General features: G+C 44.6%; 2 protein-coding genes across 6 annotated transcripts; both read left to right on the forward strand.

Moving 5' to 3' along the window:
• The first annotated feature begins 536 nt into the window (after positions 1-536).
• On the forward strand, positions 537-87,854 carry Pamr1 (peptidase domain containing associated with muscle regeneration 1). 2 transcript variants are annotated; one of them, XM_075961538.1, is made up of 11 exons: positions 537-1,072; positions 29,403-29,579; positions 35,844-35,972; positions 52,516-52,630; positions 54,265-54,482; positions 57,243-57,350; positions 76,928-77,140; positions 78,925-78,991; positions 83,313-83,545; positions 84,796-85,088; positions 86,805-87,854. In XM_075961538.1, exons 1-11 carry the CDS (start codon positions 1,000-1,002, stop codon positions 87,339-87,341), a joined length of 2,163 nt encoding a protein of 720 aa, XP_075817653.1. In that variant the 5' UTR covers positions 537-999; the 3' UTR covers positions 87,342-87,854. The 2 variants fall into 2 exon arrangements, with proteins under 2 accessions (XP_075817653.1, XP_075817654.1); XM_075961539.1 differs by lacking the exon at positions 57,243-57,350 and having other exon boundaries at positions 834-1,072.
• Positions 87,855-106,790: 18,936 nt separating this feature from the next.
• Positions 106,791-240,202, forward strand: Slc1a2 (solute carrier family 1 member 2). 4 transcript variants are annotated; one of them, XM_075961543.1, is made up of 11 exons: positions 106,791-106,906; positions 185,924-186,063; positions 187,615-187,767; positions 189,834-190,084; positions 193,861-194,026; positions 198,160-198,286; positions 204,243-204,476; positions 209,750-209,944; positions 215,577-215,711; positions 227,005-227,236; positions 231,248-240,202. In XM_075961543.1, the coding sequence occupies exons 2-11, from the start codon at positions 185,934-185,936 to the stop codon at positions 231,317-231,319; spliced, it is 1,695 nt and encodes a 564-aa protein (XP_075817658.1). In that variant the 5' UTR covers positions 106,791-106,906; positions 185,924-185,933; the 3' UTR covers positions 231,320-240,202. The 4 variants fall into 4 exon arrangements, with proteins under 4 accessions (XP_075817658.1, XP_075817656.1, XP_075817655.1 ...); XM_075961541.1 differs by lacking the exon at positions 106,791-106,906 and adding an exon at positions 107,182-107,866; XM_075961540.1 differs by lacking the exon at positions 106,791-106,906 and adding an exon at positions 107,887-107,995.
• The last annotated feature ends 23,624 nt before the right edge of the window (positions 240,203-263,826 follow it).

The raw sequence follows: 263,826 nt of genomic DNA on the forward strand, positions 1-263,826 counted from the left end.
ACTGGGAAGTGCTTTGCGTTGGTGAACACACTGTCAGGGGTTTTTGTGGGAAGATACGTATTTCCCCAGTACTCTGCATAATAAGCAAAGGGCCTGGTTTCTAAACTGCAATTACACGGAGCAGAAAAGGGGAAAGAGAGCTTGGAGGTAGAATTGGAGTGTTGAGCGGGGAGTACAGGAGCTTTTCCTACATCTGCCCATCACCTATTGGGGTCGGAAGAGAGGCTCTCCTTCCGCGGCTTGATTAAATTCAGGTCCTAGCACTTGAACAGTAAACAGTTCTTCCATCTCGCTGGCCCCCAGGCTACTCTTCTAATCTGACCTCCTGCCTGACCTATTCAGGGAAAATACAACCAACACCTGTCCCAGCCTCCCATTCCAGCCTTCTGAGCCCTTTTTCTCAGCCTCTTCCATCAGCCTTCCATCTTGTCCTCTCAGCCTCCCATCGCAGCCCCATCCTAGCCTCCTATCACAGCTCCATCCCAGCCTCCGATTCTAGCCTTCAATCTTAGCTTCTCAGTTTAGCTTTCTAGCTCAGGGTCTGCAGTGGTGTGGGATGTTTGAGCGAGCGTCGTTCTAACCTCATAAAACAGAGAGGTCCGGAAACATTCCTAACTTCTGTTTCCAGCCAGGTGCTGCCTACCGCACACCTCTACCCTCATCCTCACCAGAGGTTGACCACGGAAGTCCTGCGGGACCGAGCTGGCTCTGGTGTCCCGGAACTTCCCCGTGGGTCGCAGTGTACCAGCCTCTAGGCGCGGCCACGTTTCCCCGGGCTTGTCAAGGGTTAAGAGGAGAGCTTTGGGCTGACGTCGCTCTGGTTGAAGGTGGTTCCCCTCTCGCGGAGGGTGGGAGAGCCCTGCGGGCTGAAACCCGAGCTCCAGCTCAGCTGGGACTTGGGGAGGTCCCGGCAAGAGCTGAGCCTGCTGCCCTGCTCTCGCCCAAGCGCCCAAGCGTCACTCCAGTTACTCAGGCACCACCGGCGCAGCAGCAGGAGTGATGGAGCTGGACCGCTGGGCGCAGTTGGGGCTCGCTTTCCTGCAGCTCCTTCTCATCTCATCCTTGCCAAGAGGTACTGTTAGTGACCGGGAGCCCTCCTAGGGGCTCATGGGGAGCTGTACCAGGCTGGGTGTTTTTGCAGTGATAATTTGGGGTGTTAGCTGGTGGCTCTGATGCCCTTGCTGTACTCCCTAAGAACTGGCTAATGTTTTATCCCTAATTGAGGAACTGTCCCGAAAGAAGAGAGCTCCTTTGCAATCTATCTGTCTGTCTTTCTGTCTGCCTATTTCCTTAAAGTACCACATTGCCCCAGGAAGTCCATTATTTGTGAGTTTGTAGTTCTGATCTGCAAAATCAGTTTCCTGGGAGAGCAGGGATTGGGTGGGTATATCATTAACGAACCTTGCTTGGTAAAGTCTCAAGGTGGGAACTCTACTTAGCAGATGCTCAGTATAAAAGCTGTGCTCACTCAGAAAACACCCTACATCCTGGGAAGTATGAAGCAGAAGCTTGGAGAAAATGGGCAAGCTGCTTCTTGGGGTGCAGCGCTTGGTTTGAAAGAGTCCTGGTTCCTTTGTTACTCATATGTTTGATTTGTTGCCACGGTTCCCAGGAGATGGATCCTAGGGGCATAAGGGGCTGGGGCACGGCAGGGTTTATGACAGCCCCTTGACAGATCATGGAACAGAAGTCAGAGAATGGCAGGTCTCAGAAGAGGGAAGCAGGGACTCTGTCTGCTTCTGTCTCGGGAGGCTGGAAGGCTGAGGTGTGAGGAGGTGAGGTCAGAGGGGTGAAGGAAGCCTGAAGGCTGAGGTGGGAGGAGAGCTAAGATGCCAGGCAGAAAGGCGGAGGCACAAGGAAGTGAGGCTAAAGGGTTGCTTGGAGGGATGAAGTGTGGAGCTGGAGTAGTGGGGGGTCAGGAGAGACGGTAAGAGCCCACCAGATGAGCAGCACAGCTGGGATTTGTCTAGGAGGGGAAACTTTGCTGGGGGGGGGCACCTGTGAGCCCTTCTGGTAGTCTTTGTGTGTTGGCTGGCTCTACCCTGCGCTCCCCACAAAGGGACAATGCTCTGCTCCAGGAGGTGACCAGCAAGGTCCTGAGAGAGACACAGAAGTGGATGGTGCTGAATGCAGTGGCTTGCTGCAGAGAAAGAGAACACAGCCTTCAGAAGCTTCCCTTAGTGTCAACACAGAGTCCAGAAACACGAGACTTCCCTTGCCATGTTTGGTTAATAACTTCCATGTACAGGAGCCTGCCTGTGTTCAGCCAAATCTTCCTTAATGATTTATTGCCCAAGGGGTGGAAGCTGTTTGGCTGGGTATATATCTCAGCGACATGGAGCTCGCCTGAAGGTAGCTTGCTTGTCTCATCCAGATTTCACCTCACTGACATCTCACGCAGCCGAGATACAGTTCTGTAGGAAGGAAGGAGCCCTGTGAGGAGGGCTCATAAAGCAAATGGCTTGAGGACTCAGAATAAAGACTCATCCCCACTTCATTGCTGCCTTTTGGATACAAATCTCTAGGGTGTGCTGGGTGGCCCAGACTCACTCCAGGGGGTCCTGCTTCCTCTAAGTTCCAGAGCCCAGTGCCCCAGACTCCCAGGGTGCCACCAACATTCCTCTGCTTAGCTTCTGTGCTGTGGCAAGTGAGACAGCACCATTTTTTACAAGTTAGGAAACACAGCTCAACTTGCCCAGGGGCTGCAAAACTCATTTATTGTTGACCTAAGACTCTCTCCTACCTTTTGCTATGGAAAAGTTCCGAGGAGGGTGTGAGGTGCGCTGTTAGCCAAGCCGCTGGCTGAACCAAACAGCGACTTTGTGTGTTTAGCAGGATTACCCGTGATCCGGCTCAAGGCAGAAGGCAGAGAAGGGAAGGAAAGCACTTCTTCCTGCAGGGAAGGAGTCTACTCCCTGGGCCCATCAAGGGAAGCTTGGAAGGACATTTCCTTTAATTGCTTTTCTAAAAAGAGTATCTGGTATGTAAACAACCCGTGGGTTGGTCCGGGAAGTTGTTGTTCACGGACATGTGATTCACGTTGGAGGAGGAGAATCTAAACACGGGGCCAAGTGATAAACCTAATATAAACAGCGTGTGAGGGGAAACCTAACCCCGCTGACTCCACCAGACAGCAGCAGGGGCGCTGCCAGCGGAACTCTGCCTAAGAGGAAAACCTCATTGAAAATATGGGGCTCTCGGGAAATGGAATCTTAATACGGATCACTTCACAACTGTCGCTTCCAACAGACGTTAGCTTGTAGGGAGTGGACACAAATGCAAGTGGGGAAGATAATTGGAAGCACAGATATTCAGTGAGCAGGAGCAGCCAGCTGAGAAACGGAATGTTGAGAGTAAGCAAGGGAGGAGCCGTCAGAAAAAATGGGTTCTTTACAGCGGATACGTTAGCACATTCCAAGGAGAACTATGGAAATCGGCCTCCTTGGCAGGGGTGGAGTTGTGTGGGGGCAGCATGAAGAGGGTGTTCCCCTAACATCTACTCTGAGAATGTCTGGCATCCCAACAGGGCAATAATTTCATGGGGTATGTACTTCCGCCACAGGCCCCTGAGGCCCCTGAGCTGAATCTGACCCGAAAGCTTCCTCCCTAAGGGCTAGCTCTCATGGTACCATAAGGCACCATGCAAGCTTCCAACAGAAGGAAACAACCTGCAGTCCCACCCAGCTGTGATGCCTGTGAGTCACAACAACCAGGGCGGTGCAATAATCCTAAAGGTGCGGTAGTGGCACAGATACCTCGGTGGTAACCAACAGCTCTCTAACTATACTTAAGACCTGTTCAACAAGAGGGAAAACACTGCGTGATTGCATTTGAGTGTCATAGTTACTTTTCTATTGCTGTGATAAAGTCCCATGAGCCAGGCAACTAATAGGAGAAACAGTTTAATTGGACTTACAGTTCCAGAGGGTTAGCGTTCATGATGGCAGAGGAAGAGCATCAAGCAGGTAGCTGGAGCAGCAACTGAGCGCTTGCATCATGGACCACAAGCAGCAGGCAGAGAGGAAAGAATGGAAATGGTGCTAGTCTTTTCTAACCTCACAGCCCTCTCCCAGTGACAAACTTCCTCCAACAATACTTCTACCAACTGGAGACCAAGTATTCCAACGTATGAGCCTCAGGGAGCCATTGTCGTTCAAACCACCACAATGAGGCACAGTGAAAGTCATTAAGATGAAAGTTAAGATGTCAGTTGTCAGGGCCTGCAGGAAGTAATTGGAAGTTAGTGTTTAATGAATACTGAGCTGTGCCTTGATATGATGAAAAGGTTTGGCAATAAATGTTGGTCACTGTATGACATCAACAAAGTGGATATTGATGCCAATGAACTATTGTGTGTGTGTGTGTGTGTGTGTGTAGGTGCAGTTAGCGCATTATAAAGATGTTATATATATTTTTGTACAATAAAAATCACATTCAGGATAAGGCAAATAGTTCATGCCTTTAATCCTAGAACTTGGCAGGAGAACTATAAGTTTGAGGCTAGCCTAGGCTACATCATGAGACTCCCCTTCTCAAAAATAAATAAATAGATAAAAATATCCAAAGACACAAATTAGTGGAGCCTTAGGTAAACTTTGGCCGCATAATTTTCAAAATCACATTACCTTGTAACCTTTTAACTAGCCATCTAATCTTGGTAAAGCTTAAGGCGCACAAGACAGAGGAGGGAGCCCTTGCCATCCTTGTTCACAGGGCACTAGTGCTTGGCCTTGGGTACTGGGTGCTGAGAGAGGCCACAGAGTAAAGGACTGCACACTGGCCACCAAGAGGCCACATGACCTGAACTATCTAGTGGGGCACAAGGGTTAGAAACATTTAAACCTGACTGTGTTGAGGGAAGCTGGCTCCTGTCTGCAGCTGGTACATCCCATCTTCTCATATTTGATACTGGCTACCAGCACTTGAGTTTCTGAGAAAGACGCAGAAGGCTGGACAAGTGTATAAAACTGCTACAGACTGATGATTGGCTAACAGAACTTTTTTTTCTTTTTTTTGAGACAGGGTTTCTCTGTGTATCTGTGACTGTCCTGGAACTCACTTCCAGGCTGGCCTCGAACTCACAGAGATCTTCCTGCCTCAGTCTCCCTGAGTGCTGGGATTAAAGGCGTGCACCAACCACCACCCTGCTGGCTAACAGGACTTTTACAAGTTCTATATCTGTATAACCCTTAGCTATGTTCTAACCCACAAGTCTCATAGGGCCTGGTCTCGCTTCTTTCTGTGAACTTTTTACCCCTTGGCACCGTATTAGCTCCCAGGGATACCCTTAAGTGAGAGCTTTGGGTTGAAACCGAGGATGAGGCTGGGTCTATGCCTGGTCATAAACTGTGGGTGAAATACTTCGGAACTAGAATCTCAGAAGCGGAAGTCACAGAGCACGCAAGGCCCTTGCGAACACTCAGAGCCTTTTAATGTCACTGGCATAGAATGTGAGTTTGATTCAATCTTGCCTACATCTGGGTTACAACGGAGAGACAGGACTGGCAGAGCCATGGTGTCTGAGGGACCTATGACTAGCCTCGAGTCAGAAAATTATTTCCATCTGCCCAGTTAGGGACCAGGAAGTCCTGATGTAAAAGAAAACTTCTCCACTGGCCTCCCTCAAGGTCAGCCCTAGACACTGCAACTGAGGTGAGCTGTGTGCTTGTTGGAGAAGGTGCTCTTTCCGTGATAAATGAGGAAGGGTGTGATCTCGTCCTCGTTGTGGGAAAGGAACTGGCAGCCGCGCTCCATGGCGGTTTTAGAGTTACAAGCTTGGCCTCATCTCCTCTTCTTACCTTTACAATGGAAGTGAAATGCAGTGCTTACATGTGTGTTTCAGTCCCCAAATTCCGGAATAAAGCCCCCAGAGGCCAGCCAGAGCACCCAAAGCTTCTGGATCAGCAGAGGAAGTCCACCAGATTCCAAGCTGATTCCCGCTGAAATTGGTCAGTCATTGTAAGATCCGAACAAAGCTATGGGTTTATAACAGAGAAGAAGTATTGTTTTTTAAGTACGACAAGCTAAGTCTCATTTTGTATAAACAGCAGCCGTCAAGGAAGGTAGAAAATTAAAGCTGGCTGGAAAGTTTCAGGCTCTGAAACCTTTACCATCTCTGTTTACCACACTCCTGTCATTTTTCTGAGTTGCAATGACCTGTGAGTAGACTCAGCTCTTATGGGTTGAGAATTGAGTGAAAAGGGTTCCACATCAAATTCTTTACTGTTGATGAACTATCAAAGGTGAAGGCAACTTTGAAGAGGCTTCTATCATATTATACCTTACCCGAGGGATTTAATTCCAAGTTTGGTTACTTAAACAACTGACTGTTTCTGATGAATATATGGATATATATTTAATCCTTGCAATAAGCATATGGAAAAGCAGATTGTGAGCCTCAGTTCACATGTGGAAGAACTCAGACAACGTTTCCACCAGGGTTGAAGGTTGAGCGCCTGTCCTGAGTGCAGACAGTCTGTCTACATGAAGTAGGGACTGTATCATTGCAAACAGTACTGCAGTGAGCTCTAAGTCCAACAGGACTAAATGTCTGACTATTCTGCGGCTGTTGCAAGTGCTCAGCCTGACCCAAATGAGGGCACGTGCTCACCTCTGTGGAGAACAGCAGAAAAATCAGCTTCAACGGAACCATATGGATTCTGAGAGGAGCCATTCCACAGAGGAAACAGCTGCTAAGCAGACTCAAAACCCAACCAGGTTCAGGGATGGTGTTCACAGTGTTGTGCATCCCACTCTGATTAGACATGGGAAGCAGGCATGGGAATTGTCCCATGGTCAGGTTTTGTAATCTGAATCACGTCTGTGTTTGCAGGATGGGGACCAAACATGAGACAAATTTCAAGTTTGTCCCTGACTCTATGACTTCCTGTTTTCTTATGGATTTGTTCTGTCAGGTTCATCAGTTGAATGCTTGTAAGCCATGGGATAGGGGGAGCTGGCCTGTAAGCTTCTTTTTCTTGCTCTTTTGGCATAACATAGTTGATGGATATTGCAGAAGATGGAGACTTGGTCCTTCACTATAAATAGCAGGATGCCTTTTAACCAAGTCATTTCAGTCTGGAGAATGCAGTGCCTGACAGACACCATCATCCTGGGGTTTGTGCCACAGAGAGCAAAGACCACTATTTCTGTCACTCCGCAGCCTCCACAGTTGGATAAACACTTTCCTCCTTCAGGCTTGGCATCTTCATCGCGGCCCTCACAGAGCCTCTGGCTGTCTCAGAGGGCTGAGTTAGTGGTCTGGCAGCGTGTCTACATAAGTAGATGTCTGGTCAGTTGGTTTTGTGATTGGAAAACCATGGCTACTGTTGTTGCCAAAATGGAGCAAGGAACATATTTAGCCAACTGTAGCTTACAGGGAAATTCAATGATTTTCTTCATACCTTAATTTGTTTGTTTGTTTTTTTTTTTAAAAAAAACAGCCTTTTTAATAAAAAAAAAAAACAAAACCCTTGAGTGGAGGGGAGATCTCAGTCCAATCTATTTCAATTGATTAAATTGTTTGAGACTATGAGGAATAAATACTAGTATTTTTAAAGCCACTTTACCTTCCCATTACTTCAGAAAATTTTACTAAAGACAGCCAGTGAACTCCCTTGATCATATGATCCCTCTTCTAGAGTTACCAATAAAGATGAGAATGTCTTGTGTGTCCTAGGACATGGCACCTGAGCTCGAATTATGGCTGGAAAATCTCTCATATTTCCAACATACCTCTGTCTTGTCTGAATTTAAGCACAAGGAAAGATAGGATTAGGAGCAGAGTATCTTTGTCTGGGATGCTTTGACCTGTCTTTGTGCCTCTATGGGGTGTACTCCTCTCTTCCAAATGGTGCCCAGCATCTCCTCTGGGTAAGCTTGGCTTCCTCGGCTCATGCGTCAACAGAAGACTAAGTGTCTGAAGCCATATAGAGATGTGACACAATCATTAATAGACAGAAATGCCCGGCTCGAGGGATATGATGGATCTCCAGACGCCACAATAAAGATGGAAGTATCGGAGCTGGAGAAGAGTCTAGCATTTGTCTCTGTCACAAATAGCCTTCACTTCAGAGATTACGCCTGCCTCTTTTGTCCAAAGTCATGTATCTATTCAGCAATGTTTAACGAGCACCTATCAGGCACCAAGAATGTTTCTAGGTGCTGGGATATCATGACAAATAAGACAAAGTCCTTTTCTTAACAACATTTGCAGCCTGTTGAGGGAATTTGGCTTCATCCTTGCAAATCCCTCCCAATGTGAATTTCCCAAATTGCAAGTCCAGGTTGATGTTTAATAACAAAAGAGAGGATCCAGGAGGCTATGATAATATAAGCCTGGGGATTGATAATAAACAAAGTCCATTATAGATCTGAAGGGTCCCACAGCAAGGAAAGCCATCACTAGTATATCACAAAGTTGTTTGGCCCTAGAGCCTTTCTTGGCACACATCTTATACTGCTCGGTAGAACTAGTGCCTCATGGGGTACAGTTGTAAAATCTAGTCTCTCACTCACAACAAGTAAATCATTGAAGAATAATTTTACCACTACAGAGGAAAGGGTAAAAAAAATGGGGGGTGGGGGGCTTAAAGTCCAAAATAAGTATGGGCTTCTCTTTTTTTTTTTGAATTGTGAGCAGACTCCAACGTTGTTGCTACTAGTACTTGCCAAGATACTGAAGAGATCCTAGAGAGGGTGATGCATCCACGGTACTGGAAGAAAATTCTGGCTAGCGTTCAGCTGCATGACTCACTGAGAAAATTCATTTCCTGCAGTCAGGTTGCAGTGTGATTGGCTTGGGATCATTGGGCATTCTGGGCTGTGAATCTGATTGATGAGCCACTCACAGTGATGTGATGGTTCTGAGGAGTGAGGGGACTTGTGACTTGACTTCCCGGCTAGATGCATCTCTCCTTCAAGAGCAGCAGGGATGATTGAGCATCCTCTGAATTCTTAGGAGTACTGGCTCCAAGGCCTACACCTACCTCCCCCCCTCCCGACAAGATCCACTCATATCCCCCTGGTTCCCAGTCTAGTCTCGTGTTATTTCCCTGTTATTTCTGGAATAGTTCACACACAATACCGGATTTGTACAGCTCGGAAGTAATGCGGCTGTTTGCAGTTGGGACTTATTCCGTGGAGACAGCACATGCATTTCGGTTGTTCATTGAGCCTTGGTTTGCTATTTCTTTACAAAATATTGTTCTTGTTGTCATGCAACGTGTTTTCTGTGTTGGCCCTCATACTGCCTGCCTCCTCTCTGCCCAAACTTGTTTCAGATGCAATAACAGTGGCCGTGGGTGAGGAACAAAAACAGCTGTTCCTATAAAAGGCATCTTGTCTAAGTGGCCTTGGGAACACAAGATCTCAGAGATTCAGCTCCCACTCACCATGTATATGAGGCTCATCTTTGACGTGAATGTCTTGGCATGAGTATATTCACATTTATTTGTGCATGTACACAGAAGAATAAAAGCCTAGATCTGAATGCTTATATATTCATGTATAGATGTGATATTAATGTATACATGGGATCTAGTGTGTTATGATTTAAAACACAAGCTGGGATCAAATCCCAGATATGTCATTTACCCCTATATTCCTCTTTACATACTTAATCTCTCTTGGGTGATCATATCACCTTCCAATCTATAGACCAAGGATAATGATGGCTACTGTTCAGGTTTATTGAAAGTTTTAAATGGGACAATTTAATGTAGTTAACACATTACCTGGAAGACAGGGAATATTCAGGAGAGTAAAGCCTTCTACCCATTCCTTTCTTTTAGAAACATTCACGTCTGCCAAGCATACTGACCATTCTCACTGCCCTCCTCCCCGACACCTCATCCACCTCCCTACAGATCTTCCCCTCATGCTCATGTCGATTCATTTGTTTTGTGATCCATTAAGGTTAGCCAAAGCCATCTGTGTGACCGCAGGTTTGAACGATCCATCGGAGCCTGCTCGATTCAGCAGAGGGTACACAAAAGACAGTGATTTTCCCTCTCCCGATTCTTCTAACAACCGATAGTCCTGGGAGCCTTCCTCTTCCTTAATAGATTGTTGGCTGGGCTGGTTTCCTGGGGACCCAGTGTCAGCAACCACAGTTGTGTGAGTTAATGACAGCCATGATTGTGCTGAGCCTAGAGAACAGAGTTTCATGGCCCTTCCATCTGTCCAGTCTTGCTTGTCTCAGTGGCAGAAATTTCACAATGGAGAATGGAGAAGCAGCAATAGCCAGCTTCTTCATCTACAGTAGAAAGGGACTTGCAAGGTCTTCTTGAGGCTTGCTTTATCCATGATTAGTTCCATTCTGTTCATCTGTGCTCCTGTCAGAAAAGAAAATCCCCAAACACTCAACATATATTTGTCTTAGGAAACATACTCTCTTCCTTTGCTTTTGCCATCAATGCTCTCTCCAGCCTTAGGGGACATGCTTTCATATTCTGTGCCTTAGAGTCTGTTTATTCGAAAAGGGGCCCACGGCAGGGATTTACAGGGATTTAGGAGACAGTGTTTAATAGAAGCAGTGATTCTGGCGCAGTTATGTTGCAGCACAAACACTGAGGTTCCCTTAATAGTACCAAGATGAGATGTTACCAGTGGCTATCCACTGTGGCCTAGCCAGACATCTCAGTGAGAAGCTCCCTTCATCTTCTTCTAGCTTACAGAGCTGGAGAAGGTTACTCTAGCAAGGGCTAGACTACCCGAGTTGCCATGAACATCAGAGGTCAACCTGATGGGACTCAGCATTACAATTGTAAACTATCTGCACTTAATATCTATTATTAGTCAGCAGTCTTTATAGAAGGAGAAGCTGGCTTGCATTGGCACTGGTGAACATAATTATGAAAACAGCAACACTAACTTTATGAGCGCTTGGCAATGATGCAGTGGGTCTAGGCATGTCCAACCATTTGACATTGAAATACAGAACTCACCTAAGAATGACTCTATTGAGTCACTAAAAAAATAGCCAAACATAATGGTTTAAGTACTCCTGTGGTTTTGTGTTGGATTGCATTCATAGCTATCTCTGTGTAGACAGTGGATTGGACATACCTGATTATAGTCTGTGGAAGACCAAGATACCCATGGTAACCATGCATCCTCATTCAGAGACTTTGAAGTGTATGATTAGGAACAGGGAAGTGGTTTGTAGAATGCCCGGGTCTAGGGAACTGGGTGGACTGATGAGTTTCAAAGACTGAGAGCCAGCCCCAGTGTGTGACAGGATGTAAGCGGGGACTGAGCATCTCCGTGGAGCCACGTGCTAATAAAGTGAAGAGGAAGAGCAAGTGATGACTTTAATTCTTACTCTCCTTCCTTCCCAAACATACAGGAATTCAAATATCAGATTGCTAAAGAATTCATTCAACACCACGACTTGCAAAGTGTGGTAATAAAGAACTTGACTTTGTAGTTTTCATTATCTTACTAACAAAAGGGGGATCCAGAGAAAGGAAGCCTGAATCACTGAATTTGAGAAGCTAGGACCTCTGTTGTAACAAATGATGTGGTTGTTCAATAGTTCAATAGGATATGAAATAGATGGATTCCTGTTTCCGTAGAGAGTCCCCAGTCTTCAGATCGACCCTAGGGGCCATCATACCCACATATATCTTTAATAATGGTGAAAACTTTGCACCTTAAGGTTCCGCTAAGAGAAAGGGATTCCTCCTCCCCCTCTGCCTCCATAAGTGCACATTGCTGAAGGAATTGTTTCTCCAGTTCATCGGCAGTAGAAGGAGACCAGGGCCAGATAACCCTAAAGCAAACTGCCAGCACATTCCCGGACAGTGAAAGTGAGTGCAAAATAATGATGGTGACGATGATGACAGCAGCCAGCTGTCTTTCTTGTCTTATTTGTTTCGCCAAATGCATGGCAGCTGTGCTGACTGAGCAGCCGTGTGTAGATCGCCTTGGTATTCTCTCTGTAAGGCAGAACTAAGACGTTAAGCAACTCCTTGATATTCGCTAACCCTGTTTTTATTTTTTTTAAATAAAGGAGGCATAGAGAAGGTCTTACACACATAGAATAATTAGTTATGCAGCAATTTCAAATAACCATTGAGGTTTCCATGTCAAAAGAAAAAGTTCATGGTAGAAGTAAAAAAAGAAACTCTCCGAATTAAAGTATTTCATCAATTTCGAGAGGTCAGAATACTGTGCTGTTACACCTACATGTGGATATTCATATGTACTAAAAGCATGATGTGAAAGATAGTCACCAAAATGTTGAGTCTATTTCTAAATATTTATTATGTTTTATTGATGATTTTCTTAACTTCTCAAGCTTTCATAAGGAAATCCCCCTCTTTATTTTGTACTGAAACATGTATTATTTTGTGGGTAAATGAGGAAGTGATGTACGTAACAAGAAGTGAACTGGATATTAAAAATGGGCTGGATGATAATTAGTGGATTGTAAAAAATTTTCACTCTGAAGAAGGATGCTGTCAGTGGGAGACACCATGCAGGCATGGATGGCCAATCTTTATAACTACCCCTGAATCTTATTATGAATCTAAAATGGCATCTTAAAAAGGAATTTGGAATGAGAAATTATTCTATCCAAAGAAAAAGCAAGTAATGTACATACAGAAAGCCCAGGAGCTGGGGAGATGATTCACTGCGGAGTACTTGCTTGGCAAGTGTGAGGACCTGAGTTTGAGTCCTCGGCACACATGTGAGAGTCAGGCAAGGCTATGCATGCCTGTAACCCCAACACTGAGGAGGGCAGAGACAAGGGTCCCCTCCAGAGTTTTCTGGCCAGTTAGCCCATAAAAAACACTGAACTTCTGGTTTCCTGGCAGCCCCTTTCTCGAGGCAATACGGTAGTCAGAGATAGATCAAGATACTTATCTTTTTCCTCTGACTTCCCTAGGAGGGGCCATGGATCGTCAGACCCACACACTTATGTGTAGGCACCACACATGCATACCTTCCTCTACATAAATACACCCGAGAAGATTAGTTTTAGTCAGGAAACACAAAGAAAGTAAAGTTGGTCCCACCCTAGGAGTTTATTTCTCCTAAGTAGCAAACTTGTTCATCTTCTTCCAACCATGGAATTTCCTTTCTTTTTAAAATTAATTTCTTAGAAAAGATGCTTGGGTGTGTCTTAGTTAGGGCTTCCATTGCTGTGAAAACACACCATGACCATGGCAATCCTCTCTCTCTCTCTCTCTCTCTCTCTCTCTCTCTCTCTCTCTCTCTCTCTCTCTCTCTCTCTCTCTCCCCAACTCTTATAAATGAAAACATTTAGTTGGGACTGGATTACAATTTCAAAAGTTTAGTCGGTTATCATCATGGCTAGAGTGTGGTGTTTGCAGTCAGACATGGTGCTGGAGAAGGAGCTGAGAGTTCTACATCTTGATCTGCAGACAGCATGAAGAGATAGACAAGCCTAGCTTAAGCTTTTGAGACCTCAAAGCCAGCCCTCTAGTGACAAACTTTCTCCAACAAGGCCACTCCTACTCCAACCATGCCACACCTCCTAATAGTGACACTTTCTATGGGGGCCTTTTCAATTCAAACCATCACATCCTGTTCTCTGGCCCCCGTAGGCTTATAACCACATCAGAATGTAAAATGCATTTGGTTCAATTTCAAAAGTCCCATAGTCTATAACAGTTTCAAACTTATTTAAAAATCCAAAGTCTCTTCTGAGAGTCATGGCCAATCTCTTAACTATAATCCCTGTAAAGTCAAAATGAAAAGCAGATAATACCCTTTCAACATCATGGCGGCACAGGAGATACATTACTGTTCCAAAAGAGAGGCAAGGGAACATAACGAGGAAACACTGGGCCAAAGCAAGACCAAAACTAGCTTGGCAAACTCCAGACCCTGCATCTCCATATCTGGTATCAAAATGCTCATCCCTTCTCCAACTCCTTTCAGTGTTATTTGCCACAGTGCACTTCTTTGTCTTTGTCTGGTTCCATTCCCTATCTGTAGCTTTCCTCGGCAGGTATCCCAAGACTCTGGCATTTCCAGCATCTTGGGGTTTCCAACCCAATCCAGGCTTCACCTTCACAGCTTCACTCAATGGCCCGTATAGGCCTCCATGCAGGGACATCCCTGACATATACCTGGTCTCTGTCACTTCTCTTACCTGCAGAGGGAGGATCCATAACCCCTTTCTTCTGTCCTTGACTCTAAAGGACACGTGGCTGAAGCTGCCAAGTCTGATTCTTCTTGAGAATGGAACATGACCCTCTTGTTCAAATACATTTTCACAAGCTTTCTATTTTTCATGGTTTCCTCCACTGCCTTAAGCTTGACTGTCCTGGAACTTGCTCTGTAGACCAGGCTGGCCTTGAACTCCCAAATCTGCCCACCTCTGCCATATGAGTGCTGGGATTAAAGGCATGCATGTACCACTACACCTGGCCCTAAGCTTTTCTTTAATTTCTTTTTTTAAAAGTTGCAAGTTTAGTTGCATGGGATCTTGCCTTGAAGTCATCAATGCCTTTATTCCATTTAACAGAAAGTTTTTTAAAAATCTGTTTATCTCTTTGAACATAGGACTTAGCTCAGTTCCACTTCCTGGTAGCCCCTGTCTCCTCAAGTTGCATAGTTTTCCTTGTTCAGTTTGCTCCTTTTCATTATATATCTGCATACAAGTGAACAGTAATAACCACATGACAGAGTCATTATTACGTTGTTTTGAGATTTCCTCTGCCAAAGCAATTAATCCCAAATTGTTCAATTTAGCCTCAGACAGACACTTCAGACAAGGGCAAAACCCAGCTACATTCTTTGCCAAAATATCACAAGAATGATCTCTATACCACATATTAATATTCTCCTCTGAAATCACTTGAGCCAGGCTCACATGATTCAAGTCACCCTCAGTACCACTGTCTTCCATGTTCCTACTAGTATGGCTCATTAAACATCACTTAAAGTGTCCAAAAGTCCAGGCAAAGACATGGTCTATTACAATTCCCCACTCCCTGGTACCAATTTCTTCTAGTTAGGGTTTCTATTGCTGCAAAGAAACACCATGACCAAAAAGCAAGTTGGGGAGGAAAAGGTTTATTCAACTTACGCTTCCACATGGCTGTTCATTATCAAAGGAAGTCAAGACAGGACCTCAAGCAGGACAGGAACTTGGAGGCAGGAGCTGATACAGAGGCCATGGAGGGCTGCTGCCTACTTATTCAAACCACAACAAGTTTCTCTGTGCTTCCATTAATAAGGTAACTGAAGTCCCCCCCGCCCATAGCCTTTCCTCCCTGGTAAAATGAAGGCTAGAGCAAATGATTCTGACTTAAGAAAGTACACTATGAACCTCCTTGGCTCACTTTGAATAAGACTACATAAAGAATATAGAATTGCCTTCAAAGCGAGGGAAATGCTAATGTGCCTCAGTGTGGTAGTTTGAATGTAATCTATCCCCATAAGTCCATAGGGAGTGGCACTATTAGGAGGTGTGACCTTGTTGGAGGAAGTATGTCACTGTGGGGGTGGGGTTTGAGGTTTTCTAGGTTTCAGGAAACTGCCCAGTTTCTCAGTTCGACTTCCTGATGCCTGCAAGATGTGGGACTCTCAGCTACTTCTCCAGCACCATGTCTACCTGCACACCACCATGCTTCCTGCCACAATGAAAATAGAGTGAATCTCTGAAACTGTAATCGAGCCATCCCAATTAAATGCTTTATTTATAAGAGTTGCCTTGGTCATAGTGTCTCTTCACAGGAATGGGAACCCTAAGACACTCAGCATACATAGAGAAAACAGACGAAATGTCTACTGCTGCTGTTGTTTCTGTCAGTCTTAGGTCCTGAAACTTGGACCTCAGTTCCATCCTGAAACTCCTTGAATTTGTATAGCTGAAGTCAAGTCCTCAGTGTGCTCTTCCCACAAACGTATTTCCAATAAATGGAGAAGACTTCCAAGGCACTGCTCTTGACTGCTTATTATATACACCTCAAGTCTCCTTAGCAGGTTAGCTCAAGCTATCCTGGGATATTTCAGGTATCTATTTTTAAAATGTATTTTGTTTTCAAGTGTGAGTGTGTGCATCTGCATGGGGACATGTGCACATGTGTAGAACCTGGGAGAAGTATTGCATCTCCTGAAGCTAGAGTTACAGGAAATTGTGAGTCCCTCATTGTTGGTGATGGGAATTTAACTTATGTTCTATGCAAGAGCAGCAGGTGATCTTAACTGATGGATTACATCTCCAGTCTCTATCTGGAGATGACAGATATTGACAATGGTCAATATTCTGCCAATTACGTTTTAAATAAATGCTGATTGGCCAGTAGCCAGGCAGGAAGTATAGGCAAAACAACCAGACAGGAAGGAAGTAGAGGCAGGTCAAGAAGGACAGGAGAATTCTGGGAAGAGGGAAGCTCTCTCTGCAGTCCTGTCCAGATACAGAAGAAGGAAGATGTGACCTGCCCTGCCAAAAATGTACTGAGCCGTGTGGCTTACATATACTAGAATAATGGGCTAATATAAGTTGTAAGAGTTAATAAAAAGCTGAGCTAATGGGCCAATCAGTTTATAACTTATGTAGACCTCTGTGTGATTTTCTTTGGGGCTAAACAGCTGTGGGACCTGGTGGGAGGACAGAAACCAGGCAGGACAGGAAACCCCATCCACACCTATGTGCTTACTTACTACAAGTCCATTTCAGAGGCCACATTGCTGAATCTTTCAAGATGACAGAGTAAGAAGGACCATGGACTTAGACCATGAGAAAAAGAGCTTTGTACGACCCTTTGAAACAATGACCTCTATCTGTCATGTCCTGTCTTCCTGGAAAAGGTCTCATCTTTACAAATAGATCAGTTTCTTTTTATGACTTAATTTAAATGACCCCAGCCCATTTTATTTAAAGATCCTTTCATGGTTACTTACTTTCATAAGTTTATCCTATCTCAGTTTATGATCCCATGGGGTCATCTGACTCTCTATCCCTCTACTAAACTGTGATTTCCTTGAGGTCAGAAATGGTATGTTTGCTCTCTGTTTATTCAGTAGTCAGTCTTCTTCCTAAGACATACCTGATATTTAATAATTTCTTGTGGAATGAGAGAGCTAATTCATCAGTTCACCCATGGTCTTGGTGCTCAGCCTTGTAGGGAAATGAGCCATAGAGTGGCCATGTGACTTGCTGTGGCTTAGCCTGTCTGAGTGGACCCAGTGTGTTAATCCCCTATTGATTTTCCAGTCTATAACTACAGACTTAATGACTTTGAATAGCCCACATTGATCACCTTCTACTTTGGAAGTCAGCTAAATCTGAAATGAATCTTCCAGGCAAAACCGGGCTGTTCAAACCTTTGCTCTCTCCTTTCTTGTTTCCAGAACTCCTTCTTCTCACTTCCCACCTGACCCCCTCCTCTGTTGTCAAAGTCCCTTGCTCTTCCTTACTCTACTGGTATGTGCCTGCCTCCTTTTCTGACTCTCATCCTCCTACTTCCTTCTTATACCTTCCTGTGGTTTCACTGGTCACATCTGGATTATCCTGCACCCTTCTCTCATCCCAGGATACCTTAATAAGTTGCATCTGCCAAATCCTTTCCACCAGGTTCCCCTGAGGTCATTATCTGGGGCTGAAATGGCTCTATTAATAGAATAGGCTAGCAGGAAAGAGCTGGGCTTGCTCACTGAAGTAGAGACATGCTAGTGAAATTACTTCAGGGAATTAATTCTTGGATAAAATGGAGGCGCCCAGGCTGGAACTGAACCAATCTGCTGTGTGGCGAACAGGATGTGGCCAAGTAGAACAAACCTCATTTGGCCTTCCATGTCAGAATATGTGATGTCTTAGAGATAATTCCTAATATTTCCAAAGAGTTTCAACTGTGAGGTGAGCTGCCTCAAGAAGATACCAGGATCTAGGAATTTTAGGGAACCTGGGAGGCGATGATGCTCCAGGGTGGAGGGATGGAGAGGGTTAAGACATAAGCCCACACCTTGCTATTTGCTGTTCAGAAAGGGCAGAAAATATGTGGACAGGGCCTGGATTGGAGAAAGACATAGTGGAGGAAACCTGGGCCATCTGTTCTAGACACTCCCTCCAGGGGAAGAACAAGTCCCAGCTTTGATATCATCCAATGGGCAAAGCTGACTCATGGCTCAGAGGTCCAAGATGGATGCTATGTATTTAACTGGAAAGGGGAAGCTAGCTCTAGAGTTTGATGAGCTCTGATCAATGCTTGCTTTCTCTGCACTTTTTGGCACAGCCTTCCTGGCAGCTGTGACTGAGTTAGTTGCATTTGGGTCATGCCAAAGGGACAGGAGATAAACAAGGACAGTCACCCCACAACGGTATCCAAGGAGGTTGATTCCAGCTCCCCTGTGGTTATGCAAAGTCCATGTATGCTCAAGTATCTCAGGTAAAATCAGTCTTTGTGTAATACCAGGCACATTCTCCTGTATGCTTAGAAGCATTCCTAGCTTATCAGAATTACACAGTGCCATGATAGAAATAGCTGATATATTCTTTAAATAATGATTTTATTCTTTGTATAATATTTTCCCCCTTTGTTTTTAATAGGAAAATCACTTGAAAAGACTAACCCTGCCAGGCAGCCTGTCTGCTGCTGGCTGCATCAAACACTAACATTCCAGATCTGAGTTACGGAGTTCAAGTTCATTTATCAAAAAGAAATTTTAAAAAAGTTAAAATGGCACTGGCAATGGAACACAACAAAACTTGTTTTCAAAAAGTCTCTATACACGTTTAATATAGGGAAATTTGTTCTTACAAAATTTGACTAGAAGCTGTTTGAATCTGGGGATGCCAAGCCCATAGATGAAGAGGGCTGGCTGTGGGGGTGCCATGCCCACAGATGAAGAGGGCTGGCTGTGGGGGTGCCATGCCCATAGGTGAGGAGGGCTGGCTGTGGGGGTGCCATGCCCATAGATGAAGAGGGCTGGCTGTGGGGGTGCCATGCCCATAGATGAAGAGGGCTGGCTGTGGGGGTGCCATGCCCACAGGTGAGGAGGGCTGGCTGTGAGGGTGCCATGCCCATAGGCGAGGAGGGCTGGCTGTGGGGGTGCCATGCCCATAGGTGAGGAGAGCTGGCTGTGGGGGTGCCATGCCCATAGGCGAGGAGGGCTGGCTGTGGGGGTGCCATGCCCATAGGCGAGGAGGGCTGGCTGTGGGGGTGCCATGCCCATAGGTGAGGAGAGCTGGCTGTGGGGGTGCCATGCCCATAGGCGAGGAGGGCTGGCTGTGGGGGTGCCATGCCCATAGGTGAGGAGGGCTGGCTGTGGGGGTGCCATGCCCATAGGCGAGGAGGACTGGCTGTGGGGGTGCCATGCCCATAGGTGAGGAGGGCTGGCTGTGGGGGTGCCACGCCCATAGGTGAGGAGAGCTGGCCATGAGGGTGCCATGCCCATAGGTGAGGAGAGCTGGCTGTGGGGGTGCCACGCCCATAGGTGAGGAGGACTGGCTGTGGGGGTGCCATGCCCATAGGTGAGGAGGGCTGGCTGTGGGGGTGCCACGCCCATAGGTGAGGAGGGCTGGCTGTGGGGGTGCCACGCCCATAGGTGAGGAGGGCTGGCTGTGGGGGTGCCATGCCCATAGGTGAGGAGGGCTGGCTGTGGGGGTGCCATGCCCATAGGTGAGGAGGGCTGGCTGTGGGGGTGCCATGCCCATAGGTGAGGAGAGCTGGCCATGAGGGTGCCATGCCCATAGGTGAGGAGAGCTGGCTGTGGGGGTGCCATGCCCATAGGTGAGGAGAGCTGGCTGTGAGGGTGCCATGCCCATAGGTGAAAAGGGCTGGCTCTGGGGGTGCCATGCCCATAGGCGAGGAGGGCTGGCTGTGGGGGTGCCATGCCCATAGGTGAGGAGGGCTGGCTGTAATAGAAACAGAAAGAATAAAAGCAGCGCTGTGTGCTGCAAGACAAGCAATGGGATGCAGTGTGATGGAGACACCTTCGTGGGATGTACGTGGGATGTGTTTCTGAGGAGAAGGCCGGAGAGGCACTCCCTGACAGGGGTGATGCAGAGCTGGGACAGAGGCCACGGGAAAAGCACAGAGGAAGGTTCTGCGGTGGGCAAGAGCTTGGGGAGGAGCATTCAGAGCAACTGAGAAAAGATGACAACCAGTTGTTGCCGACAGACAGCAGGGTGAGGTGGGGGAGGGGCAAGGAACCGGGCTCTTCCACAGCTCTGTGGGCACAGCAGAGCTTTTTGTGTTGCCTTCTTGACCATTATTTGTGTTTCCTGTTTCTTTTCCTTTCTCTCTCTCTTTTCCTTCCTTCCTTCCTTCCTTCCTTCCTTCCTTCCTTCCTTCCTTCCTTCCTTCCTTCCTTCCTTTTTTCTCTTTTTTTAGCCATACGATTGAAATAGATTCTTTTTTCATACAATATATCCTGACTACAGTTTCCCCTCCCTCTACTCCTTCCAGTTCCTCTCACTTTCCCTCCCGTCTAGTTCCACTCCCTTTCCGTTTCTCATTTAAAAAGAATAGACCCAAGAGATAACCACCAGACAGGATAAAATAAAAGGTAATAAGATAAAACAAAACCATCATATTACAGCTGGAAAAGGAAACCCAACAGGAGGAAAAGAATCCCAAGAGCAGGCGAAAGAGTCAGAGACCCAGTTGTTCTCACACTCAGAAGTCCCATAAAGACACCAAGCTGAGAGCTGCGATATATATGCACAGTTCCTGGTGCAGACCCATGTGAGCGTTGTGCTTGCTGCTTCAGTCTCTGTGAGTTCCTAGGAGCCTCTCATAGTTAATACCGAGGCCTTGTTCTCCTGGCGTCCTCCATCCCCTCTGCTCTTGCACTCTTTCTGCCTCCTTGGGTTCCCTGAGCGCTGAGGAGAGTGATCTGATGGAGATGCCCTATTTAGAGCTGTGTGCCTCAAGGACCCACTCTCTCTGTGTAATACATGGCTGTGGGTCTCTGCATCTGTTCCCATCTGCTGTTGGAGGAAGCCACTCTGAGGATGACTGGATAAGGCTCTGATCTATGAGTACAGCAGACTATCATTAGGAGTCAACTTATTAATTTTTTAAAAAGATTAGTAGTATTTGACTTTACGTTAGATCTCTGGGCTATCTCGTCTTCCATTCTTGATCACCCAAGCAGTGTTAGGTATGGGTTCAATCTTGTGGAGGGGCCTAGAGTCTAATCAGACACTGGTTGGACTACTCCCACAGGTTCTGCCACCATTGTCCTAGCCTATTTTGCTGGCAGAATAGATTGTAGGTCAAAGATTTCGTGGCTGGATCAGTATTTATGTTTCTCTTTTGGGAGCCTGCAGAGCACCTTCCCTCACCAAAGACGTTAGAATGTAGGGATGAAGGCTCCATTTGGGCACCTGTTCTACTTCTCCATGTCCAATGAATTGTGTTTGTCCTCAGCAATGGGGCCCTGCTGTCAGTTTTCAGAAAGCAAACCATTGTTTGAGCAACAGCCTCAATTATTTGGGGATCTCCATAGGATCCCCTTGGCTGACAACTCAACTAACTGTAACCCAGTCATGATACTAGAAGCCTCATTTGGCAATAAGAGACAGCCAGCTGGGACTCCATAGCCCTCATTATTAGGAGACCTCATTAGGATTGCCTTCAGATATATTAGGCAGTTTCCACTGCCCTGGGTTTCTGTATCATCCCTCAAATGGCTCTCCCCGAATTCCTTCCCTCAACCCTAACTCCCCTCCCCATCCTCACCTTATCTTCCTGTTCTCATCCCCACCTTTCCCCACTTTACCCCCAATATCTATTTTATTTCACTCTTCAAAGGAGACCCAAGTGCCCTCTCCCCTGTCCCTTCTTCTGTACCTAATGTCTCTGGGTCTATGGTCTGTGTAGGTTGGCTTTCATTTATTTAATGGTTAGTGTCCACATACAAGTGAATGATATGATATTTCTGGGCCTGGGTTACCTCTCTCAGGATTGTTTTTTTTCCTAGTTCTATCCATTTGCCTGAAAATTTCACGATGTCATTTTCTAAGCATCTGAGTGATACTGCATTGTGTAAATATACATTTCTTCGTCCACTCTTTTGTTGAGAAACATTTAGTTTGTTTCCACTATTGTGAATACAGCAGCAAGGAAGAGCAATGACTGAACAAGTTTCCTGGTGGTAGGATGAAACGTCCTTTGGGTATGTGCCCAAGAGTGGTACAGCTGGGTCTTGGGGTATATCAATTCCCAACTTTCTGAGAAACTGTCATATTGATTTCTATAGTGGTTGTACAAGTTTGCACTCCCACTGGCTATAGATGAGTTATTTATCGTATTCCACATCCTTGCCAGCACGGGCTGTCACTGTGTTACCTAACTTAGCCATTCTAACAGGTGTAAGATAAAACTTCAAAGTAGTTTTAATTTGAATTTCCCCAATGGCTAAGAATGTTGAACATTTCTTTATGTATTTCTCAGATATTTGAGATTCCTCTATTGAAAATTCTCTATTTAGATCTGTATCCCATTTTTAATTGGATTATTTGATTTTTTTAATATCTAGTTTCTTGAGTCCTTATATATTTTGGATTGTAGTCCTCTATTTGATTTGGAGTTGGTAAAAAATCTCTTCCCAGTTTGTGGGCTATTGCTTTGTCTGAATGATGGTGTCCTTTGCTGTACAGAAACTCTTCATTTCATGAGGTCCCATTTATTAGTTGTTGATCTCAGTGCCTGTGCTATCAGCGTTCTGCTCAAGAAGTTGTCTCTTATGCCAGTGAATTTAAGGATATTCCCTACTTTTTCGCTTATTAAACTCGGTGTATCTGGTTTTATTTTGAGGTCTTTGGTCCACTTGGACTTGAGTTTTGAGCAAGGTGATAAATATGGATGGATCTTTTTGCATTCTTTGACATGCAGTTATCCAGTTTGACCAGGACCATTTGTTGAAGATACTGTCTGTTTTTCAGGGTGTATTTCTCACTTCTTTATCAAAAATCATGTGTCCATATGTGTTTGGATTAATGTCTGGGTCTTCAGTTTGATTTCGTTGTTCAATATGTCTGTTTTTATGTTAGCATCATGTGGTTTTTATTATCATAGCTCTACAGTACAACCTGAAATCAGGGATGCTGATGCCTCCAACAGTTCTTCTATTGTTCAGGATTGTTTTAGCTATCCTGGAGTTTTGTTTTTCCATATGAAGTTGAAAATTGTCCTTCTAAGGTTTGTAAAAAACGGTGTTTGAATTTTGGTGGGGATTGCATTGAATCTGTAGATTGCTTTTGGTAGGATGGCCATTTTTTTTTTACTACATTAATCCTACTGATCCATGAACATGGGCAATCTCTCCATCTTCTGGCATCTTCTTCAATTTCTTTCTTCAAAGACTTAAAGTTTTTATCATTCAAATCTTTCACTTGGTTAGAGTTACCCCAAGATATTTTATAGTGTTTGAGGCTAATAAGAAAGATGCTGTTTCCCTGGTTTCTTTCTCAGTCCATTTGTCAGTTGTATTTAGGTTTAAGAAGGCTACTGATTTTTTAAAGTCAATCTTATATCCAGCCACTTTGTTGAAAGAGTTTGTTAGCTGTAGCAGTTTCCTGGTAAAATTTCTAGGTGATTTATGTATACTATCATATGAAAATAAAGATACCTTTACCTCTTCCTTTCCAATTTGTATACACTAGTTCTCCTTCAGTTGACTTGATGCTCTAGCTATAGAGTAGGTATGGAGTGAATGGCCAACTTTGCCTTGTTCCTGATTCTAGTGGAATTGCTTTGAGTTTCTTTCCACTTAATTTGATGTTGGTTATAGGCTTGGTATATGTTTAGGTGTGTCTCTTGTATCCTTAAACTCTCCAGTACTTTTATCATGAAGGGATGTTGAGTTTTGTCAAAGGCCCTTTCTGCATTTAATAAGATGATCATGTGGGTTTTTTCTGTGTGTTGTTTATGTGGTGGGTTACATTAGTTGGTTTTCATATATTGAACCATCCCTGCATCTCTGGGTTGAAGACTACTTGTCATGGTGTTCTAGGATTCAATTTGCAAGTATTTTATGGAGTATTTTTGTATCTATGCTCATAAGGAAAATTGATCTGTAATTCTCCTTTTTTGTTGGGTTTTTATGTGGTTTGGATATCACGGTAACTGTGGCCTCATAAAATGAATTTGACAATATTTTTTCTGTTTCTATTGTATGGAATAATTTGAAGAGTATTGCTGGTAACTCTTCTTTGAAAGTTTGGTATAATTCTATGCTAAAACTGTCTGGCCCTAGTTTTCTTTGTTAGGGCTAGTTTTGAGAGTTGTTTCTCTGTAAAGAAGTTCTGGTTTATCCTGTAACTCATGCTATGGACCAGGCTAACCTTGAACTCACAAAGATCTGCCTGCCTCTGAGTGCTGGGATTATAAGCATACACCACCACTGCCCTCTGGTTGGGAGATTTTTTTATGACTGCTTCTCCTTCACTAGGAGTTATAGGTCTATTTTAAATTGATTACCTGATTTTGATTTAACTTTGGTAAGTGGTAACTATCAAGAAAATTGTCTATCTTTAGATTTTCCAATTTTGTGAAGTACAGGTCTTTTAAAGTACATCTTTATGATTCTCTGGATTTCCTCAGTGCCTGTTGTTATTTTCCCCATTTTATTTCTGATTTTCTTCATGTGAATATTTTCTCTGTGCCTTCCAGTTAGTTTGGATAAGGGTTTGTCTATCTTGTTGGTTTTCTCAAAGAACTAACTCTTTGTTTCACTAGTTCTTTGTATTATTCTCTTTGTTTCTATTTATTGATTTCAGTTACCAGTTTGGTTATTTATTACAGTCTACTCCTCTTGGGTGTGCTTACTTCTTTTTCTTCTAGAGATTTCTTGTGTGCTATTAAGATGCTAGTGAGCCTTGAATGCATTGGCTCAGGAGACCACTTCCTAAATATAACCCCAGTAGCACAGACACTGAGAGAAACTAATAAATGGTTCCTCCTTAAACTGAGAAGCTTCTGTAAAACAAAGGACACGATCAACAAGACAAAATAGCAGCCTACAGAATGGAAAAAGATCTTCACCAACCCCACATTGGACAGAGGTCTGATCTCCAAAATAAACAAAGAACTCAAGAAACTGGTCATCAAAATAACACATAATACATTAAAAAATTGGGTACAGACCTAAACAGAGAACTATCAACACAGGAATCTAAAATGGCTGAAAGATACTTAAGGAAATGTTCAACATCCTTAGTCATCAGAGAAATGCAAAACAAAGCAATTCTGAGATTGCATCTTCCACCTGTAAGAATGACCAAGATCAAAAACACTGATGACAACTTATGCTGGAGAGGCTGTGGGGTAAAGGGAACACTCCTCCATGGCTGATGGGAGTCTAAACTGGTACAACCGCTTTGGATATCAGTGTGGTGATTTCTCAGAAAATTAGGGAACAACGTACTTCAAGACCCAGCAATATTACTTTTGTGTATTTACCCAAAGGATGCTCAATTGTACCACAAAGACATGTGCTCAACTATGTTCATATCAGCATTGTTTGTCATAGTCAGAACCTGGAAACAACCTAAATTCCTCACAACCAAAGAATGCATAAGGAAAATGTGGTACATTTACACAGCAGAAAAATAACAACTTAAAATTTGCAGGCAAATGGATGGATCTAGAAAACATCATATTGAGTGAGGTAACCCAGATCCAGAAAGACAAATATAATATGTGCTCACTCATAAGTGGTTTTTATATATAAAGCAAAGAAAACTAACCTACAATTCACAATCCCAAAGAACCTAGACAACAAAGATGATCCTAAAGAAAATATACATGGATCTAATGTACATGGTAAAGAGAAAAAGGCAAGATCCCCTGAGTATACTTGGAGCATGGGGACCATGGGAGAGGGGAGAAGGAGAGAGAAAGGGAAGGGAGGGGAGTGGAGAAAAATATAGCTCAATAAAAACAATTAAAAATGACAAAAAAAGATGCTAGTGAGCTCTTTCTCTTGAATGTAAGCACTTAGTGCTATGAACTTTTGTCTTAACACCATTTTGAATGTATTTAAGTTGGAAAATATTTTTATATTTAGGTAATTTTTTATCTTTGTACGTTGATAAAATGGTGGCCAGTTTTCATGTTCCTAAGCAAAAGAGGATAGGACTCAGTGAGTCTCAGAGTGATGCTAATTCGCGGAGACTTGCTGTGAGTGCATTCCCCATTCTGTGGCTTAGAGTCAAATTTATGGCTTAAAGTCTTTGTTATGAAAGAAGATCTATAAATTAGGAGAAAATTATCAAAAGTTTGCATCTATTTCATGTGAGTAACGTTGCAAAACCATGGGAGTAATTCATACTGCAATTTCAATGCTATTTTTGTAAATTTAAAAAATTTTATGTTCTGGAAAGACTTTTATTCTTAACGTTACTTGGGTTAGATTACTGTGACTGAGTAAACTATTATTTATCCCTATATAATATTTATGTTTTTAACCCCTGTCTCTTATTATTCTGTAATAAACTAATTTTATGGGAAGATATAATTTATTGTATAAGAATACAGGACATTCATTTTACAGAGAATCAAATTAGTCAACAAATTGTCTTACTATTATAGCTTCAAAACAAATATTGGGATAAAGTAACATAATCAGGGTGTTTAGCTTAGAAGGTGGAAAGATCTATGACATAAATATGTTGTAAGGAATTTGTTTTATAAATCTTCAAGATGTGAGACCCAAAAAGAGGAACATGGGATGTACTCACTCATATTTGGTTTCTAGCCATAAATAAAGGACATTGGGCTTATAATGCATGTTCCTAGAGAAGCTAAGTAAGAAGGTGAACCCAAAGACAAACACATAGGCATCCTCATGAATATTAACCTTCATCAGGCGATGAAAGGAGACAGAGACAGAGGAGCACGGGACAGAAATCTCAAGGTCCAAATTAGGAGCAGAAGGAGACGGAGCACGAGCAAGGAACTCAGGACCGCGAGGGGTGCACCCACACACTGAGACAATGGGGATGTTCTATCGGGAACTCACCAAGGCCAGCTGGCCTGGGTCTGAAAAAGCATGGGATAAATCTGGACTGGCTGAACATACAGGACAATGAGGACTACTGAGAACTCAAGAACAATGGCAATGGGTTTTTGATCCTACTGCACGTACTGGCTTTGGGGGAGCCTAGGCAGTTTGGATGCTCACCTTAGGAGACCTGGATAGAGGTGGGCGGTCCTTGGGCTTCCCACAGGTCAGGGAACCCTGATTGCTCTTTGAGCAGATGAGGGAGGGTGACTTGATCGGGGGAGGGGGAGGGAAATGGGAGGCGGTTGCGGGGAGGAGGCAGAAATCCTTAATAAATAAATAAATTTAAAAAAAATCTTCAAGATGTGATTAAAGGTCTCTTTTTTTCTTGATTTTTTTCCATCCAGATCTTAGCAAGTAGTCCATCATGGTTCAAAAGTCTAATCGCTGATAAACAATGAAGGCACAGATATAAATATTAATATCTCCTGTTTACCACCATACTATTCTAAATGAAAGTGACCAACTTCTTACTTGAAGTTTTTGACAAAAGAATAGCAATATCCTTCATCTGTAAATTTTCTTGTTCTAAAAAAATCAGTTATATTCTGTATATACAAATTATGTAAATAATAATTATTTTACACCAAAAAAACCCCTCCTAATGATGTATTTCTATACACATAGATCAGTACATTCTCCAACCCTCATCAGAGAAGCTTTTTCTTGCAGTAGATGATTAACACGGAGACCCATAACTGGACAAAATGCAGAGAATGGGAGACTTTGGAGTGCTCAGACTTGAATGGGATGTCTTTCTCATGCCCCTTACTCAGTACATAGGGATCCATGTCAGAGGGGTGGGAAAGACTGTAAGAACCAGAGGTAGTGGGTGGTTTTAATAAAATAGCATTTTCCAGACACCACAGAACAAGTGCACACGAGTTTACAGAGACTGTGACATCGTGTTCAAGACCTGCACAAGTTTAAGCCAGACATAACCTGGGGAATTTTCAAATGTGGAGGTAAAGAATAGAGAGCTAAACTCCGAGATTCAAAGGTCTTGAAGCCATGGCGACTGCTAGGCAGAATGCATGCTGGGGAAACCTGCAGACAGCTTCTAGGGAAAGCTCCATGGGACCTTGCCCAGACAGATACACTTTCTTCCTCAAATACCTGACCCACTTCTGCTTTAATCATCTTATGCAACAGTTTTGGAAATGGAAAGTGGGGAAGAAGAAAAATAAGAAGACTAAATACGAGCTAGCAGGTCTGTTTTTTAGCCTGGGTTACTCTGTACAGCTTCCAACCGATCCCTCTTATAGATTTTGCCAGATGGTTTTCTTTTTTACTTAAGATATATATAAAAAGAAATGAAAAAAAATGAAAGGAAAAATATCCCACCCACAAACAAATACTTTTTGTCCGGGGAAAGAATGCTTGGTTGTACTAAGTTGGGCTAAAGAATTCAGCCTTGACATTCTCCCAAACATTCTAATGAAGATACTTGTTGTCTTCTCTGTTGGTTTTATATTTGAAAATATTATGTATATGGTATGCTGCATCACGGAAGAATCAAATTTGGAAGCAATGACATAGTTTCTGCTTGGCCACTAGTCTTGTATTTGAATGGCCCCATCTAGATAGTGGTCTCTGGCCTTTTCTGATGGGTTTTCCATTGCCGAGTTGTCCTATGCAACCGTGCAGTAGAATGGTCTCTCTTGGTGTTGTGCAGTGAGCAACACATGCATCTATAAGCAGTAGCCAGATAAATCTCAAGAAAAATAGAAATGAAGACTCAGGAGGGACCGCAGTTTGGCAATGAGTGCTTTGGTTTCAGTCTTTAACACAGCTAAAACAAATTCAAAACCTAAGGAATCTGTATTGGTGTATTGATTATAAAGACAAGGAATCTGTATTGGTATATTGATTATAAAGACATTTTACTGCTTGTCTACCTGTATTTGCTGAAGCACACTTTTAAATTTTATTTGAGAGAAGTTCTCCTGTAGTTTAAGCTGGCCTAAAACTCACTGTGTAAATCAAAGACGGCCCAAAATTCATAACCCTCCTGCCTCCACATCCCAAACACTGGAGATTACAGATATGAGCCACCACACCCACTTTTGTGGTGCCGGGGATCAAGACCATGGCTTTATGTATACTAGATAGGCAGGTATTCTACTAAGTGGGTTACATCCACAGCCCCTGAAGCTTGATTCTATAAAGATTAAAAATAAGATAAAAAACAGAACCAATGTTTTATGTATATCAAAGAATGACTTTGAATACCCCTAGGGTAGGTCACCTTCCTTTGGACACACTGACCTGGTAAGAGGTTACACCGGTGCCTCTCAGTCAGACAAGATGACACTCTGGTAGGGCATGTTTGCTCCTAATGGTGGAATGTTTGTGAGTCTTCCCATGCCTGCTAGCCCCTAGCCTCACCTGCTTGCTTTCCCTTGCAGAGTACACAGTGATTAACGAAGCCTGCCCTGGAGCTGAGTGGAACATCATGTGTAGGGAGTGTTGTGAATACGACCAGATTGAGTGCGTCTGCCCAGGCAAGAAGGAAGTGGTGGGTTATACCATCCCGTGCTGCAGGAATGAGGACAATGAATGCGACTCCTGCTTGATTCACCCAGGTGAGTGTGCAACAGGACACCACAAGTTATCGTCACGTTATCTGAGGTCATGGACAGGCACAGAGTGGACGTCTGGATTCTGGCAGGCAGCCATCCATCCAGGGCTGTGCTGTAATGGTTAGTAAGAGTGACACAGCTCAGCTAAGTCTGACTGCAGGGAAGAGAATCTATCTATCTGTTTTCTATGTAATTGGTATTCTTTTCCGTGATATAGTTGTACATCTGAGAGTTTGTCCACTCTTCTGTTCACTTAGCAAGCAGACCGAGTAGCTCTTAGGCAGTTATGGAGATGACAATTTGAGTTGATTTTGTTGTTGTTTTGTTTTTTATATTTTAAATTTTTATTTATCTATTTGTGTGTGTGTGTGTGTGTGTGTGTGTGTGTGTGTGTGTATTCCCATAGAGGTCAGAAGATGATGTAATATCCATATCCACTGGAGCCAGAGTTACAGGCAGCGTTGACATGGGTACCAAAACTGAACTCAACCAAAGCAGTATACATTCTTAAACACTAAGCCATCTCTTTAGCCATTTTGTTTAAAGACACATTCCCAACATTGCCAGAGCTTACAGCCTGATAGGGAAGGTGGGGAACAGGGAGCTATGATTGTTGCTATGTAAGGACTGTGGTAGAGATGCACAGGGTACCATGGTAACAGGGATGAGAATGGGATGAGGCAGAGGAAAGATCAATGAAGACTTATTAAGCAAGGTGATGTGATGTGTATATTGAAGATGCAAGCAGCAGTCTCAAGAGGATCTAGGAGACTGGAGGGGTTCAGCTGTTGACAGAATATGCAAGGGACCTGCATCAGGAGGAAACATGAGGTTTTGAGAATTCCAAGGAGCTCACTCTGTCAAGGAAAGCAAGTTTGTACTGGGAGACATGTGGAAAGGGGGACAGGCAAGAAGATATTAAGGGAGAGCAATTTGAAAGGAGGAGCAGGAGCAGAATAAAAAAGAGCCTTTCCAAAGCCCTGCCGTGAGATCCAGGCTGCTGGAGATCTTTTGGCGAAAGGTTAAAAGCAATTTCTCTTTAGCTATAGATGGGGAAAAGATCTGAAGGAGGGCAGAACGAAGGGCAGGAGGGAATTAATGGGCACTGCAATGAAGGTCAGAAGGCTGCCGGACAGAGTTAGGTAAAGGGCTGAGAGTCATCGGGGAGTGGAATTGGGCGGGAAGAGCAGAAAGCAAGGATGATGGAGGCTGAGCCTCTTATTGTATTTCCACTGTGGCTGGCTCTGGGCATTTACCAGCAGGAAAACAAGGGACCATTACTGCCTTACATTCTGACTCCCACTCCGCCCTCCACCCAGGAGGCTTACCTTGAACCTCCAGGACAGGCCATAAGGAAGGGGACACAGAGACTGTCCGGTGATCTTTCTGAAGTTGAAGGAATGAAAGATCAAAACTGTGCTGGTGGAATTTCTTTCATTTTTGTTTCCCCCCTTCTTTTAAAAAGAGAGGGTAGTTTTAAAAACAAAGCAGGACTAGCTTTGGTAGCACTGAACTTTTGATTTCAGAAAAGCAACTTAACCACCCCAACTTCCTGGCTGGCAAGAGGGGTCTGTAGAGAAATGACTGAACGATGCCTCAAGATTCCTCTATTGTGGGACACTAGCCACGGTCTGCCTGATTTTGAGTAGTTTGAGGGAGACCTGTGTTTACTGTGTAACCAAAGGGTAGCCTCAGCTATTATAAGGTGATGTAGGTGTCAGTCAATCAGTCATGTGATAGGCAAGAAAGGTGCAACCTACATGCAAGATCTGCAGTCCCTCCTTCGGAGGTCCTGGGAGTGGCCACTGGCTCTGGAGAGTGGAGGATTGTCCCATAGGAATCACTCTGCTACCCTGAAGGGCAGGCAAGGCAAAGGAAGAAGGCTGCTTTGAAACTCCTTTTCCGAGCCCTGAGAAGCCACCATTGGGGTCCAAGAAGCCTCAGCGTGTGCCATTGGGAACCGCAGTTTGTTTATATCTGTAGTCTATCAGCTTCTGTCATTACCTTCTTTAGCATACATATGACCCTGTTTTTAGGGTACTGAGAGTTCTTTCAGTCTTTACTCCTTGTCTTTCAGACATGGGCCCTGGAGTTAGAAGCTTCTTGGGTTTCTACCATGAACAAGTCTTTCAGATTTTATATATATTCCAGCCCAGATCTGTATTCAGTCATTTCTCCAAGAAACTCTTATCCTAAGAGCACAGTCTTGGTTCTGTGGGTATTTCTGAATTTTGGGTTGTCATTGCTGATAGTTTTAATGTAATTGGGCCCCATAAACTCACAGGGAATGGCACTTCTGGGAGGTGTGACCTTGTTGGAAGAAGTGTGTCACTGAGGAGGCAGGTTTTGAGGTCTTATATATGCTTAAGTCATGACCAGTATTTCAGTTAACTTCCTGTTGGCCTGTGGATCAAGATGTAGCAGGTCCTTCTCCAGTATCCAGTCAATACTCTGCCCACCACAATACTCCCTGCCATGATGATAATGAACTAAACCTTTGAAACTGTAAGCCAGCCCCAATGAAATGTTTTTCTCTATAAGAGTTGATGTGGTAATGGTGTCTCTTCGCAGCAATAGAAACTCTAACTAAGACAATAGGTAATCAGTTTGATGGAGGAAGGTCATTGGTTAATTAATAAAAAAACTGCTTGGCCCTGATAGGTGGGTGGAGTAAACAGAACAGAATGCTGGGAGGAAGAGGAAGTGAGCTAAGATGCCATTTCCTCTTCTTTCTGGAGCAGATGCAATGAAGCTCCGACCCAGGATGGACGTAGGCTAGAATCTTCCCGGTAAGCGCACCTCGGTGCTACACACATTAATAGAAATGGGCCAGTGTTTAAAAGAATACAGTTTGTGTGTTGTTATTTCGGGGTATATGCTAGCCAGGCGGCCAGGAGCCGGGTTGTGGGAAGAGGCCCACAGCTCCCACAACATCATTTTTTAGTTTCTTTCTTTGTGTAATATTTGTTAGAGCACACACACACACACACACACACACACACACACACACACAGACACACACACTTGCAGTGATGGGAATCATGCCCAGAGTGCCTGGCATGTTACCATTGTGTTACATGTCCAGACCCCAATGCTTTAAGAGAGCATCACTTAATGTAGCTCAGGCTCTTAAACAAAATTCAGCTCTTCAGTGCTGAATTTAAAGGTGTGTTCAGTCTGTCTATCTACCATCTATCTATAAATCTATCTATCTGTCTATCTATCTATCTATCTATCTATCTATCTATCTATCTATCTATCTATCTATCATCTTTTGATCTATCTATCCTCTATCTCTAATCCCTCTATTATCTATCCTATACCTATTCTTTTTAAAGAACTAATAGACAGCCTGCAAATGTTCAAGTCCATACATAACCGTACAAGGCTATTTACTTCCTTGATTTTTTTCTCATGATGAAAAGTAATTTCCTATAAATTTTAACGTAATTCCTTATTTGCCTCATCTTATAGCATACTATAAATGTGAAAAATAACAATAGTATTATCTGTACCACCCATAATCGCACTTCATACAGTTATGATTCTTTACGGCCACTCTTGACTGTAGAGTGCACGCCAGTATATGTGTATAATCAAAATACTGTACCGTAAAATCAATAGATGTGGCTTCCTTTTTGGTGTTATGCCACCTATGTGATATCTAGATAGGTTATTTGTTTTATGTATCTGAAAACACAAGGGAATAGGCACATATTTTTATTTCTCTTCCCTGATTCCACAGAAAAGACAACATAGCATAAACATTGCAAACTATCTTGTAGTATTTTATTCATAACAATATGTGCTGGAGATATCTCACATCAGAAAGATCCATCCTGTTCATTTCTTCAGTTGCATATGACTGCACTGTGTGAATTACTATCGCTTGTTGACACTGGGCTGTGCAGCTCTGCAATAGCTCCTTTGTCAGCCCGTGCGCAGCCTAGTGTGTTTCTTGCAGAGCCTGGCTCACCTTCATCTCCAGGCTGGCTTTTGCGGCTGGAACCTAAGGACCTAAGGTGTAACTAAGGGAACAGTGTTAGTGGGGCCGTTGAGTGCAGGTTCTGAGTGCTTTTGCCTCCTCAGTGACATACCAGTGAGCTTGGTCTGTGGAAGGTTAAGGGAGCCTCCTGGATCTCAGTTTTGAGGGAGAGGATGGGTCAACCACATTAATCAGATCAGCAACTTGGCTTCTCTGGTAAAAGAGAAAAAAAAAGCCAGGAGGAAATGGCAAGAGGACTCTGAGTCCCACTGATATAGAGCACCCACCCCACCCACATACACACCCACACACATATATACACACATAAACATACACATACATACACACATACACACACACATGCACACATGCAGGCACACACGCATGCACACGAAGTGAAGAACCATGTTGTCAACCCAAGCCAACTTTGGCTATCTCCAACAGTTCACTAGTCATTCACTCATTAATTCAAACATAATTTTGTTCAGCACTAAAATGGGTTCTGGGAATTTAATGCAGATCAAAATATATCCCTTTGCTTGAGTCTGCAATAGGAGAATAGCAATAAGCAGGTAACATTAGGTATGGAGTGTACAATAATAAGAATAAGTCAGATGAAATTATGGGAAAGCAGAATAATAAGAGTTCACAATCTGAAAGTACTTACTATTATGTGTCAAACACTTTACACAGGCTAATGTATTTTTAAACAATTCTGAGAGGTAGATACCATTTAATCACATTTTGACGGGCGAGGGCATTAAGGCAAGGCTTAGGTCTGTGTTTTGATAAATAGAAGGAATTATTTCTACCTTTTTTCACGCCCCCTCAACCCTTCAAGAGACCTTGCTTTTGAGGCAAACCACATCTGAACAACATTGAGCTCTCTCTAATGTGCTTTGCCTGTTGGGGCTGCCTGCCTGACCTTTCTAGGGCAAGACTGTAGCTAGTTATCGGGACAGATTTCATTCTGTAATTTTGTTATAAAAGTGCATGACATAGATGAATATTTAATAGAAAGGTATTTACTATTTGTAAATAAAAATGAATTATTAAGACAAAAATGGATAATATATAGAAGAAGCCTAATTTTGTGTGTGCATAAGTATTCAGGTATATGTATGCCCATATATACATATACGTTTATGTGTTCAAAGGCCAGAGGACAACACTGGCTGTCATTCCTCAGATATGACCCATCTTGGTTTTTGAGACATTGTCTCTCAGTGGTCTGGAACTTGCCAAATACTGTAGCATGAATTCAAATTGGTCTTAACAGTAAAAACCCAGAGTCAGATAGAGGGGTAAATGCTGAAAGATCAGAGAGACAAAGGAGAAAACCACAGCTGCTTCTTACCTCACCAACTCGTCAACCTGAAAGGGTAGCGAGCTCCTGTCTCCTCCTGCCTTATAGTCCTCTTTCTGCCCAGTTATAGCACTTCCTGTTTCTTCGTCCCTAGTGCTGGGATTATGGGTGTGTTCCACCAATGCCTGGCCTCCGTGGTTAGCTAGTGGCGAGCTCTGATGTCCAGGCAAGCTTTATTTGTTAGAGCACAAACAAAATATCACTACAAAATAGTTTAGGTGCGCTGGCCAATGAGCCCCAGGTATCTGCTTGTCTACGCCTCCACCTCCACGAAACTGGGTTACAACTTCACACCATAATACCCAGATTTTTTGTTTTAACCTGGGTTTTGGGATTGAATTTAGGCCTGGATTATATTCCCAGCCACCAGGTTAAGAGTGTTAACAGAATTTTCCAGATGATACCATTTTGGGTGTTCTTGTTTTCTTTTCTTTAAATAAATTCTTTTGTTCATCTGAATCTTCTATTATATGATAAACATGAAATAAATTTGCAAGAAGCAAAAGTTAGCACCACACTAGCTGATTCCATCCTGCACTACAAGCTGTTTTGTATTTCTTTCTATAAAACAACAACCGCTAATCAGGAAGATGCTCAAATCCCCTTCCTTCCACACTCCTTGCCTGAACCCCAGTAATTCGCCTGTTCCTTGGGAGGAGCAGGTTCACCTAAGATCTTCGGCATCTTTCCAGGTTCAGATGCCCCAGACAGAGATGGAGCTATGGGGATGGGGGAGGGGATATATCTATCTATCTATATAAATAAATATATATATATATATATATATATATATATATATATATATATAGAGAGAGAGAGAGAGAGAGAGAGAGAGAGAGAGAGAGAGTTTGCTTCCCGAGAAGCCTCAGAATCTGCAAATGTGTAGACTATAGACTAATATTATGGGATGTTTCAGGTTGTACCATCTTTGAAAACTGCAAGAGCTGCCGGAATGGCTCATGGGGCGGAACTCTGGACGACTTCTACGTGAAGGGGTTCTACTGTGCGGAGTGCAGAGCAGGCTGGTACGGAGGAGACTGCATGCGTAAGTAGACACCCTGCACACCCTGCACACACTCAGCGACTCCGGCTTTGCCTGATCCATTTTGCAACACAGTCTAAGTTTATCTTGGACTCTGAGTTTGGAAAGCTTGTAGCCAGAGGGCTTTGTAGGTAGGACTGTCAAATCAAAGATGTGTTTTCATCTATGAAGGATTGATAGTGGACGTGCAGTTGGGATTGTTGTTTCCAGAAGCTTCCTTATCTCATCTTCAAGTTCACCTTTTGCTCAAGTGAAGTCAAATTGTTCCATGCACTACACGCCCGGTGTCCATGCCAGGAGAACTGGAGAGGTGGCTCTGGTCAGGAGGCAGCAAAGTAGGCTCCACTTTTGTTGTCTGTAGTGCATTTAAAATTGGGATTTCTTTGATAAATTTCTTAACTCCCGGGTTAAATTCTTGAAACCACAGCAAACTTCCAGCATGCCACTCTATCCAGGAAGGGAATTTCTGGAAAGTACTTGATCTGGGAGGATTAGTCTTTGTAATTCTTCTCTGAGCTTGAAAGATCTTTGGAAGTAGAAGAGAAAGCTAGCACCCCTCTCAGAACAGGAAAGGCCTCCTGGCTGGCCCCAGGACGGCTGGCCTTGAGGTCCTCTGAGAGCCTGCAGGCACAGCAATGCCCATGCTGCGTGATTTCAGCAGCTCGGCTTTGTTTGTTCTTTAGCGGAATCAGAAGCAGTTAGGACGATCAGCTTCAGTTCTATGAACAGCATTTCCAGTTTACAAAGATGTCTTGGAGTGATGTTGACCGGACCATTGGTCCCAATGTGAGGCCAAAGAGTTGTAGTTGGAGACTCCAGCGTAACCAGGGGAGGAGCCGGGTTTGTTTGTAGTCCAGCGTGAATGTAACAGCTCTAGGAGGTGGGTGCATTTTAAGGTGCTGGTGTCTACTGAAGCTTCCATGCCACTTTAATTGGGTACTAGGAAATTGAATTTTGGGACATGTACATTTTTTTTCCAGGTAGGTCAGCTGTAGGATATAGCCCACTCTTCACCTTTGCAGCTGTTCTATGAGACAGTGTGGGAGGACAATGACCAGGATACAAACTCTACAATGACACAGACCTGCTAAAGCAACGACTGCCTGTAACTCCATATGGCTTTGGGCAAGTCATTTAGCCTCAATGACAGTTGCTGTCTTTTCTTTAAAATAGGGAGGAATGCTGCTTACCTTATAGAGCTGATTAATTCAGTGCTTTGCTTAGAGATAGTGAAAGCCCAGTGCCATATACAAATATGATATTCTGAATGTTTTCCATATACCTCTATTTAATAAGATATCGAGAAGTCCTAATACTAACCTACTTTCAGTAACAAATTAGGAAAAATCCTGGAAAGGCAGCTCAGTCAGGAAACTGCTTGTCGTGTAAGCATTAGGACTCGGGTTTGATCTCTAGCACCTGTATAAAAAGCCAGGCATAGTGCTATCTCGCCAAGGATGAGATAGGAATACAATGAGATATGAACTCGGGTTAAACTAAGTCTTCTGAGAACACAGTTAGGTGAACAATTATTACAGATATAAAGAGTCATATAGGAATCTTTTTGAAATTATGATCTAATTATAATATTTCTCTTTTCCCCTTTTTCTCTCCAAACCCTCTCACACACTCCTCCCTGCTCTTCTTCAAATCTGTGGCCTCTTTTTTTTTTAAAAAAAAAACCTAATTATTATTGCATACAGATATGTATCTGTGTCTATATTCTTTCCGTTCAGTCTGCATAATGTTATTGTTTGTATGTTTTCAGGGCTGACCATTTGGCGTTAGACAATCAGTTGGTGTACCCTTCCCCAGGGAACCTGCCTCTCCAGCGCCCAGCTTTCTTCAGTTGTCTGCAGCTCTTTGTGTATGCTTGGGGCTTCGTGGGCTTTTCTCTATCATTTTTTTGTGTTCGTTGGTGTTGTCCTTGTTTAGCTCGGGGTTGAGCAGTCATGTTGGTGAGACTTAGTGGATGTATCATCTTGCATTACTGGGAGACACAGTTTTGGATCAAACTCTTGATCCTTTCTTTGGCTTTTACAATCTTGTGTGTCCCTGCAGAGTGCACTGAGATGCCATTTTCCCCCTCTTCCATAATGTTCCTGAGCTTTAGGAGTAGGAGCACTCTGTAGATTTATCTGTTGGAAGTGAGCCCGACACTTCTGCATTCTGATTGGGTATGTCTCTGTGTAGTGACATCTGTCTGCTGCAAAGGTAGGGAGCTTTTCTGACAGGCGATGGTTGAGTGCTGGCTTTACTCGGGGGCTGCAAAGAACAGAGGGAATGGGAGGGTCGGGGTATAAACTGCAGTGTGTCTTCAGGCAGGGGATGTCAGATGTGGCTGGGTTAGTGTGATGGTCCTGGGGAGCGACTGGAAAGGTAGGTGAGACCAGGCTCTAGAGATCTGTGTGTGCCAGAGCTCAGATTTTGATGGTTTGGAGGAGGATTCTTAGTGTGTATTGATAGTCTGATAGGTATATTAATCTCCTTTCTGTTGCTGTGAAAAACACCATAACCCAAATCTACTTTGTGGAAGTGGGGAAGGGCTTGGACTCATCATGAGGGAAGCCAAGGCAGGAACTAAAGCGGGACCGTGGAAGAATGCCGCTTACTGGCTTGCTGTCCCGGGGTACTCAGCTGCCTTCCTCTACATCCCAGGCTCACCTACCACCCACAATGGCCTGAGCTTTCCCTCATCAGTAAGAAATCAAGAATTTTCCCCACGGATAGGTCCACAGGCCAGTTCCTCAACCGACATTCCCTCTTCCCAAGTGACTTCTGATTGTGTCAAGCTGATTGATATAAACTAACCCACATAGCCAGAAAAGTGACATCTGAGAGGTAATTCCAGCAGCATATCGAGGGCCCATTGGAGCAGAGTTAGCACCGTGGACATCGGTTGTAGTTAGGAATTCTAATTTAGTGACTCTGGTGGGGAGGAAAGAGCAAGTCGTGAGAAGGAAGGGCTTGAATGTGTCACTCACTGGCACATTAGAAGATTGGTGAGGAGCCTCAAGTTTGATCCCCACTCTGAGCAGCTGCAGCAGGGGGTATTGGTGAGCTGGCACTCCGCTTGAGGTCAGTGGAAGCTTGCGCATCAGTAAGAGACTGTACGGGTAATAGTTTTCTGGAACTCAAAGTACTCCAGATGTGTGAGCCATTCCATACAGGTGTTAGCGTTTACCTGCGCTCATGCACTGAGGCACAACTGGTCTCTACCTTTCAATAGGGACCTGCTGTATTATATTGCTCAGGCTGGGCTCTAACAACAGATTCTGTTGCTTCAGCCTCTCTCTCTCTCCCTCCCTCTCTCTCTCTCTCTCTCTCACACACACACACACACACACACACACACACACACACACACACAGAGAGAGAGAGAGAGAGAGAGAGAGAGAGAGAGAGAGAGAGAGAGAGAGAGAGAGAGAGAGACGGAGGGAGGGAGGGAGGGAGGGAGAGAGAGCGCACTGGTCTCCTACCTTCTAGCAGAGAATTCCTGTCTAATAGGTCTGTTGTTTCAGGGCAAGTAGGGAGTGCCCCCTCTGCTGAGAGTAGAGTGGAGTCAGGCTGGGGCTTGAGAGTCTCAAATGTTTAAAACTGCCTGTCAGAAGCAGGAAAGGGACCACGAGTGATGCGGCAAGGCCTGCACAAATATCCTGAGATGCAGCGGCAGATGAAGCTGCTACGAAGGTGACATGGTCAGTTAGGGTGGCTGCGAGATCCCATCCTGCTGCACGGGAGCAGAAATGGCCTCGGATTGGAAATAACATGAAGTAGAAAGAGACCAGTGGAGGCAGAAGGGGGACTGGGGACAGTCACGAGCTACAACAGTGGTTCTCAGCTTTTCTAATGCCATGTCCCTTTGATACAGTTCCTTGTGTTGTGATGACCCCCTTGGTTACTACTTCATAACTGTAATCTTGCTATTATATGAATCATATTGTAAGTATCTGTGTTTTTCGATGGTCTTAGGTACCCCCGTGAAAGAATCATTCGGCCCCCAAAGGGGTCACACCCCACAGGTTGAGAACTGCTGGACTAGAAAATCTGGTCTATTACCAGTAAAGCCGTGGAGTATTATAGACGGCAGAGGTGTCAGGCCGAGAACTGGATTTCTAAGTGAATGTTCTTGAGGTGGTGACAATGAAATCCTCAGTGCGGGCCTGGATAGAGCTCTGGATTGCAGCCTCAAGCAGAAGGCAGAAGTCATTCGGAACTCTGGGCACAGAGAAACACTTAAGGCTTCTGCTCACAGCGATTCACTAACATCCCGCCAGCAAAAAACAAGCCACACAGCTAAGTTACAAATCAGCCAGAAGGCACGTGCTCTTGATACCAAGGGGACATGCATTCCACTTACCCATGTGATTGCTCATGTATGGGGTAGAGCAGAGGGAAAGAATATTTGCATTCAGGAGATCGATAAGGCATAGTTACAGGAGAATGGGTACCCAGAGATAGCTCACACACTGCCTTTCCTAAAGTCTCTGTTAGTTGGGTCTTGGGTTGAGCCTCAGCATGAGTGGTTGGTTGGGTTGCAGATGTGAGAGCTGGCTGCAGAGTCCGATTGGTTAGGTTGCTGATGGTAACTCTCCAGGATCAGGCACTCTGAAGGACAACAGATCTGTCTCAGGGTAGGCAGAGATCTCACTAGGTCAAGTAGGAAGCTTTTGGTGTTATTCGTCAGTTTGCAGATTCATTCAAAAGAATGCACCCCGGCTGCTGGACACAGGACGACAAGCAAACAGATATGATTTCTTCTGTTGTAGAGCTGCAGATCAGCAAAGGGAGGTAAAAACAACAATAAAGAGGGAAAACAAACAAGGAAAACAGTTTATTCTGTGAAGTAAACAAGCAGACGAAGGGCCAGATTCCTCTCTGCATCTGATTCTGTCTTGGACACATGGGACGGCGTGATTGCGTTCTGCCTGTTTTGAAAGCTTCGTTCCACACACAATGTATGTCATCACAGCTGCAAGCACACATGCAGTGTTTATTATAGCCTGGGCTGGCCATCGCAGAATACAGTGAGCCCCTAAGGAGGGTAAATTCCGTCTGTAGGAAAAGGTCAACCCCAAGAAGACACCGCCTTTATGTTAGTAGATTCTTATCACCTACACTACATTCTGTCACTGCATACATTCTAAACAAATCCAAGGGAAGAAGTGATTCCTATGTCTGTCTGCTGAATGCCTGTCTGCAGCTGGGCATTGAGCTGCCATCTGTGATGAGGCGGCGACTGGAGACTTGAGTGGCCCTGTCCTGGCTGAGGCACAGTGCAGGAGCTACAAGACAGTACCTGAATTTTGCCAGTAGATGGCGCCCAAACAATCCTTTTGATCTGTCTTGAAGCCCGGCTTCTTTCCTGCAGGGTACCGTTTGGAGGGCTCCGGCAATTTCTCTGAGTACCATGTACCCCCTTAGCAAGAAAGGGGAAAGGCCAGTCAACACTGAAAGACTCCGGGTTCTATTAAAGCATTAGAGCGTTTGGCATTGGAGAGACGGAATAGTAGCTTAATTTGTTAACAGTCCATATGGATGATAATATTAACCTACCTCCTTGTTAAAACTCGGTCTGTGACTGTTTCATCCATTGCTACAGTCAGATTCTAGCTTCTAGGAGAATGCTTGAGTCCAGGGCCCAGAGAGTTTACTCATTTTCACCTTCCTGCTCAAGAAAGACTGTTTGGTGTTCTCAAACTATCCATGCTAAGAGCCAGGGTGCTGTATTGCTAAAGAAAAGATGTTTCTTTGTTCTTTCTCTCAACTTTTAAATTAGAATAATTTCAAGTCTATAGAGTTGAAAGAACTCTGTGTTTCTATTGTCTGTCTAGACTCAGCTATGATCATTTTTCAGTGTGTGACATGACTTCTCTTTTTCTGTACTATAAACTTGAGCGTTTGTGTCTTATAACACTAGCACAACCTTTCCCTCCTTCACTTTCTTTTTGGACAGGGTCTCAGGATGTAGCTCAGGATGGCCTGGAAGTCTCTGTCTTCCCACATCATCCTTCTGCATGCTGGAGTGACAGCTGTACTTCATGATGCCTAACTAACGTTTCTTTCTGATCCTCAAATCTGGCCGCCCAAGATCCTTTCCGCCATCTCTGCTCACTGGCTTCTGAGCACCCTCCCTCCCCTTTTCAGTCCTCATAAGTATTTCAGTTCTCTTGTACTTCTCTTCCAGGTCCTGAAATGGTCATTTTCCTGTGCCTCTGGGTTCCTGTCAAGGGGAGCTGAACTCAGGGTTGTCACTAAGTGCTGGCTGGTTGAAGTGCTCGTATCTAAAGCTAAGAGGAAGGCTGTCTTCAAAGCTTCTTAGACAGGAAAGTTAGCTTCTTGGGTAGAACCACCTGCTGACCTCCAGGACTGGCTTCTGGGCTGGGATTTTTTATTTATTTGTGTGTGTGTGTGGAGATGGGATGTTTTGTTCTTTCTTTAAATTTTCATTGCATATATTAATTGTACATAGTATTATGTTACCTAAGGACAGTTTCCACAATATGAATTGTACACTGAACATGTTCTCTTCATAGCCCCACCCCCTTTCCTAATCCCTCACCTCCTATTAGTCCCCATTCTCTTCAATTTTCATATCATGTACACATACATGATTTTCATATATTTATATAAAAGTTAGGGACCACATTTTAGACCAGCTCATGATATTTGTCTTTGTAAGACTGGATTCATTTGCTTAATATGATCATCTCCATTTGAATCATTTTTTTTTCAAATGACAACTTTGTTCTTCTCTAAGGCTGAAAATTTCCACATGTATATAGGGCACATTTCTTTATCCTTTGCCACGCTGTTGGATACCTACATTGGTTCCATGTTTTAGACACTGAACAATGCTGCAATAAGTGTCGATGTCCCTGTGTCTCTGTTCCGCTGTGTTGGCTTGGAGCCCTTTGGGTGAATGCCCGGGAGTGATAGCTGCATCATGGGGTTCTAGCTTTAGTCTTTTTGAGAAAACATCATAGTAACAGGACATTTTCCTTCCAGCAGTGCATAAGGCTTCTCTTTTGTCCACGTCATTGCCAGTACTTGTTATTCATTTTCTTAGTGATCTCCATTGTAACTGGGGTGCTATGGAATCCTAATGTAGTTTCAAATTATGTTTCTCTTGTAGTCAATAAACTTGAACATTTTCATATGTTTATTGACTATTTGTGATTATCTTCTGAAAATTGTCTATTTCATTTGTCCACTTATTGATTGGGTTGTTTGATTTCTTATTGTTTAGTTGTTTTAGTTCTTTGTATAGTCTTGATATTAATCCCTTCTTGGACATATAGCTAGTGAAGAATTCCTGCCATTTTTGTAGACTTTTTTCCTAGTTGATTAACAATTTCTTTTTCTGTGCAGGAATGTTTTTAATTTCACAAAGTCCTCTTTGTCAAATGTTGTCATTATTTCCCGAGTGACTTAACTGTTATTCAGGAAGTCTTTGACTGTTCCTTATCTTGAATCATTTCCCTACTTTGCTTAATAGGTTCAGAGTTTCAGGTCTTATATTGAGATCTTAGATCCATTTGGAGTTGACTTTTATACAGGATGAGAGATAGGTATCTAGTTTCATCTTAGAATGGTATTTATTTAACTTGACCCTCAGGCTGCTTCTTGTTCACCCATACATATGGACAGCAAGAGGGCCTGGAACCTCGAGGATGTCACCCTTGAGGCCAATATTACAGTGATCCCAACAATTCAACCTCTGAAGGATATTGGGGATCTAAGAAGGTTAGGAAACCAACCAAGATGAGAGGATTTATGGGGAGAGATTATGGCCCACTAATTCGTTTATCTTCTTATGTTTTGGACAGAGGCAGAGGAGCAGAGGAACTATATGTGAGTCATGCCCCCAAATGTTTGAGGGCTAGGCAATGTAAGATGATTTGTGCAAGGTTATATCCAGAAATGGCTAAGAGAAAATTTGAGAGGAAGATGGAAGGGTGGTGTGGGAACTGGGGACAGAGATGGAAAAATGGAGGTCACTCATTGAAAACAGGATCCTCTTGTCACAGTTTTCTGTGGAAAGTCCTGGCTTCTCTAGGGAAAGAGCAATGAACAACTGGGTGTACTGTGAGCACGGTGCCGTGGTGCCACGTAGTGGTCAGCAGTCAGAACCTGGACGACAAATTCGCTAATCACAGTTTCTTATTCATGAATAGAGACAGCAGTGGTCCTTGGTCTTTAGCAATTGTTTGTATGTATGTATATATGTGTGTATGTATGTATGTGTGCACGTATGTATGTATGTCTGTATTTAGTAATTCTCATGAGAATTAAATCAAGTGCTGCCTATAAGTTTCTTATTCTGAGAAAGAGTAACTACTCAATAAATAATTAATGTGTGTGCTGGTGTGTTTCTACTGTCAACTTCACACAACCTAGAATCACTTAGGGACCAAGTCTTAACAAGAAATTATCTAGACAAGGTTGGCCAAAAGGGAACTGGCAAGTGGTGCAGGAAACCCAGCCCCCTGTGGACGGCACCATCCCCTAGGCAGTGGATCTTGACCAGTATAAGAGAGGAGAGAGCTATGGAGTAAGCAAACATGCATGCAAGCATCCCTTTTCTCTGCTCTTGTCTCTGAAAGCGAATAGCTGCTCCAAATTTCTGCCACTGTGACTTTCCGGATGTGATGGATACAACCTGTTCTCCCGTAAGTTGCTTTTCAACAGGGTAATTTATCATAGTGATAATACCAGAACAATCCTATTCTTATTATTAACCCAAAGCCATGAACTTAGGTTTATTTATTTATTTTTTCTTGTTTGTTTGTGAGCACACACATGTATGCTAGTGTGTATGTATGTGTGTTTGGGCAGAAATGAATATAAAAGAAGTATATTGCAAAAAAATTCTGAGAGAAAAAAAAAAGGAGGATGTAGTCTTGCCAGGGTAAGTGTTCTGTGGTGAATAGCACTTCATGTTTCCTGTCTGAGAAGTTTCTTGACACCAGGTAGTTAATGTTTGGATGGCTGGACGGCTGCAGACAGCTGCCCATGACTGGTTAGGGCACGAAAGACCCCTTCTCCAACAGTAACGAATAACTAGGTTAGGAAGAATGCAATCACAATTTTCTTTAAGACCACTAGATATCTGTGAATATAGAACCTAAAAGACTTCAGTCTCCAGAAGCAGGGCTTCAGTTTCTCTCCCAGATGAACAAGGTTCAAGGATGCTCGGTTCCTGGGGCTGGCTGCTGAAGCAGGTAGAAGTCGGGGTACCCATGAAGACTGTGTGTGTCAGAGGAAAAACAGAAGCGAGGTTTTTGGAGATCCTATGAGCCAGCTTGTTGTGCAGAAACCTAAAGCGAAGACAATCTCCACCTAGTATTTTCTGAAATGGAGTTTTGTTAATTGATCAGGGTAAGGTTTAGACAGCAGATCTCTACAGGGGTATCATTACAGGGGGTGTCATTACAGACTCATAAACCTGTGGTCTCGGGCCTCACAGCCTCAGAAAACTACAGTGTTTTAGTAATTTTTTTACATTTTATTCCCCCCCCCTTTTTTTAAAAAAAGAAAACAAGCTATCTTTTTTTTTATTTTACATACCAATCCTAGTTCCCACTCCCTCCCCTCTTCCCATTCCCTCCACATACCCCACCCCTATCCCCCATCCACTCCTCAAAGAGGATAAGGCACATACATTGCTTTGGGGAAGGTCCAAGGCCCTCCCTACTATATCCAGGCTGAGCAAGGTAATCCATCCAAAGAGAATAGGTTCCCGAAAATCCAGTACATTCAGTAGGGATAAATCCTGCTGCCACTGCCTGTGGCCCCTCAGTCTGCCCCAGCCATACAGCTGTCAACCACATTCAGAGGGACTAGTTTGGACCTATGCTGGTTCCTTCCCTGTCTGGCTGGAGTTGGTGAGCTCCCATTAGCTCAGGTAGACTGTTTCAGTGGGTGTCCCCATCATGGTCTTGACCTCTTTGCTCATATTCACACTCCTCCCACTCTTCGACTGGACTTGGGAGCTCAGCCCAGTGCAGTGTCTTAGTCTTGGAGACTGGAAAGTAGCGGAAGTCAGAAGGAGGAGGACTCAAAAAGTCGAGGAGAGATTGTAGAGGGCTCCTGGTGCTTGGGTTTCAAGTCATTTGTGGTAGGGTTCTAAGAACCTTAGAATGTCCCAGTTCTAGCTAGAATGTGCCAGTTGCTACCCCTGATCTGACTGAACCAAACTGACCAGTTTTTATCTCACTGGCCTAAGAGAGGAGAGTACATTTCTAGTCAGAAGAAGCGATGAGCTGCTTTCTTTTGGCAAGCAAAAAAGAAAGAACTGCAGCAAAGAGAACAATTAGCCCCCCCCCAAAAATAGTTTCTAGATGATCAAATAGTAGAACTTTCAGACCAGAACTTTGAGTAACTTTTAAATAAATTATATTAAATGATCTATAGGAAACTAGGTCTCTTAGGGACTAACATGAGAAATGTCAGGTGAGAGCTAGAAAAATAAAAGAACAAAGTGAACATCCAAGAATTATAAATACATTATTTGAATGAAGAACAACAAAAATATTAGTTGAAGGGAACCAAGGAGGAGGAAGATAGAGAATTAAAGACAGACCAACAAAAGTCAGTCAAACTGATGCCAAGGCAAGACACACAGAGTCCTCAATGTTGTTTTTTATTAGTGTCTATTAGTTGTATAAAACCCTGGACTTCATTGTGATATTTTAACACATGTAAAAAGAAGTGGATTGGGGGAGGAATTGGGTAAGGTGCAGAGGAGAGTGATGGGGGCTGGATCCAATCAGTCCGGTTTCCTTTTCTACCTTCCTCCAGTTCCTATCTCTTTGGTTGGGTTGGAAAGGCAACTTAATGTGAAAGGGTTCAGGCAGCTTGGGGGGGAAATGTCTCCTGCCTCAGAGTGGGACGTATTTTTGATGTTCAACAGTCATTTTAATGGAAGGCATGACACATATGGTCTAGGAAGAAGGGACTCTGAAATGCTTTGATTAGGAAGGGAGCTGTTGAATTATTTGGTATGGTCACCCATTTGATTAACAATTCACTGGGCACCAGCTTGATACTTATAAAGAGGTGAAAACGACATCATCCCTGCTCTCGCCCAATTGTACTATTAAGTACAAAAAATATAATTCAATCGGCAGTCTTTACAAAGGCCAGGCTGAGTGGGGTTTTAGGTCAAATCACAGCTTGGAAATACGCTCAGGGACCCCTAGTGATTCTGATGAAGACAAGAGTCCCCATCACAGCAAAGCCTTTGCCCGGCACTTCCTGTGAACGAGGCTTTGTTCTAGACACCTTCATGCACAGACTCATTTAGCCTTCACTGCAACCCTCATCAGAGCTATTTTATAGATAAAATCGCTAATGCTCCCAAGTCAGGGACGGGATGGAGTAGAGGGGGTGTTATCACATAGCTGTAAATGTCTGGGCCAAGATACGAATTCAGAAACTTGGTACCAAAGCCTGTTCTCCATCTCCTCCCTGAACTTTCCCTGTAGAACAGGGGCAGCAGAAGTCGTGGATCCGAGAGTCTGTCTGAGGACCTAAAAGGTAATGGTAGCAAGCCTGGAGTCACACACAAGGTTCAGGCTTCTTTTCTGACCTGGCCAGTGCACTTGCCATTTACAGAGCAGTTTTAGGAACCAGTTACTGTATTGAAAACCAGGCTGGAGTTGGAGCTCAATTGGTGGAGCACCAGCCCAAGTGGACCTAGGTTTGATCCCAAGCAGCACATAAACTGGGCATTGAGATGTACCTGGAGAACACTCTCCTGTGACAGGTGGAGAGAGAAGAATCAGACGTTCAAGGTCAGCCTCAACCTCAGGTAGCAAATTCACCACCAGCATGGATTACACAAGATCCTATCTCAAAAAAGAAAAAGGAAGGAAGGAAGGAAGGAAGGAAGGAAGGAAGGAAGGAAGGAAGGAGGAAGGAAGGAAGAAGGAAGGAAAGAAGGAAGGATCAGATTTACTCAAACAAGAAAATAAGAAAAACCACGATGATAGGTTTACTATTGTCTTACCTGCAAATGAGACACACTAGCTCAGACAATACTGAACTCGCCTAGGGTTCAAACCCAAGCTGTTTTCATGGACTGAGGCCCACTTCTTGAGTTATCCTTGAAAGAGAAAAGACACACCAGTGTCTCACTGTCTGGGCAGTTTCTCCAAGTCATTCCCCCCCTTAGATGGAAGATTAACTAAAAACAAAATGAAATCACTTCTCAGAGGTGTGCTGTGTCTCTCTTGCCACTCACTGCCCACACCCAGTGCTAGAGATAGTGAGCTTTGGTAAATGCTGGGGTGTGCTATGGGAACCCTTCCAGCTCTCTTACTAGTCTGGAAATTAAGGAAGACTTCTTTTCATTTGTGTGAACTAGAAGCTGGTGTGTCCGCCTATCCCATCCATGTTGAGCTGTAGCAGTGGGCAAGAACAGGGGTGAGTCCAGGGTTTGGAAGTCTTGGAGATGGTCTGGATAGACACACACACACACACACACACACACACACACACACACACACACACGAGCATGCTTGCGCACAGTAAGACATAATTAGGGAACCTGAGCGTGTCTTCTGGGCCCTGAGCCTGCTCTGGTCCTTTACCGCAGGACCACCTGCCTGGTTGGCCGAGGCACTTCCTTGGCAGGGACTCTGGCTATGTTCACTGTTCTGTTCTGGACAGAGAGGTGTATTAGCTTGTCTCTGCACCCAGATCAGCCAATTCCAGAGGAGAGGCAGAAGTGGGAAGGGAGCTGAGGAAGCCCCTAATGCGGGAGGGAGCGGGGTTCCTTCTCTTCCCTTCTGCCCATTGTCCACTCTCCAAGCACACTTCCAGAAAGTAGCCTCTTTGTCTTTGGTTGGCTGGAAGTTGTTCCTCCTCCTGGAGCCAAATATTCCCTCCCCTTCAGAGGGAGAAGGAACAACATGATGAAGGGCCCAGCCTCTACATCTGCTTTGGAAGCCTGACTTCCTCTGGGGACAGTTCTGAGGCAGGAATAAACCATCCAGCCTCCCCTGCATGGGGCTGGGGGCTCTAAGCCCTCCAGAGACTGCACGAAAGCCTGGAGCTGTCCTAGCTTCACCACAGACACAGACTGTCTGATTTCAGTTTCCACAGGGAGAGAAGGGAAGAAACCGGAAGTAGGCTGGCAGCCTTCAAGCTGCTTCTAACTTGGGGCTCCCAGCAGGAGATTTGTAGGGGGTGCGGGGATCTAACACCTTGCAGGCTGGGAAGCTGCCAGGCTCTGGAGGGCTGAGGCTGTGCGGGGAGGCTGCTTTTTCTGTCTCTCACACCCAGTGCAGCACGTAGCACTTCCTTAGGCTTGCGGCAGATGGGCAGATGTGGGCGAGAAGAGTGAGGTGTGCAGGAAGAAAGTATGTGTGCTTCCGGTGGGGGGTGGGGTGCGCTTCGCGGGTAGTGTGCTGAAAGAGGAGAAAAATTCTTGCGGCTTCCTAGTGCACAGTGAGAGGGTTAGATCAGAAAGTCCTTAAGGCAGTACAGTGTATTATCCAAGACCCCACTACCCAAACTAGACACACGCAAATCTCCGCTTGGCCACCCAGTAGCAACAGCTGGTGATCATTGATTTTTGTTACCACTTCCATACCCAATCTGTTTGCAGCATCACAAACCACAATGACCTAGGGGCTGCTTCATTCACGTCTGACGGGGTTGCTTGAGGTTTGAGGTTTAGAGAGGTGAAGTAACTTATCCAAAGTTGTACAGCTACGAGCCTGAAACTGAGCCTCAGAGGACAGACTTTGAAGTCCCTGTCCTAACGTGTTTTTTTTTTTTGTTTGTTTGTTTTTGAGACAGGGTTTCTCTGTGGCTTTGGAGTCTGTCCTGGAACTAGCTCTGTAGACCAGGCTGGCCTCGAACTCACAGAGATCCACGTCTCTGTCCTAACGTAACGAGGCTCAGAGACGGGCAGAGTCTTCTGTTGGCCATCTGAGCTTGGGAGCATCACATTCTTCTTCCCAGTGTTCGGCATCCAGGCAATGGGAAAGTGAACATTATTTCCCCCGGGTTTGTTATGAGAGTTCCATGAAAAAAAAAAAAGCCTGGTACAGCTTCAAGCCTGAGCCTGACTTAGTGCTTTTTTCCTTCCTTCATTTGAGAAACATTCCAGGTACTGTTCTAACTACAAGCTAGCTAAGGTCCAGCTCTATCGAAGTATGGAGGAAGAAAAGTCAAATGATTTGAGTTGTGTGTGTGTGTTATAAAGAACACAAAATAAGATAAAGTTCAACTAGAATGGGGGCAGGCAGTTCCACGGATGCTCGAGGAAGGGTCTTTGAGTAAGGGGCAGCAGAGGTTAGTCACCAGAGGAGGAAAGACCATGAGCTTCCTAGGATGGAGGAGGAGCAAGTTCAAGGCCTGGTGTTATGAAGGCTGGTTTGGTTGCAGCAGAGTGCAGAGGCAGAAGGGGATTGAGAGTCAATGTGACATGGTCTACAAGGCAAGGCTGTGAATGTCACTGTGTTGTGTGGCTTTCTCTGGGGAGAGGTGAAAGAATGATTGTGCCCTCTAGACAGGACACTGACGTCTAGCTTGGTGAATCGCTGAGTTTACCTGGGTTACTCACACGAAGAGTACATGTGCGGAGTTATTTATAGGAACGTGGATGGCTCAAAGACAGTTGCAATCATCAAGCAAACAAATACATTTCCTAGAATAGACAACCACGCACTGCACAAATGACAGGCTGCTTCACCCCCCAGAGAGTCTTCTCTCCCCAGTAATTGTTGCTACTTTCAATGCACTGGGCAGGGTCCTCGTGAGCCCTGTAAGTTTCTGGAGCATCCTCAGCACTGTAGGCTTCATTAACTTCTTGCATTACAAGCTTCCTTTACTTCATTAGTCTTACCAACTTGCTCTTCCTCTGGAAGGAATGTTTCAATACAGAAGAAATAGCTATACAACACATGGGAAGGGGATCACACAGGGGGGTGACTTTTGGTGAACTTAAATCGAGAGTGATATGATCTGATTTATTTATTCATTTAAGATAAATAAGAACAGGTCTGGGATCTGTGTGGAGAATAGAATGCTGAGTGCTAACGATGTATGCAAGACAGTTTGGAGGAGGCTGGGCCGTCAAAGGGGTCCACAGTGGAGGCAGTGAGTGACACTTCTCATGGCAGCAGTCACCCATCTCAGTGAAGAGACAAATTAGGCATCTTAGTCACAAAAGCCTTGGGTCTCACCCTTGTCAAAAATAGGGTTTAGGCTCTTTCCCTAAGAACACATTCACATCTCTACTGTCATATTGCCTTGGGTGAGCACCTACTGATTTTACTATTTTATTTTAGCTTTGGGATTAGCTTTCCAGAGGGCTGGCTCTGGGATGGAACTACCACATCTCTAGAGTTTGTGATATCTTGACTTCCGCATAGAGCCAGAGTAGATCAGTTTCCCCTATGATGCTCTAGATAGTAGATATTTGCATTTGCTGAGACCCGACTGTCTCCGTGACTTCTCAACTCTGCTGCTGCTGTGCTGAAAAGCCAATAGTGTCCTAGAGGGTGGGCACAGTTGTGGGCAAGAAAACTTGGTTGTTGTTGTTGTTTAATGTCTTGTTCTGTAACCTGGGCTATCCTTAAGCTTACAATCCTCCTGCCTCAGCCTTCCTGGGTGTTAGATGCATAACCACACCCAGATCAGTGAAACGTCATTTATAGCAATAGTAACAGGCTTCATTCGGCTCTTTGGGTCATAATTTGCCAAGATCAGGTAAAGAAAACCATTTATTTACATTACTCAAATGAATTGTTTTCCTATAAAATCACCTGAAAATGTTTACCACAAACCCTTTAACAAAAATAGGGTGTACCTTACTGTGAGTAAATGCACAATCTGAAGAACTTCCCTTTAGGGACTTCCAAGTCTTAGGGTTGTCTTTCGAAACAGTTTATGGGATCAGGGAAGCAGGGATTGGAATGCTTCGGGCTCTTGCTTCTGCTTGTCTTTTATCCATAGTTTGCATTTTTGGTTGACAGACCTAATGAGAGCTTGAACAAGAGGACTTGGGGGTAAGATAAAAAGAGAAAACCATTAATCTAGCTCACCCAGGGAAGATCACTCATCTTTTCTAGTTTTGCACATTGAGGAAGCCTTTATTATGTAGTATGTCATGGAACAAATCCCACAACTGGTCACGGAACAGCTTAACACATATATTGTCTAATGGGGTGGGAAGGAGGGAGGAGCGTTGCGGGAGAGTCCAAGCCTTCTGCAGGTAGCAAGAGGATGAATGAAGTCATAGAGAGGCAGATGGTAGGTGTCATGACTTTACATCAGGCACAGCCTTGGTCTCTCAGTGACAGTACAGGAAAACTGGGATGGTACCGCTCTGTCCCACATGACTGAGTGGAATAAAAGAATTAAATTATGCAAATTTCTAAGATTAAGAAATATTAGCATTCTTCTTCCTTTTATGCTCTTATTTTGTTCTTGAGGATGTAACTAAAGCACTAAGTTCCTGTCAGAATTTCTCTCGTATCTCTTCTGTTGACCTCGTTGTCCGTGTCTAGACCTTTTTTTCTCTTTTCAGGATGTGGCCAGGTTCTTCGAGCTTCAAAGGGTCAGATTCTGTTGGAGAGCTACCCCTTAAATGCTCACTGTGAATGGACCATTCATGCCCAACCTGGGTTTATCATCCAGCTGAGGTAAGGTACCGGATCCAGAAACAAGTAAGAGCCTATGAGGAAACTGGGCTGTGATGGAGGGTCCTGTGTCTTGGTGACCAGGGATGAGACATTGGCACCATTCTTCCCCCAGTAGTTTTGCCTCCTGGAAGCACTTCTCCTTCTTCTATCAGGGGATGGAATGATCTCATCACTCATATAATTTCTGGGAATATTGTTCTTCTTTAACTAGTGATGAGGCATGGGTGATTAAAACCCCTGGTTCTCTGAGTTATGAGCCTTCAGTAAGTATTTTCTTAGTGAACCAATTCATGCCAATGCTGCCACATGCTTCTTAAATAACTTTCTGCCCTTTAAAAGGAGCAACATGGCATCAAAACCGACCAGGAGAAGCAATCTAGACCTCTTCCTAAACCCTCCTTAGCGAAAGCGGACTTGATATGTGGTGTTCCCACAATCCGAGAACCCAGACTTGGGAACAAAACTCGATGGTTGCTTTTTCTAGACAAAAGCTGATCTAAGGAGCCAGTGAGGGGCCTTAGTCTCCTGCTTAATGGACTCTGGGCTGGGCCTGTGGTGATGAGAAATCAGGTGTTAAATATAACAAGTTAATATTTTAGTAGTTCAGGCACCAAGACAAATGGTTATTTCAGAACCTCTGAGAGTGTCTCTAGGACTCAGGGCACAAAAATAAACCTCTCTTAAAATAAAATGGAAGAAACATGTCAGCTATTCGAGAGTCCTGGAGAAGCGCAGAAACATGGGATTCATTCTAGTTACTTAACTATGGGCCTCCTGGCCAGGGACAGCTGGAATGGTGGGGACGCTGGGAGGCATATGTAGAATATTTCTCCAAAGCTCAGTGGTCAGTCCCAGTGCTCCATTTACAGCACCTACCACATCCATGCTGCTGTGCAAATCTCTTTCCCTGCCTGGAAAATGACCCCCAAGCCATCCGCATCCCCTTTCACCTACTGTCACAGTTTTGCTGCAGGGGTCACCAATTTCCCCGAGACAGGGCCTGGATCCTGCCTTGTCTCCCTGCTTCCACTGTGAGCAATGCTACCATTTCCTCCTCTCAGAGTGATCCAACCATCACCCCATTGTTGAAACCTGCCACCCGCTGCCTACTGAACATATAATGACATCTGAACCCCTGGGAATGTGGGGTGAAGAAACTCTGGCTCTCCCTCTCGGCCTTAGCTCACAGTTCCTCCTCCACTCACAGCCTTGCTCTGTTCCTCTTCACTCACAGCTTTGGAGCAGCCTTGATTTTCTTTCAGGTCCGCATACATGCCACACTCTTTACGGCTACTAGGGCTTCTGCATTTACAGGTTCTCCTCCCTCGGTCACTCTTACCTAAGACCTTCACAAGCCTGACTCCATTGCATTGCTTAAATCTTGCTTGGATTTAGGCTTTCAGAGAGGTCTTACCTAACAGTAGCCTTTTTTTTTCTGCATCTGAGTTAATTTCTATTCTTATTGATTTATTCTGCACTTGTCCCAGGTCTCATCTTCATTATCTGTTTTCTATATTAGAGTTTGTCTCCATGACGTCATCATCTGACCTTGAGTTCACCCCCCACCCCCCACCCCAGGATCTCAGGACAGACCTGGGCCCACCTGCTCCTTCTGTCACTTTCTCCCCATACAGGTTTGGCATGCTGAGCCTGGAGTTTGACTACATGTGCCAGTATGACTATGTTGAGGTTCGTGATGGCGACAATAGCGACAGCCCCATCATCAAGCGTTTCTGTGGCAATGAGCGGCCAGCTCCCATTAGGAGCACAGGCTCTTCCCTCCACGTCCTTTTCCGCTCCGATGGCTCCAAGAATTTCGATGGATTCCATGCCGTCTTTGAGGAGATCACAGGTAAAAAGCCCAGTGATAACTGTAGTGGGGATGCCTTGCTCCCTAACAGCACCTTTCTAGGTCTCCTTGCTCATCTTTTTCCAAAGTTAGGATGCCCAGCTCTCAGAAGCAGCCCACATAATGAGAAAAAAGAGAAAGGATGAGGGCTTTTTTTTCCCCCTTCAGCAAAGCTCACCCAAAACTGGAAAAGGACTTATGCCTCCTGCATCCAGAGGAGGTGGTTGGAGCCCACAGGGGCTATGTTATGTAGGTATGAGGGTGGAGCCTGGGATTTGTATCAAAGCTTTTGACTCTAGCAACCATGTGAAGAGGCCACTCATGGTGAAGAGTACTGGCTTTGTGACCAAGCTGTGTGACTTTGGAAAATTTCTTCTGCCTTTCTGGGCCTCAGTTTTCTAAGAAATAATAAAAGGAAGAAAAGGTGGGAAGGTCCTTAAAGACACCGTGGAAGAGGAAGCTTGCACAGTCCAAGCACTCAGAACCACCTAAGCCAGGAGCCTGGAAATGAGCATGGCAGGTCTTAGGTGGAGCCCATGCTCCAGGAATAGCTCCCGCATGTGTTCAAACCAGCAACCCCAATTAAACTCGGTGGGTCACAAAAATAAACAAAGCCAAAAAAGATAGGAAAGCAAGAAGGGATTTAGGAGGGGGCAGGAAAGGCTGAGAGGGGTTGGAAAAATTATCAAACTGCACAATATTCATTAAAAAATTAGAATTAAAAATACTTATTTTATGTGTATGGGTGCTTGGTCTGCATGTAAGTCTGTGTATGATGTCTAGGTAGCCAGGGTGACAGCAGTAGCTCGTTATCTCGTGGCCCTGTGAGTGAAGAAGCATCTTCCCCCTCTGAGGAGCACTGGCGGACAGCAGGCAGTACCACCTCTTGTCCCTCAAGCACCCCCAACTGTTGACTTACTCTTGAGTTACTCCCTCTGGCTAAGGTCACCTGTCCCAAACCTGTGTTTTGAAATCTGTCCCGCAGGCCCTGTGCCACATTCCCTCTTCTCTGCTCCCTTTCTCTTTTGCCATTGAACTATGGCTTTGCTCTTTGGTTGGCTACCCTGGAGCACTTCTTTTCTCCACTATAAACCAACTGCATTGTGTTTCAGACTCTAGTCATTGTACCCTCTCCTTCACATGGCCTTGATCTAGTAAACAGGAAGTCCTCTGTGTCTCTGTAGCTCTCCAGGGCCCTTATTACTGTTTCCTTGAACTGAGCCAAGGGATACAGTTCTCCTACATGAGCATACATGAAGATAGAAATGAAGGCTAACACATACATCAATGTTTCCCATTGACCTTTGCAGGAAAAGAAAGTCCCTTAGATGCTCAGTAAGCCACAGGTTCTGAGCTTCGGTAAGATTTGAAAAGACAATATTATATGTATTCTTGAAACTTCACAAGCACATTAGGCCACTGAGCTAAGAAGTTCTGCAGTAAAGAGATCTGATCCCTCACCTTGAGTAACACTTCTGGGGGAGTCTAAAAAAATCCATTCAAGGGCAGGCGGATCTCTGTGAGTTTGAGGTCAGCTTGGTCTACAGAGTGAGTTCCAGGACAGCCAGAGATACACAGAGATTCTGTCTTCGAAAAAAATAACAAAAAATAAAACAAAACAAAAAAAGCTTCCAAAAAACCCCAAGACCACAAAACCATTCAGTTCTGGTTTAGTGAAACAGTGAGCTTTTTAGGGTTTCTTGCAGGAAGATGGCGAGGGGTCCTTACAGGAACTGTGCCACTCAGGAAGCTGCTCACTCAGGAAGCCACTCACTCAGAAAGCATAGCCCAGCTTGGTGATGGCCCCTGAAGGCTGCATCACTGGAGTTGCCTCTGCAGTTGCAGACAGCTACACCAGGGAAGAGTTTCCTTTATCCAGCATTTATTTGTTCTCTGGTTGTAAAACCTGGAGGAGGAAACTGCCCAGTCCCCTGGGAGAGAGAATGCATGCACAGAGCTGTTTCACTGTGTATACTCTGTGGTTTGCGTTCTCTGTATGGGTGGTGTTGGTTGTTTTTACTCTTTGGCTCTTCGGGGGCCACCGCCCAGCTCCCAAATAAATAAATATGAAGACTTATTCTTACTTATGAATGCCCAGCCTTATCTTGGCTTATTTCTAGCCAGTGTTCCTTAACTTAAATTATCCCATCTACCTTTTGCCATTGGTCTTTTCCCCTTTCTTACCTCTGTATTTCTTACTTTCACTATTACTTCATGGCTGGTTGTGTGGCTGGGTGGCTAGACCCCTGCCATCCTCCTCTCCTTGTTCTCTTGCTCCTCAACCTCACTTCTCTCTTTTTCTCCTTTTATTTATTCTATTTGCCTGTCAGCCCTGCCTATCCTTTCTCCTACCTTGCTATTGGCTGTTCAGCTCTTTGTTAGATCAATCAGGTGTTTTAGACAGGCAAAGTAACACAGCTTCACAGAGTTAAACAAATGCAACATGAAAGAATACAACCCATGTCCGCATCATTAAACAAATTTCCACAATATAGACAAATGCAACACACCTTAAAATAATATTAAACAACATGTGATACCTTGGGCACACTTTTAGGTGTTTCATACATGTTAAACAGCATCCACATCATTTGACACTTAATATCTGTGTGTTTTCTGCATTCTAAATCACAACATCATGAATTCAGTAAGATGAACAATAACATTGTAAGAAGTTGGTGAAAACACATTGGTTCAGATTACAGGTTTGGGGAGGTGGACGCACTATCAGAGGTGACACTGGCCGATGCCTTTCTCTTTCAGCCTGTTCCTCGTCCCCTTGTTTCCATGATGGCACGTGCCTCCTTGACTCAACTGGGTCTTACAAGTGTGCCTGCTTGGCTGGCTACACCGGGCAGCGCTGTGAAAACTGTAAGTGTGACTCTGGGTGTTAGTGGGGTATGCAAAGGGATTTGGGGGTTACAGCACTTTGGTTTCTTGTCGTCTCCAGTGGTGTGTCTGAGATGGCACATCCTATGGGCACCGGAGTCATAGTTGTTGACATTGTTGTTGTCATCACGATGTGTGTGTGCCTATGGAGGCCAGAGTTTGATGTTGGGTATTTTCCTTTATTGTTCTCCTCCTTATTTTCCTCCACTGAACTTGGAACTCATTGGTTGGCTAGTCTGTCCAGATAGCAAGGCTGTCTTCCTCTTTGCTTCCCACAGCACTGAGACTGTGGATGTGTCCTGTCATAATGACTTTCAAGGAAATGCATCCTAGGAGTCCAGCCTTAGGCCATCATGCCTTCACAGTGAGCAATTTATGCACTGAGCCATCTCCCCAGTGTCTCTTCCTTCCTTCCTTCCTTCCTTCCTTCCTTCCTTCCTTCCTTCCTTCCTTCCTTCCCTCCTTGCCTCCGTCCCTCCGTCCCTCCGTCCCTCCGTCCCTCCCTCCCTCCCTCCCTCCCTCCTTCCCTCCCTCCCTCTCTCCTTCCCTCTTACTTTCCCTCCCTTCTCTGTCCTTCCCTTTCTCCTTCCCCTTCTTTCTTTCTTTCTTTCTTTCTTTCTTTCTTTCTTTCTTTCTTTCTTTCTTTCTTTCTTTCTTTCTTTCTTTCTTCCTTCCCTCCCTCCCTCCCTCCCTTCCTTCCTTCTTTCTTTCCTATGTCTTTTTCTTGGTTTGTGTGCCAGGGATCAAACCCAGGATTTCATTCATGCTGAGTACACATCTTTCCGCTACACTACAGCTTTATTTCTTGTGTCATGGATTGACTGTCCCAATAGATCTCTAGCTCTTTGGTTCTTATGGACAGTCAAAAGCAGAGTAATAGCAGCCCTCAGTAACCTGGGGCCCTCAAAAAAATAGAATCGACTCAAACAAATGACTCACGCCAAAGCAGCAGGATTTTTTAAATTATGTTCTTGAAAAGGCAGGAGGTGATTCTCTTCTGATACTAGTTTTGAGCTTTTATCGGAGAGAGCAACTCTAACTCATTGGATTTAATTATACATATCACAGGGCATAGCCTTGGCCTTGAGGAGTATGTATACCATAATATCACAACTTCCAACTCTCTATGCGGTACTGAGGATCTTGCTGTTGGCAAAGAGAAACTTCATTATCACGTCCAGAAATCATTTATTATGGTATCTGGTAGCCAAGATCCTATGTATAATGTGTGTCCTCACAGAAATTTGAGACCTAAAATTAGTGCCACTGTCTACAGCTATCACTCTTCAAAGAGATGTGCAGAGCAAGAATGAAGGTTTGAGGACAAGAGAGGAAGATAAAGTCCTGAGCAGCGCTCCTCAAAATAGATCCAGAGGTGGGGTGTGTGCCAGTAAGGCCGGAAGGACAAGCTCCCCAGAGGTGCTTTTACGGCTTGGGAGAAATGATCTGGAAATGAAACAAAGTCAAGCAAAAACAACTTCAAGAAAATCCCCAGGCCCACTGCTTGCTTGGTGGTAGTGAAATATGGAATGCCAGGGAAGTGGAGGCACAGTACTGGGTTCTTCTCTCAGCAGAGCAGTTGGTCACTAGGCAAGACAGTCCTAGGGGAAATGTGGACTCAGGCATGCTGTCTTAGTTAGCTTAAATGTCAACTTGACGCCACCTAGAGTCACCTGAGAAGGGTGTCTCAGCTGAGGGATTGTCCAGATCAGACAGGCACAGGCCTGCCTGTGGGCATTGTCTTCTATGTTAATCAGTCATAGCAGGGCCCGGCCTGGCACCGTTGTCTGGGCTTGTGTTCCTGGGCTCTGGAAGAAACCTTGCTAAGCCTGACCCTACAAATGAGACAGAGAACAGCATTCTTCCCTCATTTCTGTTGCATTTCCTTGGGCAGGAGAAAGTTTCCTGCTTGGAGGTAATGCAAGTGGCCCTGCTTTCAGGCTCCTGACTTGAGGTCTTGTCTTGTCTTTTCTCAATAGTGCACCGTGACCTGGAAGTGTAAAAGCGATAAACCTTTTCCTCCCTAAGTTATTTTGGGTCCGAGTGTTTTATCTTAGCAACAGAAAGGAAACTAGAACATATGTCTGGCTTCCTGAGCAGATGCTCTGTGTGGTTCCAGGAACCCAGAGAGGATCATATAGGCCACATGATTCAGTGGGGGAGCGAAAGGAGAACCCAGGAGCAGGAGAAAGGGCTTCAAGGGCAGAGCACCAGCCATGTCGTCTCCAGTCATTCCTAACCACTGCACACATGTTCTGTGCTCCGCTGCTGTCTGAGAGCCCCCCGGGAAGGTGGTGTGTTTTTCAGGGGAATGTTTACTAGCATTTCTTACAAGCAATGCCATTTCAACCGTGGGTCTCTGAGGACGTCACTGTGTTCTGCTAAAATCTCTGGTTTGGCACAGCTGACCTGAGTGTCACTGTGTAAGAGGCTGAGAAGATGATGCTGAGATTCATGGACACTCCCTTAGTTGAGGCTTCGGTGTAATGTGTAAGGCAGATGAGAGCGGTGTTGTTTCCTTCTTATTTCAAGGATTTGTAAACATGGTCTAGACTCTCAACAGCAGCACACTCTGAGATTCAGAAGGGGAAATGAAGAGAAGGAAGGCTTGATTTCTGAATGACTAGTTACAGTTTTGAGAGACAGAGGTAACACTTGAAAAAAGCCAAGCATGGCCACATAAGCCAGACACATTTAAGAACTGTTTCAAATCAGGAGAGAAAAGCAAATTGTTCCAGATGCTGTGACTAAGCTGTGCAGGAGTGGCTTGGGGGTCAAAATGGATTTTTTCCCCCTGTAAAGTTAGTCTATCAAAAGAAAAACAAGCATCATGAAAAAAGAATGTAGCAGAAGGCATGTGGATTGATTCATAAATGGTCTCAAATTCCTTTAACTACCAGGGAGGTTGGGATGTAGCTTTGTGATGGAGTGCAGGCATAGCACGTGCAAGGCCTGGCCATGGATTTCCAGTGCTCTAAACAACCTAAAGTCACAAACAAATGAAAACTGCAAACAAACAACCACCACAACCCCCTAGGGATATGGTCAAGGGATTTAATTCTCCATTGCCAGTTTTCAAAATGCACTTCAGAAACTGTGATCCCCAGTACTATCATTGCAGCTGGGTGAGAAGTTGAGTGTGGGCATCTCACCTGTCACTTGCTACCAGCCATCTGCGAAATTAAAGTTTTATTATTTTCTGTAAGGTCCAGGTCTGATTTTCCTCATAGGAAGCCCGGGGTGAACTCTAACTCACTCGGTTGGCAAAGCATCCCCAAAATCCAGACAGGCAGTTGACCTTGCTCTTTCAGAATAGATCTTAGCCATTGTTCATGGCAGTCTGTCCATGAGGAGAGTAAAACAGAGCAGTTGTGTGTGTGTGTGTGTGTATGTGTATATGTGTGTGTGGTGTGTGTGTATGTATATGTGTGTGGTGTGTGTATGTTTGTGTGGTGTGTATGTGTGTATGGTGTTTGTGTATGTGTATGTGTGTGGTGTGTATGTGTATATGTGTGTGTGTACGTGTGTGTATATATGTGCATGTGGTGTGTGTATGTGTATATGTGTGTGGTGTGTGTATGTGTTTATGTGTGTATATATGTGTGTGGTGTGTGTGTATGTGTGTGTGGTATATGTATGTGTGTGTATGTGTGTGTGATATATATATGTGTGTGTATATGTGTGTGGTGTGTGTGTATGTGTATGGAGTGTGTATGTGTGTGCTCACGCGCATGCATGTGTGTGTACTCCTGTTTCCCTTCTGAGGATATCAATGGGCTGGAGCAATATTTCCAAAGGGAATTCTTTCAAAATTAGCAAGAGATGCAAGCAAGCATTTGGAGACTCTCCAAACTCCAAAATACCCAAATTGGACCTGGCACTTGCTTTGAAAAGCAGCTTCAAGAATAGCAAAGCCCGCATGGACGAGAGTCCAGCCCTTTATAGATGCGCCTTTAAGCCTGGTCCCCAGCAGACTCAGAGTCGGGAGTCAGAATCACACATTTCTTATACAGCTTGTGATAGCTCAGATGCAGATCCTACCTGGTGTGGTGAGAGTCCAGGTGACTGATGGCCTCTGCTCACCAGAGTCCTTTCCTCCAGGTGAGGTGCATCTGCTCCTCCGTTCCAGACATGGTCCTGACATTAGACACTCTCATTTCTCATGCCTGCGGATGGGAGTAGAATAGGAATAGATTTTTCCACTTCATTCCCGAAAAAGCTTATACTTTAAAAAAAGTCAAATAGGGGTCTGAGAGGTCACTCCATGGGTAAAATGTTGGCTACACAGTGTGAGGACCTGAGGTCAAACCTCCAGGGCTCACATATAGCCAGATTACTGTGCACATCGGCAATCTCTGTGCTCCTAAGAGGCAGAAGAATTCCTAGTGGTGGTCCTAGTGTATGCAGTGTGTGTGGGCAGGGGTGGAGAATCCCTGATTCAAAGGTGGAAGGCAGCAACCAATGCTGGAGGTTGTCCTCTGTTTTCCACATATGTGCTATGACCTGTGCATGCCAACATTCACATTTAAAAATGCATACACACACACACACACACACACACACACACACGCACATCACACACAATTATTTCTAAGAGCTCAGGCAGCATCAGGTATATAAAATAAAAGTGAAGTATTATTTTTCCTGACCCATCTTTGTTCTCAGAGGAACCACTTTGAGGAACACTAGGATTTATGTTTCTCAGGTTTTTTTCTAAGATAGGCAAAGTTAAGTTAGTTATTGAAATCATGTTTTAAACCAGGGATTCTCAACTGGAGTGGCTTTGCCCTCCACCTCCACACACAGATGGCATTTGGCAATATTGGAAGATGATTTGGATGCACATTGGACGCGGATGCATCCTGTGGGCTGAGGGGTGCTGCTGAACGTCCTTCAAGACACAGGACAGGCTCTGGGACTGGAATTCAGCTCCGGGCCAGCAGGAAGAAGCTGGGAGACTCTGTATTAAACAAAAGTAGACGAAAGCACACTTACAAATTTTCAGTGTGTTGTCAATGTCCGTGGCATAGACTTTTTTTCTCAGCAAAATGATTGCTCACTGTTCTATGGTGAATGTGAAAATGTGCACCCGTCTAATCCTTTAATGGACTTGTTACTGTGTGAAATACTGTGTTATTATGAAGAGGGCTCTCTGTCCAGAGGGAATGCATGCTTATGTTTTTGAGAGCCACTGAAGAGGCACTGGAAGATTTGTTTTAAGCAATCTGATACCATCTAGGGTTGCAGAAATGGGTTTGTTTTTTTTTTCTGCTGTTTAAAGGATCAAAAAGGCAGGGAAACCTGGAGAGTCAATGTTTATTCAAAAAGAACAAGTTTATTAGAGTTTAAAAGAAAAAAAAATCCCGGTCAGGGAAGCACTAAATCTCAGCAGCTGTCCGGAGGATAATAATGGAGAAGGGTAGGGGGAGGACATATCATTTGAATTGAGCCAGCACGGAGGGCGGCCATTGGCGGCAGACGGATGGTGGGGGAGTGGGCTTTAGAGGAAGGACGAAGCCCTGAGTGTTGGGGAAACAGAGCTGGGAATGGCATAGAAAAAAAGAAAAGTTAGGCTTTCCTGAGTGACTCAGGAAAGCAGATAGACTTTGCTCTGTAACAGAGTATGCTGGGCAGGAATTCTGGGAAGGGAAGGTATTGACACTCTTTAAAGGGGTCTCTTTAGCATGGTTTAAAGTGAGCCTGCCTCCACAGGGATGGTCCCTCAGCCAGGTGATTGAGCGGCTGTCTGGGCTAATTCCTTTATACTTGGGGTAGCTTGGAATGGGAGGGCCTGATTTTTCTCTTGACCATAAAGGAACCAGTTTTCCCTTAATGGACTTACCACTGTTGTGTCAAATCTACAGGATGCTGCTTAATATAACTGTGGCTCTTCAAAATAAGAACTGGGACCTGTATTTCAGAAACTAGAGACTATTCTCAGCAAACTGGAAGTGGGTTTCTACTCAAAGGAACCCTCAGTCTGAGGAGGAAGCTCCTGGTTTAGATGTATGAGGTTTGACTTCATTCCTGTGGCCAGGAGGATGTCAAAGCCCCTGACAGAACAGCCCATAGACGTTAGCTCTCAGCCTCACCTTCCCTGAGACCCTTCCCAAGGTGGAAACTTTTCCCCTTCTCTTGAGTGACCTCGGAAACCTAACTAAGGGGAATGGCCCCTCCTCAGCCCTCAGACTCAGCTCATCTCCTGCCAACACCCTCAGCGACCTCCAGGATCCCCCGGGCCACCATGTGAGAAAACGGGGCCTTTCTTTCCTCTGAGGGTTCCTGTTTCATTGTGTGGAGCACAAGGAGAAAGCAAGTCTTCTAGTAAATGGTCTGAAGCTTGTTTTGAAAGAGTGGAGAGTGAGAGATTCATCGCCTGCTCCAATTTCCATGTTGCCTTTGTTCCTCTGGCCCAGTTGACAGAGCTGGGCTTTCCCTCTGCATCCTAATGAAGGCCGATGAAATGGGCTAAATCTTCAGTCACAATGTTCACACTGCAGGCTCTGACGCTGCTCGGAACAAAGCAAACCAGTCCTCACCAATTAAAGTAAAACGGTGGATCTAAACTCGCTGGGGCTTTTCGAGTCTCAGGAGGTTTCCCACTGGTCTGTCCCAAGGACCAAGGAGAAAGAGCAGGATAAGAGGCGCACTTTATTCTTGAGCTTCAAAGCAGCAGCCAGAGTTTCTCATCCAAATGAGCCACTGTGAGCTTTGGGAGGGTCCATGGAAAGACCAATGCTGATGGGAAGAGACTGTAGGAGACCCCTAGTGGACAGCAGCCTTGTCTCATCTTAGATGGGTAAACCCAATGGGGTGGGTTGATGTGAACTGTCCTGAGATCTGGCAGGTGAGGCTCTGAAAAAATTGGACTCATCGCCCTTTAAGGCCTCTCACCATGTGCTTGTGGGAAATGGGTACATCTTTGTCTAAAGGGAGGTGGTGCATGCCAGCATGGAGGCCTTGGAATTCAAGGCTAGTTGACTTTGGATTGACTATGAGTTAGCGTTTCCCAGCCAGCCAGCCAGCCTTGAATGAATGGTTTAATGTGTATGAGCCTCCATTTTCTGAGTTAGAAATTTCAGAAAAATAATACCAGGTCATTTCCATGACGTCTCTGTGGATTAAGTTTAGTGATCTATGCAAGGCAGAGTTGAGTATTAGGAGCCATTATTTTAAAATTATTATTATAAATGCCTCTTTTAAATATAATGTCATTTTAAATTTATTGTAAAGTTCCAATGAATAAATCACTAAAATATTCCATGTTGTTTATAATAATGACAAATGACAGTAATGTAAATGACACATTAGGATAGAATCTCATTAAGACACGGTACATGAAAGAAAAAAAGACCATATATTTTACCTTTCTTTTTTAATTTTATAATTGTCTAATTTCATTCATAAACTAATTTTTAAATACATTTCCTTCTTTCCTACATAGCTAAAAAAATTTAAACTTTTATTGAAAATAGATTTTTCTCTCCTATGATACATCCCAACCGCATTTTCTCCTCCCTCCACTCCTTGCTCCTACTGTATAGTTAATGGACTTTTATGTGATATTTCTATCCATACATATAGCATCATTGATCATGGCCATCTGCCCTTCAGCCCTCTTCCTCCTCCCTCTGTCTCTTGTTTCATGTAGGGTGTGTAATGGAGGGGGTGTTTTCCTAGTCAGAGCTCAGCAAACAGTGTTCCCCACAAATAGGAGAAATAGGTAAAGACATAGATATTACTCTCTAGCTGAACTGCTCCCACAACCATGGGATGGAGCCGACCACGTGGTCAGGGCCACCTGCTTTAGGGTTTCTCAGGCTCTGGGTCCATCTGCCTGTTCCTTGTCCCTGTCCTCTTGGCTTTTGTTTTGGCAGATGAAGTCACGGAGGCAGGACTTAATGCAGGAGGCAGATCTTATGTAGGTCCTGGGTTAAGAGATAATTCATTAGAGTTGGGATGGGCTGTGGGCCTACAGAGAGTAGAGAAACCAAAGAATTAACCTGAAATGGGCCAGGTGGGGAGGGTGGTGGTGACGCACAACTTTAATACCAGCACTCTGGAGGCAGAGGCAGGCTCATTTCAGTGAGTTCAAGGCCAGCCTGTTCTACAAAGCAAGTTCCAGTGCAGCCAGGACTGTTATACAGAGAAACCAAATTAAAAAAAATAAATAACTTGAAGTGGAAACAAGCATTCCTGAGGCCCAGCCCCAGAGGAACTCCAGCCCCAAACATAGGCCACAAAACTCCCATCATTTTTAAAGACCTGCCTTGGGGAACAGTCTTCACATGGTTTCTACCAACTTCAAAAGTTGAAAACATCTTCTTTGTAAATTCCAAGGCATTCTTGTTGGCATCCATGTGGTAAAAAAGAAGTTTTTCTTGAGGCAGGGTCTTGCTCCTGTCATCCAGGCTGACCTCAAGTTTGCAGTCCTCCTGCCTTAATCTCTAAGCCCTGAGATTCCAGCGATGACCACTGTGCCCAGCTCCTCTCGTGTGTGTGTGTGTGTGTGTGTGTGTGCATATACACAGATTTCCAGATGTGCATGTAAAAGCCAAAGTCAACTAGGCATTTTTCTCAGAGGCCATCTATCTGGTTATTCAACAGTGTCTCTTCCTGACCTGGAGTTTTCCCATTCAGCTAGCCTGACTGGCTAGAAAGACTCAGGGTTCCTCCTGTTTCTTCTTCTCCAGTGCTGGAATTACAATATCATTCCATATACTTTTTCCATGTGGGTTCTGGGCCTCGAACTCAGGTTCTCATGCCTGTGTGTCAAACATTTTCCTTCCTGAGCTCTTCTGCTGTCTCTCCAATCCTACATCCATCTTGACTATGACTCAAAAAGCTCCTGAAATTTGGGAGAAAATCAAAGAAGACTGTTATATCCAAGCAGATCCAGAAGCAGATCCATCAAGCGCCTCCTATCACAAAAGTGGCCCACTTACTCTATCACAATAATATGCCAGATTGATTTGAACAACAACAAAAAAATTAAACAGCTAAGGCTTTCTGAAAAATTGTCAGTGTTGACCGTCTCTTGGACACGGGCAGTTTTAAATAGGCCATCCAAGCACCGGAAAGTAGAGTTTGAAAGACACAGTGTACCAGAGGCCCAAGACAATACTGATTAAGATCAAATAGCCAATTAAGGCCCAGTCTCCAAATTGCTGCTGGATGAATAAATAGCAGTGTGTGCCATCCAAGCCAGCTTCACATGGTAGCACCTCATTCACACCCACACAAGGCTGGAAAGCATCAAGGAAGCAGAATTCTGCTGGCTGGAAAGGGATAAAAAGAGGTTTTGGTGAAGGTTGTATCATCAACTAGTGTTATTATTTCTGTTCAGTGAGGACCTTCAAGAGAGTAAAACACACTTGTTTCAGTCCAGAAGCACCAAATTCAAGCATGAACACAACAACAAGAAAAGTGTGGAGGAGAAATAGGCCATCGTCTGCTTGTCTCTGAGCACTGGCTTCGTGCTGAGTCAGGTTTTAGAATAACCTTGGTGAGGAGGCTAATGCTTTGTCCAAACAAAGACCGAACTGTTACAGGCTCTTTCCTTAATTTTGGTGAGGTTGGGTGGTTATAAAGAGTATGCTAAGGATTGAAACACCTTCCATCCCAGCTCCTACCACAGCTAGATCATAGGGTGACGACTTGTATTGACTTCAGGCCCGTGTCCTTTGCTATGATGCTCTGAAACTCTCACAGGGAGAGAATACCAACCCCAACTTTTGCTCAGTGATTAACTAGGCCTTCTCAAGTACTTCATGACTAAAATTTGCCAAAAAGCAAATAGACTTCTTCATTCATCATTTTGTGGTTCATTATAGACCATTTGTGAAATCAAGAATGACATAAATAATAACAATTGATTAATTAAAAATAATAAGAAGCAGAATAAAAACAATAAAAATAGAAGAAGGTATTGAGGAGATTAGACAAAGATGACCACAAGTTTATCTAGGGGTGAAAACATTTATTTTATTCTGACCCAGACTCTTTTCTATATCCTGTGTGTGTGTGTGTGTGTAATCCATACATGCATACACCTAGATACACACTGACTATATGACTATGAGACTGAGACACCCCATCATCTGCTGTCTGTAAAGTGGAGACCCAGAAAATCTGGTGGTGATGTTTGAAGGTCAGAGAGCCAATGATGTAGCTGGGTGAACAGAAAGCTAGAGGGCCAGGGCTTCCCAAGCTCCATGAAGAACAGCATTTTTCCCCAGATGCTGGTCAGGAAACTACCATGTTTGATTTTGGCTGTGTTGCATTTTGGGCTTGTTTTGGTCTCATCTCTCTTTTCTATGGGAATGTTTACTCTGTGCCAATATTAGAAGTATGGATTTTTAAAAAAATTTCACAGTGGCTCTTATGTCCCAGAGTTTGTCTTAAGTCTCAAAAAATCCTTTGAGTTTTTGAGCAGAAGTAAGAAAATGAAGATTACTGAGACTTAAGGAATGGGCTGAACTCATTTTGATTTGTGAAATGGATAAGAACCTTGTAGGGGCGGGAGGGCATGCCGTGTTTAAAAGTCATGTGTTTGGGCATCAAGTTGACAAGGGATGGCTTGTGATGGCTAGGCAATTAGATCACCATCTGTTTGCATTTTGTTATTTGAAGGGTACTTGAAATCTGAAACATCTATGTTGTTGATTTGTAAACTGTCAAACTGGAGACTTTATGTTTGGTGTTAGTGCACGTGTGCATATGTGTAAACACAGATAGATGGATGGGTAGAAGGATAGACAGACAGACATGCCTACTCTTATGTTCTTCTTCAGTCCCTGGGTAAGGTCCTGGGAATGAGTAGAGGCCACCGCAATACTTGTGGAAAGAAGCAATGTTGTCTCTGAAGGATTTAGGACCTTCTTAAAGATTTATTCAAACTGCTACCTAGCATTTTTCAGACAGTGTGGCACGCAGCTGCTCCTATCCTGAGGAAGCATTGCTGAGTCTGTTCTCAATGGCTCCTCCTCTATAGCTTGTGGACTCATGCCTGATATACAGGCTGCCCTCCACTTACTACGACATGTGTCCTGGTTAAGTAGCAATCACTGTCTAGTAGCTTAGAGATGGCACAAATGTGATAAAACTGAGAACTCTAACTCCAAGTCCCCAGTAGTTACCCTGGGCAGAACATCTAAATTAGAGTCTGGCTCTATTTCATTTGGCGTCCTACCTGTAAATTAGGAAGCTTTCTTTCAGACCACATGGCTGGCTAAGTGGTATTAGCAGTTCCAGCAGTTTTGCCTCATGGAATCTGTGCTGCCATCCCTACTAGAGTCAACTTCTGTTGTCATCTGGTGTTGGCTGAGGTCCTTCACACCCTGCACAAATCACTCACAGCCTCATGCTACTTCTTCCTTAGCCTGCTACCCTTCAACGTGATCTTAGAACAAAGGCATTAGTCACAGGCAAGCTGATGCTAACAGAAAAGGTGTGTGTATTTATTCCCACACCTTTACTTGTGGTGTCTTCTTTTTCTCTATCAGAAGGAGTTGAGTCAGTCAGCCTAAAGAAACTAAACTGAGTTTTTTATAATGACAACCCTTAAAAATTCAATCAAACTATGAAGATTCTTTTTTCTTTATTTTTGTAGGGCTGGAGGCTGACATGTAGGAGGTGACATTTGCTTGGGAAGTGCCCTGCTATCGGGTCGTATCCTCAGACCTCTTGCTATGTTTTATTTTGAGATGGCCTGGCTGAGTTGGGCTGATACTGAACCCCTGCTGTAGCACAGGCTGGTACTGAACTTGCAGAATTCCCCTTCTCAGTTTCCTGAATCCCTGGGACAGCAGGTCTGTGCCACCACGCCTGGATAAGGGGGTTTCTTCATTGAGAAATATTTTTTGCTTGGTAGAAATCAGACCCAAAGAATAATCAGCTTGATGGGATATCTTGAGTCCTTTTCATATGTAAGTGCCTTCTAGGAGAGGTTAGGCACACACGTTTAGTAGAATAAGCCACAACTAACATCGCTTGTGTTTCTGGTTTGGATTTGAAAGAACCCCTCTGTCTGCATACATGAGCTCACGCAACTGCACGAGACTTGCACAGAATCCAGCCAGCTAGTTCCAGCATGGATGGGGGAAGAGCTCATGAAGTCCCACTCCTAGCTGAGAAACTCCTGCAATTGATGACTGAAAGAGTTTTCCTCAGGGACACAGTCTGTAAAAGTCCCCACGCTCCTGTAGATGGTCTCATATCCATGCACATATAGGCAACACTAACCACGGTTGAGAGAGAGAGAGAGAGAGAGAGAGAGAGAGAGAGAGAGAGAGAGAGAGAGAGAGAGAGAGAGAGAGAATTCAGTTAGGAGGGAAAGGTGGTGGTGGGGTATAGGGACGGAATTGGAGATGACAGAACAGGGAGCAGACTTGGTCAAAGCACATTATATTCATGTATGTATTTCTCAAATGATAAAAATGTTTTAAAAAGATATAGAAAAGCACCTGTCAATGCCTTTTTCTTCTTGGCATGAGTGAGGGTGACTTGCTAAATACATAGTGATTGATCACTATTTCTCCAGTCCTCCAACAAATGACATGATGGGTTTTAGAAAGACAGAGTAAGTTGGTTTTTTGTTCCCAGAAAGCTTTGTAACCACTCTTGTCTACAAATCTGAACTTTGAGTCTGGAGATCTAAGCAAAAGAAAAATGATAAATATTTATAGAAGATTATTGCAGTACATTAAAATTCTAGATTCATTCATAAAATATACTTCTTCTGTGGACAGGAATATTATATGGATAATGAAAGAAGGGAAGAGGGAGCAGGTTGATTTTCCATGACTGGGCTCTGCCCCAGGGCCTGCTGGGTAAATGGGTGAGGGGATGGACGAGGTAGCTCCAGTATGAACTTCCTTCCATCACAGGCAGCATGACTTTATCTGAATGCGGGAAGTGTACCAATGAACCAGTCTTCCTGAAGACAATGTCACAAGGTCCTAGCATTGCCTAATGCTGCCATCTTCGTGTCCACTGCTTTCTGGCCTTGGTCACCTCAGCTGTCAGTAGTGGTTCTTACTGTGCCAATCAGAAGGAAGAAAAGCAATATAACTTTATTTGCTCTAAATCAACTTAAACCTAGCTCAAAGATCTATAATTGGGAATTCAGTATTGGTCATTGCAGGGGTCTTCTTCATGCCACAGGTTGTGTAGAATCATGCTATGTAGACAGCATTAAATCACCTGGGCAAGTAAGGCTTCTTTCTTCATCTTGAGGGATCCCGTTTTCTACACTACCTGAGCAGTTCGGGTACAATAGCTTGGCTGGGGTGAATCTCTGCCTTGGAGCATGAGAGTGCTTATGGAAGCTGTTCACCTTCCTTCAAGAACTCATTACCCAGTCGTGTTCATGGGCTCTGAAACAATTGCCTCGCTAGGTTCCCATCACTGTCTACAGAGTCAAGAAGGGAAGGTGTAAGGATTCTGGTGCCTCTGGTAAGGAACAGCAGAGCTATCTCAGGCTACTTTCTCCTGGATCAAGCATTTAGCACTAGGCTTTTGCTAAAGCAAGTACTCCTAGGATCAGACAGTACAGGAACTGGAGGAGACAAGAAAGGGGAGGAAATCAGTCAAGAGTGTTTTCTACTGAATTCCCAAATGCAGCCTGATTCCATAGGCTTCTTGAAAGTGTGAAGTAAAGCTCACAAAACATGCCCATCCCATTGGTAACTCTTGGTTGGATAAAGGGTGAGACAAAATCATGGCAATTTCCCACTCTCTTAAGTTGGACAAGCTAGTTTCCATACCCAAAGACAGTCCTCTGTAGGATGCAGTTGCCAACTCTCAGCAATGAGACACGGTTTGAAAAGTAGAAGGCAGCTCTTTTGGGTTGGTATAGGGATATCAGGAACCTGGTGGAGGCTCCTGGAGAATCCAAGACAAGAACAGTTTAAAGTTTTTCCATGTGTGTCTGTAAAATGGAGTCATAATGAACTACCTTATGCAGTGCCCTTCAGGGGGGAGGGACTAAAGATATGGATGGCCTTTATCTGTTCATCTGAAGTAATCTTTTACAAAAATGCTCCTCGGGTGACTATTTTGTTCATACACTAGCATATAAGGGCATACTGAATTTGATGTGTTTGTGTACCCAGGCTGAGTATCAAAAGGCAATGTGCTATTTATTATCTATCATGGGATGTTCTACTTAACAAAGTTGGGACTCTAGTTCCTTTAAGCCAGACATAGAGATATTTTAAATTCTCTATTGGCTGTGTCTGAAATATCCTTTCCACTGAGGTGAAATGAGACATAAAGAACTTGAAAAAAAATCAAAGTGAAAAGAATCATGAATCTGTCCAATGTTGAGATACAAAGGTTTCCAAAAAGAGAACACATGGAGGATTGGGGGTTGCTTTGAAGTCTTTGGGAAGGACCTCTGATGAGATGTGGATGGTCTGTATACCCCCAGGGAGCTATCTAACGAGGAGGAACAACGGTGGGTAGACCAAGTTTTAGACTTCCCTTCAAAAGCATGGTAAGTGGGTGTGCAGCTCAGGAAGATCCAGAGAACGCAGAGAAGAGACAGTTCTGTCCAGGGGCTGTTTGCTATAGGAGTAAGGTTTTAGGGATTTAGTATGTGGGATTTAAGATGTGAAAGTAAGACACCGCACTTGGTGCCCAGATGTCTGAGGGGGCAGACTTGAATTTGAATTTGGAAGCTTGTCCCTTGGTAAGCTACTAAAGTTCAGAAAATGGAGAGGAATACTGCATTGTGCTCTAGAGCAGTGGTTCTCAACCTTCTTAATGCTGTGACCCTTTAATGCCGTTCCTCATGTTGGGGTGACTCCCAACCATAAAATTATTTTTCTTCCTATTTAATAACTGTGATTTTGCTACTGTTATTAATAGTAATGCAAATAAGTTTGGAGACTGAGGTTTGCCAAAGCAGTTATGACCTATAGGTTGAGAACCGCTGTTCTAATAGTTCCAATAATGGCCATTCAAGGCTTCTCTTTGGGATGTTTTGTAATATGTTTTCAATTTGAAAAGATGGCTTTTAAAAGTAGTTGACTACTTTGCAAACAATTGCAAATATAGAAAAATAAACTTTTTTATGTTTTCATTCTAAACACACACACGTTATAGACCTGCTTTATGCACAAGAGAAATAACGTTTTGAGACATTAATTCCCAATCATTGTTCATTCAGTATAAGGATGAATGAATCAATTCTACCTCTTTGGTTAATTGTGATTATTTGAACTCCTATGCTAGAAGGCACTGTTTTCTACCAGTGCCTAGTGGCTGAAGAGATTTCAAAGAAAAACTTTGTCAATGACCATGCATAATATTAAGGAGATTTTTCTTGGGATGGAGAGCCTATGGGACATTTGACAAGAGGCACAGGACAGCAAATGTTGACTTTAGATACTTAACAGAGAGGGGCCAGGCTGTCTTGCCTTATCCTTAAGAGTCTAACAATAGAAATAGCATTAACAATAATAAACAAGAAACTTGTCTGCTGATATTTTAGGACTGCAAATTTTGAAAACAAAATATAAAGAAGCAAAAGCTATTCTCAGAGTTATAAGCCATAGATAATGACTAGTTTAAAAATTATTTCCCTCATCCCCCCCCCATTGCTTTGTAAATATATGTCCATTCTATATGTGAGTTTCTTCATGTTTTGGAGGATTTGAGACTATGAATCTGTGGATGTTTTTCAGCTACTCTCTCTTAGCACATTGCTTCTGTTCCTCCCTCGCCTCTCATCCATGAACATCAATTTACATACATATTTATTCATTTTTCTATACATATTTATTTTCCTATACATTTTCACCTCTTGGCCATTTAGGCTGAGTTATGATTCTTTTCTTGAAAGTGTTCTTTCTAATACTCTTCAGCCCCACTAGATTTCCTTTCAAATTATCCACTGAATTTTTTATTTTGTCATTGTACTTTTCTATTTTAGATTTTTCCTGTGGTTGTATTTCAAGGGTTATATTTTCCTGATAAAGCTACCAGTCTTGTCTTTGATTTCCCTGAGCATATTCAGCATAGTTACTTTTTAATGTGCTACCACAAAACTTCATTTTCTGGGTCTTTAATGAAGCTCCTATGGTCTGTTTCTCTTGATACTCAGTAATGTGGTCTTGTCTTCCTTCTTGGTCAGTTCTGGTTACTACAACCAAATGGCACCGATCAAGTGGTTTAACATTTTATTTCTCATAGTTACAGAGGCTAGGAAGTCCAGCATGAAGACACTAGAAGACCTACTTCCTAGTTCATAGGTGTAAGGATGGCAGGAGAGAAAACTGTCTGGATTCCATTTTATAAAGACAATGATACCATTCATGAGGGTGCTATCTTCATGGCTTAATTACCTCCTAAACACTTTCCCTGTGAATGCCACACTATCGGGAGTAGTCAGGATTTCAACACAAGGCTTTTGAGGGAGACACGAGTATTCACTCCACTGAATAGTCCATTGGATCCTCACTTAAAAGTATGCTTGGATCTATCCTGGTGACATTATATATGCAATAACTTAAACCAGTTAGTGTTCTCAGAATTCTCTGTTGATTTAGCTGTGGCTTTTCTTAGCTCAGAAGTAAGATGCACTATATGAAAAGTATACATATGACCTGATTTGACAAACGTCGTGTTGTAAATTGTACACACTGAAGCATTGTGCAGAGTCATATCCTCACAGCTTGGGTAGAGATGGCGATAGATTCCAAATTAGCATCTCTTTCATTTTTATTTTTAAAGCCTTCCCAGTGAAAGAAATGAATGACTTGAAGGTTCAAGAACTCCTCTGTGTTCAAACCCACAGTAAATGTAGCATATGTACGATTCCTGAGGGTCTAGCCCATGCTAAATCATCAAGTCTATCAAATTCTGAAAGTGACACCTTCCAAGGAAAGAGAAAGCCAGCTCTCAGGCTTCCCTGTCCCAAACATCAGCAGAAAGGATTTCTTATGGTCTTCTGAAGCTGCCGTGGCTACCGTTCAGTTCTTCGGTTTTCACTGTTTTAGGACTGGCCTTAGATGCCACCCAGCCTCTCTTGGCCATGAGCTAAGGAAGAACAATGCTTGTATTATACAAACTTCAGCTCTTAGATGGACTAATTTGCCATAGATTTAAGTAAAAGCCCGAGTTAGGCAATCTAGTTGGGGGTCGTGGCCCAAGTGAATAATTCTGCCTCAGCAAAGGGCTGCTTATTGACTCCAAACTTCAGTCGATGGTTACTTTTTTGGGAGCACGGATCCAGGTATTTCAGTCCTGAATCCCGTGAAGGGTCGGCAACTTGACTGAAAGCTTCCCAGTTACTGTGTTATGTAGTTGCACAGTTTTTTTTTTTTTTAAAGTCTCAGTTAGGGTTTCTTTTTTTTTTTAAATTTATTTATTTATTAAAGATTTCTGTCTCTTCCCCGCCACCGCCTCCCATTTCCCTCCCCCTCCCCCAATTAAGTCTCCCCCCCAGCCCGAAAAGCAATCAGGGTTCCCTGTCCTGTGGGAAGTCCAAGGAACCCCCACCTCCATCCAGGTCTAGTAAGTTGAGCATCCAAACTGCCTAGGCTCCCACAAAGCCAGTGCGTGCAGTAGGATCAGAAACCCATTGCCATTGCACAGTTTTTTAACATGCAGGCGGGATACACCGTGGTTCCAGCAGTTGTCCTTTTGCTGTGTGCTCAGAACTGAATGCGTCTGTAATGGGTGAAGGGAACAGCACTGGGCGTTTCCTCTGCCTGTTTCTCCCATATGAGAGGCATTCCTGAAAACGTTAACACTGAGGTTTTCTGAGTCCATCTGAAGTGGTGTGCCTTGCTATGCTATCTCAGTATTTTTGAGCAGCTTGCTCCATGAGGCCCCTTTTCTTACACTTAAAATAGGAGCTTAGGATTCACTCACCAGAGGAGCTGCTTATATTACATAACCGCAAGGCACACAGATTATAATTGATCTATTGCCATATGGCCTCAACAGTCTCCGAGTAGAGACAAGCTACTCATTTGGCTGGTTCTAGCAATTTTCCCAAGTGGTACATAGGAAAGATATTTATTTCTTTTTAAGTTTTGAATATTTTAGAGGTATTATCTGAATGGAAATTCTTTTCTTGCCTGGGGGCAAGTAAATTAATTCCTGGGAAGGTAATTGGGGCAGTGAGTTATAGGGAGAAAGGCCTGCGGAAGGTACAATCGCATTACTTGGGGACTGTTTCAGGGGAATGAGTCTGCGCCTAGGAAAAAAATGACTGAAGAGAAGTCAGAGATAGGCACTGGAGACAGGGCTCACGTGTTGCTCTTGCAGAGAACCCGGGTTACATCCCCAGCACCTACCCGGTGGGTCACAACAGTCAAGGCATAGGATTCCCCTCTTCTGACCTCTGCAGACACCCAGCACAATGTAGCTCACAAATATATGCAAACACTCATACACATAAAATACAATAAATATTGAAAAAAGAAACAAGGGAAGCTGATAAAGCCATTGGTCCCAAATTCAATAGTTACAGGTTGCGTTCTTCAGGAGACTCGCTGCTTTTCCCTAGGCTGGTCATATTCATTACCATCTCCTAGTCTGTTTCCGTCAGTTCTGCTCCGTACCCAATAGAGCATGTCTAGGCTATGGCTGGAAAGGCCCAGAATAGCTGCTGATGTCATTGTGACTTTAAGTTTCTGTCCGACAGGAATGAAAGAAGAGAGATTTCTTCATAATGAATGCTCACTGTGCAGATGGAAAGTTCCATTTGGAGATGAGGGAAGTCTGCTGGATCTGCAATTATATTATATAGCATTATTTGGTGTGTATGGATGTTTTGCCTGCATCTGTGTCAGTGAGCAACTTACACTCCTGATGCCTGAAGGCTAGAAGACAGACCTCCTGGAACTGGGGTTATAGACAGTTGTGAGCTACTCTGTGGATGCTGGGAATCGACCCTGGTCTTTTGGAAGAGCAATTGGTGCTCTCAATTGCTGAGCCATCTTTCCAGCACTCCCCCCAAACCCTGTTTTTTTTTTTTTAAACAAAACAAAACAAAAAGTTTCAGCATACTATTTTCTTCCTGGAGATGAAAACTAAAGCCTACATCCATTTTAGATAAGCACTCTTGTTTCGGGTCAGTTCTACTTTCTGACTACACAGCGTAAGTAGGAAACTGGTGAAGTCTGGTTTAGTTGCCTAGGTGTTAGAAAGTGAAAGATATAAGGCAATTTGTCCAAAAAACAATGACCATGATATATTGATTGAAAAGTCTAGGTGACATATTTACATCGTCCAGGCTTTCCTAGCTTCCACAGCTTGCGAACAAAGGGAACAATTATCATGTAAGGCCAAGATTTAGTGTCTAACTGATTTATATTTAGAACGAGAGATTTCTTGATTCAGGAATAAGCCATAAAGCAAGCCGAAAACATGCTTTCCACATGCTTCCCTAGGCTGAAGTTCCTCTCCGAGCTCCTTCCCAGCAGTGTTGTTAGCAGGCTCTCTGCCGCTGTCTTTTTAATTCAATGAAATGTGAGAGGAGTCTATTCTAAACCTGGATGACTCAGACTTTCAACAGTTCTTTCTTCTTCTTCTTCCACTTCTAGTCCTTGAAGAAAAAAACTGCTCAGACCTCAGAGGCCCAGTCAATGGGTACCAGAAGATCACAGGAGGGCCTGGGCTCCTCGATGCGCACCACGTGAAAATCGGCACGGTCGTGTCATTCTTTTGTAATGGCTCCTATGTTCTCAGTGGCAATGAGAAAAGAACTTGCCAGCAGGATGGAGAGTGGTCGGGGAAGCAGCCCATTTGCATAAAAGGTAACTCAGGGATGTTTCTGGATTCTGCAGATGTGCACAGGGTAGGTGTAATTCTTTGGCAGCTCCTATGCCCGCTTTTAAGTCCCCGAAATAATATCTTCTTGCAGGCTTACCTGCAAATCATTTGCAACTCTCATCTTGGAGAGTATCCTTTCAAATTTTTGCCTCTTTTTTTTTCTGGGACCCAAGAAGACCCTGCTCTCATCTTTTCTAAGATGATGGAGAAGAGTGGGTTGGGAAAGATGGCCAGGCTGAGTTGTAGATACGTAAATCCAAAGATGGAATTTGTAAACCTTTGCCTGGCTGCTTTTGTTGTCTCTAGTAAAAGAGTCAACAAGCACGTGTTGCTGGGGAGGCTGCAGATGTAGATGGCTAAAAACAAAGACAGCAGACCTGGAAACATCTAGTGGGCAATTAGAAGAACAAATGAAGAGGAGAGAGAGAGAGAGAGAGAGAGAGAGAGAGAGAGAGAGAGAGAGAGAGAGAGAGACAGAGAGAGAGACAGAGAGAGAGAGAGAGAGAGAGAGAGAGAGAGAGAGAGAGAGAGAGAGAGACAGAGAGAGAGAGATCAGTCGTCCTGAAATTGAGAGATGGCGAGGTAGGATCCGTAGCAGTCAAGAGGGATTTAAGGACACTAGGAGGAGCTGGGATAGCACTCCGGATGAAAGACGGGAGAAGAAGTGGGCGTAGATGGAAGTGAAAGTGTCTGTCTTATGGCATGCTCAAAGCAAGCCAGTCTAGGAAGTAACATTTAAAATATAGGCTGGGAACAGAAAACCCTGGACCGTTGTGTAGGGATGTCGCCCCCCCCCCCCCCATCACGGTCGAGATGCAGTTTCTCCCCGACTTTACCCATTAGTTGTTCTGGGCTGACGCTGCCTTAACTGAGAAGAAAATTGGGTTCATGTCCTAGATTGTCAAAACCATTGCCCCCCACTCTCCACTCTCTCTGCTGGGTGTTTGTCAACAACCCGGATCATGGGGAAAGGGATGAAAGAGAAGAGGGGATAAATGTGAAAGGGATAAATCACTTTAGACTTTCGCCAGGAGTGACTCTCCCCCGCCCAGCGCAGGGCCTGATGTTTTGTTTCATTAAGTATGGGAACGGTGTTGCATATGTCCTTGGAGGTTTTTGTCAACTTTTCTCTTACAAATTAATACAACCAAAGTACTCTAAGTTGCTAATTAGACAAATGTTGGCTGCTGGATTGGGAAAGTGAGGTGGGAAGGATTCCTTTTTCCCTGGAAGAAAAAAAAAAGAGAAAGATTTCAGTGAATTGAAACTCGGCTCCGAGTTGTCCTCTGGTGACTGCGAGGGACCTTCATTGCGGAGACAGGACAAGGAATGGTTGGTTACTCGGGACGTATTTATAATTGGCCCTGCGGTCTGGTTTTAAACAAGGACTTCTTAATTCCCCCTGTGGGCTGTATTTTGGCACCTTCACTTTGAGTTTGATTCCATTATGATCTAGCTTGCTAACACCATTCCCATGAACAGATGGCCCTAATCTATGAAGTGCCACTGTCCCAAGTCCCCTTGGCAGAACAGTTTTTTTTTTCCAGAGGGGACTCCTGGATTCTCCAGAGGCAGCTGCCACTATTGTGAAAAGCAGCTGAAATCGTGCTAAGTGCACTGTTGACAATTTTCTAATGCATCCAGCCTCTGAGACCGGGGAATGGATGCATGGTGTCTAGAAGGGTGGGAGTCAGGTATTATTCTGGATGCTATGGGGTGAACGGTGAGGATGATACAGGATCACACAGCATAGCTTATCTGTTTCTAGCCTGCCGGGAACCGAAGATCTCAGACCTGGTGAGAAGGAGAGTCCTCCCGATGCAGGTTCAGTCAAGGTGAGACCAAGCCCCCGAACTCCATTTCAGGGCTAATGACTACCTTCCCTTCTCCATTTGTGTTCGGCCAAAGGCAGCCTGGCATTTCTTAGGGACATTTAGTACTAACGGGTCATGAAAGAATGGGGCTTGTTAGATGGAGGCTCGTTAGCCAGCTGCTTTTGGCCAAGAGGTAGCTACTACTGGAAGAGGTACAAGTTTTACTGGATCGTGGGAAAGCAGATGGCTGATGGGAAGCAGCGAGCTTCCCTGATGATCTTGGAGGAGCTGGAGTTTAGTACTTTCGTCTTCCTGAATCCACTGCTTCTTTATTATGGCAGCTTCTAGGAGCTGGCAAATCCTGCTAAATGCTGCAGCCAGCTAGGGGTTAGGGACACAAGCTTGATGGTGACCAACCAGATGAGGCAAATTGGTAGAGCCCAGGAGCTAAAGATAAATGACCAGTCTAAATGAGGGATATGAACTCTTGTGTATACCCGATGCTTCTCTCGAGAAGACAGAGGAGGTGGCTAAAAAGACCATTTCTTGCTTTGTCCTCTTCTTTATTCTCTTTGCTGACGTTGCACAAACATTTTTGGTTTTCTTCTACCAATCTAAGCATAATTCTCCATCAAAAATATTAAACTTGTTGCTTGTTCAGTCTGGAAACTGCTCCTTCTGCGTATATAGAAGCTTAGCACGCCCCCCACCCTATCTTTCAGTTCTCTGCTTGTTTCACCGAGGAGAGAGATCATCTCTAACTGTCCTTTTATGATTATTTTAAAAATATTTTATGGTTTTGAGGAATGCACGCAGAGCTTAAAACATGATAGTTAAATACTTTCCTACCACATCCCTAGCCCCGAGCTGTCGTCTCAGGGAAACTAGCAGCAACACACATACCCTGACGCCACATCAGGCTGCTTCCATTGCCGCCTGTGTTCTCTGTCCTTCACCATGATTCTTATTTCATTTTACAATCCCTGTCTCTTCTCTCGCTCTCTCCTTCCCTCCCTCCCTTCCACCTTCCCTCCTTTCATTTCAAATATACAACTTACAAGTAAAAGAATACTGTTTGCTTCTTTTATGCTGAAGTTTTCTTGTTTGATATCACCTCTGCCACATAGAAGTCATTCAGTTCATAGTTCTTAAATGAATAAATTTGATTGACAGTCACAGGTTCAAAATATGCTTCTGCCTCTCTTTAATCCTAGTCATGTTTAAGCAACTTCCTGAAGTTACGGGGCCTTCTTTTTCTCTTTTTAAAACCAGAGGTAATTAATAATAATCCTGGGGGATTCTTGTAAGGATAAAAACCACAATGGCAAACTGAATTCAAGAGCATATTTTAAAAAATCATCCACCATGATCTCATCCCAGAGATGCGGAGATGATTCAATGTATGGAAATCTGTTAATGTAATCCACCATTTAAACAATCTGAAAGAAAAAAAAAACACATGATCATCTCATTAGATGCTGAAAAAGCCTTTGACAAAATCCAACCCCCATTCACAATAAAAGTGTTGGGGAGATCTGGGATATAAGGAACATACCTAAACACAATAAAGACAATATACAGCAAGCCAACAGTCAACAGCAAATTAAATAGAGAGAAACTCAAAGTGATTCCACTAAAATCAGGAGCAAAACTAGGCTATCCAGTCTCTCCATACCTATTCAATATAGTACTCGATGTTCCAACTAAAGCAATAAGCCAACAAAAGGAGATCAAGGGCATATGAATTGGAAAGAAAGACGTCAAACTTTTGCTATTTGCAAATGATTTGGTAGTATGCATAAGTGACCCTAGAAATTCTACCATGGAACTCCTATAGCTGATAGTCATCTTTAGTAAAATGGTGGGATACAAGATTAACTAAAAGAAAAAAAAATCAGTAGCCCTCCTATATACAAAAAAATAAATGGGCTGAGAAAGAAATCAGAGAAACAACACCCTTTACAATAATATATAAAATGATATACAAATGATATAAAATACTTTGGGGTACTCTAACAAAACAAGTGAAAGACCTATATGACAAGAAATTTAAGTCTTTGAGGAAAGAAATTGAAGAAGATACCAGAAAATTTTGAGATATTTCCCATGCTCTTGGATAAGTACAATTAACATAATAAAAATGGCAGTCTTACCAAAAACAATCTACAGAGTCAATGCAATTCTCATCAAAATCCCAGCAAAATTCTTCACAGATCTTGAAAGAACAATATTCAGCTCCATATGGGAAAACAAAAACAGAAACAAAAAAATTCAGGATAGCTAAAACAGTGCTATACATTAAGGGAACTTGGTTCTGCCTCAACTTGATATGCCAGGCTTTGTTGACTCCCAAGGGAGGCCTTTCCCTTTCTGAGGAGTGGATGGGGAGGGGTTAGAAAAGAGGTGGGGGAGGAAATGGGAGGAGAGGAGGGAGAGGAATTGTGGTTGGGAGCAAGAGAAGTTTAAATCTTTTTCAAAAAGAAAAAAAGAGAACTATGTCACCACCACTTCAACAATAACAACAAAGAGAATTCCAGAAAAACAAACAAACAAAAAAAAACCATACTGACAGATGACATTGACCTCATGCTTGCTGTGTGCCAGCGGTTGCTCCTGTCACTTTACATAGGCTAATTTGTGTAGTTCTCCTGGTAACCTGTGAAGCTGGGCATTTTTTATTATTACTTGCATCTTATCTTACTAACGTTTCCTTGCATGTGTGGAAACTGAGGTTCAGAGATGTTAAGTAACTTCCTCAAAGGCGCGAACAAGATGTCCCTTTAAAACAGAACCACTTGGCGTTTTCCTGGGTAAAGGTCGCCATTCACAGCCTGCCCTGTCAGGCTCTCATCCATGTTTGTCTTTCTCCAAGCAAGGCGTTCCCTTGGGAACAAAGGCTGTAGAATGCAGAAGGCCTCATTTCTGTTCTTTCCCTGGTTCCCTGGGGCGGCACTCTACTGAGTGCAATCCTTGGCTCCCAGGAAGACACCTTGCTTCGGTGATGATGCCTGCATAGGGATCCTGAGCACAACAGACAACAGGGCTTCCTACTGTTACAGCAATTTTAACGGTAGACTGGGGAGAACATGCTAGGCGACTCCTGCAATTGAGAAAGCAAGTGTAACATTTAGTTAAATGTCTCTGGGAGGCGAGCTACTGAAGTAGCGGGTATTCTTACTCTCTGCAGCCTCCTGAAACAAATAGTAGCTTCGGTGACCAAAAGAGAAAGACCGTACATTCAGAAGCTCCCAGACCTGGTTATAAACATAGAACATTATTTGTTGAATGAAGGCAGTGTGGACTGAATGTTTCCTGAGCCCAGCACCATAGAGACACAAGAAATAGATTTCATTTTAAACAATATCAGATTGATATGGTGGAGACTCTAGGGAGGAAATGGTGACTGCTAAATGGTATCTTGGGTGTCATCTACTTTCACTGAGTACCCCACCCCCACAGTAGCTCTGAAGACAGCAGAATGAAGAACACAGAAATGAAGACAACAGTTCCCTTTGCAGGCTGACAGCCATTTTACCCCAATGTAAAGCCATCATAAGCTGCAGGATACGAGCATCTCTCCCCGGAGAGTGTCTCTAGAGGCCTCAACTTCAGGGCTCATTTAATGCCCTTTTTCACATTTACATGCAAGTTTTTTTTATTTCTCCCAAGCAGTGTTGCCTCAGAGAAAGTTCAAGTCTCTGAGGTGAACTAATTACATTTGCTAATTGCCAAATCAAGTTACTGTATCAACACAGTTTAGTTCAAGTCAGTTCCTAATATTGTCCCATTATGATAATGGTTAGAGAAAAAAATGTGCCTGCCTTTCTCTCATTGAAATTAACTCTTTTTCCTATCTAATTTTGCAATTAAATGTGTGTTCTCTCCCTCCTCTCCCTCCCTCCCTTCCTCCCTCCTCTCTTCTCTCTCTCTCTCTGTCTCTCTGTCTCTCTGTCTCTCTCTCTCTCTCTCTCTCTCTCTCTCTCACACACACACACACACACACAGTATACTTTTGGATAGCAATATTACATCAGACTTTATTCTGTGTGATTGAAACCCCAAGTACTTGGAAGAATTCCATGAACAAAGGAATACAATATTGAGTGACAGAAGAGGATGTATTCAGTAGCAAAAGGAGAGAGAGCAAGGAAGGGACCGAAGAAGGGAGAAAAGGAGGGAGGGAGAGAAGCAGGAGGGAAGAGGAAGTGGGTAGACAAAGAAAAGGACAAAGACAGAAAATGGGAAATGGGAGATGTTTTCTTCTGTAACCAATAGCAGCAAGGGTGTTGGATACTAAAGTCTTGCTCTTCTTCTTTCTCTGATCCTGTGTGCCTTGATCCAGGGAGACACCATTACACCAGCTTTATTCCACAACCTTCAGCAAGCAGAAACTGCAGGATGCCTCTACCAAGAAGCCAGTCCTTCCGTTTGGAGAGCTGCCGCCTGGGTATCAGCATCTGCATACCCAGCTCCAGTATGAGTGTATCTCGCCCTTCTACCGCCGCCTGGGAAGCAGCAGGAGGACATGCCTGAGAACTGGCAAGTGGAGTGGGCGTGCCCCATCCTGTATCCCAAGTGAGTCAAGGCTCATCTTTGAGTTTGAGTCATTTGTGAAAAATTCCTGATATTGCTAAAGACTTTTATGGAAAGTTGAACTGAGCAAGGGATGGTCTTGCATTGCTTTCCTAAGTTTGGTGACCTCTGGAATTCCACAAGAAGAGCACCCTCCTTTTGCCTTAAACTACTATTCAGGATAAATTGACACATTGACTCTTAGAGAAATATTTTCTTGTAGAGAAAATATTATCTAGATATTATCATGTCTAGAAAAAGGAAAGAGTCACAATTAAATACCAATGGGGACAGGTATAGCTATGAGTAGACCTCTGCCTTGGTCATCTGGACCACCTAAGACTCCATCTTCATACTCATTATCCAATGATTTTCATTGCATTGCCATTAATGCAATGATGAGGTAATAGTAGATAATGTGAGACAAAATGCAGAAGTTCCAGAGTAGACCTTGCACGTTCTTACCCACCACCGTCATCCTCTTTGTGAAAAGAGTAGCATGGCTGAGTTGGTCGTGGTCACACTTATGGAGACAGTAACATCATCTGTCTGTCATATCATCCCATTTGGTCTTATCAGAGAGCCCCTAAAGTCATAGTTATTTCTCTGTATATTTTCTTTAGGCAAAGAAACCAAGGATCTAACGGTCTAACAATTTGTCCAAAGTCCCATTGTTTCATTGAACCATAAAGTCTCCAGTTTTAACTCTCGCCTTTAAGGCCAACTATATGTCAGACAGTGATTAATACCAAAGGGAAGGGGGCTAGAGCAACAATTTGGCAGGCAAGTAATTGCTGTGTAAGCATTTATGAACATGAGTTTGTCTGGGGACAGTAGCATGCACCTATGATCCCAGTTCTGAGCAGCAGAGACAGAAAGATCCCTGGGGTTTGCTGGCTAGCCAGCTGGGCCAAATTGCTGAGGTCCAGGTTCAGGGAGAGACCCTGTCTCAAAGAATAATGTGGAGAGAAATGAAGGTTTAATACCTGACAGTCACTATTAATCTTCACACATATGTGCACACGTGTGTCTGTGTGCTAACACATGCATATACACACATAAGCACATATGTAAAAGCATATAAGTACATACAAGTAAATGAAAAGGAGAGATAACCAGGTTGGTTCACTCGGTGCTTTCCATCTCCATCACTTCCTCTCTTTCACATTGGAGCTGTCATGGTTGAGTGGCCCATTTGCTGTCAGATGGGAATGGTCTGGATTGATCCGATTAAACTAATGCTTTCCCTACAGTCTGTGGAAAAATCGAGAGTGCTGCTTCTCCAAAGACCGAAGGGAGCCGCTGGCCGTGGCAGGCAGCCATTTACCGGAGGACCAGCGGCGTGCACGACGGTGGGCTGCACAAAGGCGCATGGTTCTTGGTCTGCAGCGGCGCCCTGGTGAATGAGCGCACGGTGGTTGTGGCTGCCCACTGTGTGACTGACCTGGGAAAGGTCACCACCATCAAGACAGCAGACCTCAAGGTTGTCTTGGGAAAATTCTACAGGGACGATGAGCGGGATGAAAAGACCATCCAGAACTTACGGGTGAGAGAGGGCTTTCTGGGAAACTGGAGCTTTGACTTAACCAGCTATGAGCACAGGGGAGCAGGGCCTGTCTCAGCCCCGTCACTTCGGCATGTCAGTATCCGATCCAAAGCCTAGCATGCAGGAGGGGCTCAGAGTTTCAGACTGACAGACTCCGGACAGGAAAGTTAGCAAACCGTGCAGATGTCCTGCATACCTTCGCTTGTTTTGAAAACAAGGGAGAGCCAGGTATCGCCTACTACTGTAGTCCTTGAAGGTCATTCACATTATGGTAGAATATACATAGACTTTATTAGCACATACTGCAAATGATGTTACATTAAACATTGATGAAGCTATTTGTTTCATGGATATCTCTGTTGGAAATGATTTGTTCCGGGGATGGTGTGACTTGTTACTATGCCCTGTCTACCCAGATCAAGGTAAATTCATGGGTGTTTCTTGAATAAAAAAAAAGAGAGAACTCTCTCATACTTGGGTTTGGGAATTATCACAAGCAGGCTTTGAGGACACAGGTTTTATCCAGGATACTCCTAACTGCCATACTTCTCAATTGTCCTGTACCCTCCCTCCTTCCATTCATCCATCTGTCCATCTATCCTAGCCTATACTTTTTTCACCTGTCTATCCCTTCTTCTACCCATGCTTCTGTCTCTGCCTCAGTTCATCCATCTATCTATCTATTACTGAGCCCCTACAACACGTTATCCATGGAAAATATTGAGAGAAGAATAAAATAGCTATTTTCTCTAGTTTGAGGGAAGGGACAGACCAGTATGTCATGAACAGTATTTTGTAAGATAAGCTCCCAAGGAAATAGGATCAAGTAATAGAACTATACATTTAAAAATTGAAAGATTGAATATGGGTTTTTAGAAGCTCCTGCAAAAAGATTGACTAGGAATGCATAAAATATTTAGTAACTATCCTGTGGAAAATCTTATAGTGTATTCTGAGAACATTCTTGTGGAAAAGTCTTAGGGACTGCTGTTAGGAAACATAGCTCTATCTTACTGGCTCGAAGGTACATGAAATGCTAACAGTAGGCTAGAGATTGCAAAGCATTAACATGTAGGCTTACACAAGGATAGTGCTAACATGTAGGGTTTATACATGAATAGTACTAACATGTAGGGTTTATACATGAATAGTGCTAACATATAGATTTATACATAGATAATGCTAACATGTAGGGCTTATACACGGGTAGTGCTAACATGTAGGGTTTATACATGAATGGTGCTAACATGTAGGGCTTATGGAAGGATAGTGCTAACATGTAGGGCTTATACATGGGTAGTTCTAACATATGTTCTCTTAATCAGCTCATTGAACATTAAATGAGTGAGGTGTTTCAAAGAAAGACTTGGAGTCCATTCTCTGGTAAAAATCAGAACGCTTAACACATCTTTGTACAGCAGTGATCACCTGTAACAAAACATCATCTGTCCACGTTAGATGGGCCATGAACACCCACTTCTATGGCCTTACGTGTAGACTCCACTTATTTAATACCACATTCCAGGCTCCAGTAGGCATTTGAGTTGATAATTGTGAAAATACAACAGTTATTTTTTATGATTCATTGAGCAATGTGTCTTCAAATCTTGTAGCTGCCACTCAGACAGTTTCAATAATTTGGCTCCTAACTGGCCCTCTTCTTATCCACACTGGAGCAGGCTGTTTACCCCTGCTCTCTCTTCCTTGTTTTCGTAGATTTCTGCCATCATTCTACATCCCAACTATGACCCTATCCTGCTGGACGCTGACATCGCCATTCTGAAGCTCCTGGATAAGGCCCGCATCAGCACCCGTGTCCAGCCTATCTGCTTGGCTAGCACTCGGGACCTCAGTGCCTCCTTTCAGGAGTCTCACATCACCGTGGCTGGGTGGAACATCCTGGCAGATGTGAGGAGCCCTGGCTTTAAGAATGACACACTGCATTCTGGAGTGGTCAGGGTGGTCGATTCACTGCTCTGTGAAGAGCAACATGAAGAGCATGGTATTCCAGTTAGTGTCACTGACAACATGTTCTGTGCCAGCCAAGACCCCAGCACTCCTTCCAACATCTGCACTGCAGAGACAGGGGGCATCGCTGCTTTGTCCTTCCCAGGCCGAGCATCCCCTGAGCCACGCTGGCATCTGGTGGGGCTGGTCAGCTGGAGCTATGACAAGACATGTAGCAATGGCCTAGCCACAGCCTTCACCAAGGTGCTGCCGTTCAAAGACTGGATTGAGAGGAACATGAAATGAACCAGCTGCAAGGCCACTGAGAAGCTTTTCCTGTATAGATAGTATATGGCTCAGTGAGGACCTGAACTATGATTTTGCCCATGACCTTGGCTTCAGAAAGGTCTCTGATTTCATGGATATACCTCAGTAGAGGGTGAGTAGTATTTTGCTTTCTGGCAGGGAACTGTCTTCCTGACTGCTTGGAAACCATCTAAAAGATGTCCGGGCTTGCAAGAACTGAATTTCATCAAAGAAAACCACGTGAATAGAAAAAAAATCTCCCAGACCTTGTCCACCTCACAGTGATGTGAACAGCATAGTCAGTTCTGGATGAAAGGGTTGACCTGGGGTGGGGTGGGGAGACTCTGGGCTGTACCAGGCTTCAGACAACATTCCAAAGAACAGCCTGCATGACAGCCCTTGGCAAAGGAGTTTGGATGTGACATTTGCTCCTGTGCACATTGTCACAAGATTTTCTGATCCCGTCCCTCCCAGTCTTCTGTACACATTTCAATAAAACGAAGGTTGACTTCATTTTTGAGTTACATGGATTTGGGCCGATAGTTTGGTGAGGGTTCTTTAACATAGAGGCAAGGGATATAATTTCCCAATGTGTCTGTCAGAGGCTAAGCCTGACAAGACAGAGAAGACAGCATGAGTAATGCTGCTGGTTGATCTTGACTGCACGCTCTCTTTCATGGAGGGCTGCCTAGGTTAGTAAAGTATGGCTGGGTGTCGGTGAGGCTGTTTCCAGGGAGGACTAGTCAAGAAGAGATGACTTACCCTGAATGTGGGAAGCTTCCCACATTCCATCCTGTTAGCTGGGGGCTCAGGTGTAACAAAGGGGAAAAGGGAGGAAGCCAGCCAGTGCAGGCATTTTCTCTCTGCTGACTGCCATCATGCAAGTTCCTTTTTTCATACCCTTCCCATTATGAAGAAGTGACCCCTCTGAGACCATGAGCAGAGCAATCTTTTTATTTTCTTCAACTAGTCCTTTCGTGTCACAGCAGCAAGAAAGTTTAATGTAGTGTACTGATTCCAAGTGTCTCCCTGATTTTATGTTTTAGGCTCAGTTATAAAACTGCCATGAGCCCCCACAAATCTTTTTAAAAAATATTACAGTTGTGCATTTAGTGTGTGTGTGTGTGTGTGAGAGAGAGAGAGAGAGAGAGAGAGAGAGAGAGAGAGAGAGAGAGAGAGCGAGCTGAGTGCTTGCCATCATGCAAGTGTGGAGGCCAGAGGACAGATTTTAGGGTTAGTTCTCTCCTGCCACCATATGGGCCCAGGATTCAAACTCGAATCATCAGGCACGGTGGCAAATATGGTTACATGGTGAGCCATGGAACCAGTCTGCTCCTCCACAGGTCTATGTTTCCAAAGCAGTTGAAAAAGAATCACATGTTTGTTTACACCAAATTTGATCTGCCAAGAACCCAAGGCTTGGTGGTTTCTTACAATGTGTGTGAGTGTCCTTGGAAGCCCCTTCTCACTTCCCATTAGAATGGAAGAAAAAGCAAATTCAGTCTGATAAATTCTATGATCTTTCCAGTACCTTCTCTCTTGGGGTTTGACAAACACTTCTAATATCTCCCCTCTTTTCTCATTGCGAGTTTTCCTGCCCACAAGATAGTGCCTTATGAGCACTGAGACAATAGGGGGGAACTCCTGAGTTCATGCTGTTTGTTGGGTGTGTGTGATGGGTCTTTCCAATTCCTTGGTGTTTTCCTAATCTTTAGTGTAACGTCTGTCTGGTTTCCATGTGGCCCTTCCCATTGACCAGGCTTCTCCTCAGCTCTTGTGGGGACTGGCATCTGGTGTTGATTATTATTTGACCCTGGTCTGAATCAGTCAACCCAGTCAGTGTCCACAGCAACAGCTTCTCTAGACTGCCCAGCTACATACCTTCTTCTTACTTTGGAAGCTTGTGGGGACTCCTAAGTCTTTTCTGTCCCTTACAAGAAAGGAGAACCCATGCCTGTTATAGACCATCCTGGAAGACCTTAGCTTCCTATGCATGCAAACAGGAACTTTCTTCTCCTGCTACCTGAGTCAGAGACCTTTAACCTTGGTGACTTTAATCCTGAGACAGGAGGTGAAGGTATGCTTGTAAACCAGCTTGCTTTCTCACCTTCGGTCCTTTACACATTTCTTTGAGTCAGAAGAGAATGGCATCTACTTTCTCTTTTATCAGACATTCCTGGGGCTTTCCGTGAGTCATTTCCTCCTGTCACATAAACTTTCTCCTTGTCCTCATGGCTTAATCAAGGGGCAATGGATTAATTACTGCAGGATACCTAGCATGTGGTGACTTAAAAGCAGACCCATTTATTTTCATGGAGGATTGATTCTTCAGATAGTTATGAGGTGATTCAAAAACTGTGTTTTAAGAAAGCTAGGACCACAAAAGGTTTGGTGTGAGTTTGGTCAGGGAGATCTGGACTCAGGTCTTGTCTTTCCATTTCCTTATTTTTGGTGCCTAGCAAGTCATTTAACTTTTCTATATCAGCTCGACGTGTGTTAAGTGGTCATAAGAAGATCACGCGGTAGCTTTGTGATCTGTGACAACTGCGATGGATAAAGCAACGAATCACACATGGTTATTAAATGTTCTCCCTCTGGCCTAAGTGTTAAACACTTGTTAGCTAGCCTCTGGTGCTAATGGCACATTGTAGAACCATAGCTCAGAATCTAGTACAACTTAGATTATTAGGGGCTTTACCCTGAACGAACTATGTGAACTCTCCCTCTTTCTCTCTCTCTCTCTCTCTGCCTCTTCTCTCTCCAGCTTCTATCATGAGGAGCCACTTTCTCCCCTTGTGTGCTCCTTCCATGATACACTGTACCATTCTAGGCTCCAAGCAACAGGACCAAATGACCATGGATTGAACCCTCTGGCACCATGAGCTAAAATAAGTAATTTCTTTAAGTTGTTCATCTCAGGAATTTTGTCACGGCTCAGGAAAGCTGACTGAAGAGATGCCATATTATTTGGTGCCCGTTATACTGGGCAGTGTTGGAGGAGTTCCTCTGGGCACAGCTTCACAAGGTCTCCACGTCTGCCTCTATGGGCATTCCACACTACCCATTCTAAAATGTCTGTTACCTGTCTGTTTTGATTCCTGACCTGACCCCAACCCCCACCAACCTAGACCAACGTTTTCTGCATGTTCTCTATATCCCCTTTACCCATGGTGTCATTTGCAAGGTTTAGGAGGTAAGTGAAGCTTACAAGGCCCAGAAAGCTCCTGAAATTTACAAGATCTGGAATGCATCCTTCTCTCATGCTACCCCAGGTTAGAAAAACAGCAACAATTGCTGGAAAGGGGACGTTTGTGACCCACGGAGCCTCCTAAAAGTTGTTCTGTGAGTTCCGGAATCACCACCAGTGTTGGGGTGAGCTGTCTGTTCACGTGGCTGCCCACGAGTCACCTATGTTCATGTTAGCAACCCCATACCCGTGCTCCGATAAGTAGCTCAGGAAACTCACTGCCTGACTAGGCTACACTTTGGGGAATAGTTTCTTTTGTTTGCTATCAGTGCCCTTTCTGAGGGGAATGGACACCTGCTCATATCTTCCTGGAAGTCACAAAACTCCACTGAGGTGCTTGATTCCTAGCTTCACGAACACCGGCTTCTCCTGCAGTGCCCACCCACAGACCTCTCTACCTGGCACTGCTCTTGGAGGCTTAAGTCCTCATTCACATTGTAAACTGAAGTTTCCAGAAAGAAAAGGAAAAATATGAATTCAATATTCTACAAGGCCAGATGAGTGAAAAACCCAATCATAGAGTTGAACTATTACAGGCCAAAGCCGATGATCTTGGGCTATTTTTAGTCCCTCCAAAAGCCATTTACTCTCGCCTCTGTGTTTGACCTGACATCCCTGTGACTGGCGTAACCTTTACAATATATTTTTAGCAAACAACTGTGTCCCACCAATTCAAACACTAAGTATGTCATTATGAAACTCATAACAGAGGTTCCCTGCTTTTCTATGACCCACCTCTTGGTGAACCCATCTGCATAGTTGGCAAGTGCCTTATAACTTTCTTGTTCTATAAATAATGAAATATCTCATAATAATTTCCACAAAGGAAGATGTCTTTGGGGGTGACCTTAATCAATGTATGCAGCCATAGTCACTTATATTTGACTTAAGAAGAAACTATCTCCTGTCCTCTTTGAGGTGCCAGCTATGTCTCTTGGGAAGAAGCTGGCAGAATAGAGACATACTGGGTTTTATGGAGACCTAGCCTCTAAGGTAAATGGCCTGCTGGAGATCCAGGTCTTCTCCCATGGTCCAAAAGTCACAGAAGCCAGAAGAAGGTTTACAATAGGTTCCAGAGGACCTGGGCCTGAGTACGTTCCCACAGCTGGCTGCAAGGTGAACTTAAGGAGACAGCGGGTGTGAACTGCCACTGTGGTGTCTCATGGACTGTACCAGCTTTCAGAGTGTGAAGTGAACTTAAGGAGACAACAGGTGTGAACAGCCACTGCGGTGTCTCATGGACCGTATCAGCTTTCAGAGTGTGAAGTTAGCTTTTACTCTCTTCTTTCCAAAGCTCATGTTTTACTTAAGCCCACTCTAACCCAGCCCCATACAAGGCAAGGAGCTCTGCAGAAGAGTTCCACTTTTCTGATGTTGACACAGTGTAAATCCTGAGAAGTCCTCTCAACTGGGGATAGCTTGGGTAGGGGCCAACACGACCTCCATTTATCTACAATAGTTTGGTCCTCATTTCTTTTGCAGTAGTTGCTTCTGTCTTTTAAAACTTGTCTTGTAAAACTTTTATTTTTTTATTATTGGGTGTGTACATGTGTGCACACACGCTGCACATATGCACACATGCCATGACGTGCATGTGAAGGTCAGAGGACAACTTTCAGGAGTCAGTTATCTCCATCATGTGGGTCCAGCACCTGAATTCAGGTTGTCAGGCTTAGCAGCAAGTGCCTTCATGTATTGGTTTTGGTTCTTATATACATTTGTATCTCCTAATATTCAGTATTAATGGAGCTTCTGCTTATAGGGGCTGATTGGGCATTACTGGCAAGGCTGTGGTGTTATCCTTTTAAAGACAAATCATGTTGAAGAATGACATTAATATGACGATCATTCTGTGACTGTGGTGCATCAAGATACAAGCAATAACAGTCTACATCTCATGTAAGAGCAGATGTTGACACTAGGTGTCTTCTATCATGTCAGCTCTTCTTCTTCTTCTTCTTCTTCTTCTTCTTCTTCTTCTTCTTCTTCTTCTTCTTCTTCTTCTTCTTCTTTCTTCTTCCTCCTCCTCCTCCTCCTCTTCCTCTTTTCCCCTCCTTCTCCTTTTTCTTCTTCTCACCTTTCCTCCTTCCTTTCCCCCTTTCTCCTTCTCTTCTTCTTCTTCAACAGATCTGAAACTGAGAAAGTAATTCTCAACTGAGGATATCTTGGGGAGATAGAATAGGTTGCTCTCAAACTCATAGAGATCCACCTACCTCTGTCTCTGGAGTGCTGGGATTAAAGTCATGGGCCACTCTTTCCAGCTTCTCTATCTTGTGTTTTGATGCATACAAGGTTTCTGACTTCATCTGGAGCTCACAGCGAAGAAAGACTGACTGGCCAGTAAGCTCCAGGTATTCTCCTGCCCCCACCTGCTGTTGGGCTTTTGAGGTGGGCTCTGGGATGAAGTGAACTCGGTCACTCTACTTCCAAGGCGGACACTATACTCATTGACCCATCTCCCCCAATAATGTGCTTCATATTCCTAACGTGCAGTCGCTTCCTATTGTCAGGAGAGCAAATGGATAGAGGCAATGCTCTGAAAAGGCGTTAGTAGACGGAGGTTAGAACACCCAGCCAGAGACAGGTGTGCCTCTGTCACTGGCACGATGTGACCTTGAGCATGGTGTAGTAGCTAGCTGGTGCAGTAGGATCTCCCCCGTAAATGCGAGCGACATGGTTTTAAGTCAGAGAGATGATGTGTCTAAAGGCTAAGGATATGAACAGTACCTGGCCTATTGCACTCTGAAAGGATTCTCTGTTATTAGAGCAGTGGCTGTTGGGCTTCTGTTCCCCAGGAGGGAAAGACTAGAGTTCAAGGCACAATTTATGAGAATTGTAGAAGAGTGGCGGGGGCCACAGAGACCAGGAAGTGTTGAATGTGACTGGGGTCTGTGGATGCGGAAGTAAGTGGAGCGGGGTCAACCATGAGAAAGGATGAGTGGGAACCTGTGAGGTCAAGGGTCAAAAGACCCTAGAAGGTAAGAGTCATCTAGACACATTTCTGAGAGAAGGAGCCGGGGCTGGAAGGGACTTTTAAAGTGGGTTTCTCTCTGTGCAGATGTGGGTGGGGAGAGTGGTACACACTGGGCTTACTGAAGGGGACTAGGCACAGCTGCCCAGTCAGAGTTTGCTGTCACCAACCCTCTTCTTTACAGTTCAATACCCACCATCCTCTGCAGAAATAACAATGGGTCTTGAACTGTCAAATCACCTACTAAAAATTCAATGGACTGTCTGCATTTACTGTCTATATCAGGATATTACTCTATAAAATCTCTTCCATCTTGAGTTCCACCAAAGATTATGAGTCAATCTATTTTCTACCTATCTTTCTTTCATTCATTCCTCAACCAAAATTTAATGCATGATTCCTATATGGCCTGGACTAGGGCAACACTGATGATGGAAAAATAGGCCCATCAACTGAGACATACATGTAGAAATAGAAAGCATGGTCAGATATGAACTCACAAAGACTGTGACAATATTCACAAGGCCTACACATGTTCAAGTCAGACAGAAACACCAGCACAGAGAAGGGAAGGTGGCATAAAGTCCAACCCCTAATCAAGAAGCTATTTGTAATTTATGCCTGTTGGGAGAAGGAAAATCAGTTTTTTCCAATGTAGTGACACTGGGTATCTCAACCACACTCCAGGGCAGGCCGAAAGCCTGTATGTTTTTGGTCAGCAGAAAATGGACTCCCTATTTTTCTTTACTTTTTGGTTGTTTCTTTTGATTTGATGGTTTTGTTTATCTTTTTTGTTTGTTTGTTTTGATTTTTTATTTTGAAAGAGAAAAAACATGAAGTCGGTTAGATAGGGAAGTGAGGATGATCTTAGGAGTTGGGAGAGGAGAAAGAACAGGATCCAAACGTATTGGATGAAAAAATTTAAGCCAATAAATGAGAGAGAGACAGAGAGAGAGAGAGAGAGAGAGAGAGAGAGAGAGAGACAGAGAGACAGAGAGAGAGACAGAGAGAGACAGAGACAGACAGAGAGAGACAGACAGAGAGACAGAGAGACAGAGAGAGAGAGACAGAGACAGAGAGAGACAGAGAGAGACAGAGAGAGAGAGAGAGAGAGAGAGAGAGAGAGAGAGAGAGAACTGGGGAGGAAAAGGCAGTATGCTTTAAGGATGTCTAGTTTGGGGTTGGGTCCTTATTTAATCTAGAAGGGCTGGGGAAATGGTTTCACCTTCCAGAAGCTGAGTTGCTGATAAAAGTGCTGGAATGAGGGTGGGAGGCGAGGAAGAACACTCAGGAGGGGAAAACATGTGCAGAGTCTCTAGGTGGGCTCCTGGCATATTTGTAGAACAAAAACCAGCAAGCCTTCAGAAGAAAGAACGGCAAGAAGAATGGTAGGCATAAGGCTGGAAACAAAGTCCCACGACGCAGGGCGGTGCGGGGAGCTCGGAGGATCAGGTCAGAGTGCGCTCCTGGGCCACACTGCACCCACGGTCTCCTATCACATGCTCTAGTTCGTCAAGAGGCCTTAAAGCAGGCATATTCCTTGGATGTGACGTGGGATTTTTTAGTTTTTAAGCCTGGGTGTGAGCGAAAACCTAAGACTAAGCACTGACACGACCCTGCACTGTTCTAACACAGAATTCTTGTACACGAGAGATGATTTCAAGGGGAAAGCCGACAGCCACGACAGGTGGGAGGGCACAGCCGGCCCCATTTCTCCCACCGGATTCACTGTCTTTGGATCCTGAGATAATTCCGACTGAAATGCTTTGGATCCCTTGGACTTGGGGAAATTGATATTTTCTGCACTGTTAAAGAGAGGAGAACATTTGGGAGTGGTTTGGTGGCAAATTGTGGTTTCTCTCTCTGCTTTTCTTGGCAGTGGCCCTAGCTTTCCCTGGCAGGGCTCTGCCCGGATGTGCAGTGGAGGCCCAGCATTTTAAGAAGACAGTCTCAATGGCTGTATTTTTAAGGGCTCACTTCACGTTTGTAACCCAATTCACTCAGTGTTTATCCAGAGGCTTGCTCTAGGCTTGGGAGAGAGACCTTTGTGAACCAAGCAAACAAAACTAGAACATCTAACCGGGAACAATATTCTCAATTGAGGAATAAAATTCCAGATGGCAATCGTTGAGGAAAACAAACACCTGGTTACGTTCTTGTACTTCCGTTTTCTAGAAATGTGATTTAACACGGGAGAGAGAAGAATGCTCCTAATTGGACTCAGGAAGGGGAAATGGTGTCATAACCAAATCAGTCTCCAGGTGGGAACGATGGAATTTTGAAGTGAACTAGGGAGAAGCCCCAGCTCTCTGGAGTGTCGGTCTTTAGCCTTCAGTGGAAAAATATTATCTGTGAATCTAGAGTCATACTGAAGAGCTAGGTCTTTCTTTAATGCAGACCATCTTTTAAGAGAAAATGTTTGAGGGTTTGCTACACAGCCTCTCTTATGATTATTAAGGATTTTACTAAGAAGTAAATAGAGAAAGCAGACTATCTTTGTGATTTTTGGAGGCACCAGAACCAGGCCCAGGTCCTTGGTCCAGTTCTTTTCCTGGTTGACACAGCATTTAACCACAATGAACTGAAGCAAAGAAACCAACCGCATGGAAGATGGAAGACGATGCATTTCTTCTCTTTTCTCTTTGCTGTCTGGGAAGACATCACTATGGATCACTGTCCCAGCAGAAGAAAGAGGCCACTTTTGCCAAGATTGGGGAGAAACTGGGTATAGACATTCCAATATCACCAACCACTCTCAAAGTCTCCTTGCTTTGAGGAATATCAACCTACCAAGAAGGAGACAGTCACTCTGATTCAAAGTACTGTGGTTTTTATGGCACACACAAACGAATCTGAGCTAACCTTGGCACTGAGTCCCAAGAGATCTTGTGCTAGACAGACTGATTTGGGAACGGTAGGCAGAGACCTCGCAATAATTCCTTTTTGCATCATCTTCTCGCTAACCTCATCTATACTAAGCAAGAATGAATTCATTCTTTTTACTAGAATTCATTAGGCAATAAGCGTAGCTGTGCAATGTTTCAACCTTCTGGGTACTTAATGAGAGGGTTTATGCCCATGGAGATTATATTTAGACCAAGCCATCAGTCTGAATTGAAGCTACAATGAAGAAACATCTCTTTTCTCATTAGCTCAGAGAGTGAGACAAAAATAGAAAGTCTTCATTTGTCGTTTGCTGATGCGTGCTCACGAGGAAACGTGAATGAACTCAGATTGTGTCTCGAAGTTCCCCCACATCCACGACAGGATGACTGCCTTTCTTTTCAGTAGCCACAGTGGGAAGACAAGACTGCAGGCTGTCTCGTTGCTAGTGGTGCTGTGTGGCTGAATTCGAAGCTCTGCTACTGATTTTCTGAGTGACAAACTAGTGACAGCCGGGAAGCTGGCATCATAGAGGTGATAATTGTCACTGCCGTGTGCCTGGAGCTGTGCCAAGGGCTTTTGGTGACAGATCCTATTCATTACTACACTCATGGATGGCCAGAGGATTAAGTAAGTGACTTTACAGTCATTCAAAATGGAAAGAGGAGATGATGAAATCAACTCGAATCTCTCAGGGCTCCAAACGTGCTTGGCAAGGATGACTGCTTGAATTCTGAAGATCGTACTACAGCTTCAGTGCCCTCTCTTCTCATGCTCATTCTTGGAGTGAGCAGGTACCACCAGCGGAAACCCTTCCCTTGCCTTTTATCACCTCAGCCTCCCTTTGCTTTCTAAGACCTTTCAGTTTCAGGCATCTCTTGCCTTGAGCGCTCTTGGCTTCTGAGCCAATGCAGAAAAGAGTTTAAACATATTCTTCCACAAAAATAGAAACCCTACACTGATCTTTATACTTCTACTCATTTATGAAAGGAACTTATGCTTTATTAATTTTTAAAAACTTTCAAATATCTAGGCTTACAGCTTTAGTGATGGCTTGGCAGTTTAGTTTTTATTTATTTATTTTTTTTATTGCTTTGAAATGAGGATCTCGCTACATGATTCAGTCTGGCAATCCTCCTGCCTCAGCTTCCTGAGTGTTGAGATTACAGGAATGTTTCACCCTGAGCTTTGAGCACAGTTTTTTTTTTAAACTTTTTATTGATTCATTGTGGCCTTCACATCATTCAATCTGATCTCACCCATCTCCCTGTCCCTTCCTGTCTGCTCTCTGTCCTTGCAACCTCTTCCCCAAAATAAAATAAAATTGAAAAAAAGTCTTGTTGTGGAAGCTGTACTGTGTCACTGTGAGTCACACAGTAAACCCTTTCGTACACACTCTTTCTTACAAATATTCATTGCACTGAGTCCATGGTCTTGTTGAGGCCTCTAGGTTCTGCTACACTATCAATACAGAATCCTCACTGGGACTGCCCCTGGATATCCCGTTGCTGCCCTGTGTCACGGAGATCCTGCACCTCTGGGTTTGCAGGACCAGCCCCTTCACATGCTCCAGCAGTTCATAGTAGGGGTGGGTGTTGGGGTGGGCCAACTCATAGCCCTGGATCTGGACCTAGGTGGTTGCTGAGTTGGTCAGCCTGCCAGCTCTCTGTATCTTCACCACCAGGGTGAGTGGCCCAGCTTTGCCCGTGCTAGCTCACTCAGTGCTACAGGCAGCAAGGGTCAGGACCAGCTCAGCTTTCACACCCTCAGGGCCAGCTTACCTGCACCCACACTGATATAGGAAGGTCATTTGTCTATGTGTTAATTTCATTGGTTAATAAAGAAACTGCCTTGGTCTTTTGATAGGCCAGCCCTTAGGTGGGTGGAGTAGACAAAACAGAATTCTGTGAGGAAGAAGGCGGTGAGGCAGACGCCATAGCTCTCCTCTCCAAGGTGGATGTAGGTTAGAATCTTCCCAGTAAGCCACAACCTCGTGGTGCTACACACATTAATAGAAATGGGTTAATCAAGATGTGAGAGTTAGCGAGTAAGAGGCTAGAGCTAATGGGCCAAGCGGTGTTTAAAAGAATACAATTTGTGTGTTGTTATTTCGGGTGTAAAGCTAACCATGTGGGAGCCGGGCGGGATGAAAAGCAGGCCTGCTTGCCTCATCACTACACCACACCTCCAGGCCAAATCTACTGTGTTGCCCAGGTGAGGTGCAGGGCCCACTCTCCTGAGTGCTGTAGCTGGTGAGGGCAGGACCAGCTTTCCTGCTCCCATGCCCCTGAGGCCAGCCTCCCACCTGCCACACGTGGCAAGAAGTGATGGGGGCATTTCTCCCTCATCCATTCCACTGAACGGAAGATGGCAGATGAGTGACAGGGCCAGTTTTCCCAGTCTCAGGTTCAGCTCACCTGTGCTCCAGCCACCACAGCCAGCTCTGCTGTGGCTGTGGCTGCCCAGGTGAGGTGCAGGGGCCCACTCTCCTGAATGCTGTAGCCAATAAGGGGTGGGACCAACTCCGTGAAGCCCTTGGATATCATTGTGGTCCCAGGTGGCAATCCAGACCAGGGACATCCATATGGCCTTTTCTGGCAACATGGGCTATGAACATTGACACAGACACCTGGCTATGAACCTTGACACAGCCCTCAGTGACAGCATGGGCCAGGACTTCACCATGGCCTCGGGTGGCTTCAAAGGCTACTCACATCAGGCTGTTCCTCTCCACCCTCGTGTCTCCAAATCTGCCTCTCTTCATAGTGTTCAATCTGTTTCACTTCTCTTTCTCTCCCATCTCTCATACATCATAGTGGCGCATGCTGGGGGTGAGTCACACGCTGGGTGGAGCCTCTGGGTGTCTTTACATGTCAGTCCAACTCAAAATTTCCAAAGGCAATAAATCTCCAGCCCGAGTTAGCTGTAGAGCAGTAAAATTACATTTCAACGTCCAGTCGTCCAGTCTCATGGCTGAACTGGTACCACTCCAGCTAGAGAAATCAACGGCTAGTCCAATGCTGAGAAGTAGACACAGCAGGACATGCCCAGTCAGGGTGGATCTCTGTTCTGCAGGTACTGCTCTTCTTCCTGGGCTAAGATGCAGCTCTGGGAGTCGCAGTGACTCATACAGGGGTCAGTTTTCTCAAAGGAAGACGATATAGGTACAGCACCCGTATTTGTTACTGGTTCTATTGATGGGCAGTGTAATTCACCTGCTCCCAAGGAGCAAGAGTAGCAGCCACCTTCACGTCTCCTGTTCCGCCTCATTTCATAGCACACAAACCACTTGTCTTCCATTACCCTGCCGCCTATTTGCTCGATTCTTCTTCTCCCATCCCCCACCATTGATTTACTCACATCATAACTCGCCCTCCCTGCTGGTAGCGCCCCACCCCTTGTCTTCGTCCAGCTGAGGTGGGCCAGGCCTTGCTGTTGTCTTTGCACTTCCTGGCATTTAGCATCTGTTTCTTGATGATCCCAGTTATGATACCTGCTGGGCATGAGCACCACTCTTTTCCCACTTCTCACAGCCTTCTCTCCTCAGCATGGCTCTCCTGATCCCGTCTCACCAGGTGTGAGGAGAGGCATGGAAACACTCTCTCTAGAGACATATCAAGTCCCAGGCAGAGGCTACAGTCACCACAACCCCTGACAAGAGCTTGGAGCATGACCCTTAGGCAGCCAAGGCCACCAGCACCATCTTCTTGGAGCAGAGTTTTAAAGACAACGCTGGCAGATAACTTACAACTTTTGAAGTATATGTTGCTGTCAGAGCACAGACATTTAATGAGTTCATAGTAAATGCCAGATCCTATGATAGCTGTTTTATAGATAAAACTTTGTAAAGCTGTAAGAATTATTTCCATTTTACAAAGGGGGAAGGGGAACTTAGAGTCAGAGAAGCTGAGTGACACATTGGATGTCAAGCTTGGTGTTATCTGTGGAGGTGCTGGGATTCAAACACAAGATGCTTTGTACGCTCAGCACGGTCTTTCTTTCCAATAACACCTGCCCCGACACTGGGAGGGAATCAATCTGACCTCTGGGTAGTTCTGACTTTTTCAAGAACCACAAAAACAGTTGCTTTACTAATGAGCTGGCGGCGGGCAGTTTTCTCACTGCTAAGTTCTGAAGAGCATCGATCAGAAAGAGCAGGGCAGAGGCAGTAGTAACTGCGTTAGACGGAAGAACTGAATGCATGTCTTTGCATGTTTCCTCAGACCTAATAATGACAGTCCCCTTTGGGAGGGTGTATGAGTTAGGTTTCTCCTTGCTGTGGCTCAGTACCTGGCAGAAGCAGGTATTAAGAAAGAAAGGATTTATTTGAAGCACAGTTCAGGGCAGTAGCCCCCTTTTCAAGGTGAATGAAGTGAGAGTTTGGCCAGGGTAGAAGGAGGGTGCTACACCTGTCACAAGGTGGCGCTGTCCAGGACGCAGCGAGGCTAAGCAGGAAGAGCTATAACCCTCAGAGCCCACCCTTGGCGGCCCACTTCCTCTAGCTCTGCCTCTCTTCCTGTGAAGACCCCCAAAGAGCACCAGTGGCCTGAGACCAAGTAAGTGTGCAAACACGCAAGTCTGTGGGGAAACAGTTTATGTTCTTTCTATGATGGGAAGTCTTCGGATCACTGGCTTTTACTTCTCTTCAGGCCATTTTCTTCTGATACACTTTGAAGTTTAAAACATTTCCTCTCTGCTGTTACCGTGATGGAAAATAGTTCTAATTCATCAACTTTTTATGGAAAAGCGCACAAGACTTTATTTTTTTCTTCTTATATTAGGAGGCCCATCTATCTGGTCCCTATGTGGAGATGCAAAAACTAGTCTCAAACACTTAGAAGTAAAACAAGATAGGAATAGAATCTTCCAAAGATACAACGGGGAAAACGAGTCTCTGTTTCTTTGTTGACTCAACTAAGTTACTGTGATCGCTGGAGAGGACCTCAGAGAATTATGGACTTTAGGCCTGAGCCCTCTGGAGCCATTTGGTGACACCTCCCATGACACAAATGTACATTTTTTTCCTGATCTCTAGAAAATGATCTGACCAAGCCAGTTTTTCTGCCAGAAATGTGGAATGTCCTTTCATGTTAGAGGGGCAGCCTGCCCCAGTGTGAACGACTCCGCTGCCACAAAAATATCACATCAGAGAGGGACAAAACAAGGTTCTGCAAGAAGAGAGCTAGCATTCAAACTCCAACATTTTTGTTGCTATGGAGATCTCTCGGCACTGACCTCTTCCTCCCTTGTTTTCCGGGAAGAGGAAATACAAGGATTTGTTACCAGACCTCACCCTGCAGGACTCAGGAGCCCTGTGGGGGCTGAAGGATGGGAAAGAAGGGGTTAGAAATATTCAGCCCTGGGTCTCTTCCACTGAATTGCCACAGCCCCAAGGCCTCTGTCAGGTGACCCTGTCTACATTGGATGCTCTTTGGGGGTCCTAGTAACTGGTAGGTAATTATTGTGGAATATTTGTTTACACTGTAAAGACATGTCTCTGCCTACGGTGCTTTCTGATTGATTGGTTTACTAAAGGAGATAACGGTCAATAGCTAGGCAGGGAAGAATAGGTGGAACTTCCAGGCAGAGAGAGTGCCGAGGAGGAGGAATGTAGGGCCGTGGATTTCACCCGCAGACTTAGAGCAAGTCAGATGTGCTGTGCTAAGAAGAGTCAGCCAAGTCACGGGGCAGAGCATAGATTAAAAATATAAGTTAATCTACATGGGAAGTAGAAAAAGACAAGATCTCGTGAGTAAATTGGGAGCATGGGGACCTCAGGGGAGGGTTAAAGAAAGGGGAGAGGCAGGGAGGGGAGCAGAGAAAAATGTAGAGCTCAATAAAAATCAATAAAATAAAAGAATAAAAAATATGGGTTAATTAAGTTATAAGAGCTAGTTGGGGGGAAAGCCCAAGCTCAGGCCAAGCTTTCATAATTAATAAAAAGTCTCTGGGTCATTATTTGCGGGCTGGCGTTCCAAGAAAATCCAACAAGGAAACTTGCTACAGGTGAGCTTTTCTCAGGCTCTGAATGGATAATGGTGCCATACTGTTAGCAGCACGGATCTGTCTTAGCCTGGAGAGTTCCCCACTAAGCCTGAAGTGCCCTTCAACATGGTCTCTTAACCAAACTCAACCTCATTTATTTGATTTGCATGTGTCATCATTCTCCAGCTAGGATCCAGAGTGAGACAGCCAACAGTTTTGTAACCGCAAACAACCCCCTTGATCTCCTTGGCCTCGAGTTTTTGCTCTGTGAATCGGAGCCGGCTTTAATGTCTTCCATAGAAGGTTATCTCGAGAAGAAAACAAAGCTTTGGATACGGGGCCTTCCCGTGCATTGTAAGCCCTTGGTAAATGTTATGGTAAAGCTACGACTAGCAGGAAAGTGTTCAAACACTACCTTAATGCAACTCTAAGTCACTTCCTTCAACGTGGGTTAGGTTTTAAGTCACAAATCAATAAAACAAGAAGAAAAGAAAAATCCTTTTTCTTAAAAAAAAAAAAAGTCCATCAAGTCACCTATCGGAGAGAGCATAGAGTTGATTTTTTGATTCAGCTCTGAGAATAGTTTCTACATTGATATCGGAGAATACATGAGCTTGACTTAAGAAGACAAATCTATGTGCAAATGACAGAGCATTCTACCATGTCTGCAGTGTGGAATCCCGAGGAGACAGACCAAGGCGACACTAAACAATGTCCCCAATACTTGTCAGGGTGGCCCTGTCCCATTCTCAGAATCAAGGCTCCATCCACCTGCTGCTCCCTGGGGACTTAGGGATGGCCGTGAGGGATAAAAGAGACAACAGGTCATACTTTGGATTCACACGTGAGCTAAAATTAGTAACTGCAGCTCAGTATGTTCACCTGTGTGCGTGTGTCGGGGAGACTTCCTGATGTATGAGGCCAAGCTCATTCTACATCTTATGCTGTCTAATCCTCATGACAACCCGAGATGACCATGGCTGCTGTTGTGCTTTGTATCTAAAATGTTTCTCATGGGCTTATGTTTTTCAATACAAAGTCCCTTGCCTTGGCGACTGGAGCATTCCCATGGTAGAGCCTGGCTGGAAAAGTGGATTACTGAGAAGGTTATACCCATGCTGAGTCAGATATATCTTCTAGATCTGTATACAAAAGCAATCATCCAATAGTTACCTTTCTGGGTCCTGCTTATTTTGCTTTACATGATGATCTCCGGTTATATCATTTCCCTGACATTTTTATTCTTTTTACGGCTGAATAAAATTCTATTTTGAATATATGTGACCCTTTCCTTTATCCATTCCTCTGCTGATTGACATCTGTGCTGGTCCCATAGCTTGGCTATTTTGAATAGTGCACCAATACACATAGATGTGTATTATCTCTATGGTATTTTGGCTTAAAATTTCATTGCATGTGTGCATGCGTGCATGTGTGCATGCGTGCAGTGTGTGTCTGTCCAAGACTGATCCAGTGGAATCCTTTGTTTTTTCTATTTTTACTTATTTCAAGGGACTTCCATACTGATCTCTATAGTGATTACACTGATTGACATTCACTTTAGTTGTGTGTGTTTCTCTCTTCCCACATCTCCAGCAGCATTGATTATCATGTATGTTCTTCATGATAGCCATTCTGACATGAGAATCATACAGACTTTCAATGGAGTTTTGAGTTTTCTTTGATTTTTGAGATAAGGTTTTTCTATAACTTTGGAGCCTCTTGGAACTAGCTCTTGTAGACCAGGCTGGCCTCGAACTCACAGAGATCCTCCTGCCTCTGCCTCCCGAGTGCTGAGATTAAAGGAGTGCGCCACCATTACTGCCCGACTCTTGAGTTTTCTTAATGGGTAATATGTAAAAAATCTTTTCACATATAATTGGCTATCTGTACTTCTTTAGAAAACCATCCAATTCACTTGCCCATTGAATGACTTTTGGTGTTTAATTTTTTTAGTTTTTTATAGATTCTAGATATTCGCCTGCCAGATGTGTTGTTGGCAATCTGTAGGCTTTTCTTCACTTTGTAAAGCTTTTTGATTTCATGCAGTCCTTTGTGCCAGGTTTTGTAACTTCCTGAGATGCTAGGGTTTTTTTTTTTCAGAAGCGCATGCATATGCTGGGATCTGAAGTGTTTTCCTCTGGCAAATTTCACACGTTCAGGTTTTGCACTAAATGTCTCTGGTCCATTTTGAGTGGGTTTGAATGAGGTGAGAAATAGAGATCCCGATTTACTCTTGTATATGTGAATATTCAGTTTTTTACCTGGGGTGAGGGGGGATACCAATCAGTTTTCAATAGACAGTACCAAAATCTCAAGAAAGCAGCCCACATATTACTAGCTCAAACCAAACCAAACCTAATTAAATCTCTACCAGAATATCTTATTTTACACCCAGTGTTCACAAGGTCTTTGGGGGGTGTTGACAGAGAATCAGCTTCTCCTGAGCCCGAATCTTTTGTGGTATAGGCCACATGATTAGTAGACCTAACTCCCTAGTCAGCTGAATGCAAATGTCTCTCTAACGCAGGAAGTGATGTCAGGGCACACAGATATGACCATTTACAGGGAAGGTGGCAAGCCAGAATGACTATACCTATCTAATCCTGTGTGCCTATGACTCCCTCACCCAAATCCTCTAAGGTCCTCACCATAGGATTTTCACTAAGATTATTATTTTTTCAATAAAAACAATTTCATTGCTTTCCTTTCCCCATCTTTTAACTTGTTCTGTGTTTGGGGACATCAGGGGCCTGCTGGGAGCAGAGTTCCAGAGAATGGTGCAGCAGAGGTCTCTGGGGCTATGTGGATACTGAGGGGCGACCATCATACAGAAGGTCATTTAGTCCCTGCCTAAAGGGGAATCTGGCGGTGAAGGAGTGTTTCTGGGGTTCTGAATATCCAGCCAGGGAGGGGTTCTTGTGGCTTTGTTCTTCAGCTGCCACCTCAGCAGACAAGCAAGGAAAATCTCGGGAACCTCAGACTTTACCACGGTCCAGGGCTTCTGAGAAGGCAATGCCAAGAGCACTGCCGAGTTTCGGGATGCCAGTTTTGTACACATGCTTTAATTTTTTTCAGTGAAAGTTAAAAGCCCAAGTATGTAGGGACAATCAAAGAGTTTATTCTTTAAAGAAAGTACAAGTTAAAATAATTCTGATTCATCAAAACATTTTTAATTTTTATGTATTAATGTGTCTTGCACTGAGAGCATGTAGAACCAGTGGAGGCCAGAAGAGGGCGTCAGAGCGGCAGGAGCGGAAGTTTACAGACAGTTATGAGATGTTGCTGGTGCTAGGAATCTAACCTAGGCTCGCTGCAAGAGCTGTCTCTCCAAGCTGGAGTCAGCCCTTAGATCTGGTCAAGGTAATAGGCAGGCAAAAAACAGAAGAAGGGCGCTAACTTCTGTTAGCTCCGCCCCATGTCCTTTTCCTCCTTATTTCTCTCATTTGTCTAGTCGTTTTTGAATCTTTTGCCCAGGAAACAACCTCTAAAGCTCCTTGAAATTAACTGAACCTTTTGCTTTGTTTTGTTTGTTTCGGAGGCAGGGGCTTCCTCTGTAGCTCTCAGATTGGTCTAGAACCTGAGAACTTCCTACCTCAGCCTGAGCGCTAGGATTACAGGCATACATCACCATGCCTGGTTGAGCAGAACATTTTTTTAAAAATGTCTTTCGTTCTATTACTTACCTTTGCAAGGTGCGACTGAAGGTGAAACCACCAGTTTGCCTCTGATAGAAAGAAACAAAGATGGAAGAGAAAGGCTCCCCAGGGCTAGGATCCTGGAGGGGACCGTGAGGAGAAAAGAAATAAGAACACTGGGGTTCTGAGATCTCGCTGGTAAGCCCCAAGTGTTAGGCTCACGTTTTTTGATATCTTTGTTTACACTTTACAAACCTCTCAAAATAGTCTGTGTAATTCTCATCGTGACCCTGACAAAAGAGGTTGTTTTGATTCCCATTGTCCAGCTGAGGAAAGGAGGGCTTTGCCTTCCAGGTAGCCACAGGGTCAGCAGGTGGCGGAGCTGTAGGTGTCTGCTGTGTCCCAGCGGCCAAGAAAATAAAAGCTGCGCGAACAAGTCATTATTATGCAAAGCTGGGCAGGAGGTTTGGACTCTCTCGTGCAGAAGCCCATCTGTCTTTGCTCGCCGCCCCCCTAGACTCAGAGGGCTTCGTGAACTGAGTCGGGAGGGTGGAGATGCGCCCCCAGACCTTAGCCCTGACAATTTCTCTGAGCCTTTCTAGCCCGAGCCCTCCAGGCAGATCTCTTTCGGATTATAAAACAACCCCCCTGAAATTATGGCCTCCGTCACACCCCTCCCGCCTCCGGGGAATCACATTAATATTAATCTAGATAAATAATTGAATGCCCGAGATTTATTCTGGCCTTCACGAAGGAGGACCCGCAGCTGGGTCGCGGTTCCATCCTGCCACCTGAGGGTTACTGCGGCTAGGATTCTGTGGTGATCCCTATCCCAAAAGTGGTATGAGGAGGGTGGGTGTGCCCGCCTGTGGGATGTGAGCCGGAGCAGGTGTCCAACGAGTGATGGGGAGAGCCAAGGCTTCTCCAAGGATTGGGGACGGAGGGGCATCCCGGGTCTCAGCACTTGGCCCAGCAAAGGGTGACCCAGGGCCACTCAGACTCGAGAGGAAACAATAGAGACTCCTTAGATCCTGGGCTCCTGCCACCCACCGGCTGTCCAAAGCGTTCCCAGACTACCGGAGGGCATTTTTTTTTTTTTTTGGCTAATTTATGACTGGAAGCTGATGGGGGAAGGAAGACAGAGGAGGGACAGCGTCTGAAGATGTGGGGCAGGGGCGACGGTTAAAGAAGTCGCCCCAGGCTGCGGCGCGGGTGATGTCAGCTCTGGACAAAAATAGAGAGGGATCGCCTGCAAATCCCCAGCTCCGGCGGGGCTAAACCTTGCAATCCCTCCCGGGCCGGCGCCGAGCCAGGGCGCAGCGGCCTCCACCGCCTCCCCCGGCGCGCACACACCAGCACACGAGCACGCACGCACACACTCCCCCGCACTCCCGGTTCTTCCTGGGTGTCTCTAGGTGCGGGCCACTCGCCGCATCAGTTTGCTCCGCGGTGAAGCACACACAAGTGGCGGCCGGGAGGCAGGGAACACGTTCCTGCAGCTCTGCAGCCGGGGCGCTCCAGCAGGAGCCAGTGTGGGATCCCCGCAGAGCCTCTCGGAGCACTGGCCGCGAGCCGCTCACGGGAACGCGGACCGCGCGTCGTGGATTAGCGCCCGCAGCAGCCTCCCGCGCGCGCCGAGGCGCTAAAGGGCTTACCCAGAAGGGGGGTGCGAGGGCGGGGAGAGGCTGCCCGTTAAATACCGCTCCCCGCCGCACTCCGGGCTCACCCAGCTCGCCGCCACCGTCGCCAGACCGTGCCCGGGAGGAGGGGGCGTTCCCCACGCTATGGCATCAACGGAAGGGTGAGAGGGCTTTTCTGGGTACCTGCCGGGAAGCGGGAGCCGCGCGCGGGGTGATGCTGCCCTATCCCAGATGGGAACAGAGAACTGTGATTCTGGACCTTTGAAACCGCGACAGGACGACAGCTGGAGGTGGTGGGGAAGGGGACTGATTTCTTTGATGGATTAGCTGTCCTTTGAGGATGCGGGAAACAAGAGTCTTGGTTCTAATGTAATGGGCGAAGTACCATGGGATGTGAAAAAGTGTAAAAAGAAATCCTTTGGAGGTCGTTTCAGAGATTTAAAGACAATAAAAGATTGTCCCTGGTGCCAGGAGACACTGTCTGGGCTGCAAGGTGGGGACCGCTAGGAATGAATGAGCCAGGACCTGAGCCCGGGTGGGGCAAGGAGCAGCACGCGGCCTTGAACTCTAGCTTTGGGCTTGGGGGGTGGGGGGTGGCTAACCCCGACCCAAGAGATCTTTGCTCTTGGGCGTCGGAATCTCCCTGGCCAGCAGCAAGAAAGGGTGGAAGAGATTTGGGTGCTTCCCAAAAGAAGGGGAGAAAACCTGTAGCTTGGAGCAGGGCAGGAGTTTCCAGACTCTATTGGGAATATCACTGGCTCCTTTATTTTGCCTGTGGCCTTGGGTTCGCCTCTTGAGGCTGCAGTTGGCATGGTGATCGCTTCTGTGATATAGAAGGACAACTGTATTTAGCAAGGGGGACATGGGGAGTGCAAGGGCAAGAGAGACCCTTGAATACTCACTCCAAGGCAGTCTGGTTCTGTCTCCTACAAAAACTTTTCAGACTTTCTGGAGCCTAGACGGAACCTAAAGAACGATTGGGGACCCCAGCTTTTCGGTTATTTCACAAAATGGCATTAGCTGCTTGCAAGAGATCCCTGGACCCACATGTGGTGTCCAAAGCAAGAATGGGGGCTTCTTGGGACTCTACATTGAGACCTTGGTTCTGGTATTTTCTGGAGCTTTTAAAATAGAAATCGCCAGCTTTCCGTGGTGGGTGGTAGAGCTCTAAGCAGAAGTGGAGAGATGGTGTTCAAAGCCAGACTTCTTGATTCCAAACTCAGACACGGAAAATACTTCTAAACGTGTATGCAAGAGAAAAAAAACCATCTATCTATGTCTCTCTTCCCACGAGCCCTGCCAGAGGTGCCTGGCATCTTGTCCAGCATGAAGTTTCCTCACATTGCCCTATTTACCAGGGTGGACCTTTGAAATGATTACTTATCATTAAAAGATGCTCCAGATTGGTACTTGTATGCAAGGAAGGTGGTCCCTTGTGTTCAAACACATCATCTCTAGAGTTAAATATTAAGACTCCACATCCACATGGCTTAATATCAGCGCTACTCTGTGTTTGATTTAAAAGACTTTCGTCTTAGAACTGGTATAAAGGTATTTCTGGCTACCTATAGGAATCTTCTAGAATTACTTCAGTCCTCAGAGTCCTAGTTGGAAAATCTCTTTGAAAATTATTGTCTTCCAAACATAACATCCAACTTACTCTCTCTTCTGATGGTCAGAGGAGAGACAGTTGAGACAACAAATGTGCTTTTTCCTTCCTCCTAAGTGTGACATTTAAGGTAAAGCAGATGTGATTTTCAAGACTGAAAACCAGCTCTAGCCCAATTAGTGCCATCTTGTGCACTGTGCCAGGTTAAAGAATGATTGCCAAAGAAACTTGCTTTTAAGAGATGAAAATTGAAAAAAATATCTGAAAACTGGGAAACAAATGTAGAAAAATATGTTATTTAAGAGCAGTAATTGGTCAGCAGGAGACATCCTCAAAACCCTTCTTTTCTCCCAGAAGCCTTTGCAGAATCTTTGTTGGGCAGAATGCACCTGCTAGCTCTCTGGTGGAGATAAAGAGACACAGCTCGCCTTGGAGATGACTTTCAGAAGGGTTTCTCAGGGGAGGGCTTTTATTTCCAGATTATTCTCATGCGCTGGTGAGATCCGTTTGCCCCTTCTGATATCTTTGGGTAATGCACCTTGAAAAGGAAATTCAGGAAGAGTCCCCAAGCTAGTCTCTTTGTCAGCCTTTGTCTTCTGACAACATTAAGCTGTTTTTCTGAAATATACGTTGCTTGGAAGGATGCTGAAATAGCACTGTAATTACATGCTTTCAGTTTATACATGTTCAGCTCAACTCTGTTCACGAATGCCGGGGGAGTGGAGTGGTATATTAAACCAATCGATCTGCTGAGTGTTTATTTGGTGATCAAGTCGCCTTCGAGAGCATATGCAAATTGCTACTCATTATAGAATTATTAGAGGCAGCAAATATATTTGTTTAGCGCTTGTTTTAAAGCATATTTATATATCTTTATATTCATTTTTCTTATAGCTCTGCGCAGTAGGCAATACAATGAAAACAGACTTGAAGGTTCAAAAAAAATGCTGTGAAGGCACAACATAATGCCTTCTTTCCAGGAAGATTGCGGGATTTGGCAGAGCTTTGGGGTAGCATCTGGAAATGTCACTTGTCAGTAATGAGCGTGTGAGGCATGGCTTGTGCCTATTGTCAGCGGCTTTCCTTAAAATCATTGTATACGTTTGTGGAAAGTTGCCTTTTAGAATATTTCTATATTTCATGTGCTTGATCCTTGTCCTTTTATAGACCATAACAAACGTTGGTATGAAAATCTGAAGTTTCTGATTATGTTGTACTGGGAATATCAGCATGGCTTTTATAAAATTCAGCAGTAGCTCTTGGAGTTTCCAGGTTCTGATAAGTGTTTTCCTGCAAAAGCAAGGTTCGACTTAACAGTTGCATGTCTTTTGTTGTTGTTGCTGTTGTTGCTGCTGCTGCTGTCGTTCCCTAGTCCTAGGCTGGAATTACTGAGATGGCTTTTAGGTTCCTGACCCAAATTGGAAAGAGATTATAAGTCGCTGGTGACAGGCAGGCTAGTGTCTGTTATTGACTGGGTCAAAGTGGAGTGGCCAGATGCTGAAGAGACAACCATTTTAGAAAGACGTTTCTAAGGCCAGGGCTGGAGTCTGCACATATATCAGAGACTCCTGGCAATCTATCTTCTGATCAGCTCCCAGGAGCCAAGGAGTCAGGGTTGCACCAATCAGGAGGGCTTGGGTTGCAGTCTGTCTGAGAGAGCAAGTGAAACAGAAAACTGCTGACAGCAAAAAAAAAAAAAGCCCTGCCAAGGGGGACCCCTGAATTTATGAGTCCCCACCCACGACGCTAAACATAGCCATTGCCTTACCCGCCTCCCCTCCCCCCACCGCCCGCCTCTGGAAATGAAATGGACTGGAGCAGGAGGATGAGCTCGTAGAGTGGGCTTATTATGGGATGACTGGAGGGCCAAGTCAATGGGGTCCATGAGGGCTTGCGTAAGCTATGTCTCAGGCTGCACTGGAACTCATTTCTCACTTTCAACTAGGTGAAATGGGTATTCGCGGAGCTACGATAAAGCCGTCCCATGCTTACCGAGGCAGTCTCTTGTGAGCAGTTGGAAACTTAATTCTCCAGAAACAATTTCTAAATCCAAATGAGACTTGCAAAGTGTTCGGAATGGCGGCTTATTACAAACCAAACGGCCGGGCTGAGCCTCAGACCCAAGGGTCGCGCGCGCTGTTTCCCCTTTCCGTTGCACAGTGAGGCATCCTCTCCTTTGGCTTCTGCACTTAGGGATGTGTCAGATCTGGCCGAGTCCTTCAAAGACAAGACTCTCGCCACACAAACAAGCAATATTCACACAGCACTCTGGGTCAGCGCGCAGAGGCCCTTCAATTCCAGATAGGCCTGGCAGTCTTCACAATTTGAAGCTCAAACACAGGTTAATTTCTTGACAATTCCCTGTGCGCCTTCCCCTACGACTGCATCGGCTCTATCAGCTGTAATGATGTCTGAATTGCCTCCCTTTAAAGGAGAGCTAAATTGTTTCCTAGAGAGAATTGTTCGCCCCCCTGGATTGCCTTGTCTCTTGGAATGAGCTGAACCTTCATTTCAATTGCCTGCTATCACTATTTTAATCTAATGAAACAGAGATAACTTAAAAATCCTCTCTAGCATTAGTAGGCAGAAGCACAGATCTCAGGATAAAAAGACTTATTTAGGTTTGCATTTCAAGCAGACGTGTCCTCACGGTTTGAACAATATACCTCACAAACGTCAGGCAGTGCCTGCTGGCCCACAGTCGCCCCTCCCCACAGCGTGCTGTGGGGCAGGAGGCATGGATGCTTCGTAGAAAGGGTTTGGAATCCAGATTACAGCAAATCTCTTTATTTGCCAAGGCTGTGGGATTGCTTTCCCCTCCCTCTGTGCGCCCCTCACCCTGCAGCGTCAAGGCCTTAGAATGAATTAATTAGGGGAAGTGTTTAAAAATATCTCATGGCTCCATCTCCACGTGCTCTGTTATTGACTGGAGGCAGATGGGCTGCATGTTTGTTAGCAGAGGAGAAAGGGGCCTCTGCTGTTCACCATCTACCTGTCTGGTTGGCTTCAAGTAGCATCAGAGAAGACCCTGGGCTCCAGCTACACTGACGGCGAGCGAAAGCTGCCTTAACCTTTCAAAGGATATACCTTTATTCATTTATTTATTTTTTTCATAGCTTTGTTGCATTTTCAAGATTGTTTCTCAACGGCACTGCTATTTTCTTTCATTTGTTTACTTACTGTCTCACTTAGACAAGCAGACGTGGTCACTGTCTGCTCGACTGTCAGCTGGAGTTTCTGGTGATGTCGCCAGCTGCCTTGGATTATAGACTCATCGAGCAAGGGCTGGCCTTTGAAAAGACAGTGAAGGGAATGAACTCCACTTGGACAGCTGGACTTGATCTGTGTCAAGCCCAGTCCCCTCTAGGACGGATGATGGCAAAGACCTTGCATGAGGTCCTTGGGGACAAAGGCGTAGATATTGTCTCTGGGCGTCATGTATATTAAAGGAGCCATTTAAATGGCAGGCGGGACTTTGCTTTGTGGCATTGGTCAGGACAACCATCTGTCATTTGCTGTTTCTAATCTGGCAGGGGACTTTGAGTCATATGCCCCCGCGCCTGGTCCCCAGCTTCTGCTCTCTCTCAGAATCGTGGAACTTGAGACAGATTCAGAACCTCTATTTGCCTTGGCTTTGCGTTTTCCACAACTTTGAATGTGAGGGGCTTGACACCACAGACCTCATGTAACCCAGAACCGTGTTCTTGTTTTGGCTCTAAGTGGATTTTGAAAATGTTTGAATTATTTGCCTACTTGAAAAACATTTCCCAATTTTGAATCTTTCTTTTTGCTTTATGTGTTTGGGTTTTTTGCCTGCAGCATGTCTGGTGTTTGTAGAAGCAGGAAGAGTGTGTTACAGGCCCTGGAACTGTAGTTGCAGATGGTTGTGAGTTGCCATGTGGGTGCTTGGAATTGAACCTGAGTCCTCTCTCTCTAGTCCCAAATTCCTGACTCTAGCCTCTTTGGAATATTAGAAACCTGTTGACAGAGAACTCATGTTTCTGTCTTAATACATTTATTGTGTGATTATAAGCCAGTATCTTGTGTGTGTGCATGTGCGCTTGTGTGTCTGTTTGTGTGTATGTATGTTTGTGGGTGTATATGTTTCATTGTTGCATCCATGAGCGTGTGTTTGGCATTAGAGATTGCACCTGATAGTCAAGCACTCTGCCTTTGAGCTATATTCTATTCTCTTTTCACATTTTTTTATTTTTTCCCATTTTGAGATAAATTTTCACTAGGTTGTTCAGGCTAGCCTTGAACTCACTTATAGCCCAGGCAGACATTGAATTTGCTGTCCCTCCTGCCTTAGCTTCTCTAGAAACTGGGACTACAGGCCTGTGCCACAGCTCTGAGAATTTTTAAAGCACTTTGCATCTACACATTTACTTAATTCTTACAATGTATGAGATAGCAAACATTATTATTAGTCTTGTGTTTCCAGAGATAGCAACTGCAGCGGAAAATCATTTAGTAATTTGACCCAAATTTCTTAGACCTCAAATTCAATGATCCTGGGCCATGGAGCCATGCCTTTAACTAGTGGGCCACATTCCTTTCTCTCTGTGGCCGTGGTTAGCTGAAGCTGAGGAGTGACAGAATCCTGAGACAGAGCACATGTCACTCAGGTTAGGCACCATTGTTGGGAGGACATGTCACTCATTTTCTATGCACAATCCATTACCTCTCTGGGCAGCAACCAAGGGTTCAACTTGGAACACACACTATTACCATACACTATTGTCTGTATACATATATATGGTATATATACATACAGCATGCCTAAGTTCTATGGTTTGAGCTTGGAAGAAGTTGTCAAAATGTCATGCAATTCAGGACACTTTAAATGCTTTGTTTGTTCTTATTTTATGTGTATGAATGCCTGCCTGCGTGTGTGTGTGTGTGTGTGTGTGTGTGTGTGAGAGAGAGAGAGAGAGAGAGAGAGAGAGAGAGAGAGAGAGAGAGAGATGGGCGAGTAACCATGTAGGTGCTGGGAGCAGAACTCAGGTTCACTGCAAGAAAAGAAAAGAAACCTCTCCACTCTCTCCTCACCCCCAGCTTCTTTCATTTTAACCCACAACCACTCCTTCCCCTAACCACTTCTTGTCATTTCCTTTAACTTTGCCCCGAGTTGCTCTTAACAGGGTTCTTCCATAATTATTGATCTCTACAAAGCTAATGGCATTGCCTCGTCTCTCCACAGTGCCTGTGTGATCATGTCAGTCAATCGCTAGGCTCGGCTTCTGTGCTTTTTGATGGCAGATGTAGCCGAGCAGTCATCAAAGGGCCATGACTTAACTTACTCAGTTTCTTGATGTTGTTTATTTTGCCTGGTGCAAATAGTGATGACCCCCAGGACACCTCTGAATTGGCAAGAACTCAGAGGCTGTGTCTGTGTGACTTGTTTTCAAGATTTACTTTTATTTATCTGTAAGTTAGTGTGTTTGGATGTCTGCCACATGTGTGTACCCATGCTGGAGAAGGTCAGAAGAGGGCACTGGATTCCTTGGAGATGGAGTGAAGCTGTTGTGAGCTACCCAGCATGGGTGCTGGAATCTGAACTCTGGTCCTCTGGAATAACAGCAAATGCTCTTATCCACTATGCCATCTTTCTAGTTCCTTGCTCCCCAACTCCCCTTTTAAAGAGAACGGAGTTTGTTGATCACCCAACAGGGGTCAGTGAGAGCAGTTAATGTCTGTGGAAATGTGACTCTTTTTGGAAACCCTTCCACCTTCGGAAATCCCAGGTCCTACAGCACAGCACAACACAGCACAGCACAGCACAGCACAGCACAGCACCTCATTCCCTTTTGATCAAATAGTGTTCCTCTACCACACACAGTCTGATAGTAATGAGATAATTGTCATATATTGAAGTGGTGGAAGCTGTCACCCTAGACAGATTTAAGTAGGGACGTTCACTTAGTTTTTATTCCAACTGCATGTGACTGCATGTCTGTGACTTAATTTAATCTTTGAAATAGCTCATAATATTATGCTCTTTTTAGATATAGAGAGACACTGAAACTTAGAGAAGTTCTGGTTGAATGCTGTCATTGGGTTCCTAGTCCCCTCCCCCTTTGTCATGTAATGTAGCATTTTTAACATTTCACAATTACCCCACATTTCCTCCAACTTTGGTAAGCCTTCCTTCTTTTTCTTTTTACTCCATCATTTTGTGTCTCCAGTCATTTTGATAAGAGGAAGCAAGCACCCCCCGAAGAAACAAGATTTTGAGACATGCCGTAGGTTATGCACAAGAAGGAAGAAATTAGCTTATCTCTGGATAAGGATGTTGCGGAGAAAATGGCACTGTAAAGCGACGTAAGAGGAAGTTTAGGTCATGGTGGACAATTGTCGCATTACAGTTTGTAGACATCAAACCAGAGGGATTTCAAACAGGGGCAGCGGTGCTGAGGGGAGATAAGGAAAAATGACACAGGGAGGAAGGAAAGCACCCCTATAAATGCCAGGGGAAGTCAAGCTCCCAAGCCTTAGTGATCCGTTTATTTGCTTGTTTTTATCTCAGTCTTACTTAAATGGCCAGTTGGGATTTGATGGTCAGATTTTATAGGAGAGTGGGGGAAGCCGTTCTGAACGATGTGCTTACTTTGGGCTGAAATGGATGGGTATCAACTGACTGTACATCTCAGATGGTGTTGTCTATATTTATATGCAACATGTGGTCTAGAAAAGAAGTGTCAGGAATAAAAAATTGGACTAACTTCTAAGAATGGATTTGAGAGTAATGGAATTATAGACCGGATCTAATTCCCAGTGTTTTCTGGGAATTCAAAGTCATCCATTAGCCAACATTTTGGAACTACCGTGGAATCATAACATTGAGTTATTGGTTATAAGATCATGACCATAAGCATTTCAGATGAGATCATATAGATTAATTGCCAACATTTCAAATGAAACACTGATTACTGTGGGAGTTTATCCAAGCCAACCCTTTTAGATCTGGACTTCCTCTTTTCCCCATGAGCCTTGACATGTTGGACTCGAAGAACTGGTGCAGGGGGCGGAGGCTGAGCTGGAGGCTGACAGGTGTGCAGTTTATTGGAAGCCTGTGGGGTTGGCTAAAATTCCCTGGGTGGAGTAAAGGAAACAAGGGTGGGCAGATGGAGAGGTGGAAACTCAGCCAAGGCCTCATCCTACCCCTGGGATGATCTGGAGCACTCTGGAGTGCTCCCTGATTGAAGAAAGATACGAGTTTTCTAACCCCAATTAACCAGTCATTCAGCGGAACTGGGATAGGGCAGGAGCATGGCTCTATATGGGTAAAATGTAAGGGTCTGGAAAGAGCCATACCCAAGACCAACCCTCCTAACAGCTAAGCCAGTGAACCCTTTTCTGAAGTCGAAGGCCTGGGGGTCTGGGCAGTGCACTGCGGTAGCCACTTTCCTTCTTGTGTGTTTGGGAAATGACAGCATGCCCACTTCAGATGCCTTCAGTCTGTGCACTGAAGTGGAGAACAGCCTCCCCCTTACCCCCGTGCTATCATCTGTAGCAAGAGAATATGCTACTCCAGTTAATGAATAAAAACTTTCTAAAATTTCAGGTAGATAGGATAAATAAGTTCAAAGAGGTGTGTGTGTGTGTGTGTGTGTGTGTGTGTGTGTGTGTGTCTTTGCACATGTGTTTATGGATGTTTACATGTATGCTGTCCCAAGGTTGATGCTGGGTGTCTTTCTCAATTGCTTTCCACACTATATAGTGAAGCAGGATCTCCCACTTGGATCCAGAACTCATCAGTTGGACTGAATAGCCGGTTTACTTCAAGGACCCCCTGACTAGGTCCACCAAGGGCTGGCATTGCAAGGAGCTGCCACACCTGCTCTGCTCTGCTCTGTATTAGCGTGTGTGCTAGGGGCCCAGACTCATGACCCCATGTGTCTGTGGTAAGCACTTTACATGCTAAGCCATCTCCCTATCCCAAGTTCCCAGATCACAACACAGGGGACCACAGCTAATAACAATGTCCTTTTTATTTAAAAATGGCTAGGACTATGGTCTAAGTCTTGTTACTACTAAAAGATGCAAGGTAATAAGTGTGCTAAGTAACTTGAGTTAGTCATTTAATAATATATACACATATATTAATATATGTATATATTATATTATATATGTTATATACATATATACATAATAAACACATAGAGCTATTTGTTAATTACAGTTAAAAGTAATTCAATCAGTCCATCAAATCATACCTTAAAAGAAGGGTGTTGTATGGGGAAATGGGAGGGGAAGTGAATCCTTGCAGAGGAAATAGAGGATATTAGAAGCTGTCATCCTCCTTAGTTTTAGTAATGACCCACACAGGCATCTGCTCAGGTCAAAGCCTGGTCCAGTGGGAAGATGCTATCTGAAATGTCCTGGAGAGAGACATCAGCTCTGGTTCCATTTGTCTGACTGCCGTCTTGAGCAGTGAGCATAATGGGATGGGCCAGAAGCAACAGTAATCGTAAGGCCAGAGTGTAACTAGCTGCCATGGAAACGCGCAGGGTTGACCACCGCTGCTTGTCTCTTCCTGCCTGTGCCATCCTGGAGTCCTTATCCTGAGGAGAGTGAGCACTAACCTGGGAGCCCCTTCTGGAATATCTGCTCTGCTGTGCTAGGGACCCACGCTGGGTGTTTTCCAGCATCTACAAAGCCACTTGTGCATTGTCACCTCTGTCCCGTTGCTGAATGTTAAGATGTTTCCTGAGCTAGAAGAACACTTTTGTGCACAACCCAAGTCCTGGAGATGATAGGTCTGTGTGTGTCCCTTCATTTCCTCAGGTCCCTCAGCTGTGCTCTGAGTCTGTGACACTGGTGGTCCACATGTTTGTGTTTTCTGTAACACAACTCAGTTCAAGGGGGCACAACTACAGGGCAACAGAAACTAAAGCAAGCTGGCCAGTTTCACTCCAGGTCACTTTCCTTCCCTTTTCACATCTCCGTTAATAAATAATACCCACTATTTGCCATGAAGGTGGATGCGGTGGATATTTCCAGTCTTTCAGTAAAGAGGTCACAGATTAAATTCAATCCACACTTAGTTTATTTTGCATATTGAAATAGCATAGAGGCCTGAAGGACTTGGGAGTCATTGTCAAAATTGTTTTCAACAAAATTTTACCATTCCCTCCATAAGACAAATTATGGGCATTCTTAAAAACAAACATATATTCCTCACATATTATAGGAGGGCATGAAGGCAGAGCATGCCTCCCATTCTGATGCTGTCCCCTTGAAATCTTCATGTTTGCAACAGTTTCTATGCATACATAAATATATTAATCTTAATATGCAAATTGGCACATCCTGTACACACTTTTGTAGCTAGTTGTTTATTCACCCAATACTTTTGGTTGTATGAGTTTGTGATTCATATGGGTGTACTTACGTGCGATACATGCTATATATAAAACAGGCATTTCAATACTTATAATAGACCACAGAATGGGTATATAAAAATCCATTTAACCAGTCTCTTTTAGACATGTGGGCTATTGCTGAGCCTTTCTTATTATAATAATGTTGGTGGCCTGTGAGTGAGTAGATGCGTGAGACATGGTCATTGAGACCAATGAGAAGATAACAGTGATAACTGAGGTGGACAAGTTAAGGAGAGAGTGGAAAGAATCAGGGAGTGGAGTGGATATTCCGGCCCTGTTAGGACTGCTCAGTGACCAAGTGCCTATGGGGGCAAGATGAGCATAAAGCCAGCTCTCAGATTCCTAGTTTAAGCAAACAGGGGATAGGATGAGTTCACAGAAAAAATTCAGGGAAGGAAGGAGTGACACCTTAAAGGAAGAAGAAGATAGGGAATTTATCTCACGTGCTGGGTTAAATTTTTGCATGTGTGTGACACCAGGCAGATTCTCTCACGTGAGAATCTGGGTCTCTACGGAATGCTACTCTAAGGGAAGAGGTAAGCAAACTCACCCCGGCTGATCGTGAAATGAATTAACAATGGGGCTGAGAAAGGATCCTGGTGAGCAGTGATGTCTGTAAAGATTGGAGATGAGTGTAATTAAATCTGTGGCATGCTGAGATGTAAGGAGAGGGATCAGAAGGGACCCGGTGTCTCAGAGTGGCTGACAATGTCGCCTGTCACAGACATGCTTGAAATGCCAAGTTCTGCAAAGCGGACATTAGATGAATCAGTTTCAAGGCCACCTTTGCAAGCCCAGAATCAGCAGTGATGGTTCTGTAGTGCTGGGGTAGGCTGTAAATGGGTAGAGAGAAAATATAAGTTGCTATTTTAAGGTTTGTTTTAATTTTATTTTAGTGTGTGTGTGTGTGTGTGTGCATGCACACACATGCGCTCAAGTTACAGGTGGTTGTGAACTTCCAGATATGGGTGCTGGGAACTGAATATGAATCCTCTGAAAGTCCATCAAATACTCTTACTGCCTGAGACATCCCTCCACCTCGAAGTTATTATTATTATTGTTGTTGTTGTTGTTGTTACTGTAGTTTTGAGTGATAATCAAGAAGAGCTGGTGATTAGGAAATTCGATACGCAGGGCAGTAGAGTGAACCTTGGGTCCTCTGTCTTAGTTTGGGGGGGTGTGAACGCAGCATGTGTGTATTCTGAGGGAAAGCCTGGGTCAGTGAAGACATTCAGACTCATCTTTTTGCAAGACTGTATCTAAGACAAGAATCAGAGCTGGAGTCAGCTTATTGCTTGCTTTGGCCTCCTGCAGGGAGCGCAGGGTGTCTCTGGGATTTCTTGGTCGAGACTTCCTACAGCATGTTTAACCGATCCATGTTTAGCCAATGACACAGTGTCTTAGTTAGGGTTGCTGTTGCTGTGACAAAAATCATGAACAAAAGGCAGTTTGGAGAGAAAGGGGCTTGTTCAGCTTACACTTCCATATCTGTATAGAAGAAAATCAGGACAGGAACTCAAACAGGGCACAAGCCTGAAGGCAGGAGCTCGTGGAGAACCCATGGAAGGGTACTGCCTCCTGACTTGCTTCTCATGGCTTGATCAGTCTGCTTTCTTATAGAACCCAGGACCACCAGCCCAGAGGTGGTATCACTTACAATGGCCTGGGTCCTCCCCTATCAATCACAAATTAAGAAAATGCCTTACAGCTGGATATAACGGATTTCTCAATTGACGTTCCCTCCTTTCAGATAACTCTAGTTTGTGTGAAGTTGACATAGGCTAGCCAGCTCACATAGGGAGGATGACTCACAACAGAGGAAAAGGAAAACACTCCCTGCCCAGATGAGCAAATTCCTATCATCAATCATAATGACCTGAGGATGTGGACAGTCAATTTGTCTTGTCTGTATAGCTCTGTTGTCAGCATCTGGCTAGGATATCAGTGCTGGGCAGTGGGTACCATTTTTTCTCTACCTTGTATAAGCCTTCTTATGTCTCCTTAGCTGGAGCTGTTTTTTTTTTCTCCCCTTAAACCCAGGTCATTATGTAATGTTTGTGTAGACTTTCTTGGCCTCAGTGGTGTGTGTGTGTGTGTGTGTGTGTGTGTGTGATGTAGCACACACGAATGTTTGCATCCCTGTATGTGTGTGTAGAGACCAGAAATTGGCATCAGGCATCTTTCTCTTCCAATCCTCACCTTATTTTGGGGGGCAGAGTCTCTCACTGAACCCAAAGCTCATCAATTTGATAGACCCCTTGTCTAACAAGTCCCAGGATCCTTCTGTCTCTCCCTCCCTGCTCATTTCAGTGCAAGGATTACAGACATGCTGGTACGCTTGACTGTTTATGTGGATGCTGAGCTTCTGCGCTCTGTCCCTCAGGCTTGTGTAGTGAGCAGTTTAACCACCGAGCTATTTCTACACGACCTGGATGCAATATTATTTTAGTCATGTCTGGGCTCTGCATTCTCTTTGGATCCTTCCTGGAACATTTCCATACTACTGTCTTCTTGATACCTTCAGAAGAACAGTACTATTTCAGGTCCTTTCCTACCCCAAGACCTCCAGATCTCATGGCCTGCTTGGTGTCCCCATACACCCATGCAGTTGTGTACCCCAAGACCTCCAGATCTCATGGCCTACTTGGTGTCCCCATACACCCATATGTTGCACAAATGCATGGGTGCACAGGGATGAATGTGGTAGAGTGGAGCTGTTGGTATTTCCTCTGCAGATTCAGGCCTGCTCCCTTCCAAGTCACCCCACCTCAGCCAACCATGCCGCCACACATCTCAGCACTGAAGTCATTAATACCCACATTGTCCTTGTCCTGTTCTCTTCTCTCAGTTCTGCTACACAGGCTTGCTGGTGTCCTTCTCTCCAGAAGGTTTCTTAAGTCTGGCCCTTTCCCTCCATAGCCACAGGTATCACTTTAGACCAGGCAACAGCCAGTGCTTTCTTCGGAGGTGCCAGACCGTCCTTACCTGCACCCATTTTCCTTCCTAGACCACTTCTCTCCACTGTTCTCCCATCATCCCAAGCTGGCTATGTCTTCTTTGGTGATCATCTTCAATGGCATTTCCTAGAAGGGCCTTCTCCCCGCTCCCTACAGCATTAGGAACGATCCTCCCTTTCCTAGGACTATCTCAGGTGTCACAATTTTCCTCCGTCTCTGCAGCAATCATAGCTTTCCGATGCCTTGCTTGTTTGCCCTCCTCTTTGTTTGGCTCTCGTGGGTTGTTAGAATATTGAGGACCAGTGGGCTTTGCATCTTCCTAGATCCTAAGATAGTGAGTGCATGCAGTCAGCAAATAGATGGCCCTCTCAGTCTGGGGGAAATAAGGATAGGGTCTTAAAAGGGGTGACATTTGAGTTGAGCTTCCTCCAGGGAGGCTGACCCGCTCTGTTTTGCTCAGACTTCTCTGGGCACTTCATTAGATCGTTAGATCAGACTGTACCAAGCATTTCCTGCTCTGCCTGTCCTTCAGACCTCTCCAAGGATCGGGACCATCTTAATTTATTTTCACCTCCACTTATTATCTTCATCCCAGTGAATGTTGCTGTAATTGAATTGTCTGCTTTGGGAAAGAGACTCACAAGGGCATATAGAAGAGAGAAGAAATAGGCTTAAGCCAGCAATAGAGCTGGAGTTAGGAAAAGATATCTTTTGGTTCTTTGGGAGGTGGTTATTGGGTATTGGTCAGTGAAATATCCCTGCCCAGCAGTCAATAACCAGCCTTTTGATAGCTAAAAATTAAGGGTTCAAGTAGGTTACAAATGCCATCATTTGGGCAGCAACTCATCTCTTGAAGCCAAAAATTGATTTACCATTTTCCACTGTGTCCCTGCTCTGCTGCCTGGGAAAACTTTAAACGCCCCTCTCTGGACCTCTTTCAGAACACAGTGGGTTCTGGTCAGATAAGCACCTCTGAGGTCTCTGGTTTCCTGAGACCACCTGCCTCCCTTCAGAATCTTGTCTATTCTCTTTCCTTGTTATTTGCAAAGGGAAACAAGTTAGAATGGATTAGACATTCAGATGCAAAGAAGGGGTCGGAGTCAAAGCTGGTATTTAAATCTCGTCAGTGCATAAAACTCGAGACTTGACAGTTTAACTGCTATAAAGCTGATTTAGAAGAATAGTTACCAGAAGCTGCCAGTGATGTGGCTAAATTGTTGCTTTTGATTGCTAAGGAGCATTTCAGAGCATTTAGTCATTCCCAGCGGAGTTCCCTTACTGTGACTTCCCACAGGGAGAGAAATGACATCTGTAGTATGTGCATTTGCTGCTAACCTGAACAAGAATGTTTACACATACATACATGTATACATGCATACATACATATCCCCCAGCACACTCTGTAGTGAACTCCTTTGCTTCAGTTTTCTGGTTCTTCGCTGTGTTTGATGGCATTTGCGTTCTGTTGGACTAAGAGGACAAAAACCTAGAACCTTCGACAGGACAGGAAGCCAGATATAAGTCAGCTCCTTAGCTGCAGACACCCTCTCTTATCGGTGGGGTGAATGCTGCTAGATTCAGATCCAAGGCTGCAGATTTTGATGTGAAAAGACAATCAGACCATACGTTCTGTATTTTCTAGTTTCCTCTGCTATAGAAGTCATTGTGAGAGCTGAGAACCAAGCACTCCCCCATTCACTGTCTTCCTCTGTCAGAAGACTCAACACATTTTGAGTCAGCTCCAGATATCAAAGCCTATCAATGCATGCACCATAGCTCACCAAAGCGGCCCAAGCATTTCCCCCAGCAGGGGGCGCAATGGAGCTGTTCGGACACAGATTGGGCAATGGCCATCTTCCTGCCACTCTGAAGCAAGCCAGAGGGTAAATCGTCCTTTCCCAGGCCAGCACCAGCTGTTGCCTGGATTTTAACGAAAGGAAGCCCCGCTGTTTTGACTTTATACATTCCAAGTCACCCTGAGTTGTCAAGTCATCCAGAGATCCATAGCTCTTTGGGGGCTACACCTAACTGAGAGCCTTGGGGCTGCAAGGAAGCTGTCCGTCTTGGTTTCCGTTGCCTACTCTGGCCCTGGATCCTCTTTATCACCTTGTCCTCAGCCTCCTGGATTCTCCTCAGCAAAGTTCGAGAAAGATCCCTGTTTCTGGATTCAGGTATGTGCAAACTGTTTCTGTCTGGGTTATTGACAGACTTCTTTAAGGTGAAGGGGCAAGTATCGATTAGAACAGGAGTGTGCTCTAAGGCGGAACGGAAAGGTACCTGAGGAAATAAAGAGAGCATTTGAAAGGCTGGAGAAACCCCAGAGTAAACAGTTCAAGAATGGAGTCATGAAAGCAGATATTCTTCTCAAAATGACTGACTAGGCACCACAGAGGACTAGCTTGTGTTTCAAGCCAGTTGGCAACAAAATTAAAGGAGGCGTGCAAACGCTGTTTTAGTTAAAGGATACATTCCCTTAGGAGCCCAAGATTGTTCCCAGGTCCATATGTCCTCTAAAGGCTTTCCCTTTGCCTGTGGCTAAGCTACTGAGGCAAGTCAGAGAGGGGACAACTTGCCCACATTTTCTGAAAGCAAGGAAGTCATTGTTCCACCCAGCTGTGGCTTTAGTGTCTCACGGAGGGCATTTGAAGTGAAGCTTTGGGTTCTTCTGTCATCGGCTCACAAGATGTTTGTTGAATAAATAAATGAGTGAGAGTCTCTGGAGGGAAGCTCGTTGGAGAAGTCTTTATCGTAAGAACTTCTGATTTCGCCGTCGAGAGCATCTCAGATTACTGGGGAGCAAACATAAACAGCAAAGCCGGCCCAGTCAGCTTCACGGGCATGTGGCAGAGTGCTTGGCAGAACTTTTTAGTAATAAGTGACTTCAACTTGTTAGTTTGCACCGTTCCCTGCAAATTATGTGGCCAGTTCTAACAGGGAGTCATGCAGGAAGAAGCTTACACGAAAGGCTCCTTCCAGTGGCAGTGAACAAGGAAAGGGATGAGAGGAGACCTCAAGAACACTTGCTATCTTACTATAAACTAGAGTAGTCGACCATGAAATACTTGGCATGAAATAGCTTCAAGGAGCCAGTGTTGCAGTTATGAAGAAGTTTGAATCCCTCATCAAACCCAAGAAAAACCTCTTTTTTTTTTAAGTAGGGGCAATGCCACTTACTCAACAGGGTTTGGCACACAAGGTATATGTGAAACACTCTGGGCACAGTGCCTAGGATATGGGTGACAGTAATGGTCACTGTCATTGTTCTTGGAATTGTAACTCTGGTTACCTGCAGCCTGCTGTGCTCAGCGTGGGTTTTCATCAGCCTCCTGACTTTACAGACTACTTGGTAACATGTGGTGTGCACCCACAAGTATGTTTGCTAAACCTTTCCCATGAGCCATTGACGATAAGATTAGAAAAGCAGCCCGGGTGTCTTTGATGGTGTGAGTGGCATGTTTGTGCTTGTGGGCTGCTGGAAGATGCCCCCTTCTCTATGTCTTCAGCTTTTTACTTGCTACACACCTTATTCCAAATACACAGTATCTTTCTCAGTACCAAAAGGGAATTCTATGAATAGTTTCATCCTGATCAGAGTTAAGGGTCCACCCCTATCATAGATGCCGTACATCTAGGTGGATCCCAAGGCTCTGCTTTATGGTTCATAGCTAGAACAGGTCAGAGGATGGACAGAATTCAAATTATTGGTTTGTGGTAAAGGATACAACTCTGAACAGCCACACAGGGATGCATAGATCGAGTACAGGAGTAGGATTCAGAGTGTCCACACCTTATTGGGTTCACCAATATAAAACCCCTGACTGAATCATCGATCCTTGTTGACTAACCTCCAATCTCCAATGGGCAATTTGGGGTGGTGCTGAAAGTTCCAATCCTGGATCTTCCTAGTGAACAGCCCTACCCGAAGCTGGCAAGGGGCCCCTCAGCCACCAGATATATCATTAGCATACACAGAAACCTAGCGGATCCAAAGTAGGAACACACTTAGAACTCCAATGGGATTTTAAAGATTTTAGTACTGTGTGCCAGGAACCCGAGACAAAAATCAAGTATTTATTTTTTATTATATACTCTTCCTGTAATATCAGAGTGTCTTCAAGCAAGGAGTTCCCAACTCCACATCCATCCATCCATCCATCCATCCATCCATCCATCCATCCATGAAGGTAACATGTGGTCAGAAGGAACTGTCCTTTCCGAGGTACAGCCACTGTCACGCAACCACACCCATCATGTCTTATGACCTGGCTCTGCCCCTCCACGGACACCCCACTGCCACCTGTGATGGCCATCTAGATTTTGTATGAGAGTCTTTGGTTGTGACATCTACATAAACAAAGTCAGGTGAAGACTTGACAAAAAATCTTCCCAATAAACAGAGGAAAGAGGGCAGTAGTTTGAGTACATCAAAGCAAGGTAATTGGACTGAATAATTCCCTTTAGCTCCCCTTATGACTTAGGAAGTATTTGTAGGAAACCCGAGTCTGTTAAACATCATCTGTTAACTTTCTTAGGGATAAAGGGACACAGAACTGGTCAGATGGCAGGATGAGGGGCAGGAGAAGGAGGAGAGGGAACATAAGGACAAGCTGAAGGCAAATGTGGGTGGCCTGCCCTTTCCACACTGGAGGAACAGATTGCAAGCCAACCATTTATATGTTGGAAGCAACTTCTAGGCTGATGGAAATACATTCGGCTAAACGGCGTGTCTCCTAGAGCAAGGTGGCTCAGGTGCAGGCAGATGCTGCAGGGCTAGGCAGGTGTCCCCCCCACCCAGGATGCTGTTGGGTGATTCTTCTGAAAGGCCTTCTTCTTACACTCATGGGGCTGGGAGTTGACTAAGTGACTTAAACCTGCTGCTGTGGAGGGGGGGGACTTTACTTCACCCCAACACCCCTAAAATGAGGCAGAGCTGGGGAGATTATTCTGTCAGCAAAGTGTCTGCCTTGCACAAGGACCCAGCACCCTAGTCAAAAACTGGGAGTGGTTGTGTATACTTGTAATCCCCTAGTTAAAGAGGCAGAGGCATACAGACAGTCCTGGGGTTTACTGACCTACCAGCTTAGCCTATCTGATGAGCTCCAGGACAGTGAGAGATATCCCATCTTAAATAAGGTGATTGGAATGACACTGATGTTGTCCTCTGGCCACACACACACACACACACACACAATCGTGCACACAGAGGGATTAAGGTAATTTACATCACCTCCCAGATACAGTTAGAGAGTGGGGTTACTCACAGTATAAGTTAAACTTGAGACCCTGACAAGCCTATTGAAGCAGCCTTCAGTTAGCAGAATGAGAAGCTGCTGCCAACTTAACAGTAACCCTTCGGAAGGGGCATGCTTGCTGTGGGTGCCACCCTGAGTTTAGGCTGCGTGTCCTTGGACAGGCGTGCCATCTCGTCTAAGCCTCTGCAAAACAGAGAGTGCTCCGTGCGTGTAAAAGCTGGAAGCAGAGGCCAAACTGACTGACACACTCTTGGAGATAGTACAGTGTTTCTAATAGTGGTCAACATGGACTCAGAATATTCCAGAACATTTGATCTGCCTCTTCATTATCCTGAAGCTTGTGATAAAAGTCAGTGGAAAGGCTAGTGTTTTTATCCTGGCTCTCATTGGCTGCTGGACCAGAAAGAGTTCCAATCTATGTCACAATATACCTTCTGAGCTTTAAAGACTGGACAAAAGAAAACAATGAGGTTCCTTCATGTCTTAATTTATTTTGGTTGCTTTCACAGATTTCCATAAGCCGAGTGGCTCATAAATAATAGAAATTTCTTTTCTGTGCCCCTAGAGGCTGGGAAGTGCAAGTCCAAGATGGAGGCAGGTGTCTGGTGAGGCCTTACCCTTTTGTCACAGATGGCATTTCTCCCCTGTGCTCACAGAAAGGGGAGAATGAGCTCCCTCTGTTTCTTTTGTTAGGGCGCTAATCCTATTTGTGAGGGCTTCGTCCTTGTGACCTACCCACTTCTCAGTGACCCACTACCTGATCCTATCTCTTTAGCAGTTAGGATTTCGGCAGGTAGACTCTGGAGGGTCGTACACACAAACTCACACTATTGAGCCCAGAGCTCCCAGCCGTGTTTCAGATAGCCCTGAGCCTTCCCTCTTTCTGCCAAGTACACACGTTTTTTGAAGATCTCTTATCCGACTGATTTGTGTTCTTGCTTCACCTCGGGCCACCCCTTCTCAGTGTGTGAGGCTGGAGCCTCTTTCTAGGCTAGATGTCTCCTCCTCGGAATGTCTTAGTGACAGAGATGGGAACGTTCAAGTTCGCTTTGCTTCCCTGGCCTTTTGTTTCCAGGACATATAGGGATGGTGTCAATGTACAGATCCTGTTGAAGGCAAATGAAATAAAGTAATGGCAATTATAAAAGTAGCTGATTTCAGTGTTTTTTTTTAAACTGTGCAAACATTCTATGAGAATCTCCGGAGAGATAACTCAGTCTGTGCGTCTGACTTGAGCTCTGTCCTCACAGGGCTGCCCCTCTCTTCTTGTTTGTCCAGTAGGAGCTTCCATGACCTATGACACGCTCCTCAGCATCCTAACTGCTCAGAAACGGCCTATGCTTGTTCAGTTTGGGCTACCGGTGAAGCCAAGGCTAATCGTTTTCAGGAGCCAGACAGCAGTTCGGGCTGTCTCTGGTTCCCGCAAGAGCTTTTCTTTCACCGGCTGTCTGAAACCATCACACGATGCCCAGGTTCTGAGGGTGGTCCTCAGGATCTGGGTATCCTCCAAGCCCTCAAGGGAGAAATACCTCTCTCAGACAATGTAGCTTGTGTCTGAGTTACTCTGGCATCATAAAGAGGATCCATGCATTGGTGTAAAGCCCTTCCCTCCTTTGCCAATGGCTTCTTGTGTAACAGAACGAAAATGCAGTATGGGGCCTCTCCAATCCCCAGGGATAACAAATGGCTCTGGTCACTCCTAATAGAAATGATGCCGTCTCTAGCTTTTACTTCACTTGGGTTCCCACTTCCTTGTGGCCAGTTGACTGGCAACCTCGCCGTGTCTATGGAAATAAGGGAAGGTGAGACAATAGAATGCACCCTCCAGAGACGAGCAGGCGTCTGCCCTTCTGGTCAGTTATTGCTGGATCATCCAGACATTGTAAATAGGGCAAAGTTCACACTCTTTGAACTGAAGACAATTTTTGTTGTTGTTCTTAGTCAGGGTAGTTCAATTAGCAATATCATGTACTTGTAAGGTACCTTTCCACTCCAGCAGGTTCATGTTCCAGTTTTCTTATCTGCATATCCGCTATCTGTAGGACCAAGGTTATGGGTGCCGACAACAAGAAGCCTGCTCCGTGTGGTGCCTGTAGAGGACATGGAGGCTTTAGACACCTGGGTGTCTTTGGTCCCCCTGTGTCCAACTGACATCACATCAGAGACAGGCAGGGTGCCTACCTAATACTTGTGCTGCAATGTCCCAGGAAAGCCAGGACCTGAGCAGGGGGGAGTGAGAAGGTCTGCCTTTTTGGCAAAGTTTTCTGATCTTGAATGGAAGTGTTCAATGGGGGCAAGAAGGGGGACTGCAAAGAGAGATGGGATGGTACCAAAGAGGTAGCACTCAGTTAAACACAGCAGGTTCACACTCAAGTGAACGGGAGGGGGCTTGCTCAGATAGACAGTAGCCCCTGATTTAAGGTGTCCTGACATTATGATGGTGAGAACACACTCGTACTTGGATTCTGCTCTTCCCTCTCAGTACAGTAGACAGGGTACTGTGGAGGACAGTCAACACTACCTTAGAATAGGTCTTATTTCGGATGAGTTTGTCCAACTGTAGGCCAGTGTAAAATTCCCAGCATGTTTACAATAGGTTTATTTAAGCTGTGATGTGTAGGTGTCAGATCTATTAAGTGAATGTTCAAATGACAGGTTTTTTAAATTTCATTTGGTTATGTTTCTAGAGAAGCACAAAATCCAGAAGAGAGGGTTCAGATTGGGAGGGGAAGTGGTGGGTGCCCCCCCCCCGTATTTCTAAATCCTTTCATGTGTTGTCTGAATGCCCTTGCTCATTGCCAAATCCCAGTTTAATTCAAGACTTCATCATGGACTCGGGTTCTGGAGTTGATTTGCCGTCACTGTCTGAACCAACGAGGCAGCAGAAAGGGCTGAAGGTGCTGGGATACCAGAGCTTTTTCGATGGGTTGTGTGTGTTGGAGACCACTTTCAACCATCTGTCTTTGAAGTGATCAGGGAAGGAACCCCGCTGTTAGCACTGGAGGGAGATCACTAAGTACCCATGCCTTAAATGCAGGGGCTGTAAACAGAGAGCCCCTCTGGACTGTAACACGGAACCCTCAGGTGGCAATAAAATGTGGCATTAGCCAGTCACTCAGCAGATGCTTGTAGATTGATTGGCCTCTGCTAGGTGCTAGGAAGGCCTTCTGGACTACAGTCTGTGAGTCAACACCAGGCAGCCACACAGAGCGCACAGAGCATAGCAACCTGTGCGCTCAGAAAACGAATCTTGGGTTTTCTGCTACATGATATGACACTCTGACCTGAACCTCAGTGTAGGGTACCTGTGGGTTTGCTACATGACATGACACTCTGGCCTGAGCCTCAGTGTAGGGTACCTGTGTGTTTTCTGCTACATGACATGACACTCTGGCCTGAACCTCAGTGTAGGGTACCTGTGGGTTTGCTACATGACATGACACTCTGGCCTGAGCCTCAGTGTAGGGTACCTGTGGGTTTTCTGCTACATGACATGACACTCTGGCCTGAACCTCAGTGTAAGGTACCTGTGGGTTTGCTACATGACATGACACTCTGGCCTGAACCTCAGTGTAGGGTACCTGTGGGTTTGCTACATGACATGACACTCTGGCCTGAACCTCAGTGTAGGGTACCTGTGTGTTTTCTGCTACATGACATGACACTCTGGCCTGAACCTCAGTGTAGGGTACCTGTGGGTTTGCTACATGACATGACACTCTGGCCTGAACCTCAGTGTAGGGTACCTGTGGGTTTGCTACATGACATGACACTCTGGCCTGAGCCTCAGTGTAGGGTACCTGTGGGTTTTCTGCTACATGACACTCTGGCCTGAACCTCAGTGTAGGGTACCTGTGGGTTTTCTGCTACATGACACTCTGGCCTGAACCTCAGTGTAGGGTACCTGTGTGTTTTCTGCTACATGATATGACACTCTGGCCTGAACCTCAGTGTAGGGTACCTGTGGGTTTTCTGCTACATGACATGACACTCTGGCCTGAACCTCAGTGTAGGGTACCTGTGGGTTTTCTACATGACATGACACTCTGGCCTGAACCTCAGTGTAGGGTACCTGTGGGTTTGCTACATGACATGACACTCTGGCCTGAACCTCAGTGTAGGGTACCTGTGGGTTTGCTACATGACATGACACTCTGGCCTGAACCTCAGTGTAGGGTACCTGTGGGTTTTCTGCTACATGACACTCTGGCCTGAACCTCAGTGGAGGGTACCTGTGGGTTTTCTGCTACATGACACTCTGGCCTGAACCTCAGTGTAGGGTACCTGTGGGTTTTCTGCTACATGACACTCTGGCCTGAACCTCAGTGTAGGGTACCTGTGGGTTTTCTGCTACATGACACTCTGGCCTGAACCTCAGTGTAAGGTACCTGTGGGTTTTCTGCTACAGGACATGACACTCTGGCCTGAACCTCAGTGTAAGGTACCTGGCACCAATGAGGAGTCTCAAGATGTTTGAATCCAGTGCGGCTATTTCCTGGACATGTGATGCAGTCTCAGGCTCCTTAGCCAGAGTTACTATAGACTAGTATAACCACAGCTGCCTTGGAGGATGAAATAACCATCTCTTGCCATTTCGTCTTGTGCTGGAACATGTAAGTGCTTGAAAGGTTTAGCTTTTCGCCTCTTACCACTTAAGCCCAATGATGCTTATATTTCCCCAAAACACACAGATTTGGGCCCTTCAAAGTTAATATCCTTCAACACCTGCCAGTGACACATTTATTGCCCTCTCCAAGCAAACATGTACACATCACTGATTCTGAAACTTCCAGAAAAGGTGGTTTTGAGGATGCCACGGCTGACCAGACACTGAAGAGACCAGAACAGCCCCCTCAGTATGCTTTCCCAAGACCTTCAGATTCCCTTGGGAACGCTGGACCCTTCTCTGAGCAGCCACAGGACGGGCCTTGGACACTTCACATGTCTGCTCTGGAAAGAGGAAATATGAACAACAAACTCAAGAAGGCTTTAACTGCTTCTTGGCTCTGGAAATCCCAGTCTGCATAGGATTGTCCCTGCCCTCCACAGACACCAAGCAGATTTCATTTTATGCCTGGGTCTTGCGTTGCCCTGACACAAGGGGGCGCTGCAGTCTCTATTTTGCTCAAATTTGGCTGGCTAGCCTCTCCATCTGACCCTCAAACCATCCTTGGTCCTCCTCTGTACTAGCCTGAGGTCATGTTGTGTATCTTCCTATTGGAGTCAGTGGGAGGCCGGCAATGTGCTCAAAATCCCACACAGACAAATGTGCTCTTTCCAACCAGGAGCACAAAATTGCACAAGCAATTGACTTTTCACAATAGGACAATTTTAAAGTAGACGTAAGGAAAAAGACTCCCATTCACCCTCTGAGAATTGTGTTCAATACATGCACGTGCAGGCACACACACAGATGGTTATGAACGACCGTTATCTGATTACTGAGATAAGGTCTCACTCTGCAGTTACATTGTTTGCATTTTCCCTCCAAACCAGCCCAGGAAACCATTTCCATCCATTGTTGTTGAAGTGACTTTGGATAATTGAGATAGCTGAGATTGAAGCCCTGAGATCTGAGGGCTGAAAAAGGAAAACCCTTGATGTGAGCATGGACAGGTGTGGACAGCTTGCACTCTGACCGTCGAAAGTGTGGCATGAACCGCAGCGCTTGCTGGCATGCTGGGGGGGGAAGGGGAGGCAAGAACTTTTATTTGGAAATGCCATTTAAACCCTTCAGTTTCCTGGAAGATGCCTGGGGCCACCCAATCCTGTCTCCCTTTCCTTCTGGGGTGATTGGTGCTCAGGTGGGTGGCAGGTGACTAGCTCTACAGATGATGTGGCAGCCATGGGAGATCCCGGAGTCAGTGCCCTGCAGAGCTAGTGTTCTGTTTAGGAGCTGACTTTTTGCCCTCAAAGAGCAAGTGAATATTTTAGGGTTTGTGCATGGCAGTACCGTTCATGCTGTTGCTATTCAACTCTGCCGTTTCGGTATGGATGACAGCCATGGACAATATGCCGATGAATGATGGTAGGTGTGTTTCAATAAAACTTTATTTGCATAAGCAGTTGACAGGCTATGTTGGACCAGTGGGTCATGGTAAGAGGATACTGTGGATGCAACTGGAGATAATCATGCTAAGCAAATTAAATCAGTCTCAGAAAGATAGATCTAGTGTGTTCTCTCAAGTGTGGTTGGCTTCTAGATTTTATAGAGACACATAAAACCATGCCTGTCTGCATGACATCGTAAAAGTAGAAATAAAACTACCTAGGGGAACAGAGGGAACTAACAGGAGGGGTGGGGATGAGAAAGGGGACAGAAGGGCCTATGGGGAATATACCCAACATAAAATATATGTGTGCATAAAAATATGTAAACCAGGGCTCTGTGCATAAAACATACAAAAAGAAAAGTTTAAAACATTATTTCTGCCCAATAGAAATAAAACAGAGTCACATACATAATACTGATTTTTCTCAGAACCAGAGTAATAAAGAAAGAGATGAACTTATTTCTGAAAGAGGATTTTGTTTATCTCAGGGCACGGAAACTTCTGTTGTTCCAGTGTGCAGCAGATATGAAAAACCATCAATGACTCTTTTTTAATTTTAATTTTTATTTGCTTTACTTTTTGAGAGTGAGTGCTTGCTTGTGTGTGCTTCTGCACACGCGTGTGCAGGTGTGTGTGTTCATGTGTGAAGGCTTGAGCACCTTCCTCTCCCTGAATGTGGAGCTGGCTTTGGATAGTCTGGTCAGTCTGACTGCTCCTGCTTGGTGGTTCCCTGTCTCTGTCTCCAGAGCTGGGGTTACAGGGTGACTACCGCACCTACCTGACGTTCGTGTGTATTCTTGGGGATCCAAAATCCGGTCCTCACGCTTGCACAGCAATCATTCCACCCACCAAGCTGTCTCCCCGGGCCCTTACATAGTCTTGATAGTATTTCCAAAATCTGCTGTGTGCTTTCAACCTCTGTGATGCTTCATTTCATTACACAGGTGCAGTGGGGGAGCACCGCTCCAACTAGTGCTTCTCAAAGTGTGGGCCCCAAAATTGTGCTGCACAGTGACATGGTGATTGACCTGAAGAAAAAACCCCAAAAAACAAACAAAACAAAACAAAAACCTCAGAAGCAAATTCTGAAGACAAAATGGCAGAGAATAGGGTACAGTTGTTGCCAGATGTATGTGGGGGGGGTGACGATGACCATTTTATTATAGTATGTACAGTGTGTTGTTCTGTTTGTTCTATTTTATTGTTTGGTATTTTGGTGTGTTTAACTGAGAAATTAAATTCTGTCAGTGATATTCTTGAACTGGCAGTATATACCCAGTGTACACCATGTGTGGAAAGGCCGGGGTTGCTTCTACAGGTTGATGTGTAGACGCTCAAGTGTGCCTTCCTGTGTATTCATGTATATGTCTGGATCACAGTGAAAAAGTAAACACAAATATTCTTGCTGTGAACTGTGGCCAAAAGTTTAAAACTCAGTGTTAACTGTTTCTTTGTTTGTTTTCTGAGTTTTAAGTCTGCCTGAGTTGCTTCTCGTCTTTCCCCCTTGGGCTCTGCTGGGGCAGGGCCAGTCACCTACTGACCAAATGAATGTGTATGACTAGCCGAACAGTTACTGAAAGTCATGGTGGCCATTTCAAATTACAAATCAGCATCACAAGCTGTGAATGTCACTGTCTGGAAAAGAAATTCTCATTTGACAGAACACAAACTGAAGCCTGGACAGCTGATGACCTAAGAAAAACCCAAACCCCAGCCAGGAGAAGACCCCCTTCTTGTATATTTCACTCTCTTCTAGACACCCCGATGGGAAACTGAGTCAGCTGATGACAGGTTCATGAGCTACTAAGACCTGAAATGTTTCCAGAGGAAGCCAAAACTGAAGAGATACTGCTTGGCCCAGATTGTCTCGTTGACTCCTTCCAGAAACACTTCTGAACATCTTTAGAGAGTTACTGGGAACACAGGCTGAGTGTCGAGCATGGGGCTGCTGGGACACACAGACAGAGAGGCACAGGCCCATGCGTAGGGTTGCTGAGATACACAGACAGAGAGGCACAGGCCCATGCGTAGGGTTGCTGAGATACACAGACAGAGAGGCACAGGCCCATGCGTAGGGTTGCTGGGACACACAGACAGAGAGGCACAGGCCCATGCGTAGGGTTGCTGAGACACACAGACAGAGAGGCACAGGCCCATGCGTAGGGTTGCTGAGATACACAGACAGAGAGGCACAGGCCCATGCGTAGGGTTGCTGGGACACACAGACAGAGAGGCACAGGCCCATGCGTAGGGTTGCTGGGACACACAGACAGAGAGGCAAAGGCCCATGTGCTATCAGCTCACCTTAAAGACAGCATCTGTGTTTCTATAGACGGAGGTCAGAGGGACTCAGAGTGAGGCAAAGACAAGCTTTTAATGTCGTCTTGTAGGTCCATAAAAGATAAAATCAGAAATAGCTAGAATATTTTCAGTTTGGTTCTCAGCATCCTTCTCAGGAGTTTCACAACTGCCTGTAATTCCAGCTCCATCTGATGCCCCTGCCTTCCATCATCTACCCTTATTCACCCACATACAAGCACAATGCATTTATATCATTAAAATAAATAAATAATAAGTGATGTAAGAAAAAGATTAAGTATACTTTACGCAGAATTTTTGATATGGTTAAAGTTTCATAATAACAGCTAATTGCATCCAGCAATAGGATACATTTCTGTTATTTCCTTTTCCTCCCAGAAGGGTGCAGTATGAAGCCAAGAAAGACGTTTAGCTTCCCCTGTTGTAATGTCCTGCCATTTAGTGGCCCGTAAATTGCATTTTAAAGACGTCTCTTCTGCACTTATCGCATTCATTCAGACACACTCAATGTCTCCAGGAATTCAACATTCATGAAAAAACATCCCAGATATATACCACACAACTGTGCTTTAAAGCAAGCAAGCGAACGAACAGGCCTTGCTGTGGTTATCATGGCAGCCAGGCACTTTCCTGTCAGTCATTCTGAAGTGAATTATTAATGAGTTGTGTCCAGTATGGAATTAATAAGCACACCCAGTGTTTTCCAGATGAGGTAAATCGTAGTCACTGCTCAGGAAAGTGGCCACTGTTCCTTGCTGATCCATCTGGTGGGGAAAGATCTACAGGGGCCAGTCATAGTCCTTGGGGCCTCTTCACTGGTTAAGGACTCTGCACCCCTGGCGTTTGGGAGTTGCATAAAAAGTTGGTGCCCTGAATCATGTTTCCAGAAGTAGGATGTTTGAGCCAGTCCTCTCCCCTTACCCCCTGTTTTCCTCTGTCCTTTGGAAAGACTTGATTCACCCCTGCTTAGATAACCCTCTCCCACAGATTAAGGCCGTCATCTTTAGTGATTAGCTGACCAGAAACAAGTTCATACACTACTTCTGAAAGGCAATGGGAGAAGAAAGAAGCTGCGTTGCGATGTATTGAGTTATAAATTCCAGCCCCTCATTTTATTTAACAATACAAAGAATTGGAGTTTAGCGAAGGGTAAGTTTCCCAGGCAAGGGAATTTTAAGACAATTTACTTCAGCTTTCCAAGCCTCAGTTTTCACGTATGTAAGATGGGTTTAAATTTAAAAATTTATTTCAGTGGTTAGGAAATTTACCAATCAATGCCCATAAGCTCTTCCGTGTTCCAGCCATAGCTGTGAAGTTGATTTATCCCTGGACCATTCTCCAACATTCCTCTAGTGTTGAGCTCCTGAAATCTCTCATGATACATCTATGTCTTGAGGCAGGGGTTTGAGACAGGGTCTCACTGTATCTCAGGCTGGCCTGTAACCCTCTTTGTAGAGCTGAAGGCACAAGAGCTGAACCTTGGGCAGATTGCTCACCCTTTCAACCTTTCTGAGTCTCCATTTGCCCAACTGGAAGAGTGAACAATACCGGTTTCCTTGCAGGGTTGTCTGGAGGAAGAAATGGGAACTTATGTGACATATATTTGTCATGCTATGGAATCTGAGGTAGTAACACCTGTTACCTCCTTTCTATGTTCTAGAAAAGCTGCCCATTTTCCAGTTTGATTGGGAGGTTGACTTTTCTAATTTCAACTTAGAAAGGAATAAAGAGATTTTTATCTCATTTTCTCACCACCACCACCATCATCACCATCACCACTGCCATCATCACCACCATCACCATCACCTCCATCATCATCACCACCATCATCATCATCACCATCACCACCACCATCATCACCACCACCACCATCATCACCACCATCATCACTATCACCACCACCACCATCACCATCATCACCATCACCACCACCATCATCACCACCACCACCATCATCACCACCATCACCACCATCACCACCACCATCACCATCACCACTGCCATCATCACCACCATCACCATCATCTCCATCATCATCACCACCATCACCATCACCACTGCCATCATCACCACCACTACCACCATCACCATCACCACCATCACCACCACCATCACCAACCACCACCTCCATCACCACCACCACCATCATCACCATCATCACCACCACCATCATCACCATCACCACCACCATCACCATTATCATCACCATCATCATCACCACCACCACCACCATCACCATCACCACCATCACTACCACCACCACCACCAAATACCTCCTCCTCTCCTCTAGGCTTTGGGAGGGTAAGGCTTGGATTTTTAAAATCCTCTTAAGTTCTCCAGTTCTGTAGCTGAAAGTCTCTGTGTAGCTGTCCAGTAGAAAAAATAAATAAGGGACCAAACTTCCATAATGGTCTTTTTTTTCTTTCTTGAGACTTGGGAATGAGGATGGGGATGAAGTTACCACCTCGGTAAGAGGCTAGGCCTCTCCAGTCAGCTGTCAAGCATCTTCGATGACTTGATGATCCCATATCCTTAATCCACAGGCCAGAAAGCTGAAGCTCTGAGATTCTTTAAGACTCCTGGGTCCACTTGCTGTTTTGATTTATGGCCATGTGTTGTGCAGATGTGGGTCTGTGTTATTCAGAAGGGTGGAGACACACGTTCGTTATCTATACATTCCTTCTCAGAGAATCTTGGGGCCTAATGATGAGATCAGAACTTAGATCAGCCAAGAGGATGGTTATTTTCCGAGTCCCCCATGACATCCAAACTTTTCCACAGTTTGACACATGAATGGTTTTTTTACCAGCTCAAATATCTATAAAATTATAGTATCGTTAAAAAAAATCACTCTCAGCTCTAACTGGCTCTGTTGATTATAACCTAACCACAGATGCAAATCACACTTGACAAGAGAGCTTCTGTTACAGTTTTGCTTCATGTCCACAAGATTCCTTGAGAGAGCTGTACTCAGCGACACCACACTCTCCTTTACACGGGTGTGTGTTTCTTCTTCAGACAATTGCAGAAGTGTTGACTAGAACAGACGAGGAAAGGACAGGCCTTGGCTGAACTCTGTTGTGCTGTGACAATCGTTTTCCAGTGTCCCCTTCCATCTGATTGACTGTGAAGGCCCCACACACGTCCCTTCAGCTCTAGAGAGCCTACAGACAGGATCTGTCAGGAGATGGGGTATATAGTGTGCCTGCTCGGAGGTGATATCATGGTGACTGTTCTTTAGAACCTCAGCATTATCTTGTACAGTCTATTGGACGCCAGACCACACTGATTAGACCCCCACTGAGACTCAAATCTGTTGGTAGGCAATGGGCATTCAGAGACAAGTAATTGGTTGTGCTTATCTTGAGGAGTTTGCTGCAGAATGGGAACTGTGACTTAAGCAGAGCTTATTTTGTGTCAGGGATTGCTTAAAACGCATGAAATATGTTAGTTTGCATGATCTCCAGACACCAGTGAGGAGTAGTGTTCCATCCCTCACCACCCTCGCTGTCTGTGAGGGACTGTGTTCCAAGACACCAGTCACCAGTGATACCCAAATTGGTGGACAGTACCAAACCCTGGACAAACTATGTTCTCTCCTACATGTCTGTACCTTGAAAATACTTTATCAATCTGGCTTGTAAGAAACTAACAATATATAATAATCATAATCTGTATTAATACATTATCAGCATCACTGCTCTCACATTGGGACCATTATTAAGTAGAACTAGGATTATTTAAACAAAGGCTCTGGGATTCCATGACTATAAACTACTGCTATCTGAGTTCCTATTGAGGGACACAAAGTGGTTAGCATCCATAGTATGCGTACATGGGATGAAGGAAGACTCCTGTCTGTCCTTGTTGGGCTGGCTGCCACAAGATGTGGCCATGCTACTCAGGATGACAACGTGAAAGTTATGAGTGATTTGTTTCTGGGATGAACATCTCCCTATTTTCATACCTTGGTAGGCTAAAGCTGGCAAGCTACAAAAGCCTTGTCGATGCATGCAGAGAGACCGTAGTGGCATCTTTCTTTAGTGGACAGGAAAAGGAGGACCCAGAGGTACTGAGCAGCTCAGTATTCACAGCTGCTAAGCAGGGAACCAGGCCCCACGCCAGCACCTGCCTCTGACATCTGCAGCTGCCCTTGCCCTTTCAGCTTGGCCATTCCTTCTCTTTGAGGTCCTAGTAACATTCTCATCTCCATAGACCTTACAGCACATATAGGCTTATTTCTTTTACAATGCCATTTTGAAAATAATCCTTCAAGATAAAAGAAAAATATGAATTTCTGCCCCAAAGTAATAAACATCATACATACATACAAAGTAACAAACCCAAACAAAAGCCACCCAAATTCTTAAGCTGTCAGTTTTGTTTGCATCCTTTGAGTCTGTGTGGTTGTCATTTGGACAGAGCTGTGTGACGGCATGGGGACTCATCCCCGTACCCTCCGTGCTTGGGGTTAGATGGGAGGATGGCTGAGAGTGGGAGGCTGGCCAGAGTATTGTCCCGATTGCTTTTCCATCGCTATGATAAAACCCTGACAAGAAGCAACATTAGCAATTCTAATTGTTCTTTTAATAATTAAAAACCTGGAGTCAGATATTAGGGGGCAAAAGCTGAATGATCAGAGAAACAGAACAGCCAGTCACTAGTTCTTACCTCTATGAAATCCTCAGACTGAATGGGGTATCCTGTCTCTACAAGTCCTCAGACAAGTCCTCCTGTGTCCTCCTGCCTTATATTTCTCTCTCTGCTCAGCCATATCCCTTCCTGTCTCCACCTCCCTAGTGTTGGGATTAAAAGCGCGTGACTCCCAAGTACTGGGATTAAAGGTGAGAGCCACCACCGTCTAGCTCTCTTTTTCTTTGAGACTGGATCAATCTCGTGTAGCCCAGGGTGGCCTTGAACTCACAGAGATTCCTCTGCCTCTGCCTCCCAAGTGCTGGGATTAAAGGTGTGTGCCACCACTGCCTGGCCTCTATGGCTAACTAGTGGTTTGGCTCTGCACTCTGATCTTCAGGCAAGCTTTATTTGTTAGATCACAAACCAAATATCACCACAGGCAACTTAGGGAGGAAAGGGTTGTTTTTTTTTTCACTTACACATCGGGTCACAGTCCATCGCCAAGAGAATTCAAGATAGGACCTCAAAGCAGGAACCTGGAGGCAGGAACTAAAGCAGAACCATGGAGGAGCTGCTGTTTACTGGCTTGTTTACCCTGGATTGCTCAATCTGTTTTCTTACACCACTCAGGACCACCTGCTCAGGGGTGCATTACTGATGCTGGGCTGGACCCACCCACATCGACCATCTATCAAGAAAATGCTGCATAGACTTGCCTACAGGCCAATCTGATGGAAACATTTTCTCAACTGCACTTCCTCCTTTTCAGATGACTCTAGCTTATGTTATAGAGACCAAAAAAAAAAGCCTTAACCATCACAATAACTAGAAAGTTCTAGACATGCTTGAACCTCCCAGTGAGGTGTCAAAACATCACCTCATCCTAAACCAAACCAAACCAAGTTAAACCAAAGTAAAACAACAAAAACCTATGTGTACTCTTTGAAGTGTGCTATTTTTATTTAGGAACAATCAGATATCTTTCTTACTGCATTCTTTCTTGATGTTACTATTAATAACTCAGTCAATTTATATGTTTTTAAATGATATCTACAACATGCAATTGACTTAATAAGTCCCCTTTTGCTGGGCATTTATATTATTTTTAAGACTTCATCATTATGTGCAACACTGTGATAAATCTCTTAGCACACAATTTTTCTCTATGTGCTTGATGGTTTCCTTAGCTGTAGATTTTTAGCTTGCATGGTGTCCTGGTGGCAAAAGTTGAGTCAGACTGAAGACTAAGACTCAGAGGAAACACTGAAGGATGAGGGATATATCTGAATGGAGGGGCAAGTGTTTGCCCTAGAGTGTGAGGAGTTCAACCACTTGTACCAGACCTCCAAGTGTCTCTCGCTACTGCATCACCAGAAACAAGTATCTCAAGTGTTTGAGGCAGAGCTTAACCACTCACCCATGCTTTAGGATTAATGTTAAGATGTATGGTTTGAACTTTCACAAACGATAAGTACATTTTTCATGAGAAGTTGATGCTCTGTTGTGGCGAGGACGTTAAAGGTTGGTTGCGCAGGTCAGGCGGGCAGTGTGAAATGACAGCAAGAAAGACCCACGAGCAGCAGGTGACACCGTAGAAATATCAGCGCAGTGGCTGAACACCTGCTTTGTGGTACAAATGGCTGGAAGCTGGATTCCCAACTCAGTTGCTGCCATCTTGCACAAGTCGATCAGTCCTGAGCTCCAGTGTCTCCATCTGTGAAATTGGCCCATTGAGATGCATGCTTCATAGGGTCGCAGTGAGTATTTTTAACCTTGAGGATGTGAGTTTGTGGGCTGCTGGGTGCAGGCCCCTGTCATCAGTTATACCGTTATACTCGCCATCATAAGCATCTCTCCTCCGTGAAGAGTCCCGTGTTCACTCACTGCACGCAGAGCCTAAAGGCCATCAGGGATGTTAGCTTCTCTTGGAAAGACAACTATGGAGCCTATTCTTTTCTAGAAGTGCAAAGGAGGAGGTTAAAGAATCTCCTACTTCCTCTAGGAGATAAAGCAATTTAGGGGCCCCTGACACAACACAGTGGGTGTCAGTGGACAGATTTGTGGGTTACTTATAGTTTCTCTGTTATAAAGTTTCTAAAAATTGACATTTAATGACATCCCTATACAGTTTTCCTCAAGTATTCTTGGTGGCACTCCTAAAGGAAAGAGGAGGAAACCTTATCAGCTGACGTTACTGAGGTGTCCAGGGATTCTGCCGGATTAGATACAGCAGGCCCGGGAGCTGATATGCGTTTCTGAGTCTCTTAGTTGGGTTTGCTTCTGAGTTATTTTTGTTTCAGGCAGCCATGGGTCCTGACAGTTCAAGGCATCTGGCGCCTTCACAGTCAATCCCAGCAATGAAAACTGCCTTTTTCCTGATGCTTCCAGAAGGGGCCCCAGGGAAGAGTTTCATTGGAGAACTCCAGTTTCATCTGTTCATGGTGTGACCAGTGAGGAAAAGCTCACTCTGATTGGCTAGATGTGAATTCTTGTATGTACTTTCATGGAGCACATAGAGATAAGTAGTTCTCCGAAGAGGTGTGGAAAAGACAAAAGGGAAGGGAAGGGAAGGGAAGGGAAGGGAAAGGAATAGGAAGGAAGGAAGGAAGGAAGGAAGGAAGGAAGGAAGGAAGGAAGGAAGGAAGGAAGGAAGGAAGGAAGGAAGGAAGGAGGGAGTTAGGGAGGGAGGGAGGGAAGGAAGAAAGGAAGAAAGAGAAAACAAAAGAGAGGAAGAGGAGAAATATGTGTGCCTACTACAATCTTGAAAATTCTCATAGTTAGGTAACTCTCACCAAAGCTCATTCCAGCTGAATTTATCAGCTCCTTTCCCTCCTTCACCTCCTCGTGGGTGTGGTTTTTCAACAAAGTGTTGTTTTCTCACACCTGAAGCCTCAGCGCTTGCAAGGACTGCTGGTTCTTGGAGCTCGGGGTGTCATTAGTGGCATAACAGCTACCCTGTGTGGCTTAGCTTTTCCCTACAGATGCTAAAAATACCCAGAGCACTGAAAACAAGCAGGGCGTGCCGGCGTTGGGGACGGACACTCAGCCACTAAGCCGCTTTAGCACTGGCTCTGCAGGGACAGCCACTGGCTCATCCGCCTCCTCCCTGGGTTGGGTTTTGGATTCTGCCAGGACCCCGTTGACACGGGGCTGGAGACAAGGGGGCAGCTGGTGGAAGAGAGGAAATGAGGGAAACCGATAACTGTTTGTTTGCCCTGACTTGCTGCTCTCTGTAGACGTGAACTAAGATGTGTCAAGAGATCAGAGCAGCAGCGCAGATTAGCTGGGATTTAAACTAAAACTCCTTACCAAGAAATCACCTAGACAAACCCTCCTGCATGTGTTCATGAAGAGGCCCAAGGACCACATCATTCAGAGAAGGTTAGTGTGCATGCCGACTAGGGCCACGACCCAGTGTTATTCTTCCAAAACAAAGAAAAATCCAAAGGTCTTTCTGTAGAACCCAGTAGAGTTGAACCACACACGGAGCCAGGGTCTTCCACATTCAAGCGTGTGCCTCTCTGCTGTGTCTGAAGAGGTCCATGTCTTGGCATCCTGTGCTGAACAGCTACAGTCAGAGAGGCTGCTTGCTGTGGGTTGTCTTATCAAGACTGTGAGCTCTTGGGGGTTTTCAAGAGCTAGCCAATGGATTGCATGACATGATCAGCTAGGTTATGGAAATATGTAACTCATAACAGATCTGACCTTTCCTCGACTGTTTGGAATCACCTTGTGTCTGTTTAACAATATAATGAACCCTACTGGTGAGAGCATGCAGGTCACGGCTTTGGCTGAATGAATGGAACTGACTTGATGTTGCTAGAGAGATGGTCAGAGACAGGAGACACAGGGGCAGTGACTTCTTACCGAGTCGGAGGATGCCTGGGCTTCACCTAACTTCCATGCCTTCCATTGGTAATTGCGACTCGATTAATAGATCGCCCGGAAGTTGTTCTTAGAACAGTCTTTCCCTTGGCCTGTTGATGGCAGGATCCCCAGATTTAAATGAAAAAGCTAAGTCTCAGAGGATAAGCTGAGTCAGTCCTTGGGACAAGATGTACTTTGCGTTGTTTCCTTCCATACGTGAGGGGAAGAGTATGTGCGTACCCTGGACATATGCTTCTCATTGGAAAACTCGGGCGAATGGCTGTCTCCCTAGGCTTGTTCTCATGGAGAGCCTTTGGCACCTTTTCAAGCCTCAAGTGAAGTCATCTGAGCTTCCAAATTGCTAGGTGGTCGCGCCCAAGGAGGAGGGCAGAGGCAGGGGTGTGTGTCTCTTTGTGGGTGGGAGTTTCTTTCTCAGGAGCTTATGAATATGAAAGAAAGAAAGACAGAAAAGAAAAGAAAAAAAGAAAAAGCAGCAGTGTATTGTCTATTTAATCTGCATTGCCTAAATGTGGCAAAGAATTTAGAAGGTTTGTGAATTAAGACAACCACATCATAACAGTAACAGCAACAATAACAGAAGGGTCTAGCCTTTGCTTCATCATAACAGTAACAGCAGCAGCAACAGAAGGGTCTAGCCTTTACCTCATCATAACAGTGACAGCAAGAGAAGGGTCTAGCCTTTACCTCATCATAACAGTGACAGCAACAGAAGGGGCTAGCCTTTACCTCACTATAACAGTAACAGCAGCAGCAACAGAAGGGTCTAGCCTTTACCTCACTATAACAGTAACAGCAGCAGCAACAGAAGGGGCTAGCCTTTACCTCACTATAACAGTAACAGCAGCAGCAACAGAAGGGGCTAGCCTTTACCTCATCATAACAGTGACAGCAACAGAAGGGGCTAGCCTTTACCTCACTATAACAGTAACAGCAGCAGCAACAGAAGGGGCTAGCCTTTACCTCACTATAACAGTAACAGCAGCAGCAACAGAAGGGTCTAGCCTTTACCTCACTATAACAGTAACAGCAGCAGCAACAGAAGGGGCTAGCCTTTACCTCATCATAACAGTGACAGCAACAGAAGGGGCTAGCCTTTACCTCACTATAACAGTAACAGCAGCAGCAACAGAAGGGGCTAGCCTTTACCTCATCATAACAGTGACAGCAACAGAAGGGGCTAGCCTTTACCTCACTATAACAGTAACAGCAGCAGCAACAGAAGGGGCTAGCCTTTACCTCACTATAACAGTAACAGCAGCAGCAACAGAAGGGGCTAGCCTTTACCTCACTATAACAGTAACAGCAGCAGCAACAGAAGGGGCTAGCCTTTACCTCATCATAACAGTGACAGCAACAGAAGGGGCTAGCCTTTACCTCACTATAACAGTAACAGCAGCAGCAACAGAAGGGTCTAGCCTTTACCTCATCATAACAGTGACAGCAACAGAAGGGGCTAGCCTTTACCTCACTATAACAGTAACAGCAGCAGCAACAGAGGGGCTAGCCTTTACCTCACTATAACAGTAACAGCAGCAGCAACAGAAGGGGCTAGCCTTTACCTCATCATAACAGTAACAGCAGCAGCAACAGAAGGGTCTAGCCTTTACCTCATCATAACAGTGACAGCAAGAGAAGGGTCTAGCCTTTACCTCACTATAACAGTAACAGCAGCAGCAACAGAAGGGGCTAGCCTTTACAAAGCACTTCCCGCGTGCCAGGTTGCTTCCCTGTGCAGCGTACATTTTAGCACATTTAACCCACAGACGGTAGGTTTGATAGTCACACTTTTCTGTTTGCCTTCTCCTTCTCCGAGCTAAACTCAGGTCGGTTGGCTGAGTGCCCTTTCCAGCTGCACTCATCCAGACTTGGTTTCTAATAGAGTTTAATTGAAGACAGCCATGGGTTGTACGTTTGGAGACATCCTCCTCTTTTGCTCTTAGTTCTTTGAGGAGACTTGAGTGTGAGGCCCGAGATTTAATCATTTGAGAGATTCTGTTATACGTTAAACAGGAATAGAATTGCTAGTCTTCTGACCCTTGCGTCAGCGTATTAGAAATGGTTTAATTTTGTGTTGGTTGATCTCAGTTTTCATGAAAAGGAGGGGCACCGGGTGTCCAGCGTTTCTCTTACGCTTGGACTGCTGATGTCAGGGCAAAGGGTGAGTTCTCTGGGAGGGCTGGGTTTAGTGACGCGAGCCCAGTTGCTTCTGGTTGGAATGGCCTACAGCCACGTTCTCTTGGGCTTTCTTCTGCCTCTGGTGGGGCTGAAGAGCGAAAGGCTTCCCAGGAGCCAAGGTCCCCCGCCGTTCTGGGAGCCATCACCCAAACAACGTTCCAGAGTAACGGGTCCCTAAGGGGAAGCCTTGTGGAGGCATCCAGCCGCAGGCGTGAGCCTGCCTCACAGGGCCTGGGGTTCTGCCTTTTCCTACATCTGTTGTGCATTCTGTTACTATTTAAAATTTGGAGTTCTGAGCAGAGAATGGGCTCTTGGAATGGGAGGCTGTGGTGCTACTGATCATATCTTCAAATATAAGATCAGGTGAAGGCTTGAATTTGAACTAATGGGCACTTGCCTGGCTTAGTGTGTCTCTATTCTATCTTAAAACTTATAAACAAGCTTCTACATTCTGTACAATGCTCATTCTGCTTGCCTGTCATGTGCACATACACGTGTTCCACATTTAGCAGTGGCTGCTTGAAACTGATCAGAGATCATCTTAAAGAAAACCCGCACTAGAAAGAAAGAAATGGTGTTTCCAGCCCTCCCCCACACACCTGGAAAGTTAGAACATGTAGGTATCTCAGATGGGTGACTCAGGGTCAGAACAGAGTCAAATAAAAAAAGGCCTTCTGCTTGTTTACAGTCTGAACTGATTGGCAAACTGGACAGCAGGACCTGGGCAATGGTCAAATCCATCCCTCTGTGTGCCCACAGGCCTGCCTTGGAGGGTTCCTCCCCAGAGGCTGTTAGAGGTTCAGGTTCTGGGCCCTGTGTGATGGTCCTTTCAGCTTGTGACTCTGCACTTGTGAGGGAGACACACAGATGGTGTCAGCAGGAGAGCGGCAGTGTCGAGGGCTGGCCACTTAGCAGTGAGTGTAGCACCGGAGAAACAGCTGGCCCTTCTGAGCCTCAGGGACTCCATGCTGTCTCCTCACCTCCTCCTTCACATGATCCAGTGCATGCTGACACCTGACACCCCTGTGTGCTCTGTCTGACATCCACTGTGTGCTCTGTCTGACACCTACTGTGTGCTCTGTCTGACACCTACTGTGTGCTCTGTCTGATGCCTACTGTGTGCTCTGTCTGATAACCACTGTGTGCTCTGTCTGACACCTACTGTGTGCTCTGTCTGACGCCTACTGTGTGCTCTGTCTGACGCCTACTGTGTGCTCTGTCTGAGACCCACTGTGTGCTCTGTCTGACGCCTACTGTGTGCTCTGTCTGACACCTACTGTGTGCTCTGTCTGAGACCCACTGTGTGCCCTGTCTGACGCCTACTGTGTGCTCTGTCTGACACCTACTGTGTGCTCTGTCTGACGCCCACTGTGTGCTCTGTCTGACACCTACTGTGTGCTCTGTCTGACGCCTACTGTGTGCTCTGTCTGACACCTACTGTGTGCTCTGTCTGACGCCTACTGTGTGCTCTGTCTGACACCTACTGTGTGCTCTGTCTGGCACCTACTGTGTGCACTGTCTGACACCTACTGTGTGCTCTGTGGCCCTAGCCTGTTTCACTCCCAACCCACTCAGCCTTGAAGACATCTCAGAGGATGAGTGACAGAAGTATTGTGTCTTATGTTGGTTGGAAAAAAAGAGAGAGAAATTGAAGAAATTTACAGTTTCTGTGCTGTACCTGGGCTCTATTGCTGACTTGTGCAGCCCAGTATGTGGCATAGGAATGATGAAGATGGTCCTTTCACCTAGGGCTGTGATGAATGAACTCATGAGCTCACTAACTCCTCCAGCATGTCTCATGTCACATCAGAGTGTAAACACTGGTGCCCCCTCTATTCCCTTGGCCTTCAGCATCGCAGCTTTCCTGACCCCATCAGGATCCTGGCGTCTCCGTCCACCTGTTCCAGTATTTATACTAGTGCTGCACTCCTCGAAACCTCTCCCTGCCTATAAGAGACCTTTCTCCTGCCTTTCCTCACAGCTCCATCGACCTGTAGCAGCTGCATAGGTTTGCTGGAAGTGTGAGTCAAAATGAGGGACAGGACGGAGCCGTACCATGAGGCACGTGAGAGGGTCTGTCCTGCTGAGGCAGATCCGACTGGCTCAGTGTAAGCGCTGCCAGCTTCCAAAAATATCAGTCTCAAATTAAAACAGACTTAAAGTTAAATCAAGATGTGCACTTATGTAAGTGGAAGGAATATAATTTGTTTATAATTTCAAAGATAAACATGTAAGTTCATAAATTGACAACAGCAGTGGATTGGTTCTTGCTGTCATTTGGCATCTCTGTTTTTAAACACTTAACTATTTTATTTTGAGATCATTTTAGACATACCAAAGAATTGCCATTTTTCTCCTAATCTGGTTGTATGTGTACCAAGAGGTCAAGGGTTTGGTGTCTCCCTTTGTGGTGCTCCACTGTGTGTGTGTGTGTGTGTGTGTGTGTTTGTGTGTGTGTGTGTGTGTGTGTGTGAGAGAGAGAGAGAGAGAGAGAGAGAGAGAGAGAGAGAGAGCGAGCGAGAGACAGAGAGACAGAGACAGAGAGAGAGAGGATCTCACAGAACCAGAAGCTCACTTAGGTTGTGTCAGACTGCTTGTAGAACCCACTTATCTCTAACCGACCCCGAGTATTTAAGTTATAAACACTCACTGTCATTCCCAGCTTTTCGATGGGTCCTGTGGTTCTGAATTCATGTCCTTATACTGTGTAGCAAGTCCTTTTCCCATGCCGAGCCAGCTCCCCAGCCCCTGACCCAGCTTTTCTCCAACTGCATCTTCTGTAGACATAGAAAGGTCTTGGGCCAACCCTGTGGCTGCCCACTGAGCACCACTAAGAGGTAAACTCTTCACTGACACTTCCGGTCAAGAACTTCCTGTCCAGAGCACACCTTGTCGTCAGTGTGTCCCGTCCGTAGCCTGTGTGCCACATGCGCCCCAGGAGAGCTATGGATACAGCACCGTATAAAATGATAAATGAACTTAAACATTATGGATTTTTGTTTGTTTATTTTTTAACCATTTTTTTTCTTGTTCTAACTCAACTGCCTGGTTCTTAATTGTGAACACTGTAGATGGCAGAGTCACGGAGTGAGGTAAAAATTTGCTGCCCTGCCTTGGGAAAAAAAATGCTGAAAGGAGTGTGAGCAAGAGCTGTAGCGCGCTACGCTGTGCTTTTTTAATGTGTTTGCTGCAGCTGGTGAGCCGCAGGTGGGAACATTAAAAATAAAAGCATGAGGCACCAGTTCTGTTTGCATCTATTCTACCAAGAGATGCACAGCAGGGCTCTGGTCCTCCTCCAAGTGGTCCAGGAGCCACTGCCCTCTCTCACTTCCTCCACAGGTCTGCAGTTTACAGGGCAACCTGCCCACGATGGGACCAAAGGCATAGCACATACATCCCAACTGCACCTGAACCTACCCAGACGGCTTGCCTGCAGCCAGGCGCCCATATCCTTTGTGCCGTCGTGTGGCATAGGGAAGCAGGCCCACAGAGTTAGGAAAGATGCAGGACTGAAATAACAATACCCAACTTAACATGTCAGTGGCAACCTTTGCTGCCATTTAAGGAAGTAGCCTAGTGGAGTGGGAGAAATGAGAGGATATGATTTGGACAGACTGCTTAATTGGCTTTCTCAATGCAGCTATAGACTGGGTGTCGTCATACCCAGCATGGGGCTGATGAGAGGGCTCGGTAGTGATGGAAGTCCTTGCTGCAGAAGCGTGAATACATTACTTTAAATTTCCAGCACCCATATAGAAGTCCTGGTAAGGCCATGCACCTTTGTAATCTCAGGGCTGATCAAGCAAAGCCAAAAGGATTCCCGGGGCTCACTAGCGGGCTAGTCTAGCCAATCAGTAAGCTGCAGCTTCAATGAGAGATCCTGACTCAAAAAATGAGGTGCAGAGTGATAGAAGACATGTTGATTCTGCCCTGCATAGGCATGTATTGCATGTGTGCACATGCAACCACACACACACACACACACACACACACAATGCATGCATGGATAGAAACACATACACACCAAAAGCACTTGATGATACTAAATAGTAATGACAGCCATAACTAACTAAATAGGACTGTTGGCCAAGAAATTTTTGAAGGCCTTCACATGGTAATTGGGCGCCATAGTCATCCCAGTTTTGCAGGCGAGGAAAATGCTCAGAGAGGCTTAGTGACTTTGACAAAGTCACACAGGTGGAAGGTAGGAGAACAGGATGAAGGTCTGCAAGGGGCAGGCTGTAAGGCTGGTGCTGTTGGTTTCTCAACTATCTTGTTTAAGGATCTGTGGACACAATACCACCACCCCGAGTGTGAAAGGGCTGCCTGGGTGAGTGACAGCTGATGTCAGAAGAACACAAGGAGGTTGAGGTGCCCTCGTGAGGAACTTTCAAAGTCATATCGCATGCTGAGAGTGCTTGCCTTTTGTTTCTCTTGATCCTTCTGATCACGAAAAGATCAAATCCTGCTAACATGCTCTTACATCCAGCAAATAAGAATATGTAGCCAGTCTGGACACAAATATTTTCTGTTATCTTTATTTTCCTGTTGTAGTCATGGCAGGACAGACTGGCTTTTCATGACAGAGGCAATGCAAAGCTGTCCCTTGAAATGCAATTTGTGTCGTCCCCTCTGGAGGGAATAGCAGCCGAGGTGGCTCTGACATTAACTACAACACGGGGTTTGGAAAGGCTGTACTTGTGTGTAAGATGGCCGTTGGTAGGCTCACACTCAACTCATGTCAAGGTCATGGGGAGCCAACAATGTCATTCCCACTTCCCTTTTGTTCAAAGAAGTGAGCCGTTTGTGGATGAGGTAAACTAACCGTCCCCCTGAAACTGTGTTAGTCAAGCTCTTTCTGAAAGCTGGCGGCTCAAGCAGGGACAGGAGAAGTGGACATTCATTTCTGTCTTCACTGAACCACAGAGTCTGAGTCATGCCGCTGGGATGGGCTCTGGGGTCAGAGCCTGCCTCAGGACTGTGGGGAGGTAGGGACTTGCCCATGATGACAGTGTGGAGGGCAGCTTTGGGGTGGCTTCCTCTGTTCCTTTCTACCCTAGCCCCAGCATTGTAGTCTCTTCCCATAGTAGTAAGTGGACCGCATTATCATGCCGTGAAGTATAAACTGAGTCACGGTAGACATGCTAGCTCAAAGTCAGATTGCCCAGCCTGCGGACAGTTCCCCAGTGCCTCACCATTGCACGGGACACCATGAGTTACAGAAAGATTCCGCAGAGACAGAGGGGAGATGGCTGTCTCCAAAGCCCCTTTTCTAACAGGGCTGTGCTGTCCAGTGCTCACTGTAGAGAGTGTCAGTTGGAAGATAAGCGGCCTGGGGTCTACTACAGACCTAGACAGGTTCTGAAAGAGTAAGAGGTCCTGCATCAGTCAGACTCCACCGGGCTATGCTGCAGGAGCAAACTTCCCCCAATTTCATTGGATCCCAGCAACTGAAATGTGAACTTCAGGTTTTGAATGTGTATTCTAGGAATGGAATCCATACCAAGAAGTAGCTCCTTCCTGGGTGCCTCTTATAACAGAAACCAAAGAGAGAAGACAGAAGTATGGAAAGACTTTTAAAGCTTCTGCTTGGAAGTAGACAGGGGTGACTTCTGTGTTTATTTGATTTCCTAGAAGGTTCTAAGACAAGAATCTGAGCTCACTTAGCTTATTTGCAGGAAACCCCAATAATGAAGTGGGGGAGTGAGCCAGAGAAGGGCCAGCAGCTGAGACAGATGGGCCACAGAGCTCTGGATCACCCTGGGCTTTGTGTTGACAAGTCTAGGCTTGCTTGGTTAATGTTGAGGCTGTTTTGGGGGTGCCAACTCTGCAGTGCATCAGGCTGTGGGAACACAGGCAGACTGGCCTTCTTCTCACTTCTGATGGGCCCTAGGTGAAGTCAGTTAGAGATGCCAGCAGGTGACTGCTGACCTGTGGTCATTGGTGCAATATGGCAGAAACACTGAAGGCTTGCGATTGTGGACATTTCATTGGCAAAACATGTGTTTAGGGACACGCTATCCTCCATAGAGATACAGAAAACATTTGAACATGAAGGGAATTTCTTCAGATAGTATGAACTATGAGGTATTAAGTGCTGAGAGCTCTTCAGAGGGGAGAGGGAGTGGCCATGTAGACCTAGGGGTGGGGCTTATCTATGCTTTGTATGATGCTTGGTAGCATTCCTTGCCTCTAATACTTCTGAATACTTCTCTCTATTAACAGCCAAGGCCCAGAAATCTATGCTAAGCTGAATGCAATCTTTGGTGGTGGAAGACTTGAGATACTACACAACTGGTGTGGAGTGTGTTGCCTTAGCTTTCCTATACACACACTGTCTGACTATAGGGCTGTCTGTAACCTTGCTACACTGTCTTCCGAATGACGAAGTAGGAGCAATGTCAAGGGCTTGGAGGTGCTTAGGGTTAGAGTTTCTGCCAGATCCCAGCCCAAGAGGTCAAGCATGTCTTTGCCCCATGATTTCTAAGGGAACCAAGGGAAATGACCTTTGTGGGTATTGTTTCCTGTCTCACCAATGTTTGATGTGTAAGTTGTGCAAAGGGAACAGGATATGCTTTCTGGTTCCACAGGTCTCTGCCTCAGTGATGTCACCTGTGAAATAAAGATCACAATTTTTTTTTGTTGCTGCTTGTTATAGGAGGCCACTTGTTTGTTCTAACTGAAATAGATCTCTATATATCTAGAAAACCTAACTAACATAACTACAAGCTTGACTATTATAGATGACTATCTATTAACCTGTATTTCTTAATTATACATTACATTTTTAAATGAGCTGCACAAACACAATACCTTAATCAAGACCCGGAATACATGTATCCAGTATAACAAAATTGACCTTAAATTTGAATCAATTGACCAAGATCCATGCCAATGCAAAGAATCCATCTCTATAGCATATTCCCTTTTAAATGCAAACAAACATTTATAAACAATATTTGGGAATTTGAGTGTAGTTCTCTCCAAACTGCTTCCTGATTTTTGTTAGGTGAAGAAATTTTGGGGGGTGTTAATGGTGACCTTTCAGGGGGGGGTCTTGGTCCATCAAACCACATTAATCTGGAAGAATTCCACAGGTTCTCATCCTCTGTAGGAACAAAAGAAGAACCCCTTTTCCAAAGCAACAAATCCTTAGACTCAAAGATTGAAGTCACGATACCTTTAAAGTATATATGTTGGCTTGGCTTAGCAGCCTGTACAGTGGAATGTCTCTCTGTACTTAGCTCCTTCACAGCCAAATATTTTAAAGAAAACATAATAGTATACATAATCCAAACTCTCTGTGTATATGCCATCTTTACGTAGATTATTTTCTGTATTCCTTTAATCTATGACTATTGGTACCATGTCTCTTTATAGACTTCACCATTTTTTAAACCATTTACTTCTTTTTATAACTGTTTATATTCTTTTTTTCCTCTCTCTCAAGCCTATGTACATTTATCCAACACTGTGACCCATGTAGAGGTCTTTATCTGAATCTGTCTTTATTGTGTATCTGTAATTATTTTCTGACCAGAAGCACCTTTGGGGTTTTGTTTGTTTGTTTGTTTGGTTTGGTTTTTTTGTTGTTGTTGTTTTGCTAAGCAGGCATGGCTAGGGCCAACACGGCCCTGCTTGCTTGCTCTGCCCAGTCTAACATGGCATAAGCATGTTCACTGCCTCTGAGAGCCATGCACATTGCCCCATTTTTAGGCACACAACAGGGTTATGTTGCCATTAAACAAGTTGTAGCACTCTGCTCACAGACCCCATTTAAATGCTCCATACCCAGACCTCTGAAAGAGTCAGAGCTGTTTGTGCTGGTGAACCAGGAAGCCTTCTTAAAGGAGCCATGCAATTTCTGCTGCTACCGCTGAGTCAGGAAGCCTGCTCTTTAAAAAAAAATCATCCATCTGCTTGCTTCTAGCAAACAGAGTCCACCTGAGAAAATAATGCTACCAAAAAGTTATGCTTAACTCTGTTCTTTTGTGTCTAGACTTCCTTTTTAAGCTTTCTCAGGTTTTACATGGATATAGTTGACCATGTTGGCTTGCCAATTTTTGTAGGTCACTTGCTCATCCCTGGCAGCTCAGACCCAAAATAATCACACAGAAATTATATTAATTTCAACACTGTTTGACCAATAGCTTAAGTGTATTATAGCTAGCTCTTATATCCTAACCTAACTCATCTCTATTATTCTGTGCATCACCACAAGGCTGTGTCTTACTGGAAAGGTTCCGGCAGATCTGTCTGTGGTGGCGACTACATGACTTCTGTGACTCTGCCTTCTTTCTCACAGCATTCAGTTTAGTTTTCCCCACCTAGTTGTACTCTACCCTATCACAGGCTAAGGTAGCTTCTTTATCCATTAATCAATAAGAGCAACACATATACAGAAGGACTATTCAGTTTTGTTGTACCTGCATAATGAGACTATACCACCTTGGTGGTGTCTTGTGTTAGGCTTGGTCTCAACAGCTCTTTGTGATGTCCACCTTAAAGAGCTGTTTCAAGGACTGAGAACTGCAAAGCCCACATACCTTTACATCCACAGTGGCCATACTCAGAAAGTGGTTGGGGAAAGAGAAAAAAAAGGAAGAGAAATAGAGCTCCTAGGCACCATGGTCTTGCTGGCCTTGTGCAGCCTTGCAGCCCTGCTTCTTCCATAGCTTGGGATGGGAAGGGATGAAAAAAAAAGCAGGTGGGGACATCTGTTCAGTAAGTACATGATTTTCTTCCTGCTTCAGCTCCAACCCTGACTTGAAACCTGACCAGCAAAGTGTGTTTGGGGCAAGTTCCTTTCTTTCTGTGCATTGTGAGTAATTCCTATAAAGCATCTGCTTTCAAGTTCAGTCCTGTCCATCATTCCCAGATGGCCAGATTAGTTAGCAGAATCCCCAAGGAACCCATATCCTAGAAGCCCATCGCTTGGAGGGGTCCACAATCTGTCTGTTAGTCTCAAGAGTATCTCTGACGAACTGTGCACACTAGAGACCCCTTTGCCGTGAGTGAGTTGCTCTTAGCAACTTGTCCAAGTTCCAGGTGTTCCCTGTTCTTGTCATTTCCCTCATTGTCAGATTGCTGACCGCCTCCCGCTCAGACCTGCATGGTGGGCAGCAGGCTGGCTCTGTCCTCCAGGGCAGAATCTGGGTGCTACTCAGTTCTGTTTGGGTGATGCCTGCCTAATCCCTTAACCGGCTCGCATCTCTGCACATTCCCAGAGATGACTTCTTTTCCCTCCCTCACTTTCCCACTCCTGCCTCCTCCACTGTCCATGTTTTCTTCTTACTCATGCTGCACCTGCACCCTTGTCTGGGGAGGCAGCACACATTCCCAATAAGGGAAGGGTTGTAATAGCTCAACACAAGTTCAAAGTCAGGCTCAGAGTCTCCCTTGGCCTACTGCAAACCAGTAGAGTTACCCAGCCTCTCCGGGTCTTTTCTTCTCTTATTTCCTTTCTTTCTTTTTTTTCTGTGAATGGGAATACAGTAGTCACCACTTACAGACATGAAAAGATTTAAAGAAGCCAGATACCTGGAAAGTATTTTCAATGTGTCTAGCACATAGAAAGCCTTCCATGGTGGTCAGCTAGCATCAATGGCCACAAGTGATGAATGTCAGCTGAAGAGGATGGAGAGGCTGTGGCTAGATGTGGGTGGAATCAAGCTTCCAAGAGGCCTGGAGCAGAAAGTCCAGTCTGTCATGCCTCTGCTGTGATTCCAGCAGCAATCCTCAGAAGCAAAATGCCAGATGGGAATTAAGGGTTTAGAATAGAATGAGAATATTCTTGTCCAAGAAATATTTCTGAAATGGTCAAATACATACTAGATGTGGTGGTAGTGGTCACAGTGTGTCCCGTGTTCTCTTCCAGATATTTCTGTATATACCAGCTGATTAGGTTTCTACCACAGCACCATGTGTTGTTCTTATTACCAGAAACACTCCTTGTGTGGATGAGGCGTTTGAGATTCAGTGCTCTTAAGACAATTTGCCCAAGGTCATACAGCTCATGAGTGTCAAAGGGAGAGCTGAATGAGTCTTGGGTGGCACGCCAACAGATGTCACTACGCACACTAATTCAGATTATCCTGCCATGTCTCTTTATAGCTGTGACTGGGAGGCAAGCTAGGCACCTTTCTTTCTCAGGCACAATATTGCCTGTGCAATTTTTGGATTGGGACTGAAATGGCCCACAGTGAGGCCGGACATACACTGTGAAACAGTGACACATGTATGAGGACTAGCTGTGAGACGGGGACCTCAGGGGACCCTTTGGAGGCTTACCCTGGTATCTGTGAAATGTCCACACTGGCCACATCCTGGGGCAGATATCTCCAGCTTGGGTGCCTCTAGACAGAAACAGAGGCTATGTTCCCCGTGCCATATCAAAGTCACGTGTGGCAGGTGGACTCCTGCCCTCTCTGGCAAATCCTTCCAGTGTCTTCTCTGTGATAAGACTGCATTTCACTATGTAGATCATTGCAGTGGCTTCTCTCTGAACCTGAAACATTGCCCAAGTACAGTTTGGAATGCTTGCCAGAGATTACGGGAGCAATGCCAAGAGGTGTTCTCTTATGGCTCAGGAGGCCAGCCATGTGTCATGTGAGAGAGTGTGCTCATCGGCCCATGATGCATAGGATATGTTCAGTTCTTTCATAAAGAAAGTAGGTGAACTCTGGGTCTCTGTGACCTTGGGAGCCAAATGAGGTGAAGCTGAAAGAGTCTCTGTCCATCCCTTTCTCCCTTCCACTTCCCTGCTCATCCTCTCCATTCCTTTCCTCCTTCCCCCTCTTCCTTTCTTTCTATATTTTTGTGTGTGTGCATATGTGCACTAATATGCCACAGTACCTGCATGGAAACCCTTCCTCCTTATTTGAGGCAGGGCCTCTTGTTTGCCACCGCATTCACCGGGTAGCTAGCCCTGGAGCTTCTGGGGACCCTACTGTCCTTACCTCCCATCTCACCATAGGAACACTCTGATTAGGACAGGCACCACCACATCCAGCTCTGCATGGGTACAGAAGATCTAGTCTCAGATCCCTGCACTTGTGTGGCGAGCGTCATACCTCTTGGGCCTCCTCCCCAGCTCCTGGGTAAGTTTTTTCACAGTGGATCTTTTCAGAACATTTGACCTCCAGGTTCACATTATCACGCAGGGTACACATCTCTTTCCAGCCTTTCAGAGGCTCCTTCTTTAGATCAAGGGACACTTGAAGGTGCTAGTAGGACTCAGAGGGACACAGTCTGGGGAAAAGTGCTCTTATAAGAGAAAGATATGAAGGTGCTTATGAGGGCAAAATCAACTGAGTAAATGAAACTCTGGACCACTGAGAATGGAAGCCTAGAGAGGTTCAGATGCTGGACTAGTCCTCGACACTGATGTGGAGATTCTAGGTCAGGGTTAAAAGTCAAGCGAGCATGGCTTTGGGGCTTGCCTACATGATGCTACTCGGAAGGAGTATGTTGAAGAAATAAAATGTGTGGTGACGTTGCTAGGGCTTAAGTGACTTTGCTGGACTCAGAAGCCAGTTGCCAAACTGTGGGATAGCCCATGGAAACTCACAGGGTCTACAAGGGAGATAGCTTTGACTCTTTCTCACAGAGCAGAGAGGGACATCAAAGGCCCCAACTGGTCCCCATGAGGACTTCAATTCTTGTATGTTATGCAATATACAAACAAACACCTAGCAACCTTGGGGGCTCGAGCCAAACGACAGCCATCAATAAGACAGCATGTGACTTCTTTGACATCAAAGCACTGGCTAGGTAAGCTTTAAAATGCCCGTTTTCACCCTGGGGATGGACAGCTGAGTTCATCCCGGAACTTGGGAGCCAGTGGATTCCTGCAGCTGAGCAAGTAGTCAGGTCAGACAGCTGGGGTGAGCGTGGCATGGGTGGGCTGTGAGTGGGTGGACTGTGAGTGGGAATGAGAAGGGAAGAAGGACTGTACACCCAGAAAAGGGAAACGACGAGAAGGAAGGATGGAAGGAGGGTGGAGAGAAGGAAGGGGAAGAAGATGGATGGGAGGGAGGGTGTGCTATTACAGATGTGTGAGAGCTATTGCTGGCCCTTGGCAGCATCTGCCTCCTACAGCCAAGCAGACCTTGCTTAGAAAGGAGAGGCTCTGTGAGTGAAACGATGACGGCGGCTGCACAATCTGTGCCTCCCAAACGTCTCTGGATGGTGTGTCAGACATGGAAGTCTCCAAACCTTTGTGCGCCATGATGGGCCAGGCATCTCATGACACACTTCTCAATGAACGTCTGTCTGTTGGGCCTGAATCTTGTCTACTGATGTTCTTCTTTCCACCTGGAGCTCTCCCTCTTTAACAGAGACTCCTAACTCGCATGCCTGTGAGATGCTCCGTGGTGAGTTGGGAAAGCTGGCACTTTGACCAAACAGTCACCCATGGCTTTCTCATCTAACTTGGTTTTGGTGGTGAAAAGGTATCTTCCTAGCATTGCCAAATCCATGAAGTATCTTGTCTGACAGTATCTTTGGAACCTTGTAGAATATGCGCCTTTAACTGCCTACAACACAGTGTGGATGTTCCAAGAATCAGCAGCCCACCTTAGTCCCTCCGCTCCTTTTCAGGCTACCCCTCCTCTTCCAGATGCACAAAGAAAATGGCTGGGCTTCCCTGCTTCCGCCACCCATCTCTACTAGGCTCTTGGCACAGTTTTAGGGGGATCACTGTAATTAGGACAACATTGTCCTTTTTTTTTAACATGTTGGTTTATAGCTTCAGAAGTCCAAGAAAGTCATTTTTTAAAAAGGCATTGATGAAACAGAAACCGCTGACAGCAGTGGCTCAGAAAACCAAAAAGAACCACATGGATTCTGAGCAAGGGTTATATCGTAGCTTTGGATGGGGACCATGCCATTCAAAACCTCCAGGCGCATCCTCTTCTAGTCATAATATACAAGCAGACAATTGGGATTGTGTTCTCTTGTGCCAGCTTTTAAGGTTGTCTCACATTTTATTTTAATGAAAATGAACTTAGACCATTTTGCTAGATAGTCTTATCCTAAACTCCATGCTAGCCTTGGGCCTTATTCCTATGACCGCTCTTAAATCGGGTCGACAGTGTACTAGATGTGCTCCGTGCTCGGAGTTTCAAACACACTAGAGTCGGTTGCCACATGGAAACGTGGATAACAAATGCTGTCCTCGTGGCTCTGCACTTCACTCTTTCCCTGTCACCTGCTTAACCTTTTCCCTGAACTGGATGGTTTCCTAGTCTTCTTGATGCATAACTAGCATCGAAAGTGCTTGTCTTTGTTTGTATACCATTTTTGGTATTTGCAAAATAAGCCTTGTGTTCCTAGGCCCATGGATGCGATTTAAAATACTCCCTACCAATTCCCAGAGAGTGCAAGTCCAGTTAGACTTGCTATCCACAGTGACAAATGTGCCTGCTTGCAGGAAGCTATACTCTTGAATTGTTTAAGCCACTTGCTGTCTTACTAGGGACTTAAAAGTAAGTTAATTAGATTGACTTAAATAAATGTTTATTAAGCTTGCTAAGAAATTAAGTAATGTTTACTATTTTTAGTAAAAAAAAAATTATCAAAATACCATATTTTCCTTAAAAAGCAAAGAACATATAACCCAGAATGGGTAGTGCTCCCTCTTTCTGCATGACATAAGATAGTGACTTCTTGTTGTGACCTACTTGTCCAAGGAAACAAATCAGCTGGTGTGCAAGTGTGTGTGTCTTTTACCAGACCCACTCAGAAGCCAAATCTGGACCCCTGCTGTTTGCAGTAAAGGAAGCAACTGGCAGACAGAACTCCCGGGTGCATGTCTTTCTGGGGCGCTCATTATGACCATGGACTGATCACCTGGATTGGTGCTAGTTATGGGAGAAAAAAGACAGAGGAGGCTTGGGGTGACTGGATGGGAATACAGGGAGCGAGATCAGGGCTCCAGGGCACTGCAGTCCTGACAGTGCCTGCCATGGTCAGTGCCTCCACAGTCCTCTGGTCATAGGCCTCTTTCATCCCGAAGGCAACGTCTGCCCTTTAAGCCGTTCTACCAACCGAGTAGAGGATGTGAGCTCACACTGGCCAAAGCAGCCAACAGAGGGGGAACCTTCTTTGAAGCCTTGCGTTTGTTTGATTCTTGGAAATGCAATGTCACACTCAATCACTGATTTGTATTTATTTCTATGTCAGCATGTCTTCAGCGACATGTTTCTTGGATCCTAATGTATAATTATTTATAAGAGTTTCCATAAGTTTTATACCATCAGTTCTTTTTAGGAAAATCACATAAATTATAAGATACATTCCATTTCCAGAAATGTTTAACCGAGAGGAAAGTATGTATCTTAGAATCAGAAACTATTCTCTGAAGATATCTGATGTTTCCAGTCTTCTGGCACATAGCTGTGTGCAAATTGAAGATGGCAAAGTACCTCAGTAGATGGTGCAGAGTTACAGATGTATTATTGGGGGGTCAGTGATAAGATGGGGGTCTGAGGAGTTCTGTAGGGTTCATTATGCCTTCTGCCTCCCTTGATTTCTGCCCCACTAGAATCTCTCTGCTTGGCACTATTTGCCCTTGGGCCCAGATAGTCTCAGTTGCGAGGCAGCTATTATTAGCAGTGTTCCTGACTGGTAATCACCAAAGCATCTCTTCCCCTAGCTGGGGCAGCTCGTTACAAAACCGCACCTTGATGAGAGCCAGTTTCAGGGAAGAAGAGAAACTTCTGGAGAGATGACTGACAAAACACTCTTGGACTTAGGCTCTTGCTATCCATAGGAGGTCTCTTTTTCCAGGATGCCACCCACAGGACATATCTTTGTCATCTAATAATCGATTTGTGTCTTGGTGAGACTACTGAAAGAAACTTCTGGTCATTTAAGGTGGGAATCAAAAGCTTGTTTTATAGCTCTGTGTGGTAAGGGGGAAGATCTAAGTTTATCCTCATAGGGAGTGTTGTCTAGTGGGGACAATAGGAGTCAGTCACAGAGACAGGGGAATTATACCTGCAGTCTGGCCGGGGGGCTTCTAAGAGGAGGCAGTTCTGGACCCCTGGGAAGAAGGATACAAAGGGGCCTTCGTGGAGAAGGGAGGATGTGGTGTGTTGCTTGCCAGGATTTATATGGATGTCTGCAGCTTTGCTACCTGAATCATCAAGATGACAGAAAGGAGAAAGTCAAGCAGGGCCACCTCACCCACCTGCCTGGCAGAAGGCTCTTCAGCTTCACTGCCCTGTGTGTAAGATGCACTTGAACTTGAATTTATTTTTGGGTAATAAAGAGAATCACCACAGTAGATGGTTATGGTGTTTGAATCTATATGAACCAAAGTTTTTGAAGTGTAAAATGTTAAAATGAACAAAGAAAAAGCAGTTAAAATTCTAAGTTACTGTATACTTACTCTGGTTGCAAATATCTACTCCTGCCTGGTTTTTCTAGCCCTTGAAGCCTCTTTTCATGGGGCATGTACAACTTTCTATCTTGCCTTTTAAATGCTCATTTAGCACCCTCCAAAGGCACTCCATCTCATGGGTTCACTACGTATTGTTTGCACATCAGACAACTTTTAGCTTAAAATTTGGTTGGAACCAGGGCTGAGTAGGCTGAAAAAGCTGAAGGAACACAAGTTTATATTGTTATCAAATTTCTGTTTTCTGGCATGTTCTTCAAACAGACTCTATAGCCTGAGGTCCCATCAGGGACATTAAAAGCCTCTGATCACCCTAGGAAAATGGAGAAGAAATGGAAATACCCCCCCCAACCTTCCTAGGGATGGCACCGTGCAGACCATGGAGCACCAGCTCCCAGCCAGGGTCTCTGGAATGGGTTCTGTTTCTGACCCTTACTAGTTACCGGATCACAAGTAACACACTCAAGTTCCGGAGCCTCAGAGGTCTTGTCTGGAAAGTGGCACTGGTGATAGGAATTATTTTGTTGAGTTATTGGAGGTAATGCCAGATCCACATAAGTGGTAGCTGTCGTTAACATGCTGTTGTTATTCCTTGCTCAGAAGAAGACTAAGTTGGCAGATTGCTTTCAATTGAATTAGGACAGTGGGAAGATCGGCTCACTGTTCAAGAGCCACACTTAAAGAGATGTAAAATTCTAGCTGGCCAAGGGAAAGGGGTTCATGAGCCCCCACCCCAAGAAGAAGAACTGTTGGTAGTTGATGGCTTCCAGGGGAGGGAGAAAGTCAGTTTTATTTAAGAGAAGGTGGACCATGTTCTAGGGAATGGCTCCACATCTATGAATATATAGGCAGCTTTTATTGGACTTGGTAGCTTATTTTTAAAAAAAAAGACATGAAATTGGGTGTGGAGGCTCAGTGGATCCTCTGGGAGGAGTTGGGGAAGAGTGGGAGGGTGACTGCAGTAAAAACGCATTGCACGCTTGTATGAAATTTTTAAAGAATTACTTAAATGACACTGAGGTTATTCTTTGAATCCTGAAAAACAAAAACAAAACTCTGTTAGCTGGTTTGCGTATGTGGTCAGAGGGTGGGAGGCTTAAGGTCAGTGTGGCTGAAATAATGGAACCTTCAATTCCTTATTTAACGTTTTCATAATGGAACCTTCAATTCCTTATTTAACGTTTTCTGGTTAAGAGTTGATGGCTCCAGGGGCTTGTAGGTCCAGACACAAGGGAAGTTCGCGTCTTAGCCCAGGCATCTTCTAATCAGGCTTGACCAGTCATCCAAATCTATTGGAGTCAATCATCAAAGGACTTGTTGCCTAAGCCAAACTTTCTAAGTTGTGCAATCTTATCACAGTGTGTATCTCTGCCAAGATCCCCAGGTGCTTGAGGCTCATGTCTAGCTTAAATCAGAAGCCAGCACAGAACATGGGACAGCCCAAGAATCCCAGGATTGCAACCCAGTTCTGCAATTTGACCTTGAACAAGTTTCACAACGCCGGCCTCCCTGTTTTCTCAGTTAACCTGGAGTAAACCTATGCATGTTGGGGTGAGGACTTGAAAGGAGGAAAGCTAGGAAGCACACCGCATGGTTCTGCACTTGGGGCAGACAGTCGATGAAGGCGATGCTTGTCTATCTCCCACACATACAAGATAAAGCATGGCAAGGCAGGAGAGTAGCCCAGGCTCTTTGTTTGCGAAAAACAAAGTAAAGTCAGAATTAAAGGCAGAGTTGCTTCAGTCTCTAGGACCTGAACATGTTCTCTAGTGATCTGACCATCAGTCTGCCTTGATGAAAACAGGAGTGAGCTGTCAGGATTTCCTGATTCATCTCAGACCTTGGTTATGAGGCACAAGACATAATACTCGGCCCCTGGAGCAGGCGGCCCCATCCAGTGCTCTCATTTCATAGGGAGGAAAACAGAGTCAGAGACCCTGAACGGCTTGCTCACAGTTCTGTTTAGTGGAAGAGCTGGGGTTTGTACGATAGCTACATTATGAAGTTCATATTTGCCACCACTCCAATGTGTGACTTCTGACACTGGCTTGAAAAGATAAGTATGAACTGGACAGGAATGACCTTTTATATGCTCGCCTCTAAGTTTCCTGAACCCCAAGACTTCCCTTCCCTCCCCTCCCCTCCCTTTCCCTTCCTTCCCCTCCCCTCCCCTCTCCTCTCCTCCCCTTCCCTTCCCTTCCCTTCTCTTCTCATCTCTTCCCAACCCACAGCAAATAAACCACAGAGACACATGTTGAGAGCAGAAGCATCCGTCCCAGTATCTGATGAGGAGGATTCTGTGTGTGCACACATGTACGTTTCTGTGTGTGCAGGTGCATGAGTGTGCACGTGTGTACATGCATGTGGAGACCAGAGGATTTCCTCTGATCTTGTCCTTCAAGTGCTGATCCATAGGAACCTTATTTGTGTGTTTGTTTGTTTGTTTGGGGTGGGGCACAGAATTTCTCAGTAGCCTGAAACTCACCAGAAAAGCCAGACTGGATGGCCTATAAGAAAATAATGATCTGCTCACCTCCACAAAGCAAGCATGGCCAACAGGGGCCCACCTGTAGATTCCCTCAAGCTTGTGTGTGTGGCGAAGGTGGCTAATCAATCATAGGGCCCATCCACATGAATCTGAAGTATACCTCAGAATCCTTCTCAAAACTCTACTCCAGTCAGCCACTATTAGTGGGCTGGATTTTTCCCCTGAGGAAAGAAATATGCTTCTAATGCATTTTTTTTTTGTCTCTGAAGTGATATAAAGGCCAAAAAAGGCCCAAAAGACAGTGTGCAATGAATTCCTCAGAGTGGCCAGGGCAGATGAGGAGAATCCCTCAGTGGTATTCAAAAGTCAGAGATGGTTGATCTGTGAGACACCCAATGCTTTAGCTCCCTCAACTCCTTTTCCCCTGCTGTTGTGGGTTTTCCCCTCAGAAATAGCTGTTTCCTAAGATTGCCTATCTTAAGGTCTTTTTTCCCCTTAACTTCTTTCAGTTGGAGAGTGAATAGATGACTTTTTTTTCACTTTTTTCCCCCAACATAATAATTTTATTTATTATTGGGGAATTTCACATAATGTACTCCAGCCATACTTTATTTCCAACCTTCCCAGGTCTGCACTCCACCCTCTAAAAAAAGAAGAAGAAGAAGAAGAAAGAAAGAAATGCTACAAGTTCAATTTACATGTCAAACTCTCAGTGGTCAGCCCCTTAAAGAAAACTGAGTCCTTCCCTGCCTGCACCCCCAGCAGAAACCATCAGTTGTGGAGAGCGACATTTCAGCATCCTTACCACAATTTTTAAAAGCTCTTTTTGATAGCTTTCTGTCTATTTTTAACTAGAGGCTAATGGCACGGACTCCCCAACCCAGACCAGCAACCGAGTTTCCAAAGTCAAAACTCCTTCTGGCCCTGGGACATTTCCACCATTCGTGCCTTCATAGCTCTCTCCTCAGCCTGCTTATAACACATGGCCTTACTCCACTGGGGTCCTAGTTGCCTGGTGTCAGTTAATGGCCACTGGATTAATACTGTTATTACCCTTTCTCCACTTTGTTTAGTCACATGAGTCTAGCCCACGAGTCTCATTATCATTCACTGAGAAAGCCATTCTATCTTCTTTATGCCTTCCAGAAGGAGCCTGTGCCACTAACCGTGGTTCTTTCTCTCCCATAGCCACTCAATGGTTAGGAGGTGCATCTTATGAGCCCCTGCTGACAATGAGACAATCAGGTCCCAATTGAGCCGAGACTGACCACATCTTCTGCTATCCTCTGTTTAAGTGCATTCCTCGGCCACACACCAGTCCCATTGTCAGGGCTGGCTGCACACCATCCAATCCCCTCTGGTCTGTGTATGTCCCTGAAGTTGACTGGAAAGTGGCTTTTCCTCCTGTCTGGACAGCCATTCATTCTACAATACGTTGTTCTTAGAAAGGCTCCCTTGAGGCTGGAGGGCTGGCAGTAGAAGCCAGCCAAGGAGCTTGAGGATAGGTCCTCTTTGCAATGCTGGACCTTTGGCAGCAGGAGATGGGGTGGAGGATGGGTGCCTCATGCAGAAAGCAGGGAGCTAAGATGCATTAAGAACATGGTATGCTTGAGCTCCGTTGCTGGGAGCTTACATTACAATCTGTATCTTAGCATTCTTGTCCGAAAAATGGGTCTTAAAACAAACCCAGCCTCTAAACTGGTTGTGAGATTTAAAAGAATGAATGAATTTAAATGAGTCCAGAACACTGTAACTCATTGGTACAAACATTGACTGTGACTTAAATTTTCCTGGCAAATGGGATTGAGGACTGATTTCCATTTTGTCATGTACAGTTTTCTGTAGGAAAAAAACGCACATGATCTGTAGATCTTGAAGACCGTATAATGAACAATTATTTTCTGGTTTTGAAGTGGGGAGAGAGTCTGGTTGGATAGGGGTGTGTTTTTGACCCTACCGGTTTCCTTCTTTGCCCGTTGTTGGTATTTCAGATGTCCTTAGTTTAGGGAGCAGGTCTTTCCTCACAGTCCTCAGCATCTCTTCCTCTGTCATGCCCGCCTGCTGCATCCCTGCCTCTGTCATGCTCGCCTGCCTGCTGCATCCCTGCCTCTGTCATGCATGCCTGCTGCATCCCTGCCTCTGTCATGCTCTCCTGCTGCATCCCTGCCTCTGTCATGCTCGCCTGCTGCATCCCTGCCTGTCACGCCCGCCTGCTGCATCCCCGCCTCTGTCATGCTCGCCTGCCTGCTGCATCCCTGCCTCTGTCACGCACGCCTGCTGCATCCCTGCCTCTGTCATGCTCGCCTGCCTGCTGCATCCCCGCCTCTGTCTCGCCCGCCTGCTGCATCCCCTCCTCTGTCATGCCCGCCTGCTGCATCCCCTCCTCTGTCATGCCCACCTGCTGCATCCCCTCCTCTGTCTCGCCCGCCTGCTGCATCCCTGCCTCTGTCATGCCCGCCTGCTGCATCCCTGCCTCTGTCATGCTCACCTGCTGCATCCCCGCCTCTGTCTCGCCCGCCTGCTGCATCCCCTCCTCTGTCATGCCCGCCTGCTGCATCCCCTCCTCTGTCATGCCCACCTGCTGCATCCCCGCCTCTGTCATGCCCGCCTGCTGCATCCCCTCCTCTGTCATGCCCGCCTGCTGCATCCCCGCCTCTGTCATGCCCGCCTGCTGCATCCCTGCCTCTGTCATGCTCGCCTGCTGCATCCCCACCTCTGTCACGCCCGCCTGCTGCATCCCTGCCTCTGTCATGCCCGCCTGCTGCATCCCCTCCTCTGTCACGCCCGCCTGCTGCATCCCCTCCTCTGTCATGCCCACCTGCTGCATCCCCTCCTCTGTCATGCCCGCCTGCTGCATCCCTGCCTCTGTCATGCCCGCCTGCTGCATCCCCTCCTCTGTCATGCTCACCTGCTGCATCCCCTCCTCTGTCATGCCCGCCTGCTGCATCGCTGCCTCTGTCATGCTCGCCTGCTGCATCCCCTCCTCTGTCATGCCCACCTGCTGCATCCCCTCCTCTGTCATGCCCACCTGCTGCATCCCCTCCTCTGTCATGCCCGCCTGCTGCATCCCTGCCTCTGTCATGCCCGCCTGCTGCATCCCCTCCTCTGTCATGCTCGCCTGCTGCATCCCCGCCTCTGTCATGCCCGCCTGCTGCATCCCCTCCTCTGTCATGCTCACCTGCTGCATCCCCTCCTCTGTCATGCTCACCTGCCGGCCAGTGGAGGCACCAGCCCTCCCAAATAATGCTGTGATTGGCTTAGAGAAAGTAGAGGGGGAAGCATGGCTGTGTGTGAGAACAGCAAGGCATGCACCGTTTATGGGGTGTTTTACAGGGAAGCTGTAATTGGAACCCTGGGATTTAGTGAGAGTTACGAGGTGGGATAGGCCTAGCACCAGGCACCTGAAGTCGTACATGACATTGGCATGAAGAGCAGACGTCACTGTGGTGTGTACCGGGATGATGTTTAGATTCAGTATGACGTTTAAAGTAGTGTATGCATGATACTTAAACTGACATCCTCCTCCTCAGCCCTATCCTCCTCCTCCTCATCATCTTTATTCTTGCAGTATTCACTCCACTTAGAAAGTAAAATTATAGGTCAATTGTTTGCTCTCTAAACAGAGCTGCTAAGCCCAATAAGATGGCCCAATTCTCTCATTTCCTTCCAGAGGCAACAAGTGACTCCGGGCCACTTGCATCTCAGTGCAGTGGAATCTGACCCTGCTGTCACAGAGGTCAGCACTCCAGACACCTCTACTGTTACAGAGGAGAACAGTAGGCTGGTCCTGGATAGGGGTCTTCACTACCCTGGGTTAGCTTCTAGCCTAGACAGCAGGAAGGATCTTGTGTTCAGAGGAATCCTGTTAGTTGGTCTGCAGAAGTAGTTTGGCCTTTTCCTTTTGTTTTGCTTTTGCCCCACGAAGGGTGGATCAAGAAACTTAGCAATGAAGTGGTCCCATTAACCTGCAGTCTTCATGGCGACTGCATATCTTTCCACGTTGGAGTTTTTGCACTTCCTGTTACTTTTCTCCAAGATGCTGCATGGTAACTTCATGTAGTGTCTTAAATTTCATCCCAGCCTCCTCATAGTCTCATAACCACTGGCTTTACTCATCATCCATCTAGTGTTCTTTGTGGTATATACTCCCATGGAGTGTTTGCTGCTTATAAACTTCCCTTAATATGTATGTCTTTGTGGTGTTCTCTTCTGGCGTGCCAAACAGGGCCAGACGCATAGCAGACACCCCATGATAGCAGACACCCCATGATATCTGTTGAGTGGGCCCATGAATGCAGAAATTATTATAATGTTGGTTAATGCAGTTTTCATCATATCTGGGTTTCACACTTTTTTATGGGTTGACAAAGAAGGTCTGAATTCTCATCAGGACCACTTCTCAGTTAAATTCCTGCTCTCCCAAACATTTTCACTGCCGGGAAATGATCGCCTGGCCATCTGTGCATAGCTGTCTTCACGAGAATCTCATCAGTTTGGGAATCTCATCAGTCCTTAATACACAAGGTAACTTGGAGAGTTCTCCCCACTGATACTACCCGTGTGCATGAATGTGTGAGTGCATGCTTGTGTGTGTGTATGTGTGTGTGTGCATATTCGTGTGTGTTTGTGTAGATGAAAGGCTAGGTCCTGAAGACAACAGAGTATCTCAGTTTGCAGCTCGGATGCTGCCATTACTGATACACAGACATGATGAACATGTCAGTTTTGGTGACCTGTCTGAGGCTGCATGTGTGTGTACTACAGAGTGTGTACTCACATGTACTGCATGTACTCACAGAGCCGGACACGGATAGGAGTCCCACTGAACTCCATCATACTCTAGAGTCACTATTATCTGTTCGGAAATTGTGCTGTGGTTGAACAAGCATGTGCAGAATCAGCCTGGGGCAAGCGTCCTTTGATGCCGGAGCTCCCATATGGGCAGGTGTTGCCAGCTCTGTTGGCTAAGGAGCAGTGGAATTGAGCTGAGAAAACGATTTTTCAGTTTCTCTAATTTAAAAGGAGTCAATGGAAAAGAAAACGAGCATGCCACGTTTCCTTCTGAACGTCGAGAATAAAGAGGTTGCACTCTCTGCCAAGGGTACGTCACAAAATACCCTCCGTCTCCCCGAGGCACATTGCTTGCTCTGAGTCTCAAACACATAAACTCTGGATTGTCGGGGCAGAAGGTTATCTTTGGTCAATATCTGGACCTAGTGAGCCGGAGGGAGGAGGGCATCCATCAGCCAGGGTTTGGCAGACTCTGCCTTTGTACAGGCAGCTACTCAGGCTCCTCTTTTTCAAAATGGAAGTCCTCTTCCTTTCTAGATGATCCCTTAACAATTCTCGACTGAAGTCTTGACTATGTTGCACAATGCAGAAACAACGTTGTTTCCAAAGAAAATGCCCAGATGAGCGTGGTGGTGAACACCTGAAATCCCAGCCCTCTGGAGACAGAGGCAGGATGGCTGACGCCAACCAGGTCCACATAGTGAGTTCCAGGCCATCCAGTGTTATGACGAAGCCCTGTCTCAAAACTAAGCAAAGAAAAACACAATGCAATTCTACTTAAAACCCCAGAAAATGTGCAATAATTCTCTTCACATAGCTTCTTCCAGAATCATCTTGCCACTGAAATCCCCCATCCAAGGCTCACTTCTGCCTCTCCTTGTCTGTTTCAAGCCTCAGGATCTCTACCCTGTCCTCTACTTCTGTGGCCTGGGCTTGCAGACCTCCCCTGGTCAGCTGTCTGGGGCTAATGTACGGCACTTCAGAGGATCTACCAGACCCTGTTCTAGAATGAGTCCCACCTCCATCCAGATAATTTGACAACCTGAAGTCATTTAAATTCAGAATTATTCCCACAATCTCCTCCCCCTCTCTCCCAGTGTGCATCTCACCTAGTGGCTCCTAACTTCTATGCCATTCACTGATGCCTTCTAACTCACTGATTGCTTGAACTGCTCTCATCCGTGTTTGCTAATGTTTGAAGGTTGTGTGTGCCCAAGGGTGCCACACTGTAATGCAAGAAGGCACATGGACACTGAGATGCCTTATGTCATTTGTTTTGTAAGAGTCCAGAGTGCTGCTTCAGAGTTGGTGGTGTTTTCTAAAAAGTCTGAGCATTCCTCTGAACTGGGTTTTATGTTGTCTCTTTTCATCAGTTACTTTTCACAGAATTTCCCCTTAATTCAGAGTCGGCCATGGGGGAGGAAAAGAGAAGGAAGGACAGGGCTGATGGCTACTGTACATCACAAACCCCAACAGACTCCCCCACTGCTAAGGCAGAAGAGGAAATGTCTTCTGGGGATTGAGTAATTTCCTGAAGGCCATATAGCTAGCACATTTCATGTCCCATACTCTTGAAGTCTAAACTTTGTCCACTTCCTTCAGCAAAGCAACATGGAGCTTGGGCCTTTCTGATAGCAGGTGCACCAAAGGCCAGACAGTGACCAGTGCTTTGATCTCTGTGCCAAGGATGCTCTGACCTGGCCCTGATGTGCCCAGATGGACTGGGAGGGGGGTCTTTGTTCCTGGACTTTTGGACTCCCTAATGTCATTTTTTCCTCCTTTGCTGTGGCTTGGCACTGAGCTGGGGTATTTTCCAAAAGAGCAAGTCACATGTAACATGGGCCTGGCGTGAGCTGGGTCTCGTGGTTCCTTTTCTCTGCTTGGGGAAATAACATGTGGGCAGAGAACTCTCACCAATGTGACTGTCTACAATAGCAGATATCAGCAAACTTAAAAGGAAAAAAAGCCTACCCAGGTAGTCTGAGACAATGGTGTTAAGGTTATGGAACATTCCAGACCATTGAGAGATGGCTAACCCCCACAAAGAGGGTATGTCATTGAATATATTCTTGATAATTTCCCATGAGTTTTTAACCATGATGTTACAAAGTAATAAACTTGCATGGTAAAATGTTAGAAGCATGTAAATGTGTAAGTAGTTATGGCTGAGACCCTCGCTTCACATGCAACACCCCTGGACTTCTTCCTGGGAGGCACCACTATCAATTGCACTGTGATTAATATTGATTTTAATCTTTGTATACACGATGAATATGTTTATGTTTACCCAGCATCTATCTCTTTTGCATCTATCCATCCAGACAGACAGCCTGTCAGCCATCCCTCTTAAGACTAATTCATTGTGTTTGAAAATACGCAAAAATGCTTGAGCTTAATCTCTTGTTGGGGGTCATGCCAGGATGGGCACACTCCTAACAGAGGGCCTTGTGAGCTTCTGGGATACCCATCCCATATGGGACCCAGACTTCATTATAAAGTTGTTCAGCTGGGAAAGAGTAACACGGACCTGTACACCAAAGATGTCTCTGATGGCTTTGTTTACATAAACTGCCCTGTCCATCTCCTGGATCCTGTTCTTCAATGTAACGTATAAGAAGATACCCTTTGGCAAAGATGGTTCCTTCCAGCTGGGTGCCAGTCCGTGGAACCTGGGCTTCAGGAAGTCTGCCCTAACTCATTCTTTACCCCAGAAGGGTGTTGACTTACAACACTGACCTCCATATGATTACGTAAGATAACTTGCTGGATAACCAAACACTCCACCAGAAGGCAGTCAACTTTGTCCTCGTAATATTTTTCCCAGTTAAGTGGCACGACCACACTCTTTATTAAAACTTACTCTAAATTAACCCATGAAAAGCCAGTACGCTGCTGGGGTGTAGTAGTTCTGTGTTTTTGCAAGGCTTCCTCTTCAAAGTCATGAAAATAACCTGTTGGATCTGTCCCTGATCGAAGCCAGCTCTTCCAGAGAGCTCTGGACACTGGCCCCTTTAGTAGGTTCTGGAGAGCTCAGGACACTGGCCCCTTTGGCAGGTTCCAGAGAACTCAGGACACTGGCCCCTTTTGTAGTAGGTTCTAGCCTCTGTGCCTTACTATCTTTGACTTTTAACAGTTAAATCTTAGTGGGGGAAGTAATTAGATAATAACATTTCTGTCAAGAGATTGTTTTCTTTAGTTGTGGCAAATGCCTAGCCTGACCTGGCTTAGATGAAGGAGGCTACTTTAGGTTATTAGCCAGAGATTCTAGAGGTAACTTCAGACTCTGCTAGGTCCAGAGGCTAAATCTCATCATCAGAGCCTTCTCTGCTATGCCTCTCTGTCTTCAAATACAAGGAGGTGACTTCCATATGGGCTTCTAGATGTTTTGAAAGACCTGGTTTTACATTCTAGCAGCACAGAAACCTCATCACGAAGAGCTTCTCATCCCCACTTTTTATGTTAAAAAAGTATTTTAGAACTGAATCTTGCTGGATTAACTTGATCTCAGACCCAAGCTATACTGGCTAGTTTTATGTTAGCTTGACACAAGCTAGCATCATCAGACAGGAGAAAATGTCTCCATAAGAAAATTAAGGCATTTACTTAGTTAGTGATCAATGGGGGAGGGCTCAATCCATTGTGGGTGGTGTCATTGCTGGGCTGGTGGTCCTGAGTTACATAGGAAAGCAGGCTGAGCAAGCCATGGGGAATGGCCCAGTAAGCAGCATCCCTCCATGGCCTCTGCATCAGCTCCTGCCTCCAGGTTCCAGCCCTGAGTGAGTTTCTGCCTTCTCTGCTCTTGATGATGAAGTGTTATATGGACCTGTGAATGGAATGATCCTCCTGAAGATGATTTTGGCCATGGTGTTTCATCACGGTCGTAGTAACCCTACCTAGGCACTACCTGTGCATCTTTGTGGTCCTAAATGGAACATTCCGATGTACCCTGCCAAAGGTGGGCATAAACTCAGCTCCTCCCAAGCCACAAGAGCAGGAGTTGAGGAAGGAGGGTCAAGAAGCTAGAAACAAAGTAGCAGCATCAGGCCCTAGACAGGTCAAAGGAATGGGTTTGTAATATGAAGTCGAAGTATTTTTCTATAAAGGGCCAGTTAGCACCGATTTTAATATTTCTCTTTTAATTATAAGTTATAATGCTCATGGAATTAAAAAAATCCCTAGTCAGTAGGTAAACACTGGTTGTGGCTGGGTTTAATAAACATTTGTTTACGGAGACAGTCACTGGGCTGAGATTTTCCCATGACTGGAGTTTACTGATCCTTGGTCTGTGAAGTGCACAGAATCTTTTTCTCCCGTATAATCTAGAAACCTCAGCACATCGCATCTGCATGTAAAGAGCCTTCAGTGGATGCTGGCCATCAGCATCACTCATGCCGTAAGGATAACTACAAGCTAACTTCAGTGGTAATTACATTAGCACTAACTGAACAGCTGGACATATGAAGCAAGAGTCGTGTGTCAGTCATGTGCGCTAGGATGCCTCTTATTGGTGCTTGAGCTTCCTCTCCACAAACAACATATAGAACTGGAAGGCAGTGCTCAGGTAGGCTACACAAGCACTGCACTTGTAGGTGAGCCCTAAGAACTGGACAGATGGCTCCCTGTGGTAAGAGCGCTTGCTGTGTGAACAGGAGGGCCAAGGTTCATATCCTGTATCCACGGGTCTGTAAGCACATCACAAGGCACGAGGGGAGACAGAAAGATCACTGGAGACCACTAGCCAGCCAACTTAGGTGAGCAAAGTGATGAGATTCAGGTTCGGTGAGAGACCCTGCCTCAGGAGAATTGAGTGAAAAAAGACGGAGCAAGATACTCAGCATCCTCCCCTGGGCCGCACCTGAGCACATACAGCATGCACCCCCTCACCCCTTAAAAATAGATGAGCCCAAGGCTCAGATAAAAAGCGTCACATGGACAAGTTCACATAACAAGTTAGGGGTGGCTTTGGGGTATGTGTCTGTTTCCTCTAGCCCTCTTGCAGTCTTGAAGGACTCCACCTTCCAGGTATCTGGTATGCATAGTAAATTTCTGGATACAAGTGTGCACAGATGGATAGTCCTTGGTGTCTGGATCCAGGCTGGGAAATGCGGTAGTGTTAGTAAGAGTCTTGACAGGTCCTCAAGCTCGTGGGAAGAGCTGATTCGGGATTGGTGGTTGTTTCGTGAGTCGGGGGAACGCCTTGCTGCTAACATGATTCATATGTTTGTCTCACACAAAGGCTATGAGATGCTCTTCTGTTGAGGGAGCTGCGTCCCCGGCACCCCGCCGCCCACATGGCTAACTTATGCCCCGAAATAATTACACGGAAACTGTATTCTTTTAAACACTGCCTAGCCCGTTAGTTCCAGCCTCTTATTGGCTAGCTCTTACATATTGATCTAACCCATTTCTAATAATCTGTGTAGCCCACGAGGTGGCTTACCAGGGAAGATCTTAACCTGCAGCTGTGTCGGGTGGGAAAATCATGGCAACTGCCTGACTCAGCTTCTTTCTCCCAGCATTCTGTTCTGTCTACTCCACCTACCTAATTTTCTGTCCTATCAGGACAAGCAGTTTTCTTTATTAGTTAACCAATGAAAGCAACAGATAAGATACAAGACCCACCTCCATCACTCTTCAATGCATTTGAAAACAAAGGACTGAATGGCTGCTTGATCACTGCCTTGCTGACTCCCTGGTTTGCTACTGCTTGATTGGTTTAGCAAGCAGAGAACACCTAAACTCCTAGTTTTCAGGTTCTCTGCATGCTGGTGTAAGGATTTCCCTAGTGCCCCATGGCCAGAGAGTGGCCTGTGGGAGCTTTTGTGTGTCCCAAGATTTGCTCATCAAATTCTCGACTACTCTGGAAAACTGATTGGATTTAGATTAAGCGGGTGCTCTGCAGTGATTGCAGGCCCTGGATGAATCCTGTGCTCTTATTTCCCCCTCTCAAGCTATACCCACTGCCATCGCTCACATCCGCTTACAAACTCCAGTGCAAAGACTGAGTCACGAATCAAGAAAACAAACTTTATTATCTTCTGGTCCCCAAGTGCTGTAGAGAACTAGATGGCATTGGGGATTTGGTTTGCCATTTCCCTAAGCTGGGGACATCAAACACTTCCATGTCGAGCCATGATTTGCAGCTCTTGCAGAGGAGCTCAGAAGGTTTAAATACAGGACCAGAAGAGAGAGTTGTGGTCAACACGGCTGCCCGGTTACTTGGCTATAGTATAAAAACTTAAGCTTTTGAGTTGGAGAGATACAGGTTTCTCTTTGTTCTGCTGTTTGGTAGGTGATTTTAGCCAGTTAAATGTTACCAGTTTCCTCCTTATAAGTTGAAAGTTATAATAGTGAGACACACCCTGCCCCTGCCCGCCTGCCAAGCTGCTGTTGTGGGGATGAAGCAGAAAATAGGCATTGTGTCTCAAACTCCCTAGATGCTGGTAGCATCATCAGAACCTCTTAACCCACTGAGTGAGAACATCTATTCATGAAAGAAAAAGAATAATGTCTGATGTGTTTTCAGAACCTATGAGAAAGATTTTTAAATGCTCTCCCCAAAGAGGAATGACAAATATTTGAGGAGATAGATATGTTGAACTCAGTCTGCACATCTCACAATATGTCCACATATTCAAATATCACATGGTGATTTGTATAATTTTTTATGTGTTTATGTATCTTGTTAGAAATAAATTTAAATAAAAGGCCACATGTTAGTGAGCTGATATATCTGGGTCTCCTTCAGAGAGATCTGTGTTGAGAGAACCCAGAAATCTGTCACCAGCATCGTCTGGGAAGGGCTGAAGGGACTGGATGGGATTTTCTTTGCATGGCTGTATGAATGCTGTGACTAAGTTAGGGCGAGTTGTCATCCTTTCTCCAAAACATGATGTCTCCATCATTCAGAGGCAAATAGAACCCATCCTCTGAACTTTGCTCTTAGCAAGGCTTAAGCTGAACGTCATGCCCTTCTGAGCCAAGCCCTTCAGCATCACCTCAGAGCCAAAGGTGAGGGGTGATTACAGGTCAGAGTAGCCCTGGACCCTCTGGTTCAGTCCCGGTGACTTCATCTAACTGTACTAGCTGTGCAAACACAATTGCTTTGTTTAGGTCTAAAGCACTTGCCTTGGCCCTGAAGCCACCTAAGTGGCTATCATCGTGAGAAATAGGTGTGCTGCTCTTCATAAGTAAGTTTTGTGGATGTTTATGGTGAATTAAAAGCTGTGAGATCGAGACTGGGTGTCTTAGTAAGACCAGAGAATGAGAAGTTTGCTTGAGATCAGTAAAATAAAACAAAGCACTTCGTCTTTACATACATGCATGCACACATGTGCACACGTGTGTGTGTGCACACACACAGATAATTGCGGTCAGGTCTGTGATCCAGTAACTAAAGCAACATCTGTGCACACTATTCTCACCTTAAAGTTCTAGGTTCTTGTAGCCACCATACTACAGTGAAGAGAATCGGGCTTAGATGGAGACCGAGCAGAGCTATGAATCCCAGCTCTACCCTTTCTCAGCTCTTTGACGACAAGCAAGTTAGTCAGCCCTGCTCCCTCTTCCATGAAATGACTAACAGTCATTCATCCGAACTGTCGTAGATCCAGCCCACAATCTTTAGCACCTACCCCTACTGTAGACTTGTAAAGAAAAGGCTGATGTCATGGCTGGGTGTCTTAGCACACTGAGTCATTACTCTAGAGAGATCTAATTTTGGACCATTGATAACGAGGGGACCGGCAGAGAAGAAGATGGAGGCCCCTCCATTCCTTATAAGTTGGCAGTTACATGTTGGTCTTTCTGTACTGCCTTGAAAGTGAGATCATTTCTGTTTTCACATTTCTCCCCAGAGAAGCTACTCAGAGTTATAAATTATGTGGCATCCTTGTAAAATTCAAGATGATTCACTCTCATAACTTTTGTCTCCTATTGAGTACATACTTACTTTGTGTGCAGGAATTTTGTATAAGCATGCCGAGAATGGTCTCATTCATGCAATGACAGAACTCAATAGGGAAAGAGCCCCTAACTTCAGAGGAGGCAGGCAGGAGGCAACTTATCTTCTGTTAGGAAAGCACCACAGGTGATTGCTGGTAAATGTGAATGGACACTCGGTATTTTTTATCAAGAAGGCAATAGGGACTGGCGGGAACTGTGGTAGTGAACTCTTAAGTATATTTGCTTCTCATTTCTAACTGATAACCACTCAGAGGTGTGCCACAGAATGGTTCTATTTTCCACATTTTAAGAAAGGTAAAATTTTGATTGAATGAAACCAACCTGTGTTTATATGCTGTTAATTCAAATATAAAAGCAACAGCCCTGGGCCAACCAGGTGAGCCATTGACTCAAGGCAAAACCTTGCTTCAACTTGAAGGTTTGTAAGTCGAGAAGGAGCAAAACTTTCTTTCAGAACACTTAGAGTAAAAGGCCTGGTTTCTTTAGCCTGGCTGCTTACGAGTCTAGTGTTGATAATGCAGTGGCCAACATGGCAACTTTTACTACATCCAACATGGCACAATGGCCTAAGTGCTCCAAATGAAAGAACTAAAGTTCTCCAAATGAAAGCTTACCACGGAAGTTTTCTGGGTTGTGTATGATATAAACCTCTTCCCTTTCTCCCCATAAAAACCAGACTCTTATTAATGGACCACAGAGTTGGGGGTCTGTTCTGAAATTAGGTACAAAAGGCTCAGTGTGAGGTGAATGTAGCTTCAGAAACACTGGGAGAGCGTGGGTGGGGGAAGAAGGAAAAAATGCACAAGGCACAAAAAGCCTGACATTTCTGTCTTAAGTCAAAGCCCGCTCTGTATTTGAGCCCAGATGTCTACACTCAAGAAATACTGTAGACCTCATCTAACTCCACTACTGTATTTTGTCCTAATATTTAATTCAATCTCCCAGTTTTACTCAGCACCATTCAATAGATGCCTAACATTGTGCATGCTGTAATATAGAGGACTCAGTAAGACAGATGTGATCTTAGCTTGGGTGCCATAGTTTAAGAGCCAACCAGGTAAGCCATTGACATATGGCGAATCCTTGCCACACTCTGAATAGTAGGTTATATACATTGAGCAGGAGAAAAACCTTTCTTCTAATACACTTGGAATGAAAACCTTTTTACTGGGATGCTTAGGAGTCAAATGTTGATAATCTGTTATGGTGGGGATTTTTAAAACCACTTCAGGGCTGTTGGTGTGTGGTTCTGTTAGAGTACCTTTTGGATGTGCAAACAAAGTGATGTCTGTAGTGAGGTGGCGAGCAGGCCTGCTTTTCGTCCAGTCTTGCTCCTGCACAGCTAGCTTTATACCCGAAATAACAACAAACAAATTGTATTTATTTAAACACTGCTTGGCCCATTAGTTCTAGCCTCTTATTGGCTAGTTTTCACATCTTAATTAACCCATTTCTAATAATCTGTGTAGCACCACGAGGTGATGGCTTACAGGGAATGATTCAGCATGTCTGACCTGGTGGCTGGCTCCATTGTGTCTGCCCAGAGAGGAGAGGCCTGGCGATTGCCTCACTTCATCCCAGCATTCTGTTCTGTTTACTCCACCCACCTAAGGGCTGGCCTATGAAATGGCCAAGGCAGTTTCTTTATTAACCAATGAAATCAACACAAAACAGAAGACCCTCCCACATCAGATGTCATGGCCTCGTACTACATTTAACAGCCCTGGTTGCCCTTGGCAACATCCTAAGATGCTACCTGAGATTCCTGATGTACTTGTAGGCTAAGGGACTTCAGACATCTTTTCTCTTGCTTTGTCTATGTGTCCTTCTGAAGCCATGACCGTAAGAGGAACCTGTTACTCCATGCTTGACCTCGGAAGGTCATTCCTACCCTTGCTTCCTCCCGCAGGTATCTCCCAGATCACTGCACCACCCTTAAATCATTGCTCCCTCAAATGCTTGCAGCCATACACCTCACACCTAATGCTGATCTCATATCTATGGATTCAGCCAGCCATGGGCAAAAAACTATTTTAAATAAAAAATTCTGCCTGTAGTGAATGTGTACAGACCCCACCCCTCTGCACGTCATTATTTCTCAACCCCATAGCATATTCACAGTGTTATACATGATTCAAGGGAAGGTGTGTGTAGGTTTTCATGTTAAATACTAGACAATTTTATATATAAAATATATATAAAAGAGGGACTCTGGTATCCTCAAATTGTACTATCACCAGAAGTCCCAGAACCCATCCATAGATACCCAGGACTTGGATAGAAACTACACTTCTCTCCTTCCTCTCCCTCTCTCAGACTTCTGGACCACTCTATTTCTCAAAACTGAGTATCACACGGAATTAGCCATCTGTCCATCCATCTGTCAACAAATAATTATTAAACATACATTTTTTTCCAGAAATCATGGTACATGTGGGGAGAGAGCTAATATATGAAAGTCTTGTTCCAGTGTTTATCTTCTCATGGGGGAAAATAAGCCACACAGTGTGAAAGAGGCCTTAAAAGCACCTGCAGAGAGGGGATTTAAACCTCGATCCTGGGACTCAGTGCCTCTGGATGAAAGCATGTCTGGGTTGTGAAGGTGAAGTGGGTGCTGGCTTATGAAGGCTGGGCTGGGTGGAATGATGCAAAGAGTATTTCATCCAGAGGAGACAGTTTGCTGAAAGTCACATGGCCTTTATTCACCTGGAAATGGGGCAAGTACCCTGTGGCTCAGGCCATGCCCTGTGGTCTCCCTACGTTGTGGGAGCTAAGTGAAGTTCTCAGACACATTCTCATGCTCCATGAGCCAGAGGTGGGCAGCAATTACTCTGGAAGTGTGCCCTTGGGGACTGGGCTGACCAGCATGCTTCCAGGCCATGGCATCATCTTTATTTCTAGAAGTGATTCCCAATTTGGAACAGCCAAACACTCCTAACTGTGCCGTGGTGAGTAAGTCTTTATGGAAATGACAGATGTGTGAAGTCAAGATAACCTTAGGTGTCTCTCCCAGAGAGAATTTCCCAGAAGAATAGAGGTTTTAATATTGTGCTGGGTTTTTGTTTGTTTGTTTGTTTTTGTTTTATGCCAGCTTGACACATTTGGGAAATAGGACTCTGAACTGAGAAAAATGCATCGATAGGATTGGCGTGTATGCAACTCTGTAGGGCAGTTTCTTTTGATGGTTGATGTGAGAGGCCCGATTGCTATGGTGATGTTGACCTGGGCAGGTGGTCCTGGATGGAATAAGAAATCAGGTTGAACACCAGAGGGAACAAACCAGTAATCAGCATCCCCTGCGGTCCTGCCTCCTGGACCCTGCTCTGACTTCCCTCAGTGACTATGACCTGGAAGTGGAAATGAAATAAACCCTTTCCTCACCATGCTGCTTTTAGGTCACGGTTTATCACTGTGAAAGAAGGTTGGGCAATGATTTTTTTCCCGGTTTTTCCTGATGTTCCTCAGGCGGTTGTCCGGTCACTCCAATTTAAACAGGGCCAAAGACTGGGGGAACTGCTTGGGCCCCACTTCTTTTCTAGTCAAATGGGCTTCCTAAAACTCAAATGTGGCTAAATTGTCAGAATTATTTTCTTGAACCAGTGGAGACGTTTAAGTGAAAGAAAAGAAAGCAAATTCACTATTGACTATGTATCAAATACTCTGCTGCTGCCTTCCCAAATATTGTCTCCTAGAAGGTCTTAGCCTCCTGACTTGGGACAGCCTAAGATGTGGTCTAGCCAACCCCTCACCCCTCAGATACTCAGGCAGCTTAGAGGAAGTGCTCCCCTGGAGGAGTCTGGAGTAATCCACGCTCAGCAGGATCTTTCCAGAAAGCATATCTGTGGCTCAGTGAATGATACAGGGGCTGGCAAAGGACCAAGAAAAGGGACTGGAGGAGCCCTTGAAGTCTGCAACCCCTTAGGTGATATTGCAGGGTCTGTGAAGACACAGCAGCTGTCAGAGAGAAACTTCTTGGTCAATGAGCATCTCCCACTATGTCACTTAGCCAAGTCTCTTGGGGCGAAAGTGATGTGGGGACGTCTCTGCCCTCACCGTGTCTTCCCGGGCCCTCAAGCCTGGCATTGGACTTTGAAGAGGCAGATGAATGATACAGTGCAGACCTCACAACCTCCAGGCAAAATGCACCAGCTGATTCCGGCTTCCAGGTGGGGGCATTCCCCTGCCATTTCATTGAGAGAGTAAGGGAGGAGAAAAGGAATTGGTGCCACACGAGGTGACAGGAGAGTGTGCAGCAGGAAATCAGACTCCACCACCACATCTAAGGAGCCTGTTGCTATATTAGACGCTAATGGAAAGCAGGTACAGGGAAAACTTAGCATGGTTCCTTTAGGCATTCCCTTTGAGTCACGGAACACAATTTGCAAGAGAAGTTGAGTCTGCCATTAAAACAGGGCTTGCGTGCATATGTGTGAGATGGGGCTGGGCAGCGATGGCAAAATTAACAGCCTGTTTAAATAACACGGTGGAGAAACTAAGGCTGAGAGAAATTGTAAGCTCATGTAAAGGTTTGGTTATCCTCCACCCACAGCTTTCTTGTCACGTGGCCTTCCTTTGTTGGCCAATGGAAGCCACGGGAGAGGTCTGGCTGAGCCGGCCTCAAATGTTCAGAAATTATTGCCAGCTCCTTCATTCAGAATGTCCCTAAGTAAGGACAGAGATGACTAACAGTGTCTGTGGCTGCAGCTCAGGAGATGGGGTAGGAGTGGTGAGGAACACTATGGAGTCGGCGCACCCTAATTCCCCGCCTAGGTGATTGAACTCTTCCTTGCCCTGTTCTGTTTGCACAGCGTGTGGACACCGACAAAAAGATGAACGCACACATTTGAAGCGACTGCATTGATCCAGGGCAAGTACACAGATCAGGTTTTGCCTTGTTTGTCCGCTCCCCTGGAAGGAAACCCTTACACTATTGAGACCTGAGGCCTCCTATCTGTCCGTCGACCCTTCTTTCAGTGGGAGCTGGGACAGTCATTAAAACCCTGCCACTTTCAGGTTGGTAATAGGCCCTAGCATTTACCTATTGGACATCAATCTGAATCAGTGCCCGTGCTAAAATCTAACATTTAGACATAACAATTTACATCTGGGGAGAGTTATAGGTTGTAGGGTAGCTGTACTTGTGGTCATATCGTATTTATTTTACTTGCTAAGCAATGAAAAAATTTCAGAAATAGTTCAAAAAGACTCCTCATTTCTTCCAGGCTGATGTTCACATGTCCCCTACCCATGAGACCTGCCATGACCACGTGACATAAAATCATATATTCCTACTGTCTCTCTATATTCCTCCTGTCTCTGCTTCTGCCCGGTGCCATCAGCATCTGTTCCTTCTCCCACTCCCTGTATGTCCACACCAAGAGAGCAAGAGCTTTCGGTCTGAATTTATCTTATTCACGGCCCCATTTTCAGTGGCTCTGACAGAGTGGGGGGCTACACTCTGCTCCCAGAAGAAATCCGAGGACTAAAGGCAAGAACGGACAGAGCGTGCTGAAACACGCTGCCAGCGTCTGTAGAAAGGCTTCCTTCCTAGGAGAAAGCGGGGAATCTTTTCATCCCCCAGTTTGTTTTGGCTGCTGCTCCCATGAAATGTCACAGGCTTGCTCGCTCACAGCTCAGAGACTGGTAAAGGATGCAGGGATTTAAAACGATCCAGGTCAGGAACCAGCCCCTCCGAGATACCTTTCCTGAATACCTTCTGCCTGCCCAGCCTGGATTAGTGTCGTTCTCGTGATTCCCGTAGCAACCCATGGAGGGTTCTATCATAGCACAGATGTAAGCAGATAATTATTAGTCCAACCCACTTCCTCCCCTTTTCCAGGCAAAGGTGCTCACTTCTGAGCATAGTGTGAGAAGCATGAAGAATAGCCAATGAATCCATGCCTGTTACTTGGGTGCTTGCTAAGTAAGCAGCATATGTATAGATTCTAAAGGTATGCAGGCACCACAGCAGCTCTGCGCAATGGTATACAATCATCTTTGCTATTAATATTTCATAGTAATATTCTAGAATTGTCCCCTTTATAGGGCTACCCTTGTGGTCTGAGAAATGCAACAGCTGGTTGCAGAATTTTTGCAGATAGTTTGGGAAGCTTCCTGTGTCCCTGACTGAAACTGGGGTTCTAATTTACTTTAAAAATTATTTTCTGTTTTGGCAAGATGGCCCACTGAATAAAAAGGCTTGCTGTTCAAGCCCAGTGACCTGAAAATTAGCCCCCAGTACCCATGGTGGGAGAGGAGAACTGACCCCCAACTGGTGTCCTCTGGCTTCCATATGAGTGTTGTGATGCCCCTATAATAATAATATAATAATAGATTAATAAAGTTATATGTTAAAACTTATTTTCAACATGGCTGGAGCATCTGCTTAATTCTAAGAAAGCAAGTCAGCAGCGTTCCAAGTAAACACTTGTGGATTCTTGACATCTTGATGCTGCCACTTTGATGTGGCTGTTTTGATTTAGGGCTCCCGGGACATTTTTGTCACAGACGAAAAAGCAAACGATTAAGCAGGCACCAGCAGTTTTGTATAGCAAAGAAATGTGAGCAACAGGCACCCAGCCCTTCTCGTGTTTCCTACTATCTGCGTGTTCCCGCTTTGCCATGGCTGTTTTGATGCCTAACGCTTTCGTGAGACCATGTGGAACTCGGCAGAATGTTTGCTTTCGGTACTTGCTGAGCTCATTTTAATAGAAAGAGTGGGTCTGATTCTAATTTTGATGGCAGCAGGGTACAATCTAGGTAGAAGGCAAGGGGGTTGATGATCTCGGGGTGGGGCAGGGGGGAGGGAAGCCAGAGTTTGGGAAGGGACTGGCTAAGGGAGCGTGCTCACTATCTCAGAACTCATACCACCTCTGTTCCTCGCTGGTCATTTTCTAAGTTTTGAGCTCCATTTTACTTTATAGTCCTGTCTGGAGAATTATTTAAAAATAGAAAAAGAGCCCCATGCACACCTAGAAATATGGTCTGTCTGTGTTAAAGAGATCATTCCGGGCATTTTCTCCTGATGGCCGCTTGAAGCCCTGGCTGTCTGTTTCACTTGGCGGTGAAAGAAGTGGCCCCGATTGTTTGGCGGTCCTTATAAATATGGGGAGCCAGCCATACTGTTTCTTTTTGTAGTGGTTAGAGTGGTCCTAAGTGCCCACATGTAACAGGAAGTCAGAGTTGCCTACAATATCAATTTAGTAAGTAGAATACAGGGCCACTAGGAACCTTTTAGGTTTTGGATACTTATTCTCATGTGAGTATCCTGCTAGACTATGAAGTACTAGTCTTGACTTTTAAGGCATTTTGATATCAAATACATTAAACAGCTTGTTATGAAAAGTTAGCCACCGTGTTTAGGTCCAAAGTTTTAGCTCTGAGCTAACGTCTCAATATCTTGTTGGCATGCTGGGGCAGCTGGGTAGGTCCTTCCACGTGTTGGCATCTTTGCCAAGAGCTTGATGAGTCCTGTCTCTTTCTCTGCCCCCTGGAGAAAGAGACTGCCTATTGCAGGCACCACACTCGTGTATTCTGTTGAACATTTTGTTATGTGTGTATGATTGTTGTTCCGGTGGATGGGTGCACATGCCTGTGCAGATGTGTGAGCACATGTCTACATGTGCATGTGGAGGTGAAAGGCCATTCTCCAGGTGCCATCCATCAACCTTTCTTTTCTGAGGCAAGCCCTTCCATTTAGCCTGGAGCTCACTAATAGGCTAGACTGTCTAGCCAACACGCCCTAGGGATCTACTTGTCTCTGCCTCCCAAGTGATGGCATTATAAATGCATGCCACCACAATCAGCTTTTCAAAGTGAGTTCCAAAGACCATACTCAATCTCCCTGCTTGCAGGGCAAGTATTTTACTGAGCCATTTTTCTAGTCCCCCCCTTTACTGAATTTTCATGAAGGAATATCAGAGCCTTCCTTCCCATATTATAATATAATCTGACTCATCCCACATTGTAGATCTTTAGAGCCCTGGCCTCTGGCCTCCAGTTTAAAAAATTGGACACCCTCAACACTAGATCACACAGCTAGCAGGTGCTGGAGTGAAAACTGAACCCCTGAAGTCCACCTCTCCCCATTACCACCACAGTCGCTGCCAGGCCTTTGCTCTGCAGGCAGACATTGCTTCCCCGAGGCTTTGTCCAGTCCTTTGAGAGTACCAGAGCAAGGGTAGCACCCTTCTTTGGAAGGCACTGTCATGTCGCCTACAGTGACGTGTCCTTCTGGGTGTTACAGTCTTTCGGTCTGTTTTGTTTTCACCCGTAAAATGATGGTGCTCCTAAACAGAGATACCAAATGTGTCCTCATTTTATCAAAGTGGAAATGCGTACGCTTCATTCTAAAAATCTTACTGGCCTAGGAAGTGAGGTAGCCGGGGGACAGGGAGGGGGAGCAAGGTCCTCACTTCCCCAGCAGGGGTTCTGTGGAGCAGACTCTCCAAGACAGCTTGTGTTCACTTAGGGTGTGTCGTCTAGGAAATGACTGAGTTGCATCTCAGAAGACAGTGGCCAAAATGCTGCCATACTGCTTTGATTATTAGTGGTGTTGACTCATGGGAATTTAGCAGAGCTCTGGTTTAAAACATTTTAAAACTATAGTCTGTGCGGTGGTGGCACACGCCTTTAATCCCAGCACTCGGGAAGCAGAGACAGACAGATCTCTGTGAGTTTGAGGCCAGCCTGGACTACAAGAGCTAGTTTCAGGAAAGTCAGGGCTGTTATATAGAAAAACCCTGTCTTAAAAAACATTAAAACCACAGTTGACTGAACCTTCTTTTAGGTGTATAAGTGGTTTTTCCAGGACGAAGGGAAGGCTTGGGTTACCAGCAGGTGTGACTTTCACCCGTGTAGGATGTGGAAAATTTGAACTTGGGCGCATTCTAATTTTGGTGTAATTCAAGTTGCGACTTTCCTGGGAAAAAAAAAAAACATATACCGCTTCCCCTGTCATTAAGTGAATGAAAGAGCTCAAATTTTGGAACTTGACATATCCAGATTTGAAACTTAATGTCATGTAGATCCCAACAGAAAGGAATAGACAATCCCATCCCAGAGTCGCACCAGAGTGACTCTTGGGAAAGAACCCCTGCTATTTTCCATGGTGCTTCCTTTTCTTACTATGGGGATACAGGGTAATGGGCGTGGCAGTGGTAGAAGCATCTGTCCGCTCTACAGGTCAATTGGAATCTTGTTGTGCCCCTAATTCGTCCCCCTACTTTGCCTACAGGAGACCCCCATTACCTCAGCCCAGGGAATCACTAATCATGAGCTTGCTTTCTGTTGCAGTGCCAACAATATGCCCAAGCAGGTGGAAGTGCGCATGCACGACAGCCACCTCAGCTCTGAGGAGCCCAAGCACCGAAACCTGGGTCTGCGCATGTGCGACAAGCTGGGGAAGAACCTCCTGCTCTCACTGACGGTGTTTGGTAGGTGCCCCGCGATCTCTCCTCCCCTTTCTCCTGAGTTCACCCCATTCCTTTCTCCCAAGCTCTCCTGATTTGTGGGGTAGCTAGCCTCTCAGAGAGTGCTTCCCCCAGAAAAGGAAGCCTGCTGCCTCAGAGGCAAATCTATCCCAACTAGGCATCTGCTGTCCTCCGGGAATCTGTGGTTCTCAATAACGTGTGTGTATATTCCCCGTGAGTGTGAATGCACGTTCCCGGCCACACTCGTGAAGACTATTGTTTTGAGCGGTTAAGAGAGAGGCCAAGGAATCGGCAATGCTGCAAACCTGAGTGATCTCTGAGCAGACAGGCAGAAGACAACATTTAGAGAAATACTTGCTTCAGGATAAGGACAACAAGGCCAGAAAACCCCATCAGGTTTTTGCCAGAAACATCGCAGACTTTGATTAACTAATAAAGCTGGCGAGGGGAGCATGGAAGAGACCTCATTCTGGGGTGATTCTTTGGTCTGAGTTGTCGATACAATCTCGTTTTTGGGTTTTCTACAAGGTGTATCGAAAACAGAGCACATGGCAGTTTCTTGTAATGACAGCCGCAGTTTCTGTTCTCGATTCTCTCCTTGTTCCTCGGCCTCACTTAGGCTACAGAGAAGCAACTAAAGTTCATCCTCCCACCTTCTCACCAACACTCATACCCACCCGTGCACACATGCCTTGTGCCATCTCAGCTGCCAGTGGACTGGAATCAAGGCTGGGGATTGCCTCAGTTCGCTTAGAAATAGGGAACCACAGACATTATTTTAAGACCCACACACTATGTAATCAAGTCTCATTCATCATAGGACTTGAAGAAGATTGACTTTTTTTAACCTGTAGATCCAGGAAAAGAGATCTGTCCTTGAGTTGCACCCTTCTCTGTACATCCCCGGAATTAACTCTATGACCCATGTGACTGGCAGCTCCTTCCCCATCACCAAGGAAGGGGGCTGTGGCCTGCCTGGATTCTAGTTTTTGCTTTTGTGGCTTATGTTGGCCACCCATTTTCAACAGTCTAAGGCTTTTCTATGGAATGTAGGAGTCTGTGCAGCAAACAGCATCTCTGTCAGCATCTTCGCTCTATTCGACTCCTCCTAGGTTATAGATCATTAGAGCCCTGTATGCCTCTGGCCTCCAGTAAAAAGGGAAGATACACACCAAACGCCAGATCACGTTGCCAGATCCGACTGAGAGAAGAGAGGACACTGCCTGCTGGGAGTTGGTTCTTCTGAGAATCTGTGATGCTACATGCAATCAATATCTCTAAAAATTTCGGAGTCAAGTCTTTATTTCTCCTCGTGGAGTACTGAAAATGCTCTCTGGACTCTCCTAGTGTTAGAATAGTTGGAGCTGTTACCGAGAGGGATCGCGCTAGTTGTCAAAATTGGTTTCTCATGCGTCATGTCTTTATTTTGTGGTATTCGTAGTCCATTAGGCAGACGCATGAGAAAAAGATAATCAGGGAGAGGAGTCCGCGGAGTTATTTATCTGACGAGGACAAAACACTGAGTTCAGCTTTCCTCTCTCCACTCTTCAACAGGTGTCATCCTGGGGGCGGTATGTGGCGGGCTGCTTCGCCTGGCGTCTCCCATCCACCCCGATGTGGTCATGTTGATAGCCTTCCCGGGGGACATACTCATGAGGATGCTGAAGATGCTCATCCTCCCCCTCATCATCTCCAGTTTAATCACAGGTGAGCGCTCCTTCCTGGTGCCTGCCCAAAGTGCAGCAGAGCCCTGCCCCGGCTTTGGGGTTCCAAGTAGAGTTTCTGTTTGGCTGAGTCAGCAGATCGTTGCATTTCTGAACTTCCTAGTGTTTCTAAGATACGAATCATTGGTCCTAAAAAAGAAAAAAGCTACCATCTATCATTCACTCTGCCTTTCCTTCCTACAGACAAAGATATAAAGGAACAGCTATGTATTAACAGTGATGGTATCTTGTTGTTTCATTTTTATTACTCTCAAAAATGTATTTTATTCAGAAACTGGCATAGGGACTGAAAAAGTACGCTGCCTTTATTATTTACTTGGGTATATGGGAAGATATGAATTGAGAAGAGATTAAATGCTAGGCATAAAAGCTGAGGGTATGTCAAAGATTATATCCTTAATATGTGATACCATACTTTCTAACATTTTTGGCTAAAAGAATTAATTGATTTGAGTTTTTCCTATGTTTGAACTCATGTTGATAATTTCCTTCTCACCAGACAATATTATTGAAACAGGGTATGCTGCATTGCGCAGTGACTACTTTGGAATTAAGAGTGAGAGGTGCCAGCCAGGTGGCGGTGGCACACTCCTTTAATTCCTGCACTCAGGAGGCAGAAACAGGCGGGTCTCTGTGAGTCTGGGGCCAGCCTGGTCTACAAGAGCTAGTTCCAGGAGAGGCTCCAAAGCTACAGAGAAACAAAAACAAAAAGAGTAAGAGGTACCAAGCTAGTTTGTAGCTAGGTACCTGTGAGCCAGGTGACCTTGAGAGCTATCTTTGGCACTGACCACCTCGTAGAAGCAGGGTTCAATAACTCCAGCTGACTCAGATGCTGGGCAAATTGCCCCACAGCCTCACACCAGCAACACCGGGTCTCAGGTTCAAGCGTTTAGGGACCCAGTAAGTTTGCAATCATTAAATCCTGGGGTGAGTGAATCTCTCCGAACCAGAGAAAATGTTCTCCGGTCCTGTTCAGCAAATCTCATACAGGCCAGCTAGGAGAGACCTGGCTTCCTTTGCCCAGAATTAGATTTTAGGTTGTAGAGAGATGTGGGTCATACATGGGTCAGATTGATTCAGAGAAATTCACACCAACTTCCTCCCCCATGTGATAAAGGGCCTATCCCCAGAAAAGGACTCAATCTCTCTGCTCAGCAGAGGCAGGAACTGAAACTAGGAAGTGGGCACACTGAAAAAGCATCTGGAGAAAAACCCACTGGGCTGAGGTCTGTGTGACTTAACTTGGGGTTTCCTCTCACCTCACTCAGGACAGATGCTGCACACGCTGCTGGCAGCTGCTTCTTACACGAGTTCTCCCATAGCCACATGAGGTTACACATGAGGCCACCACGTTTCAGCACAGAGAGATGGGAGGGCCGTGCTGACTCTCCCTTTAAGGCTCTAGTAATGTATTCTAAAGACATTTGAACATGACCTTGATGTACCAGCTTTTGATTCTCCTTAATAAGGACAATAAATAGCAATAGTAACACAAGTGAAACACTAGCCTCGGCTAGACCATCACCCCAGAGAAGATACTTAAGGTCACAAAAATAGAAAATATATTACCTTGGAATTAAAAATGGAAAACTCTTCAAGGTTATTCTCACATATGCGATACTGACTGGTGGTGTGTACATCATATAGCTATCTGCAAACTATGAGCCCATTGTCACCAACTCTCCCCAGCTCTCAAGAATCTCAAAAGGTGCCGGGGGATGGTAATGCATGCCTTTAATCCTAGAACTTGGGAGGCAGAAGCAGGCAGATCTCTGTGAGTTCAAAACCAGACTGACCTACAGAGTGAGTTCTAGGACAGCCATGGCTACACAGAGAAACCCTGTCTTGGAAAAAAAAAAAGAATCTAAAAAAAAATCACTAGAAAATAGAAATGTAAAGCATAGAATTGGTTACATATTTACTTTTAAGAGTGTTAATTGACCACTAATGTAACTGAACGATGGAAAACCAGGGGTTGCAGATATGTAGGGATGAGGTCATGGGTAGAAAAGAACAGAACTGATCTTTCTGAATTTCTTTTAAACCCAGGGTTGTCAGGCCTGGATGCTAAAGCCAGTGGCCGCCTAGGTACGAGAGCCATGGTGTATTACATGTCCACGACCATCATTGCCGCTGTGTTGGGCGTCATCCTGGTGCTGGCCATCCACCCTGGCAATCCCAAGCTCAAGAAGCAGCTGGGGCCCGGGAAGAAGAACGACGAGGTGTCTAGCCTGGACGCCTTCCTGGATCTCATTAGAAATCTCTTCCCAGAGAACCTGGTGCAAGCCTGTTTCCAACAGGTAACCCAAAGCCCTGTGTACAATCTCCCACCTAGTGCGTGGTAGCGTAGAGACAGTTTCAACTCTGAGGAGCGATTTTCTTAATATTTATTTGCCTCTGCCATGCTCAAGTGCTGTGTGAAGTGCTCTGGGGAAGGATTCTGGCGGTGCAGTCAAGTGGCTCCAGAATCATCGTTTCCTGCATCCTTAATATCTTGTCACTCCGAGACTCACCCTTCCCTTTTTCCTTCTTGTTCCCGTCTTTGAGTTGCACACAGACACATTCTTACCAGTCTTATTCATAAGCTTCTGAGCTGCCCACTGGTTCTCAGCACTATCTCAAAGCTCTAGGTATTCCGTAAAGAAAAAGATACTGATTTAATCTAGCCTACAAAATGAGACTCTGTAATCCATCCTCAAGATGAACAGAGGACCGAGGATAACTTTTTAATTGTGAAAACAGCATGCATCTATAATCCTAGCCCTGGGGCGGCTGAGACAGGAGGATCCCTATTGTAGCTGAATTTGCAAGTTCCTGGTTCACTGGGAGACCCTGTCTCAAAACAGAAGAGGGAGAAAGACCAAGGTAGGTGCTGATATCAACTATTGGTCTCCACATGTACTTCCATACCCATAGCAGCGCGTACACACACACACACACACACACACACACACACACACACACACACTTATTTCTTTTAAAAACAGGTAATTCTGTTAAGTGAAGCTGTGGAGCCACCAGCCAAGGTTACACTCACTGCCCTGCTTTCTTTCCTCAGGGCCAGCTTAGTTAGGCACACACCTCACTCCCCTTAACTCATGGAAATACACTGGACCCCATATGTCTCCTTCAGCCCTTTCTCAGGGAACCCCTGAAGAATTAAGTTATGAGACAGGCAGCTTAGAAGAAAAATCTGGATTTCCAGCCCTCCAAATGCAGTGCCAACTCCCGCTGAACCCACATCACAGCAGGCTGGGATGAGTTTTTCTGATTTCCAAATGTCATTTGATAAAGAAATGAATATTTAAAATGAGAGATGTACTCCTCGCCTTGACTGGATCATTTTCGGTGTCTATTCACACCGTGAATATGTATGGTTCAGTCAATGTGGACCTATGTTAAAGAACACCGTTCCAGACAGGGCAAGTCGACTGTAGAGTGACTACAGGCTGAGGAAGGAACCATACTGAGGGTCCCCCATTCATCTGCTTCCTAGCCTCACCTAGGAGAACGAAGTTGCTTGTTTAGGAGTGATAGGTACAAGTGACAGCTGAGTCTATTTTGAAAATTTTGAGATATGAGTTTTGTACCTATGAATCCTGGGAAATTAGCTAAGAAAGGGCAGATGGGGATATATGAGAGATCCAACAGAGCTGATCTCCTGCCTGTGCCGGGTCGCATCCCAGATACCCCCATTTCAGTCTGGAAAACAAGATCAGAAAGCCTTAGGACGCAGAGTTATTGCTGTGATCTTATTGGATTCAGCTTCTTTGGTGTTGGCCATATTCACATTTTGGTCATTCCTGGGTGGTGATGTTCTTTATCCCACAGCGAAGGATACTATCTGAACTGTAGGGGATAGAAGACCGCATCAGGATCTATTCCCCACCATCATCCTGCTTCTTCCTATGGTCCCCGAGCTTTGCTTCCCCCAGCTGAGGCCTGGACCAAGCTCCCTTTGAGTTGGGGTGGTGTGAGGAAGAATAGTCCTCTACCTTGAGGGAGGAGTGGGTATAGATCCTCACCCTGGCTCCAAGGGCCTTGACTAGAGGGGTTCATTCTTACAGAGTAACATTGACAGAGATGAGGAGAAGGGGTGTCACTAGTCCTTTCTGGGTTCCTGTGGCCTGGCAGGGAGTATTTTAAAATTGCCTGTCTTGAGTGAAGGGGGATTCCTGACCAGAATTAGAAACAGATGTGAAAAGGAAGGAGCCCAGTTCCTAGATTGAAGGCAGTTTTCGGTCATCCTGACTTGCTTGAGTCAGCCCCTGGTGTGTGTAAAAGCAAGGTGGCCTCTGCCTATTGTTCAGGGCTGGCTGAGAGGACCTAAATTTCCACATGTCACATGGAAGAAGGCAGAACTCAGCTCAAGCAGTTGCTAGTGGACCCGGGTCAAATTCACATTCTTATTCTAAGGAAGATTGAGTCATGGAATGACTGGTTTTCCATTGAAAAATCCCCAGCATGACAGCTGTGGGTACAGACAAAGCTACAGGTAGCTGAACGTGAGAGGCTGGTGGGAGGAAGGTGTGGAGGTGAATTAGGAGGCATGTGTCAGTTTTCAGGTAAGGGATGCTGGGAAGTTGTGCTCAGGTCCTACAGCAGGTATTCAGATGGCCCAACCGCAGCAGGCTCTGTGAGACCTCAGGCAGAAGACCTGACCAGTGTGCCGGTCAGTGTCCCTGTCTCCTCCACTTCAACTGAAAGCCCTTCCTGTGCTGTTTGAAAGCGGATTTTGGAGTCAAACATGATTCCTGTTGAATCTAGCTTCACCGACTAACTGAAAATCAAGCCTTGGGTTACCTATAGAGGACATACTTGATGCTAAGGCTTTAGCTCCCGGCCTCCTACCTGATCCTGACGGTCACGATTTACCTAGGCCTTGATAATCACTTCAGATTAACCAAGCTTTGGCTTCTTCACCACCTTCGTGGCTCAGAGCCTGGCAGCTGCATCCAGAAGTGTCACTTCTGTGTTTTCTCTTCACGCTGCTATTTCTCAGAACTTGGGTCACCATCTCCTTGAGTAGCCACTCTTGGGTCCTCTTACCCTGTACACATGTGGCCAGGTTAACATGGAAGACCCCTGGCACCTCCTATAGAAGCCTGCCCATCCTTCTCTCCTGCACTTGTCATCCCAATTCTGTATGGCTAACTGTCAAACCCAGCCACAGAAGGATCAAGTCCACCCAGCTTAGCAGATGGTGCAGGAGGTGGGCGGAACTCAATGGTGGTCAGGCCATCCGAGTTCAAGTGTCAGCTCTGCTAATAACTATGACGTCTGGAAAGTCAGCTGACTTCTCCATGCATCCCTTTCAGTATCTATTCAAAGTTCAGCCATCTGTCACCTCTGCGTGCCAGCACCCACATTCTAGGATGTTGAATGATTTCTATTTTAATGCCCTCGAAAGTGGTATTTTTTGAGGCTAAGATGTGAATTTTTGCATGCAGGATGCCTGACACCTTTAAAATTAGAACCACTTCCACGGATGTCGAGGAATAGCCTGAGAGATGCTTGGGGATTATTGGGTGAGGGTTAGCTGGCTTTGCTGCCTGAAAGAAGGGGATGTTTTCCCACCTTACATATGAATCACATGATCCTGGAATATTGGAAGATGTCACCCCTGATGTCCAGATTCCAGCAGAGCCTGGTTTGGGGAGGACCGAAGGCCCAGGACAGGCTTCTGGTGATGTTTTACAGCAGAAGGAATATCTAGCTGGGTCTCACAGATTGGAGAAGCATCGAAGTTGGACACATGATGTCATCCCTCAAGCAAGGTGTTATCACGGGAGGAAAAAGGGTCACATATCCCCCAGCTTCAGCAACTGCACTGCTTAGGGAGCGTAGGGTGCAAATGAATTTCACAAATCATTTAAGAGCCTTGTCAGTAGGACAGTTGCACCCTACTGCGTATACCATGAGCTAACACTCTGTTGAGCATAAACATAAACTATTTCTCACTTCTATTAGCCTTGTTCTGACATTCCTGAGAACCCTAAAATATGTGGTTGGCTGGGTCATTGTTGACCTTTCAGACCACACCTCACTTTTATGCTTTTTCCTCCCTCTCCATTAGATTCAGACAGTGACAAAGAAAGTCCTGGTGGCACCCCAGGCCGAGGAGGTCAACACAACCAAGGCGGTCATCTCCATGTTGAATGAAACCATCAACGAGGCCCCCGAGGAAACTAAAATCATTATAAAGAAGGGCCTGGAGTTCAAAGACGGGATGAATGTCTTGGGTAGGTAAACTGGTTGCTGGTGTCCATCGCCTCTGTTGCTGACAGTGGCCAGCCTTTTGCTGTTCCCTCAGCTCCTTTTCCCAAGCTTTCCTCTCAGAGGACGCAGTAACTCTGATGACCTCTAGGTGGCGCAGGAGGCTCTTTCTGGGGAACGAAATGAGGGTCGTTGAGACTGAGCTGAGCCGTGAAGGAAGAGGGACAGAAGGATGGGCAGAAGGGAGACCCCAAAGGGACATGGCAGTCGGAGATGAGGAATGGGAACAGAGGAAGGAGCTGAGGCTTGTCAGGCACATTCCTTGACTCTGTCTGGTGCTGTCAACTCACCTTATGGCTCTAACCAGTTTATGAACTAAGATATCCTTATCTTTGGTTTATTAAGAATTTTTTTAGATGTCACTGTGCAATAACACCTTGCTGGTTGCCCCATCCCAGCTTCCTATCTATAAAACAATGCAAAGTTACTGGTATTGGCCCACATTAGATTGGGGAACAAAGGGGCACTGTAGAGCATCGTGTTTAAGTGTTTAGGATCTCAGGAACCTCTTTCTTCAAGCTTGGTGCCTTCTCCCCACCCATCCAAAGGTTCTCTTCAGCTGGACAAATGTGAGGCTTAGCTTGTCTTCTCCTAGGCTAGTTGTTCCATTTCTCTGAGCCTCGGCAGGAAAGTTGAAATGGCATTGGCATGGGTTTCATGGACCGGCCGTTGTAACTGTGGAATGAGCACATGCCCCGAGTTCTGTTCAGACAAGTTCTGATCATTATAAGAAGTAGAAGAAGAAGTTCTGAGGAAGAACTCAACCAGAAAACATCTCACGAAGTGCGGGGGTGAGGTTTCCCTCATGGGATCTGCTCCAATTTTGCCCAGTTTTACTACCCACTCAACCACTGTAGGGCTTCAGGCTGGGCCCACACACCTCAAATTTCACCACTCACCAATACTATGATGTCAAGAAAATGGGACATTTATCCAGAAGATGGAAAGATAGGAATTTGTAAGCAAGGTCTTGCAAACAAGGTTTTCTAAGGACTCAGGTGAGAACTGTTTAGATGGGTGAGCTCTGACATCCTGTCCCTTTGTCATCTTAGAGATCAATGACCTTGTCTCCTTGGACTGTTATCAGGTAAACTTAAATTTTAGGACAATAACAAACAATAATTTTAGGACAATAACAGTAATTTAGTGTAAGCATGTTCCAGTGCCTGGGCTATTCTAAAACGAAGAAAAAACATTCATATGTATCTGGAATTCAGAATGTGATTGGGGTTCTGCTTGATTGATTTTTTGCTGTGCTTGGTGGTCCTTCGCAAAGGACATCTGTGTAGAGAGGGGGTGGCGGAGGAGCAGGCAGCTTTGTGACTGCTAGGCTGAAGTGATTTTTTTTGTGTTTGACCTGGAAGAAAGCAGGCTGAATAGGCAAGAGTGAGGGAGGAGATAAACTGAGTGGGTTACCAGGCAACCAGCAATCAGCAAGCACAGGTGAATCAGTGAGAGGCCAGAGGTGGTTGGAGGGAGGAGGAGGAAGTGTGGGAGGCCCTGTAAGGTGGAGGCTTTGCAGGTACGCCAGCAGCCTCTCTCTCCCCGCTGGAAAGATATCCACAAGCTTCTTGGGAGCCTTCTCAGCTCTCTGCGCTCCTTTTGGTGCATTGTGACTTTAGATATCACCTCCTTGACAAAGGAAGCCCCCCTCTCCAGAAGGTTGAAGGTCTAACAGGCTGATATTTTGGAGTGAATCATTTCGCCCTCATCTTTTCCAGAGGCTTGATGAATTCTAGAAAGTCACGTGACCTTTGGCTGTGCCTGGGAGTTGCAAAACACTGGCAACTCACTCAACCCCAACGACCAAGTCTAAGAGGGCTTTGTTCAAATGAAACACTCCTGTTCCAGTGAGCAATTTCAATTAGGCAATGTTTACCCAGGGAAATGGCGGGCTGAATGGCGGCATTCCATCCAAGTACACAGCAAGGCACTGTGAAGCCAAGGGAAGTTAGATTGTTGAGAAACTTCCCATTTGCCAGTCACAGCTGAAATAAGGTTCTTTCCGTGGCCTTGCAAGGGCAGAGGTAGTGACTCTGTTTTTTGTTTTGTTTTTCTGTATTTCTGCTCTTTGATTTTTGGAAAGTCCCAAGGACTGAGCCTTGCAATACATGAAGATAGAGCCCAGGCTCTCTCTTCCACTTCTTCAAGGACGGGTTTTTCTCCTAAGAAACCCAGAGAGCTACAGTGTGTGGTATAGCACACCTGTTATTCCAGCATTTAGAAGACTGAGACGGGAGGATGATTAGTCAAAGACCAACTTGAGCTACAAACCAATACTAGTCTCAAAAGTCAGCTAAACAGATGGACTCCCAAAAGAACTCTGAATCCCCAACTTAACTCCAGTTGCTTAAGCCGGCGTCAACTGCTCTTGTAAAAATCTTTTTATTTTGTTTTTTTATAAAGACATAGATATCAAAGTGTCTGCTGTCTCTGAGGAGAGTCTTCATTCTAATTCTTTGGGACCTTAAGACTTTGTATATTACATTATCAACAGTATTAACTCAGAAGTAATTGGACTTCTCAGCCTGAGTTTCCGCAGATGGACTCTTTGTCGTCATACCCAGCAAGCTGCCCTGCGTGGGTGGAGGAAGAGCTGGGACCCAGTTTTCCATATTACTGTAAAATTAGTTCATTCTACCCTGCATTCAGTCTTTATTGAGCCGCATCTTCCTGGGGTCAATAACTCAATTGTGAAGTCACTAATCAACCCCTCTGGTCAAGAGCTAAGAGGGAAGATATTAAATTTCAAATGTTAGCCATCTCAATTCAAGGGCTACATTATTTTCACTAAAGAGAGATGGGATCCTAGCAAGTGTAGTTAACGAGGCTCATGAATGTTTGGTGTAGAGAAGAAGGGTGGAGTTGGGGGATGAGGGGGAGAAAGGTAAAGTCAGAGGTTCAGAAAGAAGGAGTTTATGTCTAGGAGAATCAAATTATAATGCTGTGATTGACCTGACATAAACCAAAATTCAGGAATAACTGGCTGTAATAAGGAAAGACTTGAAATTAAGCCCTGGTAAACTGAGGCAGGGCAGGGTCAAGAAGAGGATGGAGAAAGAGGAATTAGAAGATGGCCAGTGGGCCCAGTCTCCAGTGTGTGAGGTGATACTGGGGATGAAATTCACTCTCGTGAATCTCTGGAAATAGATTCCAGGCTTGGCCTTTGAGGATCTAAAGAACAATGTTACCAGGTCCTTAGACAGGTGAAGATGCAAAAGGTCTGGGATTGAGTGTTGGATTTGCTTCAGGATGTGGTGAAATGAGGCTTCTATCAAGAGAGAGGAGCAGGGAGCGAGCTCCTCAAATCCATCCTGCCTTAGGTTAGGATTGACCCTGGAGTCTGATGTGTAATTGAACTAGGATGTCAAGTAAAAAGAGAAGATGGCCGAGAGGTAGGTATTGACAAGATCTAATAATCGGCTCTACGTTCTGGCTTTATCGTCCTGAAACGGATTGAGAAAAGAAAGCCTGACAAGTTGGATTTTAAAAGGGCAATTAGTTGGGGTTTCCCAGCAAGTTTGGGTTTCTTGTCTCCTGTTTCATCACTTCTTCCTTCTACCTGCTGTGTAGCTGGAGGGTAGTCCCAGGGTGAAGGGTTCCTGCCATGTGTCTCTCAGAACAACACCAAAATGGTCTAGACATTTCTCCAACAAGAACTTTATGGACTCTTTGGTCTTTGCTGTCCCAACAGTGGCTCCAGAGTTTGCATGGCAGTCCCTGAGTGCCAACAGGCTCCTCTCGGTTAATCTGGGTGATGATGGGAGCTGTTCCCACAGGATTTGTTAAGTGAGGAGGAAGAGAGGATGGCACCTTTCATTTTGGAATGAAAATGAATTCATTTTCTTCAAGGAATTCACACTTGAACTGCTTAGAGTTTGGCCTGCCCATGTGAAAAATCTCAAGAAAAGCAACAGTTAGAGGATGCGGGGGTGGGGGTGGCTTTCGGTGTGAAATGGAATGCTTTTTCCTTCTAATTCCTAATTTATTCAAGGGTGAGTGGCAGGCAGAGTTGACCCCCTTCTCTCATGCTGAAGAGTGAGGGAAAGGAAGTAGAGATTTTGTCATTTGTCCTGACTCATTTGTCGTTTGCCCACAGGTCTGATAGGGTTCTTCATTGCTTTCGGCATTGCCATGGGGAAGATGGGCGAGCAGGCCAAGCTGATGGTGGAGTTCTTCAACATCCTGAATGAGATCGTAATGAAGCTAGTGATCATGATCATGTGGTAAGTGTGCTTGCTCTGACATTGTGATGGTGCCAGGCAGAGCCTGGTCTCCAGAGGGCAGTGGCCTCCTCCCAGTACGAAAAGGATGGGTGTGAACCAGAACGATACAGAGAAGGTGGAAATTCTCCTCCACTCCCCCTTGCTTCCCTTTCTTCCCACAGTGGTAGTCATTGGGCCAAATCTGATGTGTTTGTCCTCTGACTTGAGAGCGGGTTTTATTGTTTCCCATGTTCATCCCAGCTCTGGCTGCTGTAACGGCATGCTACACACTAAGGGACTTGTGCACTCCGGGTATTTCTCCCAGCTCAGAAAACTGGGAGTCTGATCAAGGTGTCTGTCTGTGTGATCGACTCCTAACACATTCATCTGAATTGGGAAAGAAACAGCTCGGAAGACAAAGAGGGAACATCCCAGGTCTCCTCTCTAGAGCAATGCTTTAGTCTGCTTCTTTCTGCTGCTGGAGCAGCATACCACAGGCTAGGTGAAATTACAAACAAAGGATTTTTTTTAAACCACAGGTGGGGGACTGGCAAGTACAAAATCAGTCATTGGCAAATTTGTTATCTGGTGAGGGGCTGATCTTTGTGGACGATTCTTTATGTGTGCCGTCACATGGTGAAAGGAATGAATAGGCTTCACCAAGGCTCTTCTATTAAACACTAATCTCATTTAGGAGGGCTCACCTCCATGTGACCCATCTTCTAAACCACCGTTCTGAGGCTATGACTCAACACACAGGAATCTGGGGGACAGAACCGTCCCAACTTTAGTAGATACCAGTCTTACTCATTCAAGTGCTGTCTAATCACTCCTAAAAGGTCCACTTCTACATGCCCAGTATTAGGATTTAAACATTTAAATAGGGGCAGGCAATATATTCAGTTCGTCGAAATGGCTAAGAAATTAAAACTAAGTGACGGAAAGCAAACTCAATAGGATGATAACATTCCATAACCTGAGAATTAAGAGAAATTCACATTATCTCCCAGAGCCAAGTATAGTGATGCATTTGTGGTTGAGTCTCAGTAAAACTTGAGAAATGAGAGGCCAACTGGAGGCTTTGAGGTTTCAGTTCAATAAGATAACAAAATATTAGTTCTGGCATGTTCACCTCATTGAACTTTTGAAATAAGACAGGAGAAAGGGAGGGTGGTAAAATATGGTACTCCCATCGGTAGTGGTTCCAGGCCTTCAGCTCCTCAGGTGATGCTAAATTTTTACGTATTTATTTGGTGAAAAACTCATTGTGAAGATAATATAATTTGTATTATTAGTATTGGCCAGCTGAAACTTGCTGTATAGTCAAGGAAGACCATGACTTGATCCTTCCTCTGAGTATTGGTATGCACCTCCATATCTGGCTTAAAATTATGATCATTAAAATATAAGCTGGAATGATTTTTATCTCGTCTTGTGTTCAACTTCAATTAATATATTATTAAATTAATTCATTAAAAAATTATCATCACTAAATTATAGCTAAGACTTTCCAGTTTTTTTTCAATATGCTTGGTATTAATTAACTTTGTACGTTCACTCCTTTTCACCCTAGTAGTACCTAACAAAATAGATGCTCTCAGTAGCCCGTTTTCCAGATGCCAACACTAAGCACAAAGGTTGCAAAGCTCTGTTGTCCAGCTGTGTCTAACTCAGTGTCTTTCCGAGTCCGAAGTAGATAAAATCTAAGAGCTTCTGGCTACAAGCTATGCGACCTTAGGCAACTTAGACCCATTTAAATTCTAATATTCTGATTAGTAAACAAGAATAATTGTAAAATCCATGTCATGAAGCTGCTTCGAGAACTGGGTAAAATGCTGACCCCAGTCATTGAAGCTGTTCTGTCCCCACGGGACCACAGCATTTCTGCGAATAGGCCTGCGGTTATTCTGTTGCGACCATTCTCACCATCAATCTAACCCTTATCTCCTGCATCTCTGTGGGTATTAAGTCTTTAAGAAGTCTGAAAACCCCCTGGTTTTGTTGAAAGCTCTATAACTTTTTGAAATTTCTTTAAAAATTTTTTTCCAAACCCTGAAAATCTTAAACAGGAAGCAAAACTTCTCATAGTCTTCCTCTACTAGAGAAATGTTTCTACCACTTGATTACTGGTCCTCCACCATCCATACTGTTAAAGAGCCAGAGAGGGTAGCTTTCTTCAGGGTGGCCTCAAAGGGGAGAGGGGCCATAGTAATGTGCTTTTACAGTGATGGAGAGGAGCTAGGCTCAGACCCAACCGTACTGTGAAGTTGAGAATTTATAGTCAAGACTCAGGGATTCTGCTAAGGGCCTAGCAGGATTCTTGTTGAAGTCAGGCCAGGTTAGCCAGATACCACATAGGGGGTGGTGGACCATGAGGAACCTGGTCATACATGGACAGCCACACGCTGAGGATACTTCCTAAACTGAGCTGGTGGGGTTCTTTGTTAAAACAGTGTTTTAAAGGAAGGAGACAAATAGAGCCTAACAATGGAGGGACCTAACTAAAGTTTGGTAAAGCAAAGAATTTTTTTCAGTCCATTTGTTCCTTCACTCAATAACTAATCCTTTCTAACTGACGGTGATGCGGTGTAACAGTGAATACCACAGAGGATTCCGGCCTATGTGGGCCTCACATTCTAGTGAAAGGCGGGAAGGGAACCAGACAAAAGGAAACAAACACGAGTTTAGTTAGAGACATAGACAGCAAAAGCAGGGTGCAGGGTCAAGAGTGAAGGAAGTAGGCCTGAGTGACCAGGATGTGTGGGAAAAAGACACGGTCCAGACCTGACAGAGAGCACAGTGAACTGAGAGGAGGACTCTGAGCAGAGGGAGCCGGGAGGGGAAGGCTTTTGAGGTTCAGAACCTAGCTGTGGAGCCACTGGAGTGAGAATGGCTAAAATGGTGCAAGGAGGGGATGATGGTGGAGAGGCAGGCAGGAGTCAGAGCCTCCGGGGCTCTGGGGGCCACTCATGGCTTGGGTTTCATTGGTTTGTGACAGGAAGCTTGGGGGGCACAGTGCCCTTGTACACAAAACGCAGAGCTGAGAAAACAACCCACCTGTTGGTTACATGGAATCATTCCCCACTTCTGTCCTAATGACTGTGTCTTGAACTGGAAGCGGACCCAGTAATTACTGGGTGTCACTGGCTTCAGAACTGTTGGGTGGAGCCTGGAGCCTCTGTTTGCACTTAATTATGGTCTTGGTCGTTTCAACTCAGGCAGTTTGAGTGGTAGCCTTGGACTTTGGGCATTTCCCCCTTTCTTTCCCATGGACTCTCATCTACAGTGAGCTCATTCATTGATAGTGGAAGCCCAGGAATACAGCTCAAGTCAGGCGTAGGGAAGTAACGGCCCTAAGTCCAAGGGCAAAGGCTCTTTACACCCCCACTAATATTCATCCAATTAGAGGCGGCCAAGTGTTTGGAGTAGCAAGGGCCACTCCATGTTCCGTCTTCTGTACTCCCAAACTTTCACACTTCACCTTGTGGCATTTGGTTAGTGTTCTCTATCTAGAGTGGGAGCTGGTGTTTACCCCCTCTGCCCAAACCCCACCTGCTGGGTGCTCCTGCTGAGCCTCTCTCCAGCCCATCTGCCTTTGGCTCAACTGTACTGCCCCCGGGGGATTTTGCAGCTGCTCTTCCTTGGCAAAGTGCCTTTAAAAATGTGTTTCCTCCATTCTGCAGATGACTTGACCTGGGGAAAGGAGCAGGGGGTGAAAGAAAACTGACTAGCATCCCCAAAAGCTCATATCTTAGTTTCTCTGGACGGCTTTAAAGGGTGATTGGTGTTGGGAAAAGAACTGACCTCTTGGTTCATGAAGATAAACCCTTCAGGGCTCTATAGGAAGGCATTCTGTCCAGTTATTTACAGTCTCGGTGAGGAAGTGCTGACTTCTGGGGCTCCATAGCCCCAGGATTGATGAGATGTTGTGACTACAGGCACACCAGAAGACTATCAAATGGCAAGAAACACGAGGGTTAAATGACATGACAGAATGCTTGTTTCACACTCCGATTAATGTCTAGGGAAGCTGTCCCCAGCCATGGCCAGCCTGCACCCCAGGGGAGAGCAAGAGAGGATCAGGCTGGAAGTTACACCGGGAAGGGCAGGGCAACGCTAATGCTCCTCTCTGTGGCTGTCAGACAAAACCTGGCTCTTTCTGAACAAGGTTTGCTCAGAAGACCATCCGCCATTGGGCAGCCTGCGAGAGGCTGTAGAAAGCCTCATTAGCTCAGACTTGGATGAAGGGGCATGGACCAGGAGAGGCCTTGTTGCCCAGGTTTGTGCTATCTGAGGCTGTTGTGAAAGTTTCCGAGTCAGGAATCAAACTGAGAAGGATGGGGGAGGGAATCCGGCAGTGTGTACACGGATGCACGTTCGTGCTGAGCTTCACGGCTACTTGGTGATGGTGGAGTCAGCCCCTAACCCTGATGCCCACAGCAGAAAAATGAGAATATGTCCCCAGTGAGGTCCGGTAGTTGGTGAAAGGCTGGACAACGTCCATGTTTTCTGTATTTAAGGACTCTCAGCTGCTCTCCACAGCCTTTCTTAAACAGAAAAAGACTGGAACCAGGCCTGATTGCGGGAAGGAAAGGAGGAAGGGAGAGGTGGAGGAAGGGAGCAAGGGAGGGAGGGAGGAAGGAAGAAAGGAAGGAAAGAGAGTCTCACCTCTGCCCCCCCCCCCCATTGGAATCCCTATCTGGGGATTTTATTTTCTTCTTCGTTATTCTCAAAAATGTGTCGTTAATTGTTAATGAGTTATAAATCTTCCTATAAATATCTTATTCCAACAGACACTATCAGAGTGTGAACAAATTCATGCCCAGCAGTGCCTCTATTAAATAATACTACTACTGGTTATTATTATAATTAATTATAATAAAGAATAGTCTCAGACGAGCAAAAGCCAAGTCAACGTGAGAGAGTTTTCCCACAAAGGGGAACAGAACAGTTTCTAAGCCCTCTATAAGATAAGGCCAGCAAACAAATGTCAATATGGCATTATTGGTATATGGTAATTGTAAGCTTACCTACAAGGAACTAGGATGGTGCACTAAAGGGAAGCAGTTTGGCTTGGTAAGAAAAACTCCAAGGTCTGGGCTTTCACAAGCGGGGATGGTTCTCCTTCTGGCTTTGTGGGTTTGGACTAGCGATTCTCTTTTCCAAAGGACTATTTCCTTAATTACTAAGTGGTAATACTGAAGGGCAGCTTTTAGGGTTGTGGTCAGGTTAAGTGAGGTTCTGAGTGTGCGGGCCCTACTATAGTGACCGAAACACAATAAGTGCCAGCATTATTGCTGTTATATGGGGAGAAAGGCTTTCAGGCTCTTTCAGGCTTAAAAGTCACCAAACTACATTTCTCTAAATGGACTCTTTGGTTCAGGGGCTTTTATTTTGGCAGGCCTCTCTCTTTTTCCTTCCCCCTTTCCTGGTTTCTCCATTATTTTAAATATATTTCCTAACATCCAATATTTAAAAAAAAAAAGATGGACATTTACAAATCCCAGTTTGTACATTTCCAGAAAGTTCCTCAAGTTAGTCCCCAAATTCTAGGAAGGAATTAAAGAACAAGGATGTCAAACAAGATTCTAGAGGCATTCATCTCTCTCAGCCTTCAACTCAGTGTTTGCAGAAAGATAAGCTCGAAGCCTGCCTCCTTTATTCCTAGAACTCACCGTAGCAATAAAATTTGCCTTTGCGCTTAAATTGTCAGAACATGCGTCACACAGTCCATAAAACAGTTAAGCCGGTCAGTTCAAAGTATTGAATCTTGTGCTCACCCCTCAGCAAAGCACTGTGTGTGTGTGTGTGTGTGTGTGTGTGTGTGTGTGTGTGTGTGCAGAAAAACAAACAAACAAATAAAAAACTAAAAAGAGGGAGGGTTTTCCTCCAGGTGCAGTCCCCAGGTGGGATTTAGGTCCTGAATCACTAACTTCACGACCTCTTCAAAGCTATTGTTTCCTTTTCTGTTTTCCAGGTACTCCCCGCTGGGTATTGCCTGCCTGATCTGTGGGAAGATCATCGCCATCAAGGACTTAGAAGTGGTTGCTAGGCAACTGGGGATGTACATGATCACAGTGATCGTGGGCCTCATCATCCATGGGGGCATCTTCCTCCCCTTGATTTACTTTGTGGTGACCAGAAAAAACCCGTTCTCCTTTTTTGCTGGTATTTTCCAAGCCTGGATCACTGCCCTGGGAACAGCTTCCAGGTAGAGGGCAGGAGAAACCACCTTTCTCCATGTTGGTTCTTTTGTTCTATCGGCCACTTCCTATCTCCCCAGATCTTCCCTAAATTCAGTGAGAATCCCTTTCACGTCATATGAAAAATATTTTCTAGAAGGCAAGCACTTTGAACTTTTGGCTTGTCCTGGGCAGTGCCGAAGCTTCTGGTTAGCCTGGCTGGTTGGCAACTGCACTAGAAATAGAACTTCACAATAAGTTTGGGTGGTTGCATGGTGTGAATTTGCCTAATGTGTTACCTGAAGCACTAGTGTAATGTAGACTTCAGTATTATCAGAGGTTATAGCCTGATGTCGTTCACTTAACACACCACCTGTAGTTTGGAAAATGTTATTATGTTGTTTTTTTTTTTAAAAAATAGCTCTTGAGGTTTTCATCAATAATTTTTCAAAAGTGGGAGAATCAACTTGTTTTGAGAAAAGATGTGTCTATTTTTATATTATGTGTATGTGTAAGTGACGGCACGCGTGCGCGCGCGCGCGCGCGCGCACACACACACACACACACACACACACACACAGAGCTCTCCATCCATGCCTGGTGTCCTCAAAGGCCAGCAGAGAGAGTCTTAAGCAGTTGTGTGCTGTCTGATGTGGGTGCTGAGAATGAACCCAGGGTCTCTGTACAACCGCAGAGCCGTCTCACCAGCACTAGAAGGACCAACTCTCACTGGGTAAATGGTGATTTTTTTTTTCTTTTCTAACAAGCAGAAACCAGCTAATTCTTTGACTTTAGCATAAACCTCTTACTGGACAATTCTACACTCACTTACCCTACTCAAATCTAGCTTAAATGATGTGACCTTGATAGAAAGTCAGCTCCTGCTTCATTATCTACTCCTAGTGCCTAGGAAATCAATAGTGACCTCAAATATAGGCAACAAAAAATAATTTTTTGAATATAATCTTGAACCAAAGTTAGCAAAAAACACAACAAAAGCTAGTTTAAAAATAATAGAATTGTAGAATTTTAAAGACTGAAAGTTTTACTCTTCAGACTAAAATTGATGTTTTACTTCTGACATCTGTCTTGGCATCATAAAACTGAGCCCAAGATCATAACTGAGAGTCTAGCATATGCCAAAACCTGCAGTAGAAGGCCACCAGGGTCAGATGCTGAGCCTGTGTCCTGCTAGTGAGGTCCCCACTCAGTGGCATAGCATGGCTGGAGGGTCAGGCAATCAAAGTCGCCTCAAGTGACCCAGCAGCCACATGGGAAGCCAAATTATATTTGCATATTGCAAGCCAGCAGGAATTCAATAGGAATAGAATGTGAGATTTCAGAAAATGCTCAAATGTGAACAGTACTGGAGACCAGACTCAGCATCCTGTTTCCTGAGATGAAGGGAAACACTTCAAACTTTCCCTTTTACTTCCTTATGCTTTAAACCCTCTGCAGATAAATGTCTGTATCCATGAAAACACTATTCAGAGAAAAAGCAACCATTTACCCCCAAATATAAACCAACCTTATTTATCTTTTTGTTATTTGATCATAAATATCTCCTTAGTGACAAAGTTCAGAGAGAGAATAAAATTTTGAGGAAGACACTGAGCCTCACCAGACAACGTAGGTCTTGAGGCAATAACAGTATGCAATAACCTTGTTTTTTTTTCTATGTATATATGCTGCTCTTGAAACTTCTATTCTTTTCCATGGACCAAGAGATCATGAAAATCTTATCTATTAATATCATAGATTTTTGCTCCTATTTTTGTGAATTATTATAGTATACAGGATATGAAAGGCTGGGGAGATGGCCTAGCAATTGAGAGTGCCTGCTGCTCAAACTGACTGTGTTTGAGAGAGTCTCTGCCCACCCACTCACCAGAGCTGGCTAGTCTGCATCTCTGTTGCTTTAATGGATCTGGGTTTGGTTCGCAGCACCCAAATGGCAGCTCACAGCCACCTGTAACTCCAGCTCCAGGGGATCCAACACACTCTTTGTTGTCTCCTCTAGGTACCAGGCATGCACGTACATGCATGTGGACACAACACTCAAGCACATAAAATAACATGAAACACTAATGAAGCACTTTACTCTAATGTGCTCCGTGTGCAGAGGTGTCAATCCGAAGCACACCAGTTAAACATGGTGCACCTCTGTCAGGCTCCCTGATGGTCCCCTCAGGACATAGTCTAGACCTGGCCTTTCTGAGTCAAGGAGTGCTCACTGGTAGTGTAGGGATGCAACCAGTCAACTCCGCAGCAAGTCCAGAATTTAAGGTCCCCACCGACTGTGTTTGAGAGAGAGTCTTTCCCCACCCACTCACCAGAGCTGGCTCCGCCCCACCTGTTTTCTCTGCGCATTCCAGTCTTATTGACGGCAAAGCTACTCAGCAGATTTGCATGTATTTGATTACAGACGAGGGAAAACATCTTTTTATTTCCTATTGCCTTTTCCTCCCCATTCCTTGCCTCTTGAGTCATGTGTGAGCCAGCTCATTGTTTTCCTTTGTGGATATTCATCCTTTCCTGGATGGCTTTCAGACTCGCTTTATGCATGCAAGTTATTAACTCTTCCATCACACACAACAGCTAAGAAGTCTCCCCACTAGACATCTGTCTTGAAAATAAATAATGATGCTTGATACTGGGAGGTTTTTTTTTATATGTATACATTCAAAGCTGTAAATACTCTTTTTTAATTTAGAAATTCAATTTTGCTAACATGTTTTTTCTATATGAGTTATATGTAACATAATGCTTCACATTTTTCTAGTGCTCTTGTGAATTTTGTCATTAAATTGTTTTAAAAATTATTATTATTGTTCTTTTGAATAGTCAGGCCATTATCCTAGTAACTTTAAAAGGCAAGACAAATCCTAAAGAAATATGGATGGTATTAAATCAAACTCAAATGCTTATCTAAAGAAAGCCTCAAATGTTAGACCCGTTCCCCTCCCCTACTCCGTATTATAGGGAGAAAGATATGGTTTTCATCTTCACTTAAAATGTGGCTTTTGCCTGGATGAGGAGTTTCCCCTTTCTTAAAAGGCAACAGGCAAGAACTGAGTCATGGTGTCTTTCCATAATGGGCACAAGGGGGAAAATATCCAACACCCAGGAACAGCCCATTAAAACTGCTCTGCCTCGCTCTACTGAGGGCAGACTCTGGCCAGTTACTTCTCACATCACTGAAATGAGACACTGGCAGAAACAACCTGAGGAAGAAAGGTTTGTGCTGGCTCAGGGTTTGAGGAGACACAGTCCACTATGGGGTGTAGGACATGGAAGCTGGAAGAGGTCTGTTCACGATAGCAGGAGCTCATGATGATGCCTTCTCCTGGTGCCAGTCAGAAAGCAGAGGTGGGGCCTGAAGCAGAGCCAAGGCTAAAAGCCTCAAGATCCATCCATCTGGCCTTCCATCCCAAAGGTTCCAACCCACCCCAAACAGGGCCACCACAACAACCATAGCAACACTGAGGGTGGCTGACTGGCGTTTCTTGATGGACACAGAGGCTGGTATCAGAGAAGGTCTCTGGCTTCAGTGAATGCCATTAATCATAGGAAGAATCTCACGTATTAGACATTACTAATGGCTTCCGATGGGAGCCGGAAAGCAGTCAGTGCTGGAGTGCCAGTCTGTGCACACAGGAAGTCACTGCAGATCTCAAGTCCTAGTTGGGATTAGTTGAGGTTATGTGGATTTGGAGGGCATACATAGAAAACCTGCTCAGTAGAAGCCTAGGAACTGCTTTCATGCTTCGCAAACCATTGTCCCAGGCTCTCTGTCCAGAATCCCGGCCACCAAAAATGACGGAGTAGCCATTTTAGATCAGTTATGGTATCTGGAAAACCTTTGAAACAGTCCCAGGAAATGGGGAGATGGGGGGCGGGGAAATACAAGGACACCAGCTTCTAATTCCAGCAGCTGAGGCAGCAAGCCAGGGACATGGTATTTCCTGCATGCAAATGAGAACAAAGGCTCACTTTTTCCTTGGGCTTATAAGGCTTTTGTAAAGGAGACACATACACCCCCTGGCCCAATTAATTGGCTTCTCCTACCCCAAGACCAGCAGGAAGCACAGCAGAGCCCTGGTCTGTAACCACAAAGGATGTTTTGACAGCTTAAGGTGTGGACTTTGGTGTCTCTTATTTTATAGCTTTCAGATTTATTGGTCCAGAGTAGATCCTGGGACCAGTACATCCCTAAACTGACCTTTTCTCCCACTGAGAAACCGAGACCTTTGTGAACTTGTCTAGTCTTGTTGAAGCCCCAGATGTAGCTAGCATGAGGGTTTAACTCTGACTAAGGTTTGAAAGCACCTCCAAATACTGCCTGCAGTGGAGAATTTCCAATTCGCTTACACAGGACAAAAGCAGTCAGAGCAAGACAAACCTCAGCACAGCCCCATGCTGTCTGGCTCTTTTGCTTGATTTCAGCATTATTTAAACTTTGAACAAGTCCACCCAATCTCCTTCGCACTACCGTCTAAAACTATGTAATGTTCTGGCCTTGAGGAAGCCTTGTTCTCTTAGGTGTTCTTTCTATTTTAGAAGATGTAGGACTATGCCAGATCTTCTCGCCTCTAAGGGCGGATCCTGTGGTTGGATCACCAGCCCAAGCCTGGGAGGAGTGAAAGTGAAGTCACTCTTCGTGGCCTTTGGCTACAGATCACATGATTTCCTGCCCTGTCCTTGTAGAGACATAGGGCTGGCTGGTGGCCCTGTCTCTGGGAGTTTGACTGTATGTCAAGTTCCCCAGTGGATTCTTTAAAGCTTGGGTTATTGATGAAGGGTACACACCATGTTTGCCCAGCGTTCTCCAAATGAGTAAGCCCCACTCAAGACAGTTCCCAGGGGCTCGATGCAGTCCAGGCTGTCATTTTGTTGGAACAGCATTTCTGGCATGAAGTTATAGGCCATTCAGAAATTCCTCATTCTATTTTGCTGTTGACAGCAGATTGCTTTCTGACATAATTCTTTTGCAGCCCAATTCATGTGCACAATCAGATGTGCTCAGAGATTTGTCCTAAGATGGAAATAGGAACTGAAGAATAGAGGACTTTGGCAGGCACTGGGTAGCTCTGAGGAACCAGAACCAACTAAATATTTCGTTGCCTATCAGCAGCTTACTAAGATTGAATTTAAACTCCCAACTCACTTAAAAACAATGCTTCTAGTTACTATTTTTGGCATGTCACACTGATTAGAAAACAGGGCAAAAATCTGCAGTGTCATTCTGGTTTGGGCTTTGTCCTGTCTCTAAAGTAGTCTTTCTCTGTCTCTCTCTCCCCAGTGCCGGGACTTTGCCTGTCACCTTCCGTTGCTTGGAAGACAATCTAGGGATTGATAAGCGTGTGACCAGGTTTGTCCTCCCGGTTGGAGCAACCATCAACATGGATGGTACGGCCCTTTACGAAGCCGTGGCCGCCATCTTCATAGCCCAGATGAACGGTGTCATCCTGGATGGAGGGCAGATTGTGACCGTAAGGTGAGCAAAGCGCCCGCGGAAGGAACGGAGAGACATCCATCTTCCTTGCTCTCATTCCATGCGAACTCCACTTGACGGAAGCTGCTCGAGTTTCCACTCCAGTGAGGCACAGTGAAGGAACGACTGACAAACTTCAAAAGGGGAAAGACTGTGACAGTAAGGGGAGGGGCTAGTGGTGTATTACACATGCCCACTCATGTCACAGCCCAGACGTGATGTGACCAGTTAGTTCATTCAACCAGATGTGATGTGACCAGTTAGTTGTATGCTCATTCAACACACAAGGAGAATTAGGCTTGGAAGGATAGTGGCTTGTCCCAGGTTATACGACTCGTCTGAGCTGGCATGGCTTTGGCTGGGGTGACATTTACTAATTCTGGGTCAATTATCCTGTCATTAAAATATGTTCCCTTCTGGGTAGGTTAGCTAGCTCAGTGGATAAAGGTACTTGCCACCAGACTTCAATCCTCAGGCCCAACATAATGAAAAGAGACAACCAAATCTTCTGATCTCCGGACATGTACTGTTTGCACACATAAATATGCAAGATTGATATTTTAAATGTGCCTTTTTCAATGTTCCAAGGCATGATGGTACACATGATGAGCTACTGAGGTTCCTCCGTATGACATAGGACAAGTTAGTGTAAATAAGCAGCACACAATTGTGCTTTCACTAATGCGTTCATTTATTGCCTGTAATTACTATTGTTTTGACAGTGAGAGCATGGTCCCGAGAGGTCATCTAAAATGCATTGCTTCTCCATAAACGAAGATATTATTTGTAGGTAGAGTCAGTGATGGCTTCAGCCTTCAAACTGTCCAATGCTGTGCTGACATTATTCTGTGAAATCATTTTAGTATCGTCACTGCTACTTCAACTAGGAACTTCAGTTACATTAGGAGCCAGTTCTTGGCTTTAGTTAAAATAAGAAAGCACAGCAAAAAGCCAGTGAGCTGCCTCCTGGTCCCACTTAGTCCCACTCCCTCTCGCGGTGTCTTGAATTCCCATCCACAAATGAGGAAGGCACTCAGAGTCAGGACTGTTGAATTGGCAGTTGGTGGGCTGAAGCCAGCTGGGAGCCTAGCTGTTTGTTCTGTGATGTGCTGTAAAACAATTAGAATGTTAGTGTCTTTCAGACAGGTGTTTTCCATTTGCTGGTCACCCCTGGCCCTCACCACCCAGACCTGGCCTTGTCACCTACCACCAGTGCCTGTCCCTTTACATTTAAAGTGATTACTTTGGGATGTTGTGAATTACGTTCCCTTTCTCTCTCAGATTCTGTGAGATTGGTAAATACAACGGCTAGGTGGATCACATTCTGTATAATTACTGTACTTGCAGGCAAAAGAAAATCCAAAGAACTGTAACAACCACAGCCCCACGGATTCATTTTGAGAAAAAGATTAGATTAACATGGAAATAACTTTCAGCTTCTAGAATGAGAGCTCCAGGCTTGTGGCGCCCCTGTGGTGGCCTTCTTCATATCACACCTCAGACATTCCAGCAATCTGCAAAGGAAGGATGGCTTTTGTCCCCATTGCTAACCCCTTAGGCAACCTCTTTGCACTCCCTACCCCTTCCTTTTCCTTAACTCAAATGCAGCTGTTAGAATAATGGTTCTATTGGTCTTGTCTCCATTGCACACGAAGAAGAAGCCACACCCTTTGTGTCCAGATTCACACAGTGGACTTTCTGCCCTTCAAACCCTTGACAATAAGGTCTTCTCTACTTTAGAATGACAGCTGGTGTCAGGCCTGCAGCTTATTCTGTAGGAGGCCTTTGGTGGTCTTAGGATGACTTTAGGTGACAATTGTAAGAGTCGGGGAAGAGGGGTCATTTGTATCTGATTCTCCCCATGTTGAATTTATTGAAAGGTCGGGCTCAGGCACTGGAAATTGAGATAATCAGTGTTTTAGGGGTTGACACCCCAGATACCCCAGAGAGTCGCCACCACGGGGCCCTGCCTCATTTTTCTATCTGGGAGTCTTTTAGCCAATTGAGAGCTATTTTTGTTGGGTTACTCGTTCCTTCCATTTCCTTACAGCCATTCCAGAATATTTTAATGAACATTCCATACACATCAAATCTTGGCTGAACAACTAAGTAAGAACAAAATGAAACCTTACCAGGCTTAACATATGCTTTAGAAATACAAATAATGCCTTGTGAAGCTATCTCATCTGGCGGATGAGGAACCTGAGACTCAAAGACTCTAGTCATCCAAAGGATGGCTAAAATTCAAGTTCCCAAATTTGGATGTATTTTTCTGCTTACTAAAGTTTAATCTGTGGCCTTTGGGGTGACTTTAGAAAAATGGGTAATGGGGTCTGTGTATCTCAGCTGGTGAAAATAAAGCATGAAGAAAGAAAAGAACACTTTCCTAAGATCATGTTTGTAAGTGGTGAAGCAGGACTTGAACCCAGGCCACCTCAAAGTGGCTCATACCACTTCTGCTATAATTGGCATATACTATTGGACTGCCTTTGTGTGTTGATTTATCGGACCTTACAGACACCTTTGCTGTATATGCTAGAGTAGAACTTCCATCATCCTCATATGTACCACAAAGGCAGCAGTCACAGAATCGAGGTGGCTGGGAGCATCATACATGGCACATATCACCCTATCAATGACAATCAATAAAGTCAAACAGCAATCCTATCATAGTAAGTGAAAATGTGGCTGTGGCTATGGCACATTTAATTTGAGTACTACAAATTAACCACAATGAGAAGCCTGCTTCAGATCAGAGTATCAAACATGGATCTTGTCCTAATAGATATCACCTGAGACTTCCAACTTCCCATGCTTAAAAACTCTTAGGTGAAAGGGCTTCTTGCCTTAATGAAGCCTTTGGCCAAGCAATGATGGCTTCATGATCTTTCATTCTTGGTCTTGACGGTAACCAGGCTTACCCTCCAGTGCACACTGTGAGATTAAAATTAGAGCAATGACTAAGTGATTGGAATTTCATCGGCATTACATAATTTAATCTACTTGGGATTTATTTTATATTAACAATGCTACTGTTGGGAAATTTCACTGAGCAGTTGGATAAGGTTGGCCATATATGTTTAAATCTTGGCCTCTGGGCAAATTAAGTCAAATCCTCCTTAATTGTAGACATCGGAAGGTCTGCCTCTACAGGCTCCCGCATGGTGTATGTGCAGTTCTCTGCCTGCAATGTGTCTGGGGGAAAAGTAGCCAAGTCTAGCTTTACGTTGTGCTGTTGTGTAAATCCTTCATTTTCTCTTCTCCCTCGTGTATGAGAGCAATGACCAAGAACTTTATGTATATTTAGTAAATCACCAACCTCCCAGGGTCCTCAAGAGTCAGCATACAACAGTATCAAGCAGAGTATTCAAATCCCAGAAGACCACATTGGATCTTAGTGACCCTAAGTGACCCCACCCATTAAATCCTTGGTTGTCTTATGGTGAAATAACATGCTTATGTACCTTGCATGGTTATTGTGAGGTTCCACTTTGATGTTGTGTACATAGAACTTGGCACAGCCTCCAGGAACTTGCCTCTGGAGAAACCAGCCAGGGAAGTGGAATATCAGGCAAAGCAGAACAGGCCGAGGGACCAGGGGCAGGTTGGGAATTCTCTAGAACACTATCTGTATGAGGGCAAAGTTACTGTTAACATTTGACTCCCAACAAGAATTTTATGTACATATAAGACTTTGTTTCACAGAACCAAAAACTAGTTAGATCGAAATGGCCACAGTACTTGTAAGAGTGACTCATGACCAAAGCGACCGATGCTGTACATCAAACAACCAAGGCTAAGGATGACTGGAACCCAGGAATCCCCTCTTCCCTTCTGTTCTGTTCTTACTGGGGAAGGTCTGAGGATTTCCAGCTGTTGGGGCTTCAGGGAAGTTTCACTCCCACAACCCTTGAAAAGAATGACAGTTTGTTGGCCGGGGGTTGTGATGTGCCCAACCTCTCTTAAGTGCCTTTGCACTTACTGGTTCCTAAAAGCTGCTGACTACCTCATGAGTGAGATCCCCTCCTCACTCCTTTGCACAGATGTGGAAGTCAAGGTACAAAGAGATGCAGTTGCCCAAAGTCATGTGGTTGAGAAGTGGTGGAGCTAGGATTTGAACCTAGGATTTAAAAAAAAAAAAGAAAGAAAAAGAAAAAAGTTACTATGCACCATTTGCTGTCGCAAATGAATTCAGCCATGGAGTTCTCTAAAACCCAACACCAGCTCCATGTTGGTGTGACAAGGAAAGGGCACAGACATGTTCCGTAGATCACACCATAAACAAATATGCCAGCCCACTGGCGCTCCAAGGACTTTCCTTTCCTTCACGTCCCTCTCAATTACAGGTCTTGGGGTCCCAGGCCTGGTCACATTGATCGTCTGACTTGGTTAAAGCCTTCTGAGAGCCTGGGGTTTGGGGCCTGAGTACCTGTTCTAGAAACATTCTAATGTTTTAACTCTCAAGCAAGCAGTCACCATTTTTGTTAGCAGTCACAAAATCACACTGGGGAGGCTTACTTTAAGAAACAACATTCTATTAAGAAGGGGCAGCTCCGAGTCCCAGGAGATGGCTTGCTTGATAAACACAGGGACCTGAGTTGGATCCCCAAGCCCACATACCAGGCATGGTGGCAAGTGTGCTTCATTCTAGTATTGGAGCGTGGAAGGCAGGCAGGTACCTGGGACACAGTGGCTAGCTAGTGAGCTCTAAGCCGATGAGAAGCCCTGTCTTAAAGGGAACGGTGGTGTCCTCGAAGATGGCATCCAAGATTGTCTTTTGCCCTTTATGTGTATAAACTAGCAGGAATATGTACACCCCCAAACACCTAGGCAATAAAAAAGGAAAAGATTGATTGTATAAAATGAAATAAAATCAAAAAGTCACTGCCAGTTGGTGAGCCTCAAGAACCCTCTGGTATGTAGACAGGACATTGAATCCAAGATTAACCTCTGAACTCTGGGGAGAGTTCAAAATGGTGCCGGGTATGCTCCTGATGTTGCTGAAACGTTGATGGAAAGTGCATGAGAAATTTCCTTTTATTCCATTATTGTTATGTGGCACCCTCTTTCTGAATAATGTCTTTTCCAGCCTTGGGGGACATGTCCAGGCAAGTGAAGCTGAATATCTCTTGGAATATGCTGATTGCTTCCCCTGATGTCCGCTCAGTCGGTTCTGAATATTTTCTAACCTCAGGTTTCGTGTTAATATTGGCAACGGTCTCCTTAGACTCTTGCCACGTCGTCCAAAGAGCTGTGGCACTCACAGACACGTGGAGGCTAAACAGAGATGAATGCAGCTGTGTTCCCGCAGGAGGGCTGAGGGTGATTTATTTCTTCACCGTTAATATTTCCATGCCTGTTTTAGAACTTTGACCGCCTTCACACTGTATACCTTAGGCTAATTGGGCATCACAAAGGGGATGCGACTCCAATCCATGAATTATATAAGCTTTCATTATTGTTGAGCTCAGTTCCTGGATAATAGTATTTGACATTTCTTCCTTGGAGAAAGAAATAGATTTTTAATGACCATAGGAATATTGGAAGATTTTTTTCTTATCTATCTGTAAGATTGCCAAAGATAAGTTTGCCAAGACTCTTTCTTCCACTGACCTGGCTCTCTCTGTCCTTGCAGCCTCACAGCCACCCTGGCGAGCATCGGTGCAGCCAGTATTCCCAGTGCCGGGTTGGTCACCATGCTCCTCATCCTAACCGCCGTGGGCCTGCCAACGGAGGATATCAGTCTGCTGGTGGCGGTGGACTGGCTCTTGTAAGTGCCTATGGGCTGGGTTCTTCTGGGAACCAAGAATGCAGTGCGTGCTGCCTTCTAGGAGTAGACAGGTGACAAGATTGTAATAAGACTTTAGCCAATCTCCCTTGGTAATTCTGTGTGCCCTCCCTCTCCCCTCTCCTATGAAAGTTATTATGTCTACATTTTCATTATTTTATATTTTACCACAAGGTTTGTGGTTTACCGGCAAGGTTCCAGCGTGTCTGTCTTCTGTGGAGGCTACAAGGTGTCTCACTGACTCCACTTTCTTTCTCCCAGCATTCAGTTTAGTTCCCCCCTCCCAGTTCAACTCTGCCCTATCACAGTCCAAAACAGCTTCTGTATTCATTAACCAATAAAAGCAACACATATACAGTACTTCCCACATCATCTACACAGGAGGTCTAAAGGATTAAAAAGTAATTTGAGGGCTTGTAGTCTAGTGCAGGGGGAACCCAGATGAATCATATACAAAAATAAAATATAGCAATGAGAGGATCTTGGGCTCCAGCTCAGTTGGCAGAGTGTGTGCCTAGCTTCAAACTGCATACACCAGGCTACATGGTTCATAGCTGTGATACCAGCACAGGACAAATGCAGCTAGATGATCAGGAAGTCAAGATCATTCTTAGCTACATAGTGAGTTTGAGGCTAGCCTGGGCTATGGGAGACCCTGTATCAAAAAGAAAATGTATCAGTAATGAACCATCTAATGATATATGTAAAGAATCTCAAGACGTTCTACTGAGCGAGTGGAGCCATATACAAAAAGAATGTGCACTGTGTAACTGCATTTACACCAAAGTCCCGGGGAAGACACTATAAACCAGAGCTGTGAAAAGTTATCGTTGGTTGCCTGGCATAAGGAAACTTTGAGGAATTGATAGAAATATCCAATATTCACAGGTCTTTATATTTGTCATAACTGGTTGAACTATGTGCTTAAAAAGTTGGTGCATTTTAATGTACATAAGTTACAACTAAATAAAGCATAATTTAAGACAAGATACAGTTAAAAGCACAATATTGAAAAGAGTTATCTATGTCAGTCTAAGATGAAAGGGCAAACAGGAGTTATCAGAAAGCAGTAGAAGTGGTGGCTGGATTTGGGTGCACGCTATGTGTCTGATCCTGTAACAGGCTACGCCAGTCCCGAAAGTTTGCAGTTGTCATTGTCATACCGTAGGTCAGAACTCAGGAATGAACAGAGATTTGACCCTAGGCCTGCCTGCTTCTGGAGCCCTTCATATTCTTGCTCCTGGTCAGATTTAAGTTTCAGAAGGCAGGGATAGCTATGCAGAGTCCTACTGATAGGAAGCCCAGAGCTCCTTGGGTGGAGGAGAAACAGGACAACCTTATCAAAGCCGTCTGTGCAAAGGCATGGGAGCTACACACTGTGTGGAGACTTAAGCGATGGAAGGTGACGTAAGGCGGACAACATCCTTGAAGACCATGTAGGGAGGTTGAATCTGACTGTGCGTTTAGCCAGGCTGCATTTTCCAATGAAGAACATTTTACAAGTGTAGAAGATTCATAGCCCATTTATAAATGTGGACCAGCCTGGCTAGATCATCTCTAGGCAGGGAGATTGGAATAGAGTCTCTTTAAGACCTTAAAGGACACCGTGTTCACTGAACATCATACCAATGTATCGCATCCACTTTTGCAGTTAAGTGACAGAGTGTTGGACAGTGTCACCAGCCTTAACATGGGAGGTGTACTGTGACAGGCGCTGGCAGAGATGGAAAGCCAAAATGCCTGCACTTCCTTTTCAGTTTTCAGGATGAAAAAGCCACATTTTATGGACTTAAGTGTGTATAACCTTCATAGTCACACTCTTCCAGAAATGCAAAGACTGGAGGACATGGGGAAGGCTAGAAGGAATTCTGGTCTCTTCACATCTGTGCCTGGTGCTTGTGTGAACAGTCGGGATTGGTTTGGGGCAAGAAGAGACTCGGTGGACACAATCTGTTCAGTCCCATGGGGCTGCCGGGAAGCCATGTCACTTTCTGGTTGGCTCTTTCATGTCAGAGATATGTTGTAGAGAATGGCTTGACTAGGACCTCATGTCTTTCTCTGCCAGCCTCTCATATTCTGATGGAGAGCCCTTCTCTGACAACTTTCTTTTTTCTGTGCCCTATGTTGGCTGTGGTATCTACTCAAGTGAGGCAGCCATGAGTCGGTGGTGGCCCAGGGGGAGAAGGACTAGGAGGGAGTCAGATGAAGGAGACAAGGTGTGAGGTGAGATATGGGTGAGGAGAAGGACCAAGGGGAGAGGAAGACATTGTCAGTGTTTGGGGACAGAGGACATAGTAGGAGTCCGCTAACCTTAACCACACCAGCTGTGACAAAGGCAGATATCCAATTCTGTCCCCCTTCCCCTGTCACTCCTTGCTTTCATTCTCTTCTAGATTTTCCCTCTTGAGCCTCCTCGGCTTCTGCTGTGGAGTCTCTTGTTTGCTGCAACTCCATTGTCTTATCTCTTCTTGTATTTTTTTTTTCTGAAGCCTGAAATCCACAATTAGAATTCATCTTTCAGGGCCAGGGAATGGCTTACTTAGTAATTGCCTTACAAGCCTGAGGACCCGAGTTCAGTCTCCAAAATCCATATAAAAATAGTAGGCGTGGGCCATCAGGATGGCTCAGTGAGAAAAGACACACTTGCCGTGCAAGCTGGCAACCCACACTCCATACCTGGAACCCATGTAAAGTAAAAGGAGAGAACCCACTTCACCAAGTGGTCCTCTGTTTTCTACATATGCATCGTTGTGGCACGCACACACTAAAAGATTATAAACTGGTCATAGTTTATACATACATTGTAATCCTAGCATTGGGGAGGCAGGGACAGGCAGATTTGTGGCCAGACATCCTAGGCAAATCAGTGAGTTCCAGGCTGGTGAATGGCAAGAGAGCCTGACTCACAAACAAGGCTGGCGGGCCGTGATAAAAGTGGCTGAGAGCTGGGGTTGGTTTCTGGCATGTCTCCCATGCACATATACACTTGCACACACAGGAACCATCACACTTGTGCTTGTGCACGTGCACACGAATGCACACACAATTTCAACTTATACATTTGTGCTGGCGGAGCAGTCTCCCTGTCACGCCAGGGTCTTAGAGTGGCGAGTAAGGAGTGACATCACCAGGAATGAGGGAGAGACACACATTTGGCAGGTATGGCAGCATCTCTGCGTCGGCTCTATGGAGGATGTCTTAGACGAGGACACTGCTAATCACAAGGGTCAGTGTCTTGCTGAGGCACAGTAGAGCTAGTATGACCGGAACAGGGACCAGGGACTCTTCAGATGACTCTCTGTTGTCTCTTGTTGTTGTTGTTGTTGTTGTTCTTGTTCTTCTTCTTCTTCTTCCTCTTGCTTTTCCTCTTCCTCCTCTTTCTTTTTTTTTCCTCCTCCCCCTCTCTGTTTTTCAAGATAGGGTTTCTCTGTGTAACAGCCCTGGCTGTCCTGTAACTCTCTCTGTGGACCAGGCTGGCCTCAAACTCAGAGATCCACCTGCCTCTGCCTCTGCCTCCTGAGTGCTGGGATTAAAGGTGTGGGCTACCACCACCCAGTCTCTCTGTTGTTTCTCTTTTTCCTTCTTTTTCTTTATTGTTTTTATTGAGTTATATATTTTCTTCCATTCACCGCCCTTCCTTCCCTTGCCCCTTCTACCCTCTCCCATGATTCCCATACTCTAAATTTACTCAGAAGATCTTGTCTTTCTCTACTTCCCATGTAGATTAGATCCATGTATGTCTCTCTTGGGGTCCTCTCTGTTGTCTAGGTTGTCTAGGATTGTGAATTGTAGGCTGGTTTTTCTTTGCTTTATGTCGGTTGTTTTTTAATTGTCACCACAAAGTCTGTTGGTGGAGAGGGGAGCAGAGAGGCCCGGAGTGGGAAAAGCTGGAGAAGATGGACCTCCTACATGGTCTTCCCCACGGGTTTTATTGTTTTTTCCCCTTAAAAACTCACATTGGCATTTCACTTTCATTTGAGCAGAATTAAGAGATGGGACTTTAAGATCTGCTTGCTCCAGGGAGAGTGGCATTGGTGCCACCGTACAATGATGAGTTCAGTCCCTTCTTCCTTCTAGCATTTGATGGCACAGGAGCATAGCCACACCATATTCTGGTGCCTTCATCCAAGACTTATCAGGCTCTATAGCTCTAAGAAAAATTAATTTCTGTTCTTTACAAATAGCCCAGTCTCAAGTATTTTGTTATGGTACTACAAATGGACAAAGAGATTCTCGAGTCTATGTACTAAAAACGAAGAACCTTTGGTTTGCCCCGTTTTCTCTTTTTTCCTCCTATGATTAAACTATAACCAGTAACCTAATGAAGTAGGACAGTGACGTAGGATCAAGGCCTTAGCTACTCTTGCAGTTCAAGTTCTCCAGCCCCATCAAGTCTGCCACCATGAGCCCTGGAGTTCTTGACAGTCTCCTGCTCTCAAGCCTGTTGGCTGAGAGTCACTTCATGACGTATTCAAGACCCGGCCTATGTCTGACCTAAATGTTAGCAAATGGAATGGGAGGACTGGATTCTCTCTGCTCACCCCATGCAGGTGCCCACATGCTCACACTTTTATTGGAGGGTATGGTGTCCTAACTGTATGCCAGCAATGTGCCAGCAGGAAGGATATTGACCAACCAAAAGGATGATCCATCTGGATTCATTTCCTTGAGGAAATCATGCAACAAACGAACAAACAAACAAACCTTCCCGAGCTGGAACAGGAAAGAAGAGCACAATGTGCCAATGCACCAATGGAAAGCTCTTTTCTAGTTCTAAGGCTCTAATCTCAGAGGGGCTGAGGCCATGTGGTCAAGAAGGAAAAAGGAAGGAAGAGTGGAGGATCTTGGGAAGATGGGCATCGGAGTTGGGCCACATCTGCTTTCAATCAGTACTGATGCCACACTCGTTTCTACGAGAGAGCATTCTGGAAAGAGCGTCCGAACTTGCTAAGCTCCATCCTTTGGATGCTGATCACTGGTGTTTAAGTGGGGTAAGGGGCTGGGTTGAGATGGGGTTGCAAGGGGAGGTTGTCTGGTCCTTAGAAAAGTAGTTTGTGGAGGAAGAGCAAAGAAAAAGAGACGGTGGTGTTTTCTTCTTTAGGCAAAATCTGTAAGTTTTTTTTTTCTGCCAGCAGTTTTTCAATTTAAAACCAAACAGAGCCTGTGGAGACATTTAATGTGTCACAGTGTTTGCCAGTTGCTGGAGCTGATCCAGCCTCCTTACAGCTCACTAGGTCCCAGCGCGTGTCTGTGGGCAAGCTTAGCTGCTCTGTAAATGTCATAGTGAAAACCAAGGTTCTAGAGCATTTCCAAACGCCTAGGTCTTGAAGTATGAAAAAATCAGGCCTGGTTAATACTTGAACCATCTCCTGAGACCCAGGATACCTTTGTATCCAAACTCAGATATTTATAAGAAACTATTGGAGGATGGGAAAGATGGAAGATGAAGGGAAAACTGAGACCCAATACCAAAATCAGTTCCTGGGCCTGGTAAGAGCTATTAAGGGAAAACCACATACAGTGACATCAGCATGAATGTGTGCTCCACGTCTCAGAAGATACTTGGTTAGGATCTTTTCTGGACTCATATTTACTAGGCAAGGGTAGATGTGACTGAGATGACATCTAGAAATGTCCCCACCCTGTGGGACACTTTCTGGAGGGAGCAGAGCTTTGGTCCTCAAACGGAGTGTGCGCCCAATATGATGTGGATTCAGGAGGTAGAGGATGGAGCTCAAGTACTGACATGTCTTCTGAGTCCCAGGCGGTGCTGATGATGAGGTCCAGGGGTCTCACGCTTGGGAAAATGAGCTAGAGTAGGGGGGGAGTTTGTGATCAGCCAGGATCTTCCTGACTGTGGGTGTCTAAGCACTCTATATTGAATGACTGGTGCCAGTTTATGCATACATTCAACGAACGTAAACTGTCAGTGTATTAAGTATTAGCCATTGTTCTGATCACTTAGCAGTTCAGGCTCACTTAAAAGTTACAGCAATTTTTAAGGAATCTGATAGTATATGCCCCATGTAGTTGTGGTAACTGAGAGATGTAATTTATCCTGTTTGGTGACTATTAAATGACTAATCTGTCATTCAAATACAGACATCTTGGACTTTTCTTGGATAGTCTAGGCCTGAGAAGATGAAGTCTCTGATCCTTATTTAAGCCATGTGTATAATTTTAAGTGTATGCTCATCTGAATGAGCACATGTGCGTGCACACACATACACACTACTACTACTACTACATACAAAACATACTTACCTTCCACTTCTATCCTGATGGAAAAGAAAACTAACTCCTACATCCCCATCTCGTTGAAGATTCTCGAAGTCCATGTTTATGTCAGTCTTTGGCTTTCATTCTTCATGCACACAGATTTCTTCTCATCCTAACCTGTGCCAGCTTCACTCTAAAATGTGATCTACGGTCCACCAAGGCCTCCACTCCCAACTCAAGGCAAGGCGATCACAGATCCAGGGGCTGGCTGCACATAAAACTCCGCACAGCGAGACCAGTTTTGATAGGTCACAAAGGCTAAGGAGAATAAAACAAGAAAGAAAATGGAAAGTCTCTTTCACCTGCAGTTGAATCTCAGTGTTTTCTAAATCCTATTATAGATCAGATATCAGCCTAGGAATTAAATTTTAAGAGATTTGCTTCGTTTTTATTTATGTGTATGTGTCTGTGTGTGTGAGTATATGCATGTGAGTGGGGTTTCCTGGGCCGGAGGAGGGTTTCCGAACTCCTAAAGCTGGAATTACAAGCAGTTGTGATCTACCTCATATATGTGCTGGGAATCAAACTCAGGTCCTTTGCAAGAGCAGTTGAGGCTCATAACTGTCAAGCCTGTATCAGCAATGAAAACTTTAGTATTGAGCATCTCTTTCCTTAGGAAAAACAACTCTTCAGCACCCACACCTCTCATGATTGCCCCTGTCTTGTTTTCCATGGTTTGTCTTGCTGAATCCTCTTGCTCTTCTCTGTGTCTTTCCCAGCTCATTGTCCACCACTTTCAGTTTGGATTTCTGTGACTTGCTCCTCCCCTTGAATGATGCCTGCGTCGTCCCTTTTCACTGTGCAAATCCTGCCAGATGTTTGCTAAACAACAAACAATCCTTTCTTTCTCTTAAATTCATCTGCTTCTAATCTAGATGAACAATCCATTCTGTTCTTCCTCTTGCTCCTAGCTATTTCCCAACTCTCCCACCCTGCCCCAGGCCACACTGGATGCTCACAACCCTTTCTACTTTCTATGTTCTCAGACTCCAAGTGTAGCTAGAAAACATTTATTTTTTAATTGCATCTGAACTGATCGTGTACAGATGTTTTTGTCTTCTGAGTCTTCTCAAAACAAAATGACACAGATGCTTATGTGGCGTTGCTACTATACTGGGAATTGTGAGTGATCTAGAGATGGTTCAATATATGTGGGGCGATGCCTATTGGTTATAAGCAACTGTTAGGACATTTGGTGTAAGGGACTTGAGCATCTATGGATTTGAGTATCCGTGGGAGGTCTTGAAACCAGTTCCTCCATAGCAACTGTAAAACCTGGTCTCAGTGCTCAAAGAGCTTACACTCTAGTAAGATGTTTCAAAACAGCAACCAGATGTGGTGTGCTCAAGAAATCCCAACAGTGTACTGGGTGCAAAATGGGGAGTAGGCAACTTGTAGGGGATCAAAGAGGAAATAAACTCATCACTTGACTAATAATAACAATACTATGAGCAGCTAATGGATTGACATTTATTGTGTGCCATATCAGCCTTTCATATGCAAAGGATTTTGTGGTGAGCCTCTCAGATGGCATGTCAGAAGCTATTATCTTCCCCACTGGTGGGTGTACCCATTCTGAGATTTTGTGGTGAGCCTCTCAGATGGCATGTCGGAGGCTATTATCTTCCCTGCTGGTGGGTATACCCGTTCTAACTGGGACAAATGAGAAAGCTGCACGAGAAAAACCTGTTAGAGCAGGATGGCTCTTCAAGATGGAATCCAATCTCAACTAACAGTTGGGTGAGTATCCTTCCTTCCTGAAGCCCAGGTGTTTTAGCCCTCCAATGCCAGCCTGGTAGGAACCCTATGTGACCCATTGCTGCCACACAGAGACCCCCAAGACCCTCATCACCCTGTCTTCTAAGAGTCCACATAGTGCTTTGTTTCCACTTGGTGAAGTTCTATGAGATTCCAGCATTGGATTCTTTTACATCTACAGCGATAATAATTTCTCAGGATTCAACACATTACAAAGACCCAGAAGAGCTGGATGACCCAGCACTCCCTGTGAGAACTTGGACCTTTAGACATTCTCACATCTTCCTGCCAGAGGACTTGGACCAAGACAAAAAAGAACCAGAGTACCTTGGCAATTATTTCTCTTCAAATAAGCCAGGTCCAGTGATTGGTGTGAAGGACTGTTCAGACCCCTCTTGTTTCTGGTTCCTGCCAGCCCAGAAAGAAGAGTTGTGCCATTTGTAGTGAATTCATTAAATGCAAAATTCTGTTCCCGTCTCTTTTGTTTTCTTGCCCTCCTGGCAGACAGAATCCCAGAGGTGCATAAATAATTCTATTCCTTTTGTTTTTTTAATCCTCTCTTCTTTTGCCCTCTTTTCTTTCTCCTCCTCTCCTCCTTCTCTTCTTCCTCCTCCTCCCTTCTTCTCCTCCCCCTTCTCCCTCTTTTCTCTCTCTACTACTGGGATCAACATGGAAGACAAACTTTACCAAGAGGTCAGTGGTGACCATACAGAAAGTGAAAGTTATTTGCTTGTAGAAAACTTTCCATGTATGAACCAAAAATTCTCATATCCTCTTTTGGGCCAGAGTTACAGTTCTCTAGAGTCAGTAAGACATTTCCTCGGTGGTTTGTAAGTTGCTTGACTTTGCAGTATTGGAGGAGCAAAAAACATACAAACAGGAGGAGAGGGAGTAGGAACTGTAAAATGAGAAAAAATATAAACAGAATAGCCATGATTGCTCTCCTGACTGGGTATCCTGGGAAGTTGGCAAGGTGGGGATTAATCTAAATTGGCATCTTGCTGTCTGACATACATCCTTTCCTTCCGTCAGTCTTCCTGAGGAACCCATCTTCATGAATTTGTCTTATGTCCCTTTTCTTCCATAGTGTAGAGTCAAGTCCCTCTACCAAAAGATACAGTTGTCAGCTCCACTTTGGGTCCCATTCTCTTAAATCTATCCAGGACTCGTCACCAGAGAGCATCACCTTTTCTCCATCCCTTTAGTCTTGCCATCTCAATGGGCTTCATTTAATGTTTAGTCCACTTCAAGTATTCTGCTTCTAAAACAAAACAACCCGTGCCCTCTGCCTCTCTCATCAACCATTCCTTTTGCTTTCTCCACCTTTGAAGAGGGTACTTCTACATACATAAAGTCCCCACTCCTGCTCTCGACTTATAAAAGCCAGTTTCTGTCCTTCTAGACTGCTCTTGGTGGATCAATTGCAGTCTCTTTGTTCCTAAAACCTAGAGCTCCTTCTCTCTTTTGTGGACTCAGGGTGGTAGTTGGCATTGTCTGCCTCATCCTGCCTGTTACAGGAGTTGGAGTAAAGGTAAGGCTAATGTTTTCAGGGGGAGACAGCAGCTTAACCAGTCATGTGCTGCCTAGAAACTGCCAAGATACATTTGATTGACTAAGTAAAACTTGTACTGATATTACATGTACATTATCATCAGGTTAAATAACTTTTTATAGTTTTTAGCAGGTGTCTGAAACTGTGGTCAACATTTTGGTTCTATTGTTTTATCTTCCTAACAACTCTGTGCACTGGCCATCTCTGGTTATTTCAGTTTTGAAAAGGCCCACAATAATAAGATGCTCAGAGCTGCCAGTAGGTAAGGGACAAAGATCACATTTGACTCCAATCCAGGCTACCTCTGGAATATATGATTTTTCTTATGGTGCTGTGATAAAACCCAAAGCCTTGCACACACTAAGTAAGCCCTTTGTCTCTGAACTACATCCCAGCCATTTATATTCTCTGCTGTATACAAAAATTATATTCTATACATAATTTTATGTTTTAAAATGTAAAACACACTTATATTAGAAAAGAACCACATTATATCTTTTTTTTTTTGATTTTTCGAGACAGGGTTTCTCCGTAGCTTTTTGGTTCCTGTCCTGGAACTAGCTCTGTAGACCAGGCTGGCCTCGAACCCACAGAGATCTGCCTGCCTCTGCCTCCCTAGTGCTGGGATTAAAGGCGTGCGCCACCACCGCCCGGACACCACATTATATCTTGATGTGTGTATATATTGGGTAGTATTTAGTCAAGTTAAATATATATGTCTTCTCAGAAATAATTTTTTTATGCTGAAACTGACTACATCCCTCTTTTGCCTTTGAAATGTACAGGGCATTTCTGCTGTTATGTAATAGCACAGTGGGGTTTCTTACTCTCATCTGACTGTCTCTAATGCCTTGGCAACTCCTGTCCCATTTTCCTTCTTGGACACTTATGCTGGGGTTTCTTTACTATCAGCTTCAGGTGCCCGTGGATGTCCTCAGGCCTAAATCTTCATTCAGCTACAGACTCCAGCGTCCCTTAGTTAGATTCTCAAGAGCAGAAGAGGGACCAGCACATTCGAAGACAGGGACACACCCAAGAACTCAGGTTCAGCGCTGATCACTTGGCAGGCACCCCCAGCACCGTGGGCAGATCTGCCTGATTGAAGTCAGGCAGCCAGAATTGCAAGGGAGCCACATCAGGTTCCTTCAAGTGTAGCTTCATTATTCCTACTTTCTGACGACAGATAGACTGCATCCCAGCAATTAGAATTTATTCACAGTCATTGCTCGAATTTTAAAGTTAAGGTTTCCACTCTTCCTGTACCTTAATCATACTCATAGAATCTGAAGGGCAAGTGAGTGTCCTCAACAACGTTACTTCGTCTCCTTTCTTTCCTTTTTCAAATTTATTTGTTTATTTATTTAGCTCTTTAGTAGCTTTCCAGCACCTTCATTGACAGGACTTTGGAAGTGTAGGAAATGTAGTCAAAAGTTCCTTCACACTGACTGGCTTGTACTTTCTGATGAGCGAGCACAACTACTCTTAAGAACTCAGTGAGCTTTCTTGGTGCTGATTCCCTGAAGTGAGTTTTTATATCATTAGCAATTTTAAAAATTCATAACTTGCAGCATAGGACACAAGGAAAGATATTCTGGATACTTGCTGGTTAGAGAAACACTCTGAAATATTCTTCTTCGGTTCATAGAAAGAGCAATTCCTCACTGAACTTCTTTGCTTCATCCCTAGGGACAGGATGAGAACTTCGGTCAATGTTGTGGGTGACTCTTTTGGGGCTGGGATCGTCTATCACCTCTCCAAGTCTGAACTGGATACCATTGACTCGCAACACCGGATGCATGAAGACATTGAAATGACCAAGACACAGTCCATTTACGACGACTCGAAGAACCACAGGGAAAGCACCTCTAATCAGTGTGTCTATGCTGCACACAACTCTGTCATAATAGACGAGTGCAAGGTACCTTTCCCATTCCTGGATATTGAGACCTGCATATAAATAGTGCATGCCGGACTTCTTAAAAACACAAAACCCTGCATCCATTCTTACCATGCTTTTGTAAGGAATCATGTAACCCAAGCTTCCATGAGGCCCAGATCAACCCACTCTGCATGGTGGAGAAATCAGTAAATCGAACACCAAAAGAACCAAGCAGTTGCTTGTTTCAACAGATTCCCTCATTCACCTCACTCCCCTAATTTGGCCAATTTTTTTTTCACTTGTTGGGACAAGAATTTGTGATCGTTAAAACTTTGATGGCCTTCAGATATTCTCTTCCTCAAAGGAAGGGTCAAGAAAAACATTGATCAAGTATCATTGACTTTATGTAGCATGACTATTCCTCCTTACTCTGTATTATAAATTCCTTTTTCTTTTAAAGTTTGATTGGCAGTCATCCTTTTATTTTTTTTTTATTTTTGGGTGGAAGGGTAAGTTTTAGTCTGGCTTTTTTTCTTTTTCTTTTCTTTCTTTTTTTGCATCCCAAATAGGGATGCCGTTCCAAGAATAAACATCTTTCCAAACAGTTACCCAGAGTCTTTAAAATGCTAGGTACCACACACTCCAGTTCTCCTGCACTGTGGGTGTTCTGGGTTCTCCTCCAAGCTGTTGGGTGCCAAGTCTGTAAGCTTGATGGGTCCTTGCTGGCCTTCACTGTAGCTAACCTGACGTTGTTAAAGGTATACTGTTGTGACCAGAGCGATGCAAACCTGGAGACCCTGGTGGTGAGAGAAGGGCTGGCTTGCTGAAATGGTTGAGTGTGTGGCTGAGCCAGTTTGAGTCAACAGAGCTCCCTGCTGCTTTTTGACTCCTGCTGGAAGATCCTGCTCAATCTTCTCACTGTGGTAAATCTTGAGTTATTCCAAATAACTCCATGGTTTCTGCCAGAGAGGTAAGGCTAACAGGAACAATTCCATTGACCAGACTGGATGATGGGTCCATAGTATTTGTAGACCAGAGAGCCTTGCTTGTTCTCTCTACATCAAGTACACGTGCAGGTGAGCCAAGGCTCTGCTACAAACTGAGGAGTGAGACTACTCATTGATCAACTGATAAGGCAAAAGTGATGTCTATTTTTTTAAATTTCAGACCAATTTTTGGGTCAATAATCTATTTTCTTGCAGTGTTGGTGTTTTTCACATCCAAGTGAACATGTTAAGTTCCTTTCCACACACACACACACACACATACACACACACACACACACACTAGTTTGGATCAAAAAGGGTCAGTATTCTCATGAAATGATTTTTATCTCATATTTATCAAGTATTTATTGTGTGCCTTGTATGATTTAGTGGTGTGTGTCCCCCTCCCCATGACATCGCATGTTTTTGTCATTCATCAAGTGTTTACTGAGTGCCTGTACCCGTAAGGCCCTGATTATGTCCTGGGGCTATGCAAACAAGAACATGCGATGTAACACAAGAAAGAAGATTTGAACTCAGATTGTTTTCACTCAAGGAAACATAGGATGAGATGCAGTGGAATAACCATATGTATTTTTTTGTTTCGCTATTATGTGAAGAAGAATCCCAGTTAATGCAGGGACCCTTTGGGTGACTTTTCAAAGGGCTTCATGGTACTGCATGTGTTTTGAAAAGTAAGGAGTAGAGCTATGGAAACGTCTTTCTTTTTCAGACTCACTTTCCTCTTCTTAAAGATTGCAAAAATCTGGGAAGTGATGGTGCAAGCTTTTAATCCCAACACTTGGGAGACAGAGGATGGAAAAATCTCTGAGTTCGAGGCCAGCTTGGTGTATAGATAGAGCACAGGACAGACAGAGCTACACTAAGAAACCCTGTCTTGAAAAACAAAAATCAAAACAAAACAAAGCAAAATATTGCAAGACTATTTACTACATGTTTTAAAGAAAACTGCAAAGGTAAATAAAGGGAATAAATAGATCCTGTCGCTATAAAACAAGCCCATACATAGTGGCATGTGGTCTTCATCCAGCATTATTGTGCCCAGACTTCCTAACAGTGCCTGGGCTGTTGTAGGCACTCAATGCATATTTGTTGACTAAACCCCACTAGCATCTTGATTCCATGTCGTGTCTAGATAGCCTTTTTATTGCACAGTATCATACAGCGAGTTGCTCAATCTCTCCATAAGATTGACTACCCTATCAACCACCTGCATCTGTCTTGAACAATTAGCATTTAGATGGTCTCAATATTTAATCTGAGCAGGCCCTGAGGATAATGTATCTCGGTGTACAGGTTTCGTAAGTATCTCAGATGCTTGCATTTTTAGGGAGGTGATTGACTTTAGCTCTTTGAAGAGGAGCAGATCCTCGGTCTTCTCCCTCTGGTACCTGTGTCAATGATGTAGAAGGCAGCCAGAGCTATGTGCACAGATGCACATCCTTCCCACAAGTATCCGGCTGGCATCCATTCATTCCTTTGAACTTCTTTCCAGTCAGCTCTCAGCGTCACCACTTTTTAGGTCCAGTTTTCAGAGCCCAGCAGGAAGAGTGTCAATGCTTGTTGCCAAGGCCCTACCTTCGGTGGAGCAAGACAGGTGTAGAGTGGGTTAGGGAGAAGACTTTCAGCTTTCTTTGGTTCGGCAGGGGCACAAGTGCCAGAAAAGCGGCTGTTCCCGCTACTTCTGAAATACAGGTCCCAGTATTTACACACAAAAAGGGAACACATCCCACATGTTGTATGGTTTTCCCAGGATGCCACATTGTGATGGATAACTGTGTACTGCTGTTGATCTGATTGATCACTGAGAGCCAAACAAGCACATTCAAGGTCACCAGGAATAGGCAGGTTTCTCCAGTCTGTCTCTGGCAGTCTTTATTGACAGTTTGGTGAAGGGGAAACCAGTTTGCTGCAGCTCTGGTCAAAACATTTCAAGCGTTGTTATGTCATGCCGGTCTCTACCTCCTAATGGTAGTTGGGAGGTATTAATTCTCATTGGACTAACAGCATGTGAGGCATATCCCTGCTAACTGCATGGGCTTTTTAAGCAATGGTGTGTTGGGGGGAGCTGGGGTGTGCTAATGGGAATTGAAAGAACGGGTAGGTTTTTTTTTTATTTTCATTGCATGGTTCACGAAGGTCACTTGGTTCTCTGTTCCTAGCGTGCTGCATGCTCTAGATGCATGCATTTCATTTCCACTTGGGTAAAAAGGAGGTCAGACTTCTTTCAAACCTTGCTGCATTTGTCATGTCTCCATATTCTAATGCTTCCATAAATCCAGTCTCTTCATTATGTGGAATATCAGTCCTGGGTTTAAGTTTGCACATGACGTTGAGGACAGACAGACAGAAGGTAAGCTAGGAAACCTGCCTAGAAGTGGATGGGAAGACTTCCCTCCTGCATAAAGGTTCAGTTTGCTCTGGGCCAGAAAAAAAATATGTATGATTTGCTAATTATACGTTTCTAGGTGTTTGCATTGAAATGATTTAGAATACCTTGCTACTAATCTCCAACTTTTAAACTCCCCCCCTTTTCATTTCTAAAGTCAAGATAACATATTCAGTAAAGACAAAACATCATCATTTCAGTAATTAAGACTAAACATGTATGAAATTCACCTGGCCTCACTGTGGCTGAACCTTTCTCGTGCATGAGTAGAAGTAGCTGCCTAATGCTGGATTTCTTTCTGTATGGTTGTATGGAGTAGCACATGGCATTTACTGTAGTTTCAGGATTACAGTAATATGTAATGAATCTCTGGGCACTGAGATTTCCCACAACGCTAAAAATATTGTTGAAGCTGTCCCTTCAATACTGAGTATCTGTGATTCCTCAATACCCTCCAGGCAAATATAATTTAATTCTCTATCTGCTGTTGAACACCAGGAGGTCTTCAAAACTAATTTTGAAGGAATACCACTTAAAACTATGGTTTCAGCATACACTGTAAGCTTGGATCTGGTGCTTCTCCACATGACCCATGGGTAGTGTTTCTTGTGATTCGTGGCCTGTAAGTTGGATGTTGATGGTAATTGTTTTCAGGTAACTCTGGCGGCCAATGGAAAGTCAGCTGACTGCAGTGTTGAGGAAGAGCCTTGGAAACGTGAAAAATAATGACCTGAATCTCAGCCAATTCTTGAATAAACTCCCCAGCGTATCTTATGGTAAAAGATGCTCTAAACAGGCTTCCTTTGCGAAAGGAAAAATGCATATATTTCTATGTTTACTTAATCTGTTAGCCGAGGCTTAGAGGAGTTGTTGTGCACCGTGATGACAGGCACCGTGCTGTGTTTTTGCCAAATAATGCTTCATAACTGTCTAATTTTCTTACTTGTGTTATTGTCTGGATGGATGCTGCTGGAGAAACCACTTTGAACAGAAGACACGTTCTCGCGAGCTTCCCTATGTCTCGATGCAGACCTGTGTATGCTGTTTCCCCAGGGAGACAGGACGAAAGCAGTGTGGTACACACCAGGGACTGGAGACAGTGAGCACACGCAGTATGGTATTCCTTAAAGTGTTCATGGCTCACCTTGTTCTGTACTAAAGATTCTGCTAGAAGCTTCTAGAAGTTCCTCCTCTCCAACCTGTAAAGTCAACACCTGCGTTGATCGGAAGCATCTGTTGTAGGGAACTCTGACGACTTACAATTTGTGTACTGTCTAAGTTAAGTGGGTGCCCATACTCTTGGAAGGCAGGTGACCCTGGAGCCCATGACAGCTGCTCTGCCTTCCGTGTGAGTGTGTGTGTGTGTGTGTGTGTGTGTGTGTGTGTGTGTGTGTGAAAATGAAAAATGGGGAATTTAAAATTTGAAAATGAACTAGGAATTATCTGTGCATAACTACTGCATACCTTGAGAAAAGTAGGAGAACATAGTCAATCTAACTTTTAACCAGACTTAAATATTCAAGCACACTTGTTTGATTTGCATTCAGACAGTAGAGTGAAGTTGTGTGATTGTCTGTCTGATCTGTTTCTACTTGTTCCACGCATCAGATTCTCATTTGAGTTCCTAACAAAAAGATTTTCAATATCCAAATTGCTTCCCTGACATTCTCACCCGTCTACATTGCTGAGCATTTTAGCTTCCTCACACAGAGGGACACATGTTGACTATGCCTCTTTTCGTATCATTTTGATATATAACATGTAGAAAGTGTTCCATTTTATAAAGGGCCTGAAAACCATCCCAAGACACAAAAGCATTCTTCCTCTTCAGTGAGAAAGGAACAGCAAGCGAAACTCTCTATAAAATCCTATAAAGGTGATATTCCCAAGACAGAGTGCAGGCAGCCTCAAAGCATCAATTAGGGACAAAGAATGACTCCACACAACCTCCCAGGTAGAATCCTGTCCAAAGGCTGTGAAAGTCTGAAGGAAGAAATAATGTAATTGGCACAGTGTGGTGGCTTGCCTGTGATATGTAGCCAATGAATCCTTAATGATCGGTTGTGCAAGCTAAAATTCTGACTGTCTCCACTATTATCTTCTGATGAATAACCCACAGTATTTTCCTAAGATTCCTGGGTTTAAGGGTTAGCTGGGAACTTGAGTAACTGAGAAACAGAACACATTTGACTCTAAAGAGCAGATAGAACCTGGTCCATAGGTCAAAATACATGTGTCTTCCGAGGCAAGTAGAGCTGGGGAGACTTTCATAAATAATAGTAGGATACAGCGTCTCTGACAAAGGGTACTGCGACATTGCCTCTCCTTTGAGTCTCTCTTGTGACTTCTCTCCTTCGAATCAGACAGCTTGGAAACATACAAAAGACAAGAGATTCCTGGCTCTTGTTTGTTTGCTTTATTTTGTTTTAATCTCGTAAACCTTAATTGTTTTTAAACAAGGACCACCATGGAGCAGTATTAACTGAATTATTTATTTATTTTTTTGGTTTTTGGCTTTTGAAACAAGGTTTTGCTGTGCAGCTTCAAACTCACAGCCTTCCTGCTCAGCCTCAGTTCTCAGATGGGCACCAGCGAACCAGCTGGCAGATGGTTTTTCAGTGCTGTTTGTTTTCACCTTCATTTGAAGGACAGTTAGCAGGGTAGCCATGACAGGCAATGAGTCCCTTATAGAAGACAAGAGGGACCAAGATGACAGTCTTTGGTGTAGCTGTGGAACTGTTCCAGATAGCCTGAAAGTGGTACCCACTACTCCCGTAGGAAATGCTTTCCTACCTGTGTAGATGTATCTAGGGAAGGCATCCAGGAGCATGCTGGGTTTTGCTATGTGTGTTGGGGGACGTCTTTCCATACAATGGTTCTCCCCAGATGGAAGGCCATCTTGTTACTTATACATTGACCTTTTCTCAAAAGCAGCCACATGATGACAATGTGTGCTGTTGCTTCATAGTCTGTCTGCCTGAAAACCTTTCTAGTTTGTTTTGTCTTCAGCTTGTCCCTAGCTGTCCCATTAACCTGTGTCAGAGGGCAGTGTTTTTAGGAGAGCCAAGGGACACTGCTTCCCTAGTCGGGTTTTCTGATTTCAGATTACATACCTGGTCTCACAAGAATTGTAGATCTGAATGTCCAATCTCTTATATGTAGTTCTCTCTCTCTCTCTCTCTCTCTCTCTCTCTCTCTCTCTCTCTCTCTCTCTCTCTCTCCCTCCCTTTCTCTAAAACACACACACACACACACACACTGAATGTGACACAGTATCACATACACTAACTCTAGGGAGGTTTGTATTTTGAAACTTCTGTAGCCCTATTCCTTAAATGGATTTGGTTGTTACTTCTTAGGAAACAAAATCATTTCCGAAGCAAACCAACCAAGCAGACATTCAGCCTTCCATTTCTCATCCGTTCCCTTTGAGAAGCAAGAGGAATTAATGTTCAGCTATTGAGTAAAACCCAGCAAAGCCAATCCAGTCAGTGAATAAGATGACTGTTTTGAAAGTGGTGTTTAACCTTAGATTTCTGAGGGTGGCCTTTCCATATACAGTCATCAGGATATAAGCACACATAACCTCAGTAAAGGCCTGGAGGTGATTTTAGGGCCACAAAGTCACAACCAGATTCTGTTTTTTACTTCCTGTTGGGTATAGCAAAAGCCTGTGTGGCCTCATTGCTTGTAGAAGTTTTCATGCTCCATAAAAGACAAATGGCCTTTTCTCCTCTCTCTAGTTAGCTTCGACAGTCAGAATGAAAGGCTACTGAAATGTCCCTGGATGGAAACTAAGAAAGCAGAGAAGTGGGTAGGAAGAATTCAGTGTGGGGAACAATTTTTGCAAGGGGATGCTGGGAGTCTCAATGGTCAGCTGACTTGGTCTCGGGTAATTTCCTGTGGTGGCTGGAAAATCATGCCGCATGCAGATACAATTATTTAGAGGACCTCTCTCGCTGAGATATTGGGAAACTTATCTCTGGGGTCCTCAGAAAAAAAAAACCAATCTGCCTTGTTTTTGCAAATAATCTCCCGTTTGTCCTCCAAAGCAAATTACTATAACTTTTTGGTTTCATCAGGATCCAGGCTCTTGCCTTTGCGCTATTTCTCTCATGCAGCAGAGCCATAAATCCAAACAGGAGTTCCCACACTTGTGACTCGAGTAGACAAGTCTGAGCATCTCTGACCTTTGATGGCTGAGACGGCAGCAGTTACAGCCCAGGGGCAGCTCGCCCAGCTTCTGCTCTCTGTCCTGGGCTTCACACTTTTGCTTATTTTCCAGCCTAACTCATTATAAACCGAGAAGAAGGATCAGATGGGATTTTCCGGTATTGGGATACTTACAGGACCCCAGGGCCAAGGACCATAAGAAGATGCAGCGTCTCAAGTGAGGGTTTCCTAAATCAAGTTGTCACTGAATATTCATGGTCTTGGCATCTGTAGAAATTTCTGGCTAAACCCAAAAGAAGGGTCACTGCGTGCCAACCAAGCCAGATGGCAAAAGTGACAGCTATCTTTTCGCTGGTGGAGTGATATAAAATCTGCTCAAAAACACCCATCGGTTTAGGAATTTCCCTAAAACTCTCTTCCCAGTTCACTGATCTCTTCCTTCCTTTCTTTCCATCCCATTGCTCAACAGTCAGGGCGGTAAATGGGCATGTAGTTATGCGGGGGTTGGCCGGGGAGGAGGCAGCAGATCTTAACTGAGTAATATCCAGTCTCACTGCCTAAACCATAATTAGGCAACGGCACAGGGATGCTTAAAAACAGCGTGGTTTGGGAGAGGAAACATTTGATTTAGACACTGCCCCCTTGTAGCTGGGTGGCTTACACAGGCCACTGTCTGTCCGCGCTTCTCTCGCTTCCGTATGAGAAGGAAAGGGATTGGACCAAATGACTGAAGTCTCCCTCTAGCTCTGCGCATGCCCTTTCCTGATCTCTGCTTTACTCTCTTCCATCGTCAGAGGCTTCCTGGTCTAAAGCATGGCTTATTTGCATTTTAAGTTGTAAAAACCCACAATAATGAATAATTGGTTTAGATGTCTTTTTTCCCCCTGCATTCCCTTTGGGTGACCCCACCTCAAGCCTCTATTCCATCCCATTCTTTACAACAAGCTTGGAGAGCGGCCATTTTAACCCATAGTTTAAACCACACTAAATATTTTTTTGGAAAGATTCTGTTAACCTAAACTCACTGTTCTCACAGGAGCGGCCGTTCTGCCCAGGGAAATCCTCTGCAGAGTCATGGTGAGGGACCAGGCACCTCACAGATGCTGTTGCATCATGCCTGCTGTGGCAACAGAGCCCACTCCAAATACTCAGCCCACACCATTTTCCCCAAACAGCCCTAATTGCCAAACCTGTGTGGGAACTTGGGAGGCCCTGGCAAACAAGCTTGAACACTCCTGACATTTGGTGCGAGATTCACACAACCACAGCAACCGTCTCCACGTACCTTTCCCTCCACATGCATGCCGTGCAGGCATGAACATCCATCCCTGAGCCAGGGAGCCGCACCTTTCCTCTGGAGGGACGTGCAGGCGGATTTGAAAGTTTCCCTCTTGGTTTGCTTGCATAACGGACAGAACATTGTAGGGACGGACGCTGTCACTTATGAGAGGGGAGTTTTCCCGTTTGCTCCAGCCCTTTCTTGTGCCCACAGAGTCTCTAGTTAGGATGTTACAAGCCCGCTTACCCTCTCCGGTTCTGTTGTAATAGGCCATAGCTTGCGTGTTTGCCCTCTGACCAAATATCTGCTAGAGATGTCTAGTGCGGTGGACATCGTTCTTGCCAGAAAAGATTTTAGCTCTTCAGATTTGGGCTCGCAAGATGGAAAACCAGGTCTAAAAGGGTTACTTTTTGCTGGTGGTAGTGATGGTGGTTGGGTGTCCTGTGTCAGTCCCCATGTCCCCCCCACCGTGTCGTGTCTCCCCCCACCCCCCAGCCTTGAGGTAGCAGAAGACCGGGAGCAGAGAAGAAAAATAATGATTGTTAACTGACCCAGTTGAGGTCACTGTCAAAAAGTGAGGGATAAGGTTTACACTACCACCTGAAATCATTTCCAATCAGGATTTTTTTCCTACGCCATCTCCCAGTCTTGTTTTAATGCTTATCCTGTGACCCAGTTACCCATTTTGGTATTTTTAGAAGTCTTTTGAGGAGTTTCTGTGCTGAGATCAAAATCTACGGTTGGAATAGACCTGTTCTCTGCAGAGTCAGTGTGTAACCTAGACAGTGGGTTCCTCTGGAGACACCCCCAATCCCCGGATGAGCTTTGGAACCTGACAACGGCTGTTACCCTTGTTACCATCCTCTGGGACATGGGCATGATGCAGTCAGAGCCTTGCTGCTTCTGGGCTCTGTTTCTCCTCGTGGCAACCATTTACTCTGCCTGGAAACAGCCCGCTGCCTTTCCTAGGGGACAAGTACACTCACAAGCCAAGGAAGTTGGTCAAACATATCCCTAAGTTTCCTCCACCCTGGAGCAAATTCTCTGAAACACTATCCGAAACCTGGTGATTTACTCCTCCATATTTCCCTTCCTGTCTTAAGAGTCTTTTGGTACCCAGATTCTTCTACAGCTCACCTCAACCCTTTCTCCTTCCTTCCTTCCTTCCTTCCTTCCTTCCTTCCTTCCTTCCTTCCTTCCTTCCTTCCTTCCTTCCTTCCTTCCTTCCTTCCTTCCTCTGTGAGAGCTCAGCATCCCACCTTCACGCTGCACATCACGGACCAGATCATCTGGTCATATAGAGATTTGTATATATGAAAACAAACCTACTTTTGAGAGAAATTTTGTATATTCTTTTCTATTTGTTTTCTACAGCTTGAGGAGAGAGCTGGCAAACTGTGAACTGAATTTATCTTGATGCCAGCAGATATATTTTAGCTTCCTGGGAAGAACCTGTGTTACTAGGGACAGCATATTGCCCTCTGATCAGTATTGCACCCTAAGTCTACAAAGCTATTTTGGCCCAATCTTACATTATTTCTTACACGAATCCCCAAAGTTCTTTGCTATTATTTATAAAGAGAAATATTTATAGTCCTGGATATTGCAAGTTTAACCTTAATTTAGCCTTTAATAATATTACACATGTTTATATCTATTCTTCAAAAATCGTAAAGACTCAGAGTAGGCCGAAATAATGTATTTAGTATCTGTAATTTTTCAGACAGATATTTTCTTATGATATTTTCTATACAACCACATAGATAGAAGTGTAACTAATTTGAGCACAAGTTTCTATAGCAATTTAGGATCATCAGCTGTTTCTTGAGCATACAGCCACATTTGAGAAGTTTAGGAACTCGGTCCTTGACAATGCAATGAGTAACATGACCTAACTAGGCACAAGGAATTGCTCAACTCCCTTAGGTACTCAGGATGCACATCTGGACAGCTAATCCTCCAATGCCAAGGAACGGGGCTGACTTCTCTTCTCCTGGCACTGGGCCTTGTTTTCCCAATTGACCGTTCTAATTTTCCTTTCCCATAAGATAAAGGCTGGTGCTAACAGTGGGATCTTTTCTATATCAGAGTCTTCTATACATTACTAAACACTTACGTGAAAATTGGCCTAGGAAAATGTTGAGTAGCAAAGACGGAGGATGAGTGGTAGGACAAGAATTAGGGACAGGTTAGGTACAGTTTTGAGTCTTGCCAAGCAAAACGAGAGCAAAACCTCACATTGTTGCATGAATTGAACATATATTTTTAAAGAAAATTAAAGATAACGTATTTTTAGTACCCGGATTTCAGAATCCATACTGTGTCACTGGGGGACTGGAGGTGGGATTTAGAGTCACATTGAGTTTATTTAGAATAAACCCAAATAGATTATCCTCAGGTAGACATCAAACTATGTGACCTTCCCTCAAGGTAAACCGGTAGCCACGGAAAACACGCGGTGTCTTTCCTCCACCAAACACACACTCTGAGGTGGTGGCAGGGCTAGTATTTTACCGTGTTTGAAAGGGTAGTCTGTTACATAGGACACATGCTCGCATGTATTTGAACCTGCTTCTCATTAATGAACAGATTAGATGTGCCCTCCACTGGCTAAGATTGTACCTGTTTCCAAGCACAGCTAGCTGTCAGAGCATGACGTTCTTGTGTGTACACGCTGACACTTGGTTCACGCATGAAGACAGTGCCTATGCACTTTGTGTAGCGATAATGTAGGTATTTGTGTGTAATTTCAGTGAAATGGTGTATAGATGTAATTTAATTTAAATGTTGTTCTTGCTGTTTATCTAAATGCAATAGATATGTTGATTGCTGTTGGGAAAATTTTTTTTTGCCGTCTTAGGTATTTTCTAGGGGTTATCTCTCTTTTTCAATGTAATCTGAGTGAAGAACTTACCTGTGAAGCCTCCGTACTGATTCTACGTGTTCAGCACCTTTGTAAATACAACTCTGAGCAGGGATCGGGTTGAATGTGTGTCTTGCAACACTGTGAAAGGTCATCCTATGCCTGCATCCTTCCCATTCCGTGCACTGGGGAACTTGTGGTTGTCAAGGCCGAGGGAGGTTTAGAATGAGGACACTCATCTCCTGTCCTCCCTCACCAGAGGGCTGGTCCTATAGAGACAAAAGAAGGGGGCTCCATCTGCTCCTTGGCATGCTCAAATCATGTCTTTGGGGAAGGGTCAACCTCCTGGTTGTCAGATCTTCATCATGCCTTGGTGCTCATGACCTAAGATTCTGAAAAGCCGTGTTCCCCTTGACGTCTTGAGTCAGAATGTGGGGATGCATTTACTGATTAGCTGCTGTGCAGGTGAAACTCCCTGCCCCCGTCCCCCAAAGCACACTTCTGGCAGCATTTGCACATTTGTCAGAAAACAACAGAATATCAGAAGCACAGCACAGCCAGGGGCCAGCAGTGGCCAGGGGCAGAGGACCAACCTCTGATGCACTGATCCCAAGTTTGTGACAGGAGTCTGATCTCCCTACCCAGAATGCTCTGCTTGCTTGTGTGAAGTGAGTGAGAATGAGATTAACAAGGGCAATTTGATGCTGATGGTCCAAACCACATCCCTCCTCATACTCACTGAATACCATGCTGTGAGCTCTGGCGTTCTCGTAGCCCCTCCTTCTTTCAGAGATGATGAAGATGTAAAGTTCATTCATTTCCAGGGGCTGCTTCAGATATGTGGAGTGAGGGGATGTGGTGTCTGGGTCCTTCAAATTCTGGATGAGAACTGTACTGAAGGGAAAGTAGACTGTAGGCAGGATTAATGGTTTCCCTCAAGTTCACAGTCCCTGCTGGTCTGATGTCATGTAGCATAGTGTATCTATAATAGCACGTGGTATTTAAAGACTAATGAATGGAAAAAGATGAGAAACTCAACTAATTTGGAGACTGTTTCTTATATATGGTACTAGGAAATACCTTGCTGGCAGAGCACATCTTGGGTAGCTGAGGTCTCCCATGTTTGTCTTCAACTTTTTTTGTGATGTGGACTGATGACTGTAACATTCCCGTGTAAAATAACTGGATGCTCTTCATCTGATGGAAATAACCTGGGAATCCAATCCTTCACTAAGTGTTTTAACTTCTGTGTGTGTATATATATATCTCATCAATAAATGTGGATTCCAGTTTCTCTTGGTGGTTGCCTATTCTTCATTTCTTACTTTATTCTTTTAGTTACAGAGTGTTAGTTACATCTTTGGTGATCTTTGTGATAAAAGGATCACTAAATTATGGACTGAAATCTATAGTATTACAAATGAACATTTTTTTTTCTTTGAAAAAATCTCAGTATACAATAGTCATGTCAAATGAAGTAAAGCTAGCAGAGTTGGGTGTTAGGATATGTCATTAGTGAACCAGCCATGACAGGTTAGCCCCTGACCTCAGAGGCTTCTAAAAGCCCTGTTCATGCAGCCTATCAATCCCTACTCAGCTAGAAAACCCTGCTCCTCACTGTCCTCATCCAGGGAGTGTTCAGTCCACTGGGGGCTTCTCTGGGACATCTGACGTGAATACCTTGTAAGGAAAGGACGTTTGTTTGGGATCATTTTCTGGGAAGTTGAAATGTCCAAGTTCAGGTGACTATGGTCAGCAAGAGCCTCATAATGTCAAAGCAGGTGAAATTCCATGAGAGAAATGAAAGCAAGAATGGTCAGTGTAGTGTTTAGAAGAGGAATACAAGGAATATGACACCTGCTTGCACAATAACCAACCATCCTCAAGGTAACCAGTCAAGTTAAGTAGTACCTAATCCACTGCCTACAAGCAGACAGTAGTCTCTGAACATGTCTCTCAAATGACCTAATCGTTTCTCACTGTATCCCACCTCTTAAAGGTCCCATATCCCCTAACATTTTCACACTTAGGACCAAGCTTCGAGCACATGAACCTTGGGTAGGAGAGATCCACATACAAACCACAACAGGAAGTAGGAGGGAGACCATCTCCATGTTTACCAGTGCAGGTAAAAAGAAAGACAACAGAACCCATGCTCAATCTCAGTGCTCATGATTCAGTGGCCAAAGCAAGTGGCACAGCTCTGCCTAACTTCAAGGGGGCAAGAAAGTTCAACTTTGTCAAATACATGGCAAGAAAATGGACATGAAACTTTTCCTTGATTTCCTTAAACAGTCCATAAAAGACATAGTCAAACAGTTTCTTAGTATCCCAGCAGAGCAATCATATTCAGTCTTGTAAGGGAATTAGAACAATCATCCCTGAGACATTGCTTGGTAAGCATTAAAAGTTCATGTTTAAGAAATTAAACACAAGGTCTTCAAAGGAAGGATCACTATAGACATGTTGAGGTGCTTGTGCAATGAACGCCCACCAGATAGTGACAGGCCCACATTTCACACTGCACCCCACTGATAGATGGGATGGATTTGTTCCATTCTTAGGAGAAGAAAGAGGCACATATCTGATATTGAATAATCAAAATTCATAGACGTGACACAGCATAATTCATATCACTAAATGATGACAATTTACTTAAATTGTTGGTAATGAACATTTCATTTGATGCTTTCTTCCCTTGAAGCTCAGTGTGTGTCCAATTCACGTGCATAACGTCACCAAAATCTCGATTACAGAAAGCATGCTGAACAGTACATTCCTGGTGGCCATTTTTCTTTAAGATGGCAAACACCTAAAACCAGAATCAAAGTGAATATTTCAACGTTTAAAGTAGATACAATTCAACCGAGGTCAGCCAGGCCTTCCAAGGATGACACAGACTAGGAGAATCTTGAGTAGGAACATGAACCCATCACTTGTGCGTCAAAAGTGGGAGCCAAGTGTTGCTTTGTCACCAACAAAGAAGCAAGGAGAGAAGAAAACTAATTTGGGGTGAGTATAAGAGAAACAATTGTAGACTGGGAGTTAGGACACTGAGGACTTCTGCAAACACGACTGTTAGCTCTCTGTTCCTGGAGGAAATGCCCAGGATGGATACAACTACAAAGAGAAAAGGTTTCTTAGGCTGAGTTTTACAGGCCAAGGTGAGTTGATGCTATTGCTTTGGGGCCTGAGGCAGTGTAGAAAACTAGGCAGGAAGTACTTGATGGGCCCAAAGCTCCTCACTTTCTGACCATGGAGAGAGGGGAGAGAGAGAGAGAGAGAGAGAGAGAGAGAGAGAGAGAGAGAGAGAGAGAGAGAGAGAGAGAGAGAGGAAGAGGCAGGCTCCCACCCTGATTCACCTTCACCCCAGAGGCTGCAAGGCTCTTAGCAGACCCACTCTTCAGAGTTTCCGCTGGTTTCCATTAGTCCCAAGCCTTGAATACACGGGTCTTTAGGAGGGCATTCCAAGTCCAAAATTCAGTGGTAATTAAGTCTTTGGCACATTCAAAATAATAGGCTTAGATTTAAAAAAAAACTCCCAGTTTTGAACATTGAAATTTAAATGCTTTTTATTTAAGTTAGGTAAGATGACTAACTATACATGCACACACCTATCACATACATGTACACATGTGAACACACACACGTATAACTTCTTATTATAACAGGATAAATGTCACCTAAATCTGAGCCGTAATGCTACTTGGAATGCAAGCCTTCATGACCCTCTTTTACCCACACCCTCACTGGCCCATTCTGCTGCTTCCTTTGATGTTGCTCATTCCTCTGCTTCTTAAAGAACAAGTTGGGGCTAGGGAGATGGCTGAGAGGGTAAAATACTAGCATACATGCATGAGCACCCGAGCTTGGATCCCCAGCACCTGCATAAAGAGCCAGTCATCTCATATACCTGTTGTGGATTGCCATCGGACAAAGACAGTCACAAAAGATCCTTCTACCTGCCCAAGAACCACCAAAAGTTCCTTCACTGCACTCCATCAAAGTACTATAAACTAGGTATTCTAGAGACTACAGAAAATTATTTATCATTCTAGAGGTTGGATCTCTGAGTCCACAGAACAACATAGGTTCTGGGGAGGATCCCCATCCATCTTTAATGCTGTTATCTTCTTTTGTGTCTTTATATAGAAGACAGAGGGTAAAATAGATGTTCTGCGGTGTCCTTTACCAAGGCTACTAATCTCATTTGTGAGAGTTTCATCTTCAAGACTAATCATTTTCCAGAGGCCATGCCTGCTAATGCCATCAGTGTGGCCGTTAGGGTTTGAGGAATACACAACCTCTGGGTTTATTGCATCCTTACGGCCAGCCCCAGGATGGAGGATGGTAAGCCATAAAGTGGCCTTGAAGAAGATGCGCTCTGGTGTGGCTGCCCCTGCAGCGTGAACTGTAGGGATCTCCTTCTAAGCACGGTGATAAAATGAGGAAGTGAGGTCTTTGCATGTTCAAGAGCTGAACCACAGAAGACAGGGGTCAGCAGCTAGCTCAGATCTCATCAAACATCTCAGCCCAGTAAGAAGGCCAGGAGATGGTGCTGCCTACAGAGTTGACATGTGTCATATAAAAATAGAAGTCTGGGGAGTCCCTGGCAAAAATGAAAATGCTTCTTGCTTTACAGCTTTTTCCTGGTAGTTTTTAAAATTTAGTTACTTCATCCCCTCACTTGGCAGTGAGGGGCCATAGATTCCCTGTCCTAGTAAAAGTCCAAATCATGGTCTATGAAGCTCGTCCAAGTGATATGAAAATGACAGAGACACTCATGCTTCTAGGCCTGCACATTTATAAGCAGAGTGGTGTATTCCAGAAAGCGGACAAATACAATATTTTCCCACTGCTCCTCCCTCCTGCTTCCCTGAGTCAGAAGGAATATGCAAAACCTCAAAATCCTCCTCTGTTGTTTAAGATGATGAGATTTTAGTTTCCCAAATATTTCTGGAAACAATCTAGTAGCTTCCATTTAAGGGAAAATGCAAAAATAGAATGGCTGCCTCCTTGGTTGCAAAACCTGGCTCTATTGAGCTTCTCCTTGGCTTCTGGCAGTCCTCAGATGTCTTCTGGGCACTGCCGGCATCATGCTCACAGAGGAGTCATGGAGTTCCCCATTGGCCTCAGCTGGGCAGAAAGAAGTTTTGTTTCTTTTGGGTTTTTTTTGTTTTCTGTTTTGGTAACATAAGCTTCCTTTCCCACCTGATCCCAGATTTCCTTCTCATCTTAGAGAGGAAGACAGGGATCACACCCCACTGTGAGATGATAAAGGATCTTGAGGGAGATGGAGTATTTTCTGGTTAGCCTATGTCATTTGCAAATGAGGACACCCTGTTTATATGAGCTAGTGGTAATGGGGAGATTTGTCAAGGTTACATACTGTTTCTTTTTACTGCTATGGAGTCTTTGATTGCTCACTAATTCTTGCCTTATTCCTCTGTCGACTGGACCTGATTTGATCTTAATGGTGGTGTAGGGGGCGGTACATGAGTACCACACATGTGTACAAACATGAGGAAGGCAGAGGTCAGCTTCGGGTGTTTATCCTCAGGATCTCTCCACCTTGTTTCTTGAGGCAGTGATAGAGTTTGCCAATTCGCCTTAAGTGACTGGTCAGTGAGCCCATCATCCTGCCTTTCCTTCCCAATTCTGGGATTATAAACACCAGGTCTAGATTTTTATGTAGGTGGCTGGATTGAACTCAGACCCTCATGTTTATACGGCAAGCGCTCTATCAACTCATCACCTTCCCTAGCCCAGTAGAGGAGCTGACAGGAGAATATCCTTAAAATATTAGCACTGTACTTGGAGGGCAGCAAGGCTTCAATTAAAGATAACTATCTTCTTCTTCTTCTTCTTCTTCTTCTTCTTCTTCTTCTTCTTCTTCTTCTTCTTCTTCTTCTTCTTCTTCTTCTTCTTCTTCTTCTTCTTCTTCTTCTTTTTCGGATCAACACCATCATCACCACCCGATGCTATCGATCCCAACTTCTTAGTGTCTACGTTGCAAGAAGCCACACCTCCTCTCACTTTAAATGTCCTTTCCCCAGCTACATCACACAGACATTACTGTGTAGTTTACAGTCTAGCTGCCTTTCCCCAAACCTGAGTTTTGCTGACTTTGGCCTCTGCTGAACTAGTCAGCAGTAATGCGTCTTAATTCTAGAGAGGTTCCATGGTTGTCCTGGGCTCACATTGTTTGATCCTTGAGATACCCTTCATTACATACGAAACTCCAGGGCTCAGCAAGGAGAAAAGGCACAGGGTTTCTTCAGGAAAAAGCCTGGCCAAAGAAGCTGCTCCCTGGGATGGGATCTTGAACTTCTCACCCTCCAAATGGGAACGGGATTTTGAGAAATGAAGCAATTCTTTTCTTTACTGGAGAGTCCCCTGGGGCGTCCCCAGCTAATAGTGTTCATGTCCTCACAGAGACAAATGTCATGAGAAAAATCATTTCTGTGGAATGTGCCCGACCCAGCAGAGCCATTCAGAACTCCTTTGGCCGGGTCTTTTCCCGGTAGCTTCTTTTCTCTCATTCTTTTCTCCTTTGCATCTTGTTCATGCACAAATGATGTTCACACTTCTCTCCTAGTAGCTCTAAAAAGCAGAGCTTGTAAGAAAATTCTGAGAGCATCTTGGTCATCGGTTGCTTATGCCTGTCTCAGGTTCTCAGCGATATCTAGACCCCACCACGTCTTAGTCTACTATTTATGAATTGTGGAGTATTATGAATACATTTTTCAAAGGTTTTTATTGTTTTCTGTTCATGTGTATATGTGAGTCTGTGTGAATGCATGGCATGTCCCCAGAGCATGGGAGAGTTTCTTTGACATTACATTTCTTCTTTTGGAGTGGGGAGGCAGGATGTGTGTGTGAGTGTGACTGCGTGTGTGCATGCACACCAATGCACGTGTGTTTTTGTATGCACATGGCTGTGTGTGTATGTGCAGATATACATGTGTGTATGTACAGATATAAGTGTATGTCTGCATATGTACATGGGCAGATATAGTCTACCTTATTTTTTGAGACAACCTCTCTTACTGGGACCTGGGGCTCACTAGTTCACCTACACTGGCTGGCCATTGAGATCCAACTGTCTCTGCTTCCCCAGTGCTTGAATTACAAGTGTACACACCAAATCCAGCTGTTCATGTAGTGTTGAGAATCAAACTTAGGCCTTCATGCTTGCACAGCAAGCACTAGGTTGACTGAGCCATCTTTTGATCCCAGAATTACATTTCTTAACATCTTCTCTAGTATTAAAGATATTATTTATTTTTATTTTATGCATGTGACTGCTTTGCATGGATATATGTATGTGAAATGCATGTGGAAGCCAGAGAGGCATGGGATCCCTTGGAATCTGGATCTTTGATGGTTGTGAGCCACCATGTGGGTGCAGAGGAATAAAACTTGGTCCTCTGAAAAAGCAACAAGTATCCTTAACCCCAGTGCCATTTCTTCAGACCCTATTAATGTATTCAGATGAAATAGCCTCATATGCTAACAGCTACAGTCACAGACCTTTAAAAACACGTCTCTTCCCACAACTGGACAGCATACAGAGAGGTAGAGACTTAAGAGCATCAGTCCCAAATGAGATGCCATCATCAAACCTTTCCCCTCAAGGATCATCAACTCAGAAGATTATGGACCAGGGGAGGTGGAGTCCAAGAAAACTGCCTTCCAGATACAGCAGGACTGACACACACGTGAACACACAGGCAATGTGGTGACACATGAGACCTGCATGGGTTCAAGCCAGATGGGGTCCCAGCACTTAGAGGGTGAAGTAGGCATGGGGTCTACTCCTAACCAAGGAGACATTTGCAAGTGATGCCTGCTGGCAAATGGAAAATCAGGTTTTTTTGTTTCCTTATTTGTTACTTTTGCTTTTGTTTTTGTCCCTGGGTTTATCAAACACACTACATGGCAATGTTCCTGCCCCAGAGGAGCTGACCAACATATAGTGAATTCCGTGGTTTTTTTCCCCTGTGGGTTTTTTGTTGGGGTTTTTTTTTCTTATCAAATTGGTATTTTTGTTTGTTTTGGTTTGAGTTTATTTTATCTTATTTTTGATAGTGAGAGCAGGAGAGAGAACACATAGGCGAGAGGGGGGAGGACATGAAGTTGGGTGGGGTAGGGAGGTTGGGAGGAGTTGAGAGAGGGGAAATACATGATCAAATTTTATTGTATGAAGAACATTTTAAAATTCAGCTTAGATATTTCTTCTCTGCTATCAGCTCATTAGAAAAAAAATAAGAGACTTCTTATGCACCGGAAATAAATGATGTCTAAGAAAACGATGTGTTTGATAGTAATGAAGCCTTCCTTGCACAGCAGGCCAAGGGAAAGGCAGGAGAGATAGCCCCTACTAAGATAATTAGATCTGCAGGTGTTTACCAAAGTGGGCAAAAGATTCTGAATCACACACACAATTTTTTTTTCTGGTTCACTTTCAAATTAAAAGTAAGATTATTTTTTAAAAAAGCATTCATGTTAACCTGGACATAGTGGTGTTATGCCCCTTAAATCCCAGCACTCAGGAGGCAGAAGCAGGTATCCCTCTGTCATTTCGAAGCTAGACTGGTTGACCTAACCAATTCCAAAGATAGACAGTGCAACCCAGTGAGAACATGTCTCAAAGGGACAACAAATAAACAAACATAATTCACAAACAAAACAACCACTTCCAGAAAGCAACAAAACATCAAGCAATTAAAAATCAGCCATGTTATCCTCATGCGGACATCATGTAAGCAAAACACTTATAAAATAAAATAAAAATAAAGCTCAGCCAGTGACCTCAACCAGAGCAGGTACAAGGGAGTGACCGCCAACAGAGCAGGCCCCAGCCAGAGACCTCTGCAAAGACAGGCCTGAGTCGGTGACCTCTGAGGGAGCAAGATCAAATCAGCAACCTTCTCCAAAGCTGGCCTGAGTCAGCAACCCCTGCCAAAGCAGGCCCAAGGCAGTGACCTCAGCGGGAGCAGCCAGAAACAAACAACCTCCATTGGAGCAAGCCCTAAGGACCTCTAGGATTACAGAGCACCCCTGGAGCGCTAAGTGACCTCTGGGAACACCAAGGAACCTCTGGGGTAACTGGAGCTATGTCCCTGACTGTACCACAAGGAGCAACCATCTGAGCCTTGGATCCACTGGCACCTGGAAGATTGATCACCAGAGACACAGATAGCCTTTAAACAGGAAATAAAAAAATTCCCTCAAAGAAATGAAGGAAAAGACAAACAAAAACTTGGAAGAACTCAACAAATTCCTTAAAGAAAAACAAGAAAAAGCAATCAAACAAATGAAAGAAACTATTCAAGACTTGAAAACCAAAATAGAGACAATAAAGAAAACACAAACCAAGTGAATTATATATAACATGAGGGCCTACTTGTTGGGGTTTCTGTCCTGCCCGGTTCCACTGTTGTTAGGTCCCAAAGAATCACACAGAAGTGTATATTAGTTATAAACTGATAGGCCCATTAGCTCAGGCTTCTTATTAACTCTTATAACTTATATGAACCCATTATTCTTATCTATGTTAGCCACATGGCTCAGTACCTTTTTCTGCAGGGTAGGTCACATCTTGCTTCTTCTGTGGTCTGGGCAGGACTGGGGAGGAATGGGCTTCCTCATTCCCAGAATTCTCCTGTTCTCATTGCCTTGCCTCTACGTCCTGTCTGGTTGTCCTGCCTGTACTTCCAGGACCTTCTAGCTTTCATTGTTTCCATTGAGAAGTCAGCTGTAATTCTGATAGGTCTGCTTTTATATGTTACTTGGCCCTTTTCCTTTGTAGTTCTTAATATTCTTTCTTTATTCTGTATGTTTAGTGGTTTGATTATTATTGGCTACTGGCCAATCAGTGCTTATTTAAAACATAATTGACAGAATACAGAATTGTCCCACACCAGTTATAGAAATGGAAATTACTAGAAAATGATCAGGAACCACAAATGCAAGCATAAACAGCAGAATACAAGAGATGGAAGAGAGAACCTCAAACGCTGAAGATACATACAATAGAGGAAATAGACTCATCGGTCAAAGAAAATATTAAATCTAAAAAAAGCTTAACACAAAATATACAGGAAATATGGGACACCATGAAAAGACCAAACCTAAAGAAGAAGTCCAACTCAAAAGCACAGAAAATATATTCAACAAAATCATAGAAGAAAACTTTCCAAACCCAAAGAAAGATATGCATATGAAGATACAAGATGCTTACAAAAGACCAAATAGACTAGAAAAAAAAATGTCCCCTCGCCACATAATAATCAAACCACTAAACATACAGAATAAAGAAAGAATATTAAGAACTACAAAGGAAAAGAGCCAAGTAACAAATAAAGGCAGACCTTTCAGAATTATATCTGACTTCTCAATAGAAACAATGAAAGCTAGAAGGTCCTGGTCAAGTGTTATGCAGACATTAAGATACCCTGGATGCTAGACAAGACTACTAGTCCCAGCAAAACTTTGAATCACCATTGTTGGACAAAGCAAGATATTCTATGACAGAACTAGATTTAACCAATATGTAGCCACAAATACAGCCCTACACAAAGTACTAGAAGGAAAACTCCAACCCAAGGAAGTTGGCTACATCCACAAAAACACATATAATAAATAAATAATATACAGATAATAGATAATAATACATCCATAAAAACAGATAATATCACTGCAGCAAATCCAAGAGAAGGGAAAAACACACACTATAACATCACCAACAATGAAAACTAAAATAACAGGAACTAGCAATGACTGGTCATTAATATTCTTTAATATAAATGGACTATAAAAAGACATAGGCAAACAGATTGGATATTAAAACAGAATCCATACTTCTGCTGTATACAAGAAACATACCTCAACCTTAAAGACAGACATTGCCTCAGAGTAAAGGTTTGGGGAAAAATTCTAATCAAATGGACCTAAGAAACAAGCCGGTTTATATCTAACAAAATAGACTTCAAACTAAAATAAATCAAAAGAGACAAAGAAAGGCATTTCATATTAGTCACAGGGAAAAAATCCATCAAGAGAAAATCTCAATAATAAATAGCTATGTCCCAAATACAGGGGCATCATCATATGTAAAAGAAACACTACTAAAGCTTAAATCACACATTAAAACCCACACACTAATAGTGGGAGACTTCACCACCCCACTCTCACCACTTGACAGGTCTGCGAGACAGAAAATTAACAAAGAAATAAGGGAAATAGCAGATGTTATGACTCAAATGGACTTAACAGACATTTATAGAACATTCCATCCAAACAAAAAAAGAATATACCTTCTTTTTAACACCTCATGGAACCTTCTCAAAAATTGACCACATACGAGGTAGCAAAAGAAACCTCAACAGATACAAAAAAATTGGAATAACTCTATATATCTTATTGCATTACCATGACTTAAAATTAGAATTCAACAGTAACACTAACTCCAGAAAGCCCACAAAAACATGGAAATTAAACAATGCTCACTTGAATCACCAATGGGTCAAGGAATAAATAAAGGAAGAAATTAAAGGCTTCCTAAAAAATTAGTGAAAATGACCACACAACATACCCAAATTTATGGGACACAATGAAAGCAGTATTAAGAGGAAAGTTCATATCACTAAATGCCTATATAAAGAAGTTGGAAGAATCGCACATTAGTGAGTTAACAGAACACCTAAAAACTCTAGAACAAAAAGAAGCAAACTCACCCAGGAGGACTAGACAGCAGGAAATAATCAATTTGAGAGCTGAAATCAACAAAAGAGAAACAAAGAAAACAATACAAAGAAACAATGAGACAAAGAGTTGGTTCTTTAAGAAAATCAACAAAATAGACAAACCTTTATCCAAAACTAACCAAAATGCAGAGAGAGAATATCCAAATTAACAAAATCAGAAGTATAAAGGGGGACATAACAACAGACATGGAGGAAATCGAGAGAATCATTAGGTCATATTTCAAAAACCTGTACTCCACAAAATTGGAAAACTTAAAGGAAATGGACAATTTTCTGGATAAATATCACATACCAAAATTAAATCAAGACCAGATAAGCAAATTATATAGGCCTATAACTGCTAAAGAAATAGAAACAGTCATAAAAAGTCTCCCAACCCCCCAAAAAAGCCCAGGACCAGATGGTTTCAGTGAGGAATTCTACTAGATTTTCAAAGAAGAACTAATACCAATTCTCCTTAAATTGTTCCATACAATATGAGCAGAAGGGACATTATCAAACTCTTTTTATGAGGCTACAATTACCCTGGTACCTAAGCCACACAAAGACATTACTAATAAAGAGAATTACAGACTAATCTCACTCATAAACATAGATGCAAAAATGCTGGAAAACCGAATCCAAGAGCACATCAGAACCATCATCCACCATGATCAATTTGGCTTCATTTCAGAGATGTAGGGATGGTTCAATATACAAAAATCCATCAATGTAATCCACCATATAAACAAACTGAAAAAAAAACCCTCACATGATCATCTCATTAAATGCTGAAAAAAACTTCTGAAAAAATACAACATCCCTTTATGATAAAAGTCTTGGAGAGAGCAGGGATACAAGGCACATACCTAAACATAATAAAGGCAATATACAGCAAGCAAACAGCCAACATCAAATTAAATGGAGAGAAACTCAAAGTGATCCCACTGAAATCAGGAATAAGACAAGCTTGTTCTACTCTCCATATCTTTTCAATGTAGTTCTTGAGGTTCTAGCTAGAGAAATAAGGCAATAAAAGAAGATAATGGGAATACAAATTGTAAAAGAAGTCAAATTCTCACTATTTGCTGATAATATAGTAGTTTAAACAAGTGACCCCAAATATTCTACAACTCATAAACACCTTCAGTAATGTAGCCGGATAACTTGAAAAATATCAGTAGCTCTCCTTTACACAGATGACAATTGGGCTGAGAAAGAAATCAGAGAAACATCACCCTTCACAATAGCCACAAACAGCATGAAATATCTCTGAGTAACTCTAACCAAAGAAGTAGAACACCTGTATGATAAAAATTTAAATCTTTGAAAAAAGAAATTGTAGAAGACACCAGAAATTGAAAAGATCTCCAATGCTCTTGGGTAGGTAGAATTAACACAATAAAAATGGCAATCTTACCAAAAGCAATCTACAGATTCAATGCAATGCCCATCAAAATCCCCACAAAATTCTTCACAGAACTTGAAAGAACAATACTCAATTTCATATGGAAAAGCAAAAAACTCAAGATAGCCAAAACAATCCTGTACAATAAAGGAACTTCTAGAAGCATCACAACCCCTGACTTCAAACTCTACTACAAAGCTACAGTATAAAAAACAACCTGGTTTTGGCATAAAAATAGACAGGAGGACCAATGGAACCGAATTAAAGACCCAGATATTAATCCACACACCTATGAACAACTGATTTTTCACAAAGAAGCAAAAAATATATCAAATGGAAAAAAGAAAGTATATTAACAAATGGTGCTGGCATAACTAGATATCAATATGTAGAAGAGTGAAAATAGATTTGTATCTATCACCATGCACAAAACTCAAGTCCAAATGGATCAAAGACCTCAACATAAAACCAACCACACTGAACCTCATAAAAACGAAAGTGGGAAGTACACTTGAATGCATTGGCACAGTAGACCACTTCCTAAATATAATCCCAGTAGCACAGAAACTGAGAGAAATAATTAATAAATTGGACCTCCTAAAACTGAGAAGCTTCTGTAAAGCAAAGGACATGGTCAACAAGACAAAATGACAGTTTACAGAATGGAAAAAGACCTTCATCAACCCCACATCAAACAGATGACTGATCTCCAAAATATACAAAGAACTAAAAAAAACCTGATCATTAAAAGAACAAATAATCCAATAAAAAAATGGAGTACAGACCTAAACAGAGAACTCTCAACAGAGGAATCTAAAATGGCTGAAAGATACTTAAGGAAATGCCCAGCATCCTTAGCTATTAGAGAAATGCAAATCAAAACAATTCTGAGATTCCATCTTACAAATGTAAGAATGGCTAAGATCAAAAATACCGATGACAACTTATGTTGGAGGGGCTTTGGCATAAAGGGACAACTCCCACATTGCTGGTGGGGGTGCAAACTTGTACAGCCCCTTTGGATATCCGTATGTGTTGATAGAGGTTTCTATCCTACCAGGTCCCACAGCTGTCCAGTCCCAAATAAACACACAGAGGTCCACCCCAATCACAAACTAATTGGCCTATTAGCTCAGGACTCCCACCAACTCCCACAACTTAATCAACCCACAACTCTTGTCTGTGTTAGCCACATGGCCCAGCACCCTTCTTCAGCAAGGCAGTCACATCTTTCTATCTTGATTCTTCTGTGGCTGGGAGCAGAAAGAATCAAGATAGAAAACATTGGGAGCATGGGGATCATGTGAGAGGACAGAAGAGGAAGGGACAGGAAAGGAGGAGAGTGGAGGAAATATATAGCTCAATAAAAAACAATAAAAAATAAATTCCTCACTAACAGTGAAGAAAAAAGAATAAATAATGGATCTGAGACTGGGGATGCAGCTCAATTGGTAGAGTGGAGACAGTCCTGAATTTCTGCACATCTGTAATTTCAGCATCTGGAATGCGCAGTCAGGAGGATCGGAGGTTCAAGATCATCCTTGGCTATATAATGAGATCTTGTCTCAATACATCAACAGAACACTCCTACACCAAAGGCTCAAGGGACACTGCAGAATAGAAGACAGAAATATTGTAAGAGCCAGAGAATGAGGGAGTCTGCTGTGAGACTGTGTCTCCTAGTAACGCCAAAAGTTACTAAAGTAAAACTCCCAAAGTTACTAAAAGTAAATCATAAAGTCTCAGTACCATGACAGCCCAAATGTTGAACAAGGACAATACCAATGGCCATGCCAAAATAGACAGGCAAAGTTCACAAGGCTCAACCCTACACAAAGTACTACAGGCAGCAGAGGAAAGCTGGAAATAGTAGAGGTGATCCTCCCTAGGGAAGAGCATAGCAATTGGTTGTCCAGTGCCAAATGGTCAGCCCTGCAGGCATGTATACAAGTAACCTCACATGAACTGACAGTTTATATTTAGAATACAATAACAATTAGTGAAAAAAAGAGTCCACAGGTTTTAAGAAGAGTGGAAAGCACTAAAAAAGGAGGAATTGGAGGGAGGAAAGTGAAGGAAGAGATGTTGTAATTATATTATTATCTCAACAATAAAATAAAAATATATAATGTAGGGGGCTGGAGAGATGGCTCAGAGGTTGAGAGCATTGCCTGCTCTTCCAAAGGTCCTGAGTTCAATTCCCAGCAACCACATGGTGGCTCACAACCATCTGTAATGAGGTCTGGTACCCTCTTCTGGCCTGCAGGCATATACACAGACAGATTATTGTATACATAATAAAGAAATAAATATTTTAAAAAATATATATATAATGTAGAATAAAAATAAAAACAAAAATCAGCTGTGTTATGACAAGCAATGACAAACTGGTTGATTTTTGTAATTTCCATAAGCTGATAATAGACTTTTATTTCTAATTCCTAAGGATGGCTATTGTCTGAAGATATAAGTTTTATTTCTCCAGCTGGGATCTTGCTTCAGGAAATACATAGGTTACTATGTGTAAACATGAATATAGAGATACATGAATGATTGGTGGTATGTAGGGAGATAGATTCATAGAGGATAGATAGATATATAGATAGGTAGGTGATAGAAATATATGATAGATATGATAGTTAAAAATAGATGATAAATACAAATAGATGATAGATAGGCAGAAATAGATGATAGGTAGATAAAAAGATGATACATAAAATAGATAATAGACATGATAGACAGAAATAAATCATAGATGATAGATAGATAGATAGATAGATAGATAGATAGATAGATAGATAGATAGATAGATAGATGACAGGCAAATAGATGTTATTAATCTATTTTTTACACCCTCAATGCCTAGAAAATTTCCTAGCTTCTTTGGACAAATAAATAGATACAGACAGTAAACATTAAGTAAGATATCTTAGGCATAATGTCTGCTAAGGTGATGATCAGGGATCTTTTACCTCAGAAATGTGGAGTCTGGGAGGCAGATTAACTGTGCAGGATACAGTCACCACAGCATCTATACACCATCTACTGAACCTAGCCTCAACCTTGCAACCCTGGTGACTACTACTTACACTTTGCCTTTTGCTCCAGAGTCTAAGCCCTTAGAAGAGAATGTATCATGTTCCTCATCCACTCCACACCCCATCATCTCTGCCTCCTTGGTGTTTATGGGACAGAAGTGCCCAGGTTGCATTGGAACATAAGACAGTCCTTTAAAAGTAAAAAAAACCAACCAACCATCAAACCCTCAAAACAATGATTTATCTTCTACTTCATGTGTACATTCATGTGCCTGCATGAGTCTGTGTGCACCACATACAAGCAGTGCCCACAGAGGTGAGAAGAGGATGTTGGATACTCTGGAACTGGAGTTACAGGTGGTCATGAGTTATCTGAAGTGGGTACTGGGAACTGAACCCAGGTCCTCTGAAAGAGCAGTAAGTGCTCCAACAGCTGAGCCATCCATTCAACCCCTCACTCAGCCCATACCTTAGGTTGTAGCTTCCTACACTGACTCCAGCAGGCTTCCTCTGCCTTCCCTGCCTTCCAAATTCTGCTCACATCTTCCTCTCCTTGTGTCCCTTCTCCCAGTGTCTTTGTATTTGTGCGATCATGTTCTTTGGAGACATTTCCGTGATGGGAGCTTTCTTTAGGGAAATACGTACACGACTATATCTTATTAGCGTAGTTTAACTGAAAGTCGAAGACAAGGGGCTGGGAAGGCAGTCTAGCTGGTAGAGTGCTTGCCTAGAATTCTTGAAGCTTGCGTTCAGTAGATCCCCAGCAACACTAAAACTGGGCCTTGTGGCACATATTGTAATTCCAGCACTATGGAGGCAAAAAGGATCAGAGGTTCAAGCCTATCTTTGGTTACATAGACAGCCTATGCTCCATGAGACCTTGACTCAATAAAGTAAAATAAAAAGGAAGAAGAGGAGAGGGAAAGAAAGAAAAGAAAAAAATGAGGAGGGAAAGTGAGGGAAGAATATTATCACATCTGAACCATCCACTCACTCTCAAGTGGGATTCTCAGCACGTTCTTCTTTGTGACTCACAGCACTAGCCCAGGGGTGAGCTCCCCCTTCCCTAGAAGTGCATGCCTGTCATTGCTCCACTAGCTAGCTCCACCTTGACATCCTGGTGACACTGTACTCGCCAACCTGCAGAAGATATAACAGTTTACTTCTAGGTTATAACTTAGATTCAGGTAGCCTGGAAGCACTCTAAACACAACCAGTGAGTTGATTTCTCTTTTCCTGATAACCTTGGATGTTTCTGGCTAGCATCCATTTATTCAACCTAAGAGGCATTTCCAGGAATGGGAGGATCACAGCAAATGTGGTGCTGACTTACTAGTGGAGTCTAAGCTGTTAGTTGATTGAAAGCCTTACGTATTGCTAGGAAAGGTGGAATGGAGGAAGAGTAATAAGCTTTTTACCCGGAAGTCACAGAAGCACCCACGTGTGTCTATGTCATGCATGTGTCTTGGTATATATGTCTGAGCTCGGCTGCTGTGTGTGTATTTTCTGAAGTGGGCAGTGTGAAGGGCACCGCCTTAAAAGATGTTCCTCAGCTCTTCTTAGCTCCTTCCCTCACCTCTCTTCCTTTAATTCCATCGGCCATCCCCAAGCCTCCCTTGTCCCCATTCCCCAAACCCCTTCCCATGGCCATACTGAAATATCTACCATGTCAGCTTCGCAGCTTCCCCGCCCTCCATCCTTGAATGTCAGCTGCTTTTCTCTCGGGTGGTGGGCACGCCCCATGGAGCAGGGTAGGATGCCACTCTGCATCCTCTGGGTTTTCCAGGTCGAAACGTGCCCCTGGGCACTGGTGGGAAAGAGCTTCCACCCTGACTTGTGGTTGGATTTCCCCTGGGTTACTGAAAACCCAACCAGTCTTACCACCTCTACCATTAATTTCTCCCAGAAAGCCCCTGTTCTGACCAGACAAGTGCAATTGCGCCATCTCATTTTGATACTCTTCTTAGCAGAATTAATACCCAGACTTGCCCGGCAAAAGAAAAATGTCTACCCCTAACTTGCCCCTGTGGTAATTTATCAGACACTATACTGTTACTAGACTATAAGGAATATCGCATCTAAGACACATTTCTTTAGATTCTGCAGATAGAGGAGAAATCTCAGCCCATCCAGCCACACTGACACCATTTAAAGTAAAATCCACTATTACACTTGCTAATATTCTTAAAATATGTTTGTAGCCCAGAAAACACATTGAGCATATTTTGAATTAGATCCTCAATGATGTGGTGATATCCTGCAAGCTGCTGGGCAGCTAGTCTGAGAAACTACCCCCAGATTAAATCTCTGTAACGTGTGTGCCAGAGGCCACCAGATGTGGCATTCAGATCTCTGGGAAACCTAGAGTAACTGGTGAGTTAGACATTGCTTCCTCTGCTACCTGTTGTCTCCTGTTATTGCTCATTTGTGCATGGACATAAAGCATTTTCCAGAAGATCGATGGCAGCTGTTTGTTTCTCACTTAAGATGAAGCCAACCAATACTTTTTTGGCATTTTTAATGTTAACTTTTTAAAAGCCTAACTAAAGTCAAAATAATAAGCTATATCATCTTTATTAACTAGTTCTAGATTTTGTTCTAGCAAATTTATCTTACCAAAAGAATAATTCCAAATGAAAACACAGAGCTAAAGACCAGCACCGTGTTGATCAGCTCCTCAAGTACAAATCAATATGAATCTGTACTTCCGTGAATGTTAGTTTTAACAGTCATCGTGAGAGAGTCTCAATAAAGGATTGTTCACACTGGGTGGGCCTATAGGAATTTGTGTGAAGGGTTATCTTCAGTAAATCAATTGTTGTGGGAAGACCCAGCCCACTGTGGGTGGCGCCATTCCCTAGGCAGAGGATTCGAAACTGTATGAGAATAGAGAAATCAAGCAAGCGAGCATACACGCCTTTACTTATCATTTATTTTTATCTTGACTGTAGATGTGATGTTTCTAAATGTTTAAAGTTCTTTCCTTGACTTTTCCTACAATGACAGACTGAAACCTGGATTTGTAAATCAAACTAAATCACTTCTCCCCTGTTTTAAGCGCAGGTGTTTTTACCACAACAACGGGAATAAAACTAGAAAACCTTTTATAATCAACCCGCATGTCTAATCGGCAAATCTTGTTTTAGAGTAATTTCAATCAGTTTGGATCATTTTGAAATTTGTTTGACGGTTTATTAGAGTTGACACCAGTCCTCTTTAAGAACTGCAATGAAAATATTCCCGTTGAAAGGGCTTACGGTATGACAGAAGGGTGGGGAGAAGTCTCAGTTGGTTCAAAGTGCTTGCTGCTACATAAGCCAAGGACCTGCCTTTGCTCCCCAGAATCCACACTAAAAATTTCAAAAAGCAGAGCATGGCGTATCACTGGGATGTGTTAGCTAGCCAACCTAGCTGCACCATTGAGCTCCAAGCCAGTGAGAACAAACAAACAATGATAGCAAAGCAGATAGCATCCTGAGGAAGGACGCCTAAGGTTGTAGCATCCTGAGGAAGGACGCCTAAGGTTGTAGCATCCTGAGGAAGGACGCCTAAGGTTATAGCATCCTGAGGAAGGACGCCTAAGGTTATAGCATCCTGAGGAAGGACGCCTAAGGTTATAGCATCCTGAGGAAGGACACCTAAGGTTATAGCATCTTGAGGAAGAACACCTAAGATTATAGCATCCTGAGGAAGAACGCCTAAGTTTAGCCTCAACCCACACACACCAGCACCCCCACCCAACCCCACTGAAAGGGTTTGGTATGTTCAAGTTAAAACAGACTGGTGTAGGCCTTTGGGGAATGTATTCTGTCCCAGGCTGTTCATGTAGAGCTCATCTCTGCCCCTTACTAATGGAGTGACCATGCTTCGAGTGCCTCGGTTTACCTCTCTGTAGAATTGATGGCAAATGGAGCTTTATCTCACAGAGGTGTTCCGCGTCTCACTTCAGTTTTCTTATTTTAGGGTGCACCAATGAAGAGCTCTGCACTGGGCAATATTCTGAGAACTCGAGGGGAGCAGTGTGTTTAGTTTTGCTCAGTCTGTAAGTCACATTCTATTATCTGGATCTATCAGTCTTCAGTGAAGTTGAATAACTCAGGGTAGCATACACCATGTCTAAGATAGCCAGGGTCATTAGTCATAAAATCCTCAGAAAAGTCTTAACTACAATTATTTGTATCCTTCAGCTATACGTGTGTGTAAATAGACAGCACAATGCTCGGAATTCAGCAAATACTGGGCAAATGATAGTCACATTGCAATGTGCTGTTTTCCCCATGATCTGAGAATCTTTTTCACAACACAAGTTGCTAATTAAGTCAGAACATGGATCGCTGGCTGTACTTTTGACTGTTTCCCTCCCAGACTGCTCGGCAACACCGCTCTTCCACACAAGCCTTTAGTGAAAGGACCCTCGCGGTCCTCCTCTTTTTTCTTTCTGGATTTGCCTGGAGGATTCAAAGATTAAAGTCAGGGAGCAGAATTCAACTTTCATGTAAGGCAAAAAGAACTTTCTGAGACGTCCACTAGGGGGCACATTATCAACAGGTCAAAGATAGCCAACAAGATGGCTGGAAACCACGAAGAAAAAGCCAAGTTTCTATAAAGTACATGAACGCAGGTGTCAGGGATTCCTGACTCATTCAGTGAGAGGCCAGCTCCAGCTCGGTGTTACACTGAGACCTCAGCATTGCCAATGCCATTGCAGCTCAGCCGCAACTTTGTATTTCTGCTCAGTGGTCCCCACACACAGGCTTCAAAGATTTGGAAGAGGAGCCAAGAGTGGCTAATCCACCCTGCCCTGGGAATTCATTTTGTAAACCCTATTCGTGGGATTGCTTTGTGGCTATTTTTATTTATTTAGCTACTGTGTTCTCAGAAGAGACAGTCAACAGCTGTTAGCTACTTGTTCCGGGATAACTGTTAAAGTCCCCTCTTCTTTCCACGCTTTCCTTTTTACCTCTCGGACAGCTTTTCTAGGCAATTCTCTCTTCGGTCCTTGAGCAGACTTCAAGTGACAAGAGGAGAAAGTAGAAAGCGAAGTTCTTATGGAACTCCGCTGACTTGTCTAGAATTCTGACTTGCCTGCCACTGCTCAAAACCTGTCTCTCCGCTTCTGGAAAGATGAGGTCCAAGTTGTCTGCCAGACTCTGCAGAGGCAGGACCCTGGAAAAGGATACCATTCCCTCCTCCTACGGTAACAGATCTGCCCACTTTAACACTTCAAAACAGAGGGGGGTCTCCCTTTCCTCTCTGATGGCTATTGGAATAGCAGACAAGAACTGGGGTTTCAACATTCTTAGAAGACCTGACGAGAGGTTCAGAGACTTGTGGCGCTTCTTTGACTTCCCTTTCAGTAGTGACTCATGATCTATCCAGCTTCCTACTGTGTATCACACAAGAATGGTGTTGAAGCTGTCAGGAATGAGGAGGAGAAGCAGAAAAGCCTTGCATGTTTACCAAATACCATCATCTTATTTCACTGAATTTCCCAGATTTTCTGATGCTAAATGAATTAAGATACACACAAGGAAACAAAAGAATACCAAGTTGGGTTTGAACTGAGAGTCTGATTTTAAAGCCTATGGTGTTCAAACTGAACGTTAGCTGCCTTTCCTGGAGTTTTTGTGTTTCTCCTGGGAGCGAGGATGAGGAAGTGGTTTGGATGAGAGTGTTGGAAAACAGCAGTCACCACAAGATGAAGTCAGCAGTCTGGAAGCCTGGGGGTGGGGCATGGAGGGGGCGGGAGATGGGGAGCCCTAACAAGTAAACAAACTACTGGTGTTGAAGATCAGATGTCAGCACAGGCAAGGAATGGAGCCGGAGGCTAGGGCACTGGATCAGACTTCCATCTTCCATGACCCTTTGCGTGGGCCGTCATGGCCCAACTCCCTACACTTCCGCATGATCTGATCCTTTTTCTTCCAGTAAATCCAGCATCTGTGGGGTCCTTTACGGCTTTCTAAATAAACTCCTTTGTCAATAAAGCCTACACAATGCATCTTCTCACTTACTCCCAACCCTTCCCAGTAGCTTCTGAAGGACTCTTGATGCCATTAGGCACAGAGAGCTCCGGAGGGCTGCTCTGACTCACGAGGTTTAGAGATGATCTCTTAATGTCAACAAATTCAACTTGGCACATTTTTAATGATAGGCAATAAGACATAGGGAATCAGAGCCCCATCCTAAGTATAGCACTTTCTAGTTGGGTGGTTTGAAGACTACAATGTGTTTCTCTGTGTTCCTAGCTGACTCATCCGTTAAAAATGGGATAAGAATTCCTTCCTCACTAGTTGAATGCATAAACACAGACATCCATAAGTGATCAGCAGTAAATAGTCACTTTTGAGCCCATAATTGAGCTGGGACTTTTGTCACCAGGTACAAAACACAGAGCCGGTTCTCACGAGGTCTGCCATAGTAGAAGAGACACTACAATGGGGTAGCTGATAGAGTAGATCAGCAACATGTGGGCAAGGTCAAGGTGCGTCTAGGGAGGGCGAATGTGCTCATTCTAAGGGTGAGACAACTTCCTGAGGATGACATCAAAGCCATGGGTGGGTACCCAATTTTGGTTAATGTGTAACCACATGTTGGGTAGCCAATATTACATCAAGGATGCCAGCTGTTTGCTTTGGTGACTCCTTACGCTTGGGTCTTGCTTTGAAAACAAAAGCTCTTCTGTGAAAATCAATGAGCTCCCTTCCCAAGGTGCCTTGGATTCTGAAATGATCTGGATATAATCACCCCAAGTTAATAACCACACAGCTGAGATCAGAGTTCAGGAACTTGGAGGAGATGGAGAAGGGAGAGACTAAATACCTATGTATATGTGGACATGGCAGGTAGGGGTGTGTGTGTGTGTGTGTGTGTGTGTGTGTGTGTGTGTGGATGTGTGCACCTCTGTGTGGAGACCAGCCACTGATGTCAAATGTTCTTAACATCCCTAATTATCTTTGATTTTGAGACGGGTTCTTTCACTGCATCTGGGACTGGTCTATTAAGCTACACTGGCTGACCAATGGGCTCCAGAGACCTGCCAGTGCTGGGGTTACAGAGCTGGTGCCACCACCACACTTGACTATCTATGTGGATGCTGGAGGTGAGGATTCGGGTCCTCATGCCTATACAACAACTGCTTTACTGACTGAGCCATCTCCCCAGCCCCGGAATTAACAGTTTTGAGAGCCTTTAACATAGCAGGCAACATCAAAGTCCCTTGTCTAATAAGAGTAACCCTCTGACAGTTTTCTTGTCCACCCCTTTGTTGCAGATGTTAAACTAAGACTCCAGTTATTTAAGATATGTGAGCAGGATTTTATTAAGCAGGTGAGAGAATCAATATTAAAACCCAACATCTAATACTGATGCCAACGCTCATGCTCTTTTAAACGCTCTGGGCATCCTCCCAAACACACATGCCTGCTCCTTCCTTTTCCAACAGCATGGCGTTTATGGAATTACTCATGGTTTCCCATGCTCATGCTATTGCCAACATGGCCCAACGTTTCTTAAACATAAACATGAGAGGTACCCTTGAGCCATAGAAATCTTTCAACACACCTACTGTAAACCGACGACACTAAAAGTACTTGTAATTGGTCTCCTAGCTTCCTTTGGAAGGTGTCTTTGTTACTCTTCCCACTGGGAGATAGAATCTACTTTTTTTTTCTTTAAATCTGAGCTACTCTTGGGTTTGTCTTTGGCCAATACAATATGGTGGCATCATAGAAAGCTAGTTCTGGGTTTTGGCCACCAGGAGCTGTGTAAGCATCCGTTTTCTTCTTAGGTTCCTGCCAGGCCTACACAAGCCAGTTGGTAGCATGTGAAAGGCATATGGAAACAAACTCTTGGCATCCCAGATGAAGCTGTCTTAGATCAGGCAGCTTTTCTCTGAGCAGTTTATCAACAACATAAACATAAATCTGAGCCAGCCCCGATCGGCAGATACACTGAATCAACTCACGGACTTGGGAGGAATAAGCAAACATTTATTTTAAGCATCTAAATTTGGAGCTCATCTTTACTGCATCAGCAGCTAGCCAATACAACCAAAATGTGAATTCCTTTTTAATTAGGAGTCAGCAGAGGCAAAACATGCATTTCCATTTTTAGTCTGTTCCTAATTTGGACTGATTTCCCTCTAGATTGGATGGACCATCTTCCCTCGGGATCTCCCTCCACCATTTTAAGAATTCTCTATATTTCCCCAACCTCATATATTTCCCTTTCTTTGTTACACTTATTTTAGGGAGAGAGCATCCCTGGCAGTCGCCTAAGAGTGAGTGAATGTGCTTGGATACTGAGCATAGATGAAATGTCTCCATTCTGTTCTTACCTTTCATTTGTATGCAACTTAGTTACATGTCTAGCCTGGAAACAATTCCCTCAAAACTTTCTTTAAGTATAGTTAAATGAGTTTAATTTACCCAGGCTAAATAAAACACCTTCTTGAGGTATATTTAGTTCAAGAGAAAACTTCCAATTTTGTATTCTTAAAGGCCTCCAATTATTTTACAAATTCAGGTGCTCTTGGTTTGATAAGGGTACTACAGGTGCACAGATATCTCCTATTTGCCCAGGCTCAGTGTGGTCTGAGCGTCAGATTATTTTGTAAATACCCAAGCCTCTGGGAAGGTCTTTTGGGGACACATCCCACCCTGGAGGCTTCCCTTGGGCAGGAAGCCATTATTCCACCATGTCTCGTGTCTCTCTTTCTTCT

The sequence above is a fragment of the Microtus pennsylvanicus genome, chromosome 2, assembly GCF_037038515.1.
Source record: "Microtus pennsylvanicus isolate mMicPen1 chromosome 2, mMicPen1.hap1, whole genome shotgun sequence".
NCBI lineage: Eukaryota > Metazoa > Chordata > Mammalia > Rodentia > Cricetidae > Microtus > Microtus pennsylvanicus.

Bases quoted from the DNA above. Each gene is read 5' to 3' on its own strand.
- Pamr1 (XM_075961538.1), top strand. From the start codon at position 1,000: ATGGAGCTGGACCGCTGGGCGCAGTTGGGGCTCGCTTTCCTGCAGCTC. The intron at 35,973-52,515 runs GTAAGTAGACAC...TTCTCTTTTCAG, and splicing joins GTACGGAGGAGACTGCATGC to GATGTGGCCAGGTTCTTCGA. The intron at 57,351-76,927 runs GTAAGTGTGACT...TTCCACTTCTAG, and splicing joins CGGGCAGCGCTGTGAAAACT to TCCTTGAAGAAAAAAACTGC.
- Slc1a2 (XM_075961540.1), top strand. From the start codon at position 107,937: ATGGGAACAGAGAACTGTGATTCTGGACCTTTGAAACCGCGACAGGAC. The intron at 186,064-187,614 runs GTAGGTGCCCCG...ACTCTTCAACAG, and splicing joins GCTCTCACTGACGGTGTTTG to GTGTCATCCTGGGGGCGGTA. The intron at 209,945-215,576 runs GTGAGCAAAGCG...CTGTCCTTGCAG, and splicing joins GGGCAGATTGTGACCGTAAG to CCTCACAGCCACCCTGGCGA.